This window comes from Cygnus atratus, chromosome 2 (assembly GCF_013377495.2).
Source record: "Cygnus atratus isolate AKBS03 ecotype Queensland, Australia chromosome 2, CAtr_DNAZoo_HiC_assembly, whole genome shotgun sequence".
Taxonomy (NCBI): domain Eukaryota; kingdom Metazoa; phylum Chordata; class Aves; order Anseriformes; family Anatidae; genus Cygnus; species Cygnus atratus.
In genome coordinates, this window is record NC_066363.1 from 154,897,851 (window position 1) to 155,186,208 (window position 288,358).

Sequence of the window (288,358 nt, forward strand, 5' to 3'; positions counted from 1 at the left end):
GCTCATGCTTGTAGCTTGTGTCTTCCCTCTACTGCCTTTACAGTGCAAATGGCATTTTGAAAAGCAGTAGCATATCGTAAATTCATTTCTAAATTCCTGAGCCATTATTTAGAGTTCATTCATATTTGATAATTTAATAAATATACACACATAGAATCATAGAAACATTAAGGTTGGGAAAGACCTTCAAGATCATCTGATCCAACTGTCCCCCAACCACCAATATTAACCACTAAACGTGGATATATACAGATGTATGCATATATGTATATAGATATTTAGATAGATGTAAAGATATATGAAGGTAGACTGAAGTCAGCAACCATATGACTTAAATTTGATGTCCATCAGAGTTACCACAGAAAACTATACAGTCTATGCAGTAAACCTTTTATATTTAAACATGTCTGTCGTGAGGTTTTTGTCTGAGTAAGGTAAATGTAAGCACCGCTTCTGTTGAAACAAGAAGTTGTTTGCATAGTTTACCAGTGGTTACCATGTTTCACGCGACGCAGAAGGGTTTTATAAAGGGAAGGCAGGTCGATTGGGATTTCTTTTTTTGCCACTTTCACAGCACCTGTCTTTAATAGCCTATCCTTTTCTGAGCTTCTGATCCCTGGTCACCTTTGCTGCTGGCAGAGCGCATAGCAATGTTGGGAACTGGGGGCTCAAGTGACTGGACGGAAATGCACCTTAGCTCAAAACAGACATTTGCATGTCGCTGGTTGAATTGCTCCCCAGATCCTGCTGTCTGAGTTGGCTAGACCTGGACAGACTGCAATGGCAAATTATGCACTGATTGCATCTTTGAACATCTATATTTACACTCTAAATTAAGTTTGTTTCTTTGCGTTTTCTGTTTTTGTTGTTGTTGTTGTTGTTGTTGTTGTTTTGTTTTCCATATGGAAGTCATGCTGACTTCCAGTATAACATAAGGATGCAGTTGCATGCTTTCAGATACATATCTAGGAAGCTGTTGTTGTTGTTTAATTTATATAAACCTTATTTTATCCTAAGAAATTACAGAGAAACGTTTTCAAACAGTTCTTACTACTTTCTCTAATATCATTTTGTAATACAAAATCAGTGACAGATAGCTACATTTCACATTTGCAAAGTGTTTTGAATATGGAAGCAGCATGACAAGTGCTACACATCATTATTAAAAAATATATAGTAATTAAAAGAAGAATGATAGCATTACCCACAAGGTGAAAGTGCAAAATAAATATGTATTTTACGCAGTGCAAGTAATCTCACAGAAGCAAAAAGATTTTGCATAATTACAGGGGCTCAATCAACATTAAAATGAATGAGACTATCCCTCTACCTTTATGGCTGAGCTATTTAAAGACCTTTTTCAGTCTGCCATAACCCTCATTTTAATGAAACGATGCTGTCTATGTGGAGGGTAACAGGGATCCTAAACACAGCATTCAGGAGTCTGGGTCACCTTCACGGGGTAACTTCGCTTAACAAGTTCGGGCACATAAATAATGCTATTAAGCATCTTAATTTTGCCAAAGTGTTGGTTTAGCACTTGTATTCCACTTCAGACTACTTAGAAATAGGAAAACAGGGATTCCCCCTGGCCCCCATCTCTAAAGGCACTCCATTTGTAGATATACTATTACCAAAACTGACTTGCTCAACCTGCTCAGGAGAAGAGATATCTCTTCTTTGCATAATCCGGTAAAGATCTATAAAATCTCATCTGTAGGTCCTTCCTGAGCCCACAGATGCCTTTTCCTGTTAGCTAGTGACTCAGCCTGAAGTGCTTTCCTCCTGTCTTGGAAAAGCTCTTACCAAATTGTTACCTGTTGTCTAAAACCACAAGACTTGGGGGCTAAAAAAGAAAGCAGATAAAATGAATCCTAAACTTACAGCATGTTGGTTAGGCCATTGGCATGGAAGAGAAAATAATTATGTGTAATTTAATTAGATAATAACTGGATGAATTCTAGAGAAGGAATTTGGAGAATGGCAACCATATTGCCGACAGACAAATGGGAGAAAGGTCTGCACTCTGGAAGGTGTATGTGAATGTGGTTTCCTAGGGTAGGTGAGCTCACACTGAGGACAGATGTCTTTGGAATCTCTCCTGCTGTTGAATTTATACTTTCTTGGGCTAGTGTGAACAACAGAACTGACTCTTCCCTCTGCATGGGGAGCATACACACTTAATCCATCACTATGAATTCCTGTAGACGTTGGCACTTCCATCTCACACTTTGCATCACTGAATATCACAATGCTTACAATGCTTGGTTTCCTTGGTGAAGGAGATTTCATCAAACCTCTTCATTCTGATTCTTTTTGCCAGAAAAATAGTTGTGTACCAAAATTGCTCTGTGGATATAGGTCCTATCTGTATTCCTACATTGCTGTTTGAGTGACAATGTAACTTGAAATTTCCATATTTTGTTTAAACTGAAAACTGTTGTTTGTTTGTTTGTTTGTTTGTTTGTTTTTAACATCATAGCTGGGTGCCCTAGAGAGTTTTTTTTTTCCTTGTTTTTTTTCCTTGTTTTTTTTTCCTAATTTTATAAATCTAACTCAAGAAAACTGTGTGTGTGGACTTGTCATAAAAAAAAACATTGAGAGAGATGGAAGGTATACATTAGTACTTGGTTGACAACCGATCCCCAGCAGTTCCAATGAGAGAAAGGCTAGTATATCAAAAATATCCCTTCTGAATGGATGAATTCTTCACTGCCAGGAAGGTAGCCCCTCTTGCCTTCTAGTATTAGGGAAGAATCCCAAATACCAACACCCCCTCCCCCCTCTTTTTTTTTTTTTTCTGTAAAACAAGTTTTGTTCTGTTAGTATATTATCGTCCATTCTCATGATCTATTATTATAATTGCGCAGCATTCCCCAAGTCTCACCAAGGGCAGGCACTTTATCAATAAAATGATAATTATGGAAACTTAATGAGGCCAGCCAGGAAACACAAAGAATCCTGATCCACTAGTCAGAAAAGCACAGATTATTTAGTGCAGCTCAACCCATTTCTGGTCTGCAGTCTGATAACCCTGTGTTCCATAAATCACCCCATGGCAGCCCAGAGACTTCGTTTCTAACTGCTGACATCCTAACTTCAACGCAGAGCTGTAATCTGCAGAGTAAAGGAGCTTTCCATCACTCTTTCCATACTCTTTCCATCACAATGAGCTAAATTTCTTCTTATACTGTAGAATTTTATTATAGGGAGTTTGATTTTCCATCCCTCCCACCAGAGCATTCCCACTTGTATCTGAATCCTGCCAGATGTTATGGACCTTTTCCATTTGAAACACGTGGCCAGAGTGATAATAGCCCATACTTCGATCTCTGTATAGTCTGCTCAGTAAGTTATCTGAGCTCTTAGAGTGTCTACTCTAATACTCTCACCCCAACACTGCATGATGGTAATGCACCAAAATTTCAATATTACCAGTTATGATTACAAGTAAGGACTCACCTCTGGGCCACAAGAGCTTTGCGAAAAACTGAGATATTGCACAGTTAATACAAATACTGCAATTCCTGAACCTTAGTATGAGTCTCACAAAATATGGAAAAGCACCAAGAGGCACCTGCTGTTGCATTGCTTTATGGCCAACTTTTTTTCCTAACAACCAAACCAATGACAAAGTGCTGGAGCTTTATGAGCAAGCTGAGGCTCAGAATTCAACCCATCTTCTCAGGTCTGTCATTTCTCCACCAAGACATGACCTCTTTTTATAGCATACTGTCAGTAGCAATGACACAGGCCTGATCCTTCTCACTGGTACAAAGGACAATGATTGGAGGTTCATGTTATAGTCATTTTCTTGCACTTACAAACTTCCATCACCTCACTGTGTGGTAAGAAAGAATCCTTGAGCTCTTTGTTGTATGACATGTGACATCTCAAGGGCAAAAGTGAGCATCAGAAAGGAGAGGGGCTGATGAAGGGATTCAGAGCACAAGAAGGAATACAAAGGCCACCACAAAATACCTGTGATGAAGCTCTCTGTCAAACCATTGCAAAGATATCAGCTTTACGTACAGACTAGGCAACGAGACGCTGGAGAGCAGCCCCGCAGAGAGGGACCTGAGGGTTGTGGTTGACAGCAAGTTGAATATGAGCCAGCAGTGTGCCCTGGCAGCCAGGAGGGCCAACCGTATCCTGGGATGCATCAAGCACGGCATTGCTAGTCGGTCGAGGGTAGGGATTGTCCCGCTCTGCTCTGCGCTGGTGCGGCCTCACCTCGAGTACTGTGTGCAGTTCTGGGCACCACAGTACAAAAAGGACATTAAAGTGTTGGAGAGTGTCCAGAGGAGGGTGACGAAGATGGTGAAGGGCCTAGAGGGGAAAACATATGAGGAGCGGCTGAGGTCACTGGGCCTGTTCAGCCTGGAGAAGAGGAGGCTGAGGGGGGACCTTATCACGGTCTACAACTTCCTCGCTAGGGGGAATGGAGAGGCAGGTGACCTATTCTCCGTTATCACCAGTGACAGGACCCGTGGGAATGGTGTCAAGCTGAGGCACGGGAAGTTTAAGCTAGACATCAGGAAGAGGTTCTTCACCGAGAGGGTGGTTGCACACTGGAACAGGCTCCCCAGTGAAGTAGTCACTGCACCAAGCCTGTCTGAATTCAAGAAGAGATTAAGAAAAGATTGGACTGTGCACTTAGTCACATGGTCTAAACTTTTGGGTAGACCTGTGCGGTGCCAGGAGTTGGACTTGATGATCCTTATGGGTCCCTTCCAACTCGGGATATTCTATGATTCTATGATTCAGTAGCCCTTCATCACAGGGAGGCAACTTGTGAGAAGAGTGCACAAGATGTTCTGTTCTCTCCCCTCTGCCCTTCCTAGGTATCACACCACTAATATTAAAAGCAGAGAAGGAAAAAAAAAAAAGAGAGAGAGAAAAAAAGAAAAAGAGAAAAAAAAATTAAGCAGCCTTAACACATTTTTTCAGACACCTCTTAATGTCATCTTCAGCAATTACATTTTACTGAAAGCAAAAGATAAACTGACACAGTTTCCAATATGCCCCTTCATTTTCTTTTTCCTTCCCTTGTGCTGGCAAGTTTTGACAAGTCACAGCTGTTGGTCGAGGATAGTGAAAAGGGAGAAGGAGATAATATGCAAATTTACACAGCAGCATTGAACAGTGAAACGAAGTACATTTCATTTACATTTTAAAACAAAGTACATTTTTAGGAGTGGGTTACATTTCTGTAGGTCTGTTTGCCGCTTTCTCTGGTTTTAAGCTCTCCTAATACAGGGTATTTTGTTGTGTTGGTTGCTGTTTGCTATTTCATCCCATGCCTTTTTAGGTATAAAACAATTAAAGCTTGACTTCAGGATCTCTCTCCCTAAATGTAACGTATATCTTAGCATGTAAAACTTTCCATTTAGAAATTTACAACTAAAATTGCAAGCTCACTGCAGACCTCCAGGGAAGGATTATACTGAATGTGAAATAGCTGGTTGTTTTTTGTTGTTGTTGATTTTTTTCCTAAATAGGTTGAATACAGTAGCATTTTCCTGATATAGCTTGGACTTGAGCGTTATTATTCCACTAGGTCTGATATACCTAGAACAAGAGAACAGCCTCCAATACCTAAAAATAATAATACTTTTTCATATATTTTAATATTTTTACTTCATACCTTAAAGAAACTTTATAATACCCAGGCTACCACTTAAAGGGAGGAAAGAAGGCCAATCCCCTGATTATATCTTCATTACATAACTTTGTTGGCTTCTGTAAAAGAAGATCAGTTCAAGTCTCTGATCCCAGATTTGGAAACCAATTCATCAGTGACTTAACTTTAAAAATATCCATAAAAATTACTGACTTCAAAACACTATTGAGGTCATCACTCATTCTGGTTGATTTCTTCAAGTGTCCCATGTGGAAATAAGAATAGCAATGCACTATCAACCAGTGACTGATGCTATTTTGAAACGCAAGAGCTCTGCCAAACTTCGTTGAATGTATATCACTTCTTCTAAGGTTTTCATTGATAATATTTGAAATAGACACTCATCTATTTCATCCTTTATTATGGTTACACCAGATGTCTCTGCTGTTTCCCTACCTGCAGTATTTTTCAAGTGTTGGATATGACAGTAAATTGTTTATTCTGTAATGATTTTGTAACTTCTGAAGTGCCCAGCTATTAAAAAAAATGAAAAAAATGGACAGATAACTAGCAATATTAACTAGTGGCCAATAGGTTCAAAGGCATTTGTATTACTTCTAGTGCTGAGTGGTCTCAGTCATCAGCTGACATTTCTCAGTAGAAATGGTTTTAGAAATGTTTCATCTTACAAAGAGTCAGACCACATTTTGAATCTGTCTGACTTCGGGCATTTTGTATTTTATTTTATTTTATTTTATTTTGTTTTATTTTCTCTTATTTTATTTATTTTATTTTATTTCTATTTTATTTTATTTTATTTTATTTTATTTTATTTTATTTTTTCTCTTTCCTCTTATTTTATTTTATTTTCTCTTATTTTCTCTTATTTTCTCTTATTTTATTTTATTTTATCTTATTTTCTCTTATTTTATTTTATTATTTTAGTTTTGTTAGTCTTTATTTTGTTTTCTTGTATCTAATTTCATTTACACTTTGTTTCAAAGCTAGCAGATTTGAAAAACTAATCAATGCAATCCATTATTTCAAAAGTTTCAGTACACCAGAAATGGAAGAAGAAATATACTTGTTAGTCATAAAGCTGAGAACTCCCACATCGATTGACCTTGGGAAACAATGACTCTTTCTCTAATAAGGAATGGCGCATCTTTTGGGAAATGGATTTCCAACTTATAGGGCAGAAGGCTGATATTTAACGAGCAAAATCTAAAGTATGTACAAAAAAGTTCCTTCCTGTAATGTATATTTCTACCCCTGCCATCTGGGCTAGCTTGCCACTAAATGGAATAGAACTGATATTCTGATCTTCTTCATTACCTTTCATATGTAACTTTGTGTATTGTTTTTACTTTCCTTTACTTAATAGTTTACTTCTCTATTTTTCAAAATAAATAACGTTCTGACAACCTTACCATTTCATATATTTTCTTTCATCAGAAAGCAGATTGTTTATAACACAATTAAGCTGTAACAGAATGCCAGGAACTAAATATTAATGAGAAGAGATACTCTTCATTACTGGGAGACAAAAATCTCCTTTTTTTTATACAGGATTAAAATTGGAGGAATTTTCCCAAGTGAAAACAGCAGAGGTCCTTCCCATCCTTTTCAATATGCACCAAAGTATTATTGCTCCAAATCACAATATGATCTTCTATATATCACTTCTCATAAGAGAAAAGGTTAGTAACATGTTCTCAGCCCAAGAATAGAAATATTTTGAAAATATTTCTCTGAAGCTCTTCTGATATTTCCAAAATATTTCATGTCAAACAAAAACTGAAAGACAATTCATAGAACTGTCAGAATAGGCATTTTTAAAAATAAATCTGGAATTTAGAGACGCACATTCAAATGGTGCTTATTTCTGAAAGGCTTTGAACCCACATTAACCAATTCCCCACAGTGTGCTATAATCTTATGTGGTATTCTCAATATCTCCTTCTGAATTTATTTCATATTCAATTCTATTAAATATTCACTAGATCAAGTACTGCAACATAAATATGCCCTTTGGGTGTACTTTTGGCCAGGATACAGAGTCATTCTTTCTCTTACTGACTTTCTGCCTATCTATCTCGTATTTTGGCTAAGAACACTAACCACTAGGCATAAATGAAGATATTTCTGCATCCTCCGTTTCGGGAATCTAGACTTTTGTTTTTATTTTCCAAATGTCTACTTCAGGACTGTCAATATAATTCAGAACAACAACAAAAAATCTAACCTAATCATTTTCAGCAATTCCAAATAACTTTATTATTATTATTATTTATTTTTTATTTAAACAGAATTATTCAGTGAGTTTAAATTCAGGAACCTCTAAAATTACATTATTTATTAAGTACTAAATTAATCTAAGCTATCATTTATCTCTTTATTTTTTTCACATCTGTACGTATGTATCAGTTGTTAGTGCTTTTTGGTTACACATTTTAAAAAAGCTAGAAATTAAACTGAATGGCTCTAAATACCAAAAGAAGTTGGAAAAAGGAACAATCTGAAGTATTTTACAGGCAAAATGGCTAACAGAGGAAATTATGTAATGACATCCTAAAAGGAGATTAAGCTTTTATAGACCAAATCCTTAGATAAATAAATACCTTCATTCCATCACAAGCAACAAATAAATGCAGCCCATTTTTAACACACTGTTTACTGTCAGTTTATGGCAGAATAAATGCTGTTCTGTAAAGAAGAAATACCTCAGTGTGTAATAATATATATTCGTCTGGGGGCACAGGGTCTTAATTGTTTGTTTTTGAAACAAATGGAAGATATTAGTTTATCTTTAGATACATGACAATGGAGTGTAAAACAGATGAGAAATACTTAGTTTTGCAATTGGTAACTATAGTTCAAAACAACACAGCATTAAAATGGTTTAATCAGACAGTCAAACAATTTATTTGGAAAGAGCTAGTACTGGCATATACTGATGTAAGTCTGGGGGTGCCAGACCCATACAAAGAGACACAAGAACTTTCATATGATTTGGTAGTGTTATTATCAATCATAAACACAACAGAATGAGGCTAAAACATTAGCATGAACAAAGAATTTCTCTTCTTTTAGTAGAGATGATACCCACTCTGTTGTGATGGAGACGCAAGTAGAATAGATTTGAGAAGGCATACAAATTTGTTGGTAGGACAAACAGTGTCTATCAGAGGCATTGAAATAATGTAAATTTGTGTCAAAATAAAGAATATGAATTTTGAAAGGCTCCTATTTACTACATGTAACACCATCATAGTTACTAACGTCAGCAGAAAGAGAACCCAAATGGCTGTTGTAAAGCTGCCTTTAGGCTGCTGTAGAGACTCCATTAGTCAGACAATAATCCTGCACAGATCCCTGGAAACCAAGCCACAGCTCCCAGAGAATGGGCAAAATGTGTCATAACTCTGAAAGGGCCTTTCTGAATCACACAAATTCCATGGAAGTGTGAGACAAAACATGTGCTACCTACAGAACTAGGGTTATGATATGAAGTAACAGTCAGTTCCAGAGTAGATGGTGACATTACTTTATACAGCTTCAGACAATTTTATATGATGAGTAATGAGCCATGGCTGCACACAGGCATGCACAGCACAGACACCAGGAGTGTTGTTTAGTGAGGGTTTTTATTTAACAGCAGCTCTATTTTTCATTAAATATTAAACAGACCCCTTATGAGCCAGGGCTACTCACTTCATGAGCTGTCCCTTGGACTCCAGAGGCCCCCAACAAAGCCACAGCAAACCTTGATGGGTGGTTTCTACTATCAGGTTTAGGTAAGAATAACAGATACATCACAGAGGCAATCTGTGGACTTGAACATTAATAAAGGGATCTAGCTGTGAAAAGGTGAATGTCAAGACAGCCAGTTTCACAGCGGTCTCCACTAGGTTGAATTCACACCTGAGAAAAAAAAAACAAGCTGATTTAGAGAATCACATTGTTGTGAAAAGCACATTGAAATGGAAAAGACATGTATGCCTTACTACAGGCTTGCTAATTTACAGAACTTACTGAAATTAAAATGCTTGTAGAAAAGAAGAGTAAAAGGAATATGGGTCTTCTCGTGGGTTTTCACCCTTGATTTAGTCTCAATTTGTTGGAAGAAATACGAGCTGAAAGTGTACTATTTGAATCCTTGTTTCCCACCTCAGATTCTTGCATCTTTGGAGCAATAACAGTAACTGAATATGATGCAATATGAGAAAACAAAATCTTATGGGTCGTGTTTTGCTTTTTCAAATGAGATTTTTTTTGTCCATTGCAATGGACATTTGAAATGGGGATTTACTAATTTATTACATCTCTGGGATAAAGAAAATATAATATAAATATATTGTGGTTAATATAGCCACAAGGATACTAAGACATATTTATTTATTTGAAAATTTTTGATTTAATAGAGATCCTGTTGTTGTCCTTACTTACAGAAATAGGGAGATAATTCAGCCCTTATTCATTCTCTTAGTCTGTCCAAGAGATGAGAGCTGCCAGCTACCCATACATAGCCACTAAGTATAGGGGTAGTTCTGAATTACTCACAGTCTAGCTACCAGTTAGACAGCTGCAGGTCAAAAAGACATATGTAGAGGATGTGGAAGCAATTGACAGACTTCCTCCAGACATGCAGATATTTGGCTTTTCAGCCAGTGATTTCAAGCAACCAGTTAGGATAATGAATTTCTGATGAAGTCAAGGAACTCAATTCATTTCACATGTGACTTTAGCAGAAATGGTTTGGTCCCTAATGGTATTGACCAGATTTGGGCTTTCAGAGAATAATGGCTTCATTTACCATGCATTTAGATTCCCATCAATTTTAAAATTTATCAAAATAATCTGGAAGCATACAGAAAACAAAACAAAATTGAAGGGAGCATCAAAAAGTCTCAGGTGTTGGGAGAATGTTAGGTAATTGCCTTTAGGATTTGTTGTAGTTTTATTAGGATTTGCATGAACTGTGGATTTAATCAGCAGGAAACATCAGTGGGCCATTCGCACAGGTTGTGTGTCTTGCTAGCAGTTTTGCATGCAATCGCACATATAATGAGGCAACACAAACAGAAGTCTTCTGAATCTTTCATGTGTTATCATTAAACTGATGTCACTTGAAATTTAGTTCCACACATCTGTGGAGAAACTGTATTCATAATATTTTATGAACAATACACTCCCTTAAAACAAGACATGCAGACTGATGCCACATTGCCAACCGATCTTGCATCTGTTTCTTTGGAAATGAAAGTGCAGGAGAAAAAAGTCAGGTCTTGTACATTGCTTTTTATTATTCCCCAGCTTTTCAAAAGCTCTGTTTCTTAAGCCATCATTAGATTTCAGAGACAAGCTCAGGTGTAAAGCATCTTAGTCTTCCTACATAAAATTTATCAATTTCACTGCAAACACATTTATGCACCAAGCAAAGTTCATCAGAGTGACTTAAGACTTTGTTTCCCATCTTACTTTCTTCAATTAAGTGAAGAGAAAAAGATATTTTTAAAATTCTTTTTTTCTCCTTCTTTCTTTCTTCCTTTCTCTTTCTTTCTTTCTTTTTCTTTTCTTCCTTTCTTTCTTTCTTTCTTTTCTTTCTTTTCTTTCTTTCTTTCTTTTTCTTTCTTTTTCTTTTTCTTTTTCTTTCTTTCTTTCTTTCTTTCTTTTTTCTTTCTTTTCTTTCTTTCTTTTCTTTCTTTCTTTCTTTTCTTTCTTTCTTTCTTTCTTTCTTTCTTTTTCTTTCTCTTTCTTTCTTTTTCTTTCTTTTTTCTTTCTTTTTAAATAACAGTACTGTTAAACATCATCTTTCTGCCAAAACTAAGACCAGAAACCCATTGTAGTAGCCCAGTACCACCCTTGTACAAGGTAATGAATGAACAAATAGGAAGGAATAGCCTTTGTCCCCAAAACCTTGCATCAGTTTGACAGGACTGAAAATAAACACCGGGAAAAATAAATCTCCCCTTTCTTTCTCCCTGTTGATTCCCTGTGGAATGGGGGCTTAAGGGCTAAGGCAAGAATTCTGACAACAACTGGGCAGCTATCACTGACAATATATTTTCAGAAAATATCACCGGTGGCAACGAGGGTCATATTCTTAGTGTCATGGTCGATTTTTTAGAGAATCCTTATGGTGACATCTTTCTTTGACAACTGGGTCTGGAAACATAGGTAATTTATGCATGATACAATATGTCTGTTTTTAGCACCATTAATATGTATGTGCTAAGCTGGTGATCTGCCTAAATCAATGTGCTTCCCAAACATGCAGCCTAGCCCAGCCACAGACCTGCACTGATTTATCTGTGGGTATGGTTGCACGTATACTTGGCAAAGAGCATGAAAATCTGCTTCCCTAAATCAGAGTAGTGTTTTGTGGGAGATTCATCTCCCACAGGACTACAGGCTCACAACGTCAAATCTACTCTGAGACAGCATTCAGAGTTCCTAATGTATCTAATAGACAGATAATAGAGGAATGCAGCTTCATCTGATCTGTGGGCACTTAAATAAATATAGGTTGAATCACATCATAAGCTCTATTGACAATATTGACTAGGCTTCCATGGATGACTAGGGGAAAAAAGGTCTATGAACATCTTAAATGTAGACAGCTACACTGCAGACACATACATTTAGTCAAAAAGTTCTTAGTCTTTATGCTTTAGGTTGTATTCATAGATGATGATTTATGCTTTCAATTAGAGATTACATGTAGTAACGCCATTTTCTTTACTACTTATCGTTTACAAGTACCTGAAACATCAACAGCATACTGTTCTGAATAAACTGCTGTTTGCTAGAGTCCGTTATCATAGAATCATAGAATGGTTTGGGCTGGGAGGGACCTTATGATCATCTAATTCCAACCCCCCTGCCATGAGCAGGGACACCTCCCACCAGACCAGGTTGTCCAAAGCCCCATCCAACCTGGCCTTGAACACCTCCAGGGATGGGGCACCCACAGTTTCTCTGCGCAACCTGCTCCAGTGCCTCACCACCCTCTGAGTAAGAAATTTCCTCCTAACATCTAATCTAAATCTACCCTCTTTTAGTTTAAAGCTGTTATTCATTGTCCTATCACTCCACTGCATGACAGAGTCCCTCTCCAGCTTTCCTGTAGCCCCCTTTAGGTACTGGAAGGCCTCTATAATGTCTCCCTGGAGCCTTCTCTTCTCCAGGACGAACAACCCCAGCTCCCTCAGGAGCTTTCTCCTGTCTTCATAGGAGAGGTGCTCCAGACCCTTGATCATCTTTGTGGCCCTCCTCTGGACTCATTCTAATATGTCCATACCCTGCTTGTGCTGGGGGCCCCAGAGCTGAACACAGCATTCAAGGTGGGACCTCAGAAGAGCAGAACAGATGGGGACAATCCCCTCCCTTGACTTACTGGACATGCTTCTTCTGATGCAGCCCAGGATACAGTTGGCTTTCTGGGCTGCAAGCACACATTGCCAGCTCATGTTGAGCTTCTCATCCACCAGCACCCCCAGGTCCTTCTCTTCAGGGCTGCTCTCCACATGCTGCAGCCTTTTGCTGGGGTCCCCTTTTGCTTGGGATTGACCTGGCTCAGATGCAGGACCTTGCTCTTGGGTTCTTGGGTTATCACCTCTTCAACTAAATACTGAGTGTTCAATGACTTTGACAAAGTTCAATATATCATTGTTTCCACAAGAAGCCTTCACTAGAGGAAGCGGAGAGAAAAAGTAAAATCCTTACACAGATATTTCTAACAAGCAGTATGTTTTTAAACATAGTCTGGGATTAGCTAATTATTACTACTTTCCTAATGGCCAATATTTAAGTTAAGAACTAGTAGGGACTTTGGTTAAGTGTTGGTTTTTTTATCGTGTGAATAGTTGCTTAACAGCTCATGAAGGAGTAAGTGTGTATTTGCTAGATTAAAATATTGTCCAGAAATAAGTGTGCAGGTAAATGACAGAAAATCTCAAAACACCTATAATAACTGACCCAGTCCCCTCTGTCCTCCATGGTCCTCCAGAGGCACAGCTTGCTCTAGAGAACTGCTAAATGCATTAGCAGCATTGCTTTCCATTTAGGAAATGCCTTGAAAGCAGAATTGTCATTAACGTGAAATTGCTTTGGCCAGCACTTAAACTTAATAGAACAATATTTAAAACATTAACTACAGACTTCCAGCTGAGCTCTTCAGCTCTTCTTTTCTGTCACATTACACAATACCACTGCTTTATGCTGACTATCTGCCCTTTCTTCCTCTTTCTTAGGCTTATCTCAATAAGGCCTGTCTGAGAGTTACTGAAAGGAAGAAAGAGAAGCTGAATATATCTGACAGCTATTTCTATCAGATAAACTAAAGTTCAAATGAGTGGAACTCTTTTGCCTTTCAAAGGCCTTCAGTCCCCTGACGTTTTCTCATGCAATATAGCCCTTTCTGAAAACCAGGGACTGCTGTCACTTTCTTTTTGCAGTGATGTGGGACTGATCCACCTTTGATTTTCTAACTTTGCTGAAGGATAAACATTTCTGCTGTGGTCAAGGGGAGTATGGCATCACTAAAAGGAAAGTATAATGTTATTCACTTCTTTTCTAACCACCCATCAAAATAAGTTTTAAGGTTTTTTAGAGATATCATCCTCCAGCCCTTTCTAGGGAAGGTTGTTCTCTGTTCTTACAGTGCCAAATAAGTAGCCACACAAAAGGTTTTCTATTTGACAGGATTCACTTAAATGATCTTTTCAGATTAAGGTGAATATATTGATTAGAGCTGGTTAGGGATAAAAATTATCCTTCAATAGAAACATTTTCCACCAGGCTATTCAGCCAACAAGAAAGCATACAGAACAAGGCAAAGTGGTATTTTCATCAATAATTGGCTTGGCTGTTGCAGACAGGGATGGTCTTTGAACTGACCTCCAAGAGTTACAGTATGACCAAAACTAAGAGATGCATCCTGGATACTTTCAAACTTCTCCCTTTCCCTGGAGAGGAAGTTTTCTATGCACATCTAAATTGAGCAGCAGGGTTTTTTAGCCCTATCTTCTCTATTTCTGTTGTTTAAGAAAGGATGGTCCAGAGTCTCTTGCTGTTAAATTCCATTAAAACAGTGCTCAGCCCCTGTTAAAGATGAATTGTGCTTTTAGTCTGATGCAATCCCAGGAACAAAAGTTATAGTTTTATTAAATGACTTTGGCTACTAAAGTGAATGGTTATAACCTTTATTACTATGATTATAACCTATTAAAGTCACATTAACTTTTTAACATGCCAGGGGTTGCCGCTGTAATGTCTGATAAATTAAGCTGAAGGCTTATTCACTGCTTTTTATGCTACACCAATAGATTTTTACGAAACAATTTATATCTGTTCTGTAATTAGTGAACTCCATAATGGAGGCATTATCAATATTGTCAATGGAAAAGGATATACTCCTACTCTCTCCTATTTTACTAGCTTTCCTACCTGTCCTAAAAGATCCAGTCTTCCTTTAGTCTTTTGATTTGCAGCTCCAGAACTGGGATATCAATCTAGGATATGATGAAGGCTGCTCAGCAACCAGTGTAAGTATCTTTTACTGGATAAAGAGAAAAACCTGTCTTCAGCTGAAGGCTTAAGTCCCAATACAAGAGAAGTTGCTAAGTGGAAAGCTCTATGTTTACTGCCTCGTCTAGTGATAATGCTGTATTCAAGATGAAACCTTCTACACATAAGCAGTGAGACCTCTTTGAAAAAAACTGTGACTATTAGGAAGAGGTATTTAGCTCTAGTTACAGTAGAGTATCATCCACTATAAACTGGTACAGGAGGCACCTTAAAACCTGCAAATTACCACAAAGACCCTCCCTTTCTTCCATGAGCAGAACCACAGCATATCATTGATTTTTCATTGGATTTAGGACTGGGCTTTCTAATAGAAGGACCCTCAAAGCCATCTTTTGGCCAGGTATTTATCAGGTCCTACTAGAAGAGACCTTACCATTTTATAAGTATTATTGTTACTTTTAATTTTAAAAATGAATAAGAAAATATTTTTGAACACTTGAAAATGGTCTGAACCAAACTGTTCAGAAGCTTAATTGTTTAAATACCACATCTAGTTGAATCATAGTCATCAGTAGAAATACTCATTTATCTTTCATGAGACATTTTTAATTATAAATTGCCAGTGTGATAAGTAAAACAGTTCATATGAGATGTCATTTAAAATGAATTCCACCTATTTTTTACCTTAAGAACAACTTTTAAGTGGCCCATTTTTTTTTAATTAAAAGTTCTGCTTTTCATTCTTTTTTTTTTTTTAATTTCAAATGTTTTGTTAGTAGAAAAGTTAAACTTGAAATGAAACTCTGCAAAATAGTAAATATGCAATAAAATACCTCATTCCAAAGCTTCTTTTTCAGATTTTAGACTGCAAAATATTTTTTGCCTCAGTATATGTAGGATTTTTTAATTCATTTTTTAGCCAAACATTTTTCATAGGTCACAAGGCTATTTCCACAACCCCTCTATACACCTTCAAGAGGCCGAAAATATTGGTATCTCCCTTTTACAAGAATGGATGTCAGTGGACACAATATTAATTTCTTCTGAAAGTAAGTTAGAAATGCTGATCAACTTGAAATCTGACACATCCTTCATCAGAAAACTCTATAATGATTTGTAGATGTCCATATTTTTATGAAATAGCAGGCATATTTTAAAATTTATCCATTATCTATTCATACTTTTTTCCTGAAAGATGCTAGCAGAGAATGGATTCATTTTTAACAAAATTTAGTTTAACAATGCCTGGTAATCTTAGTCTGAGAAATTAATTTGGCTCTACTACTGGAAGATGGAGGATAATTTATTTACAAATTTTACTGAAAATTGTAACTATTCATAAACAACAAGTACAACTTTAAGGCCAGCTTTGCCCCATTTGATTAAACAAATGAATATTTTATTTATTTTTCTTTGAAATCTGATACATATTTTCAATAAGAACAATAACTGCATTAATTATTTTGGATCTTGTCTTCTTATTTTTAAACTGAAGTAAAATAAGGGGATTTAAACCATATTAAAATCTCTGATCTATGGTTATGTTCAGATTTACCTACAGCAACTGAACAGGTAACCTTCCAAGGCATCTGCCAAGCCATTCCAACTGTGCTTGCCATCCCAGAACAGTAAATTAATAGAGATCAGGTGTAGGGATTACAGTTGAAAATGAGGAAAATAAATAAATAAATAAAGGCTTTCACAGTTTTGACTTTTTATTTTCATTATTTTTTTGGTGGACAGGACAACACATTTCATTTTATATCCTTCATTTCATTCTTCTTTGCCTTTTTCTTCTTCATTTTATTCCTCCTCTTCTTCTTTTTTATAATGAAAAACTCAAATTCCATTAAAAAAAAAAAAAAAAAGAAGAAGAAGAAAAAGCCAACAGATTTAGCTACTTAGAAATATGCAGAATGTTCATTCTGGCAAATTGCACCATTTTTCTGCTGTTCAGCTATGCTAGCTGCTGTTAGATTTCATTGTTCCACATCAGTGTCTGCTACAGAATTACGGAAATATGTTAAATATATAGAAAGAACTAATTAGCATTTCATTTTTTTATATTTTTTGCATGGCTTTTTTATTGATCTTTCTTGTTTTCAATATGATAGGATCAGGAATCAGCTCTTTTCTGATTCAGCTGAGTGGGTTTCAATACTGCTAAGCAATCAGATAAGGAGTTCATGGGGAAAGGGACCAATCCTACTTCTGTGAATTTATTGGAAGTCAGTTATAAAGTTGTTAGCCTGGTTGAGAATGCCCAGTAGCATCTTCTTCTGAGTAACAGTTTTAAAAAAATATATAAAAGAGAGGAAAAATAAACACCAGTGCTAACATGCATAACAACATTATTATGAACAGAATAACTACTTTAAAACATCTATATCTATGCCTGATAATTGTTATACCTTGACAACAGCTTTGATTCCCATCACATTTTCTTCCACATGACTTCAGTTCATGAACATCAGATGCTCTGTCAGCTAATGTCAGCTTCTGCAGCAGGAAAGAGGAGCCTCGTGACACACACTCCCAGGCAGAAGCCTTGTGCCATCGCATTGCTTAAAACACCTGATGGGTGCATAGATCAAGTTGTCATATCTCATGGCATCCACTCCAATTCTGCCATGCTCCATCCCAGTAGCCTGCTCCAGCAGAAAGTGATTATGGGTCCTGCTGCTTTCTATTCTATGTATAGATGGACCCAACATACCAACAAATATGTCATAATCTTTTGCAAAGGAACCTTCTCTATGACAAGCAGGCAACTTGCTTTGACAGGGAGGGATTAAAGGAAGAACATATGATTTATGCTTCTAAGAGCAACAGAAAATCCAAATCAAAGGACTGAAGAAACTTTTTACTTTATATATCTTGAGTGTCAGTAATAACTACATGGAGAGCAGAAATTGCAGACAAGTACACTGCTGCACCAACTGAGGAAACAGCATTTTTTTTAAATGTAAAATCTGTGTGCATATTCTGGTTTCAAATATCAACCTTTTTTAAATGTTCAGGAATTTTGTTGTTGTTGCTGTTTGTTTGTCTTATAGTTAAGTTAATGTAGTTTGCCTCTCTTGGGACTCAAATTTCAATATAGGGATTTGTTCCCACCTATAACTATTATAATCATTATTCATGATGACTGGAAAATTGATCAATAAGTAAGACTCATGTCCCCTTAAATAACCTTATTTATTTTTAGTTCAATTAAAAATGTTATACTGAAATTAAAAAATAATAATTCTAATTGTTCTATTTTTTTCCAGTTCTACTTCAGCATTCTATAGGTATGAGGTAGGAACTACACTTTTTTTTTTTTTCTTTTTTCCTTTTGAGATCATACAACTCTCCTTCTCCAACATTTATTTCTGTTTGCTGCATTGAATATTAAAGAGGAGGTTTTTGTTTTCCATTCCTAAAGCATACATCTGGCTGGTCCAGGGACAAATCTCTGATGGGGAATAGGTTGCATAATGTACATGGCCATACTGAGCAGGCTGGACTGTTGCTGAACCTGGCATGGGAGAGTAAGGAGATCAAGACAGGAAACAATAGCTGTTTAGCAGAGACATTCTGAAATTAGTATGGGAGAAAGCAGCCTAGCGCAATAGCATGGGCCTTCCTGATAACACGTTAGAGGGTTGTTACACTAATCTTTCTCTCATTAGTTCATTCTCTGTGGTTTGACACAACTTCAGGCCTCATGAGTTAAACAGGCTAAAGCGATGGTGGAGTCCTGCCATGTACAGTTATTTCCCTCTGTATGGAGCAATTAGAAAACACTAATGAGCATCCCATGAGGATACCCTAAAGAGCTTCACTGCTGAGTATCTTATGTACAGCAGCAAAGAACAGTGGGAAGTAAGGCTTGGAAATGTTTATAAATTTGATCACTCTTTGCCTCCAGTTTAACCTATAACTGCAGTGCAGTAAGGACTGCCAGCTTCTGATTTCCATGCAGAAGTAAGACCCTTAATTCATATTTAAAAATATAATAATAATAATAATAATAATAATAATAATAAATTGAACGGACTATTAACCCTTGTCCTACTTGTGGTGGCAACAGTAAAGTAAATGGAATTGCAGACAAGGATTTAGACTGTAATAATTTTTCGTAAAAATTAAGGCCAAAACCCAAGCTGTGTAACCTGAGAGGTATGAAAAAAATGAATTTGATGGACAGTTAGATGAAGACAGGGCAGAGTGAGACTGGTAGGCAATGGAAGAAAAGAGGAAGGAACAATGGAGATTAATTACACGGCTTGACTTAAACTTCTAGTTTGAGTCCTAAGTGAAAGACTGCTCAGGGGTGATTCAGAGCTTACTTTTCTCTTTCTTATTGTTCTCTGTATTAAAACCTTAGCATCCAAACCTAGACATGAAAACTATCTTCGTAAAATAAGAATACCTATTTCCTTCATATGATTCCATCACCATGATCAGAATAACTAGCAATTGAAATAACAATAAAGCTTTTTCTTCTTTCATATATATGTATAAGGTACCATTACCCATTTTTTTTCTTCCAACCAATGGACTTACAGACTTAAGGGTATTTGCATTTTTGCAAAGCAGATTACTTTAAGGTACTATATATGCATAGATAATAAAGATGATTTGCATCTGTGAATAAATCTAGTTATTTATATTGAATAGCACTCTCTCAGCATAAAACACTAAGGCTTCATTAGCACAGATATAATGTTTATTGTAACATAATTTTAAGATGGATTTTACTTACCTGTCTTTTTGTAAAAAGCTAACATTGCTTTGGCTAGGGAATACATGAAATGATAAGAAATAGCTTTTTTTGCACTATAAAGAGCTACGAAATCTAATGAATTCTTTGTAAGCATCTAGGAAATAACAAGGAGTAACAGCTAGTCAAGCTTTGTCCTCAACAAAATGTGTCAAACCATTATTTATTTTTTTTCCTCTCCTGTAAAATGGTTTGTGGACTAAGCAGAAGCTGTAAAGATCACATTTTGACTTTGGAAAAGCTTTTGACACAGTCTTAGAGGTTATTTTCTTGAATAAACCCGAGAAATCTGGATTGGAGTAAACTACCAGTAGGTACAAAGACAATTAGAATGCTGTACTCAGGAATTAGATATCAGTCATTCATAGTCAAAACAGGGGGAGGGCTGGGCATCATCCAACGGGGGTCTGCCTTCATTTTGGAACTACTCAATAGTTTTGTTAATGACCCAGACGATGGAATGGAAAGTGCACTTATTAAATCTGCAGGTGACAACAAGCTCCAAGAAGCTCAAGAACAAGACTGGAATTCAAAATGATGCTGACACACAAGAGAGATGGTTGGAAAAAATATGATGAAATTCATTAGGGACTCAGGCAAAGTATAACACTTCACAGGCATAATCAGCTGTAAAAAAATGAGAATTGACACCAGCTGCTTCAGCAGCCATCATACAGAAAAGGATTTAGACATTATAGTGGGTCACAAATGAATACTGTCAACACTCTCATCCTTTTCCATCCCCTTCCTCCATCCTAAATATAAAAACAGTAGTATAACCTTCAAAATCATATGCTATTATCCCTCCAATTTATTCAGCACTGGGAGGTCTCTTATAGAACAACATATCCAAGAGAGATATGGACCAAAGCCAGAGGACAGAACTGAGAGTGATCACATACCTGATACCATGATTTTTTAGGAAAGACTGAAAAAAAAAAAGAAAAAAAAAAAAAAAAGTAACTGTTCAGCCAAGGAAAAGATTGGGAGCATTCCTGGCAACAGTCTTCATCTCCTGAAAACAAGAAATAAATGTCCACAGAGGGCATCATAAGAACTACCAACCTAAATTCTAGAAGGAAAAAAATGACATTAGATTTCAGGACAAAAATTAAAGAAGCAGAGGAACAGGTGTCACAGAGTCAACGAAATATAGATTTGAAAGTATATGTGGAGGTCATTTAGTCTAACCTCCTGCCTAGTACTGGGCTGTTTCTACTACTAACTTTTCTGGAGGAGGTGTGAAGTCTATATTAAATACAGAGTTTTAGAGGACAAAGAAACTGGAAAGATGTGAGTACTGCATTTAGCCAATGAATAGATATCTCAGTATTTTAGTTAGCTAAAACTGTGAAATAAACTGGAAGGTTAACAGTGAAACATGAGATCAGCAGACAGTTATGTATAGAATTAATACCATAAATAACTCTTCTATGAAGCGGGAGCTTTGAACAGTTAATTACTCGCGCAAAATTTAGGGCATGAGCATGAGCATGAGCCAATGAAAGGCACCATTGATTAACTATACATACTTAATATACTTTTGAAGTACTAGTTCAAAGGTCCTAAGAAAGGCCACAGGTATGACTGGAATAGAAAATGTAATTCCAGGGAGATTTATAAAGCTTTAATTTTTAATGTAAATAGAAAAGAAACTTAGAATCAGTAGCAAGCTCCATCAAGAGAGGCAGTGGAAATCACCTTGCTTAATAATCCCAATTAATTGGAAATATTCCCAATACTTCTTGAATAAGAACACTTGAAGCTGAGAGGGGCTTCTGGATATCATGTAGTCCAACCCACAGCCAAAGGCAGGGTAATCTACTGCAGGTTGCTCAGGTCTACGTCCCATGAGATTTTGAATATCTCCAAGGACTGAAACTTCACAACCTCCCTGGGCAACTTGTGTCAGTATTTGACTTCTCTCACAGAAATCCACATCCTCCCTTGGGATTTCAGTTAAGTCCTCTGATATACCGGGATAGTTGTTCCAGTGGGTGACAGGGACCATGCTCCATTATAGACCACCATCATTGCTGAGCTCACAAAGGGTGAGACTTTGTAGCCCCTATCTCCATCCCCCCTGCATCAACCGCTAAATCTGGGAGCTGTTGTCTAAAGCCAGAAGCTATATAGGCTTCTAGCTAGCACTTGCCGAAAGGGTGTTTGGCCCTCCCTAAAGAAGAATCAGCTGGGGAGAAAAAAAAAATTAAATTAAAAAAAAAAATCTCAGTGCATTCCTCTGATGAGGAATAGCTGGTAGAGTTCATTAGAAGCTTCTAGAGCCTACTGTGAGTCAGAGCTTCCTGTACTTATACTTTCCCAGCTGTAACTAGCACTCTGGACTTCTAAGAGTTCCCACGAGTCCCCTGACAGAACCCAGAAGTTCCTGGGAGATCTCAAAGCAATGTGCAGAAACTGCTGTGTTATGTCTGTCAGCTGCTTGGAACAGGAAATATCAAATTTCACAGTAAATTTTAATTTTGAGAATCTATTTTTTAATAAAGCCTTCTACAGGATGTAAAAATGGCATTTAACTTGCATTTTTGAGTTTTTGTAGCTGCTGCTACTTTTTAATTGGGAAGTTGTGGTAACCCAGCACCCTCGGCAGGTTGGGGAATCTGCTTGGACACTCTTAGTTATTTGGTGAGATCAGCAATACCTTTGTGATTTGAGAAGAAGTCCAGAAAAAGTTCCTTCAGTACTAAAGAAACAAAGAAGTTATGTGAGCAAAAATAGTTTAGACAACAACCAGAGACTATTGCTACAAACTATTATGTCATAGCCCATTCCTGTAAATCATCTGTATACTTGGTCACTATCTGTTCAGAATACCACTTCTATGAAAGTTCACAATTGGACACTTTGGATATGAGTGAAAAAGCAGTGAATATTCTGTGTTTTATCCTGTAACAGTTTTCATATGTAATAGTATTGTTGGAGGAGGAAATTAGGTCTTCAGGGGGTCCTAATCACTAGGCTACAGACTTATGCTCCCACTTGTGCTCTGCCTGGTTTCATGAATCTCATATTATTTAGCTATCTAGTAGATTACTTTCCTCAGGAGGGAGTAAAGAATAACAATATGCACAAATTCCCTCATTACCCCATTCTGTTCAACATCTAGATAGTTGAAGTAACTTACTCAGAAAAATGAGAGATGTCAGACTGAATGTATGCAGGTAGAAGTGGGTATCAATACACAGTCTCCCACCTCGTGGGACAATGCAACAACTTCATCATTAGGGAAAAAAAAAAAAGTCAGGGCAGAAACTAAAAATTGATGATGCCCCAAAGTTCTGCCTTGTGTGAGGCTCTCTGTGGAAATACTTAAAAGATCACACTCTTCCAGGAAGGATCCTGATGAAACAAAATGAGCTGGGTGGCAAGTAACACAGCTCTGCCAGGACAGATATATTTCTTGGCACTGAAGAGGAACTGCAGGCAGCTAGGGAAATTTTGGGTAAATGAGTAAATAAAGTTCCTGTTGCATTTAGATGCCTTCAGATCTAGGGTAAAACCTCCTGAGGCAAAGTTTGACTACATTGTGTGAAAAATCACTTCCTCTTGTTTGCTTTGAAACTAGAAATTGTTATGTTTGGTGAAGTGTAGGTTTAGTACTGAGAAGAGAGAGAGGATAACTAGTCCCTATTCCCCTTCCACAGACCACCCATGAGTTTGCAGACCTTCTATACTCCTCAGAACCTAACTGCCTGTCACCAAAGTGATTGTAATAAGTAATTCTCCTTTTTAGGTACAGGGGGTGATTTTATAGTTTAACAAAAACTAATAAAAAAACAACAAACAAAAAACTGGCAAGACTGTACATTCTTATGGTTGCTATTAATTAAGAACACTAATTACTATCCTTGATCACCTCAGCTTGGCAAGATATTCCTTGACATTCCCTGATACATTCCTTCATATATTTCCTGACTCAGCTGGTGAGCAAGCCTACCAGGGGGGTGCCGCAATAGACCTGCTGTTCACGAACAGAGGACTGGTGGGAGATGTAGTGGTTGAGAGTTGTCTTGGGCAGAGTGCCCATGAAATCGTAGAGTTCTCTATTCTTGGTGAAGTCAGGAGGAGGGGTCAGTAAAACTGCTACCTTGGACTTCTGAAGGGCAGACTTTGAGCTGTTCAGGATGCTGGTAGGGAGGGTCTCTTGGGAGTCAGTCCTGAAGGGCAGAAGGGTCCAGGAAGGCTGGATGCTTCTCAGAAAGGAAGCTTTGAGGAGCAGGCTGTCCCTGTGTGCCATAAGATGAGCCATCAGGGAAGAAGAACAGTGTGGCTGAACAGGGAACATTTGCTGTCTCCAGGAGAAAAAGAGAATTTATATCCAGTGGAAGAAGGGATAGGCAACTCAGGGAGAGTACAAGGAAGTTGCTAGTAAATGCAGGGAAAAAAAATCAGAAAGACTAAAGTCCAGCATGAGCTCAATCTGGCCACTGTGGTGAAAGACAAGAAATGTTTTTACAAATATATTAACAGTAATACGAGGGCCGAGGAGAATCTCCATCCTTTACTGGATGCAGGGGGGAACATGACTACTGAAGACAAAGAAAAGGCTAAGGTTCTTAATGCCTTTTTTGCGTCTGTCTTTACTAGCCAGACCAGTTATCCTCGGAGTACTCAGCCTCCTGACCTGGAAGTCTGGGATGGGGAGCAGAAGAAACCCCCACGATTCAGGTGGAAAGAGTTAGAGACCTTCTGCTCGATCTTGACTGTCACAAATTCATGGGGCCAGATGGAGTCCACCCAAGGGTGCTGAGGGAGCTGGTGGATGTGATTGCTGGGCTGCTTTCCATCATCTATCATCATTCATGGTCAACAGGAGAGTCCCAGATGACTGGAGACTTGCTAATGTGACACCCAGCTATAAGAAGGGTCACAAGGAGGACCCGAGGAACTACAGGCCTGTCAGCCTGACCTCAGTGCCAGGTAAGGTTATGGAACAAATCATTCTGAGTACAATCACACAGCATGTACAAAACAAACAGGACATCAGGCCCAGCCAGCATGGATTCATGAAAGGCAAGTCCTGCCTGACCAATCTCATCTCCTTCTATGACCAGGTGACCCACCTTGGTGATGAGGGAATGCCTCTTGATGTAGTCTACCTAGACTTCAGCAAGGCCTTTGACATGTCTCCCACAGTATTCTCCTGGAGAAGCTGGCAGCCCATGGCTTGGATGGGTACACTCTTTGCTGGGTTAAAAACTGGCTGGACGACTGGGCCCAGACAGTGGTGGTAAACAGAGTGAAATTCAGCTGGTGACGGGTCAGCAGTGATGTTCCCCAGAGGTTGGTGTTGGGGCCCATCCTCTTTAATATCTTTATTGATTTGGATGAGGGAATTGAGTGCACCCTCAGTAAGTTTGCAGACAACACCAAGCTGGGGAGAAATGTCGATCTGCTGAAGGGCAGGAAGGCCCTACAGAGGGACCTGGAGACCTTAATGATTCTATGATATTTCTTTAGAAGCCAGTATAAATGTTTCAGGAAAATAAGTTACCATATACCTGCACAGAAAGCCCAGCTAACCTTCTCCTTCCAGCAGAAAGTTTGTCCCTTCTCACATCCTTCATATTTCTAAGGCACACCACAGGGACTGCAAGCCCTAAGTTATATATGGCAGTACAGAAAACTCTTCTAATTTTTTATGCTGGCATGATGAACTGGTGACCTTGCTACTTCATGGCCTAAATCCACAAGCCTTCATCATGCAAGTCTTCCTTGTGAGATGTTAATTTTACTCCATTCATATTCTCTAATGAACATAGCTTAGATTTTCTGAGAATTACTGAGAGAAAAAAGTGGGCACTTTCTACAAAATGGCAGTGGAATTTCTTTGGAGGATCAGAAAGAAACAGGCTGTGCACTGCTTCCTAGGAATTGACCTTCAATACAAATCAAACAGAGGAAAAAATTACATCATCACAGTGTCAGTAATTTGAACAGACAACACTAAACATATCTAAGCTAAAATATTCATGGCAATAATAGTTATGCTACATTACCCATTTTGAAAACACAAAAATTGACAGTGTAGTAGCTTTGACAAACTAAAATCACTTTGCCCATATTGTATCAATTTTGGTTTTTTGGGAGGTGGGGTGGGAATAAAAGAAAACAATTTGACCTTCCAATTTACTTATGCGGATAAATGTGAAGAGTACTAAGATAGCATTAAATATAAACTCTTCCAAAAGGGAGGACTCTCCTCTTGTTCTTCACAGACACGGCAGCTATAGTAGTAGCGACCTGGTCTGTAATCCAGACTCTAAACCATTAATGAAGCATATAAAGTAAAATATAAATGCTAACCCATTCCATTGGGATTTGCCAACTGAACTGTTCACTGAACACATGCTAATCAATTCCCACATAGTGTACATTCACTGCCCACTCTAATGTAGTAATCTCATACACTTAGGAGCAAATATTTTTCAAAGGATTTGAAGCAGAAGATGCAATTTTGTCAGTGAATACAGATAACGTGGTACAACTGATTCCTTTAGGAGATGTGAGTCTACGGTTGAAAGCTAAAGTCTAGACAAGAGCTACATCACTGGCATTTTAGAAGTATTGTATTACAGCCTCAGCTGGCATAAAATGGCATGCACAGTGGAGCTAGCGTGATTTACACCTGCAGAAAATCTGGCCAGCTTTAAAGATTTGTTTATGAAGGTAAAAAGCAAGTAACAAACAGAAATCACTTTTATCCTCATTTTCCTTTTTTTTTTTTCCTTTTTTTTTTTTCCATAATCTGTCAAAAGCCAAGAAAGAAAAGTGAGAGCAAACTGCTGTGATTGAAACAAAGGCTGGGATAGAAAACAATTACTAGAAAACAGCATAAGCAAATTAAAATGGAAAGGAAATGCCACAGACTACTACTGTGCTGCATTCTTTGGAGAATCAACTTGCAGTGGATTACCACAAATGTTCCTTGATTCATCATCATGTTCTCCAGTTCAGCAAGTGCAAACTGATACTTTGGAATGGAGGTAGTCCGCAGTAAATGCTGTAATTTGTGACTGTGTGACAGCAAATGAAACTCGGCAAGTGGACCAAGCTATCTGAAGCAAAACAATAATAGCTTGGTGAGCATATTAGGCAACCCTGGAGGAGAGGAGATGAAAGACTCAGGCAATAAGGAGAATGTATGTATTTTAGATGTTAGGCAACCCTATTCTCTAGGCATTACAAGCAATGAGAACATCCGAAAAGTGCATCTAGGTTCGGCAGGAACATATTCACCCCTGGTAAACACATTTCCCAATAATACTTTGTTGAGAAAAAAAAAAAAAAAGGTATATCACCCTGGCTAGTAGATTCTTTTTAGATGGCATCTGGCTAGAGGTAAATTGTATTATGAGACCTTTGTCTAGTTTTTATGATTCATGGGTTCAGTTTCATCAGATCTAGGATACAGCATTTATTGGGTACTATATGCTCTGAGAATTTATGTTGCATAGCTAAACATCATGTCTGTATATCTTTTCTCAGTAATCTCTGATAATACCCAAGTGGGCTTTTTATTTTAAACATCTGGACAGCCGTATGGTTTGTGAGAATTAAGGTGCTAAGTGAAGAAAACAGCACAGCCATAAAACCTTTCGAATAAACAAAGCTTTCTTTGGAACATTAACTTCTTTACAGAGAAATCTTCTCTGTTCCTAAAAATGCACTTAGTACTTTATGTCTTAATCTCAAGGTAACACTTTTCTTTTACAAATAATCTCAAGGCATTTAATGGTACCATTACTGTAGAAAACTGAGATATTTGCATAAAAGGAACATCACCAAAAGAGATGCATAAAAAGCTCTATTTTTTCTTCTAGCTTTTGTCTTTGTTTCATCCTAAAAGCAGGAAAATACTGTTCAGCAGGGTGTTCTTTTCTACTCAGTAATAACACTGTCAGCTTTGTCATAAAAATGGCTAAAGGTGTAATTTAGGGAAATTTGTCTGCATACTAATAATTGACTTTCTATTTGTTGACATTGAAATCCAAAAGAGGGGGAGAGAGAATGCAATTTATTCAGTTCTTTGGTGGAGCCTGTCTTTATGTGTGTGCACATCTGTGTCTGTGCATGTCTGCATGTGTAGCTCAAAATTATATGTAAAGATACATTCCCATGTGTAAATAATACATTAATGCTAAGAATCATTACACGAGTCATATAAAAAAATAAAAGTAATTACTATTACATTCCTTCCAAAATAGCGTATCAAGTTGCCAATATACTTTTCTTTTTTTTAATGTATATTTTATATAGGTATAAATATGCATTTACATATGTATATATATATGAGACAATCTCCTTAAATAATACAAGAAATCAAAATATGTAGAATTGAATATTCTGGCAGCCTTCCTTTTCTTGCAATGCACTTTTATTCATGAATGATATTTCTATGATAAAAAAACATGATTTTATCTTATTGAGGAAAGGAATGAATTCCACTCAAATAAAGCTTGGGTATCACAACCTGTATCCATGTGTTGACTCATTATCATGCATTTAAGTTTATTAAATGCAGTGGAACAGTGTGAATATGTAGAGCTTGTTTGGATGGCCATGATTTGCAAAACTAGACCCTGAATGGAAATTAGTTAACTAGGTCATACTTGACCTATATTGCATCATCTGTTGTGACAGGGCTTCCTATGCATTTCTTTAGAGGCAATTAGAAAAGCAGATTCTAACGTGTAGAGATTTTTCCTTGGCATTCTTAATAGTAGCTGTCCAGCTGTACATGGCTCTGGTAAAAATTAGATTACATATACATAAGGGATTTATGCAAAAGTCAGTGTTTAGAGTTCTCCAGCTCAATTTCATTTTGAATGAGATCTTAAAACAGATTCTCTATTTTGGGGGGAGGTTGGTTTTTGTTTGTTTGTTTTTAGCAAGAATCTTTTTGGAAATCCGAAGGAATCATTTTGCTAAAGGATAAACTAGAATGTCTTGGCAATACTGACTAGTGTGATCTGCGGGAAAAAAAAAAAAAAAAAAAAAAAGTGATTTGCACAGAATTTGATCAGTACTAGGCTTAGAAATGGAAGAAACTGTTCAGGGACAAATCTTAGTGCCACTGTGTACCACTATACTTGTCTGCATGAATGGGAGTTGATGAATAGTGCTGATATCTTTGGACTGCTTTCAGGTTACTAATCATAGGTACTTTTGTGAACAAACCAGTGAGAAGCCAGTGGAGGGCCACTAAGACAATCAAAGGTCTACAGTACATAGCGTATGAAGAGAAGTTTAAGTGGGATTTTTCATCCAAGAGAAGAGGAGGGTAAAGGCAGATCAAACGGCTCCCACCATTACATAAAAGAGGCTTTCAAATAAGACAGATCCAAACTCTTAGAGGTATTTAATGGAAGAACTGGGGACAGTGGTCAAAAATTCAAAAAAGGTAATTAGGAAATTTGGAAAATATTTGCCCACAGGACGGTGATGAATAATGAGAAGGGTTTGCCCTGAGAGGCTGTGATATCTCCACCCCTGGAATTTTTCTGAACTGGACTGGACAAGATTCTCTGCAACTTGACTTAACTTTAGAGATGGCCATGCTTTTGAGGGAGGAGTTGGGCTAGAAACCTCCAGATGTTCCTTTCAACCTAAATGTTTTTAACAATTTTACTTAACTAAGAATATCAGCGCAGAGTCCAATCACTCCAGGCTCCTTTTAAAGTCAAAGGAAAGAATATTTTTCTGAAGGAATTGGTCCTTCACTGATTACAGAAGCCAAATTCAGCTCATCTTCTAATTCAGATTCCATTATTAGATACTCAGGCTTTGTCCAAACATGATGCCAGTCTGCTGGTCTGGACAAGTATTCAGCATAAGGATTAAAGGGAACCATGGGCAATGACTCAGTCCTAATGGGTAGAGGACATGTTTTGTCATCCTGCTCATCTTCTGTTCAGCTGTTCTACTTTGTTGTCCATCTGCAGAGAGGAGAGTGAAAGATCTGACAGGATGGAATACAGAAAACACAGTGCCAGCAGTACAGTGCACTGACCCAATTTGAGCCTTTGCTTGTAATAAAGTAAATGCAAAGTAGCATTAGCAAACAGCTCAAACCTGATCCCTAAGGCAAAACCTTGTTTCATCTGAAGCTCACACTCCATATTTGTTTCTGCAAATATGGGATGAATATTTGTGCAGATTGAAGACTGCTCTAATGTACAGGACGTGACTGATGATACATTTTGTGGATGTGTATGATCAAAGTTTTGAGACCGTCTCATTCCAGGTATTTATTAATGAAAAAGGGGGGAAAATGAACTTTCTGGATCACTGATCTTTATATAGATATTTTTATGAGAAGGAAAGAAACGACCCAAGTATCCAGTCTAAACATAGTTCATCCTTTTGTGAAAGGCTGGTGCTGCAAACCTCTTCCTAGGTTGTATGGGCTAAGTATTTGCTAAGTGATCCCAAGGATGGCGAGAGACTACATGGCTATGTGTATATTTTCAGGCCTGACCCTTAAATCCTGAGTTCAGTCCTTTGTATTTTTCCCAAGGAAGTGGTTAAGTTCATAATAAGCAAAAGAAATCTGGAAGCATTTTCCTGTATTTTCTGCCATGCATTAAAGATTTTTGCTGCCTTCTGTATGGGCTCTTAAGAAATGGGCTGTCTGAGCACAGTGCCTCTTTCACTTCAACTAACCTCAAAATAAATAATTTGATTGATTTTACTGAGGTTTACATTATCAGTTTATCCACAGCCTGAGGTGGAGTATGGCAAGAAAGCATCAGGTTGCTTCTCTGGAAAACCAAGTGGAAAATAAAGAAGGCTATATGGTATAAAGAGCCAAAGTCCTTGCATTACTGAGGGGTGTCAGATAGGTGAAGACACTCCAGAGAGTTTTGAAAGCAAAGGCAAATAACTTGTATTTAACAACAGAGAAAAGGGCAGCCAGTTGAACAGGTGCGCAGCTGTTAGACCTGTTGAAAGCAAGAAGAAGTTTCAGTTTTCAACACTATGTAGTCTGTCCCTGCCCAGGTGGTGGCTGGGAGCTGTAGGACCTCTGTGGGCAGGACAGGGCCCAGCTGAGCCCTGCCCCAAGCTGGTGGCTCCTCCGGGAAAACAGGTTTCCGAAAGGGCAGAGCGACCACAGGCCGAGGAGGCGGCCCAGGGTGAGGGAGAAGCAGCAGAGGGCCCAGTCCCCAGGAGGAGGAGGGCAGGAGGGGCTCCAGGCCCACAGGCAGCAGGGATTCCCCGGCAGCCCTGCAGAGCCCCCGCTGGAGCAGATCTCCACCCTGCAGCCCGGGGAGGGCCCACGCTGCAGCAGGAGGACATTTCCTGAGGGAGCTGCGGCCATGGGGAGCCCCCGCAGGAGCAGGGTGTTCCTGAAGGGCTGCAGCCCGGGGCAGGGCCCCCGCTGGAGCAGGGCCGTGTGTGAGGAGGAAGGGGCGGCCAAGGGGGGTTGGGGGGGCTGAGCGCAGCCCCCATCCCATCCCATCCCATCCCCTGATCCTCTGGGGGACAGGTGTCGTGATGAAGGGGGGATGTTGGAACTAGGAAAGAAGTATTGGGGAAAAGATGTTCCAGTTCTTTCTGTTTCTTAGCACTGGTTCTATTTTAATTGACAATAAATGAAATTATTTTTCCCCGAGTCCACTCTGTTTTGCCCTTGATGGTAATCGGCAGGTCAACTCCCTGTCATTTCCTCAGCTCATGAGCTTTTTCATCCTCATTTCTCCCTGCCCTGTTGAGGAGGTGAAGTGAGAAAGCAGCTGGCTTGGGAGTTTGGCCCATCGTCAATGTTTACCCATCGTCAATGTTTACCCACAACATGCTGGTATGCCTGGGTGACCACAGAAGACTTCTAACTGGTACACAGAAGATAAAAAGCAAGGCTTTTGTCAATTGGTTTACACGCCTCTTCCAAAAAAAAATAAAGACATAAAAATGTTTTTAAAAAATACATATAATCAAAATAACATTTTTAATAGCAATCTGCAGGGATCTGAACAGGACAAAATAGTGTTAAATGAAAATGACTAGGTTGTGTGGCTCAGAGAGTAACAAATCATTATTCCTATTAAATCCCACTCAAAAAAAGGAGTACAACAACTAACAATCGCATAACAGGCAATGAAAGACTCCTCAAATGCTCTCCATCTGTCACTTCCCTAATACCAATCTCATTTGAGAAGATGTTTTGGGGGATGGAGGGGTGAAAGGGGCATTTACATGTTGATACATATTTTTTCTCTACTCCTCAATTGAGAAGCCACTGAAGTATTCAATACTGACAGATGGAGTGGTAGTGGATAGTGAGTTCTAGAGATACCACTAAGCCATAAGGCAAAGTCTAGAAGAATAACATCTCCTTGTGTGGAAGCCACCTTCAAAGAGTGCAGCCACTGGAATTTTAATTTAATACCTCTCAAAGCAGCTTTTCCCACTCCTCAACTTGCATAAATGCCAGGCACAGATTGGCCCTCAGTTTGTCCTACATCTTCTCTGATATCATAGAAGTCTGGCAGGATTTATATCTTTCACCACAAAAGTGTAAAAAACAAACAAGAAATGATCATTGGATTTAGTTATTATTGTTCTCATGTCTCAAAAAAAAAAAAAAGGCGGTTCAATAGAATCTGCATTTTAAGAAGGCTGCAAGAGAAAAAATACTACTAATAGCAGAGACAACTAGCAAAAAATTGTAATGAAAAAAGAGACTTTCCAATGTTACCTGTTTCAAATGGCAGTTTCAGAGACAGCTCCTGTGAGTAATCTTCACTAGGAGGTCTCTGATGAGCCATCTGTGGCCTTGCCAGTGAACTGGAGGGGCCTGGGATTGATTCTGTAACTTCTAGCACAAACGAAAGACCTCTTTTAAGTCAGCAGACCCCACTGCTGACTACCTGTTGGCTCTTACCTACAAACGCTGTCAGACATTGATTAGTGCAGAGGGAGAGACTGGGAGAACAAACACCTAGCTTCTGCACCCAGCAAATAGGCACATACTGTTAAATGAGGATGGCTAGCATTGGCCTTATCAAAATTTCTCTCCTTTTCTTCTCCTCTACTTTCTGTTGCAAATGAAAAATGAAAACAAAATCCAGAAAAAAAAAAAAAGAAAAAAAACCACTTCTGTGTATTTATTTATTTATTTATTTATTTTCTGAGGGTATATTTTGATAAAGGTTCAGTGTGAAAGTCATAATGTTTGCTGAAGTCTAGCACAGAACTGCCTGTATCTATCAAGGCAGTGTCTTCCACAGCACAAATCTAACATGACAGGACAGAAACACTCTTTCCTTTTTAGTCTTGGATTTTATTTATAATAGCACGGTAACAGCAGTGTTGTGCCAAAAACTTCTGGTCTGAGAAACAAAAAAGAAAAGAGGTTGGGTAAGAACTGGGGAGAAGAAACCAGTGGCAGGATTATTTCTGTTGCAAATCAACATAATGGTTCAAGTGTCTTCATAGCAGGTGAGGAAGCTACAGCCTTATTCTCATTTTTATATAAGAGGAAACAAAAGAGAAAATAAGAACTATTCCTCTTTTTTCCCTTTCTGCACATTCTATAAGTTAGCCACTTCGTATTTTGAATTGATCCAGTTCTCACTGTTGTTTATACTTGGTAGGTTGATAGCTCCAGGGAATATGTCAGTAATTAGAAAGTCATGTTGTACTCTTTCTTTCTCTTTGGGTTGGATCTTCTGGGTCACATAAACTCTGGAGACTTCTGCCAGTGTCTGAAGAATATTTTCTGACTGTTTTTGAATCACACGGTCTTTAATAAATACTACAAAATTGCTAATTTTATACATGGTCACTATTCACATGCAAAGCAGACACTTCAGCAATAAATTCATGGATTAAAGACTTGCTTCTGCCCCAGTGCTCACCTTCCTGCATAGAGGGCAGGACTCATCTGACCAAGTGAAAAATCTCTGCAATATAGATTTCTACAGAGTTGTCTAGGCTACCTCAAACATCAGCTAACAGAAAAAGGGAGAAAAAGAGAATTAACACTGATTCTTGTATGAATCTCTGAAGAAGGGCCCTTTCTTCCTGCTGTAGAAAAGGCAATTCAGCCCTTAAGATGTGATGATGCTTATAAAAACAGCCTGAGATCATCTACAATGAGTTTAAGAGGGCATATGTACATCTAGGATGGGAAATTAACTTATGGAAAGAGAACTATGATGTCATTTTGTGATGGATTGCCTGATAGGTGACATACCCTGTTTAATTCCTATCTCCACTTTCTGTGACAAAATGAAAAGAATAAACTTGTCACATCTAAAGTTACACAATGAAAACCACACTGAGACAACTAAATACATTATCTGAAATTAAGGAAAGTCTGTTATCCTTCTGGACCTCTGGTGGTAAATATAGTCGCTCAATTCAATAACTTGAACAGATGTTCAGTGCTATTTCAGATATCTTAGAGTGTCTCAGCTGTCTCTTAGCTGTCCCCTCACAAGGTTCACACCTCCCTTAGATCCTGTGTCATATTTGTAAGTCATATGCAGATGTCTTGAATATCCCAGAGTATCTCCGATGGTACTAATATTTTTAGAAAGCTAAACTTAGTTTTATTCTAAGTATCAACATTTTAATGCATAGGCTTTATAAATGTATTCTGCAAGTACTCCTGCCTCAATATGAGGTCTTTTTATTCTGAAAGATAATATCTTGAGGCCTGGATGTTGTAAGCCTAAGATTTGAAATATTTTGGCTCTGTATCTGATGTGCTCTTTTCATTCCAAGATGCTCTAGAAAGTAAGCTAGTCTTTTCAAACAAGGGGGTGGAAAGGGAAAAATATATATATATTTCTCCCATGCTGTTTTGAATTGTTCTGTAGGAAGTGCTTGGCAGAGAGCTGCCCTGATGTCCTTGTCCCAGAGTTCCCTCTCCCATGCCAAAGCTGTTGCTGTCTCTTGTCTATCATGTTCCATCCCAGAAGTGGTTGCATTAAATGGATGAGTGAAGTGATTCCTGCACAGACGGAGTTGACAATTGCCACAGGAATCCTCAGAAGAAAAGAAAATACTGTACTTGGGAACAATATTTTGGTTTGAGATATTTAAAGAAAAGAGAAAAACAACGCTTTTTTTTTTCAGGCAACATTTTCTTTCAGCTCCTTCCTGTGAGAGAAAGCATCATGCTTTGCCTGTCCTGCTATAATACAGTGAGTGACATTGCTAATACAAAGTGACTAGACTAAAGCAAACCAATGGGATACAGCCAACACAGTTCTGTTGATGGCTCCAAAGTTGCTCCTGGGACTGTCAAGCAGTTAAGCTGCAAATGGGTTATATGCTGTGCCGTGCTCCTTGACATATAATGTTCTTTGCATTGCTGCACAAAGGAGGAGGAGGGGGGAAGCACTACTTGCCTTTTTACTGAGATTTCATTCCTGCACAAAGGCATATGATTTAGGCTTTGTTTTGTTTTGGTTCAAATTATTTTCCAAATAACACCATGATTTGGGAAACAGAATAAATGGTGGGAATAATGTACACCTCCAGAATGCTGTGCATGAGAACACATTATTTTGAATCCACTGCGTTAGCTCTACACTGGCCTTTGTATTCCACCACATCATTCATGGTACAAGTTAATTACATACTTTCACTGTGCTGCTTTCTTTCTTACCACACAAGATAATACAATTCTGATCTCATTTAAGCAAAGTGCTTTTCTGCATATTATGTATTGTGCCATACAGTAAATAATAGTAATTAATAAAAAAACGCAGCAGAGTTCAGCAAAGTCACTTCTTGTTTTTATTAATAAAGAATAACAAGATTCTGTTGAGTGCTGTGCAAAATATTCCTCTGCTGCTCCCAAAATACCATGCGGGCCACAGCCAATCACTTCTTGAGACAGGCAGACAGTGACAATGAAGACCTTAATTTATTTTCCTCAGAATACCCCAGAATTAATTTTTTTTTTTTTTATGACATAATGGGTAAACTGTAAGCACATTGCTAGTATTTACAGAATCAGAAACAGGTGTTACCAGAGATTTATCCTGGGCATAGACATGCCAACTAGCTTGTTGTGATCTCCTGCTCTTCTGTCATTTCAGTCTGATTAAGTGGTCTTCTGGGCTTCCTCCTTTTACCACCATACTTCTTCAAACCCTTCTCCATCAGTTCCATGTTTGGCACACAAGCATCCTTTTATCTATGGACATATCTACCTTTATCTATGTCTGAGATAGGACGTGTCCTAGCACCTGGGTATTCCCAGACTGGCTTTTTGCTGCCTTCTGGAACACAATATTGTCATAGGTTGTTAATGTTCAAAGTATAACAGGGAATTTCTGTATTTCATTGCTCCTGCACCGGACATTGTATTGGTCAGCAACATCGGCTTCCTTTCAATAGACTGAGCCATCAAGGAGGATGGACCTATTCTGTTTGCCTCTGTAAAGAATGTTGTAGGTAGTAGCATAGGTAGCTGAAGAGGGTGGCAGACATAAATTGCCAAATCAGTTGGAAAGGAGAGCAGGTTGCAATTCCAAAATGTCATTAGCAACTTGATGCTTCTGAGGGTGATGACCTGAGAGGACCAAGAAGAAGAGAAGGCATGGAGAGAGAATTTTGAAAGGAAGAAGTTGTTGGACAGGCATATAAAAAAAAAAAAAAAAAAATCAAGATTACCCTCTCTAACTTGCTATGTAATTGCCACTTCATTAGGTGTACATATGGAGCACAGCTGTAATGAAGTTCTCCATCAACAAGCAACTCATTCCACTAACTTGTAACTATGCTAAGTCATTTTCACTAATGTAAAATATAGAAACAATATCACCCACATTTTTCTGGTAAGCAGCATCTTTCTTCTTCAGAAGTTTCTTTCCTGCTTTTGATATTCAGAAAAGTTCAGATATAGCTTTCACCATGGTTTGCAACATACAGCTGATCCCAGAGGCTTTATCTGTAATGTGCAGGTGTCTGCCACTTGTCTTAAGGAACTAGCTAACAGATAACGGCAATAGTATCTCAGACTCTACAGATAAGCAGGTCTCTGGAGAAGGGGCAAAGTTGCATCTGCCCACTTATAAGTATCTAATGCAGAGTTATAAGTGCTTCAGGTATAAATTAGAGCTGCTATTATTATTAGCAGGTGATACAATAATTCTATAACTAAGAAAATGTTTGAAATATTTGATAATAATGTATCTCAATGTAGACCTCTCCCGATACTTCATTCTGGTAGCAATTAATTATTTTGTTGTTAGTACTAATGTACTATAGTCTATACTTCGGGTGTTGTTTATAAGTAAGTGTTTTGTAGCCTAGGAGAGTAATTGTTTCATCATTCATTTTCAGTCACAAAAGCCAAAGGTGCCTTTTATACTAACAAATTGACTCCAGTCTGCTAGCATTTAAATGGTCAAGCTAGGCTTTAAAATTAGAAACATTTAGATGAATGACCAGGAATATTCACTTTGACTAATGCTTTTTTTTTTTTTTTCCAGTCTCACTTTCACTGAGAAAATTAAACGGATTAATGAGCAGCTTGGAACTTTGTTTAGATTCCTAATGGATGTTCTGTTTTGGGGGAAAAAAAATGCTAAATCTATAAAAGTCTGCAAAATCTGTACATTTTACATGTTCAGAGATTTCTATTACTGGATAGAAATAATAGATTATTGAACAAGGCTGATTTAGAAAAGCAGATATGTTACATACATGTTCTTTCTGATATTAATCAGGTCAACACCACACTGGGACCTAAGAGCTTTACATTTATTATTGTGGAAATACAGATACAGACCAAGATTCCTGAGTTGGGAAGCCTGAGTTGGAAATGTATCAATTCAGTGTTAATCAGGATTCATTCACAGTGTCAGTATGTTTGTCACTCTTGGATTTGTCAAATAAAACTTTATATTTTAACCCTTTCATTTCATTAATTCCTTACATCAACTGTTTCCAAACACAAAATTATTCCGGCACTAATTTTATTGGCTCTCATAGGCAGAGCAGTTAGTATTGCCTTTGTGTAAGACTATTCAATAAATTAAATCTAATATTATTTTCAGCTGCTCCTAAATTTTAAAACTCTAAACTGAAATTGTCAATTCTGAGTTTATTTCTTCCTGGGCTATTTTTTGTTGTGTTTTCTCGATGTTGGTTCCCTTGTTTGTTTGTTTGTTGTGTGCATTTTTAATGATTTTTTGTTCTTTTCATTTAGTTCTGTATCCTCCATATTGAGCCTAAAAATAAGCAAGTAGTCAGCCATATTATCACACCTAACAGAATACTTAAAACTGATAGATGTATTAAATATTGATGTGCATCCTTGCAGTTACAAGCACATTTTGAATTACGTGCTAGCATTGATCTCAGCAAGCAAGTTTAAATCTGAATTATACAAATGGATGGCAGGCCATGAATTGCAGGCTGGGAAGGGAGGCTATATAGAAGATAGGTGCTAAAAACCTACGAAAATAATTGTTGTGGCCATTTCAGAGAAGAGGCAAGAACCAAAAATGAATTTCAAGTGTCAACGGGGAGAAAATAATTATCTTGAACTCCTTTCTAACCAAAATCTCAGTAAAAATACTGAGAAAATTTGCATTATATAATCCTTATTTTGCATGGATTAGTTTACCTCTTGTGCTATCTACAGTACAGTGTTTCTATTAAAAGATTCTATAAAGAACGTCCTCAAACTTAACTTCTCTACAAAAAAAAAAAAAAAAAAAAAGTGCCTTGTCTCCTTGAAAAGATGATTACAAAACAGAATGCCTTCTTGGGGATAAAGCAACAAACAGTTCAGGAAGTCCTGGATATGGAGAACTAAGATACCTATTTTAGGTGTGAGTGATTTGAATACCAGGTCCTTTATCTAAGAAGGCATACCAGAAATATTTTTTGCTCTAGAAAATAAAGTCAGAAGACAAAGGATTGTAGTACTACTACTACTCCCTTGCTTAATAAGGATCACCTTTCAGTTGAAAGAAAATAGAAAACAACAAAGCTCATGTGTTGGTATTCAAATTTGACATCTCTATAGCAGGGAAGGGCTCACCTGATGGAATCGTTTTTCTTTTCCTATCTCAGTGTGTGACACTGTCTGCTCTCAGAGAAAGTGTTCCAGACCCCTGGTCTAAATGGAAATGGATGCTTTTTGTTTTAAGCAATATTTTATTTTGTTTATATCATATTACTCATGTTGTTATCCTGAAGTGATTTGTGGAAGAAGTGTCTCGTGGAAGAAGTGTCTCATGAAGGAGTGCAAAGACCAACAGTGGCTTCAGTGAGCTCTGAAAGAGGCTTATTCATGTTGGAAGAACTACTTATATGTTTCTCTTGCTTCTCCATCAAACTGTACATTTACATAACAGAAGCAAGCTGCCTTAATATGATGCTGGTTTCATTTCCCCTCTCAAACACACAACACCCTACTCAAATTTACATTCTGCATATTGTGCATTTATATTATTGCAATTCTTTTTTTTTTCTCTCTCTCCTTTAATAAACTCAGTAAACTTAACTGTGATTGCAGCAGTAGCACTTTCATATGGGATTTCAGTTTGCAATTGGAAAAAAAAAAAAAAGAGAGAGAGAGAAAATAGATATGGAGGTTTATGAAGAAGCATAGAAGCATTAATACCTGCTGAATAATTTCCCTAAGTAGGACACTGATTCTTGCAGTATGGGTGACAGACAAACAGGAACAAAAATATTAACGTTCATCTTTCAGCAAAAAGGGATGAGTGAAGTATACAGGATTGAAAAGGACCTTAAAAAGAAAATGTTAGTCCTGTAAATTCACTCAGTAGAAGACTTGTCTCTGTCTTGATTTGATTGATTTTGAACTTACTTGCTCAGTGAATCCAAGACCAGCAGGAACCCCTTGTCTAATGACAATTTCACCTCCCAACCCATCTGAAGTCCAATAACTTGTTCTTCTCGAAAGTACTCAGAACTCGACAGAGCTACGTAGACACTGGATGTAAATGGGCTATTTACTTTGCTTTCAAATGATTTGGTAGGCTGAATACAGCACACAGTGTATTTCATTATAAAGGGAGTGCCTGGAAGGAGGACAGACAGCTGCTTGAGTCTTTGTTCTGCCTGCTGCAGAACTCTCTGGAAGGAAGGATACTGTTTGCCAAGAAGCAGCTGGAGAAGAGCTGGGTAGACGAGGAATGAAGGAGATCTTGTGGATGTCTGTAGCACAAATATAGGGGAAGAAGGGACTGTGCTAGGAAAAGACCCCACAGCAAAGGGTTTGATAAAGATGATGACTTCCTTTGTGAGGGGTGCTGGATTTGTGCATCATGAGAAAACACTGAAGAGTGTTGGTTGTAAAGCAGAAGGGAACAACTTTGCAGGTACACTTGATAAAGGAAAATAATTTTCATACTCTTTTATTTAGTCTGTTCCACCCTGAGTTTTCTCAGGTTGAAGCACTGCCTTGTTCTAATTTGGTGTTTATGCATGCTCATACAAGGTTAGGGGATAGATACCTCTTCTGTCTTTGTGCAGGAGGTAGGAAGCATTTCCAACTCATATTTCTGGCTGTAGAGGAGGAGAAAATACTAGCACTACTTTCAGGACTGCAGTCTTACTCTCAGTCTGACCAGTCTGGCACAAAGACATAAATTCATCTCCTTACTTTCCTCTGGAACATACTTCCAAGAGCTGTATTAGTCTCCTTTGCTGTGGTGCTGTACTGGGAGCTCACTATGTACTGCACATTGCTGTTGCCTCCGCTCCTTTTCATTCTCACTGATCTTCAATTTTTTTAAGAACTATAAACATTTCTTGATCATTAACTCAGACCTTTCAGTCTGGTTGTATTATAACACATTTTGTTTGAAGAATTTCTACTTGCCTGGCAGTCAGGCTCTTCATAAATGCCCCAACCTCATTCTCATTTCCATGTAGCCAATTTTCGTAGCATCTACAGGATTGAAAACAGGATTTGTATTCTCAGTCACTAAATGTTCACAAATGTTTCTGGTGTAGCTCTCTATACTGTAGCCACCTAAATTTGTCTGACTCTACAACTGAATTCTGCCTCAGTTATCTATAGGTTGGGTCTTCATGGGTTTACTCTCCAAGAAGCATCAGAAGACCCTGTCTTTTCTCAGAAAACACCTCAACCACTTCTGCAGGACTGAGCATGTTGCTCTATATCTGCCTAGACATGATTAGTTGTAATGTAAGTTATATTATTTTGTTTCTTCTTACTAGAGTAGTTAGTAACTGCAGTAGAGTCCTTGTGACATGGACAGTGTGGTGTCTCAGCTATAAGAGACCAGGTGCTCTGAAAGCATTAACAAGCTAGGCTTGTGGAGCTTGAAGAAGGAATGGTTTTGGGTGCATCAAATAGCAGCTTTCAGTACCTAAATGGCAGTTATGGAGAAGATAGAGCCTCTTTACTGAGGTAAGGCCAAGAGAGAATCATCATAAATTGAATCAGAGGAGGCTCAGAGAGGATGTAAGCAAACAGCTTTTCCAATGAGGATAATCAAGTGCTGAAACTTGCTGTCTAGAGAGGATGGGGTCCCCACCCTTGGAGGTTTTCAAGACACAAACGGACACAACCTGGTCTGAATTCAAAGTTGGTCCTGCTTCGAGTAGGTGGTTGGAATGGAGACCTCCTGAGGTCCCTTCCATCCTGAATGATTCTCTGATTCTAAATCCAAAGAAAAGACAAGCCCAAGGAGTTAAACCCCTCTGCTGATGTAACTGCAGTTCTCTGATATGCCACTTCTTTTCCCCTGTCATCACTGCTGGAGTGCTGTATGTGTTTCTGGCTGCATACTTCTTCCTCAGATAACTATGCTGGTTACACATTAGAATGAGGACAAGGTAGCTTCACAATAAAACAAAGGTGGGGGGGGGGGGGGGAAAAAGGTCTCAGCAGTATCTGATAGCTGTCAAACATCTCCAAAACTTTCCTTCCAGATAACATATTTCATGTTACAGATGGAGTCTTGCTTTTTTATTTTTTGTCTCCGTTTGGAGTAGTCATGTCCCCACATTCGTGCAGTCCTATCAGCCACTAGGAATCCTGCTGAAGATTGGATAAAATCCTTGCATTCCTTTTTCCTTGGAAACTTTTTTCTTCTAATTGGCATTCAGTGCCATCCTGGATAACTTCTTTCTTCTGATCAGCTCAGGAAAGCAAAGAAAGGAGGTGGCGTGGAGGTGTGGGGATTATCTTTAATATTGGGTTTCAGAGGAAAGAAGATTGCTGTTTTTTGCTTGGTTTGCCTTTTTCCTTGGTGTACATTCTCCATTTGTGCTTTATGTCTTCTCAATCACAAACCCATCTGAATGAGACAGCAGTAACTACTTTGTATTTTGGATAGGAAGAAAGGACAAAGTAATTCAAATATTTTCATCACAGCTGTTGTATGTAACTTTGTTTCACACTATGCTTTAACAGAAAAAAAAAAAAAAAGAAAAAAAAAAAAAAGGGAACTTTTGCAGTCTCTCAGTGACAAAGATAAGAGTACTCCCAGGCCACTGAGAAGGCCATTTATCTTGACCATGAATGTGATTGATGGGTAGAGTAATTATTGCAGGAGGACCACAGAGAGACAGGTTAGAAGGAGTATGTGCAGAGCATGATCTGCCTGAAAATATGACAGTTTGCTTAGAGTTCCTGGTAAATAGCAAGCTGATACAGAAAGACTAAGGGTGTTATATGTGTGTGCCAACATCATCTGTCACTGCAGTCCCTATCTATGTATCCCAGCTAAGGGCTATTTTTCTGAAAAGTACAGTATTCATTTAATGTTGTTAAAATCCAGAATACCTCCAGAACTGGTAATAACTAATTTGCAAAGAAGGACACTGATATATATATATATGTCTGTACATATGTAAACATTTAATATAAATGGACAGAGAAGGAGAGAGGCTTTTTATTGATAGGTTAACCACGTTTGTAAGAATTGCTTAGCTCTGTGGACCCCTGGAAGTTCAAGATGACTGCATTAATTAAATTAATTCAGTTAATTGCCTAATTTAAATCTTGGAATATATCTATGAGGGCAGGCTGGATTGGGGTAGAATGTGAGCTGGGAGGGACCTGAAGGATATGATTTTCCCTTTACTTGAGGTCTTCAAGCATGGCTTCATGGATAGGTAGATTTCAATTGAAATTGTGGAAAAATCTGATCAAGAGAAAGAAATCTGTATTTAAATTTACTGCCTGTCAGTGTCTGCAAGGGAACTGAATAGCTAACAGATATGTAAGATACACCTTTACCAAAGGTTGTGTAGTACCACCAATGAATCTCAGCTGCCTTCCATTTGCTCTTTCAGAAGGGACCGGCTCTCCTCTAGGACATATACCATATTTGCTACTCTCATGCAGACAACTGAGATACCTGCCATAGTCATAAATTACCATTTGACAACACCTACTCTTAGACATCTGAATTTTATACAATGTTCCCTGCAGGAACAGAGCTTTGGGTTTTGATTTAGTTGCCCAATCATAGGTGTTACTGATATTTGAGATGCCCTCAAGCTGCTATTCCGGAGGTCCCATGTTTCCTGTAGGATTATTTGTTGTATCTGCAGGAGACCTGTCATTTTCTGAAGCAACTGGAGGGCAGCCTGTTTATTCAGGACATCTTGTGTGGCACAAGTGTGGCATACTTTGTTTGCTTCTGGTAGCACTGTACACACTTCAGACACGTCTAAAACTGCAGCAAACTTACAGCAAGGCAGACATGAAAAGGAATTTAAATTTTGAATTTGTATATACAGAATAATAGGTGATTTCTGAGGATATGCTAAGAAAATTTGCCTCTAGGGGAATAACAGAAAGCTTTTGGAGAAATTTCAGGCGTTTTAGCTGATTACTGTCTTTCCGTACTGTGAATTAGATAGATTGCCATCCTAGCTGTGCACAGCAAAATAGTGTTCAGGTTTCAGTCAGCAGATCCCCCAAAGAATTCCTAGTTTAGCTGGAATTTCTCACTGTTGTCAGGCTGGTGCTTGACTTTTTTGTATGAGTTGAAGCTTACCTTTGCAGTGAAGCCATATCCCATCACCTCTGACAGATTTTTCTGAGGAATGCTAATAAGATTAGAATAAGAAAGGATGGGCAATGCTAACACCTTACACACAAAAAAAAATTATACAGATTTCATATTAGAATTCTGTCTCACTGTATTTTTCCTTGTTTGAAAGAGCATGGGGAGAGCTCAGGACCTGCTCTCTGACTCTGCCTACAGAGCATGTTCCATTTAAAGTAACTTAATAACTGCTTCCCAGCTGGATCTAAATACAATGGAAGAATGGATGAACTGTGGTTCATAGAGCACACTAGCAGCATTCCATTCAAAGTCAAAGAGTTAAGACTAGTATAAGTCCAACCATTGCTCAGGAAATACAGGGAGGGAAGAACCACTAAATTCAAAAATATAAAGCTTTCCTCAGTAGAGAAAGTAACTACACAGAAAGAGAGTTCAGATACAGAAACATAAAATATGTGAAGAAGTAGGTAGGCATGGGTTGAGAATAATCAGATGAAAATGTGTAGAACATTCTGAGAAAGGAGAAAATAATTCAGAGGTAGAGTTGGGAATTGATAATTAAGTAATCATAGCATCACTAAACTAAAAGGCTTCTGTGGTTGGGCTTCCATGAAAGAAGGGAGAACTGGAGAATAAACAATTCAGACGAATTTGGTGTTCTGGTGGTGTTTTGTTTTGTTTTGTTTTGTTTTGTTTTGTTTTGTTGTTGGTTGGTTGGTTGGTTGGTTTAGGTTTTCCTTTGCTTGTTTGTTTGTTTTGAGAGGCATTTAGAATATGTACAGTTATGCAAATAATAACTCAGCAGTTTAATATTCCAGAGTCTGGTTTGGCCAGAGACATCAGTGAAGCACATTTGAAATTCAAGACACTCTCCTGGGAAGCTAGAAATAGATCCTATATATCACACTAAATCTGCTAAAATTAGTATGAGGTTGCTTGCATATTTCTTCCCTTTAATCTATATATCTCCTAGCATTTCAGATCACTTTCCATTCTTCCTTCCTCTTCATTTTTCAGGAAATTGCATTCACCAGTTTGCATACACAAATGTTCTCTTGTTGTTGCTGCAAGCACCTCCCTTCACTTGTTAATAGATTCACATGCTTTTGCTCCTGATGGTCTTTGTTTGCTGTTGGTTCAGTCACAGAAATCTGTGTGTAGCAAGGACTCTGAACAGAGCACACAGCTGTTTGCCAGGCAGATAAACTGACACATCATAATTTTGTGCTTTTGGCATCCTCCTGTGAATTAATAGTCCTGTGGATACCACAGCTTTATAAGCAAGTACTATAAGTGCTCAAAGTCCATTTCACTGTTGGCTTCTTTTTTTTTTTCCTTTTTTTTTTTTCTTCTATTTTTCTGTAGACATATTGGTGGACTCTTGAACAACCAAATACTGTAACAGTCATATCACTTTCAATTTACACAGGGCTCTTTTACTGTAAGGCTTGGTCGTAGTCCATATTTATACCATGTCTGAAATGCGATAGAAGCTTTACAAGCAAATAAACAAAATCTAGCCTTGGCTGTTAACCTGGAATCAGTCCCATACATAATCATTACAACTGAGCACATAATAATAGCCCATAATTGCACTGTCTGATTGACATGGCTTTGGTGACAGCAAACTGAATTCTGATTTGGTTATTTAGGAGTGTGATGGTGTAAGTAAGCAGAATTCTGTTCTTGAGCCTAAGAGTTTAGAAATATGCCAAGCTCTTGGTTTTTCTAGTAAGTCCTACAGATTTATTTATCTTAACAGAAAATAAAATTTACAAATTGATTTTGTTGCAGCTGAATGGCAAGCATTTTATACACAAGAAAATAATGCTGGCTGACAATGAAAAGAGAGGCTACCAACCCATATCAAAATTATGAAAATACTCACCCCAAAATAACACCATTTTACCAAGAGCTTGCATGAAAAAGGCCCCTGTATAAAACAGCTTTCACATCGTGCATTAGGACTAAGCAAAGGAATACGTATATATTGCTTGGTCTTTGTGACCACAAGTGTATACCTCTATTTAGTCATCCAAGAACTATCACTTAGGGCGGGCTCACATCTTCAGCCTCTCTCCTTTTTACATTGCCCCTTAAGCACTTTTACTTTGTAAGTAATCTTCCATAAATATGATACAGTGACATTCTCAAGATATGACTAAATTCCAGCATATAGAATTCTAAAGATCTACTGATTCCTTGAGCAGGATAACCTTGTATTATCACAGCATAGCATCATCCAGCTCAAGAGGATGCATCTTTGAGCAAAAATCTAAAAACACGTACAACTTCCATGTTCAAACATAACCCATAAGATCCACACCAATGTTATGTTATTTCTAGACACCTTGGCAATGGATACAATTCAAAAACAGTAAGAAGCAACATGGCCTGGCTTTTGTCGACTTCTGCTTTGTGTTTTTGTTTGTTTGTTTGTTTGTGGTTTGTTTGTTCGTTTGTTTGTTTTTGTTTTGTTTTGTTTTGTTTTTAGATTTGTCCAAAGACAAAGCCAGAACCAGATGACCTTTCCTAAGCAAAATCAAGAAAAGTGTTTTTCGTTTAGGAGCCTAACTGCTGAGCTGTCTCTAACTATAACCGTGTTCTCAATAGCAAGCACAAGAGGTGGTTATTTGCTTTTTCAGCTTCCCTTCGTGCAATTTTTCAGCACCAATAGGGGAGTAAATATTGCCTGTTAATGTATAGTATAGCAGTCCCTCCATCTCCACTCAAGCACAATCAGACCAAATAATTACTGATGCAGTATGGTAGTATGATAACAAGTTGTGTGGTGCCTCATACCGAGTAAATGTTTAAATATCTCCAAACAGTACAAAATCTCTCCAGAAAGCATCAGCAAAATGTAGTCTCACTGTGACGACTGAATACACAATTTTCTTTAATTTTATCAACTCCTCAGTCTCGGCAGTAAACTAACATTGGCACCAAGTAGTCCCCAGTTCTTTAGGTCATATTCTTTCTCTAGATGCCTCAGGTCTCCATTCCTCCTCAATGAGAGTTGCATGCATGGATACTACAGAAATAAGAGTAGCTAATAGTAAAGCATCTACTTTTCATGTTCTAGAGAAGAAAAAAAATGAAGGTAGAGCTTTGAGGGCAGTATATTTCTGCTCATTTGGAAGGATTGTATGTTACTTATTAGTTTGGAGTTTGGAGGCACAAGGGTTGTGTCATTCCTCTGTCTACAGCAGCTGCCTAATTTCTCAAGGAAATAAAATTCAGTCTGTTTTGTAGTTTAAATTCAATCTGTAGAAATGTAAGACATGAGATTCCTTATAAAATTGGAAGAGTGAACTGGACACCTCCTCTGTGGCTTTTAGGAAAAGCCACATATACACACACACACTCACATGCACGCATGTGTGCACTAACACACAGGGCTCCTGAGTCTCAGAGAACACTGAGATTAAGACAACTTTGTTAAATCCCTGAAGCTGATCAGAGTGACTATTCCAACCCTCATCTTCCTCCTCAGTTCAAAACCTTAAATCAGCCAGGCTGATTAAATCACCGAAAGCTCCTTATGTAACTATTTTTCACCTGATTGATAAGATATGCAAGCAATTCTAAAATCTGGACTTCAAACACTAACGAGAACCCAAAGTACGGAGATTAATTCAGGCCTAGATCTCCCTCAGTCAAGTGAACAACTAAAACACAGATTTAATGTCAGTAAGATGCTGTTGCATTGAGGACTCCACAGCCTCCAGTTTAAACACATTTTAACTGCTGAATCCAACTGAGAGCTTCTACACACACTTCAAAATTCAACTGTTAAATGATTTTCTAGATTAAACCCTACATCAGTTCATGACTGAAATGTAGTCTGGGCTTGGATGGAGTCTGGAGCTAATGACCTCCTACACAACAGCCCAGGGCCAGTGAAGAGTGATGTAGCCATTGGGCTGATTCATTCAGGATTCTACATTTACCCATTTGGGAATGTTAGGGGATATCAAATAAATAAAGGATCAAATCCAGTTGATGAGCAAGGTGTAAACCTTGAAAATCCAGCTCAGTCTTCATGGAAGTAGGAGAAAAGCGCCTAAAGATGTTACATACATCTGAGGAAGTTGTACTTATGCGGTGGGGATGGCCAAGCCATGGTTCAATTTCTGGGAATTGTCTTAATCTGTGCTCACATTGGGAACAGGGGAAGGTACAGCACAAATCTAAGAGGGGGGCTTGTTCACCAGTCATGGAGCTGCAACTGTCTGATCTCCCCAGAGTGCACTGCACATGGCACATGGCATTGCTCCAGACCCTGTGGCCCTAATGCTGTTCATTTCCTCTTTATTTGAACTGTTTTATACTATCAGCTCACTTTTTTGTTTCTTCTCAATTCAATAGAATTCTTCTATACTAGTTCTTGAATGTCTGTACTTCAGTAAATGCTATAGATAACTATTTTTCACTGTATTTGCCATATACATAGGGAAAAAAAAAAGAATAAATCTATACACAAAAGACAGAAAGTCTAGTGATGAGACTGCTACTTTTATGACAAAATTAGCTCTTTTGCTCCCAGTGAATAGCCTCTTTACAAAAGTAGTTTATTTCAATCTCCTCATCTTCATAAAATGAATCTGTAGTGAAGAGCAATTATAGTGAATATTTCTCTATTTCCAGTGCCTCTAAATGTGCCTATATTAATTCAACGAAGTTATATTACTTAATATAGAGAGTTTTTTCACATATATTCTTGTATATATGCTTGCATACGGATAAGTATGTGTATGTAAGCCGGAAAATTCCCCAGACAGGGCAGATTTGACTATCCAGCTGATTGCTGCTGACAGCAGTTGAAAAACAGTTGTAAAGATGTCCAGTCTTATCTCTGAGGCTGAAGTGACTGTTGTATGTGGAACCAGGCTGGGAATGCTGACATTTCTGTCTTGACCATCACAAGGCTACTCAGGAGATCAAAACATCATGTAAACCATCCTCACAGTTCTGAGGACGTTGCTGTCCCAAGGTGTCCGGGAAGAAGGTCCACTGCAGCAGCAGCTGCTGAAGGAAGAGATTTCACACCGCGGATGTGGATCGAGTTAATTTAAATTTAACTCAGTCCTCTAAGGGCTTACCAAAAGCATCTTGACTGAAACTGAATGGGGTGGGAGAATTATGCATAAGTGCTTAAATTCTGTCTCTCATCAGAAAGCAAGATGTGGCATTAGGAAAGTAAAGATTTCACTTATAAACATTAAATTAGAGTGAAGGTATCAAAAATTTCCTCAACCTACTTGAACATTTCACTTTAAATCTGTGTGTTTCAAACACAGTTTTTTAGGTGTACTGTCAAAGTACACAGACTTTTATGGTCCCAATGTAAGGGTATGTGTGGCTTCACTCTCATCTCCTTAATGACTTTGTAAGTAATGGATGATGTCATATAAATTGACAGAGAATTCATAAATGACTGTGTTCCTACAGATCTTACAGGCAGCTGGGTGAAAAAAAAAAAAGAAAAAAAGAAAGAAATCTAACTGTTATGATGCAAAGAAAAGGTTTGATCAGAGTTCATACCTTCTTGGCCACTAGAAAATCCAAGTCAAGAGTGCAAGAGAAACATTGATTTGGGTTGTGTTGCATGAGGCAACATTGCTTCTGCACAGGTAAGGCTGCTGAGTGAGGGATGTGACCTTTCCTAACATGTACCTCATCCACATTTACAAAGCTTCCTAGAAGGGGACTTTCTAGGGCATGTGAGAGGTTGAAACATGTCAAAAAGCAATTTCACCCCAGCAGTATCCTGATAAGGATTTGCTTAGGTTAGGAAATACTAGCAGGGCTCAGTCACTCAAGTAACTCATGCTTCTGCTCTGATCTTCAGAGTTTTTCCTGAATAGCATGCAAGTGTCTCACTCCTACTCTTCTCTCTCAGTAGATTTGGGAAGTCCCTTCTCTGGAGGAAAGTTGGCATGTGTTTGGGCATCCTCACCTCACTGCGGACTGTAGATCGAGGGTGGAACTTGTCAACAGTCAGATTAATTTAACAGAGAACAGAGATCACAAAGATAATTATTTTCCCAGAAGTTTAAGAAAAACTGCAATCTGACTAGAGAAGACAGTTCAAATGCTTATAACTTTGTTTCTAAAAACTTTCATGTGCTAACTCATGTAATTAAACATGGCAGCCTACATTTTACAGTCACACTGTACATTAAGAGATTGGGATATATGAGAAGAAATTCTCTACAGTTAAATGGCTGATCCGCTGAGAAATACAAATCCATAGAAACCAGGCTTCATTAACTCTACATCTCACAAACTACTGGAATTTAGTTTGCTTGATTTTTTTTTCATATTTTATTTTTTTTTAAGCTACATTACTAGAACATGATGCTTCTTCATTTTTCTTTTTTCTTTTTTTTTTCTTTTTTTTTACTGGTGAACGTGGTAAAAAAACAAAATATTTCTCTTCTCCTGTGAGAAAAGCTGAGAACTGATGATGATTTTGATTTATTTCTGGCCATTTTTGTTGTTCATTTGTTCTTAAATATGGTGCTTTTTTCATCAGCTGTCATGAAACCCACTCTACCTCCACGCAGTTGCCAAATATGTTCTTATTTGATCTGCTTTTGCATATTGTGGATGTTTGCTATAACCTACTGAGTTTCCTTCACAGAGATGTGCATTGGCAGCATTGTGCAAAAAGTCCTGAAGAAAGAAAAAAAAAAAAAAAGAGGGTCGTTTGAGATTGGATTTTTCTTGTTTGTTTATTTATTTTCAAGGATAGAGTGGGGAAGTAGAGGGAAGTAATAGAAAGTGCAGAATTAATCCCACTGAAGTCCAGCCAAGAGCCAGCTGAATAGCAGGTTCTGTACTTGGGAAATGCCAGATGTCTATACAGGAGTGCAGAAATTGCCATTGGAATTACATGTTTGTTCAACTAAACAGCTCAGAGGCAGAAGTGATGATCACAGGTGGGTTATTATTGGATGCATTGAATGCTCCCAGCACCAGCGAAGGGAACCTGAAGCATCCATGCAAGTCATCTGTGCACAAGCTGGTCCCTTTGTCCCTGACTCCAAAGAACTTGCACACAGCCCAGATCTGCTGCAATTTAGCACTGGCTTTTTCTGACCCACTTCTTTCTAAAAGCTCAGCAGGTGTGATGGAGTGAAAAGCTGAAACTAACAGCACCATCTACTGGGTATAGGATACTATTGTCTAATAAAGTTAATTTGGAGCGTTAATGAATAGAGAAAACAAACAAAAACAACATATCCTCAGGGGTATAGGGTGTTTTTTTTTTTTTTTTTAAGGCTGGGATTTTTTCAAGGGAATTTGAAATACAAAAGCGAGAAACTTTATCTCTGTTATTTCTCTATGCACAGCCTGGAGTCCTCACCATTGTTGTACTTTGGACAGTTTTTCTTGCTGGGGCTAGTAATACAGACCAAAATGACTTTTGAAAAAGGGGAATGAACAGCTGGGTCAGGTTCATTTAAAGCTTTGCTTTCAAACCAGGTTGCTTCAAAAACAGAGCAAACAAGCAAACATTAAAAAAAAATCAAAACCAATCAGAAGTTGTTTCTATTGTATGGTTTTGGTCTAGTCATTAGAAAGATGAGGAAGCTGAGAAAGAAAATAATAAAATAAAATAAAGCTATTTACACTGACAAAAAGCTTTTGTTAGCACTGGGCACCATGCACCTTATACATGGGTGTCCAACATGAGCTTGAAAGGGTTCTTGAAGGATGAGCATGGACATCTATTTTCAAGAAAGGCTTGTCTTCTGAATATTTTAGGGCCATGAATAGGCATAAATTGAATCAGTGGAGAAGGATTACTGGTAGTTTTTACATACTCATTACCAGTGAGTTGGCTGTCTCAAAAATGCCATTTTGTGAACCTCAATACAAAAGGTGTGGGGGATATCAGAATATTTTTCTCCGTGCTGTTTCATGTATGTAAATGTTGTCACTACACCAGGCTTTTTTGCAGCAGTCAATTTGTGTTGTAAAAGCCTGTTATCATGAAAATAAACCACCAAGCATTTTGCTCTCTGTTAGTGCCATCTGAGAGGCAGACCTGGAAATATAGACTCACTTGTGCCATCTCAAATGATTTCAGTGAAAGGCATTGTTCTCCCCATCATACCCACCAAACTCACCACGGCAGCAATTTGCTATGATTGCATCCCCACCAACATGAGATGAAAACAAATTTATTTTTTAAAACCATTTCTAAATGTTAATGGTATTATGATACTTGAGATATAGTGGTGTAGCTGTAGAAAATAGCAAAAAGAAACATAGTGTGCATAACATGAAATTGCACAACCCAAATTAAACTCACATCTGCCTTTGACTAGAGGCAAAACACCCGAGCAGAAAAATGAGATCCAAGGAAGTGATGATGCTCCACCAGCAGAGAAGAGTTTCCTCTGGAGGAGATGAGGCAGCTACTGAATACATAGAAAACCACCAGTTTTCTGACAAAGCGAGTGAGGACGCAGATTGATTTGTTTTTGTTCAGGCTTCTGGAAACATATATTTTATACTGGCTCATTTAGCTCTTCTTACCTCTAAATTGAAAACAATCAGCTGTTAAATCCTTAGCTAAATACCAAAGCATCTCTCATCCTGGCCTCCTTCAAGTAGGTTCTCTGTAAGAACACCCCAAACCCCCTGATTTCTGCCCAAAAGATCTTATGCCTTAAAGATTAATAAGATTTCCTTCCTCTTTCTTGATTCAAAACCAGAGAGCTGTCATAATTACAGTGAACTGCATTATAATTTACTGGGGTCTTACACTTCACCATTGCACACCCACTCAGGGGATGCAGCCCTCCATGGTGTGGGTATTGAAGCATTATAAACTGATCCCCTTCAGGTCCATCTGATGACTTTTCCAGCTGCACAGGACCAGAGCTTGGGGCAAGGGTAGAGGACACTGAATACCAGCTATGGGACTCTTGAGCTGGGGCACAGAGCCTTGGCTCAGTTCATCATATCTTGGAACATCAGTGACTTCCAAATTAACAGCAGGATGGGGTATCAGAGTCATAGGGAAGGGGGTCATTCATGTAGCATCATGCTTGTTCTTCCTGTTTTGTTTTTGTTTTGGTGTTTCCATGGAAGCTATTCTCATTTTCCTTAACTTATTTAACTTTCCTCTTTCCTGTATTTCAAGGCAGGAAATTATATTAACACCCCTTGGAGAGGGTGATGTAATTTTCACTACACAGTCCTCAGTCTTTCTCTCAGATTCAGCTTCCTGCACAGGACAAATTGATATTTTGGTGGTTTAAACAGTATCAGATGGGTTTTGTTGAAACAAACAAACAAAAAATCACAAGTAGCAATTCATCTTTTACAAGAAAGAATCTGTTCCATGTAAACAATTGCTTATTTCAGGATTTTATACAAATGATGCCTGATTTAAAGGGTTTCCCAGGTGGCCATGGTGAACATTATTCCTTCTGTTAGCAGTCCAGGAGAGCTTTGTGCATTTTTGTTGGATGATGTCTTTGCTATCCGTACCTGCTTGACATCTTGCCCTGATATAGCTAACAAATGGTTTATCAAAATCACTTGGAGTAGTTGTCTACAGCAGAATCTGTCACCACACACAAGCCAAGGAGCTTTCATTAATAACTACCAAAAAAAAAATAAAATTCAGTGACAACATATAATTAAGCTTTTACTTTAGAAAAGCTTTAAAAATCCTTTTGATAAATATTCTCATTCACAAAGCTTTAAGCAAAGAACATCCCATCCTGGGGAATCCAGAAGGGAAGCAAGAAGGATTTGTGCAGGTTACTGACACATACATTGCACAATCCTCCCATGATACATATTAATTCTCGTATTTGTTAAATACTGCTATCAATCTGTTCATGAATCCAGTACGGGATATCAGGCAAGAGTGTAAAGACAGAGGGACAATTCAGATCTTTAGTTGTGGCCTTGATCCTACCTAAAACTATTTCTGGCCACTGGAAAGGATGAAACAGTTCTAATAGCCTCAAACAGTAGTCCTCGAAGCCGAAATGGCACCCTGAGTGGAGCACTCATCAAGAAACCCTGCAGCAGGAACAATATCATGGTACAGAAGTGCCTTAATTTCTGGATTTTGAGGGGGAATTGGTCTCTCAACCAGATCTAGAGTTCCAGTGAACAAGTCCTAACACAGCCAAAGCTGAGCCTCCCTTGTAACCTTGAAGACTCAATGAGACCATGAAGCTAGGACATAGATGACTTACCTTCTGTTATGGCAGTAGAAGGGGAAGTGAGTGCAGTGCAGAGGAAAACTGTCCTTAGCCACATCTTAGCTTAGCCAGCAGCACAGGCCAGGAATGAAAAACAAGAAGAGAGCATTTATTCTTATGGGTCTTCCCTTTCCCAGCTCCAACATCAATCATTTTGCAGAGTTGATCCTGGAACAAGGAAATGGAGAGAATGACAAAGAGGAGGACTGAAGTCAAGCCAGGGTCTTGCTCTGCCTCCAAAACCCTCTCAGCAATTCTGGACAAGGAGGGTAGGTGTCAATTAGAGTCCCAAGTATTGAAGCCTGACCTTAAAATCCACTGTGAGCCTTACAGTTAGGGCAATGATCCATTGAGCAATTCACAGCCTCTTTCGGTGCTTACATGACTCTGAAGGTCAAGTCCTTTGTTAATGTCCTTGCCTCATTTCATCTAGGTGCTTGAACACATACTGAATTTCAAGCCATCCACTGGCCATGTGGATGTCTTCCATGCATCCAAGCTGGACACCTATACTAGGGGATTCTTTAACAGAGGTATTCTCCAGTTTTTAACCCCATCTTTAACCCAATGGGACTGACCTGTTCTGGCCTTTCAGGTCTCTTTGCCTTTTACACTGTTATTGGTACTGCTTATTTGAATGTATGATTTGGGTGTGATGCTCTAAGGGCTGCTGGCACCTGCACTCAGTGATCTGATCACGTCCTCTCTTATTAAAGCTGCCATCGCTTTCATTCTGCTATTTGGAGATGTTCATTTTCTGTCATCTTTGTCCAGGTATTAGATTTCCCCGGACAGTGAGTCAGCCCACAGGATACATGTCAGCTTCTGTCAGTCCTGGGGATTCAGACGGTGGCTCAGAGATGTCTACAAAACAGAGGAACTTTTTGCATATCTCTGACATTCTGCAGCTCCCTTCCCAAAATCCTGAACACCACAGTCGTTGTTCTGGTGGACAGCTGAAAGATAATCCCCGATGACTGGTTTTGTTGGAAGTATTATTGGAGAGCCATTACAGGATATCTGAGTCATAGCTGCATGGTTTTGTGACTCTCATCTTGTCTTAAACTGTTCGAAGTGATGTTCATAAACCCAGAAGGAGCCCACTGTTTTTCCCAGTATGCATAAAGGCAAAGTGTGTGGAAACCAGCTCCCTCCTCCAACACTGTTATAGTCTTAATAAAGTGATGAAGCAGAGATAAGGAAATAATAGCTGAGAATCAAGTTGGACAGGATCTACAAGTATTTTAGTCAGTGAAATGAGGAAGAAATGATGAAATTTGAAAATTGCATCTTAGGGTTTAGAAAAATCTGTAATGTATGGGTTGTCCAATAGATTGATAAAATGCTACAAGAAGGATTTTGGATTGGTCCCAGTGGACTAGTGGAATTCAGGACAGTTCTGGCAAGCCCTGAGGTGGAATTGCTCTTCTGCAGATGAATCACGGCAATCCAGGATTGAGGTCATTGACAAGACAATCTGGGACACTCCTGGCTGGTGAATAAAACCAGTACATCTGTTCCCTGCAATAATAATCCCCTAATCTCACATTAGATGTTTTATGCTTAAAGAAAAACTGTATATATATCCCAAAGTATAAACAGCCATTTCATTTAGAAATAGAAAGAAATCTATTTAATCATTTCTCTTCTTAAATACCCCCAGCCAGCCAAAAAAAAAAAAACCCATCTGATACAATTCAAATCATTTGCATGCAAAGGTTTTTCAAGGTAATTCTGGTTGTTGCCTATTCTGAAGGTAGAAATTACACCTTGTATTGCAGCTTCATTCCACCTTCTTCCACTCTCTCCACCCTTCCCTTTCCCCTTCCTCATCCTCTCTCCACCACACTTTTGAAGCTAGCTCTGATTTATCTAGTCAGAAGGGCCACTGGAACGGGAGCACAATTCTGGGCCTTCTGTTCCTGTTAGCAGATAATAAGATAATGAGACACTGTAAAAGTAGGTCTAAAGGCAGGTTAGCTTGGCTTTGGGTCTTCTCTCTTTCTAGATTTAAGTAGGAGGTTTCCAAAACCTTGCCTAAGTTTCAGCCTGTCCCATGGTTCCCTCAGAGGTAACGATGCCTTTTGGTAGCAAAGTTTTATATATGTATGACTTGCATGTCATACTTCAACATTTCACGCTGATAAAACTGTCCTAGCAGACACCCATAACATCCTCAGAAGACTTCACATCATCCCTGTAGTATGCCTTCTCCAAGAGCGTTAGATACCAGATGTCCACATAGACTGGAAGGTCAGGGCCACAGTCCAAGGCTGATCCTATCCCAACCACTTTGTGCCTGACCCTTACACTTATCCCAGAACTTCCACTGCCTTGGCTGAGCATCTCTGGGCTGTTCTCAGCTCTGGGAATTCTTTGGATTAGTAAATTAAGAATCCCCAGCCAGATTCCCCTGCAAGGAATTTCCAGTTAATTTTCCAGTCAACGTTATTTTATATAGGCAAGGAATGGCTTTCATGCACTCTCTCATCAGTGCTTCCTATTAGCTGACTTAGTTCATAGAATCATAGAGTCATTCAGATTGGAAAAGGCCTCTAAAATCATCTAGTCCAACCTTTAACTTAGTGATATAGTCCACCACTATACTATTAGCACTACATATATACTAATAGTACTATATACAATTCTTCTCTCACTGTAGAGCAATTTTAGGCCTCTGATACCTAGTTCATGCATCCTCCTACATGGCAAGAAACATAAAATTTAAGCATTTACATGGCTCACTGAACTTCACACCCAGAACATTAGGTTTACTGATTCTGAAAAGGTGGATCTGACACCTTCTTTTTACACAGAAACCAGAGCACATTTAACTCTTACACATTGCTCCAGCAGATTTTAGTGATGTGGGTAAAAATAAGAGCTTTGCTACTAGCTTAAGCATGGTAAGAAACCTCCACTGTTGTTCCACTGCATCCTCTGGGCACACTTGTTCTAGGACTATTCTCTTCTCTTCTCCACAGGGCCTACACCAGCCTTCTCACCATGGCACCTGGATGCTTTCCAGTAGGGAATTAACAGCAGTCACATTGCTGCTTTCTGTCTTGTTCTCAAGCCCAAGGAAAACCAGGCTGTCACCCTTGCACAAGTACCAGAGCTGACTTAAAATGTTATTTCCCAGAATCAAGATCACTATTCTTGTATTTAAATAGTGCAAAGAAAAATATACTCTACTAAGTTAATTGTTTTTATGCAGTCTCTCTGTATCATTCCCTTCCCTTCCCTTCCCTTCCCTTCCCTTCCCTTCCCTTCCTTTTTCTCCTCTCTCCACTCCCCTTCCTCACCTCCCTCCATCCCAGATGTACAGGTTTGAATTGCATTGCCTATTCTACCTGCAAAACCTGTTGTAAGCTACCAGCTGAAGTGCTATAGAAAGAAACAACCACATTGTTTATTGTGTGTTTAGTGACATCTGTGGCAAAGTAATCGCACGTAACCCTAAACACAAGAGATGCCTAGCTAGAGTTGTGTCAAAAGATGCTGCAGGATGGGGGTTGGGGGAGGTATCTGGACATGCAGCTGTTTTTTCCTCTTTTTTTCCTTCCCCCCGCCCCCCCCCCCCAAAGTATTTCTGTGAAGACAGTGAGAAAATAAACTGGTCCCTTCACAGATGCAGCTGCTTTATTAAATCAATCTTCAATCAACCACAGAAGTGAAATGCATTTCACTCTCCTAAGACAGAAATGACAGTTCAAGAAAATGTTCAGGGCTGATGACACTGATGACCATCACAGGGTGTTAATGCATTCCACCTCCTGCACTGTGCTTGTTCTTCCTGAAAGTCTCCACCCCTGATCTGACCCAATTTGATGAAAAACACACCCAAAAGTCAGCCTAATCTTGAAAGCAGTCATTGCAGCTCTGATGAGGGTGATGACTTCTCATTGAGGAAGGTAAAACAGGCTGATTTGTCCTGCCACATGAGCAGCAGCTGCACGCTCATAAAGCGACAACTGGCGTTAGGTGCTTGGAAGGGATAAACAGGATTTGTGCCCCATGTCCCCTCTCCTGGCAGGTGTCACGGCAGTACTACAGTGTCAGAAGACTTTGACTGCAACAACGGCAAAAACAGAAGTGGGGAAAATATGTCAAAGAATTAGAAATAAGAGGATAACATATTTTGTGCTATCACCACAGCTTTGTGTATATATGTGTGTGTATTTAAGGGAGGCAGAGAAACAGAAAAAAAAAAAAAGAAAAAAAAAGGATGCTTTATTCTGCTGCTTACATCATTTCTAAATAACCTCTTGAAAACCCACTCCCCCCACACACCTAGTATCGTGTAAGAAAAGCATTTTTTCCCTCACAGTGAGATCTCAGAATTAGTGCTTACCAACACAGCACTCACCATCAATCATGCATTGTCCATTCCTTATTGAACTTGTGCCTTTATCACGCCAATATTTTCACATTTTAGTAAAGTGTCTTGATTTCTTTTTATTATTCCTTCCCTCACAAACACACTTCCCCACAGCTTGCTCTGGTTGTGGTTCACAGCATTCAGCAGAAATAGCACAAAACCTCTAGCGCATCATAATCAAAGAGCTTTTGGTTTTTTTTTGTTTTTGTTTTTTTTTTGGTTTAAAAAAAAAAAAAAAAAGAGAGAGAGACAAAAAAGCTCCCTTCATATAATACTATTTCTATTTCCCCTATAAGAAATTCACCATCACACGGTGCTCTTCACTCTGGCACTATTGCAATTTGGATGGAGGAGGACCGAGTGTACTTTAATATCCCATCTTTAATCTAAGATTAAGCTTTAATCATCAGGCAGTGAAGTATCCTGGAGGAAAGCAAGGTTGTGGTAGGAGTACAGGTGAAACTTAGCTGTTTCATTGAAACTGTTGTATTTTGTATTAAAATATTTACATAATAAACAAATCTCCATTCCCTGTTTTCAAAGGTGAGCCTTAATCACATGGAGAAGGACTTTTTCTGTGAGAAGAAACTGAGAGACCGGTTGAGATTTCTCCCTGTCTCCCTGCAACTGCAAATTTTGAGACCTCCTTGCAGTTTGTTATACACATTGAATTGCCAACGCCAGTGATTCCTGAGAAGAGGTGGATGTGTCCATGAAGCCACAACTCCCTAATCTATGAAGAAATGGTATTTTCAGATGCCTTCTCAGCACGTGGTTTTTGCTACTGTGTATTCAGGTTCCATGTTGTGTTCTTACCTCTTCATCTTCACCATGCAGGGAGTCCAAGCACCTTATTCAAGGTCACAAATTAATTTAGGAGCTGGTGAACCTGATTCTCTTAAGTGCCCAATATTCATTTCCTTTTGCTGAATCCTGGAGGAGTGATTTCACCTTTGCTCTGAGTTAATCATCTCTAAGACGTTAGAGGATGCAAGAAGTATTGAGCTGTACCAGGTATTAGGTCAGCTGTACTTTCTGACATGATTTTACTGGTTTGTGGCAGTGACAGGAAAAAAGAAGACATGCCTGATTTGGTGTCTGTCTAGAAGAGGGCAGTGAGCATAAGATTCAACCCAAACTTCTAAAAAATAGGTCAAACCTCTATTCACATCGCTGCAGCCACCAGGCACCAACCTCCAGCCTGCCTTGCCTGGGCTCCCATGGGAAAGCAATGCTTTCCACTGCTCCCAGCACACTGCTGCTTGACTGTATATGCACCCGAAGCAGGTCCTCCTGGCTCTGCACCCCTCAGTGCCAAGAAACTGCCACCCCGGGGGGTAAGAGAGGGCTCTCACACCTGTTTTGCACCTACACTGGCCCCAGCACCAGACCAGCAGCAGAGATAAGGCACGGAGAGACTAAACATGCACAGGGACTTGGCTTGCAAAGGCAGAGAGAGCACAGCCCAACCAGAGGGAGAGCACCAGCACACATAATTGCATGTACAAATCAATGCAACCCCCTGACCCAAACTGGCAGGAATCCTGCAATGACCAGCACGTAATTTCTCCTGTTAACTGACCATGAAAGGCAGATAATATCAGCTCGCTAAAGACAGGAAATTGCTTTTTTTTTTTTTTTTCCAGATCATAATTTAATTAACTGTGATTTTCCTAACAAGCTTTTTTTTTTTTTTTTTTTCCTTTTTCTTTTTTTTTTCCTCCTATTACTTCAAAGGAGAGGACCTAGGGCTGATCCCACAGGCTTCCAGGCTTCAGGGACAATAACGTTTTAATGAGACAACTTATGTCGTGTTTATCCTCCTGCCGCAGGCACAAACACTCCACGGGCAGGAGCGGAGAGCGGAGCCAGCCCACCTAGGACTGGAGATGCCACTCAGACCTTTTCTGTGAGCGGCGTCCGAATAGGAACCAAATCAGCCCGAGGCTTTTGCTGTTGTGGTTTTAACAGTCCTGGGCCTTTTCTAGACCTGTACCTGTTTAAGAACCTGGCGATATTAACAGCGTAGATTATTTTGCCAATAGTCTCCACTCTGCCTCCCCTTCACATCCCCAAAGAGATCCTCTGCTATTTTTTTTTTTTTCTGTGTCTAAAGCTTGGAGAGAGGATCCTGGGAAAGCGTGCCGTGATTTTGAGTTAACAGTGCCATCTAGTGCTGTAACGGACACATGGGCCCCCGCGTCACCTGGCGGAGCTGCTGTACTCGGGGTCTTCCCAGAGAATTAACCACCTTGTGGAACATTTCATAGTGTCTCTGTGCTGTTCGTTACCTGTCCCAGGGACAGGCACTGTCCGCACACGCTCCTGACACATCCCTGGGGTGGGAGAAGAGGTGAGGAAACAGTACCCAAAGCTTGGAAAAACAAACAAACAAAACCCCAAAACATAGAGATATGTATGTGAGGTTTTGGGATTCTGCTTAGCACTTACAGGAGAGGCAGAAAGGATCAAATCTGGCCCAGTAATGCCTTTGAATAGTCCTGGTACATATATACACCTATATTCCTCATACACATATGGATATTTGTGAATATATACATCTATTTCCCCATGTGTTAACATCTGTTGAATCTTCAAAATTTAGCAACCTAATTGCCAGAGGTTGTAGTTCTCTCATTTATTTCCATATAATGGAAAATACACAAAAAGACACAGAGGCACCAGTCCCCAGTGATGGCCACATATATTCATTCATGATCATTTGAAATATTTCACTACAGTGACATAACCAGAAAATGTAAAATCTCAGGTACTTTTTCATACTCTCCAGAATCTGAATTTTCAAGGGTAGGTGCAGTGAAAGTTCACTGATATACCCACTGTGAAGCTTTTTCTCTATATTCTTTCTTTGTGCCATTCAGATTTTGCCTTTGTGTCTGTCCTTTAAGATGCGAATGACTACCTGAGGACTTCTTTTTAAGCCCGAAGCACGCAAAAACAACACTTGCTGTGATTTATTTTAATGAGAAGGCAAAACACTGTTATGAAGCCAGACTCCCAGCAAATCATTCCTTCCAGATGCTGAAGGAGTGCACTGCCTGACATATTTCTGTACCTTCTTATAGCTGAGGAAATGAAATGGAGTATGAAGGTGTTATCATTTTCTTGGATAAAAGATTGGAAAAGTGAATCTGGGAAAAAAAAAAAAAAAAAAAAAGTGAGTCCTTAGGAATTTGCACCAATGTACTGGTGTCAAAGATATAAAAATACACCTGGCTGCTGGTTGCTTGGCTTGTATTTATTCTGTATCTCATGTTTTGGAATTCCCTCTAATGACTTCCAACAGCTGGGGAAGAAATCTGCCTCTTTTTCTTTCTCTGCTCATCACTTCTTTCTGTTTTTAATTGCTGGTTGTTTTTTGTTTGCTTGTTTTTCTTCTGACACTTCAGAGTTTGCCCAGGGGTGCAGGCTGGGATGTGTTGATGACTGGAACAGTATGGAAATCACTCAATTATTTGGATGGCATCTCTTCAACACACACTCAAAGCTGAAATTATATTCAGTCTGCACGCAGAAGGGAATTCATGGGACAATGCTCTGCAGTCCTGCAAAATATGGTCTGCTTCTAAAATGACACTCGATTTTTTCCTAAATCATCATTGGCTTTTGCAGGAGGTAAGTATACTGGCAGTGCCCAACATTTCTCACATTTTTCTTCCTCTGACACGTCATACTTGGAGATTTTGGTCTTTCACTATAAAATTTAAGTTCCATGTAGGCTGTTTGAAAGTATTTTCTGTCTCCAGGGTTTGAAGTGTATGTTCTGTGGACCAAACGTTAATTGCATTGCTGGCTGTAAGTTTGAGGACTGGACTTTATGACCCCCAGAATCACCTTGTGCTCCTAATATTGTTTTCCTTCCCTATTTTTTTTTCAAGGTTGTTTTCTTTAAATCTTAAAATAGCTACAACTTCTAGCTTGAAATCAAGTTGAAAAACTAGGATACGATCAAAGAAAGCCTGGAGAAACATATCCAGGGACTTGCTTTCTGTCTCTCCCCTCACCATTTGTTGGCCAAGGCTGAAGAAAGTAAATGCACTCCTGGGAGACCCTGTCTGAAAGGCTTGTCTAAGAAATAGCACATGACTACAGCAAGAAGCTGCAGGGGCTATCTGTTCTTTGCATGAATCAGGCAGTGAAAGTATGCATACATGTGACACACAAAGGCTAGGCACACTCCCATGGCCTCTAAAGATTCCATGGAAGAACCTTCATGCATCTTGATGCAAGTAATTTATTGCGCAGTGAGCTTGGGTTTTAATGGTTATGTGTATCCAAAAATAAATAAATGAATAAATAAATAAATAAATCTAAATTATCCTGATCTGTGGGTCTGTTGGATGTAAAGATCAGTTGGAAAGCTCCGATTTATTTTATTTTATTTTTATTTTATTTTGTTTTTATTTATTTTATTTTATTTTATTTCCAAAGTGGGAATTTCACGCCTTTCTGAGTGTCATTTGCCTGCAGGTAAAGAACATCACCATTCCAATTAGAATTGACTGACCTGCTGTGACATGGAAACAGCGGGCAGGATTTAGTTTGCAGAAAGGAGAAGGTAGAAACCATACTTTCATTGAGGTACCTTGGAAGTTTTTGCATATCTGGATTTTCCAGAGCCTTTGTATATAAATTGCCTGACTTTGTTGCTTCAGGACCCTTATTTGGGCCAGGTGAAAATTCGCAAGTGTGGGATCTTGGAGAAGATTGTGTCTGCACCAGGCAGTGGACTGCTTTGTGTTGTGGCCAAAGCCATGCAGCAACATGTAGATTTCCTTCTTTCCCCTCCCAGTATGGATCAGCACTGCATCTGACCCCAGTGCATAGGCTGTATTTCCTGCAGATTTTTACAGTTCATTTAATAACTGAAGTCTAAACTGAGAACCAGAATCCACCTCCCCACCCCATCCCCAGCTACCTCCATTCCCATATTCCCTTCTATGTTGTCAAAATCAGTGGCAGATCCGTTATCTGAGGATTTTGAGGGTGTTATCTAGGTTATAAGGTCAGTGGACTTGTGTTTTGTTGTGTTTATTTTTATTTATTTATTTATTTATTTATCTATTTATTTTGATGGGGTGCCACCTTCTGTTTGCTCTTCAGATAGAAAGGCAGGCAAATGCCTGTAAGTATATCAGCCCTGTGACTGTGACACAAATTGTTCTGAGCCCTGAGTATAATATGTGCTCAGTGATGGTTATGCTCTGCTTTTCTCAGAGTACTCATGTCAGGAGGAATGCACTGTCATGGAGCAAACTTATGTTTGGAGCAGTGAGTGTGAAACATATCTACAGAGCTGGTCACTTCTCTAAAATACCAAGCACTTCATTCCTCTATGCCTGTGCTCTGGCTTGTTGTTTTTTGTATTAATCAAGGACCTTCAGTTTCCTATGGTTTTGGCCTTATAGTCATAACACATTTTGTCTTCATATACTTCAATGAAGAATTCAGCACTTTCTCACTTCTGCCCCACCTGTACTCATCCAGTCTGATTACACTGTGCTCATTCTTTTGATGCCCATGAAATACAAAGGGGCTGCACATGGTGTTTCTGTGTACTCCTGTACCTATAACATTCCCCCATAGCCTCCAGGTGAGGGAGACTAAAACCATGCAGCCAGAGAAAGAAGGTGCTGGAGCAGCCCAAAGTCCAAAACTCAAACCCAGGCATTACCACTCCATCTCATGCTCTGATGAAAGAAGAAAAAAAGAGAACAACTTTTTCTCAGAAGGTCTATTGTGTCTGGAGGGGTGACATTTTACTTACTGCTTCTGGTAACATCACTCCAAGAGTTAGACATCCATCTTAGCTAGTAATTTGACAGGCTGATTAAATGACTTAATGGGCATGTATGTCTCTCATACCAGTATGGCCATATGATCAACTCACATCATGCGCCCTGTATCATCACAGCAATCGGTAGATTTTAGGGACATCCTAACCTTCACTCTTTGTACTAAATGATCTTTGTTCACTTTGTTAACAACAAAGATTCCTCATGCAGATGAAATCACTTGTACTCTAAACATGCCACACTGAATACAATGAATCCTGCGCTGGTTTATACTAAACCACACGGCTTTAAACGGAAAATGTAAGGTGAGAAGAAACTCACTTTTTGTGATCATTCAGCAAGCCAAAATTTAAAGCAGAAGACTCCAGAGAGGACAACGATCTTTAGTTCACATATCTGCTAGTCTCATATGCTTTATGGAAAGGGTAAGGTATATATAGTGCATGTACAGATATATCAGGGTGCTACGAGTCATATCCATTCCCATTGATTTCAGTGGGAGCAAGAATTACCCAAAGAAAAAAAAAAAAAAGGAAAAAAAGAAGGAATAGAAAGTGAAACTGTAAATAAGTAAAAACCTGACTAAACACTGAATCTGTTTCTATGACTAGGACAATAATGGTCCTTTTAATAATGTAGTATCTTTGGACCATCAAATCCACTTTTTGAAAAGAAAACCTCTTTGGAGCCATTGCAGATGAATGTTGTTGGGTTTGTTGAACGGGTTTGTCACATTCCCGATGTATTCACAGGAAAATACATTCTAAAAGGTTGCTGCCTTCATTTGAGTTCATTAAGATTGTATGTGCCATTATAGTTACAAAACTTATAATTTTGCTTGTTCTTTGGGGAAAAAAAAAAAAAAAAAAGATCAACTTGAAAGAATCTCTGACACATTCAGACTGCATTCAGCTACATGAATACATTATTTTATGTTTTCACAACAATGACTTATCTCATTTGTTCTACTCTACCTACATTTATAGCAAACAACTTCATCCCAGAACTAACAAATATTAGAAATACTATAATTTATTTACACTTTGAGAGCTTGTGCTTAATAACATAACCTTGTCTTTTTTCATAAGGCTCTTATTCTCATCTTCAGCTGTGAGGCCAGACTGAATTACAGCTGCACAGGGGTGCAACTATCCTTAATTCAACCTGTTCCCAGCAGCTTAGAAGCAGTTGCACAAAACATAATGGAAGAGAGCAGCATGAACTAACATGGATCAGTAATGCAACAAAGGAGCTTGGTTTTTAGTCTCAGTGATGAGAAGGTGTTTGGTTATTTTTAACCCTGTTACAGATTGGTGATCTTTTTGGACCAAAATATCTTTAAAATATCCACATAAAACCAAATGAGCCATTTTTTTATTATTATTTTATTTTTCTATCATTTTTCCAGTCTTTCCTTTAAGAACAGTGTGTTGTGTACAGTGCAGTGCATGCACATGGATGTATTTAGTGACACCGTAAAATTCAAACCTACATGTCTTTCTAGAATGTTATGCTGGATTAAGTCCCAGGGGGATTTTCTTTTCCATTTATTTCAGTTGAACTGGCATTTCAGAGCATTCAGTCTGCTGACACTGTAATCACCAAGAAATTTCAAAGCTAATGGGAATATAATTAAACAAAGTAAGGCATCACCAGTTTACTAGGACTGTATTAGATGACTGTAAAGATGGACTTGCAAGTCTCTTTTAGAAGGGAGAAACAGAGGGTAGAAAACAGAGACAGCAGTGTAGAGACCTGCATCTACAAGAAGGTGTAAGCAGTAATGAGAAGATGGTAATATTCTTCAACACATCTCTTACTGAGCCACAATTCTGTAGGTGGACTAGAAGCTTCTCAGAATTAGCAATTACAGAGAAGGGATGAATTATAATTATTTGTCCAAGTGTGAAAGAGAGAGAGAGAGAAAAAGGAATACATAAAGTTTAAGAACAGTTTCCAGAGTACATTTGTGATTTAAAGTTAAGCAAAGAGCATATTGTGAACAAAGGAAAGGACACCATTAATGCAATTACAGCTTTAGAGTCATGTTATAGACAGAACTGGGCCAGTTGTTACCAGAAAACCTGGCATTCATTATAATTCATTTAGAAAAGGAAATCAAGCTGCTGAAAACTCAGTGAGCCAGTGGAAAGAAAATAGGACCCAGTGAAAAAAAAATATATATATAGGAAAAGAAAGGTAATCAGAGACCCAGGGAGAGCTGCATGTCTCTGTTCTTTCCTTCAGCATATTCCCAGATTCAGATCTCCAGGAAGGGAGACCTGCTCTGGTTAGTGCCCATGTTCCCATCTTGTACCCTTAGGTAAAAAATGGGTTGCCACTGGGAGAGAGAAGAGTAAACAGTCATAATCGCTGTCAGTTCTAAGGAAAAGAAGTGAAGATGTCCATGATAAGCAAATACTCTGTATTAGCACTAAAACTGCCGCCTCCGCCTATTTCACCAGAGTCATGCAAGGATATGCTTGAACAGTTCTCTTCCTGGCAGACATAATGATGGTTTTAAAGTCAAGGGCATCCGTTCAGAAGGAACTGGATAAAACTAGTCATGTGTAGCTTAGGATATGAAATAACAAATGTCTACTACTGTCTTTTGGCCTGTGCTTGTTTATTAATAAATTGAAAGAATAGCAAAGGGGACATTAAAAGGATAGATTGGGAAGATATTTTAGGAAAAAAAATATGTTGATTTTTGTTTGTCTAAAGCATGACTTTCTTTTTAATCATTTGTGTTATCCACATATTTCCTACTCACTCATGCTACCACACTGAAATCAGATAGAATATGAATTTCTCCGCATATAATTTTAACTCTTTAGACAAGTGTCAATAGAAGCAAACATAACAAATATCAGTCTGTCAGGTGATATTTTATTTCAGGCCACCATACAGCCAGATTCCATTTTCTGTCCCAGCAAATAACTGAAATAACTTTCTTGATAATGTTTGAGTATATCCTTCTCAGTCACTCAGAGCCTTTGAAAACATGGTGAAAAATATATAAATATATATTATTTTTTTTTTGAGAAAAAAAAAAAAAAGAGAGAGAGAGAGAGAGAAATCAGACAAGAGAAATAAAGAAGACATGTTTCAGGATTCAGGGATGGTTTCAGTCTCAGACACCTCTGTTCTGCGTTGATCAAAAGGCTTGACCACCATGAGCAGAAGGCAGGCAGAAATCTTGTTACCATAAATTCTTTGTATAGCATAGTGGGACATTGTTCATGATGTAATCACCAGAAAGGATTAGAATTTAGCAGGTTTAAATCATTTATGCTCAGGTGAGCATGATAATTATTTCTCTTTTCACAGGTAAATGCTAATTTGGGTAAGTAAATTACTTTCTTTAAATTCCTCAGCCTATGCATTTTCAGATAGTAACTGAAGTTTTTGTTTACTTCCAGCCTTTCATGTGCTGTGGGATCCTATTTGCTTGAGAGCAGCTGCTGTCATCTAAAAAAAAACTGAAAATGCTCCAGAAAGAGAATGAACTCAACTATGTGGGAACCTGGTTGTCTGCGACTATGGTCATGCACCCTTCTAAAAATTACCAGAGGCTCCATGCAGTACGACAGGTTTCATCACAAGCAGACCACTTTCCTCCTAATCCTTTCCTTTCGCAACCTTGTGTTTCTTGTTGCACTCACAAGTGCAACAAGAACATGAATGGTTTGGCTAAACTTGGGCTCCAGTAGTAGAGTGGTAGCAGTACTTCCACTTCCACTTGCAGCTCCTCAAAACCCTTCAGGAGGGTTTGTTCCCCTTTACTACTTTGCACAGTGCATAACCTTATGCCAGCAGGATTGGTATCTTAGGGTCCTTGTGTGGTCTAAATGTTAAACACTAAATACCTGGGAAATCATAGCTTAATTTACCTGAAGCTTCACAAGAACAAACTTCATCTCTTCCATCCATACTCACCTGACATGTTGACCCTCATGAAGTAGGTGTTGGATGGCTCATGCAGTTACATGAGTGGACTCAGAGAGTTGGAGCCCTTAACCTCCTTTCTTGCAAACTTTCATTAAGTACATGTGTTGCTATGGAAATGTAATACCTAGCACATGAGTTATGTTGGCAAGGAAAAAAAATACATTTGCAACACTTTAAAGTTCCAAGTTCCTCAGGGATGATCGTTCCCTTAGGGAGATTTTGCTGTAACAACATCTCTGACTCCTTTATTTATAGCATTGAAATCTCCAGAGGATTCACAGGTCTGTGTGCTCTGCTCCCGAGCCCTTCTTCCCCTCCACACACTATCTATCCTTCCCTCATTTTAGTCTCACACTAGTTTCTGAGAATTGGATCTTCTTGCTAAACTTTTTGGGATGTGAAAGTCATTGACTAAAGCTACTTTACCCTTATGCACATTTCTTTTTAAGAAAAAAAAAAAAAAAAAAAAAAGATAATTAGTCTGTGGCAGTGCTTCTTTTCAAAAAAAAAAAAAATGAGTCAGAGATTTCCAAATTATTTGTTTTGTCACAACTATCAAAGAGAGGATGAGGTGAAAACACAGAATGTGCAGGCACCACCCCTTCATTAACATATCCACATCTCAGAGCACATTCCTGTTTTGTTCTAGAGAGAAAAACATTACCATACCTCCAGTCACCCATGCAGTACACAACGGATGCATTATGGGAGAGTGCTTATCAAATATGAACAGAAGCTGATGTAAAATTCTGGAGAAACAGCGACTGACTTGTTTTAGCATGGCACAGAAATAGTACAGATGTGAGCCTGGAATACAGAAGGCTGCTGAGATGTTAATGTAGAGGCAATGACAATGAAAGAACTGTGTTGAAGCCTTCAAAACCTAAGAAAATTACCTTAATACTTATGTTTACACATTAGTAATGGAAGAGAAACTGAACTTCTCCATTATGACATCTGTAAGCATTTGTATTCATGCTTTATCAGTTGAGTAGCAGACACCAAAACAACTTGTCTAAGTTGTTTAAGAATATGCAGCAAGCTAGTGGCATAGCCAGGAGTGCAATTTGATAATAATATCATGCTATCAGAGACTCAAGCCTGGGCTAAGAGCTGAGCAAAAACTTATGACATGCTTTCATCAAAGATTTTGCATTGATGTTGTTATCTAATTAAAGGTCCTTAAACATAAGGACCTGGCTAGGGTCAAAGGAACAATGATAGGTGTAGGAACACTAATAACATAATCAGCTAAAACTTAATCAGAGTGGAAGGATTAGACCGTTGTCCTGACGTGAAACCCATCAGGAACAGCCAAACAAGGACAATCCCTCCCCGGGATTAGGGGTTATTGCCTTAAGGGTTTGATAACTTGAGAAAAAGCTGATTTAGCCAAAGTTTCCTGCAACAAAATGTTGAAAAAACTCTCATTTAGAAAATTTATAATTACCTTCATCAAAATGTACCAGGTGACTGTGATGAAATAAAGTTTAGTACATGGTTAGGTCTTTCCCCACACCAAGCAGTGAATACTCAGAATTTTTTATACATGACTTGTAGCTCACTCAAAGATGAAATTTTTTCCCTGCCTTCCCTATTTCACTCATAAGACTATCAGTAGTAAACTTTGGAAGTTGCCAGTGATTCTGAGTGTCCTGGTTTTCTGAAGAGCCTGCTTGCATTTATAGACCCTTTTCAGCCCGGCTATGTTTCAAGCACTTGCAGTGAGCTACCTCTTAGGAAAATCTTCTGTTTTGAAGTTGTGTCTACATAGTCACAAATGTACCCATACACAACTCAGGAAGAAACTAAGAAGTTCATTTTATATCAGTCTTCTGATATATTCATATTTTCTATCAGACTTCTACATCCCAGTACTGGAATGACCACACTTATTTAGGAATGACATTGAATATGAAAGCATGCCCTTATGTCTACTAAGCAAAACAATCACACTTTAATCTGTAATGAAAATTCAGCATCTTCACTGTCTCCAGTAGCTGCGTTAAGCTCTCAGGGGTTTACCTGAACTGCAGAAATGATCATCTGTTTTCATCTCTGTTCTGGAGGCAGAAGCTGATGAACTGGAGCCTAGATTTGCATAGATGGTTTAGAGGAAAATCTATGTTTGCCTAAGTCTTGTCTTTGTTTTATTAATACACCATATTTTGATTCTATTTTTGAAAGCATGTATGTATCAACAAAGATACTCATTTTCATCACAAAATATATGTAGAATATTGTTTAAAAAATAAGATTTTGAGACAATAAACTCAGGACTACCTTCCTCAAATAGTTTTTCAACAGCTTCTTTCATAAAAGTTTACTCTTAAACATTTAATTTCAGATTCTGCAAAGTAGTACAGTGTCATAATCACTATTTAATTGTTTTACTCCTTCTATTTGCCTGAGTGACAGTAAAAGGAATGTCAATTAAACACCAATTTTGCTGTGATAATATTTAAAAACCTTGTAAAAGAAATAAAGGAAATATATATATATATAATTAACATCTACCTGAAAGTAGAATATTTTATAGTGAAAATGCATTTTTGATGCAGTATGCAGTTCTTTCCACTTGAATTACAGATTTTTTAATCTTTATTTTTTCCTGTGGAAAGAAGATGCCATGACCCAAATCATTATACCAGGGATTAAGACATGGTCTTATTCTGTGTTGCTTCTCAAACATATGGTTCTATTTTCTTGTATATCTATAAACACATTTCTTTATTGCCCTTTTCAACATATTTTCCATGTATGAAATGGAGAAGAAACAGACCTGGTGATGTTCTCTAATGATGCATATAGAATATAAATTATTTTTGTTGTTTTTATAGGCAGCCACTGAATTTCTTCCCTAAATTTCGCTTCGGCTCACAAATAAACAATTTCCCAATATAAAACATTTCTGCATTTGTATTTATGACAATTATCTGGTTGTAGTGACATTTCAGAAGATGCAACATTATGCATTGTCAGTGGACTGTTATGCAATGTCATGTAGGTTGCAGTTCAGGCCATTCTGAAGCATACATCCAGATTCTGGTTTCTCAAAGGAGATTGAAACAAGCTTTGTGTTTGTTCCTGTAAAACATGGGATGAGAAACGACATGATTAATGACTGATGAAATGAATACATAGTTAACTCTAAATTAATGTAGGAGACAGTTTCTTGACCTAAGACCAATGTTGTCTTGGAACAGCCTCTAAGTAGCTACAGGGAGACAGAACATCCAACTGAGGTGGAGCTCTGTTCTCTGTTGTGGCCATTATGGATAACTTGTTATAACTAAGTTAGAAAGGTGTCATGGGAGAACTTAGGTATGGTAAAGGCAGTCCTGGCAAGAATATAATGACACTGCTGGTTTAACAAAAAGGCTAGTAAAGCCCCTGGACAAACTAAATAAAAATAAAATAAAAAATAGGAATGTATTCATAAGGTGGCTTCAAAGATGGAATTGATAATGGTTTTGGAGAACAGTAAAAAGGTATTGCTTCACTAGATTTTGGGCCATCTGTTTACTCCAGAAATTGCAAATCCCACTAAAATGGGATATTGAACTCTCAGTACTTTGAAAACTTAAAACGTTTCATTTTCTGCTGATGGAATAAATCTTGATCCAAGAACCTTACAAATTATAAAATGAAAACAAGCAATTTTGTTCTCAATACCTGTGTTTTCTTTTTGAAACAAAAATCATTTGCCAAAATTGTAATATGCAGGATTGCATATTTGTCATTTGTATCTCAACTTTTTATTTTTTTTATCTCTGAATGTACACTGCTCTCAGTCAGCTAAAATGCAATGTATTTAATACTTCCCTTTTCAGCCTGTTCTTAAAGCTTTTGATAGATTTTGCTAACAAGGGTGGTATTATTTAAGCAATATAAACTTATTTTTAATTACCCATTTTGGATATTCCTCTCTCTTCAGTGAATAATATAAAGCCTATTGCCAACAGTAGTACTGCAAATTTATAACTAGGCTGGCCATAGGATGCATCTAATCTCGTGGGCTTTTCTTTCACGTTTATTGCAAGCTATTTTCTACTGTATCTAAACTCCCAACATCAAGGCGGATCAGTAAAAGCTTCCTGATTTAAAAGATCAATTATTGTTAATGGTGTTTATACACAATTTTAATGGTTTTATAGCTGTTTATTCTTTTGCAGTTAGCTTTTGTCATTGAGTTAGCCCTTGAAATGCACTGGTCTGAGTCTTTTAAGATCCTCTGTGTGCCCAGCAGCCATACTGAGAATGGTGGTCATTCTTTTTTGGTTGGCTGGCTGTTTTTGTTGTTGGTTGTGGTGTGTGTGTATGTGTTTGGGTTTTGGCTTTGGTTTTGTTTTCCCAGGGTGGGATATATGTAATTAAAACTATATCATTCTTGGTAAAAATAGCCAAAACTTTTTTTTTTTTTTACATAGGAAAGTATATAGGAGGTAGTACATTGCTCAAGCCATTTCTATCCCTTCTTTTCTCGTATGTTTTCTTTCATATCCCCTACCCCCTGAATCATACAGCAAATAAATAGTAATGATACCAATAATGAAATCAAGAGGCAGCCCTCTGCAAAAATGATCCAAACTTCTCCCACTCACCACTGCCTACTCTTCCCTCCCTGTTGCCCCAATAAACAATGTCGATCTCTTTATATAAGCAAAGCCTTGTATCTCAGGAAATAGCCTGGCTTCTAAAAATCTGCTGAGCTACTCACAGTAAAGTGGATTTGACTTTATCACCAAATCATAAAAAAGAAGGATTAAGGATTGTTTCCTTTTCAATTTCTCAGGCTTGTGCCTCAAAGCAGGGTAGAAGCCTGCCATAAAGCGTGGCTTCAGCTCTGAGAGCTAATCCCTTTCCTTTGTGCAATGGTAGGGATGGGTTTTGCTCCACTCTGAGATACTGCACTGTATTTACCCATCTCTGCCGGTGTCCCTAAACAAGTTTTGTTCCTCCTCTCATCCCTCACTGTGTTGATACGATTCTTGTCCTTCACTTGCTTCATTAGGCATCAGATAGCCCCAGTTGGGATAGCTTCCTTTAGAGAAAAGAAGGCCTTCCTAGTGAACAGAGTAAGGAAATTCTGTAATTTTGCAGTTGCGCTCCTGAGCAGAAGTTTGTGGGATGCAGCGACAAACAGGGGAAGGACAGCCATTAGGGCCACTCAGAGCATGCAGACATCAAAGTCTGCCTGCACACTGGCAAGCTCTCTGAGCCAGAGCATGCTGTTAGCTATCTCAGCTTCATGTATTATGCAGACTGTGGAGACTGCTCTTTGATCAGGGGGAAACTGAGAAGAAAAGCACAGGAAACAGCCCAAGAGGGTTGCTTTGCAAGTGAATAGCTGCCTGCTCTTCTGCAGTTACCTTTCCTTTCAAGGCTCTCCGTTTTGTCTTACCAAGTTTCAAAGGATGGAGGAGAGCAGCTTGGAGGGAAAAAAAAAAATAAAAAAAAAATAGTAGGAATATGCAGGAAGCTAAGGCCATACTTCTGTGAGAGGGTGTAGATAGCTTTGCTTATACATAGTGTCCTAACTTTTTGGCCAGGGCTTTAAGAACACATGGAAACAGACAAAATAGAAAAGAGGAGAGCAAATCAAGGTTTCCTGCAAGAATCACTGCGCAACATTTTGTTGTAGTCCTACCTTGTTGCCTTGCCTGGGCAAACAATGGAAGGGTTAATGGGAAGTCTCTTTTGGAGGGTGAATTCCTCCCTGTCCTCCTGCCATCCCTGCTCTGCATTTTACACTCTGTGACTGCTGCAAGGAGAGGATTCCATCTGCAAAGGAAAATTCCTGTCTTTTGCTTAACACTGCTCTGAAAAAAAAAAAAAAAAGAAAAAAAAAAAAAACAGAAAAAACTTTTGTAGTCAAAGTTAGGTCCATAATAACTTACTGTGTTATGTTGTTAAATTGTCAAAACAATGTGTTATGTTGTTAAATTGTCAAATAGTTTTGGTCGGGACCAGCTAGGACTCTACAGAAAATTCCCAGGCATCTGGCAACTCAACATGGGCTGCAGATCATTTCCAGGAAACAGATGCAGACACCTTGTTTTGAAAGCAAGAGTTTTATGGTATAGATATTGAGGCCAGTAGCCTCAGAACCAGCACATTTGATTTAATAATGTGTATATAGCCTTTACATATTTCTAGAAGTAATCCAAGAGCAGGGATGAAAACTGAATGCTCCCATCATACTCTCATCCTCAACTATGGGTTTGTGCTCTTCCTTCCTCCTGCAGCCATGCACTTTGTACTTCAGTAACTGCAGTAGCCCAGATCCTTTCACATGAAGGATGGAGAGCATCCCAAGCTTTTGGAGTAGCTTTGGGATTCTCCCTTGGGATATGGCAGATCTTTAGTGTAAGAGGACCTAAGACACAGGTCTCGTGCACCTAACTCTCCATTCCACAAATGTTTGGATTGGGTCTGGCTGAGATGGAGTAAATTTTATTCATAGCAGCTTATACATTGCTTTGTTTTAGAATTATGGCCAAAAAAAATCTGGTAGCACATTATTGTTCAAGCTATTGCTGAACAGTGTTTGCACAGCATCAAGGCCTTCTCTTTTTCTCACCCTGCTCCCCACTGTATAGATTCGGGGTGCACAAAAGTTTTGGAGGTGACACAACCAGGCAAATGACACCAGCTAACCGAAGAGATATTCCATGCCACATAATATCATGCTCAGCAATAAACAGGTAGAGCAAGGGGGTTGGGTTTAACCATCTTTTGTTGTGGTGGTTGACCTTGGCTGGCTGACAGGTGCCCACCCAGCCACTCTTTCCCCTTCCTCAGCTCCTCAGGAGGATGGGGGGAGAAAATATAATGAAAAAACTCATCAGTTGAGGACGAGGAGATCACCCTCTAACTGCCGTCACAGGCAAAACAGCCTCTGCTTGAGGATGATTAATTTAATTTATTGCTGATTAATAACAGAGTAGAGAGGTGAGAACAAAAAACACAGGAGGACAGCCTGTTTTACCAGGGGCCTCTAACCTGGCACTAGAGTGCTCCTGATGCCTTGTCACAGAGGCCACCCCTGCAGCCTCCACAGTTCCAAAACCTTGCCATGTAAGCCCAATGTATTTAATCATGAACTGGCTGGGGATTGGTCTATCCGTGGAGTGTGATGAATGATTGCCTTTGCATCATTTGTTTTGGTTTGGTTCTCTCTTCTTCCACTTCACTTACTAAACACTTTTTTTTTTTTTTTTAATGTGAAGCCACAGGTTTTCTTACTTCAACTCTTCCTTTCCTTATCCCCCACCCCACTGAGATCTGTGGGGGGGAAGTGACTTAGAGGCTGTACAATGTCTAGCAGACTACTGGGATTAACCCACAATTTTACAAAACAGGAGAAAACAGCACCTGAAACCCTACCACAGGCTCAGCACTGTGAACTCCACTCCTGGAGATGGGCACTTAATTCTGAACTGTTGGAAGAGAAGATTACTTTTTCTTTAAATACATTCATTCTTTTCTGGGTTGACTTCCTTTATTCCTTTTCTCTCGGTATCCCCCACTTTATACAGAACTGTAGCAGAATTAAAGCAAATAGCAGTTAAGCAATTTAAAAAGTGAGTGGTCTAGATATTCAACTTCTATTAATATACAATATACCCTTCTTTGATTGTTTAGATAATCCACCTTAATCAGATGTTCAGCTATTATAAGTATTAAAATGACTAAAATAAATGCTATCAATCTCACCTGAAAAGCTCTCATTACAGTAAATAACATATACAAACCTACCCCGATAATAATATTTAAAGTTATAAAAAGAAAGTTCTCCATAATGTTATTTGTAAGGCATATCTACAGGAAAAAATACTGTGTACTCCCCACTTATTCATATCTTTTAAAGGACTTGACGGCATCTTTGCTTGCTGAGAACAGTCCCACAGCAGATGTCTAATGGCACTTACTGAGGTCCTGGAGACCAAGTTGATAATAACTAAAAAGTGCAATTACAATAATTTTCTCAGAGTGCCACTGGGTAAAATCCTCCACATTACTGTGCACAGGCTTTTAAGCAATTTTCAATCTGTGCCTCATTACACAGTTAGCAACATGTTCTTTCTCACCTCCAGCCATTTGGATGGATAAGCAGGAGTGGAAGGGCTTTTACCTCAGCACTATTTTCAGGGTTATTTTCCCATTTCATTGTGCTGATGAGGCTTTTTTCTCAAAGACTACAGATTGCATCCTGTTTTGGTCCCAGTGAAGTGAAATCAAACCCAACAAGGTAATTCAATTGCATGTCTAGCACATGAAAGCTAACAGTTTTATCTTGCGTCGCTTCTTCCATTTCTGAAAGTTCCCAGTCACCTCTTGGTCATACTTTGAAATTGTAGGGACTTGAGGGCAGAAAGTGCCAGCTGTTCTTTGTAACTTTGTTAAGTTGCAATGTTTAACGCGATGTGGTCCAAGGGTGGATGAAATCAGGATGTACTGCATTTCACCAACAGGGGAAATTCCACTATTGTTAGAATATTCACTGTACTCTCAGTGGTTCTTTTGGGGCTTAATGTTTGTTAACAGGTCCAAAACTCAGCTCTTTGAGACTGATTTTAATGGTATTGTATGTATGATGGGGTGGTTAATTGCATATCCTCGCTGAAGTCTGATTCCAAAGGGAAGTTAGACTTTGAAACTTGAAAGTCCAGGGTATCCATGTTAAGTCACAGCTCAATAACCACAGCAGCAAGCAAGCATATTGTTGTTTTTAACAGGCATAGTACTTATATTTTTGTATACTGTACTGCACTAATATGGGTTGAAATGAATGTAAATACTCCTTATTCTTAGTGGTGATGGATTAGGAATATTTCAAGTCAGCATCTCATATTTACAGCTTCTCTGCCCTGATACAAGGGGCCCTGAAAGACAGCAGAATGAACAAGAAATTATTTATTTTTAAGGTATTTGATTGTCTTAAGTTCCTGCATCTTTCTGAGTCTTCAATTTTCAAGTAATTATCTGAAGGCAGGGCTTAAGCTAAATCATTCAGCTTCTTTGCAAAATTCAGCTCTGAATATCTTTTAAAAAATAATCCTACTTTTCTCTTGAAGCAAATCTCACATTTCAATTTACCTGTGAAATTCATATGTTTGCCAAATGTGAATGTTTCTATTCTTTCTTCCTCACTCATAACTGACCATAACAGTTTTTCTAAACAAAAAAAAAAAAAGTCAATATTAGCTTGCACTTTCACACTTTTCCCCTGTTTTTTTTACCATTCTTCAGACATCTGAAAATGATTTGCTGAATGGAGAAAAGTTCACTGTTCAGAGACTCGTTGAGAATCAAATAATCAAATTATGATTTGGATACCCAGATCTGTTTAGGAGTAGGATATTTGACTGGAAGATATTTCTTAGCTCACAGAGCTCAGCTCACTGTTATTGCAGAAAACAGTATCCTGAAACTTCAGTTGTACAATTGCTGAAAATTAGCATTATAGGCAGTATTCTTGCCCCTTGTACCTTGATTTTTATTTTTATTTATTTATTTTTTTAAAGTAAAGCCAAGCTCCATAGGTCTTGAAGTGGTCTTCTGCTCAGTTTTCATATTACTCCGTTTATGCATTCCTTCATCTCCTTGTTTCAATTAATATTGTTTTAACATGGATTGGAAAAAAGTGGGCAAAGCTGTACATACAGTTTCAAATGAGATTCACTAGTACATAGAATCATAGGCATGGGTTGGAAGGCACCATCCAGTTCCAACCTCCCTAGTACCTGGTATGACAGATAAGGCCTACGGCTTTTTCTCTGTCTTTTAAATTAATTGTTGTATTATTTTACCTTGGCTGTTGTTGACTTCTGTGGAATTTATATCAGTTTTGCATGTTCCCATATCTTTATTCTTAATCCTTCAAACATTGCATGCTAATCAGATGTAACAAATTGATCTGTATCTATTCACAGTCACTTCTTTGCCTGGAGGACTCAGATCTGTCCTGTGAAGACATGCACTGAGGTCATACAGTGCAGCGCTCTGTTAGGCAAAGCAGCAGCTCATATCTGCTCCTCTGGTGCATGCCAGCAAGTGCTATAGAGAAGATCCAGGTTCTACCCGCCCATTGCCTTGCTATTCCCACAAGAAAGAGAGAGCATAATGCTGCTGCCAAACCTGTTTTTCTTCCTCAAGCCTGAGTATTCAAAAGAAAATATTTTATACATCCACCTTCCTTGAATTTTTGTATTGTAATCTCCATAGGTTAGATGCCAACTTCCTTGGTTATCTGTTGTCATCCTTTATTATCTGCTCACTTTATTTCTCTGCCTTCTTCCTTCCTTCCTCGTTTGCTTTCTTCTTCCTTCCCTCTGTGTTCCTTTTTAAATCTGACAGAGTCACCTCAATGGTTCTTTGTAGACAAGCATGAACCAAGGGTTTAAATGAAAAATCATTAGGTTCCAATCATCTGCCTATAATGTATGAATCCTCACAAGGAGAGGAACTGCAGAAGGGAGCCAGGTGTTTGGGGTCTGGTTGGCTTCCCAGTCACATCTTATATGCCCTCAGATGCCAGCTTAAAAGCTTCATGTTGTATTCAAATAGAGGCCTGCAGGCAGCCCAACAGTATCAGGACCAGTGCCAGCCAGGACTGTTGAACAGACTAAATGCTATAATTATTACATAGCCCTTTTAACAGCAGGGATGGGACAAAATAACTGCTTTCTGGGCAAAGGAACAGCCACAGACTATGAAGAGTCATATTCTGCTCTGCTGAAGCACGCACGCTGTATAATGTAGATCTAGTGCTGGAAGACTTATAATCCTTCCCCAAATAACATTTCATTTGTGAGGAGTCTCAGCCAACTCTGTCAGAAGTGTAGTTATGGCTAAGAATAAAAAAGCCTCAGAAGAGAAAAGATAACACAGACAGTTTGCTATTCATCATGCCATAGTATCATAGCAAGTAACAGACAGGAAAGCTGAACATGAAACAAACGCCATGGAGCCCTTGCTATGAGATTATCAGGAGTCTTCTGCATTTGAGAGCTTTAACAGGCACAGGCACTTTGTCAAAAGCCATTAATTCCAGCTTGATGGCAACCAACCAAAGCGTGAGTGGTTTGTCACCTATTTCCACTTTGGCTCCAAAATAAAACCATCTCAGCCTGGTCGGAAGGGGCAGTAGGTCACGCTAAGAAACTTTAGTAAATGGCTGACAGTACTGACCTTTCTGTGGTGGTGGCAGGAGAGGTTAGTTTTTGGTTTCCAACAGCTTTTCCAACATATAGTAAACATTTTTGTTGTTGTTGTTTGTTTGTTTTGCTTTTTTTTTGGTACCTGAAGTGACGGGTACTTTTAGAATCTTTTTTTTTTCCACGTTGCATTTGGTGTTGTTTGCACCACTACCACCTGCAAGTAGCCCACTGCTCAGGGAGGGCATTATCCACCTCTGCCACTGGTGAAAACACAGCAGATGAGCTAGATCTTTGAATTTGGTAGCCACCTTCTTTACCCAGGAGTAAGAGCGAGCCACTGTTGAACATAAACTCAATGCAGCAATATAGGACATCAGTCTGAGACAAATTCTGGAGTTCAGCTTTTCCCTAGATTTTCTACCTCTTCCAGTTTTTCTCATGGTATGTAAATTTTAACTGGCAGCATCACAAGATTTAAATCCCCCCTTTCAGCATAGAGGAAAACTGTTTTAATGTTTAGATGAGCACAGACAACTCAGTTACTAATGTTGTCTTCTTTCAGAAGGAAAAAAATGCCTGGATGCTAGCAAAAGAGGTTAGATGTATTTATATATGTTAAGGGGGAAAATGAGAGGAAAAGGATTCCCCTTTTTTACTTAAGAAATTCAGGAACTCCTTACTAAATTTAGACATCATAATATTAATGTATTAATTTCCAAAGCAATAAATTATCATGTGAATTCAGAAAGGTATCAGCTTAAGTCTGTACTAACATTGAGTAACTCTGGTACTATGGAAAAAAAAAAAAAAAAAAAAGAGATCAACAAAATGAAACTCACAACAGTATTTTTATTTTTATTTATTTATCTATTTATTTTCTGATGAGATCTCTTTTACAGGAAGAGTGAAAACTTAACATCTTAGTCAACCCTATCCCCTCCATCACATTTAGATGAAACTGGACTCCAGCTGAATTGCTTAGCAGGACAGTGTGAGCCTCATTTCCTCAGGAAAATAATACAAAATATCTGAGGGCATTTTGAAACACTTTTACCCTGAGAGAACAAGTGAAGCATTTATACTTTACAACTCTACTCCTTTGGGATCGATTGCAAACCTCTCCTGTGTACATTGGCAATCAGAGGATGTGTTTAGTTGATTTCACTTCTTCCCTTGTTCAAAGAAGGGATACAAGTCAATATTTACGCTGATTGGGGAACCATCTAAGAATTTCTGTTAAAAGCCTTTAAACTACAAAAGATATAAGCACTCTTGTCTAATAGGAATGTTGCTTCAAAATGACAGATCCAAAGCTATCCGAGGGCATTGCAGTATTGGTCAAAGAAAGGTAGAAGAACTGTGATTTGTGTGCTTGGGAGTATTTTTCACTGCTTGAACTTAAGCAGAAGAGTCAGCAATATCAAGACATTTCCAGAATGCTTCAAGACACGCCTAGTTTGGAAAGACCTACGTGTTTCAAACTGCCATCCTTTTGGAACCATCACAACAAAAAGAGAAGAAGAAAAGGCATTAAACACCTAGATAGCTGTTGTGATACCCTTGGAGAACAGCCAAGGATAACAGCAATGGCTGATGGTGGCAGAAGAACAAAGAAAACTTGCCTTAATTGCTGCATCTGTTTTTCTGGAGAGAATCATACTGGAAGGCTTTTAAACAAATTTCATGCTAAATAATAATAATAATAATAATAATAATAATAATAATAATAATAATAGTAATAATAAAATCCAATACTAATCTAAAAAACAAACTTGTGGCTTAACCATAACAACTCCAACAGCTGGCTGCTTACTAGAGGGGTTTAAGAGGATTTCAGTATTTAATCATGATTTGACTTTTTTTGTGTGTGTGTGTGTTTATACTGTAAAAAATATGGCAACAGAGAGAGCATTAAATTATGTAAGCATTAACAACAGAGTTGTTCTAATGCAGTGCTAATCCTTCTCTGTGTATTAATCATCTTGTAGAAAAGGAAATGTAGAAAAAGAGAAACCCTATGAACATAAGAAGGTCTACCAAACGTATCTAGCATATGCTTTCAGCTATTTGACATGTTACCAGTAGAATGGATTAAGCTTTTGAACACAGGCTCTCCAGTGCTGTTCATTAAAAGGTTAAGGATGTTCAGCCCTGAAAAAGAAACACAGGAGTTCAGTAGCCAAGTGAAAGTAGCAAATCTGTTCCATTTCCTGCTCAGTATTTGTATGTTTGCTAGTGGAAAAAATACATCCAAGCTTTCATCTAAGTTTTGTGTTGGACATATGTATCCTTCTGCTGGAGGACATGTCCCTATCAAAGATTCATCATTCATTTTAATGAAAGAGTGCAGTAGCACAGGGGTGGCATTTGATTAATGCCTCATGGCAATTCCTGTGTTCAGAGTCTGATGCACTGGAGTCTTCCTGTTAAATTCCAGCAGGCTCTGTGTTCTCATGCTTTTTAATAGTACAATAGCCTAATCTGAGCTCATAGTTTTGTTGATAAAAAGTAGCTGGTCCTTAACAGCCTGTAAAAGAAATTAGATTTTTAGGAACTCAGAGGACAACTTCTAAGAAATTGATGAGATAAAACATACTGAGCAAGCCTATTAGCACTATGCTTAAATCTGCCATGTGCTGGGTCTAAATCTCCAGTTTCAGCTGGAAAAACATCAGGAAAAAACAATTCATATAGCCTCAGGATATATGCCGGGAGTCTAGAAAAGAGAAATGATTTATCAGAGGCAAAATTTCACATCAGAAGAACACACAGCTTTGTCTTTATGGTCATGTCGTGGTGCACCTGGTCCTGGGCTGGTACACAGTGTGTCACCTACCTGGGGTCACTTCTAATATCGCATTCCTTGGCCCGTCACAGTCCTGCACAGGTGCACAGTGGCAGCCAAGGAAATGCACAGCTTGTTGTATTTGTATGATCCAACACTGACATCGTGTGGCTGCCTGGAAAGGGTCGACCTCCTCAGGCTTCCCTTGTAACTTTCTGCTGACTGTGGGACTATCAGTCCCCATGACTTCTAAAAGCATGTTAGTGATCTGGAGCTTGGGAAGACAGCATAAAACTAACAAAAACTGCCTTCACTCATTTTCCTTCTGAAAACTTCCAGTGACAAAGGCCAGCATTCTTGTTACGTGCAAACTGATTTTTCAGGAAATTCATGGTTGTTAATACCACCCTACTGATTCACTTCTGTAGTCAGTGGCATTCCAGACATGGAGATGACATGGCCATATTGGCACTATGCTGGATTGAAAGCTTACTGCCATGAGTAGAAAAAGAGATTTGCTGCCTGTTTAGCCCTTCCAAAGACATTGTACGCCAAAGACTTTCATAAGGAGCCAGGGCAGCATGCCAGTTTCACCATCACATTTGTGTGAAGTACAACATGCTCTTGGGAAAGTTCCCATCTAACCCAGACTGAATCAGACACAGAGAGTCTCCGGTTACTATTAGTGGTGATTTAAAATAGCTTTCATTTTGACTAGCTGTGCCTCTCTGCCATGTAGGGATTGCTTTTATGATTTATCAAAGCTTCTTAAGGATGTTCTTTCTGAGCTGCCTGCTGCTTTTTTTTCAGTTAGCACAGTAGTGTGCAGCACTAGAGAGATATTGGTGTATATGTTCTGTCTTAAAGATCAAACAAGGTAATCCATAAATAATTCTGTAGCTAAAAAGCTTGTGGCAGCTTTGGATTATACATGCAGACAAGACACATGCTTCTGGCAAGAGGCTATACAATTTAATTCTATGATTTTGATGTCCAAGTTCCACCAAAATCATTTGAAATTGTGTAGAGAAGTCACCAGGTCTGTCTGAGAAGTTGGTGAGCATGGTCAGTGTTGCCTGAACTAATCTATCCCCACTGCACAGTGCAAGGCAGGCATTCTGTATTGCAGTAAAATAACACCATCACTCTCCGCAGTCCCTGTAATGAACATTATTTTGAAACCTCACCTCATGCTGCTTGTGGGATGAGCTTGTTCTATATGCAGGAACAATAACTGCTATTAATGGTCAATGAGTGTTTGAATTTGACTATAAAATACAGTAGACATGTAATGATAGGGAGAAAAAGTAAGCAATGATGGAAGAGATGTTCCAGGTTGGATGTTAATTTTATTCACAAATTCATGGCTCAAGGAAGAAAAGTGCATCCCAAGTTTCATCTCCCTCTCCAAATGTGTGCAGTTTTGTATGAATATGAAGCTATTATCTGACCTATTTGGACACAGGCCTACAGCAGAATTAACAGTAGAGTAGATGCTGGTGTTGTATGTGCGTGTAAATGTATACTCTCACTCCTTGTATGACTCAAATTAGAGATGAAAACTCTTTGGGGCATGGTAATGAAAGACTGATCAGGCAAGTGTAAGCTCTCAGGACCCATCCAAGCTGAAGATCAGGTTGTTAATGCCACCAGCTTGTACATATCAGTTTCTGATCAATGACGTCTGAAAGGATGAAACGCAAAAGCCCACACTCATTCCTTTATTGAGTAATTTGGCCTTAGTTCCAGCACAGTAATGAATTCAAAGTCCAACAAACCAATTTTGACTTAATGGTTTGCTAATTAAAGTCTTAATTATGTCAATAGGTTTTTGGGTCTGCAATAATTCAGTCTCCTTTAATTTGTCTCCTGACTTTTTTCAGCCAACTGTCCATCACACACCAACCTGTGCTGTCTTTGGGTAATGGGAGAAGGATGTGTTTGTGTTGGAGGAGCAAGGAGGTTTGGGTTAGAGGAAAAGGAGAGAGAAATTGGCCTATAAACATTGTGGGAAGGGACACAGGCTGCAACTACAGATGTCTTAGACCTGGGAAGCAGGGATGAGAACCCAGCCATAGGCAGGATGGTGCCATGCAGAATGCTTCCAGGTGTTTAAGTGGCTTTAGTCCAGATTCATCAAGGGCTATGTACAGTAACATTTTATTAGTCTGCCTACTTGCTTTCCAACCATAATCTAACTGGGATAAGGAATGTACCATAACTCTATTTTGAAAGCATCTACTTCATCTTGGACAGTCATGGTAACAAATCATGGTGTTTCTTCACTAGGAGTCCGCAGAAGAACACTACAGTCTGATAAGGATACAGTTTACTGCATAACACCACAATATGACTTACAAAAATAATAAGGTATATTTAGCCTTTATTAAAACAACAGACTAAAAATACACGTTTGGAAGAGGCAGAGTGAAACTGGCATTGGTTTGCTTTGCAGCACAGTTGTGCCAATGATTATCTCCTGGCATTGACCAGAGTATCTGTTTATCTGGACTGTTTAGAAGTGCATTCTGCCAAATCCCAGAAAATATGCCAAATCCTGTAACATTTTGAGGATGGACAAATGACTTGTTGGGATTAAGGTGAGTCCAATTCATTTTCTGTCTGTGAGAGTGCAATGTAATTATCATCAAAAGTAAAAGGGAAATGCATATAACCAATGCACTCATTATCCCCTCCCTGTGGCTGGTTCCTTTGCCATTTGATATGACTGAGGAGTGAGTCAGAAAAAAAGAAAACCTATCTCTACAGACACAGGCATATCAACAGAGCCCATTCTTGGCTACTAATCAGTTTGCAATAGGAAGGCGGCAACCCCCTAAATTTTGCAATTCCTCTGTGTTAACGCCCCTGCATCCATCAGCTGCTCCATGTATTTGCTGTCTTTTGGGGTTTCTGTGGGAGATGCCATTAAACACCTCTGTTTCCCGTAGAATTGTCTGAAATAGCATAAAGATAAAAAAGGGCCAGGAAATTTCTTCTGGGACTGTACACACACAGCTTCCTCCTCAGTTCCTTCCTTTCTATGTCTCAAGGTAGAGATACCCAGTGATGTATCCCATCCTACCACACTAAATCACAGATAGCATCAGCAATCATAACTATCTCTGGGGTAAAATAAAATAAATAGACAGACAGAGATATATTCTTATCTTTGTAGGAAAGGATAAAACAGAGACCTGCATTGTTGACATATATCTGTGACTAATTTTAAGTGCAGATGCATTTTTCTGGAAATTTGTGGGGGTAAGACCAGAACTTATAGTTGAAGTCCCTGTTCACTTGACAAAAAGCAGAAATGTCCTTTCCCTGTACAGTTAACTGGTATAGAAATTGCCAAAGGGACATGAAGAAGCAGCAACACCCCCACCCCAACACCAACTCCTGATGATGGTAGGCAGCTGGCTATAAGGAGGTTCATGGCCTCAATATATGGGACCAGTGGAGCTCAAGTTTAGTTATGGATTATATTCCTGAAATTAATTCTTAAATATACATACAAAAGCCTGTAAAAGAAGTGTTCAAGCACTTAATACATTGCTGCCTTCAATGTTTTGCTGCTTCGAGGTCTTATTCATCTAATCAGTCAACATAAGTTCCATGTTAAAAGCCCTTTAGGTCATGATCAGTTCATTTAATAATTTCCATGTATTATTTATTCGGTGTCTCAGAGTCATTTTATATTCTTCAAGCAGAAAGTCATAATGTGAATTGGCCAAGGTTGCTCATACATCTCTTGTATTCTCTTGCTTCACACTCAGAATATTTTGTTCGACTTCTCTTTATCACTGGCATCATGTTCCCTCACACTACATAGACAAAAGAAATTTGGGACTTCCTGTGTAAATACCAGGAACCACACGCATTACAGACAAAAGGAAGCAAAGATTTTATTGACATTTCTTTACACAGAACACAAGCTACACAAAATGCCACAATAAAGCATATGTAGAAAAATAGTAGAATCATATTGGCACTGATGACTATTCATTATTATTATCATCATCTTATTATACAGGTTTCATCATAACCATAATAAATAAGCATTAAAATTTCACAGTGGCATTATAAGCTTTACATTCATGATCTTGTTTATACAAGGGACCATGTCAGGTTTCTTCACTTTGTTTTTTCTTACTTTTTTTTTTTTTTTGTATGATCATGATTCTAAGTAGTAGATTTAAAAATTAAAAGCCCTTTCCCTTAACCTATAAGGATCTGTCCACATTAATCCATTGACTTGATCCCTTGAAGAGGTCTGCATTTGTCTAAAAAGACATTACTTCTAAAACATAATTGACCAATTTGAAAATTGGCCTTAGAAAGAACCCAGGATATTTGTTATCTTCTGGTGATCCAACTGTGAGATGCCATGAATGCTACCGGCTGCCATTCAGCAAGATCCTTAGGAGGTATAAACTGCTTTATCAGGTTAACCCACTTGGGGATCTGGCCCATTATAACAAAAGTGCATTTGAGCAGCATTTCTCAGGATCAGACCTTTAGTCAAGACTTTGTGGAAGCTGTTGAGTCAGAACATACATTTCAAGAAAATTGATTTGTGTCTGCATTTTCCCTAAAATGTCACAGAAGTGACTCAACTTCATTTGTTCCCACTTTGTGAGATCGGTTTGGGTTTTTGATATGTCTCACTTAAATCTTGACAGACGCAGTTAAAGAAAATTGAAGTGTATGGCAGTTGACAAATGTTCATTAGGGAAAGGAAAGTAAATTAGAGTGAGGCAGAACAGAACACGTTGTAGATCTTCTTAAAAAGAGTCTTCTTAAAAATAAACAAAGAAACAGTACAGATTTTCCAAGCTCACAGCCTCTAATTATTGCCTCTTCTGATTTGAAATACAATTTGTGAGAAGCATAACTGCCTCAATCAAATGTAATAATATATCATTTAAAAATACAACCTCTAGTGTCACTTGACAGAATCAGTTGTACTCATATTCAGACCACAGAAATGGTTATACTTTAAAATACCATAGATTAGTCATCTGCAAAGTTCAACCTCAGTATAAAGTTACTGGCTTTAAACCCGAATTTGCAGGAGTTGTACATGCACCACTTATATCATGCATATTGCTCACCCTGAACAATCAGCCTTAAAGGAAATACTTGGAGAACAATATATTTCTGATGCATTGCTTTGCAGCCTGTGTGTACAAACATGGTCACGTTGTCCAATGATAGTATAACACATCCTCTATGGAAGGGTACAAATGGTTATTAAGTCCAGGGGTCAGCCTCTTCGTTTATTTGTTTGTTGTTTTTTTTTTGTTTGTTTGTTTTGAAATTGAACTGCTTGAAGATGAATTTATCACTTGAAATTCAGCTCAGTATTATTTATGTCAGTTGTTTATTTTAAAATATGTATTTATTTTTAAAATGTTCTAACCTTGTCCTTGTTAACTAAGAAATGTATAAGTATGCTTAAAGAAAATGACTTTCAGAGCTAATTACTTAGAAGAAAAAGCAGGGGGTTAATTCTAAGGGTTATTTTCTTGTTAATTAATATAGTAAATAAAACATATTTTTTTGTAACATAGAATAGGGATATTCACAGAACTGTGATCCTGTCCAGCAAATTCTATTCCACGTCTGTTGAGGAACAGTAAAATCCAATTTTAGGTGTTACCATTGAGCTGAGAGTTAATCCAGCAATATAAGGTGTTCCACTTGAATAGATACTGTACAGTTGAGAAGTTATATCTGGTGACCTTGCTAACCTTAACTATTAAAAAGTAACAGGCTGATTTTGAGGGTTACAATTTTAATAAACTTGAAAAAGGAGTTTCATCAAGTTTTACAAGATTCTCAAACCAATATAATGGTTCCAGCATCAAAAATAGCAATTGCCTATGTACATCGCTTACAGGGAAAGATATGGCAAGTAAAACCTGTCTCATGGATGTGCTTTGTTTGGAATATGAACCTTATTTTTCTGATTTTAAGCACCTGAGTGTGAAATTTGCAGCAAGTAATAGAGAGATAGGACGGGGCAGAGATCCACTTACTCCTGAGAATTGCCTAAAAACTTGTTACAAGTTCCCTCTAAGCAAAACAGACAGTCCTCCAGCAAGCAAGTCCTCCCAACTAAGGGTTTGATAAAGGTAATTCTGATTACAGAGAAAATTGCATTTTCTGTTATCATAGATGCTGTCACTAATTGTCTGAACATAAATAGGAAGATGGAGATTTAATGTCAGATTTAAAAAAAATAATAATACTTGAGTATACGTTAACAGATTTAAGCAGATGATACAGGCCTTACTCTTAAGACCGGGGTTAAAAAAACTTAAGTACTAAAAGGATTCATTACTGAAGTCAATGAAATCCAGTCCTGGGTTAATCTGAACCATTAAACTGCTCATCATTTAAGAAAGCTTGCTATTAAAAGTTGAATACAAGTAACAAAACATAGATATGAATTTCAGTTTATCTCTGAACTTTGTGTTTAGGAATATACTCATCTATGTTTTGATTTTGCATCAATATTTCTCCCAAACATACAAAAATATTCTAGGATGACTTATCCTGCATCTTTGTCTTTTATCAGAGCTACATCCAGATTCTTACTTAACTGGATAATCCTAAAAGGCATGGACAAATTACCAGTATTGCTTCTTTCTTGGTAAAACAAACAGTGAAAAATAAACCCTGAAAACACTACCAGTGATGTGATTATATTTTTTTTTCCCAGACATTTGCAAAGGAGTACCCTGCTTTATTCAGACTGATCTCCTTAGTACTTCATAAGAAAGTTTAACAGCAGAAGAAGGAAATAGCTAATTCCCCAAACTGGATGTATAACCAAATACACACAAGACTAAAATTAGTAAGCAGAATTGCAAAGCTGATAAATTACTGGTCTATCAGCTTAAGAATGAATGCTTGGTTGAAGAGGATGGATGTCAAGAAAAATTTAAAAATGGTGACAAGCTTCCTGTCTCAGAAGATAGGGCAGCTGGGTTTGACGTTACATTGACCATGGAAGCCATGGAGTTGGTAGATAACACACATCAAATTCAAGACTGCTTAGATAAGATTAGTCGACGAATGGTCTGCCAAGAGGCTGACATTGTCCAAACCAATCTCTCTCCTCCAATGAGGTGGAGGAAGCCAGCAAACTGCTCTTTCACAGGAGCTCTGGAAGATAACTAAAATGTTCCTCCAAAAAGGAAGAGAAACCTATTAGATTCAGCAGTCACCACCAGCTTCAAAGTAAGGTATGATATACATACTCTACATATGGGAACATACATTCATTACGTATAGGATTATAACATGGTTACAACAGGGAAAAGACACTTTCTGTATGCATAGAGATGTTAGGCATACCACACAAATGGTATGTGGGGCATACAAGAACTAATTTTTTTATCATTTTTACTGAAAGTGATGATACATCTTAGATCAAAAAGATTCCCCTGATCTCTTTTTCAACCTTTGTAGTGCACGTAGCTGCATATACGGTAGTGTATCAGAAATGCTTTGACATCTTTCCACCATTAGGAGTAATGGAGGTAATGTTATACACATTAAAAAGAAAAAAAAAAAAAAAAAAGAGTAAGTGAGCATTTCTCCTGAATTGGGACAAGTAGATTTCTACTAGTACTTTAGCATTCAGGAAGGAATTAAAAGCTTCTTAAATTAATTGGGAGAAACTATGACGAAAATTGAAATATTGGGCCGCTTGGCTATTCTATTTATTAGACTAACCATGTATATAGGTAATGGAGAATAAGTAAGACCAACACAGTAATTGAACCACCCACTCAAAAAATAAATAAATAAAAAATAAAAAATTGCTTGAGGCTGGACTTCTTCATAGACCCTGGGGAGGTTTGTTTGCTACTTTGGAAAAGCCATTTGTGTTTTCATTTGATAGCTCTCAAAGTCTGAACTGCATGCCAGACTCAGTAAGAGTAGTCCTTTTTACTACGTCACAGTTTCATATTTTTGTAAGCGGAAGCTACTTGAAGATGTACAGCTCCATGCATATACCTAATGGACTTCTGGCATGTTTATCTACCTGTGGGAATCAGTTTTGCACAGATGTGACTAGTTTCCTGCACAGATAATGGGATCTTCCAGTGCTTTGGGTGGAAGTAGAGTTGAATTTACAAAAGCAGATAAATCAAGTTTCAAGTTTGTAATAGAAGTTAATTCAGTTTGACCTTTTGCATAAGCAGAGTTTATACATATTTATTCTTTATGCCTCTTAACCTATGAAGGGAAGGCCTGACTCATCTGCATTTAAAGTAGCTATACAATGATTAAACTGTTTTCGTAAGCATTTCAATTCAGCGCATTGACTTCTGTTATGGAAGTGCACATGTATTATATAGTCTTATTAAAACAGAAAAGAAACAGCAACAGTATCTATTTCAGACCACAACCTGTTGGGAAGCAGCATGCCATGGACCTGATGGTCAAAAGGTAAGAGAACGTATCTGTCACTCATGCCAGGGTGAACAGGACTCACATTAGGCTCTATGCATTGCTATCTGTGCCTGAAGATTACCAATGACTGTAAAATGAAATATGGAAAACCAGTAGGGAAGCCATTAGCACCACTGTGGGTGTGCCAGGGGTGTAATGTAGTCCCAGATATATTGTGTGCTGAAAGAGAGGCCCACCAATGGTGGTGATATGGCACAGGTCACAACTCTTTGCCCTTGCTGGTGCAACCACTTCAACCAAGATAAAAAGGATCAAGAAGTAAAGATGAACTCACAGGGGGGATGCAATCTGCAAGTTTACAAATTCTGGCAACAGGAGGACAGCTCCAGCTCCAGCTGTCCAGATTAGGACCTGAGATAGGAAGAGGATCTGATGAGAGTCGATAGCCAGTGACTCCCTCCTGCCCAGGGAAAAGGCACCAGTCAGCACCAGAGCTGCTGTCCAAGGGACTTTGCTGGTACCTGGAGGCCAGATCCATGACAGTGCAGAAAGACTGCATAAGACCCTTCTGACTATTTCCCCTAACTGCTCAACTATGTGGACAAGACCAGGGTTAATCTTGGGAATACTAAAGGTGTTTGGGCACTTGGACAGTGCTGTAGCTTTATATGAAGGCAAGGACTGAAGGATGAAGAGAAAAGGAATTCATGGAAGCTGTAGGAAAAAGAAAAGCAGGAGTTGTAATCAGATAATGGAAAAGTGACTGTACAAACTTAGAAATGATTGGGCAAGACAGAATAGTAGCTTGGGGCCATTTAGGCTACTCAAGAAACAGCAAGTTTGGGGAACCATAATCAAAGAACAGAGCAAGAGGGACAATCTTGCTGTTGTCACAACATTTGATCCGAAAGAGAGTGCTAAATAAATATTAAAGATTGAGCTAGGAACTGACAGTTACTTAACAGCATTCAACATCAAAATTGCTGAGTATATGCACTGAAATAAAACACTCTTAGAGAGCTCTCTATGAACATGACATTTAGCATCCAAATGACCAGCAGGAGTGAAATATGATGGTCTGTTCTGATGATCATTTTCAAATGGAAATTTGAGTCCATAAAGAAAATAATCACTCAGCTAGGCTGGCATATATTGGCATGCTGAGACCACTATAGAAGTGCCCCATGACTATTCAATGTATATGTTTCATGGGATATTTACATAAACTTTCACAAGGGTCTAACTCTGTTAGAAGTTCTCACTTTCTTCTTGCATCACCACTTAGCTACTTCAAATGCAGCAGTAGAAAGGAAGAGATCTTCTTTTCTTAACTTGCAGAAAGCACCAGAGGAACCTACAAATTCTAATGAAAGCTTTGGCCTGAATTCCCAGTTTTCACATAATCTTGTGATAGTTTTCTCTTTCAAGCTTGGCACTTCTCTAGCAAGGAAGTGCTGAAGAGGATTGGTCAGTGGATATTTACGAAGTGCTTTGAAGTAAAATAGCACTCAGCATTCGTACTAGTAATTTCCAAGACTCTGTGCTAAGGTTTCAAGCCTTGAGAATACAATCCTTTAAAGCTAAGCAATTTCAGCTTCCACTTTTGTCAGTGGAAAGACCTGATTTTAAAAGCAGATTAACAGTTTTGTTAAAGAGAAATTGGCATCATTGGAGGCTGGGAAAGGACACATTTACAGTCCAATTTTAAAGGATCCTCTTTGTCTCTTTAGTGCTTGCTTATGATCCAACTGTACTAGTCAAAATTCACACCTAATTATGAAAAACAGATCAGTTTTCTAACCAGTCCACCAATGTTGGTCCTCTACTTTATGCCAACACCTTAGGGACCCAAAAAATGAGCCCTACAATAAGTTCCCTGGTCAGTGAAGAGATGTAAGTAACTCTGAAGGCCACCAAAGGAGAAAACAGGAGCACTCCTGCAGAGTACTTACCTCCCTTCATTGACTACAGTAAGAACTTAGACACTTCCTTTAGTTGAACAAATTCATTTTGCAACTAATTTTTAAGCACAAATTAGGTAATAAAATTAAACAGGCTAAATTCTACTCTACAAGCAGAAATATCTCTAGAGGTTTCTCCAGGTTTTGTGAAGCGCAGTCAGCAATTACTAAGAGATTAAGAAACAGACCCTTGAAGATCCTTAAGACTGCTGCAGGAAGAGCTAGACCCTTTTTGTCCTTCACCTACTCACATTTAGTCAATACTGCAATGTCTTTCCATTTGTATTCAAGAAATAATTCTTCTATTTCAAAAGAGAATAAATCCTTACAAAACCTTACAAAAACAGAGTTCAGTGGTCTCAGTCTAAGAACTTTGTCAATAAAATGGGTGAGATTTTAAATATTCTTTCTTCCAGAATTACTGTGCCATTCCAATCTATATAACTGAAACTGAAAAGGAGATAGCTTCAAAGGCAAGCGTAATTTCAATGTACAGTAGGCTTTATTAAGGCCTTTGGAGTGGAGATGGATTCCCATACGATTTTCAGTGGGAAATCGGTGGGAGACTCCCACTGATATTTTGAAATTTTGGTGTGGGCCTCATCTGATCAAGCTTAGGTATCTAGAAAGTAGATGACAAAATCTGATATCCTGCATAGTCAGTGGAGAAGACCAGGCATAGAGAAAAATAGAACAAACAAATAAAACAGATCCGATAAAGCACACCCTCCCTAAAAGTGTATCTTTCCTTCCGCTGACCCTAAAAGGACCTAAAGTCTCTCCTGCCAGGTCACAAAATGACTTCTATACCATAATTATCTAAGGTTAGGTGTGATGATACTACTGTGTACGGAGGTTTTCAATTACTTGTAAGGTAATTTACCATTGCCTGTGCATCTTCCTCGAGAAAATTTTCTCATATAGCCCATACCTCATATTTAACACTGTCAAACCTTACTAGACAAGTTCATTTTACCATTCGGAGCCAGGAGGTCTACCATGATGGTTTTAAGACATCACACCCAGGTGCTCAGGAAACAACCCTGCATTGTCATCTGTGTTTTATCTTATCTAGAGAAAAGACACAAAAAAGTGGATGGAGTTTCACTTCAAATACAACCACATTCTCCACTCTGTCCAACCTCTTGAAAAAATGTCTTCTTGTGAATGTATGAGCTTCACTTAAGAAATTAAGCACAGCCTCCGTGGATATACCAAAACAAGTGGAGATTGTGAAGTTTGAAGGGAAATCCTTGTATCAATACTGATAATGCAATTAAATGCATTTAAAGTGACTTTATGTGAAAGGGCAATGCATTAAAATTCCAAAACACAGAAACACAAAAGCTTACTGTGCAGTTATTTTGATATCTCCTATGAAGATAATTCTTAATATATATTTCTCTATATATAAATCAATATATAAAAACCTTCTAAAAATGATTCCATGATGATTGCTATATTTTGATGAAGTACAACCACTCAGATGTTATTTACATTATAATGACAATGAGGATTTCTTTGCAATATAGTCTATACCGTTAGAGAAGATTTACAATATTCTGTGTCATTATCAAGGCAATATCCCATTAAAAAGCATAAAAGAAAGGGAGACTATTCTGAGAACCTCAAAATGAATGCTAAGCTAGACAGTTATTGCCAATATTTCCCACAACGTTCTGGCAGCAAAAGGAAGATAAAATCTGTGTCATATCATTTCACAGGAATGACATCTCCCAGATTTTTCTGAGGCTCTATAGAAGCTCTCTATTACACTCTCCAAGGAGCAAGTTGAATGAACCTAACTCCACTGAAATCAGACTCTGAGCTGTGGAAGAACATGATATGGACAGGAACAAGGAAATCTTTAGGTATGTTTGTCCATAAGTCACAGCACTGGTAGCAGTGTACAATGTGAAAGTGAACGTACTGAACAGGCCACCAATTTCTGCAGTAATACAAAAGAGACTTTTTCACATTTCCCCTCTCCCACACGTATGCAAATAGAAAGCTAGGAATGCTGTCTAATGTACAAGGCAAGGCAAGAAACCACCTGTATGATTTTAAGAAGCACTACACCAGTATGTTTTCATATCCAGTATATTCATGATTAAAAACATGGAGTGTTTGACCTTGAAATAAGCATACTTCTTTGTATGCATTGCAAATACACACACACATTAGGTATGTATATATGTGTAAACTAGCCTCTCAACGATTTAAAAAATTTTCCATGTGCAGACTGCCAAAAATTTCTAAAGGAGATCGCCATATAACTTACTACAGACTGCTGATGTTTGAGGATTGCTTTTCTTTCTTGCTTTTCACATACTCCTTAGAAGTCCATGTCTGTGGATCAAAAACCACTGTACGAAAGCTTCACCTCCATGCCCCATTATGTTTAACATTGTGTAAACAATTTACCAAGGAAGAAGTAAGCTGTGATATGTAAGTTCAGTTGGCATTAAAATGTTGAGGCGGAACAGTGATAAAGATTTCTAAAACAAGACATGGGACCCAGAAATCCTTGATTCCTGACACAGCATCTATTTTTAACTGGTAAAATTCATCTTTTAGCTTTAAAATGTCAATTTATAAAAGGAAAAAAGAGAATAGTATCTACTTATTCACTTCAAGTACTGCAGTAATATTTAATTTTTACAAAACTAATCGCTATTGAAATGCACCATGTGATCATTTCTATTTAATTTCAGTATCACCTTTGAAGGGCAGAAGATGATTTTAGGTGCAATATACCTTTCTGTTTTCATGTCTTAGTCTTACCTTTTTGGATATTCCTTCTTATTCCTTTCTATTTCAAAACATGCCTGCATTATCAGACCACCCTAGTTCCAATTTGTCAGCAATCCTTTTCTTGAACTAATTCTTCAAAAGTTTTCCATTTTTCTTCTTTTGAACACAGCTAGTTTTACGTTTTGCATGTACAAATATTCCCCTGGGGTTGCAAAATTGTTTGCTTTCATTTTTTAATTCTTTTATTTCAGAAATTTCCACTGTCTTGATCCTAGTTCACTGATGATAGTCTTGAATCCTAGAATCAACTTTTTATGTTCATTTGTTTTATTTCTTCACAAGATATAGAGGGCTGGTCACCTATGTTTTTAAACAAATTACACTTGCTTTAAAAAATTACCTTCCTTCCAAACACAAATATTTGTGAAGAGTTATTCACCTCCTCCTTTTTGAAAAACTGCTGTGACATTGAAAATTTATCAAAGTGGTATGAAAACTTATAGACGGTTATTGAAATCTGTCATTTAAAATGCTGACAACTTTTTGATTAAAAACAAATTAAAAATGCAAAAAAATACAAACAGTGAAAAAAATGGGTTCTTTTCCAAACCCTTGAAAAGAATTCTGATAACTTTGTACGAATAAAGTTTTAAATGTTTTGACCAGCTGTAACCATATAATAATTAGGACTGCACATAGCACTGCAAATGGGAATTAGTAAAACCCTATTATAGCATTACAGAGAAGTCTAAGAAGACATATGTATGGTTTTTAACCTTTCCACAATCTTTACTGCTATAGGTCACCAACCTAATTTCATCTGATTGGCGTTTTTTAGGGATATTACTGGCTAGATTTTGAATTTCAGACTAACATATATATATATATATACACATATATATATATATATAATACCCTGCGATAAATGTATTTAGATACAAATTTAAAAGTGAAAATTGTACCTCTAAGGTTATAATGACAAGCACAGTAATGGTATCCTAGAAATGTAAACAGGAGAAATGTTAACAGATGCCACTGATATTTCACATGAAATCCAATAGATTCCTATCAGTCTGGCAGCTTCCAACTTGAAGAAAAGTCTTCCCAACTAAAAGTTTTTTTCTAAAAAAAAGTCAAATATCAAGATTTTTTTTTTTCATTCTATGTTAAATATTTTCCCCCTTTCCATGATTTGAATATGTGCATGTTACAAATGATTACCAATGATGGAACCATTTTATTTTGAGAAACAGAAATGTTAAAATTTTCATAAATGTTTTTTAGACTTTTCATTTCATTGCAAAGGAAGTTTTAACCTGAGTTCATATACACTTGTTTCCTCTTGTATTAACCACCCCAAAGTGCTACAGATGTATAGCTTTGTTAATATGTAAATAAGCATTAAATCAAGAACAGACAAGTTCCTGGGTTAATATTCAAGAGAAATGGTGATCATATTGGTCCCATCACATTTAGATAATATTAACCATCTTTATTTTGATTCTCTACTTCAGAAGTAGCTCATGTCTTTATGTGGACAAACAACATATAAACAGAAGAGGAATATTTATTTCTTCCAAAAGCACCAATATTTGGAAGCTTGAATGCCTTAAAGCCATAGCACTTTATTCTCTGAAACAGAAATGGAAATGGAGAGAGATTGAAAGTCCCACCTGATCTCATTTCTAACACTGCACGCTTTTGGCTAAGGGATTCTCCTCCACTCAGTGAAATGGTTTGCCTCTGCTACCCCATACTTCAGGCACTATTTGAAGTAGTTGAGTCCTGCCACAAGGAAAAACTTCTCCAGGAAAAGTTCAGAGTCCAGCACGGCAATGTGGGCTGCCCGGCCAATCAATGTGTTGGCGGTGTTTGGCAGAGCATGGAACACGTTGTGTCTGATCAAAGTGCAGTCCTTCGCCCCAATCAAAGGCTGAAGCAGGTTGTTAATCATTTCTGCATAAACAGGACCTGCAAAAGATTTTAAATGTCACACCTACATGCCAAAGCTGCCAGATCCCCTCTTTCCTTCCAGTATCATTTAATTACAGACACAAAGAGAAGGAAAATGGAACAAAAAAGAACAAAATGCAAGTGAAAGCAGTTTATATCACTGGTTTGCCATGTACCAGGATGTTATTAATGTAATGGAGCCATTGGCGACACAGAGAGATCTAGTGAAGCTGCTAACATGAAGAGTGGGACATGCCTCAGCATTTAGTCCCATTTCTCCTGAGGTGGAAAGAAACATTCATTTCCTCCAGGGGAAGAGGGCTGGATTCATACTGCCTGTGAAGCTGAATGCAAAAGGGTCAGAGGGTCAGGCAAGATATAAGTTTTTGTTTGTTTGTTTTTTCCTGGGTATTCTAATGCAGGAAGAACATCATGCCTTTCTGCAGATAGTTCAGAAGTTTATAGGGCAACAGCAGCAGCCCAGGCAACTTGTACTCATGAATGTAGATCTGGCTTCTACTAGGCCAAAGATGTCCCTGAGAAAAAAACACCTGAAGAAAGAGTTAGAAAACTGCCTTTCAATTCATGTCTTAGGTAAGAAAGAAAGAGCTGTGTGAAGGCAACCATGTTGACCCTTGGTCAGCCGAGAGAAGAGATCAACGCCTCCTGATTTTGCTTCCCCTCTTGAGGAAATTGTAATCTTCAATGAAGTCACCCCTCATCCTTCTCGTCTCTAAGCTGAACAAAACAAGAGACCTCAGCCACGTCTTGCCCTCTAGGCCCTACCCCATCTTTGCTGCCCTCCTTTGGACACTTTCTAATAATTTTATATCCTTTCTGAATTGCGGCTCCCAAAACTGCACACGGTACTCAGGGTAAGGCCACACCAACACAGAGTAGAGTGGGACTTCCCTCGACTAGCTACCAATGTTGTGCTTGATGCACCCTAGGGTACAGTTGGCCCTTTTGGCTGCCAGGGCACACTGCTGGCTCATATTGAACTTGCTGTTGACCAAAATACCCAGATCCCTTTCTGCAGTACTGCTCTCCAGCCTCCTGTCCCCCAGTCTGTACATATAGACAGGGCTGCCTCTTCCCAGGTGCAGAATGGGGCCCTTGCTCGTTAAACTTCATATGTTTGGTGATTGCCTAGCTCTAATTTGTTGAGGTCTCTCTGCAAGGCCTCTCTACCCTCAAGGGAGTCAACAACTTCTCCCAGTTTGGTATCTGCAAACTTACTCAAAACATCTTTAAGTCCTATATCCAAGTCATTTACAAAAACATTGAAGAGAACTGGCCCTAAAATGGAGCTTTGGGGAACCCCACTAGGGACTGGCTGCCAGCTTCCAAGGATAACCTCCATTTCTACATAACTATGTATCTGAAACACGTATAAAATTACACTGAACATTTTTTCTGGAAGTGATAACAAACTGAAACCATGAAACATTTTATAAGTGAGGGAGACTGCAAATAACAAAGGCAATATTTGGAACAATGCACAGACTGAATTCACAGGAAAGCTAGGCCTCTGATGGCATGAGTCCTGATGTGCTTTGCAGATTTTATTACAAACCAGTATGATTTTACATCTCTCAAATTACCTGGCAATCATCCAAATACTACTGAAAACAAAGGGAAAACCCATTGACTTTGGATGTGCTGAAGGAGATTTTGTTATGTGAGACAATACTAATAATTCAGTACACTAAAGAGAAACATTGTTAGGAACTAGTTCTATTATCTCCACATTTTAAAAAATTAATTAGGGAGGGAAGAGCAGTAAGAAATCTTTGATTACAACCTGATTGAAATTTATTTTCATCAAAGAGCATCTTTGAAATCTTTTCTTGATTTCAGTCATTTGCTGTGGGAATAGAACACTTTCTTCCTGATCAAATAAGCGTTTGAGTTTTCATCATACTGATGAAAAACCCTTCTGATGCAATGACCTCAGTTACACAAAAACACAATTTCTCAATAACTTTGTAAATATAGAATGGATCTTAAACATACCTGTGTGTCTGTCTTTAAGAGCATTTTTGCACATTTCTATTCTTGCTGAATGGAAGGGTACATATCTGTCTTGGGGTGAGGCCACTAACACAACATTTTTAAAGTACTGAAGGCCTGCGGTAAACAAATTCATTAAATGCATTTATCACAATGATGAACAGCACAATCATATTCATGTTGAAATGCACTTTAAAATCTATAGTGAAAAACAAATGAAGAATTATTAAAACATACAACACAAACAGAAATATTCACAAGAATACCATAAAAACATTGCTGCTGCTTCTATGAACTATTTTTTACTTATCAATGCTCATACAAGTTAATTGTATATCAACAACAATAACAACAAAGAAAAAGAGAGAACTGACTCCATTTCAAAGAGTAAATGATTAAAAACTTGATCTTGCAAATATTTATGCCTGTAAACATTGCAAACACATGTACAGGCTCACTGCAGTCCATGGGTGTACTTGCATGAGTAAACATTCACAGAATTGGGGATCACATTCAAAAAAAATAATACAAGTAATTAGTAAAATAGCAAATAAAATATATAGAGAGAAGGAGAAGAGAAATCAGCTTCACCGCTATGATGTCATACTATTACATCAGTGTGCAAGGAGCCTTGGGATCCAGTCCCTGCATCCAGCAGTCCTTGGATAAATACACACTGATGGTACATGGACTGGAAACCAGGAATTCTCCCTCTTCCCTGGAAGTAATGGGGCCACCATTCACTATGAAAAGACTCCTGCTACTTACTCTGAGATCTCTTGAACTCTAGATCACCCACATTCAGCAGAAGAGTAGGAGAACAGACACAGATAATCTACACTACCAGCTCAGAGATTATTCTGCACATGGGAATGTTGTAGGTTTGACCTTTATCCTTCCCTCCCCCTTACAGAAAAGAGACCCAGAACAAAGTCCTTTGCTTTCTAGTTCTTAACAGAAAAGTCAGCCATCACCACCACAAGGAAAGCCCTGATAGCTGCCTCTACTAAGCCTGGCTGAAGCCATCATTTTCTTCCTGTGTAATCAAACCAATTGTGTTTATGACTTCTCTGAGGTACAATGTAGAAGAGGCATCAATGAGTTTTAACATAACTAAAATCTTATGTGAAGAGACTTAGTAGGGAGTCATTTTTTTCTTCTGAGACAAGCACAAGCAACATTTAATGAAATTGAATAGTGGAAGCGATTTCTACTTTAAGAAAGTCAGAAATTGCTGGAGGCTCAAAGAGATATCTAGGAGAGCAGGCAAAACACTGCACCTTTGTAGGTGCTCTCAACCAAATGTGTCCCTTTGTAGGTGCTCTCACCACTTTTGGGAGCAGAGTGCTAAAGTAAGGGCACCTCAATTCTGACTCATTGTGCTAGCTCATACATTTTAATATAGAACTTTACAATTTCAGATTTTTCTCCTACGCATCTACCTGGATCATTTTAATTTACAGGCAACCTTTTTGATACTTAACTTTCTGCTTTTACAGAGACATCACCTTCATTTACAGTCTGCTAGACCTCCAGTCTATCAAGCTAACAGGCAACAAGTCACTTTAGCTCACAGCATATACTTAGGAATTCTTGGCTTGGGAAGTAACAATGCAAGCTTCCTATGTAGAACCAATTTTATTTGAACATGACAGTCTTAAAGCAAACATCTCACTGTGCTCCATAAAAATGGGAGCTAGAGAACCAAAGGAAAATTCAAATAAGGAAATTTAAATAATGCCAAGATATAGCATCTTCCTGTCATTGATTAGGTCATGTATTGTGGTCAGAAAATTATGAAGCAGCTCTATGTCTGTCAGACCAAGTATTAAGTTGTATCTGTATTAAGATAGTCTTTGTTTCCTATCAGCAACATAGCAGAGTGAGAGAAAAAAAAAATCAAGTAGTGACTCTGTGAGTGCATACTTAGCACTAGTTTGCTTACGCACAATATTAAAAATAACTCTTAGAAGAAAACATTTGTCTGAACAGAAGGATTATGCTTGCTTTCTCTTCTTAGGGAAAGTCTGATTTATTTCATTTATTCATAACAGACCAAGGAAGTGGTAAAATGATGTAGACATCATTTTTACAGCGTAAGGCCATACATCTCTCTCTGTAGTACAGAGGTGCCACAATAGACATAAATAAAATTTGTTCTTCATCTCACAGCATCATATTTCCTAGAGACAAGAGATGTTAAACTTAAAAAAATATTAAAAAAGGAAAAACGGTTTGCATCTAGTAACATAAATTAAGTTATGGTGGCCTGTCAAGAATAGTATTTCTTGCTTGAAGAATACAAAATTAGGTGCATATTTATTACAGCATGTAGGTCTTATTGGGCACTAACTGTTTGGCAACTACATCCACTGGTAAATGGTGCAGATAAAAGGCAGATAAAACAGTTATTAGACAGGGCAGACCTTCTTGAAAGCAAGAACATTTAAAGAAAGATCAATAATGAAATGCAGATTTTCTTTACTCCCTGGTGGACAAAGTAATCTAGTACAATCCTTTGGAATATCCCCCAACATTTACACAACATTAAGCCCTACTCACCTGTTTTTTGGCTGAGCTGGTAGAGGAAACACTTGCGTAAATCTGCGTTGTCCCTGAAGGTCAATTGCAAAAGTGACCCTGATTTTTTCAACTTCTGCATGAGCCACAGACCTGGAATAAAATTGGTGTATATTTTTAGCCTTTTTGCTGATTATCAAACTAGGAGATTGAAGTTATGTGCCTATAATAATAAACTCGAAGAGATTACAGTAAGGTTAGCACTGTAACTCAGTGTAAGTCTCTGTTTCTTCTTGTATTGTTAATAAACAAAGATAAAAGTCTAAGGGTCTCTCTGGATTATCCAATGTCATGGTAACATAAACAGTCAGGAAGGGTGAACATCAGGCCATTCATTTCCGATAGTACTGTGTTTCCTTCAGCCTTGGAGATGCCTCTCTTTATTGGCAGTATAAAGAGAAATGAAAGAACACAGTGGAACCAAGGTCATCTCTTGCTGCTCCACACCCCTGGATTTTCCACAATGCTGGATCATGTAGTAGGCCCTGAAAGCCTCTCTCATTGCTATTTTCTCTGAGTCTGAAGTCTTCAACAAATATTTGCCACAGCTACAGTGTATGTGTCACGTTGTCACAATTTACTGCTACCTCTACATGTTGCTCTCATATACTCTGCCATGGACTGCAGTAAGTCATAGCTTTCCCATTTAACTCTTACCTGTACTAACCAAAGTGCTATTGTTGTAAAGTGTTCCCAGGTGAGGTCCAGAGAGGGACAGGAAGGTATGTAACTTGTTGAGGTAATAGCGAAACCTGGGGCGAGTTAGTACAGATCGGATGATGACATTACCAAGGGAATGTCCAATAAAACTGTTAGGAAAAACAGAATTATATTAACACAAAAGCCATCTGTATGTTATTTAAATTAAATGTAAAAGCAGCAAAAATTGCTCTTGAGAGGACTCCATCAGAGCTTTCAGTATCATCCTTTAGTTATCATTTTACATCTTGTTCAGCCTACTGGATACTCTTCCAGATACAACACATGTAAAAATTCAGCTCACTGACTTCAGTGGCCTTTGACTCAGGACACTTTTGAAAAAGCTGATTTCACAGAATGATGTTGATGGCCACAAATAGTTACAGACAATTAACTATCAGAATGCTTACCTTATTCGGGATATGGAGAGGTTATACAACTGAATATGCTGAATAATTTCATCCAACAATCGGTCAGTCATTGTATCAAAATCAGCAAAAGTATCAGTCTGGCGTAAAAAGGATTGAGTAGGTGAATTAAAATATATTGCTTTTATTGAAGTATACATATATCATAGACTAATGTTATTTTCAAAGTAAACTGCAAGCACGAAAGTAATAACTAGTCCAAATTTTCTTTATACTTGCTCAACGGGGGAGAATTTTTCTCAGTTGCTTAGTCCTCTCAAAATCGAAGCTCTTTGAAAACAGCCATAAAGTTTCATTTTCAGATTATTATCAAAATTATTTCAACTAACATTGCAAATTTATTCAAGCCAAGTATTTTCTTTCTCACACAGCTTTAACAGTAACAAGACTCGTCAGTATCAGTCTTATGGCTCTCAGTATAGCCCATGTGGAAATTCATTGTCTTTGCTGAGCTCCCACGTAAGATAAGGCAAAATCTTTTGTCACGGAGGTTCTTTGACTCTATACTGTGCCTTTTAGCTTCAGGAATATAACCCGGGCATTCAATATAGGACAAGAGTTACCTTGTGCTTCCTTTGTAGGGCATGGAAATAGGGCCCTCTAGATGACAGTATTTTAAGGGGATTAAATTACCTTCTGTGGTTGCTTCTGTTTCTCTAGTGACTGTGCCTCTAATTTAGGCATAATTGGATAAATCTGGGCCTACGGTTTATTAATAGTAAGATTAACAGTGTCAGACTGAGTGAGTTCGGAGTCAAAAGTAAGATCTTAAAGCAGCCTGACTTGACAGTGGTGAGAACTGCTTAGCCTCTCTAGGCACCATACTCTGCACATGGAAGAAAAGCTTTTGATATTTAGGATTTAATGGATTAGTATAATAAAATAGTTTACAGCTTTATACACTACATATAGGTGATGTTGACGCTACAGACACAATCACAAAATTATTAGGCCATCTTAATTAAATGTCGTGTGTTTGTTATTCAAGAATATCAGTAAGAGAATGACTGCCAGAGAGGGACTTAAACAATTTGTTGTTTGCAACAGTAATGGCAGTTTTGATACAATAAAACTAATAGTATATTGTCCAGTCTATACAATTGTAGGCAGATCTTATTCAGAACCGTGTCATTTGGCACTCCAACAAGACTCTAAATCAAATTTGTAACTAATCAGATGCCACAAAAACAATCATCAAATGTTGGAACAGCTATTCAGAGCAAACATATCTAGTAATTAATGCTTTTGTGACACAACCCATCTTGCTAATTGAAGCTCTTGCAAAGGAAAACGAGCATATTCACTTTGCAACACTGCCTTAAAATAAATGTTCTCATATACTACAAACAGTCCAATAACCTCTTGCCTGCTTGTTTAGCCTGCATTGATAATTAACAATTTCCTCTTAGGCTCGTTATCCCAAATCTTTCAGGTTGTTTAAAAGTGGAAGAATACCAGCCTGAGCATTAACCACAAACAAAACACATCAAATGTCATATTTCACCTGGTTATACCTCCATTCTTCAATATGAAGTCTTCTGACTGAGCTTGTCACATATATTACAGATGAGTGCATAAAAACGTGGCTTGAATTTTCTTCTTTAAAGCAAACTTCAGCTAAATGACTGATTTCATGGATCGTTTTCAATGTGGTTCCCAGAGCAGGGAAAAAAGGGTGACAGGATGTTTTAAAGCATCCAAACATTCATCAAAAGATATCGGTCCTATACCAGTGCTATGTGAACTTGCACACATTTCCATATTATAGGAGGACTGAAAGTTTCCATTATGGGTTCAATATAATAGCAACTAGAGATGTTGTAAGAGCTAATCCTTTCAGCCTTGGAAAACATCAGGAGAAACTTTGATGCAAGTCTGGTCTCCTCATTATTTCCATCTTGCTCACATTAACCATGCAGGTCCACTTCTGGCAGAGATGTACACTGGAAGGTGGCAAGTTCACAGACTAAAAACAACTGGCCATTTCAAAATATAAAAGCTATTGAACAAAGAAGAGAGTTTTGACTCTAGTTTCTCAGCTGCTCGTAAATCAGAATAATGTTTTTGACTGGGCACTGGAAATCCTTATCTCATGCATAAAGGTATCATAAATATGGGTTCATTGCGAAGCAGAGCATAGAATTCATTTCTGGTGTTCTGCCTAGGCTAGCAATGAATTGTTCTGGAAGACATTTCTTTATCATTCAAGAAAATAAATCTCACAAGCATTGCAACAGGAGAAACAATGGCTGATGCATCAAAAGCAACTGATAACACCTTCTGGATATTTCACATCCTCCATTTTTTTTTTAACATTTAACATTTCAATGTTAAGTAATTTAACATTACTAAACCTGCCGCTTTCTGTCGGCGTTGTGTTGTACAGCATCCAAAAGGCAGAGGCACCCGGCTGCTAAGTTTGCAAACTGACAGGATAAATCAATTTGGTTACCCTAAGGTTTAGTCCTGTAAGTAATAATATAATTGTCTTTGAGTTCAATGCAAGGAATCTTTCCTGGTGTGTTTGAGTACCCCATCACCTCAGACAGGATCAGGAACAGGCCTTTGAACTAAATCCTACATAAAATTCCCTAAATTCCCCAGTGCTTTTGCTTCATCCAGCTTGTGAAAGAGCCTTACTGAAGGTTCTTTTTCAGCAATGGCAACAGCTTGTAGGAGATCTAAACGAAGACAGAAATTAGCTCTACACTACCTGATTTCGTTCAGACATTAGGAAGTCCAGTTTTCCACCAGGGAGTCCCAGTTCTATAAAAGTCTTTACCAGCCGTAGATCTGCACTGTTACCTGGAAACAGATGGCACTTTATAAGACACAATTCAACAGAAAAAAAAATAATATATATATATATAAATAAATTCAATTTAATAAATTTGTCTTCTTATAAACCTTAGCGCCAGGGAGATCTTGCTAAATGCTTCTAAGACAGCTCACCACACCGTATGATAATTCACTGAAACAGCAGGAGAGCAAGAATACCCACAACATGTGCAAGGAGGGCTGGACCTCACATCCTGCTGCTGGGCACTGCATGAGCTCTATAAAATTGGGAGGAGAAGGCAAAGATCAGGCCCAGAATTACTCTGTCCCTTATTCGCTGAACAATGTCAGAACAAAGACAAGGGGTCACCAAAAGATTGACATCTGTCCTTTCCCCTTTGCAGCTGGTGACACCCCCAGGAGACATTGCAGCCCTGCTGGGAACTTCAGCACATGTGCCTGGGGGATAAGGATGTGCCTTCATATGCACAGCAGCCTGCCTCTCTTTATTCACAATTAAACCTGGTGCTGAAATGCTGTCAGTCTTGTAATATTTTACAAGATTTGCAGGGGGGTTGGAAATAGATGATCTTCAAGGTCCTTTCCAACCCTAGCCATTCTATGATTCTATGATTCTGGGAGATGAACAAAATGCCCCAACTCCATATTAGGTAAATTCCAAGGTATTCTGAATTATTTTTCTGGAAAAGGAGGTACCTCCTCTTCATAAGAAACGTATCACTGTCACTGCTATATTGGATGCCAATGGTCCTTGCACAAGCCAAGGAGAATTTCACACTTTTCTGAGGCTCTGCCGCTCCTTCTCCATAGTCTCAAGGTTAATGTTTTCACCTTCCCCACCGAACCAATAGCTTATCAAGAGAAGTTTCAAATTTAATATATCTGTTTTCTGCTTAGAAAGCATGTATTTAAAATATTTCAGGCCAGGCTTCCTTTGTAGTGAATATTGATTTCTATTTTCCCACATTCTAAATCCAGCTACTATCTATCCTTTAACAGCGGTTTATTTTGTTTAATAATGTTTTCATCCTGGTGACATACTGCTAAACAACCAGGTATCTCCAGAAAGACAAGAGGAGTTACTGTAGTGTACTCTTACTGTATGCTGAAGGGATGACGTAATTTGGTGTAGAATTCTGTCTCAACAAAATAAACCACCACCACCACCACCAACAACAACAACAAAAACACACAGCAGCACCCATTTTGTAAAGAAAATACTTAATACCCTCCTACATCCTTTATTACAATGGACTGAATATCGTAAAGGAAACCAAACACTTAGCTAAGATAAATGTTTTCCACAGACTCTCTGTTATTTCACACTTCCTGTAGATCTGCCTTTCTTTTGTTTTGTTTACACTTAAGCGACGCTTACACAAAACTATTCCTCCTGGTCTTACCATCCAACCCATGGACACAGACAACCAGGTGAATTCCATCTTCCAAATTTTCTTCCTCTTCCTCTGGTGGAAAATATGGGATATCAGAAGCTAGTACAGATAAGTCACTGTACAGAAATCCTTCAATCTTCATTTCTTTTTTAAATTTTTCTTTGGCCTGATAAAAACTGGAGAATAGATTAATTAATCACAGTAGAACTGGGTGCTCAACAACAAACCCTCAAACTAGAAATAAGAAGGTTCTATTCTGATTGAGAGAAATCAAGATGCAGGGAAGAAAATCTGTTCCCAAATGATTTGATGTCATACAGGAAATGGGTAAAAACCTTCAGTATCTCACACCTGCTAGAGGAAAAAAATGAACCTTCTGGTGGCCAAAACCAATGAGAATAAAATGCAGAATTGCAAAATCTACATCTTATAAATGTCCTCAGACATACTGACACTGAAAAGCAAAATTATAGCATCAGATGCATTTATAGGCAGGTAGAAGTTGCTCTCCCCATTCCTCAGACAGTGGAGTTTAAGGGTACACCCCATTACAGAGATGACGCATTTTGGTTTGGTTTGGTTTGGTTTGGTTTGGTTTGGGGTTCTCTTGAAAACAGTGGTTAAGAGGAAGAGCAGCTCAGAGCTGAAAGAATTAAGATAACAGCTTTTCTGATGAAGGCCTAAAGTTTGACACATGAACTCACCTTGAAGCTACACAACGGTGCTAAACACTTCAGTGGCTTTTTGACTTAGCAAAACTTATCCAGAGCTTTTAGGAATTAATAATTGCAATATAAGTGTAGAATTAGAAAATTGGGATGGACCAGGCTAGGAGATATAAACCTTTAAACCTTGGGGGTAGCCTAAGGTCAATAGGAATGATGGTGAACAATTAATTACATCAACCTTACTGATATTAAAGGGACTCAATAACAAAAAAATCTAATATTCTGGCCATGGACCTAGAGGCCCTGAATTCATCAATGCATGAATACATAGTTAAGTATTCTGCTTCACAGAGAAGGAATAAATTTTGTGCTTAGATCAAGCAGGATTTACAGCAGGGGTCATAAACTGAACCTCGAGATGTTAAAAAAATAGATAAAAATAAAAATAAAAAATAGAAATAAGCCTTAGGTCCCAAATGAATGCACATGCAGAGAACCAACATGGGTGAATGGGTTGAGAAATTCCCATGCTACCATTTTCCCTCAGCACAGCAGAGACACAAAAAATATAACAAAATTATATATGTACTAGCATGTCAGTCTGTGAAATAGGCCACTGTAAAATCAAGACCATGATGTGGCCTTTTTTTTCATGGGCTAAGAAACAAGAGAAAAACAAATGAACAAACAAACAAAAACACCTCTTCTCCAGGTACCCAGTATGTTCATTCTCCCGTTTTCCAGATTCATTGAAGCCAATGCCCTGCCAACCAATCTGTGTTCCCCTTTCATAGTTTTGCTAATGAGTAAAATTAAGCAGAAAAGAAAAACGAGCTATGACACTGCTATAGTGAAGCAAATATCTGGGATCAATATCCACGTCTTGGTAATATGACTTCTTGATGGAGGGCCAAATTTTAAAGACTATTTAGACACCTAAATCCCACTCACTTCCATGAGGATTAAAGACCTAATGTCTTTAAAGATCTTGGTTTCTCTGTGTTTTTGTTCTTCCTGTCTACTTAGATTATTTATCGTGTATAAACCATATGTCTATTTGGATAACTTATACTGTAATTCCAACAACTGTCTCTGAATCCAAACTTTCACTATGCTTACTGTACTAGGGCCCTGAACTTTGTCAGGGTCTCTTGGCATTACTGCAACATTAATTAAAAGTAATTAGACATTCTTACTTCAGCATCCTTTCATTGGCCTCTTCATCCACCTCATTTGAGTTAGAAGAAACAACTCCAAAGGAGCCTAGAGGCTGTCGTGTGATGGGGAACACAGCCTGCTTTGCAGAGAAGCCGATCATCGCAGGGGTCTCTTTGAGCACAGAAGAAAAGGGAAGACATGTGGCCGTGCAAGAGACAGAGAGGTTAACCACATCAACAGCCTTTCTGCTTTCCAGTGCCACCCCCTCTGTCGTCACCGAATGAAACCCAGTGCCATTAGCTACAAGTTTATGCTCTTGGCTGTCGGGTTCCTGAGGATATTCATCCTGGTAGGATCCTGAAGCAGGGTCTGCTGAGGCAGGTGAGTCATTGAGTTCAACTTCTTGTAACCCCTGCATTTCTGCATACACCACCTGGCTCTCACCAGCAAGAGACCTACCACATTCTCCTTGCATTGAGCCGAATTCTGTTGAAGTCTCTGAAGCAGCTGAAACAGGATTACAAGTATCAGGTAACACCTTTATGCTTTGTGAGAAGCTCTCCTCTCCTGTTACTCTGATATCGGTGTAAAAGCCTTGTTCTATTTCAAAACTGTCCGGCTTAGGTTTATCCTTTGGATCCTTGATGCATGCACCAAACTTTTCTGTACTTTCGTCCGAGTAATTATTAGCCCTTGGTGTTTTTAAGCTGCACTCACCATTGCTCTCCAGTGACTGGAATTCAGAGATGTTATCTCCGAGTGACTTTGGACATACAGGTGGTTTTGCACACTCCAAACTACAGTAAGTCTCTGAAAGACTTTCTTTTGCCTCCTCCCTGTGTAATTCCATGTGACCACTACTGTGTTTGGCAGTGGGTTTGGGATGTTCTTTTGGTTCTAGCTGTCCACTTTCAGTGGTGATATGACACCCAGAGAAGTCCATGATTAATTGCTTATCTCCATCCTCTGTTTCCATGCAACTTTTTAAATATCCTCCTGAGTCTCCTGAGGTTGCTTCGCTGTGTTTGGATATATCCACCTCCTCCACAGGCTCTTCTGGGCTACTGATCTGAGGAGCTGAGACAGACTTGGTCAGTTTGGTAAGCTCCACTTCTCTCTCCTCTTCTTCAAAGGGCAAAGAGCTAATGGATGTGAGTGATGCTTGGATTCCACTGGGCAAGCTGGTATTGCTTTCTGTGTGGCCACCCTCCAGGGAATTTCGGTGGATGGCATGTCTCCGTACCAAATGGTGCAGGATCTCTCGATCACTGGGCAGCTCCAGAGCCCGGCTACGAGCATCAGACCATGCCACCGAACTTGGTTCACTTTCAATGCCCGAATCAGATATTATGGAGGAGGATCTCTTTATAACCCCTGACATCAGGGTAAATTCTTCACACTCCTCAGTTCGTTGCTCCTTTGCGAACAGTTTCACTTCCAAGCTGTGGGCAGGCAAAGCTTTCAAAACAGGCACCAGAGTCTTGTTGTCTGGATCTGCTGTTTTTTCAAGACTGGTTAACTCACTCAGTGCAAGCTCAGAAGTGAAATTATTCTCAGGATGACCAGATTCGGCTGTGTTTTCTATTTCTGACCTGTCTTCCAAGCCATCAGTTCCACATGCTCTGCACTCATACTGAGCACTAACAATTAACACGGGCTCACTTTTGTGGGCATCCTTATTGCTAGGTTTCACGTCTCCAGAGGTAACACCTGCTGCAAGTCTATTGTCTTTTAATAAAACTTCTTTGTGTGTTTTAAATTCCTCTGATGTGCATTCTGTATTGCCTGGCTCTGAGTCAGTAGTTTCCTTACTTGAAACAAAAATATTTTCAGGTTTCCTTTGGCCTTCTTTGTTCAATGTACATACCTGAGATGTGGAGTGTGGGTTTAAACCCTTTGCTGCGTGTGCAGCACCTTCAGTACCACTGTACAAGCAGGACAGATTCCCATTTATCCTGTCTGTGTGTATTAGCAGAGTACCTTTCCCAAAGTCTGCTTTTGTTACTGCAGTGGCATCATTTGACGAAAAATCTTCCTTGTCGTCTATTACATCCATTTGCGTATTTTCAGGAACCTCAAAATCTGGGAAAACATCCAAATTCTGATCTGAAAGGAAGAAAAAAAGAAGTGGCATCTGCAAGAACACAACATATTACCCCAATGTGATGTGGGACTTGGAAAAGTGATCGTAAGGCCTAGAGAAGTATGTATATTTATGTTGTAAATTATCTCTACATTATTTATTATGTTAAAAATTATCTCTACATTAGAGTGATATTACAAATACAAATGACACAGGGCATTTAATTGGAATTATACTCACTAAACAGTTACAGTTAGTCCAAAAAAAGACTTTCCTCAGTACAACTGTATTTATACTGCTAGTTTATAGAATTGGTAAATCAATCAGAGCTGGCACTTCTTTGCACTCCTGCTGTTGTACCACATTGTATGTAGTGTAGATCTTGCTTGTGAATCAGTTTAATATGGAGTCATGATTTAAATATCTGTAGTTATTATTGTCAAAATTTAGCCAATTTGATAGCTCTGGAAATGACCACAGGTCTTCTTTACTGGACCGTGCTCACTTGTGATACTATCTCTCTGCTACACTTAACAGTTGTTGAAAAGGGAAGCAAGGGCTATGAGGTTTTACTATACACTTGAAGAACTAAGTATTTTTTCTTAATGAAAAATGTGGTTTCGGTACTCCAGGGGAAACCTTTTTTTTTTTTTTTTTTTTTTGAAAAGAAATACTCCCTTTTGGAAACAGTATTGGGCTTCACACAAATTTTAAGGTTTTTTGTTCTGACTTTTCTTAACACTAGATGTCACTCTGAGTATGCTGTTGGTTAGTTGCCGTAACAAAAATCCAAATGGTTTTGCTTTCTTTCTAGATTTTGCCTCCAGTCCTTGCAACTAAACATCTTACTTGGAAGATGAAAACTGTGAAGTTACAGGAAATACTCTAAAGTTCACTAGTAGAAAAAACAGAGGATTCACTTATATTTTACAGTGGATTATGCTCTGATCCAAGGCAGAGCCAGTCCAAGTAATACAGGATCATTTACCCTCAGCTGGGGAAGTGAACCTCCTCAGCTCAAGCTGTCTCATGTACCTTGGGGTGTTTCACTCACCTTTGCAAGGCAAATCCATGTACCTGTCTTCAAAAATAACTGGAAGCGTGTTCCAGTCCCCATCTATGTCGAGGCATTCCGCTGGCAGGGGGGGCATGCTGGTGAAGTACTCTGAATTACGAATTTCTGTAGAAATCTGTCCATGACTTTGGATCCTGGCAGCAAAGTGCAAAAGAAATAGAGTATTCAAATGCTTACCATGCTTTTCTCAGTCACTCCTGCAAGCCAGGCAGTAAGGGCAGATGCGTAGACAATTACTAGATGTGCCTGCCCTTCAGCTGATATGGGGCAATACCATTTAATGTCTGCATTTAACACCCTCAGTGACAAGACAGAGTGTACTCAGTAGGTTTGCAGATAATACTGAGATGGGCAGGCAGACATCTCATGAAGTTCAATAAAGACAAATGCCAAGGTGTGCATGGACGATGGCACAATCCCATGCAGTAGGGCAAGCTGGAAGTCATCTAGGCAGAAGGAATCATTGCAGGAACTTCCTAGTGGGAAGATATGATTTGTCCCCTCTCTTTGTCACAGCTACAACCCATCTGCCACACTACCTGCAGTGTAATGTCCTCTGCTGCTCATTCACTCAGAGATTCCCTCCAAGCTGCAATAGCTCCCAGTCTGCGGCACCATGGACCATGTTGCAGAGCTAGCCCTGAGACTAAAACTCAGTATTTATACTCTTTCTTCTTCATATTACAAAATGTTTGTCAGGGCAAGTTTAGGTAAAATGCTAGCAAATTAGTCCACATCTGGCTGAATTTATGGAGTAGAATAAAGACCACCACAGTGTGGTGAAGGATGTCACACAAAGGAGATGAGCTCATTACACCAGGAGCATTGCACTCAGAAGACATGATGACAAAAGAACAGTCATTACATGACCAGAACAAAAAGTACATCTGCACAAAGCTGTTAGAAATAGGATGGAGTTTTCATCATCTGAATTTGTCTTTGGCTAACCTAACACAGTTGAAGGAATGAACTAAGACTGCTCCACAGCATTCAGAGTAGATATAAAGATATACAACCCCTCAACAACTCTACCAGGCAAATTGTTTATACCAAGAACTGCTTCTTTCTATGGGTATGTAAAATGCCTGGCATAGAGTGGTCCAATAGTATTTTCCACTGCACCATGCTGATAAGAAGATTAAGGACAAAGACACCAAGGTTTCTGTTTTGATAGAAGAGCACTGAAGGTGATTGAAAACTATGAGTGGTGTAAACAGACAAAGGAAAAAGTAGATTTGAGGGAATAGAACTTAAGGTTAGAAGCACCACACTCAGTAGTATTTCTAGTGTAATAACAATTATCTGTGTCCATAACAGATGTTTAAAACAAATAACATGAATTATTTGGATATCACAACAAATATTGTGAGTATTGTGTACTGTGCACAACTTTAGGCATACTCAGTTACTGACTGAGGGATGGTAGGAGAAGATAGAGGCAATGTGTTTGAAAGGAGTACTTAGTGCTTGCAGAACATGTCCTATGAGTTGACTTCCGTCTTTCAGACAGAGATTTCTTTGCACAGTCCCTCAATGCAAAACCTCTTTCTTTATTGGAAATCGCTCCTGCTGCTCCATGACTCATTGCTGTCCTCCCATGGGTCATTGCAGATGGCTGAGACTGGATCCCTCAACTGGTTTTCCCATCAGGAAAAGAGGTCTGTTGCTCTGACTGTGCCAAGGATTTCAAAACCCAGGTGCAGGAAGCAATAATCAAAAATCTCTTTGACCAGTACAGTGAGGAACAAGACCAAGAAGGACACATGGTAGGCCCTCTATCTTGCTTATACCAGTCCTCAGAGCACTGTGGTATCTCACACACTTCTGGAAGAGCTAAGGCACATTGGTCCAGCTACTGCTTGTTGGTAGAACTACAATAAGTGTTCTGTTCCATCCTTTGGCACATGTAAAATGCTACCTGGCTTTCATCAAGGAATGTTACATTAAGCTGGCACAGGGATGTGGGTTTGGCTAAAATAAATACATTAATACATTGTTCTGATGAGTTTTCCTACGTAAGCAACTTCTTCAAAAATGGGGAATCAAATGCAATGTTTGTTTAGCTGTGTTGAGTCTTTCCTGAATTAGTCTGCATATCCTAAGGAATAAAGAGGGAGGAAGAAAGCTTTTTGTAGACAGTTGGATGAAAGGAATTCTGGACGGGTACCATAGGACGGCACAGTGACAATATTTTAGATTATCATTGGCAGGAGGCACCTTGTGATAACTATAACTATCACCTTGTGATAGTTAACTGGAATAAACACTTTATACATTATGAAGCAAAACTCAAACAACTAATTTGTAATTCAATTGGTCTGTCCTCATGCCAGCACAGAAGATTCCTATATCCAGACACACACACACAAAAAAAAAAAAAAAAAAAAAAAAAAAAAGAACTTGTGCAAACCAGCATACTGGCTTCAACTTCAGAACATAATTGTTGTTGTCTATTTGTCTATCATTTGCTCTTACCAGCTATTTTTTCCTCAAAAATAGGCGAGTCATTGATTGCTAAAACATGAATCAGACAGCAGTCACAAACAGCTAGCTGCTCAGTCTTCCCTGCAGCAACACCTGGGTATTTGGAGTTAAGCCCTAGCACCATAACAAAGTTCTCACTGACATACTAATAAACAGCATTGGTGTTTATACAAAAGGCCACGTGTAAAAATCATAAGTAAACTTGCTTTGAGATCAGTCCCTGGCACAAGAAAAATGAATCATTAATGATAGGTGTAGGAAAAAATATTTTTTTCTGCAAAGTGTTGGGAGGCTTTGTCACCTGCTAGATTCACCTGCTGTGTGATATCCAACCTATTGGAAACTATATTTCCTGTTCTATTTGAACAGTCAGATACTGCTATGCATGTAGGTGCATGACCTAACAGAATTCACAACCACAGTACGGAAGGCAAAAAGCCCCCTCATCTAGTAACAAGGAAGAAATAACTGGGGAAAAGCCTGCTCATGTGTGAGGTGTTTGTACAGCACCCAGCACACCAAGAGCTGAACTCATCTGAAGCCTCTCTGAACACAATTATTACTCCCTGCTGGCATCCTCACCACTAATAATACTCTGGGAGCCAAGATTCTGCTTTTCTAACTGCACCATCTAGCACAACCAAAAGGAAAACAGGACTCTGCCATGAGGCCTGCATATACTGAATTTACCTCACAGATCAATTTTTAGCATTTGCAAGCTATTTTATTTTTTGTATTCTATCTCCTTGATAATCACTAAGGAAAATTATGCTTATCTGTAGGAAATGGGCTAGCTCTGTGTCTGTCTGGAGAAATAAAAGCATTTCATGCAATTAGGCTTCCCCTTGTGCAGGGCTGTGTTTGCCCAGATGGGGCCATGAGTGTCTTTGACCTCACCCTGGGGTCCTGCCATGGGTCTTTCCATGTACACAGCTTACTTAAAAACTGACATGGGAGGACTAAGTGAGCACAGCTGGGCCCCTGCAGCCATGGCCCTGCTCTAGTTTGTCAGAAAAAGGTACCCTTGTATAACCCATCCACTAATGAAGTCATGGCCTTTTCCACCAGCACTGAATCAACCTTAATGTTCCTAGCGACAGCTCTGAGAAACTCATTTTCTTCTTTGCTCTTGGTTGGAAACAGATGTCTCATTTAAGCCTTATCATCATGACAGAACGTGATGTTGTGGCCTTTAAGCCACTTCTGAAAAGTGGGCTTCTCTTCTGGTAATGCTGTGGTCCTCCTGTGATAACAGGCTGTTTCAGTGTAGCAAAAGTTCAGACATCCCTCATTACTTTGAAATTCATATCTGAGCAGCTTTCCTTTAACTCTGCCGTGAGGGGTCAGGTCCTGAGTATTATCCACGCTCTCCACTTGGAGTCACTGGCTAAAACTGAAGGCAGGATTTGCACTACTGCAGTTTTAAAAGGGGCTCCTCATACTCTGCAGTTTTGGTCAAAGCAAGCAGTGTCAAGCAGATGGAAACCTGGAGTACTGCATGCAGCTCTAGGGCCCCCAGCACAAGAAGGACATGGAAGTATTGGAACGAGTTCAGAGGAGGGCCACAAAGATGATCAAGTGGCTGAAGCACCTTGCCTATGAAGACAGGTTGAGGGAGTTGGGGTTGTTCAGCCTGGAGAAGTCTCTGGGGAGGCCTTACAGCGGCCTTCCAGTGCCTGAAGGGGCCTACAGGAAAGCTGGGGAGGGACTCTGTGTCAGGAAGGGGAGTGATAGGACAAGGGGTAACAGCTTTAAACTAAAAGGGTAGATTTAGATTAGATATAAGGAAGAAATTCTTTCCTCAGAGGGTGGTGAGGCACTGGCACAGGTCGCACGGAGAAGCTGTGGATGCCCCATCCGTGGAGGTGTTCAAGGCCAGGTTGGATGGGGCTTTGGGCAACCTGGTCTGGTGGGAGGTGTCCCTGCCTATGGCAGGGGGGTTGGAATTAGGTGGTCTTTAAGGTCCCTTCCAACCCAAACCATTCTATGATTCTATGAAATAATTACCTTGCTCACGTTTCATAGCATATTTTTGTGAATGCAGCCTAGCGCAATGTTTATTTTCCCAAACTGTTTTGTACTGTTGATTCTTGAGCAATGAGTTATCAGCCGTGAGCTCATATCCCTCCTATGGTTCCTCCATCTAATGTGGTGATGTCCCCAAGTGGTCCTCCACTGCTGCTTCCAGTGAACATTCACATCTTTGTGTTTTCTATTTAATGAATCAAGGTTCCTGTCTCCATGTACAGATGATCCTTTCTGCTATAGAAAGTGGGGATGGACTAAAGACCAAAATAAAGCCATGACTGCCTATAACCAAAAGTATTATAAGAGAGAGTAAAAACCAAACTCTTAAATGTTATTTTTCTGTTGCTTTTCAGCTGTTGCCTCCTATTAAAATTGCCAGTACTAGATCTGGTATAGGGAGGTTAGGAAGTTAATTGAAGAATGACATCAAATATATTTGTCTGCCCTGAGGCTGATGTTGTTGGAGATAAGCTCTGCAGAGACATGTACCCAGTTGGGAAGAAAGGTAGGGAAAGAGGATTCCCCCACATCATATCCCTAGAAGGCTCTTGCTACAGTGTTTTAGTCACTCCCTGATGTTGTAAGTATTGTGAGAGCAGAGAAAGAAAAAGAAATATCTTACAGGAATCTTACAATTAATCATCTCTAGGACCTGATTGGAGTTACTTACTTTTGACATTCGTTTCAATGCATTTACAATATGGAGCTAGAGTAGACATAGTGATTTCTCTCAAACCAAATCCTTCCATACCCAGAAGAAAAGACTTCAGTCTTGGTAGAAAAATGTTTTAAGCAACTACATTTTCAGCCTTCCAGTGACAGGGGAGAGTCAATGAGTTACTTACAGGCCTTCCTGGAATGTCAGCACAGCGAGTTTCTGGTGCTCAGTGTAGAAGAAGGCTTCTGAGAATCTCCTTACCTGAGGGAGAAACACACAAATTAAACCTAAGATCTACTGAAAGGTGCCAAGCACAATCAAGCTGTAAACAGAGCAATGAATGTCAGGACCAGATTCTTTAGTATGCTCTGCCTGCTTTGCACTGCTCTGGTGACAGAAAGAAAACAAAGAGCTCGACTCTGCTTCACCTTCCCAGTCCAGCACAAAGCAGCTGGTGCTGTTGCATATTTTTCTGGGAGGGAAGAAGTGTCCCTTGAGAGGAAATCAAGATTTTCTTATATGCACCTTCTGACTACTTTTCTAAAAACTGTCAAATTTACCATTTTTTCCTTGTAATATTAAAATGAGGAAGATTTCTTCCTTTCCCACTGTACAAATCATAGCAGCAGTGGAGTGAGTTACTAAATTAGAATGATTCATAATTGATCATCTTTTCTGTGGGAACATTCACAGTGGTTCCCAAGATGATACAGGAAGTTTTACACTTCAGCCTAGAGGAGAATAAGCCCTGTCATGGTAGAAACACATCTGCCTATGTCACGATACTTACAAATGAGAGCTTTTCAAATCTCTTCATAGACATTTGATCTGCTCAGTGTTGGATAATTACAAAAGAGCCACAGATCTGAAATGTCTGGCAGAGCACAGAGTGTGTAATAAGCTATAAAATATTCAGTGTTTCTATCTGCCCTGGAATAAGCTTTGAGTTTCAATCAATCCATCATAATATGCAGTCAACTGTACTGAACTGTTAAACTGCAGCCCATACATTGCTAATAATATTTGTAAAAGCGACCTCTATTATGGTGTCAGAGAATGGCAGTGAAAAGCCCAGCACCTCAGCATCTTCCTAAATCCCAGCCGTACTTCAACAAATGGCTTTTCTAATAAAAGAATGACTATCACCTCTTCAAAAAGAGCGGATTGTTTTTTCTGGAGGAACTGAAGCACATGAAGGTACGTCTTTTGCCAAAGGTCATGCCAGCAGTTGGCATCAGTTGAGGCTAGGTTTCACCTTGCTGGAGCTGGGGGCCTACAGAGTTGGGTCCTTTGGTTGATCAAGTCATCCAGGTCCTCTGAGTTAAATGATACATAGTTAAAATAGCCTCAGCATCATCCACCTCTTCCTGAATGTTGTCTCCCTTTTGCAAGCATAAACATTATCTTATCTCCAGTGACTGGACCTCCACTGACTTTAACAAGAACCAGTATGTAAATTGGGATATTAGCACCTACACTGTAGTCTTCTAAAGCTAAACAAGATGAACCCTAGCCTTTTCTCTATGTCTCTCTTTTAATGATTAGATCAGGCTATGAGTTCAGCTCAACAAATGTGATGAAAGTGATGTATGGTCAATAACCCAAAATGTCCTCATAGAAGGCACAGCACTTGCTGAACTAATCAGGTAAGCAGCTTTGATAAAGTTAGCCCAAAAGGCATTTGCTTTTGTGCCTTCTTTATTATCAAGAACCAATTTCCACATGAACAGTATTAACATTTCATTTTGTGAAACTCACTAGGAGAAAGGCAAGAACTAGCTGTATATATGTGACATAGTGAAGAGAACAAATCTATATTCCTCATGGTAGTTTTGTGAAAGAAATTGAGACAAACTCATCTTTTGGCTATTTGTCATTGTGATGCTTGTGCCTTTTAAAACTTATGTTTGTGATGGATGGATACCTAGCAAATATGGGGCATATCCACCTCTTTTCACCCACCTCATGTTCCATGCTGTATTTTGGTATTCAGAGTACATTTATTTTACACAGGATTCTGGGTACCATAAAAGCAACATCATTGCAAAAATTGAAATCCGTAATTTTAAACTCTCTTCTTTACTCCTTGTCCTACTCACCACATCTCCCATAATGGTTCATAAGGCATAACAGTAAGAGAAACATCTATCCAGATACATCACCAGTGTTTGTCAAGAAGTTGCCATTACAGAACTTGCTTTTAACTTCTTAACGTTACCCTTAGCATATGATGCTCCTGAGTCAGATAAGCTGTGACTTCTGGATGGAGTGTTGCCACCTCCAGGAACTGGGTCCACAGGGCCAGGAGGTGGGAGCAAAGCCAGGCGAGGTCCTTGCTTATCTGTTCTGCTATCTTCTCTGGGTTGCTCAGCAGCTGGAGGGGAGAAAGGGCATTCTAAGATCAAGACAGTGGCATGACAGAAAATCAGTTAGCATGTTAGATTAAGACTTTATAGGAAAAACAACAACAACAAATCCTCATGATTTAAAATTATTATTAAAGCCACTATTTTGAATTATTTTACCCCATATCATGCAGGTGAGACTTCCACTTTTTCTCTTTAAAAGCCATGAGGTTTAATGCAGAGTCTCAGCTACATATCTGGAGAGAAAGATCAAGACGATCAAGGGACTACAGCACCTCTCCTACAAGAAGAGGCTGAGAAAGCTGTGACTGTTCTGCCTGGAGAAAAGATGGCTCAGAGTGGATTTTATCAATGTGTATAAATATCTGAAGGGAAGGTGCAAAGAAAATGGAGCCAGGCTCTTTTCAGTGCTGCCCAGTGACAGAACAAGTGGCAATGGGCACAAACTGGAACAAAAGAGGTTCCCTCTGAACATCAGGAAGCTCTACTTTGCTGTGCAGATGACAGAGCACTGGCACAGGTTGCCCAGAGAGGCTGTGGAGTTTCCTCCTTGGAGATATTTAAAAGCCATTTTGGCATGGGCCTGGGCACCCTGCTATAGGTGCCCCTGCTTGAGCAGGGAGTTGGACCCGATGACCGCCAGAGATCCCTTCCAACCTCAACCATTCTGTGATTCTGTCATTCTGTGAAGTGGGAACAGCTTCAATATTTCCAGAAACTTTACTGCAGATATAGTAAATGGAAAGGAAAAAAAAAAAAAAAAAAAAAAAAAGCAGATTCCAAACTACCCACCAGATGGTGCTGGATGCTCTGAAATAATAAAGCATGGCCCGTTGTCTCCTTTCTGATTGCAAAAAAAAAAAAAATCTTTCTCAGCCACGTCACACTAGAATGCCAGATGGGTGATTATAGAAAAAAAAAAAAAAAAAAAAAAAAAAAAAGGCAAAAAAGCACTGTGTCCTCAACACACGATGCAAACAGACAAAACAGAGTCTGCTGGTGCTTCTGTCCCGCACAGGGATGGGATGGGGTCTTTGGTGTTCCCAGCTGCAATTCTGCACTGAACCACGGCAGCCCAAGGAGTGCAGATCAGCAGCAAAGTCTCTGCATACCGACCCCCCCCCACACACACCCCCCCCCCAGTTTGACAATTTCTTCAACAACAGACAGGCATTGCATTTTACCTTCACTGGGTTGGCACAGAGGCAACTGAGACTGCGTCTGTTCTTAGGGACCCTACCTGCCTCCATGAAACAGGTAATACTTCCAGAAATACGCCATAAATAATACCACAGGAAGTCTTTCTTTCTTGGCCAGGTCTTATTGTTTTTTTCTTTTGGCTAGAACTGCAGTCTAGTTGAAAGCCTGCTTATTTCTTGCACCGTTTATTATGCAGTTAATTTTCAGTCTGGTGACACTGCAATGTCATGATTAAAAGCAAATTGTGTGAGACAGAAACAGAGAAGATGCATGTATGGATAATAACCACAGATACTGTCAGAGTTTACTCTATTTGGGTGCTATTCTGTTTTAATGATTTGTCCAAAATGTCACAAGCTCCCGTACCCATTCTGGTACCAGAGAAAAAATGCTGTTAAACAAAATATACTCCCCATATATCACTCTTTGCAGAGTTAGGACACTTCTTTATTTCTGTACTCAATTTTATTTTTATTTGAAATTTAGCCAGTAAGCTACTTCTTACATCAAAGACTGAAAGCAGAGTCTTCAAAGAACATGAATTATTAATGTAAGCCATACTAGGACAAGGGGCATGATGGCTATTTTTCTAGTTTATTGATTCTTAACCTTTTGAACAGGAAGGAAAGAAGGAAGGAAAGAAGAAAGGAATAAGAAGAAGGAAGAGAGGAAGAGAGGAAGAGAAGAGAGGAAGGAAAGAAGAAAGGAATAAGAAGAAGGAAGAGAGGAAGAGAGGAAGAGAAGAGAGGAAGGAAAGAAGAAAGGAAGGAAGGAAGAGAGGAAGAGAGAAAGAGGGAGGGAAGGAAGGAAGGAAGAAAGGAAGGAAGGAAGGGAGGAAGAGAGGAAGACAGGAAGAGGGAGGGAGGGAGGGAGGGAGGGAGGGAAGGAAGGAAGGAAGGAAGGAAGGAAGGAAGGAAGGAAGGAAGGAAAAAAAAAAGGAAGGAAAAAAAGGAAGGCAGGCAATGCCTACTCCTAATTGTGAGAATTTTGCTGCCACGTACAGAGCAAGAGCCTGGCAACCCTTGCAATGCAGGTTAATTCCCAAGGACTCAGTTCCTCAAAGCAAAGCCCAACAATTAAAATGATCACCAAATATGATTCTGGCTATTCTGCTCAAGTACTTGCTGCTGGGCAGTTCATCATGACTGCACTTTTCAAACCCCACTCAGGGTATTCTGGTTTTAACTACACTGTTATGCAAAACACATTTAGAAGGCTTTTTGGAGGAATTATTTTTTGCTCGATTGCTTACAAATTAATCACACAATTAAAAAAATATTGTCCTTCCATTTTCTCGTTCTGAATATCTGCTGTGTCCTTGGGTTGAATACAAAACAGGGTAAAACTCACTTTCTTCCCTTCTTTTGTTTTTATTTAATTTTAAAAACGGACCTGACTCTGGTAACACAGTGGTAATGGGAAACTAACCCCACAGGCTTCTCTCTGTATGGTTTTAATAGCATTTTCTTCCTTTATAAATGACTGCTCTTCTGCTGAAGAGAAATGGTTTGAGTTCACATATTCCTAGAGGCAAAATACAGGGAGAGCTTTGCCAATACTCATCTGAACCCCATACAGAGGTCCACACAACCTCTGCACGTACATTGCAGAGATGGTCAGTGCTGCCTCTAGGTCCCAACAATATTGTACGGGGTCTCAACATTTATGAGTCTGCAAATTCACTGTCTTAATCATTAAATTATCAATAGAAAGTTATGATTCCAGGATGCTAATGCCAAATATTTTCATGGCATATAGGAAAATCATAGTTGGTTTTTGTTTGTTTGTTTGTGTTAACCCAAAGTCATTCTAGCTGTTGTGTTCTCCTATCTGCTGCTACACTGTTACAGGCAGCTTTCAAAAAACAGTCAGGGCAATCTGGCTTTACTAATAAGGCCATGCAAAACAAGTCAAGAAGCTTCTTAGGAGAAAAAGAATTGGACAGGAATTAGAAAATATGAAAAAAATAGGGCTGACATTTTCTGTTGTATGCCAAGCCAATTTGGACTTTGCTGGACTCATAAAAAATAAGTCCTAAGGAGTCTCTAGTGAGTGTTGTCTGACCCCATATACACTTAAGGTTTCTAAATTTCTGCAATCTAGTTGAGTTGAGCCCCATAATTTAGGTTTCTCTAAATCAAATTTAAATGAAATCAAATTTATTTCAAAGAATCCAACTTATGACTTAGAATTAAGAAATTTGCCTTTTCAAACATTTTTCACACACGGTTGACAAACATTAGCTTACCATTTGTAACTGTAGTGTAAATGTACTCGCAGTTCGGTTTGGTTTCAAATTCCCTTCATTAATTGTTATTTTGTCTTTCTTCCCTATGTTGTTTTCCTGCTAATAACCTGAGCAAATCAAAACTATTAGATCTCTGATTGTAAAACATTTTCCCCAGTGATCAACTGCCGTTTGCATTTCTTCCTGACAACCTTGATGACTTGCCTGTGTCTCACTTGAAGCCAATGCAGCAGAAGTTCAAGACAGTAATTCAGTTGCACTGTGCCAAAATCATTTGTGTCTTCCCATGAGCCTCCCTACACATTTAGGTGTTTTTATTTGAAAAAAAAAAAAGTGGCTGCACAACCTGCCAAAAAATCTTTTCTCCTGTCAGCACAAAAGCTGTAATTGCAACCTACCCCCAAATCATTTTTTTGTGCATACTCTTGACACTCAGGGCTAGGATCACTGAAGGATCCTAAAGCAATCCAGCTGGTGAGTCGTTAAAAGTGACAGAAACATTATGTAAGTGAATAACCAAAATTATGTGAAATTGTTGGTGAAAAAGAAACATTCAGCAAACTTTCTGCTGGCACCAAATTCCCTCTCTCCCCACTCTGATACATGATTGTACTTTCTTAGTGCACTTGAAAAATGGACTTGTGAAAAGCAGACCAATTCTGTTGAAGAAAATACCTGCAGCTCTGTACAAAGCTGAGATAACGTATCTTCCGTGGAAAGCTCTTCTAGGGAAAAGAAACACAGAGAAAGAAACATATCAGGATTGAGAACATTAGGTGTGAAATGTTAAAGTTCTACTGTTTATTCACACAATGAATAGTCATTTGATGTTCTTTGCCAATGGACAAGTTTCTCTTCGGATGTGCCCCCCCCCCCCCACGATACACCTTGTACTTGCAGAGGTACAGCTACAATTTCTGCTTATGCAGACCCAAACCGTTAAACCTGCACATGTTCTGGAAGGTTGTTAGGATGCAGAGGACAGAATTCCAGGGCTTTTCATTGTCTACCCTCTCCCTTAGTAGAAGTTTGCTTATTAGGCTTTGGTGTTTATCAATCTATATAAACACCTGAAGGGAGGCTGCAAAGAGCCAGGCTCTTTTCAGTGGTGCTCACTGGAAATGGGCACAAACTGGAACACAGAAGGTTGTGTCTAAACATCAGGAAGCACTTCTTTACTGTGCAGTGCCTGAGCACTGGCACAGGTTGCCCAGAGACATTGTGGAATATCCCCACTTGGAGATCTTCAAAAGCCACCTGGACATTCCTGGGCACCCTGCTCTGGGTGTCCCTGCTTGAGTAGGGGGTTGGACCAGATGGACTCCGGAGGTCCCTCCCAGCCTTAACCATTCTGTGATTTATGGCCGATTCCTGACCTAAATGCAATATTATCTCACCATTGCAAAATGTGAGCAAATGATATACAATAGGTGGTTCTCCATATCATGCTATGTGAGGCCATGTATTAAACGCCCTACATGTATGACTGCTAACAGACTGAGCATCTCTGCATCACCCTGTGGAATGTGAAGCACGTCACCACCCCTAGACCATGCAGCATTGCTTTGATATAGCCCTGAGAGAATCCAGCATAGGGACTCTCCACATTAAATGCACCACAAACTATAAAGCAGGAGAAGACATAAATCAGCTCTCCAAATCTGACAGCCAGATTTTGCAATGTGGAACTTTCTAGTAGTATACAGAAAGAAACAAAGCAGAGAAACCGAGCAACCAATCCCCTCCCCAATCCCCAAGTGATTCTTCTTAAATAATACTGAGGAATTTAAGAGGACAGAGTGAGATGTGTAACACCTCAAAAATCTCTCTCCTCAGCTGGTAAAATTTGGGAGACAACAATTTCCACTTTTAAAGTCTAAACTAGACTATTAATTTTTTAATATATTATTCAGGGGGCTAGAAAAAGGAATTTAGAAAGTCCGCAGAGGAGATTTATTGTCTTGTATTTATCTTAACTATCTTTAGAAACCTATGACGAGATTAATTTCACCAAATATAGATGTCTAAAACTGAATGAGTCATTTATATTATTCTTCTGGCCAGTGGAGAAAAATGAGCAAGTACAAGGTGCAGTTCATGTCATCCTAAGGTAGAGAGCACCACTTGTCAGATAACACATTTTATTGTCCCAAATGGGCCTGTTTCTCCCCGGTGACTGTAAGGACAGTCCAGGCAACTGTCTCATATAAAAACTGTCTTGATATTCATCATCCTGGGTAAATCTTATACCCCATGATTTTTTCTGTGCTTTGCGACAGGCCTCAGAAGGCTAGCCTTAAAATCAAATCTTCAGTAGATTTTCAGGCTGTGAATAAAATGATGCAAAGAGTGCTCTGCTCAAGCAGCTAAAAAGGGTATTTGCATTTAGTAATTTGCATGTATTACAACAAGTACATTTGCAAATTAAGTGCCTGCTTCAGTACTAGTAGTCATTTGAAAACTAAGTCAACTGCATTCAGAAAGCCAATATGTGCATATCTGGGGCTGTTCTTCAGTTGTGGTCAACCAACCATACGTAACTCTGCCATCTCCCAGTCTATAAGCCTGTCAAGGTAAAATACAAATCATCTAAAAATGTGCCTGATAACCAAGATGCCTGAAGCAAGGGTTTTGTTGCATGTTGAATTCTGTTTGACAGCTCATAAACTGCAAATAAAAATGCTGTACTTTTTTTTTTCTTTTTTTTTTTTCCTCATAGCTGAATTGAATAACACAGTATGTGCTCTTCCCATCCCATGAGTTTCAGGTTTCCCATGAGTGGAAATATATATCAGGGAACAAAACATAAAGTGGAAAATAGAAGCTATCAAGCTCATAAGTCTGTACAGAATAATGTATTATACTTGAAAGTGCATGTAGTACCTATACAGTAAAAAAGGAGAACGATTTTATCCTCCCTTTTTAAATCTGCTGCCCAAGGCAATCAATTCTCTTAATATAATTATCCCTGAAATAAAACAAACAGATAACTTAGAAAAAATGTGCATTCAGATGTACAATGAGATGAAAACACAGATGAGACACATGCCTTAAATTCAAAGAAACAGGTGGGAGAGCAGGAATTAGTTAGGGATGCTCCTCATTTTCACAGGAGCTCATGCTGTCATTACAAACATGACTAAACACAAATTACTGAGCTCTGTCCTGCAAATCCAGCCAGACAACACTTCTATGTTGGACCCAATAGGCCTGACCAGTTAAAAATGCTTCTGCCAAAAAATCTAGAAAATCTATTTAAACAAATGAATTAGGAAGAAGAGCAGAATGATTTTAAAGAGCAAGATGTAATTATAATATGGGCAGAGAAGAGCATTGTAAAGCATAAGGGAGGGAGTACGTTTCAAAAACATTCATATCACCTTTCAGATTTTTGTTTTCAGTTTAAAAAAATACACATTTGGTTGAGAGTAAAAATTACTAAAGTCTTCACTAGATCTCATGGTGATTTTGAACTGGAAGTTAAAATCTCCAAAAAGCAATGGAGTCCAAATATCATTTAGAGGCAAGTATTCTGATAAATTTATCAGAACATTTTACTCTTCTACACATCAGGCAACCTTCAGTTTCTATAAAAGGATTTTCATAAGCGGAGAAAGCATTAGTGTTTAACAGTGTGCCAAAATAAACACTAATCAGGAAAGAGAGAGAAAAATCCTCTAAAATCTCTACACAGCCCAAGAATTTTAGTACTAAAATATGTATTGAAAACACAGCAATGGTCTATATTCAGTGATTTAAAATGTCTGCTCCCTTACCCAACTTCAGTTGTGGTAAATCAGGAATCTCCTTCATTATGAGGGTGTAGTACATGTGAAGTCCTCTTTGAGCATTCAAGAGCAGAAGACAGAGGTCCTTATGCCATTTGTATGCATGCTGCATGCAGTTTTCAGATGGGACATAAAAGCTGCCCTGTATAACAGAAGTATCAAGAGAAGAAAAATACAGAGATTACAATTATTGCTCTCCATTTGTCCTACAAATTTCCACAAAAATCTGTGGTCTGTCTTTCACTTCTAACCAAGCATTTGGCAACCAGAGCTACTTCCTAGCCATATAACCATAACACTGTCTCATTCTCTGTGCGTGCTTTGCTCAAACCATATCAAAACTATTAGGTCCCAGGAATGCTGTCACATATATACTGAAACTAAAATGAGGACAGAATAAGTCTTGTTAGTAGATAGGATGGCAATACCATCTGCATTTTTTTCACTACTATGAGTTATTCTGTCCTCCAGGGTCAACATCAGGTTTATTACTTCTCTTGCGAGAAAAGACGTCATTGGACAGACCACAGCACATTTATACAAAAATGTCCCAAACTTCTTTACACTTAGAACATAAGCTGAGTTTACAATAAGGCATTCTAGATCAAAAGTTTTCAGTTCCATCAAAAGCACCACTTCTAGAAATAATTTATATTTGCAATTTGCACTGTTCAGACTTTAAAATAAAACTGTTTCTTAAACTGTGCTTTTGTGGCCAGGATTTCAAGGAGAGGTGCAAGTAATATTATGACAACTGTTAGTAATAGCTCTATTTCCTAGGTCTCTGTGAACGATGAATTTTAGCGGTTTTTATCAGATCATGGCACTGCTATCCTCTTTCAATTTCTGGAAATGGTGCGGCAGAAAGGTCTGTGAGCACTTGCAGTCAATGGCTATAGCTGGTTCTTGATTCTCCACTGACTCTAGTCACGGGGTGGGTTGTGATGATGTATTCCCCCACACACCTGAGCTTTCACCCATGATCCTGCTCAAGTGATAACCACCAGTGGGGGTCATGATGTCTGCAGACAGCTCAGATTGGACTCTGAGGAGACAGATAACAACACGGTAGCCAAGGGCTAATTGAGCATGTGCCAACCAAAATATGGTTGGTATGCAATATGACTGAGCCCATTATCTTACCCCATAAACAGGGGGCAGCCCAGAGCCCGTTGAGCTCCCTTACACGTCAGTGGGCTGTATGTTAGGATTGCTAGGATCTCTGCTTGAGTAGGGGCACCTCTCAAGATTACTCCTTGAGGATGAGAGATTCCTCACCTATTAGAGATCCTCAGTAAGGGACTAACAGCTTGCTGAAACTTTGCAAACTTACATTTCAGACTTATTGTGCACATAGTCCTTTAGACATAAACTGTTGACCAAGTCTGGGACTAAGATTGGATCCAGTGATACCCAAACTCCTTTGAAAAGCAAAAGGGTCCATTCTGAACCTCATAACTCAATGGGAGGCTCTCCTTGACAATATCATCTGACCCTGTCCTCTATGCAGTAAATAACTGAGCATACCTTGCCATTGAGTCTTTTTAAACCAGTCTTAATTTACCATTAACTTCATTAAATCACCATCTTATATCAATAAAAGATATTGCTGCTTCTCTCTTACCAGTGAAGTGCATCACTCATCCACAACAACCACACAGGATTAATTTATCCGCTTTGCATGAAGAGCAAGGGTTATGCAGACAAAGAAAGACAGCAAGGTACTTTTCCCTTGATCATTATGAAACATTAGGTAAATTGAGCATACATCTAGATGTGCATTTTAAAGCATATGAGCTGCACAAAGGCACCAGGACACAACTTCCCCACTGTCTATCTATGGAGAAACATGAACAATTTGCAAGTTACTCCACTGCTGATATTTATGGGGAAAAAATACAATTCCTACATACCCTGCTAGGTACTGATTGTCTTTATAGACAGTAAGTAATGGGTTCTTATTAAGCCAACATCCCCAGTAGCTATGCACCTCCAGGAAGAACAGTGAAGACTCCAACTACATGTCAGTGCACCTCCTTTGTTTTTCTCCCTTTGAATCCCCCCAATAAAGACTGTATTTCATGGCTTTTAGCTTGAGCTGGGATGTGTTCCTCAACTTTCTTGTGTAAAATGTCAAGATGTTAACTTGTGTTCTGTGGCTGACACAATTGGGACTGCTCAGCTTGGCCCCTTAGAGAAATGGCTAATGATAATTGACTGAGTTGGTTGTTCTTGGAAGGTTTCAAAAACTCCAGCCTCAGCATGAATCTGTATTTTACTCTCACCATGGTAAACACAAAAAAGGCAGCATACAGAAATGCTGCTGGGAATAATAGAAAATCTGATGTGGATTGATACACAATGTCACAAAAAAATGTCCTGTTTTATAATCCGTTGCCGAATTTTAAGCAGAAATTGTTCTGGAATTTAAATGCTACACTGACAAGCAGAAGGAACAATGGGAGATAATTTCATAGTTCATACCAGTACTATAACACAGTATTGTCGAGCAAGTCTAAATTTTGATAGCTCTGTTTTCAGCCTTTCTTGTCTTAAATTGTTGTTTAAAACTAAAATGAAAAAGTAATAAGAAAGCACAACTGCAGGTGGGCTCAAAAATTTGTGAACTAAAGACACTAAAAATCCTTATTAATTAGCTGTTTTAAATGTATTAGTGTTTGCCTAATAGTCATATGGTGCTTTTTAAATTTTCTGAATCAATAAAACTTCTTACAGATCAGATGGAGCAGTTTGCAGAGCATGGGAGTTTAGGAGGATATACTTTGCAAAGATTTACACAGTATTAAAACACAGAATGGAGAAAGAACTGTTATTAAAAATAGTTTTCAATGTTATATGTTAGCAATAGAACTTGGTCATTATTGTAGAAATATAAAATAATTTAGGTCAGAAGGGACCTGTAGAGAGCATCTAATCTAACTACCTGCTTAAAACAGTTATGATCAGATCAGGCTACTCAGTGTTGTGTCCTGCAGGGTCTCGAACATCTCCAGGGATGTAGATTTCACCACCTCTCTGAGCAACTTGTTCCAGTGTTTAACCATCTTCACAGAGCTGTTTTGGGGACAGTTGGCCACTGATATGCACTACTGCCCTGGGTTTGTTCATCCTAGATGCAAGATTTTGTATTTTATTTTGGTTATCTTCATGAGCTTCCTACTGCTCCATTTCTCCAGCCTGTTGAGGACACCCTGAGCAGCAGACCTTTTTGCGCTCCACTGTAGTGACTGCTCCTTCCAACTTGGTTTTATCCAGCTTGGCAATGGGCTGTTCTTACGGTCTCAGTAGTTTGCTCTTGAAGATTAAACAGCACTCTCGGGCCTCATTTGCCCTCCAGGGTGGTTTCCCAAGGAATCCAGACAAGAAAGTCCCCGAACAGGCCAAAATCTGGTCTTCTGAAGGTTTGTAATCCTGCTGTTTAACTTGATCAGCAATCTCAGGATGTTAAACTCCATAGTCATGTAGTTGTGGCAGACAAGGCTGCCCTTAATAGGCATGAGAAGAGGCAAGTAATTCTTACGTCATGCGTCAGACTTGAAGTGTGACTCTGTGATAACCATTTGTCCCATACATTCACTGGTGTTGCTGACATAGGTTATTTGCATCCTCCAGTGACCACTTTTCAGGGATGCAGCCAAGACTTGCCATTTTTGGCAGCACTGTTATACACACCTGAGAGCTTGAAATGTAAGCTTGTAAGCTTGTAAGAAGGACTGAAATTGTACTTTCTCTTTTGTAGACGGAAGTATGAGAAGAATTTACCTGTCCATGTCCACTTTTGATCATTTCTGTCAGTTAATTCTATGGACTTACTCAGGATTTCAGGAAATAAATTAGATTAGTGTGAATCCAAAATTCTATTTAAAAGGTCAGATATTTCTGAAGATCCTCTAACATTAAGTCCCAGACCAATTAGTTTCAGAGACACTGCAAAAGCAGCAAGCATCTGGAGTCACTGCCCTAGTAATCTGTGACATGAATAGTATAAGTGCCAACCTAAATTAATTTATTTATTAAAGACATCTCTAGTAATTATGTCATTTTGGGGGAGGGAGGGTATGTATGAATAGCAAGAGTGCATGTATGGTGGAATAGGTTGTTTCTATATTAATAGAGAAAAGCCACCTCCATATTAATCATTTCCAAGCTCTAGGGTCCTGTGAAATCAAAAGAGCAGAACCTTTGCCACCATTTCAGCCATACTCTATACAATTCAGTCTGGATCCTCCTTTCAGTAAAGGAGTTGTTTTCAGACAGAAGAAATACGGCTAGCAAGTGGTGCAGTCCTCCGATGAAATGTTGGCTTTCTACATATGCAGGATGATACTGATGATACACAAGCTGTTGCTTCTGCGTCCTCCTTAATGGAGCACCATCTTCTAATATGAAGCAGTATGGTGAAGGGAAAACTAACCTGGAGTATTTCTCACAGAAATAAAGCTTCCGCTTTATACCTTCCATTTGAAGAGAAAACATATAAGGAGAAACATTGTCAAATATCTTCACTGAAAGCAGACAAAATTAAGAAAGTCCTGGGCTCTGAGAGAAGGACTCACACAAGCAAACACAGATATGTATTTCTGAGCTACAACCTCTTTTGAGAGATGGAGAACTGATGAAGAAAAACACATTGCTGTGGAATTATTGTTTTTATGACAAAAATGACATCTAAAATCAGGGAATTTAATTGTGGCCATTTCTTCACATTAAATGAAGGAAACATAGGACAACTGGTAACATATTCTACACTGCAGAGATGGTAATAATTAGGAGCACTGAATAAGACCTCAACAGACGAGTCAAATTTCCTGTACCATTGCTGTGCATCAAAGTGTATTTCTTCAAAAAGTACTGTGAGATATTGATAATATACATGAGTGCATAGAGGCCTGAAGAGGTTACTCCCTGATCTCCTTTATCCTCCTGTTACAGTTCTCTCCAGGAGGAATATCTGTACCGAAGAAAGGTGCTGTGCTCTCAGAATATCTTTGAATAGGAGGACTAGCACTGCACAGTTGCAACTCAAGACAATGCCAAACAGACACAGCCTAGGCCACGCCGTGTGTTATTAAGAAGCCATATCACTAAGCTGAAGCATTCTGGTGCAACTCTGTTAAGTGGCAACTGACTTCATAATCCTGTTGTTTAATGGGAACATCCATCCCAATTTGACAAATCATCGTGTCAAGGTGGAAAGTGACCGTGATGGAAAAAAGACACCAAGTTCCAAATCTCTGGTCCTTCAACAACTTCACAAAACTGCTTAGAAAGTTGTCACACACACAGAGGAGGCAGAGCAGAACATAAGAGAGATTATTAAACCCACCTCAGGGACAGTTTAGCTAACATGAGCTAAGGTCTGTGCATCCTCATCTGCTGGGGACACAAGCATGGCAGGCATCTGTCAGATGAGGCCATTATAAACTGCTGCAGCTAAACAGTCTATCCGTCACTGTTCAGTAAGCTGAGAAATGTCAGGAAATGCCCTCCTTTGGGATGGTCTGAAGACTGAATACCTTCCACATTCTCTGTTTGAATTGACTTTTCTTCTGTGTCATTTAGGTGGTCCACTAGGTTATAGCCTGGAAGAGGGCTCCACACTACAACACTAACAAATCAAGTTTAGTAGAAAACATAGTACATGTTATTCTAAGGAAAAACAGTGATGTAAAAATAAGTCAGGAAAAGCACTAGCTTTGACCCGTTAAATAACTACAAAGTGCTCAGAACTCTGGGCTTATTGGATTGGGAGGACAGACATCTTTTTCTCCAAAACTTCTGGTTAAGATGCAACTCATATTAAAACAAATATTGAAGCTAACAATCCCAGCTTGCCCAAAGCATGATGACTGCACTGAGCTTGTAAAATCCATTGTGAAATTACACATTAGCTTCCTTGGTAAACACATTTTAAGTTAATTCCTTTGGCCTACTGTTATTCTAATCTTATTAGTTTGTAGTTAAGGATAGAGTTTTCTTTGCTAGTTGCAAAATACATCTGTGCTGTCTTCCTTTTCCAAGACCCTTTCTGTCTGTAATAGTAGACTGTATCTCTGGCTTTTGCCCTTTTCTACTTCTGAAAACTTTGGGAGCAAATGAACGCCTGACAAATTTTCACTTCAAGACTTACCACCTAAAGGTACTTTGCTAGCAGTGATGGATGATGATACAGAAGCTACTAGTACTGACAGCAGAGAAAAGTATGACTTCTATTGTGCCAACAGCATCAGAGGCAAAATAGGTCAAGAAAGCCAAGAGATGATAGAAAAAGAGGCAGTCAGGAAGACAATACAAAGAACTGCAAATAATGGTTATAATTCCAGACTACAATGATTTGCTTTAAGAGTTGTTTTTCCTGTGATCTGTGAAAGGACGTCAGCTGTACTGATCCCAAATGAAAAAAAAAATAATAAATAAATAAAAAATAAAGTTGTCCCATTGATTGCCAATATCTTTTTGATGAACCCTCACATTGAGTCCTGTGTGCAGTTTTGGGCGCCACAATTTAGGAAGGATACAAAACTATTAGAGAGTGTCCAAAGGAGGGCAACAAAGATGGTGTAGCGTCTAGAGGGTGAGACATGGCTGAGGTCACTTGTTTTGTTCAGCTTACAGAAAAGAAGGCTGAGGGGTGACCTCATCACAGACTACAGTTTCCTCAAGAGGGAAATCAGGGCAGGAGGCGCTGATCTCTCCTCTCTGCTGACCAGCAACAGGACCCGAGGGAACGGCATGGAGCTGTGACAGGGGAGGTTCAGGCTGGATGTTAGGAAAAGGTTCTGCACCAAGAAGACAGTTGGGCACTGGAACAAGCTCCCCAGGGCAGTGGTCATGGCACTGAGCCTGCTGGAGTTCAAGAACCGTTTGGGCAACGCATAGGGTTTGATTTTTCGGTGGTTTGTAGTGACAGCAAATATGAAATACTTCCTAGCTCCTTGGTTATTAGTTGTGAAATAGAAAAAAAAATTTCCTAAAAGATCAGGTGAGCACCTAGGTGTACACATTATATCAGAAAAGATATATCACTTATGTATGTTTGCAGGGTGCGATGAAGAACAATGTACATATAGCCTTAATCTGTCCTTTTCTCATTTAACCAATCATGATCATAGAATCATAGAATATGAATGTGGTGACATAAAGAAAAACCTAGTCAAATGCCAGATTAAAAAACAAACAAACAAAAACCTGCTCAGTGTTTTGCAAATGCAAAGCTTTCTGTTCAATTTGACCATGTTCTGCAAAGCTAGATCCTGATACTGGACTCTCACTGTCCTTTGTCCATCCGTCCTCCAAGAGGTTCTTCTAGGGTTTATCCAGCCAAGTAAAATAGCCTATAAAAAACAACAACCCCCAAACAAACAAAACATTCTTGACAACTTCCCTGTTAAATATATTCAAATAAATCACCCTTTAAAATGAATGTGTCCCATGTAATGTTCTTTTCAGTCAACGGATTTCTCCTATAATTACAGTGTATTACTTTATAAATGTACTTTTCCTTTATAACAAGAGAAAGGAAAATTACTTGAGAAAAACAAACACAAATTAAATAAGGTTCATGCCAATTCATTACTGTAATGCAGAGAACAATTTGTGGATATCCACTTCCAGTGTACCAAATCCACCTAATATCAAAAGACACCAATTGGATTTTATGCTCTGTTATATACACTAAGTTGTATTTCTTTTGTATTAATTTCACAAAATATGTTAACTGTGTGAAAAGTTCAACAATAGCACTAGCAGCTGGTAAATTAGACCCTTTATATTTAATCTAATTCAAAACAGCGTTCTGTAATTTAAATTCAAATTCAAATTGCTTTTCAAGAATTTTGAGATACTAAAAAGCCATTGCAGACTAATTAGACGAGTTTGGTGGTCTCCAGCAGCTTTTCATTAGCAGACAGTATTAGCCCACCTTGCCTATTTGTGGCAAAGATTGAGATATCTGCTTGGAACAGGGAAAGAAAAGTCAGCACCCCAAGATGAATGCAGTCTCTGAGAGCACAGTGTCTGCATCTTCATACCCATATTTGTCACATAGCATATTATTTTTGGTCTAGCTTCGAAACCACTGAGAAAGGAGATTTTGCATTTCTACTCTAAAGACTGTTTTTTAAGATAGGAGATCTCCTGTCAGCTGGTGGTTTGAAGAGAAATGATAGTCAACAGTTTGAAATAATACATTATATTTACACCTCATTATTATATTTGTAAAAAAGAAAGGATTAAAAGGTGATTTCTGGTCATTAGGAACATGGCTGATATATATGGACAGAAGCATACTTTCACATGCAAGAAAATACATGACAAAGAGAGATATTCGTATTTTATAATTAAAACAAAACAAAAAATAAACAATAAAAAAATCACAAAGGATCACAAAAATCAACAGGAAGGGAACTAGGAGTTATATTACACAACATAGTATGTCAGTTATATTATTGCTGTCAATTGCTTCACAAACATTTATATGTGCAAAGTGTTTGTTAAAAAACAAAAGCCTAATTTATTAGACACTTTGCATCGGCTAACACTTCTATGGGAATCCAGTCTCCTGAACAGAGCAGTTGGTTGCCATCCAGATGATGACCTGAATTTCCATTGCAAGATTCCTTACAGTGATCCTCAGCTGGATCAGATGAGACTCCCCAGACTGCTGTTCTGATGAATTCCTGTATCTCACTGGGCCATGGTCCTGTGTGACCACTCCAGCACATGCACGATCCATTTTTATTTTGCCTTAAAACATATACAAAGTATTTTATTAATACCTCAACTATTTATGAAAGTCCATCTTATTTGACCGTCTCTGCCTCTGCAGGAATAGCACCTATTGACAACCCACAATACCTTACCTTTGGTCAATTTTGCAGCAGGAACCTCCCAGCCATCTCTGGGACAGCTGGACTGCCCAGAGGACATTTGTTAGCATACCAAAGCACACAAGTAGTGCCAGTCAACAGGTCTGAGACCTGCCCAGGGGAATCTCTGGGACAGCCTGAAATTCCCACCTAGGTTGCTCCTCCACCACTGAGACAAATGCTGCTTCTAGGCAGTACCACTTTCTCTCACATTGATCTGTTGTCTCATTCATGGAGATAACAAGATGAGGAGTTCTTGGACCTCCAGTGCCTATTAAAGCCTAAGTGCTCCGGGCGTCCAAACAGTCACAGCCCTAGCACCATACTACCCTATACTATATTATAGGATGAACTTGAACTTCATCCTCGTATCACACTTATCACATAATTCATAGTTCTTGCCACCAATGTGAAAAAAGATTTTTTTTACAGAAGCTTAGAAATGCTTTCAGAAGCATAACTTTAATTTCCAAAAACATAGAGAATAATAATAATTAAAAATACTACTTATATTGTAGTTAAGACAGAGGTCCCAACCAAAAAAAAAAAAAAAAAAAAAAGAAGGTCTGCTATATCTACCCCTCCAAAAAGACGGTAAGCAAACACAGATTTACCAAATGGCTAAAATTATTTTAGTTTTTCATTTCTGCTGACCTTCCTTTCTCCCCCTCCTTCAATATTCTTTTGTTTTTACTTCCTTCTGGGAAACCAATATTACACTCACTGAGAAAGAACTTCATTTTCACTTGAACTGGCACACAAGACTATGCATGCTGAGGGAGAAGTGATATCCCTGTTAATTAAATCAGTGTTGGGAATGAAAAATGTAAAATTCCCACAGCTTCAACAGAGTGCCTCATCAATGAACCAGTGGTGGGAGGAGGGCAAGTTCTTATCCCATTTACCAAAACTGGTTGCTTGTCAAAATTACTTTTGTCTTGAGTATTGTGTAAATATGCTAAACTGAACTCCGAGAAAAGACAAAAGATGCAGGGGAATGCCTTCTCCTGAGCCTCAAAGAGGTTCTTATAGCAGGAATGAAATTCAAAAGGGAAAAAAAAAACCTCAATCAATTAAAAAGAAGTAGTTTTAATGAAAATGTTTCATGAAAAAACAAACAAACAAAATAATATACGCATAAAAAACTATACATATATACAAATTTATGCATACATGTATATTTACACTTCCATTCAGCTATGGAAAACAACAACAACAACAAAAAGAAACAAGTCTTCCCCATTCATTCACTCATCAATAAAAAATAGCATAGATTCCTGTGCCAGACAGTGAAAAAAAAAATAATGGCAAATTCAAGAGCATTTCAGAGGTCAAAGGCATGAACATCCATAGTGACCAACTTGCAGATGCTCTAGTGAGATAATGTTTTTTCTTTGCCTGTTTTCCTCAGCAAACACAGCATATTCTATCAGGTTGTCTGTGTATGTCAGTATGACAGTGCTTCCAGAAGTTTTTCTACATGGTGGCTGAATTTAGCCTTCTTTGAGAGACAGGAAGACATTTCCAATATGTTAAGTGCCTAAGCGTAGGGAAAATGGGCAGCTAGAACAGAAAAGGGACGTAAAATACTGGTCTAACAGAAAGACTTTAGGCTATAAATAAAGGGCACGATACACAAAACTTGATCCTATCTGGGGGAGAAATCTGTTATGAAAGAAAATGTTGGTTGGTATTTCATAATACAAGGTATAATTTGACATTTCTATTAACTCCTAAAAGTTAGGGTTACTTTCCCAAACCACTGGGGTGACAATAGAGTAGAAAAATTATTTAAGACTGGAGTCGGACTTGATGATAATTTACACTTTGTACAAAAGCTAGCATGAAGAAAGTATTTAATTTGAGACCCTTGAAAAATAGGAATCATCAGGCTTGAAAAAGAGCCATCATCTGAACAGTTACAAGAGAATTATCCTGGTCAGTTCTAATGGTTGTGTCTCTGGGTTTCAATACTACAAGACACTTAAAAAACACAAGCTGTAGTTTCTCAGTTAAGAATGGCAGAGAAAATGAATGTCTGAGAAAGATGAAGTGTCCAAGAAAGTGTTTTATAGGAAAATTCCCATCTAAAAATGTAATTCTTAAATTCCTATTAAAAAAAAAAAAAAAAACAACAAAGATCACATTGATATCCAATAAAGTTTTTCTAGGAAAAAAAAATAGTAAAAATCTGACAAATTTCCAAATGTCTCATTTTGACACTCTCAAAGCAAAACATTTTGATTTTTTCATTTCAAATAAAGCCTCTGGCTAGTTTTTATTCTTTTTTTTTTTTGGTCAAAATCATATTAAAATTGTAGGAAATTGTACAGTTTAAAGGTGTAAAGCAAAACAAATTTTTTTCTTCTATGCACAGGTCTCTTTTTTTTCAGATTTTTCTTTTACTGTACATTTTATAATTTTTGATTTTCATTTCAATAGAAATGAAACCAAATTCTGAAGTCTCCTCAGCTTATCTCAAATCTATTTCCTGTATCACGTTGAAAATTAAACCTAGGCAGACTGCCTAAGTCAAGTTACGTCCTAACATATCTTCAGCAGTGTCACAATGGCTCTTCATGTAAAAACATACAAAGAAGTCTTAAAAAATTCTGCTGAAGATGAATAAGGAAAAAAATTGTTTCCTCCACCTGAACTCTAGGGTTATACATCACTTTGGATAAAATGAAAGCCGTAAAATAATTGTTCTAGCAGTAAATTAAGCACCCGAGAAGACATCTTATGAAAGCTAGAGCAGGTGTCTGACAAGAGAAATACTTCTTCCAAGAAGAGCACTGAATCATCTGGCACAAGAAAAGTCATATGCCTTCCTTTCCCTCCATTAGACATATGTATGAAAATGACACATATTAATCCATATCTTCATCTTGTAGGTATTAAGAGTCTGGTTTAGGGAGCACTCACAAAGCTTTCTGAAGTAAAGGAAATAAAGACGTAAAGCTTTCTGAAGTAAAGCTTTCTGACGGGATCTTTGGCTAGGAGATGGTACAGCAGTACTGAATAATTATTTTATGGGAAAAAAGCAGTGGTTGATTTTTCAAACAATGTGAACATAAATGCTAATGCTGAGAGAGAGAGAGAGTTTAGACAGATAGACAGTCGTATACATGTATATATATATATAAAGCTGACTTCTATATGTAATTCCAAATTTAATATTTATAAATATTCTCAAACACACACATATATATGGTGTGAATGCAGACCTCCTAAGCAAAATAACACAGTGCAGACATCAAAAAGAACCTTAGCGTCCTTTCTGATTAAATAGAGTCCGTGCTGCTTACCAACAGATAAGGAAAGCAAATCCACTCCTGTTGCTGTGATCAAACAAGGACCCCTGAGCTGAAGAACTGCCTTGTTTTAACACATCACTGCAGGCAGCAAACAAAATCAGTAAGGTTTTAAAAGGAAACTTGTTAGCATATTTTTTGTCTCTCCCACACATTATGTACACACTCACACGTATAAGAGAGACCATTCAATGACATAATGAAATTGTACCATTAGAAATTGCATTAAGGCCAACAGAAAGTACAAAAAATGTTTTGACCCAACTTTTACACATAGCAACAGGGAAGGACACATCCAGCTGTTGCTCTGGCTACAGTGGAGATGGTCTTATGCTATGTACTCATGCAGATTAACATCTGGTGAAGGAATTTTGCCCTTTGCACCGCTACCATTTACTGCTTGATACTAAATGAATGAGTAAGTGTACCCAAATATTGTATATTATCTGCGTGCTTTTGTTTCAAAAAGATCACAGTTAGTTACCTAGGTGGCAATTACCATAGCTCTAACACATCTCCCACTTTGCTCACATAAGAAGAATGAGATTAATATCTCCATTTTACATTTGGACTGTAAGCATCTCCAGCTCAGAAAATCACCCTAGTTTCCCTTCATAGCATATGGAGGGAAACAAGCACTTTTACCTTCCATACTGTAAATGTTCATGGTATAATGCATTATAAACAAGTAGAGAATAATCTGCTGAATAAGAAAATGTGTTAGCACTTTCTCAAACTCTCTTCAGTTTCTAAACTACACTCTTAAGATATATATATATTAGAGTGGGTCAACAATGTTCAAAATACAGTCAGATCTATTGGAGGCTTGGGAGATCTAGTGGCATGGAATAGACCCACCAGCTGTGGGTGACTGGTTTCTCTCAGGGGCATCTCAGTTTCCAGGGGGGACTGATCTATTCTTTCTTCCTATGTGGAGGCTCGAGGAGTTGTTTTGGATGTTATATGTTCTGTTTCAGAACATCACACAGACTCATGCTTTAACATGATCTCAGCAGCTATATGAACTGGACACTGAAAAATATCAACAGATCCTACACCTCCAGAAGAATAAAAGTAAAGTGTTCATTGCAGAATTGGCACTCACACCTCTGGGGTTTTATACCTTCCTCTCCACCATACACCTCTTCCATATCCACTGCTGTCAGGCTGTTTCAATGACATATTAAAATTGTGTATTCCATACTTGTGGTGTTATCATCAAGTTGAGTCAACGACATACTGCACGTTACTAATGGGAAGGGAAGGGAATTATCTAAAGGTAAGAGAGAATTTTCTGTGTTTTCTTTTATGGAAGAAAACTGCCATGAGGAAAATATCTGTTGAGCAACTTTTAAAGGATGTGAGCTGGCATCATTCTGCTTTAGCTTGGTGTCAGCTTTCTCAGGGGTAAGAGGTTTTGAATGAGCACAGGGTTGTAGTAGCCCTGATGTGCACGCCTGAGAATGGCAAAGGTGGAATTGGACAGATTTCCTGCCCTTATATCCACACCTAGATGATCATTCCCCATATGTGGCCAAGGCCAAAGTAGCAGAATTACTGGAGTCTGCTCGTGTACTGGCATGTAGACCGGCTGGGAGCTGACAAACATATTACTGAAAAACAGTTTTCTTGCACATGACATTTCTCTCATAGTGTTTGGCACAATATGCTATTAAACATACAGAACTTGTATCATACTGCATGCACCAAAGAACTTGGCTCAGTGTTGCTTTCTGATGCACAGAGCCAGAGCAAATGGTCACTGAAATGCTCTTTATTGAATAAAAGCAATGGTGGAGACCACAGCTTCCTATCTAAAAATGTCAGGCTCTATTAAATAGTGCCAGTCACTGCCAGAGAAAGAGTGACTTCCGGCCTGAATCTCTGTTCACATGTGACTAGAGCTATGGGAATAATTGATTTTACAGTTCAATGCCAGAACTGGGAAAAAGGAACATGTTAGGTCAACTCAGAAATAATTTCCTTGTTCATAGTGAAATGAAAGACTTTTTTTTTTTTTCCCTAAGGCAGTTTTAAGAATGACTGCGAGTTATCAGATTATTCTGTTTTAACAAGTCAAGATCTATCAGTTAAGCACCACAACAGACCTTGTATACCCTCTTAACGAACTACAGATATGAATTAAAACATACTTTAAACTTCTTTGTGTTGTGAAGCTAGATAAAGAACCATGTGCTAAATCAGTTAACATAAAACAGCATGCCATAATGATGTTCAATATGGGAATCAGTAAAGAATAAGATGCAGAAAGGATGTTCCTATGGAAAATATTTTCCAACCTACTGTAATAAATGCCTGTTTCACTGTTTCCCACAAAGGTGGTAGACTGAACTTGGTGATCCTATCATCTGTGTGGACGTGTAGATGTGGTGTTTTGGGACATGGTTTAATGGTAGTCCCCCTGCAGCCCATGGGTCCCACATGGAGCAGATCTCCACGCTGCAGCCCGTGGAGGAGCCCCCGGTGGAGCAGGTGGATGTGGCCTGGAGGAGGCCGCGGCCCATGGAGAGCCCCCGCAGGAGCAGGCCCCGGGCCGGAGCTGCAGCCCGTGGAGAGGAGCCCACGCAGGAGCAGGGGGTCTGGGGGGAGCTGCCGCCCGTGGGGGACCCGTGCTGGAGCAGTTTGCTCCTGGGGGATGGACCCCGTGGGACGGAGCCGTGTGGGAGCAGTTGTTGAAGAGCTGCTGCCTGTGGACAGCCCCCGCAGGCTCGGTTCAGGAAGGATGGCATCCCGTGGGAGGGACCCCACATGGAGCGGGGGCACAAGTCCTATGAGGAGCAGCTGAGGGAACTGGGTTGTTTAGTCTGGAGAAGAGGAGGCTATAAAATCAAAGAGGAGGTATAAAATCAACTTAGTGGTTCCATTAGAGAAGTCCACCTCTAGCAACCGATTTGATTTTGTTTATTCAGCAGAGCATAACAATGAAAACTTAGCTTGAGCCTTGTGAAATTTCCCAAGAAACTGTGCTAGAGTTGCATTAAGACCTTGAGACAGCAGCACACAAGGCTGGCATTTTAAACCTAAAAAGGACAGACACTTTGCACCCTGCTACTCCCTTAAAGTAAAACTTTACTCAGCTACAAGTATGTTCATAGAGGGAGGAAAAGTTAATTACTTCCAGTGCTAGAGCACTAACTTGCCATAAGATAAAGGATGGATTTTTAGTGTTACTGCAGCCTTAGAAATTGTTTATTTTGAAAATGATACTCCAGTTCCAGAGGGTGATGAAAAGCTGTCAGCCAGGAAGTTCTGGTAGTTATGACCCTGGTGGTACATAAGTCATGCCCAAGTGATACACAACATTAACTTTCTAGATAAATGTATTTGAGTTGAAAGAGGAAGCCTATGGACTCCTATCAGCATTACCTACAAGCTGAGCAGAGGAAAAAAGAGCCCACAGCTATTGAGTGGGGACGTTGGTGATAAAGTGGACGTGGATCCGGACCTATGGGGAAGGAGAAATTAGGAGAATAAGACTGGAATCTCACATTGGAAGATGTGTAACAAGAAGTGGGAGGAAATGGATTGCTGGTTACTTCAAGCAGTAGTATGCTGTTTCTATGTCTCCTCTTTCATGAATGGTATGATTTAAGAGAAGAAATAACCTTTGCCTTTCAGATACCACTGAGATGACTGTGTTTGAAATTTGTGCAAAATAAAACCAGGTAGGACAAAAGTTCAGAAAGGATACCAAAAAGATTATCAAAAAGCTGTTCCTGCTTATATGAGATGATGAATTTCTTCATGGCAGTTCAACATTTTGCAGAAAAGACCTTTACTGATTCAATGCTGCCAGAAGCAAAAGCTGAGGACCAATATTCAAATATCACACACTATAAAGCGAGAGATTTCCCTTTCTTGGGAAACCTAGAATTCAGAGAGACAGGACAGGGAAAAAAAAAAAAAATAAAAAATGAAGAAACTGGTAGGAGGAACAGGATCTCTGAGCCTTACAGCGTTTGTCTACATTCCCTATGAAGCTACAGGTCTGAGCCATACTTTAATCGAGACCCAGAGACCCATTGGTATGAGCTGTGGGGAATATATATCTACTGTCTTGCAACACTAGATGGTGACAATAAGCAACCAACAAAGCCTGTGAACTATTTTAATAGAATGGGATGAGGGACATGATCCTCTTGGGATCTGTGATATGTTGTCATTCCTGCCTATGCACAGGACTTTTACGAACTGTACCATGTGCCTTTCAGTCCACTTCTATGGTTGAAAATCACATTGGATCCTCTCTTCCTAATTCCACTAGCTTGGCCTCTGAAATGAGTTTATAATGGATATTTGAAAATAGCTTCTCAGTAGGTTGTTTTAGTATTTAATTACACAGAGTCTTAAAGGAGAAAAGGAAGATAGAGCCAATCATGCCCACCCAAAGCTATTACTTGAGAGCCTTGCCCAGAGTTCAGTGTGGAAATCTCCATAATCAGGGCTATTGCTGCATGCAGGCTAATTAGCTTCTTCACAAATGCAGATGCAAATGAGAACAATCACAACACTACAGATCTCTTCCTAAACTTGGCAGCTTTTAACATTAGAAACACTGTCAAACAATGGCTAAAGAGGAAATATCTACTTGCCATTTGGCAGTGACAAATTACTTCAACCTTTATGGGTTCCTTTTTTTTTTTTTTTTTTAGCAGTCTAACATAGCAGTCTAACTTTTGGTTACTAAGGCAAATTTCTTTGTTTTATTATTTCTTCCAGTCTGTTACACAGTCACACCATTACCAAGTAGGTTTCTATGAGTCATGAGCAGGTGGGAAGCAATCAAGTCTCTATTGATAGCATTATTATTTTTTATTATTATTTGCAAATGTTCTTGCATATCCCCTTCTTTCTACTTGGTTCACAGTCAACTTCTCATTTTCCCTCAAAGGTGTGGGCAAAATATGCTGTTCTGTATATGCTCTGTCAAACTGGATCAGAACTGAAGCCCAACAAGTCTTGTGTTTTAGAACCAGCTGTAGTTAACTGCCAAATACTCACAGGAGAGACAGATGTAACCAAAAGAAAACCCAAAATTAAGCTCTGACAATTTCAGAAATTGCATGCCTTTAGGCATAATCTCAAAATGCCCAAATACTGGTTTATGCAGCACTCCTCGCAGTGCCCATAGTTTTTGAAGAACGTGCAGTCATTTTTCACAATCGCAGCAAACCGTCCTAAGCTCACACAAGCACCTTCCAGCTATGTGTTATACTGGCTATCCTAGGGTCTATAAAACTGGAGGTAAAAATCCTGTTATTAGTTCTAAATATGCTACTTTTCAACTTCATGGAATTTTGTCTGTTTTTGTGTTGTGAAAAACAATGAACATAAGATCTTTTGCAAGATCCTACTCCAAGGTTTGCTGTAAATCAATTTCCATTCCTTTCCCAGCTATTTTGCTGAAGATAATTCTGTGGCTCCAAGAATTCCATCACTCACATAATTCAAGTTTTCAAAGTGACCAAATGAGATCTATTGGATTTTTCTCATAGCAACATTTCAAAACCTGTTCTTTCTGGAGTATTACTTTATTTCAGCCAACTACACCCCAAAAGGATTATTTACAGCCTGGCTACAGACCCCTTCCTTCTTGCAAATAATTAGTCTTCACAAGAATTGCTCTGCTTGAGCCTGCGTGCTATATGGCTAGTCTCTGTTTTCTTTGACATAGGGGGATGTGGTCTCTATGCTTATTGCTGCCAAAAACCAACTCAATGCCTAATGCTGTCATTATGCTGCATTGCTGAAGTCTTCACTTATGACATACTCAGGCAATGAATCATTTATACCTCTTTGACATGCATGCAAACATACCTCAAATTGCAAAGCCAATTATAAAACAATATACAGGCCTTTTTATCACTTCAGAAATCCACAATTTCTATTTTAACACTGAAACAGAAGTAATGGCTAATCAGAAACTTTCCTGGGTATGTTACTTTAAGGCAATTATATTAATTTGCTATAATTTACTGCAACAAAACAGGGAACTTTTGAATAGCCGGAGCTGTATAAATTTGCATAAGTATTATATTTTCACAGGTTCATTTTCGTAGCTGAGTAGATACCTCCTGTATTATGCATAGTACATATTCCAGCCTTCAAGGCATTTACACTTAAAGACAATCAAATTTCATGAGCCATGAGTAGTTTACCATTTATTCTGCAGGCCATCATTTTATGGTTTTAAATAAAATATTTCTAGTCAGTTTAGTAGATGAGAAAGGGGAGGTTGACTGGTAGCTCTGGAGACTCAACCTGTATTTGTTTACAAGAAAGCATAATATGTAGAGCAGAAACATTGCTTTACCACCCCCAGGAACAAGACTCAACACTGCTTCGGAGGAACCCCTCTGTCCTATTTATGAAGCCTTTACCCTTGCTTCAATCAACACTTTCCTCCAATGATGGGTAGAGCTGGTTCCAACAGGAGTTACAGATTGCTCCAAGAACTAACAAAAACCTGTGAGATGATAATGATTTTCTTGGGGGGGTTCATCAGTGAGCAGACATATAATGCCTCTGCAAACCTTGTGGACTTTTCTTTCATGTTGAATCATAGAATCATAGAATGGTTTGGGTTGGAAGGGACCTTAAAGATCATCTGATTCCAACCTCCCTGTCCTACTGGAAGTCAGGGGCTGCAGAGTGAAAGATATTGCAGCTCTTTAACACGCTCCATGACACACCCAGCTACCTGGAGATGGTAGTGTCTCAGTGAACAGACACCATCAATGCACCCAGCCCCATTCAAACATCATGCTGTGCTGCTACGATTTAGGTTTGATATTAGGTTTAGGTTGGATATTAGGAAGAACTTCTTTACTGAAAGGGTTGTTAGGCATTGGAATGGGCTGCCCAGGGAAGTGATTCAGTCACCATCCCTGGAGGTCTTCAAAACATGTCTAGATGTAGAGCTCAGTGATATGGTTTAGTGGAGGACTTGTTAGTGTTAGGTCAGAGGTTGGACTCGGTGATCTTGGAGGTCTCTTCCAACCTAGATGATTCTGTAGCTCTGCTCCCTCTCACAAACCCTCCTTACAAATTAAGGAATTAACATTTACAAAATATATAAGCAGTCTTGAGCCTAGCATACCAAGGTGTCATTATGGTCAAAAGCATACAGTTGGAATGCAAACATTGCAGTCAAAGTGGTAATTATTACTAAGGTAGTAACCAATTTACTGGCTGAAGAATTTCTTTAGAGTTATCAGGAACATTAAGTAGGAAGAACATAAAAGCCCAAGTCACATTCTCCAAAGTACCTAATAGCTGAATTCAACTCTCTTAGCTATTGCTGTCTGGTCATTTAAAGTGATAAAGGCTCTCTCTAAAGCTGGCTTGATTCAGATAGGCTATTTAACTTCTGTGCGTGCAAACACTCCAATGCTCAGGACTTCTTAGATTTAGAAAAACAAATTAAACTGAACGCTAAGCTAAGTGTGATAGATTGCAAATACAGTAGTTCTGATTTCAGGGTTTTACTCCAACTTTTTGCCCTTCCTTCCTTCAAGCATTACCCAATTCTACCCAGCAACTATTTATTTTTTGCCACCCATCAAAACACTGCAGTGTAAATTCTAAATATATGTTTAAGTCCAGACAACTTCAGGGGGGTTTGTTCTTGTATTAAAGGACTTCTAAATTTTTTCCTTATCTTATCCATGAAGCTCCAAAAAATGTTTTGTCTATACTGGCTAAAGCTTTGACAATTGGTATTCACTGGAAAGGCTTTTGAGAACCATATATTGACACCTCTCTGTCAACAACTCATCCCATTGTTTTCTGTTTGTCACATTGTTGAAGCTTGTCAGATCCTCAGAGAACTTGTAAGACCATTGGAGCAGATACAGTTGCTTGTACACAGACTGATGCCAAAGGGACTGCACTTCTAAGTCTTCCTCTCAAGCACTGCACCAGAACTTATAATTCATATTAGCTGTGAAACTGATTCTTGGGTCATTACAACTGGCATGGTGGCTTTGAACAGAGATACAAGCTTTTGCTGTCACTCGAGGATTTGTTTCCACAAAACGTGACAAAGTGGTTGGAAAAAGAGGGAATCTCTTTTCTTATTCCCCAGTCCCTGAGCTGCTGTCTGGGACACTTGCCAATAGCAGAGTTAGTTTCCAGATGATGGATCTCGACTGTGCTGTTGTTGGCATTTGTGCTCTTGTTGGAAAGGCCGTCAGCTCAGAAGCTAGGAGACTTGATTAGGTCTCCTTTCAAGAACTCTCACCATCAGTCAGTGGGAATTATTGTAGTGTTCTTTAGGGCATATGAAGATAATTTTTCAACAAATTACCACTGGGAAAAGTACTGAGAAGAAGGGAAAACTGAATCATAGAGCGCTCTACCGAAGGAAGGGAGCAGCCAAGTCCATTTCCCAAACTGAAGAGTAAAAAGGCTCTTCCTGCTGCTTGTGCACTCTGTTTCAGGGCAGAAAGAAAGAAACATCTGTCTCGATCCCTCTCCTATAAACTACCTTGAAAAATCAGTGCTAAAATCTGTAGAAAGGGAAAGTTTTAATTGGAAGAATGTCAGTCAAATGAGTGACAGTACAAGCCACTTCAGTGGATTTCAGCCCCGAAGTAGGACATTATAGTTGATAATAAATAATAAGCCTAATAAATTCTTCAGTATATACCTTTAATGGTAGCTATGAAAGAAAAATATATTCTCCATACTGAGTATGCCTTTTATCACTTTACTTACAGCTACTCTAAATTAGCTACACAAAACTTTATTTCAGTTGCACAACTCTAGGTGTGATTGACTCTTTCACAGCAATATGCAGAGAAACAGGGAAATTTGTAAATAGGATGCAGCAGTTTAATTCTGTCTAATACGTGCATGTCAAGAAAAACAGCAAAATACAGGCATGAAAAATGGAACTTCCACTGCAAATTCCATCAATTTTCAGAAAGGATTTTCTCCAGAAGAAAACTCCATTGCCACCCTGGCTGAAGTCTCACAGGAATCTTTGGATGATTTCATGACAGTGAAAGCTTAAGTGAAAAGACTGCCAATTTTTTTCAGCACCACATTTTATGCCTAATCCCAATTTAATCCCAGTTTTGAACTCTGCCATAATGTAGATCATTGCTTTGTTGTACTCTGCATATACCAGGTCAAACACTAAGAGCCGCAGAAAAGAAACATGCCAGTGATTAAAGAAACCAGTTAGTGTCACATTATTAGTTAGCGTGCTAGGGCTAGGAAATCATTTACAGTTCTTTCTAAAGATCAGCCATTTATCTTCAGGCAACTAAAGATTAAAGACTTCATCAGTAATTATCACAAATGGTGCCCTCAGCACACTGATTAAAGATAGTTGTCATTATACCTTATAAGGAACAGTACATCAACTCTCTTACTATTTCAGAATAATTATGTGGTGGACATCTGCTGGCATTCCAATCACAACTAGTCACTATTTGCATAAGCAAGACACTGAAGACTCCCATTCCTTTAAAACTACACATTACAAATGCACACAAAGGCATGAGGGATGCTTTTCATATCCGGCCCACTCCAAAGAACAGAAGCCTGAGACCAAAAGTAAAGTGGTTTAAATTTAAAACTAGAAATTAAGGCAGAAATTTTGATCTGAGCTGAGAAATATTGATCTGATATTTTTCTGTGTCCAGTTCATACGGCTGCTGAGATCACATTAAAGCATGAGTCTGTGTGACGTTCTGAAACAGAACTGAGGTGTCCCTGAGAGGAACCGATCACCCACAGCTCGTGGGTCTGTTCCATGCCACTAGATCTCCCATGCCTCCAATAGATACGATCATACTTTCAACATTGTTAATCATCGATATATATCTCTTAACATCTATGTTAATCATTGATATATATATATCTATATATCATTGTTAAACATTTATATGTATCTTATGAGTGTAGGTTAGAAGCTGAAGAGAGCTTGAAAAACTGCTAGCACATTTTCTCATTCTGCAGATTACTCTCTATTGGTTTCTTGACCAGAAAAGCATCTTCCTTCATATTTAGCTAATAACAAAAGGCACTAATCAATAAGAAATATCTTTGATGTTTTAACTTTGCTTGAAAGGAAAAGCATAGCAGAGAAGAAAACAAAGACACTTCGTTCTGTGTTCTGCCATAGTTCAAGAAACTCCTTCTGTATAGACAGTGAGAAAAGGGAGGGAAGAGGAAAATAGAAAGGGAGGGATGGAGGAAAGGAAATCCCTGTTTGCTGGGAAGGTGACTTGGACATGTGTGGAAGGCTTTAAAAAACAAAAACAAAAACAAACAAAGAAAACACAAAGGCTTAAATAGCTTTAATTATTATAGCTTCTCTGTTGAGATGGGAGAGGAGGAAACTGTCACTGGTGTTCAGAAGTCAGTTGTGGGGAGCTAGGGAAACTGCACACATACAGTCCAGAGCTGCTCGCATTTAATTAGTCTCTTCCCTGAGAAGCTGGAAGTGCAGAATGAGAAGCCTTCACGATCTATCACAAAGCAGTGGCACCTCAGCAGCCTGAACGCAGAAGATTAACACAGTAAGTGGCAAGAGGAGCTGGTGATTGATATGAACTTTCTTTAGAAATGAAGGCAGTAACTTGCACTTTCAGTAAAGAAAAAGCAAATTGAGTACATAAGCTAGCTGAGAGCTTGTATCTATGGACCTATCTATATCTATAGTCTATGGACCTATAAAGAAAATTAGCTCTCTGATGGATGCACATGTTTTATGAGGAACAAAGAGGTAAAACAGGTTGTATGACCTAGAGATTATATGTCAAGGTAAGAGTCCTCTACTTCATACTCAAGAGATACTTGGAAGACATGAATTAGTAGTATTAACATCAGATTTTTGCACAATTCTATCTTTTCTGGGGGCTTGACACTAATGTAAATCTAGCTGCTACTCTATTGAAGCTAAACTTTCATATCCTATCTGAACCATACCTCTAGTCATCTGGTGAGTATGGTAACACTAATAAAGAGAAAGCTTACTTTTGTGAGCAAGTCTGCTTCATGATATTGGAGAGTTTATGGAACCTATGAAATTGGATAAATTGCTGAGTTAGTGAGTGCTCCACAGATACTCAAACACACACTTGCTGGGGTTTTAAACTATGGAGCTCCTAGACCTGGGAAGAGGGTGTAACAGGAATGATTTAGAGTTCCTATCCATTACAAGCTTCCACTCAAATGGAAGCATTCTGGAATAATAATCAGCATGCAACTGAGGGGAAAAAAAAAAAAAAAAAAAAAAAAGGTCTTTTCACTTTACTCACAGTAGGTAAACCTAAAATAATGGAATGTTACCATTGTTCCCAGTGTTTCAGGGAACTGAACTAGACATCACATAGAAGACAGTTAGCCAGGAGGTGCATCTTAAGAAATGTATATAACCAACAGAAGCTTTGCAGAGATGAAATACAAAACAAACAAACAAAAAAAAATACAAACAACCAAACCAACCAACCAAACAAACAAAAACCACCACCAACAACAAAACAGGAAAGACCAAAATAAACTGCTTTACAGCATTATATGACATATATAAGACTACATACTCATATGACTACAGAATTATATGAAGTGTATTAACATTCATTTTTTCCATGCCCTGCTGCCCAGTGAAGCCTTAGAAGACAAGATATGTTGATGGTTCTAGACCAGACTTTACCTGGTTGCATCAAACCAAAGTTGCTTACAAAGAAAAAGTGTAGTGGTATAACTTGAGTTAATGTATCTAACAATTACTGACTACTATAACATGCAATAGACAAGGTCCGACCAAAAATATACAAAGAGGAGTAGAGAGGTCTGGGGGTTTTGTGTAATGAAAAAAGTAGAATCTATTCTAATCTCCACTGAAGGTGATTGCATAATTCCTGAAAGATGGACAAGTCTATAGTCCAGTTAAAATTATCTTTAACAAACACATTCAAACAACCTGGAAAGAAATCTGTGCAGTTGTTAAGAGAAGTAAACTGGACCCAGTATAAAGTGTTGCAACATGGCACAAAACAAAATTACTCCTCTTACTGTAATTAGTTATGGCTAATATAAACTTCAACATAAAATAGCAGTTAGTCAAAAGGCCCTCAGTTGGTGTTAGGCTTACCTCCACAGTAGTTCCTTTCCTAGATCCTAATTTGTATTTTTCACATGAACAAAGAGAAGTAGTCTTCATTCATTATCATATATCAAATACAGCATGTGCAAAAAGGCCATCACGGTCTATTACATTAAAATGTTCAGATCAAGAACAGATGTCTCTCTCTCCATATATATATGTTTCTCAGGCTAAGCAAACACACATCTGACCATGCGGAGGTGGAGTGTGCAACATTATATTTCTGATTGTTCAGTGTGACGTTCAGATGACCTGCAGTGAAGCAGAGTGCTAAAGCTGGTTCATGATACAGTACTTTCACTTTACCATTTAATAGGTCACCTGCTAGGATAATAATTGTGCTACCATTTAAAAATAAATAAAGGCCTCTAGTCAAAGATCAGTCAATGGAGATGGGTTTGAGCTGAGGAAAATATTTGGGAAGGAAATAAATTTTCCTAATCAACAACAGACTAGGATTTTTCCATGGAGACAGGAATAAAAAATGGGAATGGGGAGTTAGTTTTTCCATTTATCTTCTTAAAAAAGAGATTTGACTAGAGGATAATGAAAAGTAGGAACCATTCTCCAAAGCAGTCTCTCTCTTGTGTGATGTACAGAGACATACAGAGATTAGTCTCCAAGATAAACACTTGAATCAGTTATTTAAAGCCATATGACGGGAACATTTACCAGAGAGACAGAGGTTGAGGTCAACTTGTTTGCCAACAGCATACAGTGACCCAACAGCTCAGACAGCAGCCTCCGGCCAAACATTCTCTCAGTCTGGGTTAATTCCCTGACAGTTCTGCACCAACTGCCTTAGGCTAGCACGTTTTTAATGTTTATGTAGAAGAGAACAGCTCTGACAGGAAAGTTTGAGGGAAGTTGAGGGCAGCATGTTAATCAGAATCTTTGAATGAGGGTTTCCCAACAATGTGATGATTCCATTGGTCTATGTTGAATTTCTAGATCTGAGATTTCTAGATCTGAGGAAATATTTATGAGCAAAATAAATAAATAAATAAATAACAAAATAAACACTCCAAAGCTAGCACTTTCCTCCAATCAAAATCCAGTTATTCATTATTTTCCAAACAAGCAACTTTGTACTAAAAATTGCACAAGCTCTGCTCATCCCCTGCAGGAAGCAGTAAGATCAAAGGCAAACACTGACTAAGGGACCTGCCTCGAGTAAGGCAATGTACATAACATCCCTTCAGCAACACACAAAACACTCATTCCTCGATATTTCAGACACAAGCCCTTCCAGGTTTCCTTCCTGATGCCAGCTTTGACCTGCTACTAATCACAGCATCCTTAATAATGACTCAACTCCTCTGCCTGGTAAACACAAGACCTGAAATCAAGGATCTTTTACAGAGTAATTAATTTCACCCTAAAGCAGACATCTGGTCAAGTGAATTCAACCTTAGAAGTCCATTGGTAATCAGGGGAATGTCCATACATCCTGAATTTTTCTGAGATGGTTGGAATAGGTGGGATCTGAACACTCACAAATTGGGTATCCAAGTGCCAGGTAGTTCATACAGAAATGTTTGAAGGGTTCTTCTTCAAAGAAACTCTCAGTACTAGAGACATAAACCAGTGCACATTCTTCCAAGATACCATAAACGTTGTGTGACCAAATGGAAGTGGGGTGTATTACGGTCCCACTCTCCTTACCTCTGATGAAGTGGGTTTGCAGTAGCCAGCTCCAAACACTAGATTTTCTAATGACATACTGGACTGGTCTGGTCCTGTATCCAGGTTGCCTTTACCAAGCCATGATCCTTTCCCTGGACGAGCAAAACTAAAAGAAGAAGAAAAGAGAATAAAAATAATCAGAGCAATAGTGTTACAGAAGAATCTTTTCCTTTTTTATGCAGGAAACATTTGCAGTATTTATTTATTTATTTATTTCAAGCTGACACCATAAGTCCAGATGTCATGTTTCCCTCATTAAATGAACATTGTCCAGTATGCACTAGCTAAAATTATGCTTTCTTTCTTGGCATTCAGTTGAATTGCTTGGGTGTTAGCTTTCCCTCAGTCCTTCCTCTGTTTTCTTACAGGTCTTTTTCCAGAATAACATATCAACAACACAACCTTTCCATCTATTCACATAGATAATACTCTCATCCAACTTCTCATCAGCTTGCATCTTGATTGATGAGGCATCTTACTGTCTGGCTTTAACCATATCACCCTTCCTGTTTGAATTGTCCATGAACTATCTTAATTATTAATACCTTTTATAGCTCATCCCAATCTTTTATTACCAATTGGAAGTTCAGGTTCCAGTTCTTATTGTCCCAGGGAGTCAGCCTCTAGCATTACAATGAAAAAACCCAAACCTGAATTTCTTTTTGCTGGGAGCAGTTCATTTTCTTGGACATGTTCTCCCATACTTATATGTAATGTGAGTTCATTCTTATTCAAATCCCTCCTCAAAGACCTGATGGAATTTAAGTTGTTTTACTGTTGAGGTCATTAGATCTCAGTGCTGACTGATAGCTACAGTGTTGCCTTCTGACCATATCTGTATATTTCCTATCTCATAGGATGAACCCCTTAACAGTGGAACACCTTTGTTGGAGTCTACTCAGCCTTGGGTCCACCAGAATCCTGATTCATAGCTAGGGATCTTATTTGGGATTAATCTGACCCAAAGTCCACATCCTCATTAATGATGTAGGCTGCCTTTATAGTTGCTGAAGAGGAACAGACATATCCAGGGGGTGAGTCATCTCCTTCTAAAGTAGTCGTATCAAATAGGTCAGATGAATCTCACCCTAAAAGTGCTTCTTCTAATTGTGGACTGTAAAGGGAGGCAAGGATGACTGTCTCATAAACAACTAAGGTTAGGTGAGATAAACTCCACTATTAGTCTCTGTGATAACGTGCTTTACATAAACTATATCAAGATTTGGAGAGAGAAACCAAGTTATTTGTGGAGAACACAGTGAGTGAAATTACTGAGTCAAAATACTAATGCAGGCAATTATAATAGTTCTTAAAAAGCATGCAGGCAAAGCTGGAATTGAAATAATGAACTGCACAAAATTAAAAAATCCACCAAATTTGCTGTTCTTAATCAGTACAGAGGTAATGCCACTGAGTTTGTGCTATAGCTTTCAGGCTGGGATCACCATTCACTGTGAGATGTTGTACCCCCACCAACTATCCCAAATACCTCCTGTTCAGGAGACCTTGTTGTCCTTGGAAAAACAAAAGCTTCCAAGTTAGGGAGCACACACACACACAAATTTAAAACCATAAATTGCCAGTAACAAAGGCCACAGGGCAGTGTTACTCATCCTGCCAGAACTTTCCAACCTGAGTTATTCCCCTATGTCAATGTGTATCATGTGGCCATGTTAGTTAGATCAGCCATACTTCATGCAGCTCTACATTTTTTTCAGTTTTAATAATAGACGTGAGCGTTGGCTGTTGTACAGAAACACAACAAATTAAAGGGTTTTTATGGTAAGGACACAAAACAAAAGAGAGGTGCAGGAATACTTCCTATCACCCAGTAACAAATGAGGTTTTGACAAGCAGGGAAACTCAGTAACTTTTGGAAGAACAGAAAACTAATCTCAAGCAAAATCAGGAACTGAAATTTTTCAGGTTTATCACAAATCCCCGCTTCCTCTCTAAGTCAAAACTGCTATTTTGTATATATCCCGAGGCATTCATATACTGACAAAAAGAACATCTCATAAGGGAGAGGATGGTGTAGAAAGCTTTTGCACATATCTGAGCTTGTTTATGTATATTAATTGATGTGATCCAAGAAATTTCCAGTTGGCTGCTTTTAAGCAGCAGGAAGTCTTCCCATGTTATTTCCTACATGCTAAATTTAAGGCACAAATAAATAAATAAACTAAAGCAATTACGAAGAGCCAAGAGATAAATGCTGCTCAGAATAATTTCACCTGTTATTGGGTGATGTTGTCTGCCCTGGTCTATTGGAAAGGCTCAGGAAGCAGAAATAAAAAATGATTGCTGTGGTATCAGAGAGAAGCTTAAACAAATGTCGCCTGCCCATGAAAAACTCCTCATTTGAATATTAGCAAAGCTTTCAAAGGTTTTAAGGGAGATAAAAGCACTTTTTAATGCCTTTTTTATTTATTTATCTTTTGCTTTTACAGCAGAGAAGGGATTTTAATCTGCTGGTTTTATGGAAATTGATCCCACATAGCAATGTAAAACAAAAACTGTTTTTGGGAAACCTGCCAAAATGTCATCTGTCTGTTGAGGGAAAGTTTAACCGGGAGGCTTACAGATTGTTGAGGTTCCCCTAATGCCTTCTGAAGCACATAATCATAGAATCATAGAAAACACTGAGTTGGAAGGGACCCAACAAGGACCATAAAGTCCAACTCATCACTCCGCACAGGATCACCCAAAAATCAGACCATGTGTCTGAGAGCACTGTGCCAACACTTCCTGAACTCCAGCAGGCTCAGTGTTATCATCACTACCCTGGGGAGCCTGTCCCAGTGCCCGACCACCTCTGGGTGCAGAACCTTTCCCTAACACCCAGCCTGACCCTCCCCTGTCCCAGCTCCATGCCGTTCCCTCGGGTCCTGTCGCTGTCCCCAGAGAGCAGAGCTCAGCGCCTGCCCCTCCACTCCCCTCATGAGGAAGCTGTAGACCAAGACCTTGGGGCCCCCAAATGGTGGGTTTTACTGTGAAAAAAAGAAGGCTTGGCATTCTAAAATGACATTTTGGATTCTGAAATGAGAATTTGGACCCTGAAAAGAGGCTGTGTGTCCTTAAAAGAGGCTTTGAGCCCTCAAAATGAGGGTTTGTATTGAAAAGGAGGCTCTGAGTCCTAAAAACCTGAGGACAATTTTTATTAGCAAGTAGCAGGTTATTTTGCTATTTTGTTTTCTGTATTTATTTTTTATTCATTTTGATTTTGTTTTCTGTATTTATTTATTTTTCCATTTATTCCAGAAACCATGCTCATTTGTATGAATATTGAACCCTGGTTATCTATGTGTCCTTTTGAACCGTCTACTTAACAGAACTGATCTAATATCAACATTTAGAACCTCATCCTGTATGCTAACCTTAGCTTTTATTCAGTCAGGATAAAGAAGTCAAGGAGTTCATGTGTGTATGTCAGAGTAAATAAACATGTCATGTGTGCAGCACTATTACTATTTTCAGTGAAACAAACAATTTATTTTAACTTTTGTTGAACTGTTCTTTTGACGATTTTAATCATGAGATGTCTTTATCCATCAGAAGAGTCTTACAGCTCCTTCAGCAGCTATCTGTGGACACATATAACTGTCCTTGAAAAAAACCATTTTTCCAGTAGCATAACCTGCCAGCTATTAGCAATCAAAATTTAAGAACTTTCTGACTCGGAGGTTATATTTAGGCAATTATTTCCAGCAGTCATGGTTATCTTCCATGAATTTGTGTCCACGCCTTTTTGATTTATACTTTTGGCCTCTGTAATAACTTTTTGGAATTAATTGAACATTGTAATATATGCTGCACTTTATGCTTGTTTTGAACCTGCTGTTGCAGAATTGAATATGGCACCTTTTAGTTCTTGCACTGCACAAAATGTTAAATTCCCTAGTTTTTATCTTCTGTGGACAATTCTTTAACTTATAAATGAGATGACAGTTCCCTAGCACAAGAAATGGATTGTCATAGATAAATATTAATTAGATGTGTTATTGAAGAAATTCAGAATAAATGCTTTAGGACATTTTAATAAAATAAAATATACTCTTTGACATTAAAATGCCCCAAAAATGAAATAACTTTTATTATTATTATTATTATTCACATTTATTTTTTCATTCAGTATTTTAAAGATGAAGACTTTTTTTTCCCTTGGTAAGCAAAATTTAAATGCTTCACAACTTGTAGTTTTCAGCCGAATGGGAAAAAAAAGTTATCTGTTATCAGATTTGATTCTGAATGTTGTTCACAGAAAAAAAAATATATCATGCATATGAATTAGTAAAACTGTAAAAAACAAGCACCCTTACATTTACAATTAGAAGAAATTATAGTCTTATGTCTGAACCAGAGTGGAAGTTCAGGAAGGGAAATTGCATACCATTTAGGCCAGATTCTATAGAAAAATCACTCTTTTTTTCCCTCAGTCTCTTATGTACAAAATATTACAGATTTCAAAAATGTAAACTATAAGAAAGTTCCATAGGGGTAAAGATATATCAAACTATAACATACTTCAGAATCAAACTCCTACATCTTCCACTGGCAACACCACTTCACATTTCACCACAAACTTCTGCTTCCCACAGACAGGAAAACATACATTGCACAACACCGATTTCCCTTACTGTTTTAACTCAAAACATTAGTATAGCAAATTATTCTTGGCAAATTACTGCTGGCATACAGCCATAGGATACATGGGTGATCTGTTATTTGTTTTGTGAGAATAACAGTTGGATATTTGGAGGCTGTGCTTACCTAGACTTCCTCTTACACAAGAAGTTTCACTAAGGTAATAATGAGTGACTGTAAAATATTCTGACATTCTTGGGTAGGACTGTAAAGGATTATTAAAATAACATTAGTAATGGAAACAGATATTTGTCCCTGGATCCCAAATAGAGTCAGGGTGGAATCTGGTTTGAAATCTGTAGTGATTTTGATTGCTGGAAAATGCTGGTTCAGTTGCCCTGAAGTTAACTTTAGTTGCTATAAAACTTGAAATCAGGCAAAGTCAGGTGGTGATATTTATTTATGTGGTTTGGTTTAGTTTACTTTAGTTTTGTTTTAATGAAAGCTTGACTCAGAAATAGTCAGGTGTTTTCCTTACATGACTTTTTGGATGGTAGCTCAAAAGAATGGCACGTCAAAGCAGAGGTTTATCTTTTCAGGTACATAAAAATGGTAACAAAAGAAAAATCAGAGGAAGAATCATCCAGCTATTACTGCATATTCTATTCAAGAATTCTTAGAGAAGAAAAATATGAAAACTGTTATTTTAATAAACATGTTATGGAAGAAATAGCTCTCTCCTGGATAAATATTCAATTTTCTTTCTACAGATTACTGGAAAAGTAAGTCATGACCTTTGCTACCCAGGATTACATCTCTTTCATACATAAGCTGCCCATAAGTAGGTGCCAGCAACACTCATGATTGTAGAAAAATTGACCCGCATAGTCTGCACCCAGAATTGAGGTGCACAGGGTAGAACAACATGTATATCACACAGATATACCAGTTGTGGTGCTCCTGAGGAACAGGGGAATGCCTGAGAATAAAAGGTTGTAGTCAAGATAAAATTACTCAAGGATGGCCAGGGTTGGCCTGATTCCTCAGTGCAGTGGAGCACAGCTGAATTAGGTCAGGGCTGAAACCTTTAAATACTCAATGTCCCTTTGATTCTGCTTCCTCTTGCCACAGCAGAGCAAGCTCAAGGCACTACAAAATTCAGTATCTGCATCATGGTTTCATTGCCTGCAAAATGGGTACTACATTGTTTCCCCATCTCAGATACCACCATGAAGATTTCCTGTTTCTTTTGGATATGGGCAAATAAGATTTTAATGTTAACAAGTCAAAACTCTGAAGTCTACTTTGCTTTTCACATAGATATAGGTATGAAGCTGGGGGAGAGGATAAAAGTTGAGGAGAATCCAGGCAGCTGAGGAAATTAAACCCCTTTCTTATGCAAACAAGAGAAATCAGGTTTGTCAGCTGCCTGTGAAGGAGGTACTCGCTTATTTGCAGCATTTTCAAATCTTGCCTTTTTTTTTTTTTCAGATTGAAAATGTTTTCAGCTGAAGCCCAAGAGCCACAGCAAATAACACTGCAGATGCAGCAGCCATCAAGTGAGCTGATCCTTAGACAAAGCATGGCTTTGAGGAGACCCAATCTGTACAGATAGTACCAGTCTGGTGATGAAACGCAGTGCTTAAATTTCCCGAAAGCTTTCAGGGGAAGAAAGTATAAATCATCTGACATCCCTGGATAAACTTGCAGCAGAAGTGACAATCTGATACTACTGGCCATGCTGCTTAAAAGGAAATAGAACGTGTAGGGCATTTATATATATTTTTTTATAAACAGTAATTTATGCTAACTCCTCTTGGGAAAGAGTGGTCAAAAGGTCTATGAAATTAATGAAGCACATAACCATGTTTCTTGCTGTTCGTTTCTTACAGGAGTCCAATATAAGAAAGAAACTGAGCATGCAGCATGCCTGAAACTAAGTAGATCTGCACACCACAGAGATGGATGTGTCCCAAGGAAAGATGAAATATTTACTGAGGTCTGAATGAAGCTGGAGCAAAGTTCTTTTTCTAAGTACTGATGCTGGGCTACACTGCTCATTTCATTTATAAACTGGGCCAGTTGCAAAGCCAACGACAGGGAGCTAAAGGAAAAGTCAATGTCTCAGGCCAGAAACCAAACTGATATATACAGAAGACAAAACAGAAAACTGGTGTCCAAACTGGGAGACCCTCCTCACCTTTCTTCTCCAACTGCCTTGTCACATTTAGGTACTCTGGACTCACTCCACGTCCCTCGTGTACTGGGGAGCCCAGAACTGGACACAGTACTCCAGGTGTGGCCTCACCAGGGCTGAGTAGAGGGGGAGGATTACCTCCCTTGACCTGCTGGCAACAATCTTCCGAATGCACCCCAGGATACTGTTGGCCTTCTTGGCCACAAGACCACGTTGCTGGCTCATGGTCAGCCTGCTGGCCACCAGGACTCCAAGGTCCCTCTCTGCAGAGCTGCTTTCCAGCAGGTCACCTCCTGACCTGTATGGGTACTTGGGGTTATTCCTCGGGGTGAAGGGATCCTGCACTTGCCTTTGTTGAACTTCATGGGTTTCCTTACCTGCCATCTCTCCAGCCTGTCCCTTATTATTGTGCCCCTGCCTGGAAATACAAAATTTTTGACTCAGCCTCCAGTGGTCCAGCTTACCCAGCCACTTGAAGACCAAGACAATCCCACTTTGTTCCTCATCATCCCATACCTGGAACCAATATGATTGCTGTGGGGATAACAGAGCTGAATTGACTCTAGTTCTGCCTCATCGCCTTTTTATCCAGGCTCTCACCTCCTTAGGAAATGCATAAAGCCATTAGCATCTGCCATGAATACGGACCCCATTACAAAGCTGAAGGTTATGATCACTGGAAAAGCTGATTCACAAAATTTCCATCCAGGGTCCTAAAAAGAATCCCATAATCCAGAATTTCACTTTTTCTCAGTTCTATAAGAGGTGAAGGGTTCAAAGTATCAAATCTAATATAATATTTACAGTATAAGAATTATTAACCAGGACAAACATTGATAGCAAAATGTTCATTTTCAAAAAAAAAGTAATAAAAAAAAAATAGGAGGAAATGGAGGCATCCTGGTAAGGCTTGCCCCGTGGGAGCTTTTTGAAGGTGAACATTACCCAGCAGGGAAGGGCCTGAATTGATCCTGCTGTTTTCACTACGGGTTTCTCTGTTCAAATACAGGCAACAGGGAAGGACTTTGGGGAAGAATGTATAATTTGCCAACAGATCTAATAAAATATGAAAAGCTGAGTCCAAAGGGGATATGTGAGTAGATATCTGTGTTTCAGGCTAAGTTGTTTTCCAGGACAACTTCAAGACAGAAGTAAATTTCAACTTTACATAATATGTGAACTTTATTTATAGAGCATGTCTAGAATTGTTTTTATCTTAGATATAGGTGTACAAATATGTGTAGAAATAAATCATAGAATCATAGAATGGCTCGGGTTGGAAGGGATCTTAAAGATCATATTACTCCAACCCCCCTGCCATAGACAGGGATACCACCCACTAGATCAGGTTGGCCAAGGCCCCATCCACCCTGGCCTTGAACACCTCCAGGGATGGGGCATCCACAGATTCTCTGGGAAACCTGTGCCAGGGCCTCACCACCCTCAGAGTAAATAACTTCTTCCTTATATCTAATCTAAACCTACCCTCTTTTAGTTTAAAGCCATTCCCCCTTGTCCTATCATTATTTATCTGAGTAAAGAGTCCTTCTCCATCTTTTTTAAAAGTCCCTTTTAACTACTGAAAGGTTGAAATGAGGTCTCCCTGGAGCCTTCACTTCTCCAGGCTGAACAGCCCCAGCTCTCTCAGCCTTTCTTCATAGGAGAGGTGCTCCAGCCCTCTGAGCATCTTTGTAGCCCTCCTCTGGACCCGCTCTAACAGATCGACCGACATTCATCGAGCAAATTCCTTATCCACCGGATGGTCCACCCTTCAAATCCATATCTTCCCAATTTAGAGACAAGGATGCTGTGTGGGACTGTGTCAAAGGCCTTACAGAAGTCCAAGTAGATGACGTTGGTTGGTTTTCTCTTGTTGACTGAAGGCCACCAGATTGGTCAGGCATGATTTGCCCTTGCTGAAGCCATGCTGGTTGCCTCAAATCACCTCCTTGTCCTGCCAGTGCCTTGATATTGCTTCCAAGAGGATCCATTCCATGATAATACCAGGCACAGAGGAGACATTCATTGGTCTGTAGTTCCCCAGGTCTTCCTTTCTTCCATTTTTAAAAATAGGAATGATGTTTCCCGTTTTCCAGTCACTGGGGACTTCACCTGACTGCTATGCTTTTTCAGTTATGATGGAGATTGGCTTGGCAACTACATCAGCCAATTCCCTCAGGACCCTGGGATGCATGTCATCAGGGCCCATAGACTTGTAGTAGTTGTGTCAGAACGTCCTGAACTTGCTCTTCACTCACAGTGGGAGGGACTCTGCTCCCCCAGCCCCCATCTAGAGGTTTGGAGACTCAAGAGATGTGGGAAGCCTGATCACCAGTGAAGACCAAAGCAAAGAAGTTGTTAAGTACCTCTTAATTCTCCTTGTCTGTTGTTACCAGTTCTCCTTCTTCATTTGTCAGAGGCAGAACGCTCACCTTAGTCTTTTTTTTTTTTTTTTTTTTTTTTTTGTGGCCAATGTACCCGTACAATCCCTTCTTGTTATTCTTTGCATCCCTCACCAAGTTTAGTTCTGTCAATGCCTTGGCTTTCCTGATCCCATCCCTGCACATCCGGACAGTGTTTCTGTACTCTTCTAGGGCACATGGCCCTTGAATGTACATATATATAAGATACATACCACAATAGTTTAAGTTGGCAAAATAAAACATAGTAAAACACAGTGTATATATATATATATATATATATATATATATTTCCCACACAATGTAACAATCATGCATTTATTTTTTTATAATGTCTCAAAAAAGGCTTTCTGATCATTTGGGCTCTGTTGTGCTACAAAATAAAGGTGTGCTTTCACATTTTTTCCATGTTCCCAGTAAATCCCAATGGCCAGTGCTAAACAAGTAATCTCTGAGATGAGAGAAAAGCAAGTAGGTTTTCATGGTTTGGTTTTGTTTCAGGATGCTTGCCACTGACATTTCTTTTATACTGTTCACCTTGATTTATATTTAGAGAACAAGATACTCTTTTGGTTTCGAAAATTTAACAAGATAAATCCTCAGTATCACACTTCAGAATGATTTTACTGGCTTAAGAAAATGAAACTCTGCATTGTGTTGTCAAAAATCTTCATTTTGTTGCACTAAGTAAAAATATTGTATATTTCATAAATGTCCACAAAATCATATTTTGAAAGCTATAATAATCTGGAACAGTTGCTCATTATGCAATTTATGTGTAATAGCAGTAACAACTCTCTGAAGCCCCATTCATTAGAGGATAACAAAGCACTGAAAACAGTCATTAAGCCTGATAACTATTGCTCTTCCACCCTTTTGTATAGTAGAACAATGGATAAATTATCTGAGCAGAACTATCTGGTTAGGAGTAGTCTGTTACAATTTAATTCACTATTTTAAAAATCTACATAGCAGGAAAGTCATAACAGCAGTTACCTGCATCTCAGTGGAGGAAGAAAAGACAGATTTTTCAGTCTGAGGTACTAATACAACTCACATCACTGTCACTACTCAACCTCTTACAATCTTAATTCATTGAATGGCACCAGGTAAACACCATACATTTATACAAATGAAGAACTGAAGAAAAGATATATTGAGTCAAAATAGGAAATCTAAGAAAAGAAGAGAGTCTAGAGAACCATCTTTTCTTTTTGACACAGTGGTCATCACTCAGTATTTGTCAAACTCAATATACGCTTGGTAAACAGCAAGGCCTTGCCAGTGTAAAAGGGTCTGAACAATACTGAACACTGCATTTTGTTCCAGGACCCAAGGAGTTCCCTCCCTTTCAGCACTCTTTATATCATGCGATGACAAGATTGGACAGAAAGTAAATTACCAGAAAGACCTTTGCTTCCCCTCGCCTGCTCTAAATATTAGAGGATATTGACCTCCGGTCCTGTTTTATTTGAAGGAGTTCTGAATTATTTTCATGTCCTTACGAATCAGATAACATAAATCACACCTAGGCCCCATGGCAGTTAGTATTACACTGCTCCATGGTTAAATCAGATGATGCTACAAGGGAAAAAATCAACAGAGGCTTATCCAGTATTGACTCATGCATACTTCCTTCCAGCCATGTTATGAATTATGCTAATGCCCAGAGGCCAGAAATGAGATTAGAGACCTACTGTCCAAAATGTTTTACAAAACAACAGAAAATATATATATTAATGTTCCTAGGTGCTTTTGGACTAAAGAGGAAAGACAGACAAGGAAGAGACAAGAAATTTCACTATTCTCTTGTTACAGATGGGGACTAGAGAGATCAAGTCTCCCTGAAATTCTGCAGACTGCTGTTTTTTGATCAGGCCCTTCGTGTCTTATCAAAGAAAGGAACCCGTGTCAGAGGCTGGATCCAGTCTCCAGAATCCTAGCCCATAACGAAAAAAAATTGAAATTAAATTATGATCTCTGCTTCTCCTATACAATAAGCAAATGCATTCAGAAGAGGGATCTCCTCTGCCTTTCACGAGACATTTCTGTGTCCTTTACCTGATCAGAGGCTGGTGTAATGCTACCAGTGACGCATGCACTGTGACGGATATCACTGACAGGTGAAAATAGTCAAACATGACAGGAACATGGTGGTGCAGACCTCTCCGGGGGTGGAAGTGAAGACACAGTGTACGGCTGCTGATCATGGGAATGGCTGGAACATCTCTCAGCCTGGAAGAGAAAGAGGTTTACAAGGATTAGTGAAAGCTTGAGTTGTCACAGCCTATAACATGCTACAAGCAGCAGTCTGGGAGATGGCTTGAGCTGAATTTTTATCACTGCCTGGTAACATTCACAGCTTCAAGACAGCTTACATAACTGATGAGTATCTTGCATTGTACTAGTGTAAATGCAATATATAATAAATATAAATAATAAGTATAAATATAATGTACAAAAGAGAAATATATATAATGCAGATCCAATTTCCCTTTGTGATCACCCTTGTTGTCCACCTATATACTAGGTCTGGAATCATCAAGAACTAATAAATAGCAGAATAACATGCAGTTAGCAAAGTGCTCAGCTTGTATGTTCATAGCCAGAAAAAAACACTGATTGTGATTTTTAGTGTAAAACCAATCTATAGAGCACAGAACATATTCAGAGTACCTTTCTAGATAGCTGATCTTCTGAAAAACTTTTTGCAAGAGGTCAGGCAAAGGAGTAGGTTAAGTAACTGCAGAGAAATTATACACTTAGGACTAGCTTTTCTATTTTCAGTAAATAAAACCCAAGACTTTTATTTCAATGTTGATTATAACTATATTAGAACAACTTTCCTAGTGTGCAGTCAGCCATATGACATCCAAGACATCTGTAAAGCAGAAGAATGAGATATAGACCTGAGACCATGCCTAACCACATTCTCCCAAAGTAAGTGCAAGTCACTCCTAAAAAAATAGAATTATTTTACAGCATTAAAGACACTTCTGATCTAAGTCAATTGCTTTCCAGAGCTAAGAAAATTTTAGATGACTTGGTTGAGTACACTGTAGTCCCAAGAAATGTTTCAGTGAGGTTTGCAGAATACCTTTCTATAAATACCACTGCTTTTGTTTAAAGTAAACCAGATTAATCATTCAGATGATAACAGAAATGAAATGTATGTTTTATGCCACAATTTCACAATAATGTGAAAGTTGCATTTCTTTTTATTTTTGGCTTTCATTTATGTTTGTTTCTTCTGTCAGCTGATGACTGATGGTCCAGTCCCACCTGCTTTTGTGAACAAGGTTTCGCTTGTTATATCTTGAAGATAAAGGAAACACATGCCCTGAAATTTGTTAAGATGCTTATGGATATGAATAAAAACACATGAAACACAGCTGCTGAAGTCATGAGAAACCTTTTCTGTGATTCAGCAAGGTTGAATAAGGTCTAGGATTACGCTTACTGCTATGTCTCAGGAACAGATGCTATTTCCACTTCACCAAGATTTTGGAATCAAATGCAGTGGGAAGAGATCAAAGTCAATGGGAAGAGTCTTTCCTCCTAAAATATCAAAACCGCCTTGGTTTTCTCTCACAAGAAAAGTACTCAACATGTTCACACACATATCTTCAGCCTTTAGTTGTCTCCTGAGATAAATGCATTCCTGAACAACAGACCCTCTCAAATGGAAGTCAGTGATGATATTTCCTTTAACTTCAATAGCAGTAGAGATAGAGCAACACTTAAAACTCTCACTTAAAAGAGAAAAAATGTTGTTCGTTAATAGAGGAATGTGAGATACGCTTTTCAAATACAGCGATGAGAAACAAAAGGACTTCAACACTAAGGAAAAGGAAAGACATATCAAAGACATCCTTTTTCGAAAGGGCTCTCACTTCAAAGTCATTTCCCAATTGAACAAACTCCTGCATTACCAACTGAGCTTTAAAACAGCACTTACTGTTGTTCACTATCAGTAAAGTGCAGGTCCAACTTGAGCTGAAAGTCTGCCTCACTCAATGCATCTTCCACCTACAAAAGAGAAAGGCAAAGTTATCTTTATAAATTGGCACCTACAATACTGAAGACAAAGGGGGATGATTTTTCCTAATAAATTGACTCACTGGTACCTTCATCTAATAGATCCCACCAACAAGATTACCCTTCTCTGATTGTCAATGAAATATTGGATTGGATTTTGTGAGACAGCACATGGGGATAGCTGTCAGTTCATTACATTCACCTGGAGAAGTCAACATTGGAAAACACTTCCAGCTTGGCACAGCTGAAGTAACTATAATCTAAGGAAGTAACTAAATTAGACTGGAAGAGGGATTAATCTGTGTTTTATTCCTTTGGGATGTCTTTTCTTCTGCAGCAATGTATATTTAGTAGAATAAGAATTGTTTTTTATCAATATAAATGGAAACGTGAACAGAAAATCACTCACTTTTTTACCAAAATACTCCTTTTCTGTGAGTATAAGTATCCTTTGCTGTGTACCATAGTACACTGGAAAAACATGGGAACGTAGGTGGAAAAGCAGAATTGCACACTGGGGATCAAGTAGTACAGAGACAACACCTTTTTACCCTATTTTAGGCACAAAAAAACTAAGGCGAGACATCTAGGTTCTGTCTTTTGTCAGTGGAAAGCAACAAGTACACACACGCAGTGAGATGACCCATTTTGAAGCACACATCTACAATGGATAATTGATTTGTTTGTGCCTGTCTCTTTCCATTGACAATAGATGGAGCATGGACAAATACATTGGTCTTGATCCACTCAAATTTTAAATGGCTTAAATTAGGCAAGATGAAGTCTACTTTCTCCAGCAGATTAGCACCTTCTTAATATAATATACCAAAAATGTACTGAAGACAATGTCAGAGGCATCTAACCCACTCTAACAGGTAGGATCCATAAAATACATAGCTTAGAACATGTTTAGATACGTTTCCCAAAGCTGAAACTCCATCTGCAGTGTGCCTTTTTCTGTGGAAGCAAGAAAAATTAGAGCCAAGGACTGGTTGTACTTTGTTGAAAAAATCAAATGTAAAATGTAGACCCTTCCAAAGTAATATGGTGTTTCTTCTAGCATGATCACAGGCACTGAGATGTGAGAAGAAAATTCCAGCCTCTGTTTACTGAAAATGTGCCTTCTCTTTTGTGTTTGTCTCAAAACATCTGGAAGTATGTCTTTCAGCAAAAAAAGACTTTTTCCTTTTTAATGAGCTGTTGTCACTAAAAATCACAGTTGCTGGCAGTTGCAAAAGAAATAATCATTATTGAAGCTACAGACTGAATTTAAACTAGGAATTAATCTCAAGTATAGAGCATCAGACAAAGCAAACCTCATCTGCCAACAGAGGGTTGAAATTTTGGGTCTGTGCCTAAGTACTGCTGAGCACCTGCAACTGTCACTGAAATTAGCTTGAGCTTAAACAAGTTCAATATCTTCAGAGACAGAAGGCCAGTGACACTAGCCCAAAACAGGCTGAGGCAATGAGCAGGTATCTGAGAGGTATTCACTGCTGCACAGGATCAAGCATTACAGTGCAACTGTACAATAGTGTATATTTAGTCCCACAAGTGGATTGAAATTAGACTTCCCAGCACAGTGTAAGAACCCATATAAAATCATGTCACAGTTGTCACTAGAGAGAGTGCATGTTTTTCTTTGTATACCGGAGGTGTAAATAATAAAGCAAGTGAAAATTGGACTGTGGCTCTATACTGGAATCTTCATGAGAAAATAACATTGAAAGGTTTATGCATGAGTTGAGTATCTAAAGCTCTCCACAAACAAAGCCTATCTAGAAGTCAATCCAACCCTCAGACATAACAGCTACATACAGAAATTACATGACACAAGTTAATATACAGCTTTGATTCTTGCTAGACTTCGCTGTGTTTTACTTTTTTTCACGTATTAGAACCAAAGTATGTAAGATCCTTTACAGGAGAGAAAATGAAACGGCCTTTCCATAACTCATATAGAAGAGGCATTGGGATTTCAATCATCTATTTGTCAGTCTTCTGTATGCAATAATATTGTCCTTAAATGAAATATTGGTTGCTCCTTTAAGCACTACTGGGACTATTATGGTGTTTTTCACAGTTATTTACAGATGGTAATTGCCCAACAGTTTGATAGACAAACAGATTTTTTTTCCCTGAAGAAAAGATGTAAAGTTTTAAATGAACCTACTCAAGAAATCAGCTTGAAAACAAATCTCTGAAATATAATTCATGTTTGACTGTCTAAGCCAGGAGGTAGTCCTTCCAGAGAAGCTATGAAGGGTCTTCTGATGTTTTTTAAAAAGTTCTTCAACTTCTCAGGAATATTAATGATTGAAATCACAACTCATGAAAGGGGAGATAAAGATCTTTATTTGTAGAAATACATTCATATGAAAGAAGGAATATTATTCTTTTCCCTAATATTCCATATAAATAAATAGAAGTAAGGGAAAATCAGAACATCCGACCTCTGGGAAACGTTTCACATGCTGATCTCATGTCCAGTCAAAAATGAAATAAGACAGTTCTGAAGAAAGATTTTGAAAGCTTTCTTTGAAATAAGTACATGCATTTCCCCAGCCTCCCCTGCCCGCCCCCCCCCCCCCCCCCCCCGCTAAATCAAGTAAGGCTGAAATAAATTAATTTTTTTCTTTCAGATTTGATTAATTCTTTCTTGTTTGCATCAGTTTAATATTACTCTGTACTTTCTTGTAACATCATCTTGTGTCTTGTGGAAAGTTCCTCATCGTTGGGATGGGCCTATATTTCCCCTGGTGCTCCTACCTTGGCCCTTAACTTGTGCCAAAAACACCACATTTGGCTGTGAGCGCACAAAATTCTCCAGAAAGCACTGTCCACAAGTCAAGCTGGTTTGTACCCTCTGCCTCTCTCACCAAAGGAAAGAACTGATAAGGAGATGCATTTCATTAAACACTGTTTGGAATCTGTTCCATAAAAGGGATTTGTATATAAAAAGTATAAGTAGCATATGCAATAAAGAGCATAGAGAAACCAAAATACTCCTATTTCTGCTGAACCAGTCTAGAATCAAGTGCATCATTTCAGTTTTTATTTCTAAGTTTTCAAGCTTACATTTATTTTTTTTTTCTGGTTTAGTTTCTAAGAGCTGCAATAAAAGTTGTAACTGAAGTTTCCAGCATCCTTGTGATGTACTACCATAATATTTAACAGTTTAGCCAGGACGTCAGACTGAATCATCTGGCTGTCCCATCTCACTTAAATTTCTCTGGAAAGTACAAAATCTAATATACCATTATATCCCAGCATGCCTCACCCTGTCCTCTCCCAGCTGCTAAATTGTCACCAAATGGAGCCAGCAAGCAAGGAGACAAGTTACCTGTTTTACTGCTTGATGAAAAAGGCACTGCTCCTTCTTTAATAGGAATGAAAGCAAAAGCTTATGAAAATAAATTAGACTTTGTAACACTAAAGGCTGCCTCAGCCCTGCAATATTGTTTCCTATGAATTCAAAGAACACTGCATTCTGGGATAACACAGAAAAAGGCATCTAAGAAATGACAGAGTTTTAAAGAACCATTTATATGGTGAAAGGTATGCTCAGTGCGACTTCTAGATGGATAATTGAGGCTTCTTCCATATAAAGCCAGACAAAAAAGACATATTTCCATATTTAAGCTTATCTAGGGTTAAACAGAAAAAAAAAAAAAGAAAAAGAAAAAAAAAAAACGAAAAAACGAAAAAAAAGTAGCAAACAATTTAATCTGAACATGCACACTGCAATTTTTTATTTTTTCTTTTGTATTGAGCCTACCTCATCTACAGAACTACCCCAGCACCATGAGGAGAAAGCATACTACTCCCTTGATGTAATATTTGATAATGCCAGCTCCGGCAGCAGAAACTACAAGGAGCATATAAACCCAACACTTCCATTACCCAGTCTAACTGCCTTGCCCATTTATCATATCTTCCATTTACAGAGAAAGCAGCAAACAGACTCATGCCTCTCCACCGAAAACACCACCATAGTACACAACAGACACACATAGGACTGACATACGCTCTGTGTTAAATAAGTTAAGAAGTGATGAACAGAGACAATATTCAAAAGGCTTTGCTGACCTCAAGGTACTTCTCCAAAGCCCTGTTGCAAGAATTGCATCTGAGATTATGTGATAGACATGCAATACCATCTCTGAACAGTAGCTGAAAATATAATAGCTTTTCTTCTGAGCAGGGTGCCCTGTTAAGTGACACACTTTGCCTTTCCCCATATTTATACTGAATTTTTACAGTCACAGAGGACAAGATATAACAGCAGAAAACAGAGAACTGGGAGCATTAATCATAAGTGAATTGTGCAAACCTGCTAAATGCTTGAAGTTTTACAAACCTTTACTTTTTTAATTTGATTCTTTTTAATACCTTCAGAAATTCATTTTGGGTGAACAAACCTGTTTATCCTCTTGTTCTACACCCTTGAAAAGCCAAAGCAACTTCATCACACAGAGATAATGGAGTTTTCTCTTTGTAAAACCACTCTGTAAGTACAGAATTGGGCAGTTCTACTTTTCCCAAGGAACCTCCTATATAAAGGTAAGTGTGATGGGCACAGCACACGAGTCAGGACAAGTTTTAGCTGCAAGCAATATCGTGGGATTATTTCTTTCATTTTGTGAGGTGCATAGCTTTCTGAATATTAATGCAAAAATCATCAGAAATCATCCCTGCTCAACACTGCAGAAACTGCTGTAATTTGAGGGGAGGGATGTTTAATCAGAGATGTTCCACTGTGGAAGGATAAAATTAATATTCAATTAAGCATGTTGGAACATTTTTCTAACGCATATTAATAACCTTGAACTTAGCATTTTTTTCCTGTAAGCGCAAAACAACAGTTCTAGGGAGGAATAAATTGATCACACTGCATGTAAAAAAAAAAAAAAAAAAAAAGTGGGAGGGAAAGGGAAGCATGTGAAATGAGCTTAAATTAGGTTCTCCAGCTGTTTCAATTTAGATCTATATATAACCCAGGTATGTATGGGTTGAAATTAGTGAAAATAGAAATTTTAAATCTCTCCGTGCTCAAATATGAAGTTACACAATGAAGGACAGCCAAGCATCTCTGGCCCCAGGTTCAGTGCATAGCCCTTGATTCGCACTGGCTGCACAAGTAATAGGACCTATTTTTGATGGCATACTGATTTTGAAAAACAAAAGAAAACAAACAAACAAACAAACAAACAAAACAGCTGATGTCATATGTCTCTCATTATCACTGATAGCATGTCCTAATGCAATATATTCTGCACCAGCCCTTGTGCAGGCAAAGCACAGCAACGGCACATTGGGCCAGGACTGATTGTCATGGTACAATGAATCTTTCTCCCTTTTCTGTGTAAAATTCCAGAAAAAAAATGTCACTCCCCATACTCTAACATTGTTTCTCTCTTGTAGCTTCAAGGCATAGGAAAAGTCAGTGGGAGACACTGGTTTCTGTTCAGTTAGAGGAAACCAAAGGTGCCCTGCAGGATGAGTGGTTCAGATCACGTACTTCACTTGTGTGGGTGCTTGCCTGGAGTAACAGATGCCAAATGGGATCACAGCATGAGCTCATTCTAGCTGAGACATGACAGAGAACAAATAAGCCATAGGGGTCCTGCATGGACAATAGGAATGGTAAGCTCCAGCTACTCTGCCAGGCACTCCTGCAATCAGGAGCACTAAGGAGAAGGGTGAGAACTTTGGTGGAAAGGGATTGGGCAATTTAGTCACAACATTCTCATTGCTGGGAGAAAAAAAAAATAAAATAAATAAAAAGAAAGAAATAACAGTCACAAGGAGAAAGGAGAAGGTAGCAGTAATGGATAGTAGGGAAGCTGGTCCCAGCAAGATGCAGAAGACTGCTGATTTTTTCAGGAGAGATTCATCTACGCAGACATGCAGAATGGTGATCTAGTACACAAGGGACAACCTATGGTTGACACATTGGAGTTGCTGTGATATACTGATGTACTAGAGCATGTCAACATGTTATTCCACTGGGAAGCCAGGGTGTGGACTACTCGTCATGATAGGTGCAGTGCATAGGGTCTATCTGACCTAACGCAGATGCTTTCAGTGTTGGCATTCACATCTAAACAAATGACCCCATGCACCCTCATCAACATAGAGAAGGACAAGTACAGGATCTCCTTCTAAGGCAGATGTTGATAATAGGTCAGATAAGCTGTGCTCTCACCTCCATCAGTTATATTGACCTGTGACAACACAGGAACCCCATGGTAACATCTCATATGGAGGTATCTGTGTGATGGACACCTAAAAGTTAGGTAAGAGGAATCCCAACCCTCCTGTTTTTTATGAGTATCCCAAGACAACTCACCCTTTCGCCATCCAGAAGCAGGTGTACTCTGAAGTTCATTGATTCATTAAGAATGATCTCTTCGTTCCTGTACAAAATCTGAAATATTCTGCTGTAAACGTTGTTTTCATGCACGCAGGCCGAGCAAAGGCTGGAATCACCTGCACAAAACACAGACAGACTAACAGTGTGATTTCTGCAGGGAGACTATTTTCTCTCCTACACTTCATGATTCTCTAGGCCAGTTGTATTAGTACTTCTAATTAAACACTTGCATTATCAATAATTAATGTTAATGGAGCAAGTTGTTGTTGTGGATTGCAGGTTCCCAAGCATGGCACTTAAAGAAAACAGGTGTTAAACACAAGTAGGCAGGTTGGTTTCCAAAGTGAAAATAGCTAACCCAGTGGCAGCACTTGCCCTGACTTTATTTCTAATGAAAGCTAAAGCATCAAATGTTTTCTAGGGTGTCTGTAGAAGCATGGACTGTAGGTGCTCACATGATAAAAATTCAACTTTTATCTGCAATGGGCATCTTTCAGAAAAAGCAGTTTTCTTGTCACCTTTGGTGCTCCCAGAAGTTACTACCTGGGAGTGTGGACAATAGCCAACAGCACATTTACTGGGGTAAAGAAGGAGGAAGGGAGGCACATTTAGAGTGCTGGCATTTGTCTTCCCAATAAACCATTACACATGATGAGCCCTGCTTTCCAGGACATGGCTGATTCCTTCCTGCCGATGAGAAGTGGCAAATGCATTCCTTGTTTTGCTTTGCTTGCACACACAGCTTTAGCTCTACCTAGCACACCGTCCTTATCTCAACCCGTGAGTTCTCGCACTTTTACATTTGCCATTTTCTAACCCATCCTGCCTGGGGAACGGCCGTGTGGTGCTGAGCTGCCAGGGTGAAACCACAACACCTAAGCTTCTGCCCATTGAATTCAGACAGTCAATGGTTCATCTGTGTGCTGATAAATCACATCACCACAAATGAGCTTCACGTATACTGAGCTGATATTTGTCTGTCCTAACTTTTAGATGCCTCCGGTGTATGCATCTTGTTTTGGCTACAGTGGAGCCGCTAGGATTTAAGACGTTGTTCATCCAACAGAAAAAGGTGCATGCTTTAGAACGAAACAGATTTTCACCCGAACTCCACTACTTATTAAACCTGTCACTGACAGGAGCAGAGTATGGCTTGCCTAGCTGTACAAAACTACATTGTAGGCAACATTTACTACAGTGAGTTCCTTCCAGAGGAGTCTGCGATGCCTGTGTGACCATTTAATGAGCAATTGGGCACCGGAGTGAGGTACTTTCAAACTGAGTCTTGGCTTTTAATCTGAATCACTTGCTAATTCTACTTCCATTGCCCCTGAGCAAAAACAACTTCCAAAATGTATTCAGAGCCAGCTTTACCTTTTTTCCAGCATTCATTTCTGTAGCGACCTGAGCTTTTGAAATGTAATCCTTTAGCAAATGGTATTTTGGAACTCTCCTGATGAGGTGTGCTTAAAAAAGGTGTACTGGTATCAGTCTTTCAAAGAGAGAGAGATCTGTGATCTTCATCAGGAAGCCAGCAGGTACACGACTTTTAAAAAGAATAACAGTTTTTCAGAAGATACTTCTGGGAATTTGGGTCTTTGCAGAATTGTTTTGAGCTCATGAGCTGGGGTAGGATAAAAGGCCAGGTCAAGAAGTCTTGGGGACTGCTGGTTTGTCAAGAGTTTCAAATCAGGACAGGTCTGTTCTGCTGTGCTAAAGCTACTGCTGCATAACTTGTAGAGCTTCTGAATACATAACTTGCAAGCAGAAGTTGGTTTGAGAGTTGATACTGACAAAGGACTAAAGATTTCCAGAGGTAACATTCGTTTAGGATGGAAAAAAAAAAAAAAAGGTGAAGTTTTTTTTTTTTTTTTAAAAAAAAAGAGTACTAAAGGTCCTGGTAGACAAGTGTATGGAGTACAGTTGTCATTATAATGATTAATTTTTGTGGCACCTGTCTGTTGGAACTGGAATAGTGCAGACAAAGAAGCACCTTCTTGAAAAAAAAAGGGGGGAGGGGGAGGAGAAGGAAGGAGGAAAAGATTAAAAAGCAATAGGACTTGTGCTAATTAATTAGCAGGACCAGGCCCATAGGGCTATCAATGCAAACTACATACAAATCATTTTCCTGTTACTGACTTTTACCAAGCACACCCAGGATCAGCCTGTGTTTCACTCTGCTGTTGTCTTCCCAGCACATATCCTTCACAATAGCTCTGCATAAGTCCAGACAGCCTAGATAAATGCACATTTATTTCCTTGTGCTACACCCGTTAGGCTAGAACGTTTCAGCCTGATTAGCTCTTCAAAGCATGCAGTCATATTTATTTTAATTTAAATCTCATCATATTAGAGACACTGCAAAAATCATATTAGGGGTATAATGCATTCTTATTCCTATCTGGCAGACAAAGGGAGCTTTATGTTATTTGATTTGGATATTGATATACTGGTACTCTTCTAAGATGGAAAGTTTAATGTCATTTACTTTTCAAATGCACTCCTGCACAGACCACTGCTAGTGTGTAATTGCTTTAGGAGCTAGAGTTGCAAGGTGGCACAAAGAGTCATTTCTCTTGTTGGGAAGGTCGAAATCAAAGACAAGCTACTACGCTTAGGGATGTCTCAAATCTGTGCGTGTGGATATACTACGGGGCCAAAAATTGCTTAGTTTTAAGAACACAGATATAGCTTTGCAGAGATCTGGCAGAGAACTGCAGCAGACGAGTGCCTGATCATCCCCTAAGCAAAACCCATCGCTGCCTGCTTGAACGGCCGCCGCCTGCTTCTCTCCCTCCTGAAGGATGACATAAGGCTGTGGCAGGAGATCCCTCAGAGGAGCGCTCAGCAGCACGAAGACATCTCAGCAATGCTGACGGCAATGCAGGCGTCCTGCCCCTCAGAGCAGAGGGGATGACAACATCCCCGCAGACGCTGCTCGTCAGGCAGCAGCACTCGCTCACGCACCCTGTGCTTTGTTGTGCAGGCAGCGAGCAGGCTGTGCCACCCTGCTTCAGCTTCCTCCACTCGCAAGTGGTACCCGTGCCAGACAGGCGTTTCCTTAGCCTGCTCCACGAAAACCTCATCATCATTCCGGGAACTTTTACAGATTTCTCCTTGTTCCTGGGATGCTTTCTGACAGCCATGTCTTTCTAAACCCGCAAACTTGTCTGCTAGCAGACACCGTGGCAGGAAGGTTGGCGTTTACATGGCTGACGTTCTTTAGAGTTGGTTGCTGGCAGAAGAAGTAGCAGATGTACACCTGTGCGCACACTCCTTCCATGTCCTCTGGCACAAAGCGTAGGGTGGTGGGAGAGCAAAGCTTCAAAGGCTCCCCCAAATCTCTTTCTAGCAAAACCTTAGTTACCCAAACAGCTCTAGGATGTGCCTGCGCTGCCCACCACTCATGTGCAGTCCAAGGAAGATGGATGTAGTGTGTGGAAACTGACAGGGCTAAGGCTATATTGACCTGTGCTTAGCTGTTTATTCCACAGTTTCAAGTGCTTGAGCTTTGGTGAACTCAGCAAGAAAAGTTTGATTTTGCAAAAAAGCAATTTGGCTTTTGCTAAATTTCCTCTTTAGGAGGTGTTTGTGACACTTGCAGTGTCCCTTAAGCTAGACGTAATCCTATTGCATTCACTGGCTATCTTTTTCTGGGTGGAAAAAGCCTTCAAAATACCTGGAAAGTGAAAGAACTCCCAGGGCTGCAGGAACCATCACAAGCATGAACAGGACAGCTGTCCTGCACCACTGTTCATTTAAGGGAATTTGAAAAGTCTGTGTCTCCTTCTCTTTCTACTCCTTCCACAGGAAATATATCGCCATCCTAATACCACCCCTAGCAATTCCTTCGCAGACTATTAAATGATGGCATTTTAAAAAAAGAAAGGACCTTGAAGTAGGGACTATCTACGGTAGGCATGAAAAAGCCCATATAAAACAAATTAGTTTTTCATAACATCTCAGTGTGTATAAAGATAGGTGGTATAGGAAAGCAGAATTAAGCAAGCAATGGATAGTAAAATCTGGTTTAACATCTTCCACAAAGAGCACCAGGACCTGAAGAACACAGTCAGGAACCATAGTTCCCTACAGAGATATGTGAGATCTGATCAAATCTCACTTAACTATGTCTTTGCCTCCTGGGAGTAGGTATAATCTGATGTACTCTGTGGTTGTTGATAATGAAATCAACTTTTGGTGCCTAACATGCCCCTCTGTTTGTGCCTCATGAGGGCAGAACAGAGGGGGACAATCGCCTCTCTCCCCTGCTGCACACTCCTCTGTTGATGCAGCCCATGATGCAGTTGGCCTTCTGGGTTTCAAGTGCACAGTGATGGTTCATGTCGAGTTTTTCATCTCCCAGAACCCTCAAGTCCTTCTCTGCAGGGCTGCTCTCAGTGAGTTCTTCTCCCAGTGACATCAGTCGGTTTTCCCTTGTCAACTGATGCAGTCACTTCATCACTGAAGGCCACCAGATCGGTCAGGCACGATTTGCCTTTTCTGAAGTCATGCTGGCTGCCTCAGATCACCTCTTTGTCCTGCATGTGCCTTGACATTGCCTACTGCAGGATCTGTTCCATGATATTGCCAGGCCACAGGTGAGGCTCACCTGTAGCTCCCTGGGTCCTCCTTTCTACCCTTTTTAAAAATGGGAGTGATGTTTCCCTTTTACCAGTCGCTGGGGATTTCACCTGACTGCCATAGATTTTCAGATATTCTGGGGAGTGGCTTGGCAACTACATCAGCCAGTTTCCTCGGGACCCTGGGATGCATGGTGCTTTGCATCCCTTGCCAAGTTCAATTCCATCTGTGCTTTGGCTTCTCTGATCTCATCCCTACTACTTTGGACAGCAGATGTTCATATGGGGAGAAGAAAATGTTACTGGGGAAAAATAATTAAAGATCATTATAGTATTCTGCAAGTCAGAACTGCTCCTTCAACCTTTCCAAGATCCTAGTACACACACCAGATAGACTAACGTTTCTTCTCCCAAACTCCACTGGCCAGTTATTTCAGGTGTCTTCTCCAGCTATACCAACTCAGCCTTTCTAACCTCCTTCCTCTGCTCCCACCATCTCTCCGCTATCTCCCTTCCTTTAAATCTCCTTTATTCTAACCATCATGTACTCGCTATTTTATATTTATATATATACATTTTTAACCTCTCTAAAAATGGTTTGAGAGGCTTCAGAGCTGTTCTACAGCAACATTTCCTCGAGTGAACAAACAAAAAACTCACCTTGGCCAAATCAACAATGACAATGACACATGCAGATATCAACCTCTGATTTCTGTCAAGGACAGACTTTTAACTGGCAATATCTCGGTGCAGCAAAGACTTGATGATGAATGATTCCCCCAGAGCCACTTAAGTCATGTGGATCCTTGCTGTTTGCTAGCAATATGGTTGACCAGTTTTTAAGTCCTCTACAATCTGGCATGTAAGTCATTAGCATGCTCCTATCTCAACAGCTAAATTCTTTCCTTAATTATATTTTCAATTGTTCTTCCTCCTGATGTCTATAACTGCCAAAGAAAAATGGAATAAATATTAAGCTACAAGCCTTTTCAGGGTAGTAGGCATCCCTGCCTGTGACCCAGATTTGTTTAGGAACTTAAGTATAATATGACCTTTAAGAAATCATAGAATCATAGCATAGTTTGGGCTGGAAGGGACCTTAAAGATCATCTAACTCCAAACCCCCTGCCATAGGCAGGGATGCCAAAATGTTGGAGTTCTGTTTGTATTTAGTACATCAAGGCTTAAAAACACATAAATGCCTAACCACACAGCTCCTAACTCAAATTCTTGCACTAAGTGATGATATAAGGGTATCTTCAAAGCCTTGGGAGCCAAGGGTAAAAGACAGCATATTTTAGACAGTTTCTGAATAAAAATCAACAATTAGAAAGGAAAAGGTTCTTACTCATAATGCTACACAGACTATGCACAGCTCGGATGATCATCACTAAATCACTTTGCATAACTTTTAAACTCTGCTTCCATTGGATATCAGAAGCACAGAGAAAGCCTTGAAATTAGATCCTTGGCTTTTTTTTTATCCCCTTTTTATTTTTTGAATACTTTGCTAAGAATAACCTTAAATAATGTCAGATTACCCTACATAACAAGGACCACGAGGCATAAATGAAATGTGAAAAAGCTGTGTTCTCCAGGCAAAATACATTAAAACCTCCTTCAAAGCACATTTTCTCCCATACAACTTTTCTGTTAATCTTGTAGGACTTGACTGCTACAGCTTTGCTGAGAATTACAGGGGGAAATCGCCATACTCATAATCCTCCATTACCTCAGCTTCTGGTACACTTCACCTTCAGGGCTTGACAAAGATCAGAGATAGGATTCACCCTGACTTTGTCCTCTGTTCTTTAGCCCAGAGAAATAAGATAAATTATTATTTTTTCAAAGTAAGGAAGCAGGAAGCATGGCGACTCAGTCTTGGCACTCTGCTGCTGGAGGTGTTACATCACTTCCTATCCTCTACACAGAGAAGAGAACAAAATCATATTTCTTTTCTAAACATAAAATTACTACTCCAGGGAACATCAGTGTGGATGGCCTTTTTGAAAGATGACTTCAGGTTTACACCCTGCCTTCTCCAGAATTCTCTCTGCTGTTTATTGAGCTTTGAGTGAGAGGTCTAAAATGAACAGAAAGTGATTATACAGTCAGGGAAAAAAATCCTTATGGAAAACAAATTTAACTTCAAATCTATTCTCTTTACAGCTATAGCACTGGAAACAAGGTAATCATTCAGTAGCCGGAAACTTCTTGAATCTCTCTTTCTATCTCAGGAATGAAGTATTATTATATTGCTGCTCAAATAAATGGAAATTTAGGGTTCTGCTAAGCTTTGATTTAATGAAAGATACTCTTCAACAACATGGGCAAACCAAGCTGTTGTAGTTGTAAACAGAGCTTTACTGTAAGTACTTCATTATGAATAACGGTGCTCGCCAAAGCATTTGTATTTCAGATTAATCCAGAGCTACAAGAAACATACCATAGCCTCTATATTTGGTTTCCCACACAAGTAAATCTCATATACCTTCAGATGTAGATAGGTTCATTCTCCCAGGTCACTCGTGCACAGACAGATGAAAGGCATTCTCACTTGAGAAAGAGCTGCGAGCATCAACACCTTCCTACCCACAAACCTTATGTTACTACCTACGCAGCTAAGCTGTGTCACTGGTTCATGTGATCTTTCCCAATCTTCTCGAGTGGAAAGTCATCTCCTGGTACGTCGCAGTAGAAGGCAATTTAAGCTGAGCTCATTGCCCTTGCCCTGAAGCAGATTAGCAGCAGTCACACAGTCTTCTCACACAGCTGAACGGGGAGGGCGGCTATAGATGGGTGTACATAGTAAAGTCTTTAAGATCTCAGTTTGGACTAGCTGTAGCCCACCTCCCTGCAATCTGAGAGATTTTTATTGCACATATCTTCCTGGTTGGTACTGTCAGAAACATAACCAAAAACTGCCTAGTTGCTGATTACCCTCTCCTGTCCAGACACACACTTTCTCTTGTTCTTATTCATTTCATATGAAATTCCCAGTAATATCCGAAGAGATAAAACTCTTGTTTAGAGTCTCCACCAAATATGTGTTCAATTACTAACTTCTAAGATTCTGTGTCATCTGATTTCTTCTACTGTTGCCAAACTTCTTAAATGCTTGTAGGCCATGCTAGTTTTCCTGTTTTTAGTGAAAATTAAGGCACGTGGACATTCCTCGAATGAACAGTATGCTGTCTTGCTAGAACCTAAGAACCGAACTGCAAAATATAACCGAAGGAGACCACAAAATCTTGTGCAAATAGCCATGTTTATCTAACTTGCTTTTTTCCCTTTACCATCTGTTGGAGCCATATGCCTTCTTAAATAAGAGCTAATTATAGGTCTCCACTGCAACTAATCAAATAGTGGCAACTGTGGCAAACTTCAGCTGGAAATTTCATTTCTTCTTTATGAAAATTCCCCCCCAAACACACAGAGAGATAGTGGCCTTTCTCTGGTTGTCTGGACTTGGGTACACAGTAGTTGTAGTTGATACACACGCCTGTGTTAACATACAGGATAAATTCTTAATAAACTGTAGAACAATAAGTGCCAAAGTACAGTTCTCACCAAATACATTAGGAAGAGTGACCTTGGGACAGAAAGTGACTGCCCAATGAATATATTCACTGATATGTACTGTTACACAGCTTTTAATGTTTTGAGTTTTCCTTCACTGTCCCTGTGTTGTTCTACATAGGGAAAGAGAGAAAAGAAATACACCTGTCACAAACTTATCTAGCTTTCAGCTGTGAATAACCCAGGCAAAGAAGGACCCAAGACTAAAACTAACTTTTGGAAGAGAGATTGAAGACTTTTTAGAGAAACTTATATCTCATAATATATCTTCTTGTCTTAAAAAAGACAAGACTTCATTTTCATGTCCAATAGGCATTTGCATAAATGTCTCTTTGTATAAATGTCCATTAACACCATTCAGGCAAATGTTTTATAATTGCCTTCAGTGTCGATATCACTTTTCATTGCTGTGTAATGTGAAAGGATTGAAGGATAAAAATGAATTGAGTCCTAAATATGGTAAATGAATAGTTGAGGTGCCTTTAAAAAAACTCCAAACACTCGGTATGTCTTTCAGCACATGACAGCAGCAATTTCAGAATGTCATGCTGACCTTCCAGGCAGTTTAGAACCATTCTGGCAGAAATTAGGGTTTTCTGAAAAAAGGCAAATGGAAGTAGTAAGTTTTAAGCTAATTCGTTCCAACCATCAGTCAGGTAGCCGTTTCCCATTATAACTGCCACAAATTCTTTGTGTGAATGAGTGGTGTACAAAGAAGAAAGCCCCGGCGAGGAGTTTAAAGGGGGTGGGATGCGGGGGCATTTGAATCATCTCATTTCAGCTAGTCTTTTCCTCTGCCTACCAATAAGAAAATTCCTTTCCACTTTTCTCACCACTGCTCACATGTTGTTTTGAAAGGTGGAACACCACGAGTGTTTACAGATCCAGATATATCAGAGCTAAAACACGTTTTTAAAAAACCCTGAACATAGGTTACAGACACCTCATGGTGTAACACTAGGACCACCCATTATTCCCTACTGCTCACATAGCATAGCTGTCATCATCTCATCAACACACCAGCAACAGAATCAGAAAAGTCATGAACTAAAATCACAGCCTTTAAGTCAAACTGGAGACTGAAGAATTCCCTGCTGGGGATGTACCAGTTTCAAGTCCCCTGATCAATGGTACAGACTGGGAACAAAATACTCTCCTGATGTACTATTGCACTGGTACCATTTTATGCAGACAGTGTTCAAGGTGATGGACGGAAGCTGTATATTGACCAAACTTTTACCTCCAATGCTACAGCCAGTTGCACTGGACTTAGAGGACAAATTGCCGTGAATTAAATATGCAAAACATTTTCTGACAGTCTAATAAAAAAAAAATATGCCAATAAAGCTAATTTATCAGATGTAAGAGGTAGTCCCTAAGATCCCACTATAAAACAAAAAAGGCTGACAATCCACCATAAAGGACCTCAGACTCTCATTGGAAGGAGCAACCACAGGTGGTTAGAGTTTCTGATAAGCCAGGCAAGCTATCCAGGTATCTAAATACAGGTTTCTGAGCCCCACCTTGTATCACAAAACAAAGCACAAAAAGAGGCTTCGAGGTCTTACTATTTTTTTCCTCATTGTGTACAATACCAGGATGTCTTCCATATACCTTCCATGACAGTTCTTCAGAGTTAAGGTAGATAGAAGAGACCTGATTTTTTAGCTGCAGCTGCAGCAGCTGAGGTTCTTTCATTCTACAGGCTATGTGATGTTCTAGCATGATGTTCAAGGTGAGTTTTTCATATTCCCATTCACAAAGTGTTCATGATCCTCGATGAACAGTGATAAACATTATGATTTTCTTCCTCCACATTGAAGTAGACCTGATCCCTTGATCACTCAGGAGAGAGAGTCCTGATCCCAGTGCCTGGTGATCTGTGATTCTGAGCACTAGATTTGGTATATGTTGGGAGAAAGGGTAGAAACATATACCTCCTTGCCTGCCCATAGAAAGGATGGAAGAACTCGCTGAGTTCCTAGGGCAAGTTAATTACAATAAATCAACCCCTATAGTTTCCACAAATTACTGTATGATCTTTACTCTGAAGACACTTCACATACATTGCATGGGTTCCTCGAGGCAACACAATACAAATCAGCGACCAGAAAAACGGTCAGTGTGATGGAGATTGGCAGAATCAGACCACAGGTAAGTCATGCCAAGGCTTCATGTTTTCACCTCAAATATCATCACAACCTTAGAAGCAGACAGGTAGCTCTTAGATATTCAAGCAAAATTGTACAAAGACAATTCTGTCTGCTTATTAAAGAGGCTAGAAGAATTTTAAAAAATCACATAATTACTAACACACACAAAATTGCAATTCCATTTGCTGAAAAATAGTTTCTGTTCAAAATAAAAACAGCATCATTATATAGTAGCTTTCCAAGAAATCAACTAGATCACTTATCTGTAAGAAGAACCATTTCAATATAAACCATAAACCTAACAGAAACCCAAAATGTTCTCCTGTATGTTTTATATCTTTTAACATTGATTTGAGCAGATATTTTAAATCTTCCTATCCAGCTGAGGAATGAGATTACTTCTCTCCGAGGTCAGCCAGTTCTTGTCTGATTAGTGATTTAATTGCTGAGCTGTCTATACAGCTTAGCACAAAAATGCAATAAAATTATTTTTACTTATTCATTTGCTTCTCCAATTAGATTCCATCAACCTTTGCCACTGCATCAGTACATTTTTTGCTTTTTAATTATGCACATTATCTTGATTGAAATCCTGCAGCCTCATCTGGATCACACATGCACATAAATCAGCAAGAGACCGATGATACTTTCTCAATCCACGTCAGGCACAAGCCATTTGGCTTTCTGTCTGTGATTTCATTAAACCGTTCTCTCTCTGATGTGCCAAGAGTATCATTAGCTGTTCTTCTTTGGATTGGTGTCTGGTAAGGCTATTCATCACCTTCAGTCTGAATTAAGGGTCATTCAGGAAAAGCATCCCTTATCACTTTCTGAACAGTCTGTCTTTTTGTTTGACTTAAACTTTGCATACTCATTGTGGTTCTGCAGTAAGCTCTTAAATCAACTAAACACTGTAAGACTAGAGGGTCGTGAGTCTAATTCTTTCTGCCTTCCTCAACAAAACCCATTTAAGACTTTGCAACTGAAATGGGCCACATCCTGTCTGTCCAAATAGTCTCATTTAAACTCTCTGAGACAAAAAGTTATGCACGCAATTTGCCACTCCAAGACCAATAAAAGCTACAAAAGTTTTATTACCACCATCTTATAGACAGTGAACTTACACAAAAGTATGGTAAATCATTCAAGGTGATGCTGAAAATCATCATCAGAGCTGGGAATTAACTTTAATCTAGGGTAAAGAAAAGCATCTATTTACTGCCAAACAGACGCAGGCACTGCTACTGTATTAGACATCGCAGTGTAGAGGCATGTGGCCACACTAACATTATTTAGCACTTTAGAGATCTGAATGCCCAGTGCTGTCACTGCCTTCTTGAGAGACATTAGGCAAAAAATGAAGCTTCACTGTGGCTCAGTTTCGCACATATTAACTTCTCTCTCACTTTTTATCTCATTTAACCAGTCTGCAGCTGCTATTTTGAGTCCTAAGTTTTATTACAATGCTACCAGCTGTTATATATAACTTGGCTAAGAAACACATACTGAACCTGGGATGCAAGTTTTGATTGCCTTTACAATAAATAAATAAATTGTGAAGATATTTCCCTGGATATAATTTGTCTAGTGACGTATTCATAAGTTTTCCTAATGACTTAATAAAATCTTGAATCTTTTCCTTCATCCTGTAAACTTATTCATCAACCATCCTAATGATTTTGGAATCAACAATCCCAAGTGTGGAGATAACTGTGCATCCCTGACATAAGCTGACAATATTCAGTATACATAATTTTCAATACTTGAATTTTAGGCTCTTGGGCTTTCAAGCATATGGGGTCTTCTCCTGGAGAAATTATCACTTTGTACAAAGTTCACAGAAGACGACAGATCAGAACCATGTTCCAGCTGCCTACAGTTCCCTTCCTAATTTTAAATGCTTTCCCAAAGAATAAGACAGTGAGTATTCAAATGACATAACTTTGGAAACAGACCGTCATTTTTGCTGCTACATTTGAATGAAGAGAATTAACACCTAAGTACATTCTTCCTCTGGATTTCAGTGGCAGGAAAGACTGAGAGAAGAACAAATACTGGAGATCCCAACTAACAAATATTACACTAGCGTAATCAGAAAAGTACTCCAACATATAAAGTAGCAAAAGAAGAAACAACATTCATAGAAATAAATTCCTTTCTCTTTTCAATATTTTTACAAATTCTGGAAACCAATGGAATGCTAGTTTCCATTACCCCCAAAGCTGTGATTTAGGTTAAGATTGTTCTACTGAGAGGGAGAAAAAAAAATCTATTCATATTTTGTAAGGCTTTTCCACACATCCATGTCCTTGTAAGGATGGCTGTCCTTGAAAATGAGCGCTACGGGAAATCATGTAAGAGCCTATGGATATGAATCATGGGGAAAAAAAAAAACTAAGAGTTAGCTTGTTCTTATTTATAATTAATAGAGGGATTTTAAAGACTTGATAGGAACTTTTCACACAGGCAAAAAGAATGAAAAACTGAGGGGAAACTGGAAAGCATCCAAAATAGGCTTGGCAAGAACCTTTGGCAGAAATGGTAGAAAGCTTTCATAAATTATAATTAAAAAAAAAAAAAGAGTGAGAGAGAGAAGAAAAAAGAGGAAAGGAAGGAAGGAACACTACAGGCTTCACTACTGTACAAAACCATCTTTATTGTATAAACCTTACTGCATAAGTTGCATAAGTTGTTCAAACTTCCCTGTTTTCTCAGAAAACATATAGAATACTGTACTGGATGTCTATTTGCTTCCTTACTGTTTCACAGGCACTTGAACTTCTTAAGGCATTTATACACACCAGTTCACTCTACTTGTTACTTCCCTATTGAGATATCTGGATATTCTTATTCACCTTTGTCCACTCTTACTGAATTCAATGTTATTTGTGTTAGAGAATTTCAGAGGCTTATTGTCTTGAAAAAAAAATCTTTGATGTTGCTTAAGTTTGTGGTATTTCAGCATTCCTATATAGTTTTTATTCTCTTTCTATCTGAAATTCAGAAGTCAGGATTAGAATTTGTTTATGTGGTTTACAAGAGAGGTGCCAGTAAGGAGCTGGAAGAGCTCAGAACTGTGAAGTTTATCCATACAGCATGACAACCATTTCCACGCATTAGTTAATATTTAGCTGTTATACACTGTCTTGCCAGACCTTTCTAGAACTACAACTGATATTCAGTGGTTTCCTATCATACTCCTCTTCCTGTGATGCTTCTCTTATATTCTTCTGTGCACTGGAGCCACGTTCCTTCCTTTTGCATTGCCTACCATGTCTATTTTATATTTCAAATCACACGTCTATCTGGACAGCTAGCCTTGAGTAAGTAAACAACAGCAAAGAGGCTTAAAATGTCAATCAAAAACCGTGGATGCGACTTTCACGATAGCTCTTCACAGATTCTCATCCCATTACCAATCTATCCGTTTGTGACACAATCTTCATACAATGGTCAAGGCCAGAATAATCTTTGGAAGGCTATGGTGGGAGGTATCATGAAAACTCTTAATAAAACAGTCTTGAAGTAGAAGATATACACAGTCAATATCTATTTAATCAGTGTTATGTGGAGAGGTTGTGCTCCTCCCTTATTTATTACAAAAAATACAGAGGTGAGAAGGAAAAAATAAAAACGCAACACAAATGTTAATTCAGTTCAAGTGACATCAGCATTGAACTTGAAACCAGAAACTCCTGTTCCAGCTTAATCAGAGACTTTATCTGTAATACTGAGTAAATTACATGTGACTGGATTAAAATCCTGTCCCCATATACTAAAAGCTGCATCATTAATACAAACCCTGCCATCGCAAGCTCTTCTATGCCCAACAGTGGGAAAATATAAAGGAGCCTGGTTCTCTGAAGCACTGTGCAGCCAGCAGACCTTTCTGAAGACAGATATGTTTGTTGGAAATTCAGGATTTTGGAAAAGTGGTCAACTAGCACCAAAATAAAATGATTAGTGTTTTTTTTTCCTAGAAAAGGAAAGAAAGAAAGAAAAAAATCTCTCTGTTTTATCTTAGTTGCAACTGAAGTTCTGCAGAGGATAAAGGCAAGAAGATGCTTTGCAGGAATTACTCCTGCAGAAACTGTCTATATCTTCTAGAATTAGGACTGAGCAGCTGACTGAACCGTAATTTCTATAAGCAAATGAATAATTTAAAGGACATTAATATCAACACCTGGCAAATGCTTCTTTAGTATCTTGTTGCCATTTTCTTAATTTCTACATTTTCCTTGCTGAAGTTACTTAAACTCAAACAGCTCAAGTATGGTATTGGATTTTTTTTCAGCGTACCAGTTTCAAGAAAAATCTCCTCTAAAGCTGGGTCAGCACCTCTGAAGAGAACTCGTGTTGGAACAGTGTCTCTTTCTCCAGCACAACTGTGCTATTCCTGCTTCAAGAACATTGTCGTATCATTTACTATTGGGTCATTTCTGGGAACTGTCAAAATACATGAAAAAGAGATCGCTTTCAACTTGAGCCTGCAGGCTTTAAAGAGTAATCACTACTGAAGTGTATTTCTTCTCTGCTACTACTGAGACATTTCATATGACTCCCTGTACTACTGAGCTCTTCCAAGTTTTTCCCTTCATGCATTTCCTTTCAGCAATGGCTGAATATACACTACCTTGTGTTCAGATTGTCAATACACTTGTAGCAACAAGGAGACCCTTGTAATCTGGGGAAAAAGAGAAGTCACTTTGCTTAACTCATCCAGTCACATCTGTTGCCCATCCTTTAACTTTTCAGTTCTTTATCTCCACCTTCTCATCTTTTAAATTAAGGATACTGTTGTGGTCCCCTTGGCCTATATTTGCAGAGATGGGAGTGATATCAATATCAGATGCCTTCAGTATGAGGTTTGGAGCAGAGGAGAATAAGGATGTCAGAGGACTTATATATGTAAGTCCTGTGACTGATCCTCATGGAGGCATTATTCCTACTTGAATTATTTTAGAATGTGAAATTTGATAGTTTCTTGTTTGCACAAGATCAGCAGTAAAACACTGCTAACCCTTCCACTTGTGATAGGCAAGTCACTTGAATCAAAAAAGTATTGTAATGGGCTTACATGGCAAGATTTTGACAGCAGGGGTGCTACAGAGGTGGCCTCTGTGAGCAGAGCCCAGCAGCTGCCCCATGTCAAATCAGAGCCAGCTCCAGACAGCTCCAAAGTGACCCGCTGCAGGCCAGTGATGAGCCATGAGCCATGCTGGCTGGGCCTCAGTGAGAGGAGAGTTTGTTTGTTTGTTTGTTTGTTTGTTTTTGTTCCCTTAAGAAAGGGGAAAACAAACAAACAAACAACAACAACAACAAACTGCTGCTGCAAAACAGCAGCTGAGAGAGCGAGGAGTGAGAAGCAGCCCTGCAGATCCTAAGGTGAGTGCAGCAGCAGGTGCTCCAGGCACGCAGCAGCAGTTCCCCTGCGGCCTGTGGAGAGGCCCCTGGTGGAGCAGGCTGTCCCCCTGCAGCCCATGGGTCCCACATGGAGCAGATCTCCACGCTGCAGCCCGTGGAGGAGCCCCCGGTGGAGCAGGTGGATGTGGCCTGGAGGAGGCCGCGGCCCATGGAGAGCCCCCGCAGGAGCAGGAGCAGGCCCTGGGCCGTGGCTGCAGCCCGTGGAGAGGAGCCCACGCAGGAGCAGGGGGTCTGGGGGGAGCTGCCGCCAACCCGTGGGGGACCCGTGCTGGAGCAGTTTGCTCCTGGGGGATGGACCCCGTGGGACGGAGCAGTGTGGGAGCAGTTGTTGAAGAGCTGCTGCCTGTGGGCAGCCCCCGCAGGCTCAGTTCGGGAAGGATGGCATCCTGTGGGAGGGACCCCACCGGGAGCAGGGGCAGAGAGGGACTGTGAGGGAGCAGCGGAGATGAAGCGTCAAGGACTAACCACAAGCCATATCCCCATCCCACTGTGCCACTCAGGGGTAGGAGGGAGGAGGTAAAGGAGTATGGAAAGGGTATGTTTGGTTTGGTTTTGATTTCTCACTGCTCTGGTGTGCTTGAAACAGGCAATAAATTATATTAATCTCCCTATGTTGAGTCTGTTTTGCCTGTGATGATAATTGGTGAGTGATCTCCCTGTCATTATCTCAACCCTTGACCCCTTTTTCATCATACTTTTCCCCCTGTTCCTTTGACAAGTGGGAGTGAGGGAGCAAATTGGTGGAGTTTAGCTAGCCATCAGTGTAAAACCACCACAAGTGTAAGTGAATGCAATAAAATTCTGTGCAGGAAACAGGCTGGCTACCTCAGTATCTGCATTTAGACCTAAAGGCTTAAAGAACAGGGAGAGATTTTTATCCTATTTATACACGATTATATTCTACACCACAAATCAGCCTATGAAGCATGTATTCAGCCTATAATGAGCACACTATGAAACAACAGTACCTCTTCCCATGGTTACCTGAGTTTGTATTCACCATCTTACTTTGTTTTATGAATATAGTCATAAGGCTTTTGTAGGCAATCACCAAACAAGCAACCTCACAGACACATGCAAGCACTAAATTCAATTCAATTCACCGGTGTTTTTTGTTAAATGACTGGCTAACACAAAATGTATCCCCTAAGACCAGCCACCTCCTGCAACTGAACACCATGTCAGGGAGTACTCTCTCTTCTGAAGATGCTCATCACTAATAAGCCCCAGGTTTCTTCCTTGCATAACCCAATTTCCCGTTCCACATTGCAATTATGTAAATGAAGGTGAAGTTCCCAATTACTCCCATTGGCTCCTCTCAGCTCATAGTTAAAAAGATGAACAACATTAAATAACTTTCATTTCAAACTAGGGAAAGATTAAAAAAAAAAAAAAAAGACTTTTTTAAGGATTTTTGTGTTTATCCCCCAAGGGGAAAAATGGATGAAAACCCACCTCCAGATTTTATCATTCAAAGAGTTTACTTCATTGTCCTCGGTCACTGAATTTCTCTTTACAGCTAACTGCTACCAAAACCAGGCACAGTGTAATGTAAAATTGAACAACATTCTTAATTAAATCTGTCTGATGTGACATGAAAGCCTCCAACACTGTTGAAATTGCTTGGAGGCAATCTATCACATGAACATTTTTATGCCCGTCACCACAACTTCACAGTGTGTGTTCTTCACTTTCTTTGTTATCATGCATGATCTTGATTGTGGAGGTTGCTTATACCCATTTTACAGGTCGGAAGCTGAGGCAGAGGTTGACTTGGGCCTGTCTCATCAATATTCAATATAAGCCAATAAAAAATCATGCCCTTGAGGGACTTTGAAGATACGTGTCTTGCCTAACATTGGAGAGGAAGCCTGTTGCAGAGTAGGAGATTGAAGCCAGATCTCACAGTCCAGCAACAGTCTAGACTCCCTGTCCTCTTCCTCTCTTCCTAATACTGTAGAAACATCTATTACTGGAAATCAAAACACACAATAATTTGCAGTTTAATTTGGTTTCATTAAAACCTAAAACCCAATTCACAATAAACAGCCTTCCTATTACAATCCACAAACCAGAGAAATTCATTATAGAAGTCTAAAACTCTGCTTCTGTTTCCTGCCTGCAACACCAACATGACAGCACGTGGTAATTCCTTGGATCCTGCCAGAGGTCTTTTGCAGTCTCTTCTAATCTAAATCTTGAGACTCTGAGCTCTGGTGAGTGTATTTTCAATCAAATATTATTATGGCTAGTACCACAGAGATCCTTATTGTGTTATTTGTACAAGAAGAGATTTTTCATCCCCCACAAATGTAATACCTACTTTATTAGTGGTCGATTGGAGTTATTATGGTACTTCCCTCTACTTAAAAGGGGGGAAATTAAACCTTGGTATTTCTGAGCAGAAGAAAATACTTGCCATGGTGACAAATCCCAACTTCCACATATTTCTTAGAACAGAGACTACTGATAAGACTCCTCAGATCAACATCATACCAGTACCATCACTCAGTTACACATACTCACCTTGAATAAAATTTTAGTGTGAGATCTGTCATGTCCCATTTTAGTCACAGAAAAAAACAGGCAACTAATGTAAGTTGATTTTTTTTTTGTTTTTGTTTTTGGTAACACATAGAGAGAAAGAAACATCTAACAGAAAATCACTGTAACCTAAAATCCATCCTTTAAGTATGTGGAGTGAAGGAAGCCCTCCCAATGTAACCTACGCAGAAAGCTTGCATTATCATTTTATGGTACTCATTGTAGCTTTAAGACTACTCAGGTCTGCAATTGTTTCTAAGATTTTGTGAGAAGCTCCCTTTCCTCCTCCTGAGGTTGCAAGTTCAAGTCCAAAGTCAAGACCTGCAGACACCGATGCAAGAGAGAGTTGAACCCTACCAAGTGTAAACTATAGACATATGTGCTAAACATAAATCCAGAGCAAAGTGATATTACTCTTACAAACTTGTTCTAGTTGAAGTGTAAGATGAGAGACAACAGATGGACAGACATAAACAGATAAGTCCAGGAAATAATGAGACCATATTAGTTACCATGACTGGAAGTACACTTAGCACAACACTAGGCTGGCCTTTCATTAAGCCTGAACCTTGACCAGAGCACTGCTGGAAAATTTTATAGTATTCAGAGGGAAGAGAAGACAATCAGGAGGAGTTACATTAAAAAAAAAATTAACTCAGTATTTTTGATAACTTCCACAGATAGTTGACCTCCTGTTTTCAGGCTACTTGCAGACAAAACGTAACATTTTTTGCCTACACCTCTGTGGGGTTTTGAGGACTTTTTGGTGGAAACTGTGAGAAAAACTTGGCATGATACCAACAACTGCACAACAGTTGGTGCAAATACCCCTAAGGTAACAGACAGCAAACTTCCACCAGAGCATGAGGCAGGATGAATAACGTAGAGTATGATGACAAACAAACATTTAGCACAAGGACACTGCTCTCAGGAGGTAAGGTGGTTTAAAGATGTACTAGGTCACAGAAGTGTATCAGGTCAAAGCTAGGGTAGAGATCTTCAGCAGGGTTTGGGGCTTTATGGTACAGGCATAAGCTCTTCTTTACCTCATGAGGACTTGAATTAATTCACAATAACGAGGCATGTTGATTAGCACAGAAGGAAAGTGCTACATAAAAGTGCCAAGACCTAGTAATTAATAAACAAATACTAAAAATAATTAAGCTGTGTATTTGAGCTGTTTACATTAAATTAGTTCTTTTCGCCCACATTTTCAGTTGGTTTGCTGTTTCTCCTGAACACATTAATATGCATCTTCCCAGATCTCTATATACATGACAGACATTTAGCTTATGTTTCGCAGAAAGTGAAAGAACACTGCCTTAAAACAGTAAGATTTCATCTAAGAATAGGCCTGAGTTGAAGACGACATTAAAGAGAAAGTTTCCACTGAGAAAGTATCTGGCTGGATATGTTATCCTACCCAGGCACTGCGCAGAAGGGACACAGCTAAGCTGGGGAGAAAAACACTTTTTGCTGTTTGCAGCTTAAATCTCCTTCCCTCAGAACAGCCCTTAACTGCACACTTGTCTCAGCTGGTCTCTGTTTCATATTCCCAATGAATAATGCATCTACAGTGCCCCTGCAGCCTCGAGCTCTGATGGCCACAGAGGGTCACGGAGCAAGGGAAACCGTGCAGTCTCCTGGGACAGAGTGGCAGCCTGAGGTCTGAGGAAGCTCTGCATTCAGGTCTAAGCTCAGCCCATGATTCGCCTCCTGGATCTGGAGGTAGAGGCATCCATCAACATCCACAAGGCGCCAGCCACTGAGAGGAGTCTCCTATGTTGGAGTTCAGGTGAACTGACAGTATTTGTGACCTGCATATAAAGGAAGAAGCTTCATATTTTCCTTCACGCATAAATAAAAGACGAGGTACTAGGCACCCCTAACCCCCTTACTATGCCACCTTCCCTGGAGTGCTTAGGGCTAGCACCTTCCACCAAACTAACCCTTGTTTCTGGCCGTGAGCCAGCAGCTGTACTTAGATTGTGAAAAGCAGAAGCTGGTAAAACCACTGCTGCAGATTTTCCAAATGCATATTAATTATTTCTGGCAAGTTAATGTGTAGAGGTGGAGAAGAAATATTTTCATAAGCAGAATTATTCTCCTAATTTTGGACATGATACAGCAGCTATGATGATGTTGAAGCACACTTCCATTTAGGACATGAGCCATATTCAGAAAACTCCCACCTAGAAAAGTGTCAGTGGTTTTAATTATATTAACAGACACCCAGATTACTGTTATTATTTCAACTCATTACACAGTGCGTGTTAGAAATAGTAGGTCAAACATTTCCCTCTTTGGATCCACTGTATTACTCTCTAAAATGTGAAACAACCATAACAAGTTTCAAGACCATAAATAATTTTCTGCTCTCCTACACTGTCACATATCCAAGAATATGAAAGCTCTTTATATTAAGTAATTAAGTTTCACAATGGCCTTATGATACAATTAACCCCATTGTACATATGGGGAAACTAAAACAGGCTGATTGCTCAAGATCATCGCTAGGAAAAAGAGCTCATAGGAAATCATAGGAATTAAGGACCAGTGAATCCTTCTGGGTCCTCAAACTTTCCAGTTATCATATGCCACACAGGCATATTTATAACTTCATCAAAGCCCCCTGTTAAAAAACATGTAAGGGTTTCTGCTTCTGTTAAGCTCTGTCCTGAAGTTTTTGCTTCTGGTACTCACTGTCTTGAATTCTGATACATTGGTTTCTATCCCCTTGTGCCATAGTTTCATTTTCTTTATTTGTTTAACCACAAGAAACATCAGTAACACATGGATATCCTTTAAAGTGTACTTTCAAAGGAGCTTCTTTATAAAAGCAACAAATGCTAAAATAAATTTCTTTGATCTAAATAACAACCTGAATGATGCAATTTCACGAGCATTTCTACTAACATAATGAGAAAGCTTTATTCTTATTCTTAAGGGAGATTGTGTTTATTGCCTAGATTCTTTTTTTTTTCTATATCAGCTTTTGACACTAATATCTGATGCCTATTAGGTAATGTGAAATAATGTGCAATATCTTTTCTTTCTTCTCTTTAAGAAGAAGAAAAAAAAAAAGTTACAATGCTATCCCTCAGTCATATGCCGTTTTTCTTATGTTTTCCTTTGCTACTCAAATGTCATTTGCAGCATTTATAAAACACTTCCGTGAAACAGATCTCTCAAAGTTATAGTCTGCAGTACTAGACTGTAGAAGTATGGCCTATATTGGCTGCAGACCAACTTTATCACTTTCTCCCCTGACAAAGATGCAGCAAGTTGACTACTCTGCTGGTCTACCCTCTTTACACGCAGTCCTCGGAGGCACATTTAAATGTGCAATTTCAGGGTGTTTCTGATCTTGTGAGCGAAGGGTGTTGTGGTAGCACATATAACTTATATGCACTATAACTTCACCCACACATATGCAAGGGGAAGACTAAGCTACGCAGTATCTGCCATAGAAGGTGACCTTTTACAGCCTGTCTGTGAAAGCCAAGTATGTAATTTTGAACCTTGTTGGTTTCTATAGAATGCATGTTATTGCACCATCTATTTTTATGCCACCAGCTCTATAATTTAAAATCAAGGTGAAATCAGAAGGTTTCTTAAGATTGATCCCCAATCTAGCAAACCTCTAAGCAGGTGCTCATCTAAGAAACAAGCACGATCCATTTATAGCAACAGGACTGTTTTCAAGCTTCAAGTCACAAAGCAGCATTTTGCTATGCAGAATTTTACAGCAGCCATCAGAAAAGGTGTCTGCTCTTAATTGATCAGGAGATCAGGTCATATTCAGGGTCTCCATATAATGTCGGATGAAGTTGTTTGTACTGTGATGCTGTCAAGGGACATGGACGAGGACCCAAATTTACATTAGAAAAGAAAACACAAAATAAAAAGGTGGGTTGTGTGTGGCATTTTTATTTCTTTGTTTGTTTTCTCCCAAATAGCTTGCAGCTCTTTGAGCCATCAGGTTTAATATCCCACTTTAAGTGCTTCCTAACCATTCAGGCAGGTGGAAAGACAACGCAAACTGTTCCACATTTGGGATGCACGTTGCTTCTCATCTTCCTGAAAGGTGTGAAAGTTTTGTATGAAATCCAGCACAAAAAGTGTATTTGAGTAACTTCTGTGCGTAGAAATCTACAGGAAAGGAAGTGTTGGGTTCCAGCATTACCTGCAGGCTCTGACTGTGGTGTCACACCAGCAGGGAATGCAAGTCTAAAGAAGGAAGAAGAAGGTTGGAATCATTCTCCTATTCTTCAATATGTTATACAGAACTCAGGTCACATTTTTCTCAGCCCTCTATTTCTTCCACAGTGTGCTGTATTTTCCCTGGACTCCATCTCAAGTATTTTTCATGGAGAGAAAAAGATCAGGCCTCATAGGCAGCAATTAGAGGATTCAATGCTGCTGTTCAAACCAGGCTTGCTCTCCATGCAAACAGATGCTGGCAAAATCTAAAGCAAAACTGGGGATTTCCCACTGGGACGTGTGGTTCAATGCCAGGACTTGTCAGTGTATCATCAGCATCGCTGTAGAAGGTTGCTAGGCACTGCTGGACAGGCTGCCTACAGGATGTCTCAAAGGTCCTGCCACAGATGGTATATTGTGAGATATGAGAGCTCCTACACAAGGAGACCTTTCTTTAAGGGCAGTGCACACATCATCAGTGAGAAAGTGATTTGACACTAGGCAGGGTTTTATACCATCGCACACATCCCTTCTGTCCAATTTAAGCATCAAAACGAAATCTAGGGACTTAAAGGGTAATCTCAGTCCAGGAAAAGTGCTTATGCTTAAATGGACCAATTTATTTACTGACTTATTTCTTCTCACAGTTAATGGATAAATAAAGTAGCTGTACAAAGAAAATAGGAATAGCCGTATTCAAGCCAATGCTCTTTGTTCATGCTGGTAACAACACTTCCTACTTGCCTTTATCTGATCTTTTTGCCTTCTTTCAGCAATAAGGAGAACATGGGGAAGGTGAAGATTAACTAAAACCACAAGAGAAGGAGACATCAAATTTCTCTGATTACAGCTGCTAAAAAGGCAATGGGTGCTCCACTTCTTTCTAGCATGAAGTTATTCAGAGAAAGCAGGCCAACCCATTCTTTCAAGTGGAAAGAAAAAAAAATCCTCTCTTAAAAATTGGCCCTGGACATCTTTCTACAAAGACATGCCACAGTTCAAACGCCAGAGCTGTGCTTTGTGCACAAAGCACTTGCTGAGGTTCTGTGGCTTAGGTTCAGAGGGTATCAGACTAGCTATAAAAATGGTCCTTTCTGGACCAAAAGAAGCAATGAACAAATCTCCCAGAACATTTGCCTCTCATCATGACACCATTACCTTGCCTGGGACATAAATTTTCTGCTGATGGAAGATTTAGCAGGTCATTTTGAATCACTCCCTAAAGGGTATAGCTTTCTAGCTATTTGGATTCCTGTTTATCTTACACACTTAGAAAGTTATTGTCATATATATAATTATATCTTTGAAGTAATACCATCATTTTACAGATAAGACGGAGCCAAGGACACACAGGTTGTTCTGTCTATGTCGCTGTTTCAATCCGTACGCCACAAGATTTTTCAGAGCACTCCCTGCCAGTGTTATCAATGTGAAATTAAACTAGCCAGAGTTCCTTGGCCAGAATAGTAAATTAAGCATATACGTCTGAAAGGCCCATGAGTACAACTGAATGCACAGAAAATTCTCTCATTTTTCTAATTTATGATCACATCTAATACATAATGCTAAGCTTCAGGGCTACTGACCACAGAGCAATGTCCTAGAGAACTGTTAATAGCACAGAATGCTTTGCTGAACCTTGAATTCAGTTCCTGGTTCATCTAAATTCAAGCCTGGCTACTATTTCCCAGTATATTTTTTGTCCATCTATGACATTTATGGTGAAAATATAATTATTATTTTTGTCTCGCAAAATATAAATAAACAAACCACCATTAACACAATTTCAATTAAATACTGTGACACTGCAGAAGGAAAATGTGAATTCATTTTTTAGATCATTGCCTTTGTGCTTAATTGTTTTCACAGGGCAGCCATTTCAGTATTGCCCAGGGACAATTCTTGCTGAACAAACTGGAACCAGTTATACAGACAAGTTAAGATTTTTATTTATTTATTTAATTGGTGGTGCCACAATAAGGTCCAATGAAAAGAAAAAGGAAGGTAGAAGAAAGATGATCTCACATTGGAGTCTTATCATTTTCCTTTTTTTTTTTTAGCTTGAGACATTATGTTGAAGTGTTATGCAAAATCCTGACTCAAAGTATCATTTTTGATTATTTGCTGGGATAGACATGGGCACCATTTGCTCCCTCTGTTGCCTGACTCACCTTTGCTGATTTTTATTATTACTTCTTAATTTGCATATATACGTGAAGGCACATAGTGCAATCACAGCCCTTTTGTGCCAAGGCTTGTACAAACACAATGGATATGTCTCTCTCTGCAGAAGTTCCTCGACTTCTTTTATAGTAAATGGAAAGACATAGGTGTGATTCAACTCATCTTAAAATAGATATGTTAAATCAGTCCCTCAAATTACTTATTTCTCTTCTTTGACTATAAAGGGAGCCTGGCTGATTAGCTTAGGTGGAGATGCTCACAGCATAGATATCAGCAGTTAGATAAGATGATTCTTACCCTTAGTCACAGGTTCCCAGGGCCGCCTCCATCTCACAGCCATAACTCAAGTTACAGATGATTTATTGCCTGCCCTTAAAATACAACCTAGCACATCATTATAAAATAAGTATTTCGTGAAAGTATAGAAAACTTGGTAAAGTAAGGTTTCTTCAGAGGCTTATTCATAAATCATGCAAGACAGCCTCACGGGAACAACCACTATTATCTGTAAATGCTGAGTATATACATATGTTTCAACTAATGAATATCTACTTCTTATATAAAACCTATCATCTATAGATCTAAAGATATTTTGCAGAGCTCAACACTACCACTTCTGTTCAGTAGATGAGGCAGAGAGGTGAGACGAGGCTTGCCAACTGTAGTGCCACAAATGGGCTCCATCCAGTTGCTCCAGAACACAAGTCTAATACTTTATCCCTCAAATCCTAACTCTGATGATCCACTGTGTCCTATAATCACTGGGACATCCTGATACTCCCAATAAGCCATTGCTCCCTGCAGCACATCTATAATGATTTGCTGAGCAGAACAGTAAGATATATTCCACCATCTGAAAATGTTTTTAAAGAAAGGTTTACAAGTGCTTGTGGTCCCCATGCAAAAATACAATCACATCTTCCTGAAAGTGTTCCTACTAGTTCCATTTAATCCCTACTAATTCAGACCCTAAAATCTTGAGGCTCAGATGCCTGGTGAAGTCTGAGATTTATTGGGTAACTCATTGCTCATTGGGTAGAAAAACCTTCAATCTGGAATTACCTGCTAAATCTGAATTTAAAACATATGAGAGACTGAGGTGACAGTCTCATGATTGCCCAGCTCATTACTAGGGTAACATAGCCCCTCTAACACATACATGGCTGCAGACACAGCTCCTTCACGTAACCCCTCACTCTTCAGCCCTTTGGACATATGCAAGATCCTCCCTTAACTGGTGATTCATAGCCTTTACCAAAGGTGTCTACTCCCTTTTATCTGTAAATTGAACTAGTGAAAAACAACTCAGTCGTGACACCTGCCCATTTCTTAACTAACATAAATCCAGCCCAGTGGCATCTTCTACAGAAGTTTCTAGTATTTTTGTAGCCCTCTGTCCAGTACATTGTATTCCCTTGGATACATCTTATCTAGAGGGAATATGAGGTTATTACAGCTGTCAGTTTAACACGATAGTGTCCCACATTCAAAATGAAATCAGGAGATGAAGGACGAACTTTCTGTTCTATCTATTATTTCTCCAGAAAGACAATATACCCTTTACTTAATACTAGCAATAACTCTGCTTTCAGGTACTTGAAGCTTACAGGAATTTATAGCTCCCAGGAACTGTGAAGCCAAACCCATTCGGTTTTTGGCTCTGATGACAGACTTGAAGGAGTTTTGCTGGTAAAACAAGTTTGTTTCCCACATAGGATTCCAGCTACATTTTATGATTTTTTTCCTATGATTTATATAAAAATTTTATGTGATAGTTTGTAAAAGAGGGTTGTTAAGATTGTCATGATTTGTCACAAGTTATCCATTTTTTAATATTACTTCTCCTTCTTGGCAATTGGTGAACAGGAAATATTGGATCTTACTGCAGATTTTCAGCTTTGATGAGGCTATTTAGTTAGCACATTTTGACATCCTAGTTTCAGAAGTACTTTCCTACAGAAACTGTAGTGTTTCAGGTTGGGAAAAAAATAAAAAATAAATAAAATAAAATAAAAAGATGTAATCAATCCAAATAACCACCATTTCTGAAAATTCAGGCTCTGAAGACAAACTTCTATATCATTTTACAAGCCCATACCTAAAAACTGTCAAAAATCCACATATCCCTGGAATGAACCTGCCACCAAACCTGCCACTTTCATCTGCATGTACTAAGTACATCTACATTTTAGGTTTGAGAACTCTACTGCTGAAGCTTGAAAATAAATCTTCTTAAGCAGAGGAATACATGCAGACCCTCAGTTTTTATAATTAAGCTAAAACAAGCTAGATTTGAAAGTGCCGAGACAACATTTTTCAGGCAGAAACCTTTCCAATGTATCATCATTTTCCTATTTAAATGTTTGAAGAGACTTCTTATAGTTTTAAAATAATATATTTAGCATATTTATATTTAGAATAAATGCAGATGTTATATTTAGATTAAATCATTTCTAAAGGAGACACCATTATTTTTAAATTGCTTGATCAAAAAGTTCAGAATGTTTTCTCCCTCAATGTGACTTTTGATTAAAGCTGCATATTTCTAAAGCTGCATATTTCTAAGATGAATCTTTTATCTTAACCTTACCTTTTGACACTTCCAATTAGCCTCATGGAAAGAATTACATAAAACTGCCTCCCTGCCAATACATAGATTCAGTGAGGATAAAAAGAAGATACCCTATTAATTTCCTTTTATGAAAGATCCTAATATAAATGCAGTTTCTTATGACTGTATTGCTCTATAAACCAAGGTTCATTTCTCAGACATGTTGAAATGTGAGAAGATAGGTAGCACTTTGCATCAATGCAAAGTTTGTTGTTGCTTTCTTAAATACACAAACAAAATCTATGTTGTTCTTTTGTTGTTGTTGTTGTTGTTGTTGCTGTTGTTTTTGTATTGTTTCATTGTTGTTTTCAAACTCATTGTCAGTTCCCTAAGAGCCCTGTTCAGTTACAGGATTCACTTCTGAAAATGACTCTGAGCTTCAGAAACTTAGGTGAACAAATATTTCTTTGCTGTGTCACCTAACTGTGTAGCTGACGTTCCACATATTTATTTGAAATACTAATTCAGATGAGAAAATCCCCCAAATAAAGCAACGGACATCAAAAGGACATTTTTTTCTTCAGTGCACAGCAGGAGGAAACAGTTGTCTGGATGCAACTATCTACTGAATTAGTGAAAATGACTATTCAGCATTTAGGGCATTTGTGGATGTTGAAGGACTTGCACAGTTGAACTGTACATTAGACTGAAAGCAGCAAGGATCACTGTGTGGGGAAATCAGAGACATGTTAGTAAACACGTAAGGACCTCTGAAGGTCCTGCCTCCAGAGCAGTAGGTCTGAAAACCCCTATGGATCATTTAACAATAAAACTGAAGGACATTGTTGGCCTTAAGCAGCAAAAATGGTGTGGGGGCTCTCTCTGCATCTGAACAACTGATTTCTGTTCCTACCAGACCTTCAAGTTGCCACTGATGATGAAATTTTTTTGTCTCGGACTCACTGCCCAGGGAGAGAGCCCCATGGCATGCGTTGGTGCTTACAAGCCCTTCCCAGTTCTGGATTTTTCACTTTGGTTTATTCCTCTTCATCTTTTTTCCATGTTCGGATTAACTTTATTCCCATCTCGTGGAGTATCACTGAATTCTGTTCGATCATTGGTATACCAATTCATAAAATTTCTGACTGTCTTTTATGGTCTCACTGGTAATAAGGGTTTCTAAAATAAATCATCACAAAGTCATTCCTCTCACAACAAGGTCTCCTCTAGGTAAAAATTTGTATCTGTCAGATATGCTTTATTTTACATATAAAATACATTTTTATTTTCAGATTACTTTAACAAGCCTTGAAAAAAAAAACATGTACTGGCTAAAATATGAATGTCTCCCCCCTTTTCTCATGCTTCAAAAGCAGTAAGCTTATCTTCACTTAATGGAGGCAAAAATTACCTTTCAAAAAGTTATTGAAACTAATGACTGCAATTTCATACTATTCCACAAGTCATGGTGCTGTTTCTTCTTGCTCTAATGAGCAACTAACTGCAAATGCCTGTTATGACTGCATTAAGAAGCAGTTTACAAGAAAAGATTTTTTCTTTAAAAATCAAGGTAGAATTCCTCCAGTAGAAACTTTTTTTTGAGATATCCAGATAGTATTAAAAAGATTAGGATCACTAATTGTCTATTAAAAACAGACACAAACAGTTAGTCAAGGAGCATATTATAATTATAATTAACCCTTCAGATTAGGTTTTAGGTCTGCGGTAGTCCCAGAATGAACATTTAATTTATAGGAAAGGTCAAAATTGTCTTGTAGGCATTCAATGTGGGTGATCAGGAACTAGTCTAGCAAAATGAAAGCATGGGTTGCAGCAATTTTCTTCATTTTCTGATATACTCTCCTTTTTGCACATCACAATTTAAATCAGGCTAATTTTTTTCTTGACACCTAATGTAAGGTATTCCATTTTATGAGAAATCATCAAACTATGCGTACATGAAACATCTCTACACACCAATTAAAAGAGCTAATGTGTAATGGCAAATACTGCATCTCGCCTCCCCTGCATTATATGAGATAGCTGAAAAAGAAACACATATTCCTTGACTCTCTTTGGCTTTCTGCACTATCAGCAAATAACCCAATGTAACTCAGTAAAATTAAGTACAACACTGCTACGATCTAATAAAGATTAGACTAGCAGGTACTATTTTTTCTTAAATACTTTGTATTACTCGTCATTAGATTTTCAGAACAAGTTGTCAAAAATATTTGTCTGTTTGGAAAATTTTGAAAATTTGTAATGTGGTACTTCTGGAGGGGAGAAACAAAGGAAATGTGAGCACAAATCAAAGTCCTAAGTAATTTCTTTAGTTATAAGTCATGCAATTTTTTTTTTTCTCAATATTCACCAAATTTTTTCCCTGGTCTGTAATGTAAACAGGCAAGCAGGTCTCCATGGTCGTGGTGCATGAGAACGAGGCACAGTGAGTCTAAAAACAGCATATAGCAAAACCTAACTGAAGCTTTCACTAATAAGGAATAATTCTCTGTCCAAAAAATAATACATCCAGGTGGTGTGTATTCTATTGCAAAACACTGCAGAGGAAATTCAAAACTATACTTTTACTGAGATTTAGCTGCACTGGCACCTTCAAAAATGTAATTCAAGCTTGTATGTCTTCCTAGGTGATAATACTCCTAAAATTTACCCCAAATATACCACTTCCCTTAAGTAATCTTCACCTGTACAGGTCTGGCCTCCACTCTTCTCCACTCAGGTGGTCCAGGAAATCAAGATACAACAGCTAATCCTAACCGCTTCTGAGCATTGTTATTTCTCCCAGTATTTTCACCTTGTATGCTTACCGGCAAACTTTTAAATAAATATGCATTAAAGATATGATTTAAAGATAAGCTCCTGCAACCTTTTGTCTTTTATCTATAGCCTGGAAACCACTGAATGACTGTGTATTCATAACTTTTATGAATCCTTGTCTCCAAATTTATACGATAGCCTAAAAACTTATGGAAGACACTTAGTGGATCATAAAACAATTCAGCCAAGGAGCTAATTGTACCAATGTGCTAGTATGAGACGGTACATTCACTTTCCCAGCTCCTTTGACTGTGCTTGAGTCATGCATATTCAGCCTAATGTATCCTCCCGGTGGACGTCACCATAACATATTTTAATAAGCCATGCTGCTGAAAAGAGGCACAATAAATAGACAGATAGATAGATAGATAGATAGATAGATAAATCCAGTCAGAAAAGTGCTTCTATAGTTTGACTTTAAGATATGTCTGCATTAGCTCAGCCTTGCAGAACTGATGCTGAGACTGACAAGTATGTGACGTTATGAGCTGCACAAGAAAAAGCGGTGAGCATAGTTTGCTCTTCATAAGCCAAAAGGAGGCTGCATCAGTCATGATGTCTATTCAGAGACAGAAAACTAAATCTCATGGGGTCTCAAAAACTGCAGAGAGAAACTAAAGACTGTACACAAACAGCCTTGTTCCTTCTCTCCTTTTACAGCGGAGGAAGTCACCAGCCACCAGTCTCCTCCCGTTTTTAAGGAAACCCACCACACTAATAATAGTTAGGGGTATTAAATAATTGTATATATTTTTATGGTTATATATTTTTACACATACATATGCATGCTACATGGCATATTTAAGTTCAAACAGCTTGAGTCAAGTCAAGCCTGAGTGCCTTCCCCTCCAACGAATTCTTTGAAACTATTCCTCTTCTGCTTCTGCAGATGAAAAAAACTAGCAGAAAGCAAACTAAACATTGCTAATGCTGTCAGTTTCCACACTTTTCTTGTAAATCCCACAAAAGTTAATAAAATAATAATTATTTTATATATGATTTTGTATATGCCAAGGGTGATTTACATTGGAACAGGATGAAAAATATTTTTCTTCCTTCCTTGGGCATTTTTCACACTACAGTGTATGCCAAACCAGAACTGGACTTTTTTCTTTCTGTAGAATCAATTTCTTTACTCAGACTTCGAGTTTGGAAATTTTTATTCAGACTTTTTTTTGTGTGTGTGTTTTTGTATACTTATTTGTATTTTATGCAAATGTAATTTGTAGAATTATTTTGTATTTTAATGTATAATTTAATCTTGGTTAACTGAACCAGACTTTCAAACTGAAAAAAGCAAACATTTAATCTATGAAATAATGTTAAATTTGAACATTTCAAATGTAAAAATGAAAAAATCAAAATGTAATATTCAAGTTCAAGAACTCATTAATCTTGCACTCACATTTTTTCATCCTCTCTGCACAGTATTGAGTGAAAAGGACTCCATTGCTTATTCTCTACAAGCTGTCATTAACATTAAAAAATTTTCATCCAGAAATCATTTAGAATAGTAAACCAACTCCTTCCATTGTCAGCAAGGAAAGCCACACGTAAGAGAGTGCTTGCAGATAAGGTGGCATGAATTTCTATTGCTTTTCTGACATAAAAACCCAAGAGGAAAAGGGCAGTTTAAATTCTACAAGTACTTAAAGGATCTATGCTGATAATAATAATGGTGCAATGAATTAATTGGTGTGCCTAACTGTGATGTATGTCCAGAAATGTCAAAATTATGAAGATACACCTGAAGAATATCTAACTGAGAAAGTGCTACAATAATCCTACGGTATGACATTGCTTTACCAGTGGGTATCCTTATACTAAGGACAGTGCATCCCGGTTTAACCCGGCAGGCAGCTCAGCACCACACAGACATTCACTCACTTCCCCATCTCCCAGTGGGAAGGGGGAGAGAATTGGGACAGAAAAAAGTAAAAGCTCATGGGTTGAGATAATTGGTCACCTGCTGACCAATGTCCATCCCATCCCTGAGCAGCAGACCCCCACCCCAGCCAGCCACCTCATGGGAATATTTCAGCATGATACCACATGGTATGGGACATCCCTTTGGTCCATCTGGGCCAGCCGTCCTGGTCCTGTTCCCTCCCAGCTCCTGCTGCACCCCCAAGCCCCTCGCTGGCAGGGCAGCATGAGGAGCTAGAAAGTCCTTGGCTCTGGGTGAGCACTGCTCTGAAACAACTGAAACATTGGTGTGTTATCGGCATTATTCCCATCCTACATCCAGAACACAGCATCATATCAGCTACTAGGAGGAAAATTAACTCTATCCTAGCCAAAACCAGAACACAAGTCTGTACCAGTGTCCGCCAGCGTGAACCTGGCTGTGGATTTGGTATGGTTTCTGTCAACACTCAGTAGTGTTCACTAACTCAGAAGCTCCTACCTCCGTAGGGCCCCAAGACAGCACCCCAGTGTACACTTTTACAGCAGGAAGTGAAGAATTGTCTTTATATGCATGGCTTTTCCTCAATATGTAATTTTGTTTTGTCCTTCTTTCAGTTCCAACCCCAATTCATAACGCTCCTCCAGCTTTGAAAGTCCAGAAAAAAAAGTCATATGTCTAAGTAACATCTTGACTGCACAGTGGATCTGTGCAATCAAGGTCTCCTGGACCAATCCTGTCCACCCTATCACTTTCCTTCTCTGTTCTTTTCACATAGCAGCAAGGACTGCTCTGCACTGCCCTTGTGAGACCCCAGCTGGAGAACTGTGTTCAGCTCTGGGACCTGCAGCACAAGAAGGACACCGAAGTATTGGAGTGAGTCCAGAGAAGGGCCACAAAGATGATAAAGGGGCTGGAGCACCTCTCCTGCAAAGACAGGCTGAGGGAGTTGGGGTTGTTCAGCCTGGAGAAGAGAAGGCTCTGGGGAGACCTCATTGTGGCCTTCCAGTACCTACATGGGGCCTACCGGAAAGCTGGGGAGGGACTCTTTGTCAGGGGGTGTAGTGATAGGGCAAGGGGGAATGGCTTTAAACTAAGAAATAGTAGATTTAGATTAGATATTCAGAATGAAGTCTTCACTCAGAAGGTTGTGAGGCCCTGGCACAGGCTGCCCAGAGAAGCGGTGGATGCCCCATCCCTGGAGGTGTTCAAGGCCAGGCTGGATGGGGCTTTGGGCAACCTGGGCTGGTGGGAGGTGTCCCTGCCCATGGCAGAGGGGATGAAACTGGATGACCTTTAAAGGTCTCTTCTAAAACAGACCATTCTGTGACTGCTCTTCAGCTGCCTCCACACTCACCTAAGCATGGCCCAGTCTGAAATAAGCCCCCTTGCACACCCCCAGAGCTGAGCATGAAAACACACACATGCACTAAAACTCAAGCCCAACTCAGTAACATCCCACACAAGAACAGGAACCTGAACAGTCAGAGATCAGTACGGAAATCCAGGACTGGATCCAAATCCAAGATCAGACTTTGAAATTAATGGCCATACTTCACCTGTTCTCCTCACGCACCCTGCCCCATCTCCAGCCATGTCCCACCCCTCAGGAATCTCCTTACCTGTCTGTCCCGCAATTGTAGCAAAGAGCCTGTGAGGAATCCTGGATGGGATTTTCAGCCCAGCTCTTATCTGGTAATACCTGGGGAGACAGAATTATAAACGTCATGCTGTTACACAGGTGACTGCTTCATCCGTCTGAAAAATCTTTGAGAACATATCATGGGCATCTACACACAAACAGAAAGGCCCAGAACAGACTCAGAAATACTGAGCCCTTTTCTCTGCTTTGTAGTTCTTAACTGAAGTTATCATTTATACTGACGTTATCATCCCCATCCTATTTTATAGCAGTCTGAATGAACACAGACCAAATGTGTAGCTGATAAGGAAAGGCTGTGAAATGAGCTTGGCTTCTCACAGGGTAAAAAAAAAAAAAAAAAAAGTGAAAAAAATACATATGGAAAAATGCAGGGAAATCAGTGACAAAAATTTAATGCAAAATAAAGGAATTGGAAACTTCTGTGGAAAGAAAATAAATGTGCCAATCGCATATCCAGGAAAACTCATTTTATACATAGGGATTATCATTCTCGTGTTCCATATTGAGCATATCATATCTTTAAAATGTTGTCATTAGCTTCAATCACACCTCAAGCAGTTGTTTTCTAGTTATTTGCTATCCTATAGGTGATGCATACGTTAGGTGAAGGATGACCAAAAAAAAAAAAAAAGAAAACTTAAGAAAACTTCAGTAGTTTCACCAGTTTATTACACACAGTGCAAGGTACTTTACAAAGTTTGCAAATATGAACTCAGTCCAAACGGAGAAATAAACTTATCCTAGTCTTCCCTTGTTGGCACTTTCATAAGCAAGGAATAACAGGCGATGCACACCAGTAGGTATTACAGCTCCTAAGCCACTTCGCTGTAGCACAGGACACCTCTGACAGTTCACAGCTCTCCCACTGAGCTGCCGCAAAACCATGCTGGTGTCAGTTCCCCTTTCTTTGCATTTTCCCTCCTACCCTATATTTGGTTTATTCATTTATAAATGCCTCACATCCGGGTTGTCTTACAAGTGTGTGGAGACATTTTCAGCCTGATTTGTTTTCATCCTCTAAATACAAAAATAAAATCTAAATTAGAAATGTAAAGGTCTACCCAGCACCTGAAGACTTTATGACAGTTGGCAGAATTGCTTCTCCAGAAGAGTATAACACTACGTGGAAATGAACTGTTAGAAAATCCAGTCTTCTGAGAACTGCTGAATAAACAACAGCTCATACAGGTCACGCTTAGCAATGTAATCTTTACTAGGGATGTAATAGTGAATAATCTAGATCTGTCTCTGCTAGATTAGGAGCTGATGGAAGGGGTCTGATGGGGAGAGAAAAAAAATGTCTTGGTGACAATTCTCTTACGGTCCCTCACTGCTGAAAGCTCACCTTACCCTACCTGCTCCAACTTGCAGATCCCTGCCCCCTGGATATAGTCCCAGCACAACCCCTAGCACTTTTTGGTATCCTTTTTGGCATCTGTTTCAGGCAAGAACTTGGAAATAAAACCTCTCCATTTATATTTTAGTTTTCAGAAAAAAAAAAAACAAAAGAAGCTCAGACTCTAAACACACAATATCTAGTTAAAATACAACCAAACATTAACTGCTTGATCCTTCTCTCCCTTACACTGTTCTTGTACAATGATTAAGAGTTTTGACTTAATGTTATTGGTGCTGATTTCTTCAAGAGCGAGTACCAGAATTATGCCTTAAGACCCTTTGTATTTTCATTACAATTTTATGCAATACAAATATTTAACTGACAAAAATACCCTCCTCGGGCTATACACACAGTCTAAACATTTCGAAATTACAGCAATGTGGTATTAGTGCATTGCCAAGGCAGGGTAATAGGACACTACTCAGTATGTACATATTAATGATGTTTTGCTCCATGTCCCTTCCACTAGATTTATTCCTAAGAATCACGTCCAAAACTGCCTGGTAACTCTCTTAGATATTTGTCTCTTAAGATCGTGATAGGTTAGCCTTGGCTAAGAGCCAAATTTCCACCTAGCTGCTCTTTCACCCACCCTCCTCAACAGAACAGCAGGAGAAAATATGATGAAAAATCTTGTGGGTCAAGATAAAGACAGGTAGGTCATTTACCAGTTCCAATCACTGGCAAAACAGACTCACCTTGGGGAAAATGAGTATAATTTCTTGCTAATTTAAGTAGTAAGAAACACCTCCCCCCCACTCCGTGTCCCTTTTCCCAAGTTCAACATCACTCCATCACTCCTAACTCCTCTCCATATCCTCGAGCAGTTCAGGGTATGGGATGGGGGTTGTGCTCAGCCCACCACAGCCCCTCTAAGCTGCTCCTTTGTCCTCAGACACTGCCCAGTGCCTTGTGAGCATCTCAAACAGCCCTAAACATTTTCATCAGGAAAATGGCTTCACTTGGCCCAGACTAGAACTGCTAACTGTAACACAGCCTTGGACATCAAAAATACATGAAGATACCTAAATATTAAATTTACTGTTGGTTTTTTTTTTTTTCAAAGTGAGCTAGGTGCAATGGCATAAAATAGCTAGCTCTTTATCTTATTTTAGCCTTTCCCTGTTCATCCCCTTTATTCTGGCAAAATCATTTGAATGAAGTCATAAATATACCTACTTCCCCGTACCCAACGTGCTTAACTGTTCAAAACCAAAACTGCACAGAAAAATGATAGAAACCTAAGGCACTCTATGATAAAGGTTAAAATTAGTTTACAGGTCCAGATGTGAAGAGAATCTAGAGACTGGTGAGGTCTGCAATACTGAGGAATATGACTATCATTTCCCCTTAGATTTTACATGTGTGTATTGGGTTTATATGGCAAAGATTTGGTAGCAGGGCACTGCAGGGGTGGCCTCTGTGAGAAGAGTCCAGAAGCTGGCACATGTCAGATAAATGCCATTTTCCAGTACGAATTCCATACTGGAAAAGAAGGAATTCCATCATGGAATTTGATACACTCATCCTAAAGAAAGGCTTTAGAGAATGGTTCTATACCCAGAATACAGAGGAGACTTGTGAATATCTCTTGTGTTCCAAGCTCTTTCCGTTATGTTTGTGTTGCAATGTCTTGCACCATAAGGTAGTGTCACTGTTGATCCAGTAGATTAATGCAGAGAACGATGGTGAATTAAGTCCCCAACATCCCACTGATATTCACGGAATTCAACAGATAGGGCAGTGAAAGGATCAAGGGCTCAAAACAAAAGAATAAATTTAAAATGAAATAGAAATGCTCAGATTTTATTAATTCATTGCTTTAAAATAGAATAGTTTCCCTGAAAATTTCTGAGAACAAGTCATTTTTCAATGAAAGTTTTCAGGCAAAATGTTAAGAATAGCTCTGAAGGAGATTATAAATACTACAAACGTAATAAGAGCAAAGAGTAGCTTCAACTTAGGTGACCAGAAAGGGGCAAAGACATCCTCATTTGAGTTTCACCAGACCTCTTGTTGTGCGGTTAAAGTAAACATCCTACAGGAAATTAAATTAAACCCATTATCTGCATTTCTAATTTTAATCCCCAAATCAGTATTCAAATCATAAGACAGGCAAATATTGCCCATTCTTTCCCAGATCTTCCTCTATTTGCAGGTAGGGAGAAATTATCAAATACTGACTTTACAACTAAGCAAAAACATAAAAATTAAGGTTCCTGTTCCCATACTGTGAAGTTGTATGATTACTTCAAAATAGCTTGTTCATTACTGAAGAGCGTTTCCCTGATCAAAATACAGTCCATTGTAAGTACGGCATCCCATACATTTTTTTCAGCAGCAAACAGATAAATAGCTCCACTTCCCCACGCCACTGCCCTACTCCTCTCTTGATTGTGCTGTAAAAGTATTAGTGGGAACAAGACATAAAACAGACCCCCACTAATGAGAGCAAATAATAAAATACTCTTTCTGTCAGTACCTCTGCAAACATCCACACTGTTACATGAGTGAATACTGTCCTCAGTCCTTGCTAACAGGATGGTAGATGGAAAACAGCTTTGACACTAGCTAATACCAATCCTTCTGTTACACTGCGGTACTGCATGAACTACAAATGGGATAGATAAATCATGCTGAAGCAACAGGTACAGCTGAGCATGAAGTGTTCCTGTTTTAACTCAGGATGAACCTAAACATCTACAGCTGACTCTACCTACCTTTATCAAGAAGTGGCTTCAAAGACTGGTCACCCTCACCAGTCTCTTCCAATCCACCCAAGCAAGAGAGGGATCAATTTAGAGATGTGAGCTCTCTTCGGAGTCTTCATGACCTCTTCTCATCTGAGCGGACTATTTGCTATCTGGACACTGGAGCAGCAGAGCCTTGAGGGTGGTCTGAGCTGAGCATGGAGGCAATTGAACAGACTCTTTATGTAAAAGTAACTGCTATCTACATTGCAGGCTTGGGAAGAATTCCTACAGAGAAGTACTTCAGCTCAGCCCAGCTGAGTAAACATCTCCAAAATGGAGTGAACACAAAAAAATGCAAAGAATGGGAACTAGATCTAAAGTCAAATTTATGCCTAACACTGGAAAATCAGGCTGAGGTAAGCATTGCAAAAGCCACTAGTATAGCTTCAGGGTGTTCTCCACCACATATGAGCAAGCAAAGGAAAGGGTTGCCCAATAGTGATACAGCGCTGACACTAACAATAAATAAGATTTTATCCACCAAAATAACAAAATATTTTGCTCTCCTGCTTACTTTTCATGAAGAACACAGATAAGAAGGCTTCTTGTACAAAGCTTTGGAAAAAATCACAACCAAGATGCCAAAATCAAAGAGATCAGCGTGCTAGTGATAGTGAGGAGGAAGCATGAAAACCCTGGCAGAAGTGTCACATGATCTGGAAAATTGATCATAAAGATTTACAACAAACCCAAGAAATCAAGAAAGGTACTGTAGGACTGGTGATGTGCAGAAGAAGGTCATTTTTCTAAGGTGTTTAAATGGACACCACTATGGGTTTTTGAGTGGCGTCCTACAAATGCACAAGGCTTTACTGTAGATTTTGAAAGAAATAATAATTAAGAAATAAATAAGAAATTGCAATAAAATTATTGTTTTGCTACAAATGCAATCACAAAATTATGGAATATCCTGAGTTGGAAGGGACCCACAAGGACTATCTAGTCCAACTCATGGCTCCAGCAGGCTCGGTGCCATGACCGTTTCCCTGGGGAGCCTGTTCCAGTGCCCGCCCACTCTCAGTGAAGAGCCTTTTCCTAACATCCAATCTAATAATCTAATCCAACATCCAATCCACAGGCTGTGTCTGGCTCATTAGAGTTAGGCTAGGTGGTACCTCTCTTTGAGTAAACAGCTGCTGTTGCTTTTTGTGTGTGTGCGCTTTTTGTTGTTGTTACTGTGTTGGGTGTTTTTGTTTGGTTGGTTGGTTGGTTGTTTTATGTTTTTAAACAAGAACAGCGCAGAAAAGCTTATTTAGACTTCAGTAAAGTAGGGAGACCATGGAAAATTGTCGGATAATGTGGAACAGGTCCTGTGAAGGGAAGATGAGGAAACAGCAAGCTGATTTCAAAAAAAAAAAAAGAACTAAAGGAACTTGGCACACAACTCAGCAAAACACAGAGCAATCAGATCCCCTCTCTATCTATAAATACACTGAAAGGAAAAACATCAGGAAGGAAGAAGGAGAGTGAGGTACAAGAAAGTACAACATTGGCATAAGAGCAACCACGTATAACTGCCCATGAATAAATGCAATTTAGATATATGAAGTTGTAGCTGGCAAAGGAGCAAGACTATGAAACAGCCTCCTAGCAGAGTCAGGGATGAAAAAAGCCAATTTATTTTTAGGGGAAGCTCAGTTAATTTCTGAATAATTTATAGGACACGGATCCTTCTCGTTTGCAGGACTGATGTTATTTACGTAGGCAGCCTGTACCACCAAGTTCCATCTCTCCTATGAGACAGCCTGCACAGGTCACCCTAGTAGCAATGAATTTGCCATCGGCATCTCCACTGGTCATTTGTGAACTGCTCGTCTTTAAAATCATTGTTAATTTGAATGTTAACTTTGTTTTTCTATGCCTGGACACTCATTAATCCTTGATGACCTGTACTGACTCACCTAGGGCACTGACGTTAAAACCTCCCCCAGGAGCCTGACTCCACTAATGGTTGTGTTGGGTTACGCAGCCACCCCTTGCCTCCCCCTTTCAAAAGGCAAAGCTACCAGCACCTTTCAGCCTCCCAGCTCTGTGATGGTCAGACCTCCTCTAAGGAGCACCAACATCACTCTTAGATGTTAACTGCTCACTTAATGCTCAGGCAAGGTTCAGGTTTGGGGGGGGGGGTTGGGGGGTTTGTTTGTTTGTTTGGATGGTGGTTTTTTTTGGTTTGATTTTTATTTTTTTTTAACTGTCTGTTAATTATTACTATTGTACTCAAATTCACAGTGGAAATATTTAGTTTTATGAGAATCAAATATTTTTGTTTCAGATAGGTCATCATGCCATCTCTAGTAATCTAACCAGAACACAGGGCAGTGCCTAATTCCAAAGGATTTACAACAAAACAGAAGAGGAACAGATCCGTGGAGAAGGCTGATACCAGCCTTATTACTAATGCTTGGACTCACCCCTTTGCTTCCTCCTCTCTGATCAATGCTAGAACACCTCAGCTCCCATCTAGTCCTACAAGCTACTGTGTAATTGCCTTCCTGAGCCATTGCCCAGCAGTGGCATTACAGAGACTAGACAATGAAAATGGGATTGGGGATGACTAGTCTGAGAGAAGCAATTTGTTGGATAGTATTGATGCATCACCCTACCAAGCCAGATCACTCCCACCAGCAGCCCTGATAGACTAGGCTGCTCCTCCCTATTCATTCCTGCAGAATGGAAAGTGAAAAGATTGGCTCAGTACCACTGCCACAGGAGCCAGAGAATTACGAAACTAAATAGCTTCTGCTTGCTATGAATTCTATCTGACAAACTCCAAGGCTTAACATTTCATTCCGTTTTAGGCTGTGTTTTAATAAACAACCCTTAAGCTAGTACATACTGTAAACAAAACAACTGTAGGCTGAGCCCTGTCACTCAGCCTTGAGATTCTGTTGCTCCTCAGACCAGTGTGTCGGAGTTGCCCTCCAGCAGTTCCTGTCAGCAAAACCCTATCAAACTGCTGCTGCAGGGGAGCCAAAGCAATACACTGTTTTGGAAAACAGTGAGGAAAAAACTTCCTAAGAACAGCATGAGAAGAGACCTCAAATCTCTATCCAAGAAGTTACTTCATTGGCTATAAAGGGAGTTGTTTTTTGTTTGTTTTTTTTGTTTGTTTGTTTTTCCTGCTGGAAGGAATATACATTCTTTCTCTGGCAATATTAGCATATTAGCAGACCTTTTTGTCTTGTGTTGATGATTCCCAGAAGAGGAATAAAAAGTGTGTTACCCTCTGAGAGCTACCTGCTGCATATTCAAGAAGTTTCTGTGGGTTAGATTAAACAACTGTGATTATTGACAATGATTTCCAGAGAAACACAGCACATTGGACTTCAAACAATTAAAGAACCAAACTACAAACTATTATTTCCTAGACAGATACCGGGAGATGAAACTCGGGCGTGGGGGTGGGGAGGGGAAGAATCATATTGCTGCATAAGATGGTTTGCAAAAAGCATAGACATAAGGAAGCCCTACAATACAACCACAAAATAGGACAAATTCTTAGATCTCTTTATGCTAAACAGCAGCCAGTGTGCGTGGTTCACAAACATCTCCACAGAAGCAGTTCGTCAGCAAGTTCTTCCATGATCAGCATCCAAAGTACACCAGCACAACAGGGCTCAAAGCGGCTCTGGATGTTGCTGACTGGAACACGCATGTCAGTACAAAATAATGCGTATAAAATATGCATTAATCATCAAAGGTGAACAGGAGCCCGCTAACAAACAATGATACTGAAATGAATGTCCAGGCCCAGGTACTGGCCAGAGGCTGCAGGGCCTCTGTGGTGGCTCCAATGGCCCCATGGCAGGGCCCAGCTGAGTCCAGCCCCAAGCTGGCAGCGCCTCAGGGAAAACAGATTTCGGAAAGGGCAGAGGGGGCACAGGCCAAGGAGGAGGCCCAGGGCGAGGGAGAAGCAGCAGAGGGCCCAGGCCCCAGGAGGAGGAGGGCAGGAGGGGCTCCAGGCCCACAGGCAGCAGGGATTCCCCGGCAGCCCTGCAGAGCCCCCGCTGGAGCAGATCTCCACCCTGCAGCCCGGGGAGGGCTCACGCCGCAGCAGGGGGACATTTCCTGAGGGAGCTGCGGCCGTGGGGAGCCCCCGTGGGAGCAGGGTGTTCCTGAAGGGCTGCAGCCCGGGGCAGGGCCCCCGCTGGAGCGGGGCCCTGGGTGAGGAGGAAGGGGCGGCCGAGAGGGTTCTGGGTGTGGGGGGGTGCTGAGTGCAACAAAACCAAAAGGTTTCGAATTGCAAAAATATTTTTCTCTGCATATGAGGGGAGAATGTTTCATGTTACAACCAAAAAGTTTGTTACTACACCACAAAGAATCACATGCAAACAGTGACATTTGGACGTGACGCTCCATTGTAACAGGAGCTAGAAGTACATCCACTCAGAAAAGAATAAAAGATGGATGACCTTAAAGCTTTTCTTAATTATATTAAATGCACTACTGTAAAGAGGGGAAAATAATACCTATTCTGTTGCATTCTTAAGTGATTAAAAATGCATACAACTCAGATGTAAGCTTTGAAGTGAAACTGCAAGCTTATTTCCAAACATTTCATTTGTTGGATATTTCCTGTGAACCTACACATACCTACAAACATCAGTCAGGCTGCTTTCTCAATTAAATGGTATTTCAAGAAACCTGTGTGACCACCTCTACCACAGGCTCCTAGCACGGTGCTTTAGAGCCTCAAAATACAGGAGTGAGAACGTGTCACAGAGGAGCTACCAGTGAGCAGTAGGTCGTTCTTCTCAACTGCCATCACCCTTCCCACCATCAGCATTTCCTTCCAACTTTTTTTGTCAGCAGAAGGAACAACGTGGACAGCTCAGGGCTCCTGCCTAAAAAAAACTTCTCATTTTGGAAGCATAAAAATGGCTGTTGGAAGTGTCAAGAGGAAGGCTTTCCTCAGTCTTACACAAACACTGAACAAGGTGACAGGTCTGTCAGGGAGCTTCCTCCGTAATGCCCACAACAGCAGGTTAATCAAACGCAACTACGGCACTCCGATCCAGACTTCATTTATCACATCAGGTTTCCACGATTCTCACTGCAGATTTATCCCCAGGCTCTTTAGCTTTTGACGAAGGTAGATCTAAAATTAATAGGGAAAGAAGTGGAATCCATACCCTCCTTGCAGTACAGTAACTATTATAGCCCTTGACTTGCTAGAATGCATAGTTGGTCTACTGAAAGCAAACTGCCCACCTACAAGGAGGCTGTAGCATGCAGACACAAGGAGGCATGCAATAAGAGGAAATTCTCCAATTGTAAACATTTGGCAGCCAACCTTTCAGATTTTTTATTTTAATAGAAAATCCTGTTCTAACAATAAATGGTGTCAAGCTCTACAAACCTAACAAATATTTGTGTGATTATCACCCAAGCAAACACTATGTGTGAGGGGTCTCAGCACCTTGCTGAAGATGCCTAGCATGTACCAGGATCAAACACAGATAGGTATGTTTAGAGCTCAAGAATTAGGGCTGGAAGCTCTTCAAAGCTGAATGCTCTGAATGCGATGTGGAAAAATATACACCTTTTGGCAAAAAAGCATTAAACTTAACAGAACAGCTTCCATACTTCAGTGTGTTACTGAATCAGAGCCTACACTAGGCACTTGATGCCTTTGAGGCGAGGCTTTCATTTGGATCCAGGTAAACCACAACCTGGATAATTTTTATACTTCTAGCTTCATCAGATATCTCTTCACTGCAGAAACTTGCAACCCTACGGGCCATAAAAGCTCCAGCCCTTGCATCCCTGCAGCTCTCTGACAATTACACCAACCAGCACTCTTTATATCTCCTTTTATGCTCACCTCAGGGGCTCTTGGCCTTTTATGCTCACCAAGGTAGCAGTGCTGCCTTTTATTTGGTCCTGTATCCATACTCTTAAAGCAATCTGCCCTTTACTTTCAGGCAGCATAGCAAAGCAGGGGTGAAGAGGAGTAGGTAGTAGAATAGTGAACAGCAGAGTAAAATGAAAGAGACAGGCAAAGAGAGGCAGGCAAAGTAAAGGGCAGAAAATTAGAACCCCAGTAAGGATATGACACTTACATCCTTTTCTCAAAGGCAATGAGAAACCTGGGAAACATGGCTTAATTTGGTTTCATAGTCAAGTAGTAACATTTTTCAATCCATTTTTAAATTATATGAGAGCTAGAGAAGAAGAGATTTTGTGCTCTTGTAACTGAAGCATCTGAAAAAATCTTACACTTCAATAATCTTACAGAGGTATGCAATCCTTAACTGCTGTGGGTGCCAACAAGAAGCACTTATAGAAATTATTTAATAGATATAAAAGGAGCTGAATATTACTGAAGGTCATTCTTTTCTTTCTTAATTCAAACTTTTATGTTACAGCTTTTTCATTAGCATAAGATGCACAGCCAGACAAACATGGTGTCTCATGAGAGTTCTAAAGTGTTTCTGCAATGTTTGTAGACTGAAATGAATATACAAGTATTTAGATTTGGAGGCATTATTTACACTAAATTTTGTTGAGTTTTGGATCCCACTCTTGGAAACAGGAGACAACAGAAAATGATAGCCAGGAAATGGCTTCTCAGAGGCTGCTCCTTTAAAAATTGTACAAATCGTTTCCCATTTTGATTCTCACACCTTCCCAGAAGACGGAAAGCCAAAGTGACCTTGAAACAGAGATGCAGACTCATTGGGGACATAATGGGTACATCTAACCCAGCAGACCAAGGAGAGATTTTCAGCTCATGCACAGCCTGGCAATTGTCCAATTCCAAATGAATACAAAACCTGAGCATCTTCCATCCATTGCCCCTGAGCTGACTTCCAAAAGAAGGAAGTCTGGGACATGAGCAAAGTGGAGATGAAGAGTGATCTGACACACAGTGAATCATAACGGAGTGACTACATCAGTGGACAAGGGAAGAGTAACTGAACTTCTGTAAGGCCTTTGACACAGTCCCCCACAACATCCTTGGCTCTAAACTGGAAAGATGGGGATTTGAAGGGTGGACTACTTGGTGGATAACGAATTGGCTAGATGGCCACATTCAAAGAGTTGTGGTCAATGGTTCGATTTGACCACTTTGTCAGTGTTTTCCACTGAAATGAAGCTGTGTTTGTTTTTGTTGGTGATAATGCTCTCATGCATTGCAGGTTATAAATGCATTACATTTTGTGGCCTAGAACACCTGGGCAAGTTCTTAAAAACAGTATAATCTAAGAGAACCCACATATACCCCTTGATTTGAAAACCTGTTACTCACGTGACTTCTCAACTATATCTTCATAAAAGGAAGATTGGTAATTTTGTAACTTATTGAAAAATAATTTTGAATTTCCAATTTCTTTGAAGGCACTAAGGGAATGAAAAGAGGAAAAGAAAGGAAAAAAAAAAAGGATTGTAGAAGCAGCATTTTCCTTTACAAGAATCAATGGAAAGCCTCTGACCCACTTCCTAAGATGTCTGAGGTGGGTTTGTGAGAGGAATTTCAATCTATTCTCTTTTGTGGCCTGGTACCTAAAATTCATTACAACTTAACTTTCTCCTCCAAAATGGGGTTGCAGTGGTTCATCTCTTCTCCAAATATTGTTCTTTGCTCAGAAAGACAGCATTTTTTTGTGAGAGTAACACCTATGGCTTGTAACCACAGATTAGAACATGACTGTGTCATACACAATGCAGCTAAAGAAATAAAGCACACACACACAAAGGCAGCATTTCTTGTTCTAAAAGATTAAAGATCTCAGCACAGAATCAGAAATGAACACTCACACAACAACTAGGAGATGCAGAGACTTTCCAAGTTTTAGTGAGTCAAACATGGAACAGTGTACAGTGTTTGTACAAACAGAGGATTGTTTTTCAATTAGTTTCATATAACTTGTAGAACTATGTAAGACAATAAACACAAAGTGATGTGCCATAAAACTGTAAAAGAATTAACACAGCCCCTTTCTTTCTGTTATAAATACCTTCTAGGACTGAGAGTGGAAGTTTTCGCAAAGGAAAAAGTAACAGTTCAGTGTCAGGCAGGAAAGGACCATTTGAGCTTTCACTCTCAAAAAAAAAAAAAAAAAAAGAAGAAAATTGATAGAGAACCTGAAGTACAACTGTGCAGTAAGCAGGACCTGGCTAAGCAATTATTGGAGGTTTTACATGTAAACCGGTGAATTCTAGTCCTTGAAAAGCAACTTAAAAAACATTGGCAGTTGATGGATGAGTAAGCTACAGAAAGGAAAAATGAATGTGATGGTTTTCAGCAGGGATCTGGAAGAACATTTAAAACTTACAGTAACATCAAAGGCTTGTGTAGTGCCCAGAGAGTATGAGGTAGAATCTTGCAAGCAGGAAAAAAAAAAAAAAAAAAAAAAGAGCAAAGATGGATGATTACAATAAGCTGTTATTAGAAAAGGACCAAAACCATCCAGAATTTACAGCTTGTGATAAAGAAATAGAAAAACTGGTGGCACACATACAAGAACTGGAGAAAAGAGGTATTAAATTCTCAAAGCCTGCAAGCTACTTCAAACCACAACCACAAGAAATTAAGAAAGTGGAAACAGAATTAAAACAAAATGAAGAAGCATTGCAAAGGAACAGTACCATAACCTGATTCAGATCTCTGTTCTACAGTTTAAATTGGATGATACAGGGCATGACGTAACTACAGAAGGCAGCTCTGATCAAGTGCTGAAGGAAAAGTTAGAGGCAGAACAGGATGCACTTGTGACGAAAGAAAGAGAGATTGCAACCTTATTAGACCAACTAGAACAATATAAAGATAATAAGATAAGAAAAATTAGGAGATATCACAACTGAACTTGTAGTTACAGTTACAGGAAAACCATAGGACTTCCAGCTTCACTCAGCTTCGGCCAGAGAACACACACCGGTAGAGCAATCTAATAAAACTCCATATTGAGCAAAACCTGGACCTGCCTGTGGTGGTCTGATCTCAGCAAAGTGCCAGACGCTCTGCAGGGCTGCCGGGGAATCCCTGCTGCCTGTGGGCCTGGAGCCCCTCCTGCCCTCCTCCTCCTGGGGCCTGGGCCCTCTGCTGCTTCTCCCTCGCCCTGGGCCTCCTCCTCGGCCTGTGCCCGCTCTGCCCTTTCCGAAATCTGTTTTCCCTGAGGCGCCACCAGCTTGGGGCTGGGCTCAGCTGGGCCCTGCCACGGGGCTGTTGGAGACAACTGGAGCTGGTTGGGTCCATCACGGGGCAGCCCCGTCCTCTGCCCATGGAGGCCCTGCAGGCATGGTGCCAACACCTTGGAATGAGCACTCACTACACTGTGTTATGGTGACTCCTCAGCTTTCCTTTTCCCAGAAGCACTGTTTCAACTGACATATCAAGAAACTGATCATTGGAATGACCAGACAAAGAGACTCCAACATGAGCTCTTCCAGACTCAGCTGTCATAATCAGCCCTGCTGTAACTTCATATAACCACTGTATGGATCCTCCATCTTATAAAACACCGATCACTACAGCATTTCTCTCCTGAATTTGGTGCATTGACCAGGACTCTCTCATTTCAGTTCACCCATTTTCCCATAGTGCCGTGTTGCAGTTTATTGTTGTGATGCTTGATTGTTCCACTTCCCATGTGCTATATATATATATATAACGGCTATGACTCCTGCAATGAATAAAATGAAAGGAGAGCCATAGTACTTAACTTCAAAGTAAACCTGTCTACTGTAGATGCAAATAGAGAGACTTTACGTATATTCTTACAGATACATTTCCCCCACACCAGGACTAGGGATGACCAAATGAAAGCCCCATAAAGAAATCCTTCTCCTCCTCCTTCTCCTCGTCTTCTTCATTCCTTTCTCCTTATTTTTCTCATTTTTACTTTTTGCACCAGATTTTCTTCCTTACTCTTTCTCAGGAAATGGGTCATTTCTATTTCCACCCACTCACTCCACACACAAATAAAACTAATTGCTAAATGTGGGATTTTACCCAAATTTACCTATTTTTTCTCACTGAACCATTGGCAGCACTGATGGGACTTTTCCCCCTCTTCCAAGAAAGATGAATACTCTCTTCTAAAAGTACACTCGGTGCTGGCACAAACCTGACAGCTCTAGAGATGCAAATCTTGTTTTCTGTGGAATGGATGCAGCATTAACAACTGCATTGTAATTTCTCTTCAGAATGTTTTTGTCAACATAAGTCCTCGCTCTTTTACAGAAACTCTGTACAGGGAGGTGAATAGACTCTTCATTCCCAACTGCCTCATGAATCTGCCGCCTCTGCGAAAGCTTTGACCTTATTTTTGAGCTAATCCTCAGAATGTTAATCATGTAAGAATTCGCAAAAAATTGTTTCGTAATTTTTCTCCCAGAATAATTTTTTTTTTTTACAGAAGACAAAATAGAAGCAGAGAAAACATGAGCTACACAAGGGCAGAGACAAATGATATGTACACCTGAGCTGTCACGAAGTCCTGGAAATGCCTAGAGATTGTAGCTCCTTAAGCTTACATTAGTAATGTCTCCAAGATGGTTGCAAATATGCTCTTGGTATGAACAGAACTTATCTCCTAAATAGCTAGAAGTGAAACCTACACTTTCCATCAGGGTCCACAAATCAAATACTCTTCAATACCATACCTGTTCAACCAAAGTCTGTACAGAAGAGAGTGCTGACACACTTCTATGCACTTATTTTGTAACCTAACTCACCACACAGCCCAGTCCAGTTCCCTCCCATGTCTGAGATCATCTGTGTCATTTATCTTTTCTATGCTTATCCATATGGTATTGTTTTCATTCCTGCTGAGGCTGTTCCTGTTTTCATCGAATAAAAATATTAATTGGATCTCAGATCAGCATTGTATAATAGGCATTAGGAGAAGCAAGAAAGGAATCTGAGGACTCCACTGACATAAGTGAATTCACCCAGTTAGTGGGCCACGGAGCTACATGTCCTTTTGTCTCTAACCTTTCATCCTGTTTGAGAATACAGTCACTCACTAGTTTCCTCTGTTCACTATGTTATAAATTAGCCTAAACTGGACTTGTAAATTCCAATCTAGAAAGCAAAGTAGCTAAATATTTGGTATGGTAACACTAAACACCATCAGACACAAGACCCTTTGTAGATTTTTTTTAATGCCAACATTTAAGATACTAATGACAGATATGTTAATTCTTTTATCAAACATGAGATCCTCCAACGGGAACAACCAGGACTCCTCAACCTTCTATCACAGGCAAGTCTAAAGAGAATCTCAGGTGGTGCTTCAATCTATAAACTTGACGCTTCATTATAGTGGAATAAATGTTAATTTCATCTAGGCACTGATTCTGGCAACAGACCAATCTTAAGAATAATCTCTCCACACCAGGAGCACCACAAGAGTACAGAAGACAGACATTGATTAAGTGATCCTAACCTGATTATTCTTCTTCTCTCCAAAAACCTAAGTTGTTCTTCTACATTAGAGAATTAAAACCTCACTGACTCTCTTTAACCATATTCCTGACTATCATTAATCTTTGCTGTAACATCCAGTGCCAGAATTTAGTGTACTTCCTCTCTCACTACTATGGATAGCAGAGAATCATGTAAAATACAGGAGGTTATCTGACACCAGGCATGTCTTTGGGTTGGACCATCCCAAAAGCAAAATGTCCATCTGTAGGTAGGATATAGGCTTGACCATCAACTAGTTTCTGGAAAGTCGAGAAGCAGTGGAACTGGTCAAGAATAACCCAGGATGGCTTTGAAGGAAAGAAACATTAGGAACTGAGAAGGAGACAATTTTTAATCCTTCTTACTGGCAGAAAGATATATCAGCATGTTAAAAATTGCAGCCATCAGCTGAAAAGACTATGAAAGCAAGCTAGGTGCAAAAATTTGAGTAAGAAAACAGATTTATTTTTTTTTCGAAGTTCATTGAAAATGTTGACAAAGGAAAGCAGAGTCAGGATGTAGGACACAAAGCCTTTGATAAGATGATGTATATAGGGCTGTAGTCAACAAACCTTGCAAAAGGAAAGTACATTCACATTGAAAATACCGTACTATCTTGTGAAATAGAGAGAACAAAGACAGATGTCCAAATGGCATGAATGTTAGATCCTCAGACAGATCTTACCAACTCGACAAATAGGCCAATATGTGTTTAGATTGACACCATTTTTATCAGATAGGACATGTAGCAGTAAACTTTGTCACACTGTCCTGGTGGGTACTGAAACGGAGACACTGAGCTCCAAATCATAGAGCATAGTGGAGGTGGAAAACAGTCTGATTTTTCAGAAAACAAAACAAAACAAAAAAACTCAAAAGATAGTTAAGACAATACAACTTTGAGATCAGAATTCAAGTGTTCCTATAGTCAAAATGGACTATTCAAGAGACTACTCAAATCACCGTCATATCTTATAAGCTGACAATCTTATCAGCTACAAAATTTTTGAAGTTATGGAAGTTAAATGTTAATACACAGAACTGTTACAGGAACTCAGTTAAGCCATGGAGAAGGAATTTCCAAAAACTTACATTATTTGCATGCTATCTGAAATTACATACAATAATTTCTGCAGCACAAAGAACAAGTACTCTTGATTGTTTTCCTTCTTACTGTGATGCCACATTATTACAGGCATAGGGCAAGTTAACAAAGATGGCAACAACATTTAACTATTTCCAATAGCATTTTTTCTACTTGGAAAAAAGTACAAATGTGATCAAAAGTGCTATCGTGGTAATAAAAGACAGAGTTTCCATGATACCAGATGGCAAGGTACTGTTGCTTAGATCTGCTAGAAGATCATATGCATCTATATCGTTTGGCAACCACTGGCTCACAAACTAATGGGAAAGCTGGTTGCCTGCTGTGACTTACAGCGCAATTTTAATTCATTTTTGAGTTTCAGCATGTATCAGACACCAAGAATTCTCGGGAATCCCTTCAGAAAAGGGTATTTAAGTAAGGTATTTAAGTAAAGAGCTTTAAGTAAGGAAACAAAAATTGTCAACTCAATTAGATTCAAAAATTTAGTTTTCAATGTTTACAAATCTCCTCTTCATTTATTCTCTGAAACTTTCCCTACTATTTTATTCTCTAAAACGTACCAGTGTATTTAGCTTTTCAATATCTCCACAAACTAGAGGTGCAGTGGTGTATTTTCTTTATCTGAACATATTGTTCAGCCCTAAATGCTTTTATCCATCTCAAACTGGTAATTTGATCTAATGACCTAAATGAAATGATCTCTTTACTAAAATTAAAATGCTTACATATTGTGCCCATTGCCAAAAGTAGGAGTTTGAGTTCAGTATGTTTTTTAAGGGGTTCAAACTTCTTTCCCTATCCAGTGGTTGAGCAAGCCAGGGCTGCTCTTGTCTGAGAAACTTCACATCCAGTAACTTTTCTCAAACTCTAGTAGGTCTGCTTCATCAAACTATTTCTCTCCACTGCTTCACAAATTTTATCTTATGAGGACATGTGAGTCCTGGCAATATCTACCTGAAGAGTATATGCTAAACTAGTCAGCAAAGAATCACAAAATTAATTAAAAATACACAGCATGTTCAGCATTTTTGTTGTTGGCTGGCTGCAGACATCAAACAGTCACATTATAAACTGACTTCTCATTTGTTGCAGGACATCATTATAAAGATTTATTTTGCATAACCAAATGGGAACAAGAGATTACTAAAGAACAGTTCATTTTTCAGATGCATTTTATTTGTAATGCCTTTTCTTGGCAGATGTTATCCCCACAAAATAATGAATCTGAAGTAACAGAGTGGACGTGGATTGATGGCAGAAATTGATCTGCATTTGTTAATGTACTTTTGCTGCAGCAAGCACATTAAGTAATTAAAGTGCTAAAAAGATCTCCCCATCCAGACACACTGTATAGTCAACTCCATTAAAGCAAGGACAAAGGCCAATTGTTTTTTTCATTGCAGCTCAAGTGCACCTTGTCTGCAGTATACACATATAGTTTGATTGCATCCATAGAATTAAACTATCCAGTTACACAAGCAGTTATTACCTCAAGGCAACTCTAAAGGATGAAGTGTCAAAAAAGAGTAATGATTTGGCTTCCTCACCAAAGCCATCTAAAGAGCATCTGATTTGGAGGTAGGGTACAATTTTCCCTTCTGAAAAATAGACTTTGGGATGTTTTAAGCAGAATACAAAAATACCTGGAAAATAGAAGTCAGAGACACTCCCCCATGCACAATAATGTTTTCTATTACCACACCATCTGAGCATTCATGATTGTATACTGTTACTGTTGAGAACAATCTTCTGAAAAATTACTACTACTCCCATGTTTGTAGATAAAAACTGAAGGACTAAAAGGCTGTTCAGACCCATCTCAAGAAATTTCCTGAACTCATCACTCACTCCAGAAAATAGTAACAGTCAAAGATCATTTGGGTTTGGAATAGTTGCATTAAAATGCATTTTACAAGACTGTGGAGAAGTGTGCAGGCAGTATTGCCAAAAGACAGGATTTCTTCAAATAGAGTGCAAAGAAATAGAGCTGAACCCACTTCTCCTACCCATTATGTAGTGCTTTCTCTTTGAAAAAGATGGGCATGGAGCAGGAACTAAGTTAGTGACATAAAAGTGAGAGAAAATACTGATTTTTTTTTTCTTCAACCATGGTGATGTGAATGGTGATGTGAAATTTTACACATCTAGATCTCAGCAGTCCTTAAGACAGAGTTGAAGCCAAGCATGTGCAATATCAGAAGGAAATTTCTGGACAACATGGTTATTTAAAACAAACACATGTTGGAGAGCCCAGAAATGCTATAATAATTTGAGAGTTTATGAGAATTCCAAATGTCATCTTATCACTCTTCAATCCATATGGGCCAGATTCAACACTTGTTCTGCTCCCATTTGATGCCCATGTAGCACAACAAGAACCAGCTGAGTCGTATGGTGAGGAAGAGTGTGCTGACTTTACTTCAATCACCTTTCACACATGGGATAGCAGCTGATTCTTCTTGGTCATGAATGCTAGAATGATGATTAGTCATTAAAACAAATGACTTAAAAGGACACATTGCATGACACGCAGCAAATTGGCCTCCATTGACTCACAGGTATTAGAAAAAAAAAAAAGAAAAAAAAAGCATAATCTAGTGAATCAATATATTCACTTCCTAACTTTCTTTCTGATGCTATTCTTTCTATTGGAGTTGTATCAGCTTTTTTCCATCTGTAAAATACAAATAACTAGAACTTCCAAAAGACATTTTGAAGGATAAGTGAAGGTTGTAATGTGATTTGTGATCCAAGGATAAAAGGTGATGATACTTATGCAGAGCACAGTTTGGTATAGATATTCTGGCTACCCACGTGGAAGCTTTGTACACACCAGGAAGATTCAGAAGTCAAGAGGTAACGATACAGACAGAAAAGGCATACTGCTTTCTCTTGGAAGACAAACATTAAAATATATCATATAGACAGTGATAGCCGAGAGGAATGTCATGCAAACAAATGGAATCCAATCTCTTAGGAAATAAAATGCAAGGTGTCATGTTAGATGAAAATCTTGGGGGGAAATATAGTTAAAAACAGGAGAATAAACTAAAATGAAACTTCTGGGATTCAGACAATGTTTAATGCTAATCAGTAATTGGAAGACAGCTCATTCCATCACCTATAACATTAACAATTGACCATCATGAGATTTTTTTCAAAGCTCTTGGTGTTTAATTGGACAGTGCTTTGCCCATTTTTGTGAAACCAATTCATAAAATAAAAATATATCTGCAAGCATAGATCTTAAATATCACAGAGTGGCTTTGATTATCCTTAGAAAGTTGATTAAGCTTTAAATTCAATGAAGCAAAGACTTTCATTTAGCAGACTAAAGCCATGTCTTTAAGGTGAATGTCTGCTTGAACCAATAGACATTATACAATAAATGGTTGCTTTTCATTCTTCAGTCTTCTAGAGATACCTGCGCTCTTCATTCACACATTCAGGTCTAATTGTTTTATCCACTGAGTATTTGTGCTGAAAGATATCAGGAAGAATCACAGGGCATTAAGTGCAGCATTGGAATTGGGCTTCTCCAGGATGTGACACGAGATGGTGAGGACTCAGAAACATCAAGGCTTAAGGAGTAGAGTATCGCATACAGAAGAGAAGAAGAACTTAAATCTTATTTGCAAACTGCATTTCTTAGCTAAAATCACTTTCTAATGTTAGTCAAATCAGCCTGTTCTGTGCTGCAGTCTAAACAGCTATATGATTACTGGGACCATGGTGCTGACAGTAAATCACTACAAAGTAGTGTCTGCTGCATGGACTGAAACTGCGTGATGCAGAGGGAAGTTGCTCAAAGTTGAGCTCTTCCAGTTCTTCAATTCTAAGTAAAATCATGGCCACACTCATCCTAGACTTGGGGAATCATTCAAGATGGAAGGGACCCTGAGAGACCTCCAGCCCAGCACCTGCCCAAAGCAGAATCAACACTGAATTCAGACTAGATTGCTCAGGGACATGTCCAGTCAGGTCTTGAAACCTCCAAGGAGAGAGATTCTGCAGCCTCTCTGGATAGCTAGCTCCAGTGCTTGACTATCCTCATAGGATTTTTTTTTTTCCCTTGTAAGCAAGAACCGTAGGAAGAGATCAGGTCTAGCTGTTCTCTCAACAGCTTGTACTATATTTAAAGACTAGATTTGCTGGTGATGATTATGCCACGCTTTCTCTAGGGATATGCACAATGTGTAACAATGTGAGAACACATTCTGAACACAGACAACTTCATCTGCCTCAATTAGTTGCTGTTTGCAAAGTGCTTTTGAAAGGAAAAGTGCCAAAAGAGCTACAACACACCCTCACATGAAAACTTGGAGGATAACTTCCCATTCCTTAAAAACTGCATACAAGGAACACAGTGTTTCTTTGAAGCATCTCATAGTTATTTTATTACCAGAGCTGTTCATTCAGAAAATTCTGGCACTCGTTCTCTTGTTTAGAATAGTTGCATTGACACTGCCTATGCTGCTGTCATGTTTCTGGCTTGTTCTAGTTAAGTTCAATGCTTTAAAAATGTCTCGCTTAATTTGTTCTTAAGTAATAAAACGTTGCAGCACATACACATTTATCTTTTCCCAAGCCTGTGGGCTTGGACTCCTTTCCCCTACACATGCACATATAACACAGAGCCAAGTGACTCCCAGTGGTAGCCACTGTTCCATCTGTAGCTCTATGAATTAGTAACTGCAGTCAACATTTGAAGCGTTTCTCTCTATAAATGTAAATCATGTTAGGTGAAGTTGAAGCTGCTTCCTGACATAATTCACTCAGAAAGTCATCAAAGGAGCAATGTAAATGTCACTTGGAATTGGGTGCTATTTGCTTTCCTTAGAAGAGATAGTATCCAGCTTTTAAGGGAGCAAAGGTTTATTCTTTGGTCAACGAATTACAACAGCTAGTCAGGAAAAAAAAAAAAAAAAAGACATGCAAGAAAAACACCTGCCTTCTACTCTGGTAGCACTAATTACCATCAAAGGTTGTTTAACAGGTAAATGGAACCTAGACTTAGTTTTAAAAATATCTATTTTAAATATGAGTGAATATGAAACTATCTGGGGGAGGCATACCACCTTCCATGGTTTTCAGACCAGTCATAAGCATTAGCAGGTTAATTTTAAATATTGCAATAATATTACAAGTTTCTTCTCTAATTGCCTGACTCCAGGAAACACAGCTTTAAAAATAAATGTAAGACCTGCATCGAAAGCACAGACATTGCCAAAGGCTCGGTTACAAACTGGCATAGAAATCTTCCTTACTCCTTGCTTAATATTAGGTATCACAAAGAATCTTCTTTAGAGGCATGAGTTTCAGAGATGCATTGCTTGCCAGCCTCTAAATCAGCAAAGACATAATCCAACAAGCCAGTGGAGAGACTCCTACTAATGCCAATGGTTGTGCAGAAGGTTATGGAAGCCTGAATAACATAAAATGCCACATGGTTTAAATTGACTTCCTGAGTGGTTAGCAGTCTTGAAAACGGGGAGTGGAAGAACAGTGGATATCTTGTATTTTTTGAGATGTAGATATTTATGTTATTTTATCCATCTATCAAAACCAGTAGCTGAAAAGACCATTACAAAGTGTCCATTCTGCTATGGTACTGTCTTTGTCTAAACATCATATCCTTCTTTATTTACAAAGATGTAGATAAACACACCAGCTGACAAACTTTTCTTTCCATTATCATTATGCGATTCTTATATGATACTCATCACTAATATCTGAGCAATGCTCAGCAGTGCTTCCAACAAGACTGATGTCTGTCATAAAATTTGCCTGTTATTCTCTCCCTTTGGGGAAAAACTTGAGCAGTAGAGCTTTTCCTATTTTAACTCTATACTCTGTGCACACACACGCCTTGTATGTATTGCATGCTTCTGTCAGAGATGGCAGATCAGCTGTACACTGCCTGACCCTTGGAGATGATCCCCTGTCCCGTAAGGGTTCATTGCACTGCTCCAGTCATGTCCCAGAGAGGGGATCATACTTCACATAGATGTATTTTCCATTTCTGATGCAAAGTTTTACTCTGATTAAAAGTAATAATAATAATAATTAAAAAAAAATAAAAATAAAAAAAAATGCTGTGCATCATGGTCAATCCTGAGCTAAAGAACCTTTATGTAGATTCTAGTCACTTGCTGCAAAGAGCTCTGAAAATAGAAAGTAGGTTATCATCTGCTTTCTGCACTGGCTTCCTATATGATGCAGTGTCCAACTTGTTGACAGTAACCTGTGTGGCTGAGGAGATAATGTGCAGCGCTTTGCAGCAGTGGTAATTCCCTAAAGAAGACATTCTGCAGCCCAGAATAATTGGTATTAATACATCAGTGTGAGAGGGTATCTCCTGTGCAAACAGAGATAGTAAGAAGTATCAGTAACACGTATTATTGACCCTGGTTATTTTCAGCAAGCTGCCTTGGGACAGTGCTAAGCTGCTGGACAGACAGACCAGCTATGGATACAAACATCTCTCACAAAAGGATAGAGAGCCTTACTCTACAAGAAATCGTTCTCTAACTGCTAACTTGTGTCTTTAGGTTCGTGTCTCCTTTTTCAGTTACTCATTGAACCACTGTAGTGTGACACAGATAGGGAACAGATGGATTTTCATATTCTCTGCAAAATGTTGTCACCTGATTTTACGCCATCTGGTTAATTGTATAATCTGCAAACATTGCACAAAAATGGTGGTAAAGACACAAAGGGAGCTGACCACAGAAGAGCACAGAAGAAGGAGCTCCAGAAGGCAAGGCACAGTTCTTATCATTGTACTCTGTCTGCATTCAGAAAGGACACACAAAGGTTCTTTAGCTGGTGAAACATTATCTCAGTCCTGAGTACTGTCTGTCCAGGCCCCTTATATCTGAATAGAGAATAGATCGGTGCCTGCCCCTCCACTCCCCCTCATGAGGAAGCTGTAGGCCACGATGAGGTCTCCCCTCAGCCTTCTCTTTTCCAGGCTGAACAGGCCAAGTGACCTCAGCCGCTCCTCATACATCTTCCCCTCTAGGCCCTTCACCATCTTAGTAGCCATTCTCTGGACACTCTCCAACAGTTTCATGTCCTTTTTGTACTGTGGTGCCCAGAACTGCACACAGTACTTGAGGTGAGGCCACACGAGCGCAGAGCAGAGCGGGACAATCCCTTGTCTTCCCATCTTCCCTTGATGGACGATCTTATCATAAAAGGGAATCAAGTTTGTTAAACAGGACCTACCCCTCGTGAACCCATGTTGGCTGGGACCTATGACTGCACTGTCCCCCAGCTGAGCTTCAGTAACTCTCAGGATAATTTTCTCCATAATTTTACCAGGCACTGACATGAGACTGACAGGCCTGTAGTTGCCAGGGTCTTCTTTCTTGCCCTCCTTGAAAACTGGCACAGCATTTGCCAGCTTCCAGTCAGCTGGGACCTCTCCAGATTCCCAAGACCGCTGAAAAATAATTGAGAGAGGTCCCGCAAATAGGGTATATAAGGTTATGGTAGGCTTTCACTGGGCACTCCTGCATGCAGGACGCTCAACATTGCCATCGCGAATAAAATAGCTTCACAGAAGATCCTGTCTGAAAAAAACATTGAGATTTTTCCTCACAGGCAGGCACGGGAGGAATGAGCTTCCTGCAGCACCGGGCACCTCCCCTCCCGCACAGCCTCGTCCCCGTTCAGAAATGTCTCCTCCGAAGCACTGCGCTGGCACTGCAGGCACACAGACCCGGCCAGGGAGAGGCCCCATCCCACCACCGGCATGGCCACCAGCACCCAGCCGCCACTGCCATGGAGGCACCGAGGCCAGAACCAAGGGAGCCGACCCATCTCTCCAGGTGGCACACGATGAGCACAGCGTCCACAGGCTGCATCACCCAAATTTCTTTCCACAGATGGACTGGGGGGCTCCCACAGGCCATGCAAAGGGAGCCCGAGGAGCTCCAGCACTCAGGCAACACCAGGGCCTGTGTGGGGACTGAGGGCAGGGCCAGGGGGCCTGTGGCAGATGACACCACAGAGGATGTGTCACAATGCGGGGGCTGCTTTTAGGGCAGCGGCAGGCAGCACTGCTGCAGTTTGGCCTGAGCCATCAGTGAGGTGAGTGAAGCAGCAGGGGGAAGGCTGGGCTGGGCCAGTGCTGGGGCTCCTACCTGACCCCAGGGGCCTGCGGCTCCTGCCCCAGCTCCGTCAGCCTCCAGAGAGCTCCCACCCAGCCCCACCGATCCGCTTCTCTCTCAACTCTTTCAGACCATGGTTTCAGCGATTTTCTTCGCTCTGACATTCCTGGGTTTAATCCGTAGCCCACAGAAGGTCGGCGAAGAACTAGATGCAGCTACAAATGAGCACATGCGGCAGCATGCAGAGGAGCTGCAAGCGCGCATGATGCAGCTGCTGCTGGAAATGGAGCAGAGGGACCGGGAGCACAGCTGGGCGCATGTGGGAGCCCTGCTCCTATCTGTGCTGCAGCACTGGCAGTTCTGGGCCCTGACCGGAGAGCTTGTCTTGTTCTTTGTGCTCTGCCGCATGGTCATAAAATTGTGCTGGGAGCTGAGCAGCAGAAACGAGAAGGGCATCTTCGGAAGCAAGGAGGACGATGACACTGAGGAAGGCCCCAATGACATTTTGGATGCCTGCAGATTTGTCAATGGGTACCTGCAGTGGCCAGTAAGGAACCTGGAAGAAACATGCAAGCTCGTGGAGGAACTGGTGGACAAGCTTCTTTGCGTCTGCCAGATGCTTCCCAGGAGTAAGTTCATGCCGCAGCTGCAGCCACCCATTGGAGTGGGCAACACCTTCAGTCCCACTGAGAATGACACCATCTACCACCTGCTCGTGCCCCTGAACCCACCCCCTGGGCATGCCTTCCACCTGGAGCTGGGCACCGAAGGAGAGATGCTGGCCAGGAACTCCTGCCTCCGCATGGAGCTGCAGTGCATGTGCACACGGGAGCGGCTGCTGGGGGACATGGTGTGCTTCCTCCACCGTCCTGAGGACGAGCTGAGACATCAGGACCCAAACCTCCTGGACACCCTCTGCAGCGGCTCCTACTTGGATGTGCAGAAAACTGCAAAGTGGTTCCAGGAGCTGGTGACAGAAGCCTGGGTGGCTATGCCCCAATTGTCCCAACTGCAGCTAACAGTGCTGCCCTCCACGTGCTTCTGCAAGCTCAGGCTGACCAACGCCTCCAACGAAACCCTCTCCATCGAGATCATGCTTGGGGTAAAGCAGGACAACTCCGACACCTTCCTGACCTTCGAGTAGGCAGAGACCATCGTTAGCAGCAGCACGAGGTGGCCACAGAGCTGTGCTGTGCCAGAGATGCACTTCTTCAGGAAACAGCTAGGCATGCTCGGCATACCTTCCACCTCAGACATCTGCAGCTCTGTGTCTGTATCCTGGTAGGCGGCAACTTTGCCACCCATGCCTTGAAGACAGCTGTCATGCACCTCCTGACCACCATCCCTGTGGCAAGCATGCACAGGAGGGATTTCCAGCCCCACACCAATGATGATGATGGTGGCTACAAAGATGACTGACTGACACCCTGCTTGCCACATGCCCCAGAGCTAAGCATGCTGGCCGTGGAGAAGATGCTGCTCCGTGGGCAGTGGGAATTGCTCCTCTGTGTCCTCCCCACAGCAAAACCACCCCTGGGGGAGGCACACCCCATGCAGCTGAAGAGGCCGCTGCAGGGAGGCTTGAAGCAGAGACTCCTCTTTCCAGCTTGGCAGTGACCACCTGGGCTCCTGGGGAGTGTCCATTCTCTCCGAGAGCTTTGACCTCTGCAAAAATTGCAATATATATTGCTTACTTGAGAGTTTGTTGAGAAGATGCTCCTCATCTGCAAAACATTCTGTTATATTTGCTATAAATGTTGTTAAAAATTTGTTATAAATATTGTTAAAAATTTGTTATAAATATGTTATATTTCACCCTATTTGGATTCAATCTTTTCCCCCTACCACTGGCACTGGAGAACCCAGCTCTCTTCAGTAAGCATGGGGTGCCTTAAAGTTAAAGATAACCAGATGAGAGAACTGTCTTGACCAACAGTCATGAAAGTAACTAATCATATATTATTCTCCAGAAGTTGGGCATTTGCTACACACATTGACATTTAGCTAACTGAGCACCTGCACCTCAGCTGCTTTCATAAGTACAGGTTCGTGCTGCACTGAATCACAGAATCACAGAGTGGTTGAGGTTGGAAGAGACCTCCAAAGATCGCCTAGTCCAACCCCACTGCTCAAGCAGGGTCACCTAAAGCATGTTACACAGGATGGCATCCAGGCAGGTTTTGAGTATCTCCAGAGAAGGAGACTCCACAACCTCTCTGAGCAGCAGTGCTGTGTCACCCTTACCATGAAGAAGTTCTTCCTCATAAGGTGATGAAACCTCCTGTGGTTCAAACCTCCACTGGTTTCAGTCCTGTCAGTTCAGTGCAGCAGGTTCATATCTGTCACTGTATGACTATGTAGACAGTCATTGCCTTCTTATACCTGAGTCCTTTATTTTGGGAAGAATCTGCTGCCTTAGAGTGAAGGTCTGTTCAAGAGTCATAGAAATAATGTCTTCATGCCAAGAAAAAAGTCAGTTCTGTCAATATATCTGTTCCAAGACACAGCAATCATTATTCCAGAAATGCTTCACTTTGGCATGCCTGTTAGCTCTCTTCTTTTCCTTTTTTTTTTTTTCCTTCTTTTACTTCATTTATATTAAAAAGAATCCATGCATCTTAAATGAATTAGGTAAGTACATTCAAAATGAAATATTTACAATCCAAAAGTGATTTATATTTCATTACAGGTTGGAAGTTTGAAGAAATGAATATCATCAGGAACAAAGTATCAAGATCTGTCTCTGTACTCTATATTTTTATTTTTTTTTTGTATATCCTGACACTGTACCTCAAAGACTCCAGGAAATGAGGTCTGAACCTCCAACCATGATGTGTATTTTCCAGGTATCCATCATGACAGGAAAGGCCTTGATTAGTTGAAGAACCCCAGGATGCTGAGGAGAGGAACTGCTGCACTGTGCCTCTGAAGGGGATGATTTCATGGTTATTTACATTGAAACACTGCTGTCCATCCAGCAGGCAACAGGGATGCTTTGTTACGTTAAGATTTTGTCTGCTAAGACTGAATATTATCTTTTCAGCAGCTCTGAATCATGAGAGTTCTTTGTCTGATACTTGCAGGGTACTGGAAACTCTGAGACCTCTGGTCTGTTCCCCAGGGTAATGCTGCATTCATTTTAGAAGAAGCCGGAATTTATTTCCCACTGATTTTTATCATTACCACCTTCTACACACACAAACACCAGTGTGTTAGACACTTACAAATTGTGACCTGAACTTGAGGAGTGAAAGGACTGATAAGCATTTGATTCAGCCCTGTGATTGGTAAGGACTTACCTTGATCCTTGTTTTATAACACATCATTGCCAGAATCTTAACATTATGAAGCCAGTGTTTCACCTTCTTTGTGCCCCCTATTCCCTCTCAGACTCCAAAAGTTACTTACCCTGTGAACACAGTATTTTTTTCTGTTGTTGGTGGTAGGTTTTGTTTGTTTTTGTTTTTAAGTTAGGAAATCCATCAAATAGATTTTGAAATGCTGTAAGAAAAAAGGTGCAGAAGAATTGCTTCTGACAGAACCAGACAAATCAATTAATTGATCTCTGGCAGCCAGGGATAATTTTATTTCCTACTCTATTAAGAAAAATCAGAACCAGTCAGCTAATTTCACTAGAGAAAATATCTGTCACCAGTTATTAAGTGGAACATGATGGGGAGAACTAGGACAGAAAACTTAAAAATGTGAGGTTTTTTGTTTTGTTTTGGTTTGTTTTTCTTTTCCCAAAAGTTGCATAACTTATTACTCAACTTTTACAAGTATGGCATCAAACATCACTGCAAACCCTTTGGTTCAACCAAAGAAAAGGTTCTTTCTTCCCCTACAGCAGTACCTACCGCATTTATCCTTTGATGTCTATAAATGTTATGTTTATGCTTCAGAAAAAAGATAAATTTAATAACTGACCAAAGTGAACTACCTGTAACACATAATTTGCTCATGACAGGTTCTGTTACATATGCCAGACACATAAAACCATAACAAATATTTACAAAAGCTCCTGGTTCCTCTTGTATCAGAGCGTCTTTTCAATATTAATCACTCATACAGGTTAAGAAACACTAGATTCAGATCCTAAAACAACGATCCAAATCTCACAAGGTAGAATTCAGTTAGATTAAGGAGTTTCAGTTTCCCATGGGAAGGAAGAGATGGCAACTGGCTCTGTGTGCTTACACAATGCAAAATAGATTCCAGAGCAATCAAAAATAGAACCAGAACAATTACATAAAGCCTAACATTTTAAAGCACTTTGACTCTGTGGCTTAAGGCCAGCAGACCATGTCCTTAATCAAGTTTGATTATTAACCAGCACCTAACAGCTCCTGAAGGGTTGATTTTCCCAGGAATCTTTAACTCAATCTTGATGATTTATTCATGCTTTCATTTGCATGGAGTGCTCTTCTCCAAAGGGCTTACTGTTGGCCCAGCCATGCTCTCTGTAAAGGACGAAGAATCACAGAATCATAGAATATACCAAGTTGGAAGGGACCCACAAGGACCATCGAGTCCAACTCCTGGCTCCACACAGAACCACATAAAAATCAGACCATGTGTCTGAGAGCGTTGTCCAAATGCTGCTTGAACTCTGGCAGCTTGGTGCCATGATCTCTGCCCTGGGGAGCCTGTCCCAGTGCCCAACCACCCTCTGGGTGCAGAACCTTTCCCTAACACCCAGCCTGACCCTCCCCTGTCCCAGCTCCATGCCGTGCCCTCGGGTCCTGTCGCTGTCCCCAGAGAGCAGAGCTCAGCGTCTGCCCCTCCAGTCCCCTCGCGAAGGAGCTGCAGGCCGCCATGAGGCCTCCCCTCGGCCTGCTCTTCTCTAGGCCAAGTGTTCATAACCCAGGGACTTCAGCCATTCCTGAATGTCTTCCCCTCTAGATCCTTCACCATCTTGCTTACCCTTCTTTGAACACTCTAGTAGTTTTACCTCTTTCTTGTATTGTGGTGCCCAAAACTGCACACAGTATTCGAGGTGAGGCCGCACCAGTGCAGAGCAGAACGGGACAATCCTTTCCCTTGACCGGCTAGCAATGCCGTACCTGATGCACCCCAGGATACAGTTGGCCCTCCTGGCTGCCAGAACGTACTTTTGGCTCATATTCGGCTTGCCATTAACCAGAACCTTCAGATCCCATTCTGCAGGGCTGCTCTCCAGCCTCTTGTCCCCTAGTCTGTATCTAGGATTATCCTGTCCCAGGTGCAGGATCTGGCACTTGCTTGTTAAATTTCACGCTACTGGTGATCACCCAGCCCTCTAGGTTGTCAAGATCTCTCTGCAAGGCCACTCTACCCTCAATACAGTCAACAGCACCTGCTAATTTATTATCATCTGCAAACTTCCTCAGTATACCTTTTAGTCCCACACCCACGTATTTTAAGAAAACATTGAAGAGAACTGGCCCTAAAATGGAGCCCTGGGGAATCCAGCCACCAGCCTGATGTAACCCTGTTTGCTATAACCCTTTGAGTCCAACACATCAGCCAATTGTTCACCCATTGTATTATGCATTTATCTAGCTGTATGCTGGACATTTTGTCCAGAAGAACACTGTGAGAAACAGTACTGAAAGCTTCAATGAAAAAAAAAAAAGAGCATATTGTGTTTCCACAGAAATTAAGATTCATTTCAGCTCCACAGCTATCCTGATGGACAACCTTTCACAAATCACCTTTCTAGCCTTCAGCGAGACAGGCCGATATTGACTTAATTTGCAAGGCACTCAGAGAAGAAAAACACTAGTTAAGTAGAAAGTTCCCATTATTATTACTTCTACCACCCTCTCATTTGGAGAGACTGTACATCAATCCAAGATATCCCAGATGTCCACAGTGAATATATACAATGGCAGTAGGGAAAAAATAAAAATTGTGCCCAAGTTAAAATGAAATTTGGCAAACTCATTCACTCCTTTTCTTCATACTCTCATTATACTCTGCAGTGCTATGGGCCACAGAGTAGATGAAGCCAACCAGAGGATATTGATTGGCAAATATGAGATGCAGTAAAGGATTGTATTGGAAATGTGAACAGTAAAACTATAGAAGGAAGCAAATAAGCAATGCAGGATACATAGAAAAAAAATACTATAAAAAAATTAATGCAGTATAACCTATAGTAGTGCATAGTACTATATGCAGTACTAACGCAGTGTAACCTATAGTACTATGTTTAGAATAATTAATCAGTAAAGCAGGGTAAGTGCCAGTGGGGAAAAAAAGTAAGGTAATTAGGGACTCATGAGTGTCCCTAATTAGAATATATTATCTGTGTTAGTGCTAGGTACTAGCACCAGAGATTTGATCTGACTGTCAAAGCCAAAGAAAGCATTTTATAGAAATTACTGAATGCCAGAGCAGGCCCATATGAAAAAAAAAAAAAAGAAAAAAAGAAAAAAAAAAAGGCATTACTGAAGCCACATGTGAGTGCAGATTTTCAAACATGAGGAGGATCAAATACATTACACTGACCACTAGAAGCCAAGTTAAAAATGTATAGCTAGGTTAGTCTTCTAAGGTAATGAGCATGATAGTACACAGGAGTCTTCTTTTATAACTCAGATAAAACAAACACCTCAAGCACAGAGCTTGTTTTTTTTTTTAATATATACTTTTTTTTCCCCTGTTAAATACAAGTATTTGTTATAGTCAGAATGCTTGAACAGAATGACAGATGCCAGCTGTTAAAATATAGACATGTTTCCTTCATTCATGTTCATGGCATCTTTACCACATAGTTCATCACAGTAAAAACAAATAATGAAAAGCCTATATCCAGATGGAAACAGCTTTAACTAATCCATCACAATACCTGAAACAATTCCGTAGTTTTGTTAGTAGAAATGAAGCTGGACAAATCATCTGTGAACTACCCCTATACAAAACTAAGGCATGAAAGAGAATATCTAGTGTGCTGTATATATCAGTCCTCCTAGATGAAAGAAAATAATATTCAACAAGACCCACTGTTGTCCATTCTTTTTACCCATCTGGGTCTTCTGGTCTCCTTAAAAAGTATTTCAGTATTATATCTTTTCCTCACAGAAAAAGAGCTGTGGGGTCCAACATGCAAGCAGAACAATAACTCGTGTTTGGTTAGGCTTCTCCATTTAATAGCCACTGGGTTATTATAAAAGCTATCAGGAAGAGTGGTGCAAAAGAATAGGGGCAAAATTTTGAGTAAACCAGAATTTGTACATGTTCTTCTAACTTAAAGAGATGTGAAAATACGTGTCCATTAGAACTAGAACTTTAGACAAATTTGAATATTCATGTTCCTCTCTGAAATGGTGGAATTCACTTAAATTTCAGTAAAAGAATTAAAAGAATATTCATTGGATTTATTACCCTAAAATGAACATGTTTTCACTATAGTCCAATGCAGCTATCATTTGGCACAAAGACTCAACACCAGTCCAGAAACATTTAAAGCATCTGTTGTGCTTATGTCTGAACAGAGCTTAAAATAATTTGGAGCATTACACTATTGTATTACCAAAACAAGTCAGTCACTCTGACTTTATTGTGAAAGTAATGTACATTGACCTTCCTTGACAGCAATGAAAACCTAATGACATCCTTCCCTGCCATGGAGATTGCATGAAATAAAACTACATTTGGCAGAAAACAATCTGTTGTGGATTTGAACTGTTTTCTGTAAACAACTCTTCCGTAATCAGCTGCAAATTAATGGAAACATCAACTCACCCTCTTTGGAAAAGGTCCACATTATGGAATTTGTGTAGCTCCACAGAAAACTCGACCGTTCCCTGGACCTCAGACATGATTTTTTCAGGTCATCACCTAAACAACACATATAAACAGGCATTATAAACATTTGAAGTATTTTGCTTAACAAATCTTCAGCCATATTACTACATTTTGTTTGGCACTTGGGGTTCATGCAAAGCTCACTGAAATTGATTGGAATGTTTCCAATGACTTCATTGAGCTCCATCTTCAGGAAGACTTGCTAAAAGCAAGATCAAAGCAGTAATTAAGAGAGGTAAAATGTCTAATTAGGCCTGAGGACAGAATGATAATATTATGGAAAGTACAAGAAGAGGCAAAAAGTAAATAACATGTTATGTGCAAGAATCTCAAAGCAAATTTTAATTAACTGTCTTACTACTCTTGTATGGGAAATTGATTTTTTCATCCCATTTTACCGAATGGCAGATATCCAGGGGCAGCACAGCTCATTTCTGTAAAACCACAGGCCAAAAAGACAAAACCCTGAGACAGATGAGAGTAGAATTCAGAATTCTCGTGCTTTTGAACCTTTCTGTGACTTAACTAAAGGCCTGGAAGGGAAGTTTCTGAGGGAATACGAATAATTTAAAGAATAATGAATGGAAGAGATTCTTCTAAGGAAAACGCTGACAATCAAAGCATCTAATAGGCCACAACACCCGGATCAAGATTTTGAAGCATTACAACCATTTACAGATTATATATATATATACACACAGTTCATTGAATCACAGAATAATTCAGGTTGGAAGGGACCTCAGGAGGACATACCTTACTCAAGGAAGCTTTGCAAAAGTAAGTTTCCAAACCATCACTATTTAATATACTAGTGTAAACCCTTGACATTTCCTTAATTGCAGCAGAGCTAAGCAAAGGGTTTTTAGAACTTTTAGAGAGATTTTGCAATTTCCATTTAACCTTTCCTCCTTTTCTCCCTGAAAGTCTTCTTTTGGCAAGCTGCAAGCTGTAAGCTGTCTGGAAATTGTCTATGGCATCGTTGACAAGACAGCCATCAGATTTGCTTAATTAGCACAGTTCAGAAGCATCACTTGGTAGCTTTTTCACAGCAGCCAAGTGCAATCTCTGAGGATGACCCATGTTATGACTATTAATAATTCCCCTATCAGAGACACTTGGGTCTCTAGGGGGACATTGAGCTCAGATTGCAAATGGGAGAATTTCTCCATACATGCTAACCTGTAATTTCCGTGGCACTCAAAGATTTGACCATTGTCTACAATGAAACAGGAATGAAGAGTTTGATGACTGAAGGTCTGAGATAAGCGTTAAGCTGTAGCTTTCTGATAAGTCTCTGTGCTGAATCCTGACTAGTAATTTTCCAACTGACTGGCTTATTACACTGATTATTTTAAACCATGTTTTCTTTCTGGTTGTCCTTTCAAACACTACCAGTTTCAAAAATAGCTATTTCAGAGTTAAAATGTTATTGTTTTTTCATCCACCCTCCTCAAAACCAAACAGTACAGATGTTGACTCTTGAATGACAAGAATGGAACACAGGATGAATGCAATATTTGTAATATATGTCTATAGCTGCTAAGCTACCCATCTGATATACCTCCAAGGTAAGAAATTCTACAGCTTAGTGCCAGGGTATGATTTTGGAGCAGTGAAGGTAAATCTTTTAAACTCTTCTAAAAAGTGAAAGTAAAATGCTATCATTTGGCCAAATACATGTAATTTTTAGCCTGCATATTTATTTTTTTTCTATTTAAACAGGCATGAGACTAATCCTTTCTGGCTTTGCCTTTCTGCACAGCCTGAAGGAATTGTATACTGTTTATAGGGCATGTATATCACATATTCGCCTGGTAATGTGTGTGATAGTCTTGTCTGAGCATATAGCATCAAAGCAAGGCAGACTGTGTGGGGGATGAGAAAATCACGCAACACCAAGTGATACTCTGACAAGGTATTCTGCCTTGAGAAGAGTGCTAATTGGAAGAATTACCTCTGGATAAATCTGCATATTGTGCTCAGACATATTTCCCTAGACCAAAAGCTCAAGATCAAAGGAAACTGTGTGCTTTTGAAGACACCAATTTACAGAGAAGTGTGAATGGATGGCCAGACAGTTCAGACCAGGACCAATATTTTCAAAGACAGAAAGAATGGCATGAGGCTAAGGTTAGCTAGGATGACTGAAAAATTAAAGATTAAATACACAGAAATACACATGCAGGTCTTCACTATATTTACTTTTTATTTTGCATGCTTTGTACCTTTTCAAAGCAAATATGGAAAAATTATCTCTGGACAAAAAAAAAAAAAAAGTTTCTGTAGCTTAATTACCCTTACAAATCACCAGAATGAAAGGGGAAATAGCTGCCACACCATGTTAGACATCCATCCACCCCACAGAAAAAAAAAAAAAAAAAAAAAAAAAAAAAAAAAGAGAGAGAGAGGCTCCGAGCATATAAATCTACATCTGAAGGCTAGAGGGACTGAGCCCCTACCAGCCAGGCCTGGCACCTCAGGACACATCTGACAATCACTAGAAGTGGTCTCTGGCACACCTGCTCATCATGACACTTAGCCAGGTTCAAAGAAAAATTGCTCAGAGCCATTGGTAGCATGCTTCAATGAAAAAGCTACAAAATAAGACGAAACAGCTGCTGGAATCCCAGATGGAGAAAACACAAGTGCTTCAAATGATGCACCGAGTTTTCACTGCTGTACCACGTTGCTCTTTAAAAGAAGCTGATCACAGCCCTTCAGAATCCAGGGCATGTGAAAGACCTCTGACTACCCCTTACTCACTGATCTCCACGGGGAATAACCTCGGGCTATGAACAGAGGAGTAGATGGTAAAAATAATACTGAAGTGAAAGCATTGAAAACACAATAGGGACTGTTGCCAGAATCAAAGTATCATCAATTTAATAATAAGCAGTTTAAACCAAAATGCGGAGGTGATTCTTGGTAAGGCTTTAGTACATTGGTTCTTCTAAAATACCAATTTTTTAAGCTAAACCCTCTGTATTTTCCAGAAGAGGACTGGAGAAGACACAAGCAAGTCCCTATAGGAAGCCAGAAAAAAACTACATGGGAAGTGTTTTGGCCATATGCTTGTGTAAAAGTAGTGCCTATGATCAGTTTTGTCACTTCCAAAGCAATGAATTGCTTTGTAAGGCACTGCCATCATCACTGGTTGTACTGTGCTGTCCTACAGGCACTGATTTTATCAGTCAGGTCACCACTTTGAAAGTCTGTCCTTCCAACAAGAGTTGGTGTTCCTAGCAAAAGACAATCAATTCCATTTATCATTTTACTTGTAGCAAGGAGACACTAACTGAAAATCAGAATCCTTTATACAAATAAATCCCTATAAAAATCTATATATTTAAAGATTGGAGCATTCTTTTAAAGGAAGACTTGATTTTATACTCTCCATTTCATTGTTTTCTGTAGAGATAACTTCTGGATTGGAGATTTTTCAGCATATGATACTGGTTAAACTACAATGGCTTTATTTATCTTTATCCTCCATTGCTCTCAGCAATCTTTTTGACTCATAGTGGCTGTGCTAATGACATTTTAAAGATAGTCAACTGACCGAGCCCTCTGACAGCAGGTGGGTATTGGTTATGTACCACACACACTCAATTGTTACACATCTTGAAGCTAAAAAGGAGTCTGAAAATTACCTGCTGGGGCAGCAATCAGCATCAACCCAACCAAAGGGAGGAGAGAAAGGCGAGACAGGGACAGGGCCGGGTGGAAATAAGGACAGGACACTGCACACTCTGACAGTCTATGAACTTTCTAGCATTTGTGCAATTACCTCTGAATGAAAAATATACCAGACATTTATTTACTGCTTTCACAATTCTTGTCCCTCTCTGTCACAGAAGCCAGAGGAAAAAAAAAAAAAAAAAAAACAGGAAAAAAAACCACACACACGCCAAGGACAAAAGAACAAAACACCATGTGATAAAGGGCAATGACTCATAAACCTAGAAACATTCATTTAGGAGAATAAAGCCACCTCTCAGGAAACGCAGCACATACTATCTCCAGGATAGAACCGTTTTCCTTACTGCCTTTAAAGCATCTTTTACTTTATTGTGATTTTGTTCAGAAACTGGTATTTGTTGCTACCTGTGCATTCTCTGACTGCCTCTCTCTCTTTCACTCTTTTTTTTTTTTCTTTTAAAGAGTTCCTTGATCAAATGTTTAGAATATAGTCATAAACCCACGGTAAGATAACATTATTCTCCTCTCCACAAATGCCTTCTGTAAAAATCTAAGTAAGGGACAAAGTAACTCAGGAAAAGGAAGATTATAAACACAATCTCATTACAAGTAAGCTCTGAGACTAAAGCAGTAGGAGAAGTTCACACTAGACCAAGTCTCTTTTTTTCATTTTTGTTTAATTAAATTGCTCCATTGTTCACCTTCATGCAGCTGAAAAGGATCCCAGTTCTTAAGGCAACAATTGCATCTCAGTAGCCTCTTCTGAGCCTACATGAATCGCTTGAGTCAAAGCAGTCATAAATGTCAGTAAAACCTTTCACTATAGCATCGTCAGCAACTGTTCTCCAGTTCACAGTACCCATTGCTTTTTTCTGCCAGAACATCAGTGAAATGGCAGAGATGACCTTTAGCAAAACAATGATTTCAAAAGGTAACACCTCATTTTGTTAAAATAAACAGAGCTGGCAATTCTCTTCCAAGATTGTGTGTGATAGCAAGATATCTCCTTTAGACTTTTCAAAAGAACCAATCTAAATACAATATGAAAATATACCAGGAAATGACAAGGCTTGTTTAGCAAAGCTACTAAATAATTACAATACTTCATATTTTAGCCCCGTACATTTTGAGGAGGGGGAGTAAGAGAGCAGCATGGTGGAGCTTATCTAGCCATAAGTATGAAACCACCATACTTGGTCCAAATCACTGACATGATAGGACCTGATGAGTATTATATTTTTTAGACTAGTTAGGATAAAGGTGGCCTTCTTTTTCATTCAGGATGTTTCTTGTTTTCATTAAACAATTTGTTTTGTTTCCCCAACACTACTGAGGCTAAATAATTACTGGAATGTGAAGTTTTTACTCAACTTTTTATAAAAATTCGTTCCTGGCACATGACTGTCAAACCTGGGACAACCATTGACGGTTATGGTTTTACATCAGAAAAATGATTCAAGCATGGGTTTATGCCCCTCTGACATCTTGAATTAGTAAAATTCATTTTACTATAGCACAGTCAACAAGGTAGAACATTTACCCTAGGTAAAGGGAGGCCAATGAAACGTGTGAGCCCTCAAGAGATGCCTTTTGCCACAGCTTTAACAGTAAAAAAAAGTGCTGCCTGGTACCCAGTCTCCCACATTCATGCACAAACACTGCAACAGATTGATAAAACATCCACACTGAATGAGATGCAGACGGTGTCTTACTCAATATATGGCCTCACTCAACAATATGTTATTAAGTTGAAAGTGAAGAATATATGCAATAAAATCTGCATAGATGATGCATATACCCAATTTAGAACCCAACCATAATGCTCATTAATTTGTTCTCTAACACACTTACAAAAACCAAAACTTTTGGGTCACTGCCTGTTTGTGATTTTTTTTTTCTGTTTATTTTGGTATGTATTATCATTTAGGACTCTGATGTCAAGTCTTCCTCAGAAAACATGTTATTCTCATCCATGAGAAACCTTCTAATGCTCTGTTTAGACATGGAACTATCAGGAATTACTTTGTAAGATCGCCAGTTTTCACAATGATCTAACATTAACTAGAATAGCTTACAGAATGAGCTAGTATCACAGCACAAACCAGCAATAATCCCTTGCAGCTATTTCGCCAAGGTTTTTAGTTTTCCAGTCTATTGTAATCCTTTGAATTGTTTTCTTCAATATGTCAGCAAAAGCAGAGATTTGTGTTACAGGTAAAAACAAATGCAAGGCACATGGTGTTAACCAAGCAAAGCCATTAAACATTTTTTTTTTTCACCACATAAGCATTTAGTCTGGTTCAAAATGTTAAAGACTAATTTGTTTTTATGTTGCAGAGAGCTAACTTAGTTTGGATGCAAGCCCTGAAAATAATATTCCAATGTTAAAAAAAAATACATATACCAAGTTTGCTGTTTAATATTCTTGGGAAAATCAATATCCACAATTTTGTCAGATGCATTAGACATATGTTCATAAACAGTGCAACACCATGAATCACTTTTGCTGAGGTTCGTTGATTTCTACCACCAAAATGTTATGAGTTAGAGATGCAGAAGACAGATAATAAATGATCCTTAAAAAATGACTCATAACCCAAAGAGTATTCAAAGGGGAGCAAATAAGAAAGGAGCCGTTTTATTTATGTTTGTTTAGTTGCTGTTTTTTCACTTGCAAGCTCTGCTATGTCTTTTGCCAGCTGGAATTCACAAAGTAGCAGTGGTACCTAGTTCATTGGCTCACATTGAAGAGCAGGGTAAAATACTTGTTCAACCCTCAGCAACATAATTAGAGTATTATGAGGAAAAACCAGCTGCATCTCATAGTCAAGAACCTTCACTCTGTATCAATAACTTCAAATAAATGGGTCACATAGTCATGGGTATAAACAGGGTGTAGCCCAAGGATCCAAAGGGAGTCACTTAGGAAAACAAGCCAACAACTCACTTCAATTTCTCTCATGTTTTTCCTGTGTGACCAATCCACACTGGAGAATTTCAATCCACGCGGGAGAATTTGTACAGGTCAGCAAACCCATGAAGGCTGAAAAGCAATGGTCTAGATTACACCCTTCATAGATTGTTCATTTCAAGGGTGTTTAGATGGAGGAATAAATCTACTAGGGAAAAACAAAAATACTAGGTTGTGCCAGAGGATTTGTACGGCAGAACTGAACCAGGGCCAGAATAAATGTCAGGTGCCAGTAGGCTGCTCTTATGAGATATAAAGCCTTTGAGCTATTAGACAGGATTAAATGTGAACACAGCTGTGCAAATTTAGGTCAGATCACTCGACAAAAAGAATGAAGATCAACCTCGATTTGTCCTCTGTAAGCATGTGCCTGTCAGGACACCAGATCTGAGTTCAGTTCAGCACAAATCACTATCTGCTTACACAGTTAATAATAACCTGCTGTTGGTATTGTGCACAAAATGAAACAGCAGGGAAAATTCAGGCAACAGAGCAGGGAGAGCAAAACAGAAGGAAAAAGGAGATAATAAAAACTTTCACCTGGACTAGCTTCCCACTGCTGCATAATCCTGTCCTCACCATACCTCTCCTACCTCTTCCTTCCCCACCTTGTTTCTCTTCTTTGTGACTTCCAAAAGAAAAAGGGGTTTTAAAGCTTTAAGCACAACTCAGAGCCCTGAATCCAAACTCCTAAGAACATCATCATCATCACTCTTCAGCAGTTACCACTGTTCACCTGAATCTTTTTTCTTTTTCATTTTTTTTCCACCCCAGAATTCCTTTTGTGCCTTTTAGAACCATAAAATACAAGAAAAAGCAGTAAGTTATTTGAAGCCTGATTAGGACACTTAGGCACTTACCCATCATTCTCATGCTAGAGTATGGTCCTCTACTTAATAAAAGGAGCTATGTTCTTAGTCTGAGTTCTTTTATTGGTTTAAACAGGAAATTAGAGCTCTTTCAGACACAGACCATATATTATTCTCCTGTGCTTGTGAAACAGCCAGAAAGGATTTATTTATTTTTAAGTTCTACACAAGTTCATACGTGACTGTTCTCCAAACTGTATGGGCATAGGTCTATACCAAGTCCTTGGGAGTATATCAGGATGTTTCCAAAGAATCCAAGTGCGTAACAGAGCTTCTTGAATGTCACCACAATGCTACTGACAGTCTTGTATGGAAAGGCTAATAAATTATGTGTTCCTTGGCACTGTTCTGACTGCATTTCCATTTCTGGTCATGAAAAAAATTCATGCTACTGTCTAAATGAGCTGTAAACTCAGTTGTCCTTGTCAGATTTTAGGTGCTTATATTGTATTTTACCTTATCAAAATCACTCTAGAGTTTCACTTGGAACGTTATTGTCCCCTTCATATGTTCTGAGGACATCTAAGTAAGATATAAGAGCAAGCAATTCCTCTGCAGACTGAAAAGGAAAGACTCATTGCAGGAAGGGTGGAGCTGAATAAGACAGCCTGACCTGCTCCCTGCATAGCAACTAGTCCCACTAAGAAAAGGGGATGAGTGATAGCAGTAGAAGGCTCTCTTCTGAGAGGTACAAAGGCACCCATCTGCTGACCCAATCCGCTCTTGAGAGAAGCCTGCTGCTTACCAGGGACTCCTATCAGGGATGTCACCAAGAAACTGCCAGGCCTTGTGCAGCTTAAGGACTATAACCACTGCTGCTGTTTCATGTGGGGACCAATGATGCAGCCTGGAGCAGTCTAAGGGGGTTCAAGAAGGATTATACAGAGACCTGAGAGCAGCAGTAAAGGACTCAGGAGTGCAGGTATTTTTTTCATCAATCCTCCTGGTCAAAGGGAAGGGGATAAAAAGGGCCAGTCGAAGCTGGAAAGTCAAGAAATGGTTACAGGACTGGTGCCACAGAGAGGGGTTCAGCTATTTAGACATCATTCTCACCAACACAGAGGCTGAGCTATTCAACGACTTTTTTGCCTCAGTCTTCACCAGCAACAGCTCTAGCCGCATAGCTTGGGCCCCAGGAGGCAAAGGCTCTCATTTTTAAAATGAGAGAAAAGGAAGGCCCAGGGAACTACAGGCCAGTCAGTCTCACCTCTGTGCCAAGCAAGGTCATGGAGCAGATCATCCTGGGAACTCTGCAAAGGCACATAGAAAATAAGGACATGGTTAGTGACAGCCAACATGGCCTCACTGAGGGCAGATCAGCCTGATAAATCTGGTGGCCTTCTACAATGGAGTTACAGCATTGTTGGATAGGAGAAGAGAAACTGATATCATCTGCCTGGACCTGTGCAAAGCATTTGGCACTGCCCCCCTTGATATCCTTGTCTCTAAATTGAAGAGACATGGATTTGATGGATGGACCACTCATTGGGTAAGGAATTGGCTGGAGGGTCGCACTCAAAGAGTTGTGGTCAACAGCTCAATGTCCAGGTGGAGATCAGTAATGAGTGGTGTTCCGCAGGGGTCAGTACTGGGACCGGCACTATTTAACAGCTTTGTCAGTGACATGGACAGTGGGACTGAGTGCACCCTCAGCAAGTTTGCCGATGACACCAAGCTCTGTGGTGCAGTCGATACGCTGTAGGGAAGGGATGCCATTCAGAAGGACCTTGACAGGCTCATGAGGTGGGCCTGTGCAAACCTCATGAGGTTGAACAAGACCAAGTACAAGGTCCTGCACCTGAGTCAGGGCAATCCCAAGCACAAAAACAAGCTGGGCAGAGAATGGTTTGAGAGTAGCCCTGATGAGAAGGACTTGGGGGTGATGGCTGATGAGAAGCTCAGCATGAGCTGGCAAATATGTGCTTGCAGCACAGAAAGCCACCCATATCCTGTGCTGCATCAAAAGCAGTGTGGCCAACATATCAAGGAAGGTGATTGTCCCCTTCTACTCTGCTCCACCTGGAGCACTGCATTCATCTCTGGGGCCCCCAGCACAAGAAGGACATGGACGTATTCGAATGAGTCCAGAGGAGGGCCACAAAGATCAGCTCATAGGGCTGGAGCACCTCTCCTGTGAAGACAGGCTGAGGGAGTTGGGGTTGTTCAGCCTGGAGAAGGAAGGCTCCAGGGAGACCTTACAGCGGCCTGCCAGTGCATAAAGTGGGCTACAGGAAAGCTGGGGAGGGACTCTGTCAGGGGGTGCAGTGATAGGACAAGGGGTAAGGGCTTTAAACTGAAAGAGGGTAGATTTAGATTAGATATAACGAAGAAATTCTTCACTCAGAGGGTGGTGAGGCCCTGGCACAGGTTGCCCAGAGAAGCTGTGGATGCCCCATCCCTGGAGGTGCTCAAGGCGAGGCTGGATGGGGCTTTGGGCAACCTGGGCTGGTGGGAGGTGTCCCTGCCCATGGCAGGGGGTTGGAACTACATGATCTTTAAGGTCCCTTCCTACCCAAAGCATTCCACAATTCTGTGATTCCAAATAATTTACACTCATCACACAAATTATCCTTGTTTGTGAAGGCTGGTAAGCAAAGATGTTTGTCCATGACATTCATCTCACTAACCAGAAATTCCTTCATACATATGAGGTGTTTAGAGTCGCTCTACAGTCAATAGAGGTCTGGTAAATGCAGTCAACAACATTCATGTGACCATCAACACCTTATTCTGTGCTGACCATAAAAGGGAGCTAAAACTGACTTGCTCAGGTGTAGCCCTGTAATCCAAATCCACATCTAGTCAGATGAATGTCATTCATAGCGAGATTGCACATACAATAAGAACAGGATTTTGCATATCTACAGAATCACATGTGAAGAGGGTGAGAAAAGCAAAATGTATGAGTCTGTATAGATACACTAATAGCATGTATTTAAAAAGAGGGAGATAAAGGATGCCAGGAAAGAAGAGAGGTCTCTGTGCTGGTAAATCTATAGGTATTTGAAAAGTCAGGTTCTCATGAAGCCTGTTTTTATGTCTTGATTGCTTGATCTAAGGTCTGATCAAATAAAGGCTCTTAACACAACCTTTTTTATTTAATTAACTTCTCTGAAATTACTAACAAAGTAAACATTGACACCTGTCTTGAGGTTTCCCATGGAATCAGAGGAATTATTGATGCTCATAAGGATCTGTTGAATTGCATATTTGCATTGCTGGACCAAAAGACAACAGCACAGCAGGCACTGTCATGGTCTCACACACTGAGCAAGACAAGAGCATTGAAAGGTTGGCAAGCAGTTGCGGATCAGATTGTTGCCACCAAAAATGCTCACAGGCTGGGAGAGTGGTGGGAGAAGATAAGGATGATGGAGAGAGAATTGGACAGAGAGGGACCATTGGAGGAGCATCAGAAGAACTATGGTCCTGGTACAGCTGGGAGGGAATACTTTCAGTACAGAAATTAGTACAGCATGATATTTTACTTTCAGCCTCACAAATAAATAAATAAATGCCTTTTTTATAGCCATCTGCAGTTTTAAAATATTCAACAGATTTCATGAGAACTTTGAAACATGTATTCCAAAGGACATTCACCGCTATAGAAATAAAAATCTGTAGGCCAGTTTCCATCACAATAGTTCTTTGGACAGGCAGTAACTATTAAACTGGAATGTGGTAGAGGAGGAACAGGTGCAGGTGTAGAGCATCATGATATAAATATATGCAATAAAATATGCAGAGCCATAATCAGAATGTTGACTTGTTTTAAGTGCTTGGGGCCATGTTGATATAAATAACTGCACCAGGTTTTGCTGTAGAGCAAGAGCTAAATTAAGTGGTTTACAAACAGAGGAAAAGGTTGATTTATTTGTCACGGCACTACTTGATCTCTGACAAAGAAGAAAAGGGCCAAGTGAGCCACTGCTATACATGGGACTAACAAAACAGGGCCTGAAATACAGCTGTCAAATAAGCTGCTTACTAAGCTAGTAGAGTCTATCAAAACAACAGGAAAACCCTTTATTTCCCAAATTCAGGCCAGCATCTTGGTAAACTTCGCCAGAAGGATGGCTCTGCACAGCTAGGCTGTAATTTTTCCTGGAGACCTTGGCTCTTATTCCAGCCTCTCAGTGTAGCTGTCCCTCAAGCTTTGCCTGACAAATCTTCTGTCGCACCGTAAGCGCATTGCTCAGTCATCTCATGGAGCTAATGACCCTTCTCAAATCCATAAGGGTTTGTAAGACAGATGCTGAGCTCTTGCGTTTTTCCTTTGAAGGAAAAACTGGATTTCCCTTTGAAGAGCTAGGGCCACTGGCAACCCATCACATGGTGTGAATCAATTAATTCTCCAAAGCATCTAAGTGTTGTGTTTGTAAGTTGTTGTCCTTAACACACTTACTTGAGTGGATGCACAGTGAACAGTGCCTGAAGAGGAAGGAGATAACAAGATAAAGCTAACCAACTCTAGGCTGTTAATTTCCCTGAAATCCTCTTTTCCTGTGCACAATTACTTTTAGACAAGGAAGTCGCAGGGGGGAACACAGACAGGGAGATTTCTAGAAGAGCAGCAATTGATCTGCCAGTACCTCCATCCTGCCATGCCCCCCTGGTGTCACTTGAAGTTCTACCTTCCTTGCAATACAAAGGGGAAATTAAAATTGCAGCTGCTCAGCAATACTCATTTGTGACCAAGGAATGAACTGTCCTGAAGGGAAGAAGGTCAAACTGGAAAATGGGTTAAACTGGCTGTGAGGCCAGAGGCAGAAAGACTTCATGTGAGCAGTCAAGTTTCCCTTGCTGATGAGGAAAGAAAGGCTTCAGCATTGTCATGCAGCAATCCTGGAATGCAAGTGCTCAGGAGCCACCTTTGTTGAGCAGAACTGGTGCTGGGGCATGAACCAAAAACTGGGCTGAGGTGCCTGATACTGATGCTCACAGAACTGGTGCAGGTGCAAGTGGAGGAACTGGGCAGCAACGTATCTTGACAGCCTCCCTGTAGATCTGCTTATGGTGGTGGGACTCTGTCCAATGCATTGTTCATTTCATCTTTTTATATTTAAGCACAAACGCGTGTTTAACTCGCCTCAAGGGGTACAATAAAAATTCCCCAACAATTGATTAAGTGTGAGCAGACTCGGTGCCCATGGCATGCTGCAGATGTACGTAAACCAGCAATAAACTGCACGTTTCTGATGCAGATAGCAGTCTGGTGATAGCAGCATGGCATGCAGAGCAGGAAAACGCGCTCTTTTTCTGCAGGTTTTTCAGCCTGTAATGAACTACATACTGCCACAATTTACATTGGCACCAGTGTCCAAATGAGCTGGTTTCAAACAATCAAGGCCCTATACACTGAAATTATAGGGACTGCCATTCAGACATAGTCCTCAGCTTGCAAGGGTCTTAGCAGATGGCAGCAGGAGATGCTTCTTGCCAAAATCAGACAGAACTGTGTTGCTAACAGCTCTACTCCCAGGCAAGAATCTCCTGCTGAGGCGTGGGCAGTGGAGAAACTTTCCCCTTTCAAATGGGGCTTCTGAGGTCATGCTGCTTTCTAAAGGGGGTTCGCTGCACTAGTGGCTGGCTGAGACCAGAGCTGTTCAGCACACACGCTGGGACCCTACAGTTTCACTAAGGACAGAAAGTTTAATATGACTCTTTCACAGAATCACAGAATGGCTGAGGTTGGAAGGTTGGAAAAAAAAATAAATGGAAAAGTATAAATTTACTTGGAAAAAGAAATAATGAAATCAAAAGCTTTCCTGCTAGACCTTTTCATTGTGTGGGATAATCACAGCAAAATGAAGTGAATCACCCAGCACCATGTACTCACTGAGACCAAACTGCAGCCAGCAAAAGTATCCTTTCTATTTCTCTGATCCTATTTCACTAATGGAATGCAGTTCCGGGAACAAGCATATCTTGATGAAAATATATATCACCACAAATATCTTGTACAGCATTGTGGTTGCAGAATCACAAACCAAGCTACTGTGCTGAAAAACAAAACAAACCAGCTCCTTGTACTCCAGGCCAGGAGTTCGGTAAGAAAAGAACACCTAGCCAGAGCAAGAGAGGTTATCTGTGGGCAGAGGAAATTTCATTGCCCAAGAAGAAACTGGGACAGCAGTTTGGATTAAGCAATTCTTATTCAGAGCAGGAATCTTTAGCAAACACGGAGAAGCAGCTAAGTTTTTAGTTTTATGCCAAACTGAAAGACAATACTATTCTTCTGGCACACTGTGACTTGTCAGGTTGCTTGCTTACTAGTTTGAAATACCATGTCATTTTGAAAGTCATTGACATTACTTCTAAGTAACTGAATTTGCTGCAGAGGACTAGCCTCCAAATCCTGACCCTGATAAATTTTTGAGCTCCTATTTACACACCACATGGAGAACATTCAAGATCTCTTAAGAATGAAGACTCATCTTAAGAGAGGCGCTAACAGCCTCTGGAGCAAGATAAGACATGAATGCAGAGCACAGATCAAACATCAACCATAAAACAAGCAGAGGGTTTTTCCTCAGCCTCCAAATAAGAAGGCGAGGTGCACATGAAATTGAAGTCAAGAGGATGCAGTTATCCGTAAAGTTATAAGCAAAAATAGGTACATCAGCATCTAAGTAAAAGTCCCCATCATGTGAATATTCATTTTCAAGCATATTTAGCACAGATGTCTGCACTGTTCCTGCTGATTTTTCATAGCCTGATTCTTGGTAACAGATGAATCATTCCTGGTGTCCCATAATCAATAACTTAATTCCCATTGTTTTTAATTCTTATACAACACAATGAAAATTTATGTCACACAAATCCAGTAAATTTACTGGATTTCCTATGACCTCATTTTACCTCTGTTGTATAGGGTCTAGGCTGAAGTTAAAAATTTGCATGTTTTCTTCAGAAGCATTATTTGGTTTGCAGAACTTACAACAGAAGTGATGATGGGCCAGCACGGTTGAAACTAGTTTCATGTTTGCATCTTGCTCTTTTAGACACCAGCTTGCTGTGCAAACAAACAAAGCCTCCAAGGTCTTTTTATTACCTTTTCAGAAGCAATGGCGTTTTCACCTCTCATTTTGACCCTTGAAAATTTATATCCACATAAACTACTTTGAGAAAAAGGTAATTTGGGGTATTTTGCAGACTCAAACCAGAATGTCAAGCTGCTACTATTTTCTCCCATGACACTAGATAAGAAAGTATTAAAGCTCTATTTTTCAATACCAATTAGGATCCTCGGGAGAAATTCCAATGCCTAAACATAGAGATATCATGTATAGGTATAAAATAAGACATCTATGCATGACTGGAGGTTGACCCATAATGTAGGGGAGTTCTGCTGCCTTTTGAAGCAGCAGTTGAAGACCAGATGAGACATCCTAAAGCCTCTCAAATGGCATCACACACATAGTTAGGCAACAATCTTTTCTCTGAAGTCTACAAATGTAAAAAAAAACAACAACAACAAAAAAAAAAACAGACAGTGATTGAGCTTACTCTGAAACCGTCACCCAGCTGAACTCATTCCACCTTTAGTGACTGCATCTCTTTTGGCTGTAATGGGAGCTTAAACACTTCGACCTATATATATTTTGTGTGCACTAACACCTAAATGTAGGTGTCTCACTGTGGGAATGCATTCCATTCTCAAAGTGAAATTCATCTCACCTATTCTAGGTATTTACATTGTCTATAGCTACATATGGGTTGCTTGTCTAGCAAAGTGGAGAAAAAAAGAAGCAGGCACATTTAGAAAGAGATTCCTTTGACCCATTTTTCTACATCCATTTTACACTGAAATGAGTCACACCCTTTATCTCCACAGACTAGCAGGAGAGTCTCGGTGTTCATCTCTGGTGTACACTTCGTAAAGACGGATGAGAAATCCCACTTCTATGAAAGTGGGTAGAGATCAAGAACTAGACACCTACCTCTCAGAAATATCACTAAACATCTATACCTATCTTTAGGTACCTAAGATGCATTTGAAACTATAAATTTTAGATTGATATATCTCACTACTCTCCAAAACACACACACAAACACACACACATAAAACACACTATTTCTAAGCATCTAAACAGTATTTTAAACTACAGAGTATGCTTCAAACAGAACAATAAATAAAAGGCTTTAAAAATTGATCCAAAACTTTGATGTAGGGGCTTCATGTATGAACATCAGTTCATAGAATCACAAAATGGCTTGGGTTGGAAGGGACCTTAAAGGTCATCTAGTTCCAGCGTTCCTGCCATGGACAGGGACACCTTCCACCAGCCCAGGTTGCCGAAAGCCCCATCCAGCCTGGCCTTGGGCACCTCCAGGGATGGGGCATCCACAGCTTCTCTGGGCAACCTGTGCCAGTGCCTCACCACTCTCATAGTAAAGAACTTCTTCTTAATATCCATCTAAATCTTCATTATTTTTTTTTTTTAGTTTAAAACCATTACGCCATGTCCTATCACTATCTGCTTGTGAAAAAAAAAAAGTCACTCTCCATCTTTTTATAAGCCCTCTTTAAGTATTGATATCAATGATCTCTCTCCACAGCTTTCTCTTCTTCAAGCTAAACAACCCCAACTCTCTCAGCCTGTCTTCACAGGGGAGGTGCTCCAGGCCTCTGACCATCTTCATGGCCCTCCTCTGGACCCTCTCTAATAGCGCCATGTCCTTCTTGTGCTGCAGGCCCCATGCCTGGATGCAGCACTCCAGGTGGTTCCTCACAAGGGCAGAGCAGAGGGGGACAATCACCTCCCTCCCCTCCTGCCCACCCCTCTGGTGATGCAGCCCAGGATGCAGTTGGCCTTCCGGGCTGCAAGCACACACTGCTGGCTCATGTCGAGCCTTTCGTCCACCAGAACCCCCAAGTCCTTCTCTGCAGGGCTGCTCTCAATTTCTTCTCCCAGTCTGTCCTCCTGTCTGGGATTGCCCTGACCCAGGTGCAGCACCTTGCACTTGGACTTGTTGAACCTCATTAGGTTCACGAGGGCCCACTTCGCCAGCCTGCCCAGGTCCCTTTGGATGGCATCCCTTCCTTCTGTTGTATCAACTGCACCACTCAGCTCAATCACTAACAGTAATTTTAAATAGAATTTTGTTTGTTTGTCTTTATATTTTACTATTTTCCAGTGACTCTATGGAAAGGAAAGATAAGATTAAATAACAGCAAAAAAAGTGCAACAGGCATTGTATTATGAAATTAAGCCCTGTCCACTCACAGGCAGAAATGCCACTGCCCCTCAGATAACTCCCAATTTAGGGAATTACATTTACTGGCTAATAAATTTTCCAAGGCCATATTGCCTTTTTCAATCCTATTTCTAGTTTTGTTGCTATAAAATAGTTGCTTTCCTGAGCTTACAAAAAGAAATGAAATATATGCATACTGGAGAGCATTTTGGTGCTCCTCTGGGTTAAAGAAATGTGAATTATTGTTAGAACAAAGTAACAAAGCAGCAAGTCACTTCTTCCCCAGGAGTGATGGCCTGTCATTCTGGACAAGAAAATATAAGGGCTTATTTCTCTAACTTGAGTTATCATCATCAAGATCAGTTTTCAGTGCCTCACAAGATCCCTCTCTTAAAAAAAGCTGTAAAGCTGAAAAAAAGTGTGATATTAAGGCACAAAGCCTCAACCGGGCCTTTGGAGTTTTAATCACAATCTTGAACTTGTTGTATTGAGTAAACATTCATCATGGATTTCAGATTTCATCCTCCTATTAGCAACCAGACATCCATAAAATGCAATTCTCACGCAACATTGAGAATTAGGAAAACAGGCAGAACGCACAACTATGGCAGGCACATGATTTCATCAGGCCACAAATAGCAAATTGTGAAATGTTCTGTTCTCCTGCATTTGAATAAATATCACTATGAACCAGCTGAAGACAGGCAACCCGAGCTATTCACAACTTCTGTCATAAGGAAAACGCAGTTGTGTTTCCACGATGTCCTCACTGCAGAGACAGAAGATGGCAGAGCATTTCCTGAGCGTGTTTTGTGCTTCAGAGCAGCCAAGCGACATGCAGGCCCCCAAGAAATAAAATAAGTAGTGGGCCAAAGGATTTCATGAAATCTACTTTTCACCCGGTCTAGAATCATGCCCTGATCCTGCAAAGGAGAGTCCGTGTTGGCTGAGTCACTGAGTCCTGTTTGCAGGATTTGTTGCAGGAGGAGCATGTTTCACGCTGCTCCAGCACTTTTTACTTTGTGTTTATATGCAGAAACATGCCATCTGTGTGTCTTCTGAGATAAAATCTTGGCAGCAAAGACAACATCACACACTGAGTAATAGCCCAGTGATTCCTGGAATATATTGATTGCAGTAAGAGTAATGATGTTGGGTAAAATTCTGGTCACACTGTCGTCAACAGAATAGCTTCTTACTCTGTTGATGAGTGTTAAACACCTATTCATGGAGATCAGAAAAATGAGAAAATAGAAAGCACTATATCCCTCTTCCTACTCCAAAATTGCATTTAAGGTCACTGTTAAGATGTTATCAACAGCAACACCGTGTGCACTAGAGAGCGCAAAAGACTCTTAATTTAGTGATCTAGCTTCTCACATAAATCTGATGTTGAGCATCTGAAATATTATGTGAACTCTGACACCATATCTATTAAATTCAAAAGCAGCTTCAGGACTGCAGAAGTAAAACCTTTGCAAGCTAAATAATACATTTAACGTCACACACACCCTTCTGGCACAGCGTAGACTTTGACATTTACCTCCCTTTCCAGATTTCTCTCCTTTAGATAGAACAATTTGCAATGACTTGTGTTGGAATTGGTTTCTTTGTTTATTGTTCACAATAGTGAAAACATGTTTCTACTTGCAAGGAGGAAGTAATGATATGCTCAGCCATAAGATGAACTACACTGAGATCTGCTCATTGCACATAATCTTATTTCATGCACATGCTAAACCATAAAACAAATGTCTGTCTGTGCCATTAAAAAATTGCTTAAATTCTGCAGTTCCCTTGTGAAATATTCTGAATTTGGCCATCAATAAAACTTGCTCCAGGAAAGGTCCCGCTCCCATCCAAAGCAATAAAATGGCTATTCTGAAAAATTTTGCATATGACTACATGTCACTGTTAAGATCAGAAGGTACAAATAACTCTGAATATTACAAAGTTACAAAGAGTGCTCTCACGAATCTGTCAAGCATAATGGGTTTGTGGGTTGACACTGTACAAAGAACATTAATTATCAAATAGCAGGTAATCTGAACAACAAGATATCTGCAATATTTCTCATCATAGTCAGATGTTCAGCCAGTGCATATCAGTACAGGTTGACTGAGATCAAGAGTTTTTTGCCTACTTATACCATGGGAGGATGTTTCTCACTATCTTTAAAATAACTTGTCCTTCTCCGTTCTTGTATAATAACGCATTATTTCTGCAGCCGAGGCTTCTGCAAAATATGATTTCTGTGTCAGAGGGATAAAAATATCCCTGACACAACAGTGGATTTCATTTAGAAAAGCATCAGAAGATTCACAATTTGAGCTGGAATTTATTATTGATCCTTTCAGCTCAATGCAAATTTGAAATGGTGATCTGAAACAAATAATACACTTTCCTCAGCCAAATCCATACAGCAGCATTAAGAAAAGATCAAAACAATTCTAAAATTAACCTCTAGATTTTAAAAACATTTCATGGATCCATTACTAGACATATAGAGGAAAAAAGGGGCAGGAATCTGTTTAGGGTAAGAATTCATAAAACTTGCACTTTCTTCATTTTGCTTTGTATTTCTCCAATATGATTGCCGTTTATGTTCTGAAAGCACCTGTCTGAGGCAGAAGACCAATTTTAATAAGCCCCATAGACACAGAGTAACAATACGTAATTAACCCTTGGAACTTAATAAAATACCAGTTTAAGTCTGAAACAACCTCTTTTGAAGTAAAATCAACTTGATTCAGCTTCTGTTCTATCCCGATTGCTGCACCTATAGAATCATCTGCAAAGAAAATAAACTCCAATTTGTTTTCTATGGCATCTTTTGGCATACCAAAAAGCTCAAAATTCTCAGATATTTAAATTCCAGAAGTACAAAATGTCTCAAGTATTTAAAGCCCTGCTATGACAAAATTAAGGTCATGAACCAGCCTTTTCTTCCTGAAATTCTTCTACCCCATCCAGTGCCTTCTCCAAGGTTTTACTGACCAAGCTATCTCAATACCTGCAATTCTGTACAAGTCCTGACCAACACCATTTTGGCTGGGCTGAGCATCTTTGTTCCTATTTTTCTGCTGAATGGGACAAGGCAGCTTCAAAACATACATCTTGGTGAAGTCCTTTTGAGTGGCCCAGTCCATAAGGCAAAACTTCACCCCAAATGCAGCGGCTAAGAGTACTTTCAACCCAAATCTAAAATGCTGGTTGAAAAGTCTGTAGGGGAAAAGCGTTTGAGGGATCAAAAGTAGCACCCTAAAGATCAGAGGGGAGACGCTTAAACATAGTCAGCACAGTTACTGCTATAGCTCCCCACCTTACACCTTATCTGGTTCAACACTGCAACTCCTACATTTAAATTCCTGGCTTTGAATTTGACAATTTTAGTCTTGATGCTCTAAGAAATCCTCGTCTGTTACTTTCAGCCTTCCACCAGAAGCTTCTCTGCTGGGGCACAGGCTGCAGAAGATGTGTGTGCTGGGAGTATTCAAAATGCTTCTTTAGCAAAAGACCACTTTCATCAATATTTCAGCTAATAAGCTGCTCTCTGAACTACAGATTGTCTCCCATCTTTCCTCTCCTTGGCTAGAGGGGCAAAACTTTCCCAAAGAGGGACAGGGGAAACACAAGTGTGACAGCATCCTTAATCTTCACAGATCTAACTACAATAATTCATCTATCAGGGACCTCATCATCTGAAATTCCATCGTTTTAGAAGCCAACAAAAATCCCCTCTGGTGTCCTTTATTTTCAAACTCTCTAAAATGTGGGTATTTTTAAAAGAAAAAGCATCTATATGGAGAGAGTAGGACTTTCCTGGGGAGTCTCATTTTTGGCAGTAGGCACAGTTAGCAAGCTGCAGCCAGAACTTTCAGTCTTTGAACACCTCATTTACGACACGGTCTTTCTCTGAAATAAACCTTTTAGTGATGTTACAGCTGCTAAAGTTGTAAATTCTACAGAACCAGCACATCACAGACTCCCTCTGAAATCACCAGCTATTTCTGAGGTATAAAAGAACACATTGGATTTCAGTGGGAATTCAGCATGCTGGAAAGTGCGTGAGAAGCCTGCTTTTTAACAAACACGTTTTCAAAGAGTCTGCTTTTACGAGGCTAGCCTGCGAGCTGCTGGCTAAGCAGCCAGGTGCTGGAGCTGATTCCAGATACATCAGGTCTTAAAAATTGAAAAGGCGCTATACAAAAATAAGACGGGGAGAGCAGGAAAACTGAAGAGGAGAAAAATTTGTTTCCATGCTTCAGAAAATGTTGGAGCCTGGTTAAAGTGATTCTGGGATATGTCAGTACCAACTGACCACGTGTGGCCTCTTCTGAGTAAACCTGCGAACATTTACGCATAAAGACCCTTTTATGGAACACTGTATTTCATTACTGTTCCTAATAGCAGCGAAAATACATCAGTGGCAAAACTTAGTAGTTGTACAAAGCCCATCGTATGGAAACTTTAGCAGTTCTTCATCTCCATACTCCCCTGGCTTACATTATCATCTTTATTCTAAAACTATGTGTAGGCAGTGAAATGCTTGCTAAGAGCAAATCAGGAGAAAAGTAGAGAACAGAGCCCCAGTGCCACAAGCACATTCATAAACAATCAAACTAAAGGTCCCTCTAGGCCTACAGTGTATTTTCAGAGGCCACGAGAAACAAAACAAGCACGGAGCCCCCCTCCTCCTTACACATCCTTCCAGCCCTCTGCAGTCATGCCCTGGCTCCCAGTCGCTTCCTCCCCAAGCTGAATATGGTCTACAGCCTCTCTCTTTGTGGGAACTCATCCATCTTTGTGATGACTCTTGCCCTGCTTTCTACATTTTTTGAAACAGAAGACACAGAAAATTAAACCATATTTAAGGTACATATGTACTGTTGATGGCATATGATACAATGGCATAACAAATTTCTGGGTTTGTTCATTGTTAGTTTCCTAATTGTTGCTTGCAAGAATTTCTCACTGTCTTTTCAGTATCTCTTTATGCTCTAAGAAAATACCTCAAGCCCTTCCTTTCATCTACCCATTTCAGTTTTGAGGATTTTCTTCCTTGGGTATTTTTCCTTACCAACAGATAAAGAAATTCTGCTTCTACAGGAAAGTTCATGTAGGCTTCGCTTGACTTTCACTGAAATCAAGGACAAAGTGAATGTTAAAAACAGCTTGCATTTCAGTGGTTAGCATGTCAAACCAGGTGTCAAGCAGAGGATAAATCCTCTTCTCTTTTGTCACAAAGAAGATGACAGAGAAGTCGGTCTACAGCTGGGGAGTTCAGATCAGGCCGAGGATGATACTACAGTGATAACAGCAACAATAACAAAGTATAATCGTCTTTTGGAATCTATAGGTAAGTACCTTTCTAAGAGCCATTTAAAGGATTATCCTGAAATCCTCAATATCAGCATGCATGTCCGTTAATCCAGAGTTGGGAGAAGCCCACAAGCAAAAAAAGGAAAAGAACCACCAAACCAGCAAACAAAACAGAATGTACGGGCACATCTGTGAGCACATATGCACACACAGGGACATCCATCTCCTCTCTGCTCACAGAGCAAAACGACTTCACCTCTCACCCTATTTGAACCAACAAAAGCAAATCCGATCTGAAAAGCATTCAGCAGTAGGAGTATAAAAATTATAATTGAAAGTTTATTACTTAATGCTTGGCAAAGCTATTTCCCATGGCAATTTGATAAATACCTTGACTTTTCTGCTCATCATAACCTCAGACATTTATTGCCTCATTTACTATAACAAACGTTCAGTTATCTGCCGAACCCAGCCTATATTTAACAGGCTGTACAGCAAGAATGTTGCCACGGTAGAAAAAAAAAGCCAAAGGATGAGACTGGAGGTTCCGGGGGTGGGAGAGACAAAGCTTTCCAGAGCACTGCATCCATCTTACACAAGAAAAGCACCTTAATTTAAGCAGAAATCCTGCTTCAACAGGCTCGGGGAAGCAGAGGGTTGGTCCTTTCTGCTTCTGGAGTCTCTCCTCAGCTTTTCCCAGCTGCAGGAAGAGCAGAAACACATCTCCACCAAATTCCTAGAGCAGCCAGAAGAAATCATCATGGGGCAAGTCATTTGGACTGCTGAAATGAAGTATTTATTGATATTTACTACAAGCCAGTTATTGCTTAGGCAAGGTCATCGTAGGCAGCAGGGCTTTGCAATCAAAAAGAATTAGGGACCAAAAAAAAAAAGTTTGTGAGTGGATTGCAAACCTCTACAGCAGTGGGAGTTTTACGGCCAAAAGGATAAACAGCCCTTGTAGCACCCCGCTGCACATCCTCCTTTTGGTTGATGCGGGCTGACACCGCCGGCAGCTCTCGCTCTCTCTGCTGCGATGAATTGCTTGGAGGCATGGGGCTGTGGGGAGCGGGACTGTGGCAGAACAGGACAGGTCTCTCCTCCTGCATCCAGGTACCAGGGCAAGCATGTCCCCAGTGCTGACAGTATTTTTGAGGAGAGAGGGAAAGGTAGCCTGAGGCTTACTTGAGAACAAGGGAAAATGCTGCGCCAAAGGATCGAGCTACTGCATTCTCCACATCTAGAGATGTTTAAGTTTTCATTTGAGGAAGAAAAGCGGAACAAAATCCAAAACCATTAAAAAAGAACCTGGAATTTCCAACAGAAAGCAGATAACATGAATGTGAAGAAAAAAATGCACAGAAGTGGGAAACCTTATCAGTCCTGTTGTTTCCAGTGTCTCCTTTGGTGCATAGATATTTCCAGCAGCTGAGGAAAGATCAAAGTACGCCAAATAGACCAATGGATTATAATGTCCTATGGAGCCAGTATTAGAAGTTTGTTCTTTGGTCTGCATTTCTCTGATATTATTCTAATTAGCTGTATTATGATGGTGGTGCCTGGAGGCTCAATTATTTCATTTCACCAGGGATCATTGCTGTATTAATTTTTAATCTGTACGCTTTAAATATTTACCAAAGTTGTTAAGAACCTGCAATGAGATGCCAAGACCCTTCTTATCAAGAGGGAGGACTCAACTGTTTTTAGCAAAGTCCTGCTTGTTTTACTGCTCAGCCAAAATCTGAAACTTAAAGGGAAATATTAACCTGTCTTACTTTGTCATAACTCTCCAAACTGAAAGCATTTGTGATGTCTCTTACTTACACATTTAACCTGGAGATATTTTCTGCCAAAGACTTAATTGCTTCAGTCATAAATTCCACATCCTGGATTAGGGGAAGGGAAAGGAGAGATGGTAAAAACCTGATTTATTTCCAAATATTTGTCTCTTTCCTCAAAATTCTAGATCTCAGACACAAATGGAATAGGAATATTCATCTTTTGTTACAAAAGGCAAAAATAAAAACACATACATTCTAATTTCTAAAGATTTAAAGGAAGATCTCTAAAAGTACAGAATGATATAATTCTGAAGGTCAAAATCAAGGTGACAAATGACAGAAATGTTTGTGTGCATGCACATATACGTTTTGATCAGAGGAGCAAGAGGCTGTGGGATCTCCATCCTTGGAGATACTCAAAGCTGAACAAGGTCCTGAGCAGCCTGACCTAACTTTGAAGGTGGCTCTGCTTTAAGCGGGGATTTGGACTAGGACTTCTAGAAGCCATCCTAAATTAGTCTCTGATTCCTTGTATATAAATGATAAATGATCATTTCTCAATAAATGGAGAACCTGCAATGGAATTATGAAGCATGGAGTACAGCTCCAGGAGAAGTCCCTCTTGGTCAGTTCTTCCTGTAGGCCCAAGTTTCTCTGTATGTTTAGAGACGCAAGAAGAGAAAGCAACAAAGGCTAGCAATCTCCCTGGCCATGCTGTTCATACACTAGAACCCAAACAAAAGCAATATTAGGTCACTTTCAGAATTAAAGGTTGGATTATATATCAGAATTGTTGTCGAATTTTGACATTTCCCATGGCAGAGTTTCAGTAAAAGAATATTGGGAGGATTGTTTTTTGTTTTTTGTTTTTTTTTTTTCCCCTGCATTTTTTCTTATCTCTCTCTCCCCCCTTCCTATGCCCCCTCTCATCCCCCTCATCCCTCCTACCCCACTCCCAACAGCAAGAGAAGTACAGAATCTGTTGTGGCTTTTTGTCGTTTTGGAATTAAAAGAAACTTCTGATACTCCATTTTTTAAAATGGATGATTTGGACACTGCTGATGTGTTTTAGTATGTTTCAGTTCTGGTGTGTGTGTGTTTTCTTTCCTCAAAGCAAAATTTCATCACAATCAACACCTTCTTGTACAATTACTACCTTTTTTGACAAAAACAGCGTTTCCTGATATGAAAATATTTCATCACAATTTCTTCCTCCAGTATGAGCTGTGATATTTGTTCAGCACAGTCTATTCCCTGCACAGCAACTGTGATATCATTGTGCCGCAGGCACTAAATGAACATGAAAATAAACTAAGGACAAGATGCTCATCTGGCATCTAGTGGAGATACAGGGAAGTCAATGGAGCTATGCTCAATTACACTTACAAAGGGTCAAACCTGCACCATTATGTATAAGATTTGTGGTGACATTTCAAAACCAGTTGCCTTAATCTGTTAAAGAACTCCTGTCTTGACCCTTCACAAAAATGACTTCTCACCTTCTTTACAGCTCTGCAGAGTCAGATACCTCACTCACTTCCCTCTCTGCTTACCTAAGTATCTCTGAACATATGCTATTTTAACATCAACATCCTGAATCTAATTTATTAGGCTTGCTTGGCTCACAGATGAGGAATTAGGCGAGTGTGATAGGACTGGGTATTCAACAATTGAAAATAAGTGGTTCTTCATGGTACCAGCCTCTCTGTTATCCTGATTGATATGGGCAAAGTCATCAAGCTGCCCCTCCTGCTAGAAGCTATGGTTTTTTTTCGAATGTATTCTAATGGACATCACTCAGTGCACCCAAGATTTACACAAAAGGCGGCTTAAATCCATGATGTTAAAATGCTGTCCTTCTTTTCTGAAAATAAATAAATAAATGAACTTCTGTACAACAATATTTTCTGTTCACTGAGAAATTGAGAAATGCATAAACAAACAAAGAATCACCTTATGTATGAGACAGCATTGATGAAATCAGCCAAATTATTTTGCTTAGATGACAATGGACATAAGCTGCAGCAAAGGAAATTATGGTCAGATGTAAGGAAAATATTTTTCACTACATGAGCGGTTGCACACTGGAAAGTTGCCCAGAGAGGTGGCGGAATGTCCATCCAACATATTTAAAACTCAGCAAGACGTGGCCTTGATCACCCTGACAAAGGCAGACCTGCCTAGAGCAGGGGTAGGACCAGATCATCTCCAGAGGTCTCTTCCAACTAAAATTAGTCTGTAAATGGATGACCAAGTTTTGCAGTCCTGTGCAGTCGTGTCGTGACCAGCAACTTAATCTAATCATGATGCCTGCTAAAGCTGGCTGTAAACCTACAGCATAAGGATGATCCTCCCAAGAGACATAGCTAAATCAGGGCATTTTAGACTACACATGTCTGTTGCTACTACAGGAGGATAAATGGGAGGAGGACACCATGAAGGGACATATTTTCTGGGCATATGTAGGGAAAGACATCAAATGCAAAGAAAGTCATCAGCAGAGCTATTGTGGCCCTGTCTTTAGGAGCAAGAATATTTTGGAGCAAAAATTCAACACGTAACTCAGCAGTCACAACTGTAAGAAAAAAAAAAAATCTTCAAGTGCTATTACAAGGGCTATCAGGTCCACCTCCATGATGTCCTTTCCTCATAGCCCAGGACTCTGCAAAGTTGAGATCACAGTCTAAGAACAATCAGTCAAACTAAATGGGCTGTAGGTAGTATCTCAAGAGGGAAGTAGGTGGAAGCTCTGCAGCAGTATGAGCTTTAATAGCAGGCCCCTGGCAAATGCCTACGCAGAGTTGCTCACAACTGTGAGACTCACAGCTTGTACCGACCCACCCAAATCATTTCTTGCTTTGGTGCAGAAGGGTAACTGAAGCAGTGCACACACAGAGAGCAGGAGGAGGTAAGGGGGGAAGCCCAGGGTAGGGATGAGCTGCAGCTCTGTAGACTCATGGTACCCATTTTGTTCCTTACCTTGAGTTGCCCAGGTCAACCTGGGGACAATTTGGGGTGCAATACTAGGAGTGGAAGAAATGGGAGTGAAAGACCCAGTGATGTTGGTATAAGGCAGACTTAGAGAAAGAGTCTGTCGAGGCTGCAATCATAAATGTATACCTGCACTCACACAGCATAGGAATATGTGAATCAGAGAATAGTCAGACAGGGTCAGCCCTACCCAAAAAGCTTCATCACAGTAAAATGACTTTCTACGTTTACATTTTGAACCAATTTTTAAGCATAGTGAGAGACAGTGAAAGCTGAACATGCTGGCTAGTAGCTGCCATCTCATTACTTGGTAGAACTCTGTTTTAAAACTGCAGGGGAAGATTAGCTACTGTACGTGCCCTGGAATCAAAACAAAACAAAGAGTAAATGTGTTAAATAGAAATTTACTGTTTCCTCCACTGCTAACATCCATAAGTTGGCTTTTGCAACAGAAGGATCAACACCTTTTTCCTGTGTTTTCTCTAACAATTGTGTTGTGAAATAGCTGAACATGGAGAAATATCCTAAAGGAGGATGAATGAGAAGACGTAGAAGAGGATGCAATTCACTGGCTGGGTGAAATAAAGATCAGCTTAAACTAAAATATTGTTCCTTTCATCACCCTATCCTTCCCCAAAATAAATTCATATAAATAGCAAACACACATGATTATTAAAAAAAAAATAAAAATAAATGGTAAGTGAAACTTTTTTTCTCTTCTGATAGGCAATTTTATTAAAAGCAAGATATATCATAAAAAAGAGGAGAGAAGAAAAAGAGTGTCCCTTCTCGTCCCAGTGGCTAGGTCATTTGTGAGAGGCAAAGTGCTGACTTTCATATTCTACTTCTCCCCTAACTACAGCAGGTAGCCCAGTACTCACCATCCTTACAGTTCTGTAATTGGGGGAAATTCTAGGATGCCTCATCCTGGCTTTCCCCCAGTGGACATGTTCCAATGTGTATAAATAACCAAAAATTTGATTACACAGAGAAAATTTCTCTTCAAGTGGGGTTTAAAGAATTGGAGGGCATGCAAGAGACATTGGCTCCAACCCCATTCTCATTAGTGTTTAATTTTTAACATACAAAATAGGAAAATTTAAATAAATCAAGAAAGACCCATTCTAAAACAGAAAATCCTCTGCATCGCTGGCAGAGCTCTCTCCTGGGAAACGGGAGATTCAGTTCTACTTTGGGTAGTCTTCACTAGCAATCAAACCACCCAAATAGAGGATTTTAAATTCCTAAAATCTCACGGATGGCACTTGAGCCTTGATGTTACTTAACTCCAGAAGTGGGAGGAGGCGGGGGGTTGCAGCTGCAACAGCACTGCAGGCAAATCAGAGATTTTCTGAAGTCTCTTTGCTCACCTCTTCTTTAAAGATCTTCTGAACACCTGCAGCTCCCATTAACTGCAATTTGTGGAAGCCCAGCTCATCTGGAAATCAGCCCCTATGCCCACAAAACAAAGTACATTAAAATAAAGCACACTGGTACTTTAACATCAGCAAGTCACTAATAATCTAAGTAACTAATAATTACTGAAAACCACCTGTAAACAGCCCGCCTGGAAGTCTTGTTAGTGGAGTATGCATGTGCCACGCAAGCAAATGCCTAACCCTTTCAACACCTCATTTAGCTCAATACATTATCTGCACATCTGCTTTTCCAGATAGCTATTAAACAAATAATATTTGTGGTACATCCTCTTTTTGAAACAACCCACCAATTCAGAACCCACTCCCATCCCACTGTATAATTTTTGTGCCAGGAAGAGCCTGAAATGCCAATATAGCTGCTTTAGGAGCCATTCAATGTTGCTAAGAGGACATAAACACAATTGTTAGCCAGCAGTGGTCATGGCAGAGATTAACATTTCAATGGATTTTTCATAGTCTAAATTGCGGGAACAATAGAAGCTAATTTCTTTTATTGTAAAAATCTCCCATTAGTAGTTCAAAGTCATTTAGCCAGTTGAACTGGTATTTATTCTAAACACACGCGCCTATGATCTATTTCTGTGCAGTCAACATATCACCACTGCTCTCATTTAATAAATAAAAGATGATTTTTACAACAGAGCACAGCCAGGCATGCTCATCAGAGCAGGTATTTAACTACACAACAAATGTATGGTCACGTAAACTCTAACGTACACAAGGCTATACTATATGTGCAGAGAACCAGTATGTTGCATAAATTTCCATTTCAACTAATGTGCACCTGCATGTGACAAATTTTGATACTGCTTTAAGGAGCAAGCTCTGCAATTTCATGTGTGTACAGTAAAGCATTTATTCATTTAACTGAGTTGAAAGCATCTGTGATGTGGTCAAGAGGCAATAACCTTCTCCTAGGATTTTTAAGTGTACTGCTGCTTTCCTATCAACAGTCATCACTGGACATTAAATTGATAAGAGCTGCATGCAGACTGCAGAACAAAGTGTTGAACTTGTCTTTTTTCACATAGAGTAAATATCGTGCGACTCACCGGTATGTGAAAGCATCTCTTTTAATGTTGTCATGATTTATGATATAAAAACTTTCTGCTTAGTTAATTACTTACATTGCATCCTCGTGGGAGAGCATTTATTTAAAAATAGCTTTTTAGAAAAGAGAAAGGACAAAAAATTCTTTATTTAAAAAGGTGGAGAAGGGTAATGGAAAACTAAAAATGCAGGTGTCGTCTGACATATGGATGATTCCTCCATCCAAGAGTTTAGATCTATAATCTGCAGTCAGCTATTGAATAATATTAGCACAGAGGTCAAATGGGAGCAAAGCAAATCTGAGCAGGATATGAAGGCCAGGCTGGATGGGGCTTTGAGCAATCTGATTTAGTGGGAGGTGTCCCTGCCCATGGCAGGGGGGTGGATCTAGACAATCTTTAAGGTCCCTTCCAACCCAAACCATTCTATGATTGTATGAATCTGAGAATGTACACAGTCTCAAAATCTTCTATAAGAGGAAGATGACTACTGCATGTCCAGCTTAGACAAACTGCTATCACAAAATGCACGTACCACACCATAACTGAAGGTTTTAGAGGAATTGTCTCGAATCCTTTAAACTTTTCCCTTACATCTAAACATGATTTTTTGAATGAAAATATCTGCTAGTCATCCACTTCAAAATCCCAAGACCAGCAACCCATGACAGTGGGTTATGGGAAACACAAATCTTGGCCCAGCTTGAGCTGCAGCAGGAAGATATGAGATATATTATCTTCCTTAGACCCTTGGTACACATGAAAATTGACTTTAGGAGCCATACCTTGTTGGCCTGCATATACATTGAGCAACCTGGGTCAGTGGAATTATTTACAGGATGAGAAAAAGTTGTTTCTCTCTTTTCCAATGCTAAAGTCCTCTCTCAACCCTAAAGAAATTTTGCCTCTTGTTTTAATGAGTTACGCAAGACTAGAAAACTTCAAGGTAAATTCTGCCTTTTTGCAGCTTATTTTGTATGTGAAAGCCAATATTCAGCAATAGACTGCATGTGATCTAGCAACCTCAGAACCAATAATCCACTATCGATGCTTCAGTAAGTGGATTTCAGTAAAGAAAGCTCAGGTTTAGCCTGGACATCAGATACTCTGTCAACCTGGTGTACAAACATGGTGATATATGTCTAGGAATTTAACTAGCGAAGATGAGAGATGAAGTACCAGGAAGCTGCCTTGAATTTGAAGTACCAAAGTAATTCAGTTTTCGGTAAATTCATAAGTAAATTCTTAATCCTTTTATACTTAGTCAACTACTGAAAACAATGAAACAGCTCCCATCCCTCCCTCCCAGAGATCATCTCACTAAAATATATAAAGTTTTTATATTCTGCAACATATAAAACTCCAGCTGAGTGGAGTGAGTGGATTATTACACTTTACTGCCACAAGAAGTGCACATGGGAGGTAGCTACATGTTTCATTTTGTGAAGTCTGTCTTCATTCCTCTCCACCTGTCAACAGCTCAGACTGTTTTCTCATTGCAAAGAGGTGGCTATGTTTCAATAAGAAACAGTACTTTCTTTTTTAGTCCTCAGCAGGGTTAAGGAATTGTACTGGTTTGGGCTGGGATAGAGTTAATTTTATCCTAGTAGCTAGTTAATTTTCTCCTAGTAAGTATGGTGCTGTGTTTTGGATTTAGGATAAGTATAATGCTGATAACACACCGATGTTTTAGTTGTTGCAGAGCAGTGCTCACACAGAGCCAAGGACTTACCAGCATCTCGTGCTGCCCTGCCAGCAATGAAGCTGGTGGTGTACCAGGAGCTGGAGGGGACAGAACCAGGACAGTTGGCCCAGACTGGCCAAAGGATGTCCCACACCATCTAACGTCATGCTCAGCAATAAAACTGAGTGAGTTGGCTGGAGCAGGGGGCTGGTGCTGCTCAGGATCTGGCTGAGTATTAGTCAGCGGGTGGTGAGCGATGTATTGTGCATCACTTGTTTTGTATATTCTTATCACCATTATTATTATTTTCCCTTCCTTTTCTGTCCTATTAAACTGTCATTATCTCAACCCATGAGTTTCAACTTTTTTTTTCCTCCAGTTCTCTCCCCCATCCCACTCTGGGAGGAGTGAGCAAACGGCTTTGTGGTGCTCGGCTGCCATCTGGGTTAAACCACAACAGGAATGCAGTCTTTAAGTACCTAGCTGTAAACAAGTTATGAAGATGTATCACTAGTGAAGGATTTCCTTAGTCAACAGACCACAGACACTAGAAGGAAAGAAACCCTGTGGCTGAGGCTGATGCTTGTTTAAAATATGTTTATTCTAGACTGAAAGAAGACATATGCCTACCAACATGTGTGCATGCATATGCACAGACACATGCACTAAATTATACACACCCGCTGAATTACATACCGCAAATACAGGGCAGTTCTTTATATAACTTCCAGGCTTCTTGTTTGGATGATGATGATATCTAATAGCTAAATCTAAACCTCTAGAAGAACATATTCCTCTTGTTTACGAGCGTGGCTAGCAATCCCTGCAACAGTCCTGATAATAGCAGGGGTTTGTTCCATATCTGAGCTCATCCTCTGCCACAGCGTGTCTGAAAATATCCTGAGTGCTTATTTGAAGCACAGAGATGGTGAATGAAGACTTGTACAAACATGCCAAGTGCATGTCAACACTGAAAAGCAGACCCTGTGGTTTTTAAGTGTTTTTGTCATTTGTACTGAAAATGCTTCAAATTGCAGCCAGTCACTGTGCTGTTGTCTCATCTCTCACTTCGAGCATTAGTATTTGCTGCTGAAAGAACACCCTTAAAAATTGCTGGCTCAAATCCAAACCCAAAAAGGGCACCCTCAAGTTTAATGATGCTGACAAAGATGAACAGCATTGAAACAAGTTACAGAAGCAAAACCAGTCAGACATCAAGGTGCATTTCTGCTATAGCCTGGACTTCTGCAGCAAGCCCCATCAGAACTGGATTCCTTGGTTTTCTCTTCCAAGAATGGCTCAAAATCAGCAGAAATCTCAAAACAATCGTGATTCCCATTACAGAATCACAGTTTCATGGGTTTGGAATTTTTATTTTTTTTTTAACCTTTTCAGCTTAGTTGTTGTTTCTAGCCATTCATTTCACTATCTGCATTAGAGAAAAAATATTCAAAGAAAATATTTGTCATGGACAGAATAGTGAGACTTATGACAGTGCTTTGCTGTGTCTGGAATGTCACTTTGTGGTTTTTCACTGAAAAATTCCACTCTTATATGCATAAGAGCTTTTATCTCATACAGTCCAAATGGACCAGAAGAGCTGTCTAACAAACTAGATTCTTCATCATCATTAGATGATCTCCAAGGCATCGTGTAGTTGTTTGATGCTATTGAAGACTGAAATGTTTCAGCTATTCTTGGACAGTAGATAAAATATATCTGCTTGGGATTGGTTGCCTGATCTCTGAAGGGACATGTTTCAGTATTCTGTATGAGTTGAAATTTCTGAGGTTTATGCAGAGAAATATCACATTTTCATAACTCAGCTGAGAAGAAATGAAATTAAAATCTGTCCATCACCTGCCAGTCTCCTGTGGATTTTCATATATAGCGAAGAGTAACTGCTGTCACTCATGGATGCCAGTAAGAACTCAGAAGGAATTCAGTAGCTAATTTCCAATCAAAGGAAACAACATAAAGGCTGGAAACTCTTATGAAACGTTAAAAACTTTTTTATCTGCCTATGAATTTTGCCTGTTTTCCTCTTAGTCACTTCAGCTAGTATAATTGGTCAAGAGACAAAACGTCACTCTCATCATTTCTATTAGCTCCAAACAGCGTGTTGAAGTTAGACCTGAGCTAGCTACCACTTGGATTTCTCTACCATTTTTTCCTTGGCTAGACCCGCAGCAAACCTGATCTGTTTTTCAAATTTGTGCTTCCCGCAGCCACCGTATCATTTCCAAAACTTCATATCACATCCCCATTCTTGCATAGATATTTATTCAACACAAAATAGCCTTGCACTCTGCTCACATCTCAAAGGGGAAGAATGATTGAAAGAACACTGTGCAACCTTGTGATAAAAGACATCTGATTTTTTTCTATGTTGTTACACATTTTCTAGCTGACTTTCGATGAGTCATTTAGCTTCTTTATGTTTCTACTCCCTTTATGAAAAAAAAGGAACAAATAGCACTCATTTGGCTCAAAGGCTACAACGAAATGCATGAGAGCTATGAATCCCAGGAAAGTACTTTAGAAAGTATTTTTCTTATGCTATTCCCAGTACTTTCTTCTTCCATCACACCAGGCCTTTTGTGCTCCAGCTTGCTGGTATTGAACAGCTTTCCATGAGTGTTCACCATCCATTCTCACTTCATCCCAGAAGCATTTCCTTTAACCAATATTTAGCAAGATAGCTTGGGAATTGACAATGTGGGAAACTGGCTGAAGTACTTGGACGACAAATAACTACAACCTGCTTTTTTTCCCCACTGCAGTCTCATGATTTTTTATTTTTTATTTTCCTAGACCTGGAATCTCTTTAAACACTTATGAAACTCTCATGCATACCACTGGTTACAGGCAGACAGTGAGAGCCTTTCAAAATCATTAATGCTTCAATGAAGCATTATATACTAAAATATACTAAAACAATTACATACCAGAATAAATATATACTAAACATTGCACACAGCATGACAGTTCATGGAAGCAACTATGACCTGGTCAGAGTTCATTGCTTCGGAGACAAATCTACACTGGGATCTTCATACTATTTTCTTCTACCATTTTTGCTTTTAAATAGCATCTGTCTGTCAGAATAGCCAAACAGCAAAAATTTTTTTACAAGAACAGATTCTAAATAAAACAGTGGAAGATTATTTTAAAGACTAAATGTAGGAAATTTCAATAAAGAGTAATCAGCACAGAATGAATTCTGCACTTGCTTATATGAGTCCAATCTGACCAACTCCAGTAGGAAGGTAGAACAGAACTGGATTTTATAAAAGACAGGGGAAAAGTGCCTTACAAAGAAGGCAGGTTCCCACAGGATCAGTGTTCCTGGTAATGAGTTTGAGCCACAATAGTTTCAAGGGGTTGCAACCTATATTTCCGTAGTGTGCTAACCTATCTACAAAAATGCATCAGCCTCTCCAAAAATTAATCTGAATGCGTATCTGTTTTGAGTCTGTAGTGAGCTTTACACAGCTTTTAACACAGGAGGATCAATATTAGTTTTGCTGAAGCAGGGTCTTCATCCTATGGTTCTCCAGTGGGGCACATCCATACTTCATCTGAGGTCTGCAAGAATTCATTGGCTTTATAACACCTGAGTGAAATGTATGAGATCAAGGTGGTTTTGGTACAGAGAATCACAGAAATATTACTTGACTTTGGATGAAATTATGAAAATTGCAAGTAGTGCAGATTGCTACCATTGCTGAAAAACACCAACACAAAGGGACACGGGGAAATATACAAAATAGGGAAATATACAAAATGAAACAAAATAGTCATGGTATAACTATTGGTAATGCCATGTTATAAAGATTACATTGACTACTCGTGAAATGGTGTTCAAAGTCAACATGGAAAACACACTCGACGACAACATTGAAACAAAGAGCAAGAGCTGACTATCAGGAACATATAACCATGCAATGACAGAATATTTAAAGAACCTCTTTATATGGGATTCAGCTCCATATTCAGACATCTGAGTGGAGGTGTGTACATGTACACCCAGATAATCTCCCACTGCAGTTAGTAGTAGAGCCTGGGGAGTTTCTAATGTATTCTAAAATAGAAAAATTAGAAATGCAGCCAGTGAGTAGAGTAGACTACTTCTCAGTCTCTCATTATTTTATTTTATTTTTTTTTTTAAAGTTTTTTTTAAAAGGTTCTTAAAATCTTTCCCGAATGTAGTCAAACATTTTATTTTAAAAAGCTACCAGGTAAAGTGCTGTTAAAGTTATGTAAATCACAAACCATATTTGTTAACTTAGATGACCCTAATATGGTAATTAACATAGAATTAATCTCTTGAGGAGATATAAAACATATGAAATCAAGAAAATCTGGAATCCAGCCCAGCAAAAAGGTTATGTAAAGAGGATGTACTGAACTATTTAGTCTACAACTCTGCATTAATCTTTTGGAAAAAATAAAATAATAAAATAAATCTAAATGCTAAATTTTAAAGTGCTAGAACAAACTAAAAATTTGACGACATTATTCCTGGCAAAAGTATTCCTGGCAAAGCAAGATCTTAATTACATCTTCGGAATGAAATAATTTCATATACATAAACATTGCTCACAGGAAAACCATCCCCTTTGCTTAGGGTTCTGTTAGCTAGGAAGATGCATTCTTTTACATGAAAAACACAGAGACATGCTGTCAGTCTTATTTTAATGGCAAGGAACAAATCTGGCAAGAGAAATCTAGTGGCCAAATCATTGACTCAGTCTCTCTAGCAGAAACTTCAGCTAAAAGCTGGAGAACAGAGATACACTATCAGAGAAACAGATGCATAACCTGCTTTAAAAAATAAAAAAATACATAAAGTTCCAAAGAAGAACAAATCCATCAAGCAGTGAGAGTAGAGAACAAAAGAAAAAGGGCTAAGAGGAGAAAGAGTTTACAGAAGAACCCATAATCTCAGTTGTGTCCACAGCATCAAATTGACAGGGCACCACCCCAATCCACAAGCCTTAGGAACATTTGTAGCTCAGCTCTGTGGTTCACACAACACATTTGTGACTGTCTGAAACAAAGGGAGGGCACTTTCTGAGCAGGAATTTACTGCTTTTTCCCAGTGCCTTGGAGGCCAATTGGACAAAAACTCTAATTCTTACAAGAGATGTGTGGCTGTATCCCTCACAAGGCAACCTCTGATTTCTAATCCCACCATTTTATTAACCCAAATCAGCATGGTGTCCATTAGACAACACATGCAGGAAGTACAAGAAAGCTGTTAGAGAGAGAAGCTGCCTTTTCATGCCAATAACCTAACTATCCACTGTCACCACTCACAAGTGGTGAATGAATACCTCTACCAAAAAAAAAAAATCTATTCAAAGTTATCAAGTGGAAACCCTAAAGATTCCTAAGTCTGATAAATACATTTATATAGCTGCAACTTGTAGAATTCATAAGAGGGGCACAGAAACTGGAGCTTTATGAGGCACTGAACAATTCCCATGTCATTTAGATTTCTTCTTAGCCCTCAGCAAGCAGCTCTTCCTCTTGCTTGTTTGTACAGCCTTGGCATTAGGGGTCCATCATTCCCAGCATTTAGCTCTTGAGGCTCTGACAGCCTAACATATTTAGTCTTATAAATAGAAAAACATTTGCGTCAGCCACTACACTATGTTAATTCCCTAAATTGCCATATTTTCATTACTCGTTATAAAACATCCCTTTTTCCCCCCTCATCAGGGAATGATCTCTTGTGTAAAGGAGATAAATGTGGTTAACAGTCTAATTAATCCTCACGTTAGATCATATTTTCTTAGAAGGAACTACTTAAATTTGCAGAAGGCAAAGTAAGAATACTAATGAAACGGAAGCTCCCCTTTTCCAAAAAAGATAGTTTGGACTTTCTGTACCCCTAAACCTTCCTCTAATTGCAACATTTCAGACATTATTCCTTTCAACCACAGCATTTCCATTCCCATTTCTGTGGAGGAGCTTGCAGAGATGAGAGTCCTCTGTTAAACCACTCCTACCAGAGTGAATTCTCATATAAGCAGCTCCCATGACTGCTCCACTGACTGAAGTAACATCCCTTCACTCTTCCCGTTCTACCCAAGTTATCCGCCACATTACAGGATTTTTATTGTATCAAATAAACTTTGCAATGCAAGTCATCAGAACGTGTGGTCTCACCTGTCTCTCTGGGCAAAAATATATTTGAATGTTCTACCATAGGTGACCTAGTATTATAACCAACAGGGTTATTCTCATTCACTGGATGACAGTCCAATAATCAGACAACTATCAGGGTATTATTTCACAGGGCAATGAAGCAGTAATTAATTTGTTAATAATTGTGCAGTGCTTTGAAGAGGTAAATAGCTGTAAGTGCTGGGTACTATAATTAAGAAATTGCTAGATGCACACAAACTGGGGAAAAAAAATAAAAAGTCACATCTGAAATGGCTACAGAGATATTCACCCTCCGTCTGTGCTAACTCTTCTTGCAGCAACTATTGATTGCCCAACAATAAGCCTCTGAACACTTAATTCTGAAAAACTAGCAGGTGAAATCCTGGTCTTATTCAAGCCAATAAATTTCTTGACCTGACTTCAGAGAGTGCCTGTCTTGACAAACTAACTTTCATGGTGGTGTTTGTCTCATTTAGGCACCAGCGGATCGTTTTAGGTAAGCAGACTTCTGAAGAAGCCACCCCACCTGCCCTCAGTGACTGACTGGAATCATTGAACGCGTCCATCTCAGGTGCCTCAGCATTACTGCAGGGGGGAAGCAGGTATGGAGAAAAAGCTTCTCTGCTTCCATGCCTGGGGGTAGGTTTCAATAATTTAAGTTACCAGAACCAGCTGAAACTCCTTAAATTTTCACTATGTGGATAGCTGTGAGTGTACTTATATCTCAAATCAAACTGAATTCTCGCGTCCAAGCAGGCCCTGAACTCCTTAATTTGTCTCATATTCACCATTACCATTAAAGTCACTCTGACAATTAATTGGCCAGAAAGTGCTGCCACCTCGCTCTGCATTGATCAGAGGAGGACAGTGACCTGCAGGAAGGGGTGATTTGGGCACAGATCAGTCTGGCTCACCCCTGAGTCATTAACAACTCAAATCACCAGTGGAGGAAGAGCAGTGTTACTGTAGCTTAGAAACTGTACAAAAGGTACAAGGGAATTATCAGTTGTGGTCTACTGGGTTGACAGAGCCCAAACAAATGCTTCTTTTCTGTGTGTCAGACCAGAGAGCTCAAGTAAAATGCTGTCTCAGAGAAGGAATCAAGTAAAATCATCTTTCTACTAGTGAAGAAGCACCAAATGGAATTTGTTTCCAACACCTAAGAAATTGAATTCTGTTTTTCCAGACAAAACGTGATGCTGAGGTCAACCTGGAGACATGGCAATTCAAGTCCGGTTGCAGTCTAGCCTGATTGTGGAGACAACATCCAGAGTAGAGGGTGTCCAGGTTAATAGTGTGCAAAAATTGTGCCTGAACCTGAGCAAACTAATCCAGAGGGAATTAGACTTTGCTATCTGCAATGCGCTCCAAATCACTGTGCTTTGTTTTGTGGTATTTCTTCATGCTTTCTGTCAAACACTGAGTTGGCACCACTGGATTAATTGCTCCCAAAATGCGCTTCCTTGCATTTCTAGTAAAATCAAACAAATTTAAGCAGCAGTTCAGTTGGCTTTCAAAAACATGCACAGATCTACTAGTTTATTAGATTTTGTGGCAGTCAAAAAGATCTGCAGCCTCTCCCCAGTCCTCCAAATAAATCAGTGGGCTGAAAAAAAGCATTTTTCATTATAACAAACAGTCGCTTCAGGTAACATAGGCATGTGGAATGCAGCCACAAAGCTCAGGTACGTGAAAGCCCAAGACTCTTCGAGGCTCATCACAACAGTAGGGAGCTTGCTGCAGTAAGAAGCAACTTCCACCTTGCACACAGCAAGGTAGGTATAAAAATAGAACTGGCTTGCTTACTGAAAGCTTTCTTTGTGTTGGGAGACAGCCACTAACATCTAGGAAAGTGAAATGAAACAAAACGATCCTTTGCATGAAGAGATTTGGCCACACGAGACCGAAGAAACTCTGAAATACAAAAGGAAAATTCACTATTCCTCATCCTCTTTTTTTTTTTTTTTGTCAGTTTCAGTTATCATATGACAAAATGGGTTATCCTGAACAAGTCAGATGAGGCAGCATCCCAAGTAAGCACAACTCAGACATACACTGCAAGGTCTTTGGAGACACAGAGTGCAAAGACCCTGATTCTGCAAGCAAAAACAGTGTAAAGACAATGTTTTTTACACTATATATGCCCCAAAAGAACCAAATAAACAAGGTAATGCAGGTTTCCCACAGCTTTGCAAAGACATCTGAAGTATCATGTTTTTCTTTTAATTAGTTTTTTTTTTTACTAGTGAAGGTATCCTATTTTATTATTTTTTTTGTTTCACATGGGAAGTTTCTTGCCTCAGCACACTACAGAAGACACTAGCTGTTTTAAAGATACATATGTTCATGTTCACGATGATGATAACTCTCTTGGAAAGACAACGTTATCATCAACTTCACTTGGCAAAGCTTGTTAACATTTCTGTGTCTTAACCAGTCTAATTAAGGCTGCTTTCTCCTGACTTAAAAGATCACTGTTTAAAAAAAAAAAAAAAGGAAAAGGAACCACCTCCCAGACTTCCATGTAGTTTCATGAAACACGCAGTGTTGTATAGAATTTAGTGTATTTGCACAAGCTAGGTTACAGGTGAGATATTGGCTGAAACACGGTCAAAGATGAATACCCTGAACTCTGGGTATAGCTACCATGAAAACAAATAAATCAAATTGAACATGCATCCAATGTGAATCTTCAGAGATTCACTACTACAAAGTGCAAGGTATTATGTCTTTCTTCTTCTGCGACTGCTTTCATATCCCCCAGATATTCAAAGATAAACCTGTAATCTAAGAATAATCAGACCCAAGACAATACGAAACTGACTTCTCCGTTTGACAGCAATCATAGGAATGTGACCCTCCTTGAAAAGTAAACAAGCTACATAATTAGTCTGCTACCTTGACTCTCTCATATTTCTCATTTCAAGGAACATCAGTCACTACCATCCCACATTACTTCCATTCCACGCTGGCACAGCATCCTTCTTAGCATTATCACAGAGCACTACTTTTGTTAGAAATGCCAAATCACATAAGCAAAGTGATACAGAGTGTTGTTTACAACAGTGTAAGGAATCCCATAATGTTTTATATTTCCTGTCTAAATTATATATATGTTTCCACTTCACATCTCAGCCTTGGCAGACTCAGAATTAGGCTTAGAGGTGCAGTTAAGAGATTAGTTCACACCCTCACAAGATGCTTCTATAACTCCAAGTGCCACTGAACCAGTCAGGTGTTGGAAGATAGCTTCCAGATCACAACTGCACAAGTCAAGGAACAGCACACTTTATAAAAGCAGCTGGCTATTAAAGGATGTCAGAGAGGAAAGGAAAGATGTAATCTCAAACCTTAAGGGAATGCACACCATTTAGCTATCACCGTCTCCTGGCTGGCTTGCTGACTGATGACAAGAGCTACAGATGGGAAAGGTGGGAGGGAGTTAAATGGAAAGCTGTCCAGCTCTTACACTTACCAGACTGTCAACAGCTCTTCTCTGTTACTTTTTATGCAGTCTTTTTTTTTTCCCCAATTTCCCTAAGAAGAATTATTCATAGCTTTAATTACTCTCAATTTCTAAGAAACAACTTTGAAACAGAAAACAAAGACGCTGGAGTTCTCTGCTCAGTGAGGACCACGTCACTGATTCCCACCAGCTTCACAGGGACCCTAAAAGTACAGTAATAACAATTCAGCACAGTTTAGGGACAGCTTCTTTCAGGGTGTGGCTGCCCAAAGTTCAAACATGAACAAGAGAGGACCATCTTTTTTAAAAAAGATCCACACCCAAAAGTGATCTGTTTCTCTGAGCTCCTCCAGTGATGTTTTGTCCCAGCCTGAAACTCAGCAATTCCCTCAGATCAGTCTGTACACCTGGGGAAATCTAACTAGCTCTCGATTTTAAATATGACATTGTTTTCCTTCCTTACCTTTTCCCCTCCTACCTTCAAAAGCCAGTTATGCGTAAACTGAACTAAAACGAGAGTAATAAGGTTTGACAGATATCTGAATCCTAAGATAATATCTCACCAAGGCGCTAAGTCTCCTGAGCCCATTGTAATAAATAAATGGCATACTGTAAAACACAAATGAGCATCACTGTGGCTGTGATTTCATTGTCCCAATGGGGGACCTGTGCCTGGTACTAGGCCAGCTACGTAATTCAATACAGAGAGAGAGTGCACAAATGGACCTCGGGAGGAGGATCGATTTTAATGTAATCCCATCTACTAATCAAAAGAGACTGAAGGATTAACATTCACTAGGAAATGTCTGCTCAAAGTTGTCATAGTTTATTGATAAAGATAGCTTTGTTTTAATTAAGATACAAAATGCCAGTTCCAGGTCTAATTTTAGCTGCAAATAATCTGTTATTGATGATGTGTCTGGCTGGATTGTTTTAACTTACCGTAGAATTACATGTTTTTCCAGATCAGCCAGTGTGGACTGCTTTTCCATGCTGCAAGAAGACCACATTCTCACACTGTCTTCATCCCCCAGGCATGAGCACTCCATAGCTTATTTTCCTGGTTTGAAATGCATTGTTGGCTCTATGCTAAACCTAATTCATGGCTCTTCATCCACCATTGTGCATCCACCTGCAAGACTGTATCCCGCTTTATATATCCTGTGACGTGCTGAAAGCAGCAAGCTGATATGTACACTCAAAAGGCCAAATGATGGCTCAAAAAAAATAAGAAAGATGTGTCAAAGATGGTAAGTGTGTTATCTCCTTGGACAGAGCAGGAAACACTACATAGTCTTGTCTGGGTGAATTTTGCAAGATGAGCAGAACTGACTTATAAGAACACATTCAACAATGCACAAGACCTGTACCTTCAGAGCCCTGTGCCCCACCCTCCATGGTATTCTCAAATATTATCATCTGTAAACACTAATCCTGTAAATCCTTTTGTCTGCGCTTATCATTCAAAAAATCCAATCACAGAAGCACACACTCTCAGTGGAACTCTGCAAACTGATGGGACCCACAAGAAGCTTTATCCATCAGGCGGGCAGTGCTTGCAGAAGATCTTCTCCATACAGATGGTGTTTCTCCTCGAGTCTCAGGAGATAACCACAGGCCAAGGCTTAGTTTTACACAGCTGACAAATCTCTTCTGATCTAGTGCTATAACACACAAACCACAGTCGGGCTGAGCAGCAATATGTGGAAGGGCAGGGTGTTTTACTGCCGTGGGATGTACAAAATCATTTTATCAGCTTCCACAGCTCTGAGTTTTCCTCAAAAAAATATGCAAAGTTTTACTGCAAATCAAACACAACACTCCAGCCTCTGCAAGATCATGGGGGCAAGCATGGACCCTCTGACATAATTTCACCATGTTTGGCTCAGACCCACATTTGGATCTGATTTTGCATCTGGAATCTCTGACAGTGGTAAGGGGGGTATTGGGCCTCATATACAGATAGCTTCATCCCATTGATCTGAAGTGCTAGAACAAATCAGCATTTGCTGATTTGAGTCAAGTCACGGTATATAATTATTCCAAACATTTATGTTCAAGGAGCTACATACAAATAGCGAGGCCAGTGCACAGACAGTAAATCTTACACTCAGCGTGCTAAACCACATAGCTTTGCAGCCCAACAGTTCCTCTGCTGATCTCCCACTTCCATCACTGGGATGGGATGCTTCCAAAGCATGATTTAACTCAAAAGCTCAGGTTTTCACTTTTAGACTCAGCTGCCTCCATCCCCCTGTTGCAGAGCTGTCAGTCCAAACTCACCCCTGCTCATTTCCCGGGCCTGCTGACAGCTCTTTTATTCTTACCTTGCCAGAATAAAGCACAGGGCCTATTCCCCTCCCACTCACTTATTTGCAGTCAGCTGGTGCAACTATGACTCATCCACTTCTAATACAGACTTCAGAGACCCGTTCAAGGAGTTTATTAGCTGCTCTTGCAGTAGCTGTAGCCTTCGTAATTAGTTGCAACTGCTTGGAGGGGGATAATTTTAAAGATTGCCATTTTCTTTTCCTGGGTTAGAAGTGAATGGGGTCCTTCCAACAGACAGATGGGAGAGGAGCTAAGAACATGGAAGAACTTGTGCCCTCCCTAATATAGGGGGTCTAGATTGTAAAAGAGCTGCAGGAGAAGAGAGTGATGGAAAGCCCCATTGCTATGGAAAGGTGATGAGATTTTGGTGAAGGAAACATTGCTTATAGGCTGGAAGGAAAAGAAATGCAGGTACAGAAAGGGAAGACAGCAAATTACAGAAGAATATAGATGATCCCGTTTATTTTACTAGAAAATACAGCAATCCCAAGCCCACCTAAGATGAAGGGGCTGAAGATACGAGATTTCTGTGTGACTTCGGTTGTTTTCAAGGACGTGTTAAATTCTCCAAGCTGAACAAGCCTCTGAGGCTGCAGCACACGCTTTTTGCTTCCCAGAGAGACAGACACCAACACAAAGGAGGAAAGGAGTTACACGCTTCTTTTGAGATGAGGAAGCAAAAGGACAGATCCTCTTTAACATCACCTTCCCAAATTGGGTGGGGGGACATGGGGGTGGATGTGTGACAAGTGCTTGTCAGGCCGCACCAGGAGCGGTGTCTGGTTCTGGTCCCCACAATTCAAAACAGACAGACTGGAGAGGGTCCAAAGGAGGGCCACAAAGAGGATCAAAGGTTTAGCAAACCTGCACATCAGAAAAAAAAAAGAAGGACTTAGGTCTTTTGATCCTGGAATAGGGAAGGCTGAGGGGGGACCTCATCACAGTATTCCAGTACTTAAAGGGTGCCTACAAAGATAATGGAGGCTCTCTTCACGTCTTCACAAGGAGTCACATTAAGAAGACAAGGGGAAATTGTGTGCAAGCTGCATCAGAAAAGGATTTGTCTTGATATAAGAATTTTTTTATTTATTTATTTATTTTACAGTCAGAACAGTCAGTCTCTGGAACAACCTCCCAGGGGACATGTTAGAATCCCCATCGCTGGAGGTTCTCAAGATGCAACTGGACAGGGTGCTAGATAATCTCACGTAGGCTCCCTTTTCCTATGAAAGGTTGGACCTGGTGATCTTTCAAGGTCCATTCAGCCTGGGCTATGATTCTGTAAGAAATACGATTTCATTTTGAGAGTAAAGAAAGAAGGAAAGGGAGGAGCTACCCTCCAAAACCAGAGGTGATGGCACAGCTCTGTCTTGTCTAATGGGGAGAGGGTCAAAAGGGAAAACAAGCAGGTTTTGGAACAAATGGAACAAAAAGCAGGAACAAATTGGCAGGTTCCCACGCAGGGGCAATAGAAACAAAGAGAAAGGAGACGAGGGCAAGTCAGCAGGAATCAACAAGCAGCACATGCCCATGAAGCTGGACACAAGTAGGACAATCCCACTAAGTGCTGTAAACCAAGTGAATTCAGGCCCCACTCCTCATGGCAAATAATGTCGGGACAGGTTTACATGAAGCAGCAACAGCACAATGCATTCACAAGGAAGTGGCTGTGAGATTATTTCCCTTGTTTCTGTGGTAATCTACTATATGTGGACATGGAGATAAGAATGGGCCTAAACACTATGAGAAGTCCCTTATATTGAGAGCTAATCTACATAGCTCTGCTTCCATCCTACACTACGACCTAGGAGAGGTTATAGAAGATGCCAGCAAAGAGGAAAGAGTGGGGTCAAGTCTTGAATGGACATTTCTAAGTTGGAAGAAAGAACACTGTCTACTGGAGCTTTGTTACCTTTAGCCTTCACGTTTTAAGTGTGCCATCATGAACACTGGAGTTTTTAGCTGCCTTTCACAATCTCAGCTACACATTAAAGGAAAATATTAAACCCTACTAGGGCATAATGGAGATTTTTCTTGAGAAGGGAATGGAATGTTTTCATAGAATCACAGAATATCCTGAGTTGGAAGAGACCCACAAAGACAACTGAGTTCAACTCCTGGGTCTGCAGCACAGGACCACCCAAAAATCAGACCATATACCTGAGAGCATTGTCCAAACCCTTCTTGAACTTCAACAGGCTCCGTGCCATGGCCACTTCCCTTGGGAGCCTGTTCCAGTGCCCAACCACTGTCTCGGTGAAAACCCTTTTCCTAATATCCAACCTGAACCTTCCCTGATGCAGCTTCATGCTGTTCCCTTGGGTCCTGTCACTGTTCAGAGAGGAAATCTACTTTTAATCTACTGTGGTAAAGCAGATGGGTTTCCTTTGAGCCCTGAAGAAGAGATTGCTAATAACCAATTTATTATAGGGCAAGCTCACCATGCAGGTGGAAGGGAGGAAACTGCTTTCACCTTTGTTTTCTGTTGCTGTCACAAACGTCTTATTTCTCTGTGTATACACTGGGGCCCAGCATTCTGCAATGCCTTTATATTTCCTTCCTTCTCTTTTCAGTATAAGGTTTAATTTCAGTATAGTCATTTTCTACAAAAAAAAAAGTGGTGCTAAGAAAGTTAATTAACAGTTTTTAAAATATATACATTACTGCAGAAGACAGCACACGGCACCAAAACCAAGCTATCTGAATGCCTTTTAGCAAGGAATGCACTGTGACATTTAAAAAGCAAAGCAAAATACAGATAGAAGCCTATGTACTAGAGTCTAGTGTTATGTGCACTATGGCATAACAATTTCAGCACTAAAAAAACCTTAAGAATGTCTCTACATACAAATAGGGGTTTATGAACCAAGAAATAGATGTCAGTTCACCTTTTGACTTCAAACTACCAGAGACAAGTACAGCAAGCAGATATGCAACAGCAAGACCAATGAAAGAAGATCCAATGAAAAGTAAAAATAATTCTGCAATGAAGAGTTACAGAATATATTTCCCGATGGGCAGGTTTTGTCATAATTGCCCTCAGATATTGCTTCATGCAAAAATGAATCTGATGGGAATCTTTCCACTTTTTTCAGCCTCTGCATCAGGACATGAGAGATTTTAAATTCACCCTGTAACTGTGAATGTTTTCACTGGCTGTGAAAATGAACACTACTTTTTTTTTTCTTCCACTTCTTTAAATTCTTCTAAGCCCTCCTTTTGTCTTTTTGGCAACCTTCATGGTTTAAAAACATTTTTTAATCTACATTCATTGTGTTGCCTTTTACTTTCATAGAATGCTGTCTTCCTCTTACATTTTGAAGAAGGATAGAAAAAAAATGTAAATCATTTCTCCACTTATTATTTTAGGTACCCACCAGCTAGTTCTGCAATGCACTCTGCATCTAGCTTGGCAAATAAGCTACCTTTCTGACCTCAAAACCAGGGTGAAAACCCATCTGCATGCAGGAGGAAGTTCTTCAATTAACTTCATAGTGATTTTTTTTTTTTAAACTCCTATCTCATTCCTCAGTAAGGAGTATTCTACATTCACAACTGAAATATATTCATTCTACACAATGCCAAAGCATGGAAGAGTCTTCCTATCACTAATAGTTCTGGTCACCTGCTTCTGAAGCCTCCTACTTAAGATATAGACACCATAAGAGACAACGATCTGATTAAAATGCACTATTTTAGGGGATTCCATGCTTCTGATAAGACACTGAAATGTTTTGGAGAGCATGCTATAGGACCTATAACAAGAAATTCTCTGGCTGTGTGAGTAGGTGTGTGTTTATCTGTGTTCAGACTCAAAATGAAAACCCTGTATTTCCCACAGAATTGCATGTTTGACAGAAATAAAATTTCTTAATGGATCTGAAAAATTATGTTTCAATGAATCAGCACATTTCATTTGTGTTGTTTGCTTTTTTTGTGTTTGCTGTTTTGGTTTTTGGTGGTTTCATTGTGTTTGTTGTTGTTTTCTGTTTGTTTTGTTTTAAATCTGTATGGATATTTTTTTTTTTCAAAACAAATGCAATTTGAAATAAAGGCATTTCAAAATAAAACAGCCTGAGCTTTCCAAGAGGATTAAAGTAAACTTATTTTCCGGCTTCTTCAGAAACCAAATTTTAGAAGATCAATTCTTTCCATAAGATGATTTAAATTTAAATAAAAGATTTTAATTGAAAAACATTTCACTGAGGGAAAATAAACATGATTAATTCTTATTTTCAGAAATAATCCTCATTCCAGTTCTTATGCACCAAGTATTCTATTTACTTACAGCGGAATTTTTTTTTCTGAGATAACTATACATGAAGAATATACACATGAAGAAATGTTTTCTGAAGGTTCTCCCTTCACTTGGTGAGAATTCATTTAGAACTCAAAGAGTATTAAACATTCTAGTTATTTATTTCCTTCGTACATTACCTTGTATTCATCAACAAAGAATTTCTTTTTCCTTCATACAGATTTGTTAAGTTTCTGCACACTGAGTTTAGTAATTTCACATTTCCTACCATCTTTACTACTTCCTTGATCATCCCTTTTTTCTGGATCACTGATTTAATATATTCAACACTGATTTGGGGTTCACAGTAGTTTTGCTGAGATTAAAAAAAATCATAAACAAAATAAGATAAAGTTCTTAAAATTAAAAGGAAGCATTTTGTATTCTCTCTCAACAGTTCCATTGCCCCAGACTGGAAAAGAGAAGAAAATTAAATGAATAGTTTAGATTCCTGCTGATAACCCGCCTGTCTGATCTGCAGAACTTACCAGAGCAACCACAGAATTAAAGTGAACAACAGTTGTGCAAGATCATTGATTATGTTGCACAATGGCAGACAGAAGTAAACAACCACTGTCTTTTCAATGTGTTGTCAGCAATGCGTAATTAGTATCCTAAGAGGACACTAATCAGGAGTGACAATTTTTGGAATAAGGTTCCAAAATTGTGGTATGCTTTACAGAAAAGCAAAAAAAAAAAAAACAACTGGAAGATCAGTGTTTTTGTCCCATCAGATCCCCTATTAGCAGCAGTGTAGTCATGCAAAAAGACTGTCTCCTCACAGGCTGGAGAAGAGCCACAACTTCCACCAGCAGCTATAGCCCCTCACATCAGCATTTGTATGATCATCTCAGCTTGCACCACCAGCCACAATCCGTGAGGACACCACAGATCAGACCAGCAAGGCATGGGAGAACAGATGCCACAAGAGCTGTTGGTGTACAAAGCACAGCAATCAATACCAGAGAGGCACCTTGACTGTAGCTCATCTACAACTTCCATTTTGACAAGTCTGTGTGTGGGTTAGAGGAAGACAGACACCTATCTGAAGCTTGTTTTATTGAATCGGGACTTCTCAAATCTTTCTCAGTTCTACACACTCGAGACTTCAGTTATTCATCTGACATACTGCTGCTCTCCTTGCCATGAATGAACCAAGACAAAGAGAGCTGGGCAATCACCACCAACATGAAATTAAACAACAGCAAGTGCAGATTCTGCACCTGTGAAGGGGCAACCCTGGCTGTACGTACAGACTGGGGGACGAGAGGCTGGGGAGCAGCCCCACAGAGAGGGATCTGGGGGTTTTGGTCACCATCAAGTTGAATATGAGTCAGCAGTGTGCCCTGGCAGCCAAAAGGGCCAACCGTACCCTGGGGTGCCCCAAGCACAGTGTTGCTAGCTGGCCAAGGGAAAGGATTGTCCTGCTTTGCTCTGCACTGGTGCAGCTTCACCTTGAACACTCTGTGCAGCTTTGGGCACCACAATATAACAAGGACATAAAACTATTAGAGAGTGTCTAAAGGAGGGCTACAAAGGTGGTGAAGGGTCTGGAGGGGAAAACGTGTGAGGAGCAGCTGAGGTCCCCTAGTTTGTTCAGCCCAGAGCAGAGCAGGCCGAGGGGAGGCCTCATGGCGGCCTGCAGCTCCCTCACGAGGGGAGCGGAGGGGCAGGCGCTGAGCTCTGCTCTCTGGGGACAGCGACAGGACCCGAGGGACCGGCATGGAGCTGGGATAGGGGAGGGTCAGGCTGGGTGTTAGGGAAAGGTTCTGCACCCAGAGGTGGTTGGGCACTGGGATAGGCTCCCCAGAGCAGTGGTAATGGCACTGAGCCTGCCAGAGTTCAAGAAGTGTTTGGACAATGCTCTCAGACACGTGGTCTGATTTTTGGGTGGTTCTGTGTAGAGCCAGGAGCTGGACTCAATGATCCTTGTGGGTCCCATCCAACTTGGGATATTCTGTTATTCTATGAAAATAATCTACAAGCACATTAGAAGTTTAGGCTTCAGAATGACAAAGGGCAGCCTGGGTGAGAGTCATGAAGATGCCAGCAATGTCCAGGCCCCATTGGCTCACTGTCACTCTCAAGAGCCTGCATGGCTTACTAATGGCTAGTGGTTCTAACAGCAGTTGTAGATACAGGTCTTTATGGTGCAATTCTCTTCACAAAGCTGTTGATG

At 39.4% G+C, this 288,358-nt stretch overlaps 1 protein-coding gene across 1 annotated transcript; it reads right to left on the reverse strand.

Annotated features, from left to right (window-relative positions):
• Positions 1-97,188: 97,188 nt before the first annotated feature.
• On the reverse strand, positions 97,189-238,916 carry FAM135B (family with sequence similarity 135 member B). The gene is made up of 19 exons (XM_035561690.1): positions 238,840-238,916; positions 206,281-206,360; positions 172,667-172,806; positions 166,235-166,305; positions 164,338-164,511; positions 153,055-153,181; positions 127,034-127,187; positions 123,933-123,982; positions 119,662-119,817; positions 117,631-117,704; positions 112,253-112,407; positions 109,154-111,221; positions 107,299-107,465; positions 105,810-105,901; positions 103,079-103,176; positions 102,627-102,778; positions 101,952-102,062; positions 99,393-99,506; positions 97,189-97,394 (listed from the first exon to the last, which is right to left on the reverse strand). The coding sequence occupies exons 1-19, from the start codon at positions 238,914-238,916 to the stop codon at positions 97,189-97,191; spliced, it is 4,266 nt and encodes a 1,421-aa protein (XP_035417583.1).
• Between the last annotated feature and the right edge of the window lie 49,442 nt (positions 238,917-288,358).

What these genes read in the sequence shown, in the direction of transcription:
- FAM135B (XM_035561690.1), bottom strand. Translation starts at nt 238,916, where the DNA reads ATGTCTGAGGTCCAGGGAACGGTCGAGTTTTCTGTGGAGCTACACAAA. An exon ending in GCAAACCCACTTCATCAGAG is followed by an intron (nt 127,188 to 153,054) that starts GTAAGGAGAGTG and finishes TCTGTTATACAG; the next exon opens with GGCAGCTTTTATGTCCCATC. An exon ending in CTGACATTCCAGGAAGGCCT is followed by an intron (nt 112,408 to 117,630) that starts GTAAGTAACTCA and finishes CTTTGCTGCCAG; the next exon opens with GATCCAAAGTCATGGACAGA.